The sequence below is a fragment of the Cnephaeus nilssonii genome, assembly GCF_951640355.1.
Source record: "Cnephaeus nilssonii genome assembly, chromosome: 3".
In the NCBI taxonomy this organism is placed as follows: Eukaryota; Metazoa; Chordata; class Mammalia; order Chiroptera; family Vespertilionidae; genus Cnephaeus; species Cnephaeus nilssonii.
Window position 1 is genome coordinate 57,630,214 of NC_137074.1, and position 288,358 is coordinate 57,918,571.

Genomic DNA, 288,358 nt, shown 5'->3' on the forward strand with positions numbered 1-288,358 from the left:
ATTTCAGTTAATCTTTCCCTCACTCTCTTCATACTTGGCATTTATGTAGGTATTTAATTGGTTGCATGAAAATGGCCCATTTGCCTTATGGAAGCCCGCATGAGCACTGGGTTGGTGCATTATATACACTTAATAATTGCTAAATGACTTAGTTATCAATATTTGACCAAGTATCTATAATGTAAAAGATACTGTGCTAGATGTAGAAGACTGTCTCTGCTAATGGAGCTTACATTCCAGTAAAAGAGATAAATATTAACAAGAGGAAGATTTATTTTTCAGGGAGTGATGTGGACATGAGAGTCACTAACTTAGTCTGGGAGTTGGACAGAAGAAGCCTCTCAAGGAAGTGAACTGAAGAATAAACTGACCAGTGGAGGAGAAGGAGGAGTGTTCTAGGCAGAGGGAATGAAAATATATCTATTCAACCAATTTATCATGAAGAGGTACTTAGTAACTATTTGTTGAGTGTGGATTTGTCTAGCACACATGGAAAAGTGGGCTTGCCCTACTATTAAGAGATCCAAGCAATTTTAGTGCTCTGTATTTTCATGTAATGGTCACAAGAATAATAAGCAGCATAGAAAGATTAATAAAAATAAAATGAATATGGATTGACTTCATGGAGTTCCCATAAGATATAGAGAAGACAAGGGAGATAAGGCAAAGTCCTAAAATGGCCTTCTCTAGAATGTGCAGCCCTTAGCATTACATAGGCTTAAGAAGGAAGTCATAGCATAATAGCAAAGACTATCCCAGGGAGTAGACTCAACACCTGTGTCTGTATAGAACTACTATAAGGTATTTTATTACTGGGTTATAAATTATGCAGCTAAATCATTCATATTAATTAGTCTGTATTTCTTGTGCCTATCAGCCTAATTAAAATGTATGTAAGAAAAGTGAATGAGAAGGTTGATAATCTTGAGGGCTGAGAAGAATAAGTCAGGAAACAAAAGGTAGGATTGCATTTACTTCAAGAATCAGAAGGAAGGCTGCTAACTGATTCTGGTTATACAAAATCCATAAATAACTTGGTTTTGACTCTAGGTTAAACACACCTTCCTAAATAGCATGCTTAGTACTCAAGTAGTAAATGAAGAAGATATTTTAAAATTTTCTGATAAAAATCAAAGGGAGTTGATTGAGCAGGACACAACTAGGACAATTTAAGACAATTAGGAAGTCCATAGACTTTCACACAGTATGTGCTTTATATGCAAATATTCAAATTCATTAGTTATATCAGCAATGGTTGGGTGATAATCTTGGTGATGCTTTTTTTGCTAGGAATATTAATAAAGGTAGGCTTTAGTGATATAGTCCTTGAAAGTTCCTATGAAGTATATCAGAGATGTCAGTTTGATGTATAACTTGAGTTCTAGTGTTCTCATTGTGTTAGTATATTAACATATTAAATATAGCTGTATCCTGAGGAACATTTATAGTACTTGGGAGTTCTCCAAAAGAGGGGCCTGCCACATCTCCTAAGGTACATAAGGACATTCTTCAAATTGATGGGTTAGATAAGTCCCCATCACAAAGCTTACTTAGAGGCCTGGGATTTGTTCTTAGCTCCTAAACAAAAAATTAGCCACACCAGAGTCTGGCACAGTCTGTGCTTATAAGTATTTGTGAATAAGAGCTTTTAAGTTTTCTATTCTTTGGTTTCAGATTCTTTATGCCCTTGCCTTTGGGTGCCTTAGAAGAAGAAAGTCACAATTGCTCCCCATATGACTTCCTCATCCTAATATATAAAGAGCCAGGATCCGTAAAGTCCAAAACGACAGAACAGATGACCAAATGCCAGGCTGCGTATGCAGCAGGCTCGGGTGGGCGGGGACTGGCGAGCAGGCTGAACTGCTGACCTCTTGGTCCCTCCTGGGTTGCCGTGGCGACCCACCTCTACCGCCAAGGTGGGTGTGATGCGATTGGTTGGGGGGCCCCGCGATTGCCCCATGATCACCCTGCAAAGGAAGGCCCAGGCCACTGGTTGTAGGGGGCCAAGATTGCCCTAAAGAGGGAGGCCCAGGCTACACGGCCGGTGGTGGTAGGCGGGGTCTCCCTCTGTGGGGGGATCAATCACGGGGCTCCTGGACTGCGAGGGGGTGCAGGCCAGGCTGAAGGACTCCCCCCAAGTGCATGAATTTCGTGCACCGGGCCTCTAGTCTATAATAATAAAAGTGTGGATATGCTAATTAAACCAGATGACCTTCCGGAAGAAGCCAGGGCTGTGAGGGAAGCCCAGGTCCTGGGTGCCTGCCAGAGGCCGGAGGGAAGCCCGGGTTCCAAGTGCCAGAGGGAACTGGCAGCCGGGGAAGGAAGGCTTACTCTTGCACGAATTTCGTGCATCAGGCCTCTAGTATACTATAATGCTCAATAATGATTCATATAGAAGTAGTACCTGAGTTATTGTGGCATGATTGCTGCTTCTCTACAAAATACTGTGGCTTCATCCTCTATGGAGAACAACCCACTTGTTGAGCAATTCCCCACCCTTTGCTTACGATGGCTTTCAAGGTTTTCTGCCTGGCTCCGAATGCTCCATGTAGTACCCAGAGCCTGATGATTCTGTGGGAAAGACTTGAAGTTAAAAGAGGCCTCCATCAATTTGGGAGAATAGCCTATTCCAGGCCTTTGAGTCAAACAACTCTAGCATTTCTAGCCTCAGAAGATACGTTGCAAGTTTTAACAGTGATCTATGGTTGGGAAACAACCCTTGTCATCCCCTAGGCAAGGATACCTAGCTTCTATAGCTCTCCTATGTGCCAGGGTTCCTGCTTAGCCCTTTCCACCTTTGTGCAAACTGCTGCTGCTTGAGGATGCTTAGCCAGAACTGAAAGACAGGCAATAGGTTCTTAATATCAAAGTAGGAGAAAACAGCAAGCTTCTGCCTCCCTCAGGCATATCTGATGCCTCTGAGAAGAATGAAACAAGGACATCTGCTCATTCTACACAGCCCTCCTAAGATCCAACCTAACACCTACCCTCCCCATCCCAAAGCTTATCCCAGCAGAAGGCAAGCTGATAACTGCAGACAGAATAGATCCCTGAATTTCAATTTCTTCCATCCTCAAAGAGACTATATACAGAGACCTGTGAAGACCAGAAGCCTGGAGCTGGACACGAAAATACACATCAAGGGCTGCTGTACATTGTAAGTTTTAAGGAGTATAAGAGGATAAAACAAAGTCGTCAGGCCTGGTCTTCGTTTTCCTAAAGCCAGTCAGTCTCTTCATGGGTCTAATGCCTAATCAGGAGTGCCAACATTCCTAAGAGTGAAATCAGGAGAACAGAAGTCCCAATTCCTGTAGGAGGCCTCCTCTGACATCTGTTTCTAGGAGTCAATTGGTATGAAGGATGACTGTCAACTGCTACATGGAGACAAATAGTGTGAAATCTACCCCATGTCATATTGGCCTCCTAGGGACACCAGAACAGAGCCCAAACAATTTAGAGCAGCAATCCCTCTGTACTCTGCATAGGTGTGACACAAGTTCCCATCTGCTACAACAGTATTCTGCAGGCAGGCCCTAGTCAAGAAATGAGCACCAAAATATGAACAGGTATCTCTGCACTTCCAGAGAAAACACCCATGACTCATTACCTATGAGCACTAGGGATTTCAGAAGAAACATGTTTTCTTAGGCTTTGAGTATGGGGTATTTGGTACATTCTGGATTCTTCTGCGAGTTTTGTTGATGTAGGGCAGTGGTCGGCAAACTCATTAGTCAACAGAGCCAAATATCAACAGTACAACGATTGAAATTTCTCTTTTTTTTAATTTTGATAATTTTTTATTTTTTAATTATTTTTCCACTTGAAATTTCTTTTGAGAGCCAAATTTTTTAAACTTAAACTTCTTCTAACGCCACTTCTTCAAAATAGACTCGCCCAGGCCGTGGTATTTTGTGGAAGAGCCACACTCAAGGGGCCAAAGACTCGCGAGCCGCAGTTTGCCAACCACCGATGTAGGGGAATATAACCAATTAAGAAGCCAGAGCTCTGTAGGACACGTATGTAGATATTTCCATACAAAAATCCAAATCTCATAAACTTTTCTTCACCCCTAGAGGAACCCTGATTAATGAGGATTATATTTAATGACTATTTAAATATAACACTGAGAGACTAGCTACATGAGAGGTATATACATCATCAGGGAGCAGTTTCAGCTGTTGATGCAGTCAGCTGGATGTCTCATCCCTAAACAGCTGCAGTTCATATTCAGCAACATTCCTTTGTTTACTGTCCTCAACTAGAAGCTCTTGGAGAGCCTACAGAAGACCTTCCATGTCTTGGCTCATGTCAGGCTCTGGAAGGGCAGCCCTGTACATTCCAAGTTTTGAGTACAAGAGGATGAAACAGAAGTTACTGGGCCTGCTCTGTTTTTCTAAAATTGCAGTCCCCTGGGGAAAAAAATTTTTTCAGTCCCCTTCATGCACTATACCCTTTCTCTGCTTATTTTTTCCCTAAGCATTTTTCCATCTACCATATTATTTACTTATCTTCATTTTCTCTCTCCTCACTAAACTGAGTTCCAGAAAAGCAGGAATTTTTGCCTCTTGATCACAGCTATATCTCCAACAACAATATACAGTGCAGGGGACTGCAATTTCAGATGGGTAGCCAGCAAAGACCTTACTGAGCATTAGGGTGAAGATGAATTTAGTGGACTAGCTCAGTGCCTGGCACACAGTAGCCTCAATAAATTCAAATTAATACTCACTGTCAAGAGAGTGCCTTAGGGGCTTAAGGAGATCATGCATAATTTCGGTGCCTTTTTACTGGAGCTCCTCACTTGACTCCCATTCCAGGACCTGAGTCCTCAAATTTCACCTTTGGCCCAGTTTAAGCGCCACTTCCTATGAGGCATTTAACTAGTATTCACTATTCTCTCACGCATGTCCTTAAGAGACATCTCTGATCTTCTTTTATACAGACGCCAGGTTTTAGTCCAGGTTCTGTTACTAAGTCGCTATTTGTCTGTGGGCGAGTCACTTTAACCTGGTCCTCATTTTTCACCAGTAAAATGAAAAGGTCATATTAGACGACTTTCTTTCCGGCTCTAATATTGTATTACTTTAAAAAGCAAAACCCACGGATTCCCCACTCTCTTCTCAGAGGTCATACAACCACCCTGATGGCAGTGGTAGTCTGGGTCAGTCGAGGCCAAAGCCGCGGAGTAATTGGAGGAATCCGACGGACACAGCAGAGGCAGAAAACACCTGATCTTTCCCCGAACGCCCGCCCTCCCGACATTTCCGGTTCGAACCCAGATCTTCTTCCGGAACACTAGCTCGCGCCAGACTCCGCCCCTCCACGAATCTTTAGAGTCCATTGGTTGTTTCCTTGAGGAAGCGGAGCATTTCCTGGCGTTGATTGGTTGCTGTCATTGTTGATGGGTTAGTTACAAACAAGGCGTGCCTGGTCTCCCTGGTAACGCTGTGCCGACAGCCCTGATTGGTCCATGTCCTAGTCCCATCTTCCGTCCCAACAGCGAGTGGTAGAGTCCCCTGGCGGGGCGCGGCGGTGGTAGGTGTTGCCCTTCGGGATTCCCGAGTTGACGTGGCTTAAATTTGGGAGGGGGGCAGCTGGAGCCGCTGGCGGCAGCCTCTTTCAGGTGAGTGGGGGACGCTCCTCAACTCCTCCTCTCCGTGAGTCTTTTAACGGTAACCCACCCCCGCCGCAGGCCCGCAGAGCTGCCGAAGCAGCCGCACTCTGGTCCCCTCCCCGCCCGTCCTCTCCCTGATTCAGTCTGAGATCCGGCCCTTCACTCGCCTCCCTTCACCTACCAGGCCTAGCTCGAGTCGCCCGCACGCCTGCTGGCCCCGCGGGAGGGCTTCCGGTCGTCCTTCTGCGGCCTTGGGCACATAGGCGCGGTCTGCCCCCTCCCCAGGACGGTTCTCCGCCCGGAGCAACAGAGAAAGGCTTTTGGGTCGGTCCTGCCTGGTGCCTTGCTCCCTGAGCCGCCAGCCTCTGCCTGCCTGGGTACACAGCTGCTGACGTCGGAGAGAACCTGCTCTGCTCCGGCCCTAAACAAACTTCGTGTCCGGAAGGGGAGGCAGGACCCAAATAAATCAAAGGTCTTGAGGGCGGAGATCACAAAAATGTTGGAGAGATAAACGCAAACGAGGGTCTTTGGAATGATCCTGCTAAGGAGTTATTGCAGAGATTAGGAGAGAGGGATGATTCTTGCAATCCCAGCAACACTTAAAATCCCAGTAATCCAGAGGTGGGCAGACTGTTAGAGGAAAGGGATTCCTGAAGAGAGTACTGGAGGAAGAAGAAACTGATTTGGTGTGGAGGATGTTTATTCTGCGTAACGCGAGTGGTGTGTAGGAGTGTGAAGGGAAGGATGAGCCCCTTGACAAATGAATATATTTGTCTGACTTTATTTAAAGAGTTCCAGTTGGTCTATGGGGAGAGGACATTTTAAGAGTGGGACAGATATTTAAAATCACTGGATAAGGCCTTTCGCTTTTGGAAATAGTTGGAAACTCTCTGAGCTTTTAAAGATTCCTGCAGCTCTGCAAGATGACAGCGGAGAACTCCGTACAGAGAGGCTGGAGTCTTTTTCTGAAGCACGAAGTAATTAAATTGGGATGGTCCGATGATTGTGAATGGTCAACACCAGGAAATATTCTTTTGGAAAATGGCAGGATTTGGTCATGGACTAGATATAGGGAAAAGTTGATAATTGTGGCTAATGGATAAATAGCACTTTAAGTATATCATAAAATTTGCAAAAGCATATTTTCTAACGGATGAAAAACAAATCTTGGCCACTCCCTGGGATGCTCTCAGACTAATTTGGAGTTCATATAAAGGTGTTTATTTTTTTCAAGAAGGCTGTTTGCATTTCTGAGGAATTCCAGACTGAGGGGATCTCCTTTTTAAAAAAATTTTTAAGGGCCTCCATTCTTCTGGGATGCAGATTCTCCTAAAAATAATCATCAATAGGAGATCATTTTTTTTCTTCTGCCTGACTCTTAAAGGCCTCCCCCCCCCCCCTTTGCATTAATGAATTAATTAGAAGAATGTTGGTTTTACTCTTGTTTATAAGAAATAAATCATTCATGAACTTCTTTAGGTTAACCACTATTGGGAATAACATAGTTGGGAAATGTTTCACCATTGATCATTACATACCACTCTATTGTTAGGAACTGCTATATAAGTGGAGCTTAGGCTGTATAATACTCGATATTTTTAATAAGCTATTTTAATATCAACAATATGTGTGTTTGGTAAAATGAAATTTAATGCAAAAGGATATAATATTAAAAAAATCTCTTTACTGATCCTTTTTCCCATTCCCCACCTTCCAGAAGTACGCATTGTAAGTAACTTGTTTTTTCCTAAGAAACTTTCTAATCATATTCAAGCACATATATATTTCTCCCTTCTTTTCCTCTCCCACAAGTGGAATCATAAAACACATGCTATTTTACAACTTTCTTTTGCCACTAAGTATTACATATTAGGTATTTTTTCCCATTTCTGTAAGTATAAAGCTACCTCATTTTTTTAAAGGCTACATAGCATTCCCTTGTAGAAATATGAAAGTGTATTTAGCCTGCCCTCTCTTGATGGACATTTAGATTGTTTCCAGTTATTGGCCATCACAAACACTGCTATAGTGAACTTCCATGTACATATATCCTAGACCCTTGTGTAAGCCTGTCTGTGATGTAAACAATATGGAATTCTATACTATTCTGAATCATTTCATTTTAGTCTCTGTAGTCCCCAAAAGAAAGTGCTTATGGAACTATAAGTATATGATTATCTTCATGCCTCCCAGCCTTATTTTCAGCCCCAGTAACAAATGTTGGGTGATGAGATTACTCGGAAAATAGATTCTTTTCTGTTTCCCCACCGGCCAAGAAGCTTTGTTGAGCTCTGTGACTAAGCATATTATTTAACCTTGTTATATCTTCGTTTACTCATCTTAAAACTTAGGGTATTGCTATACCTCCTCTTTGAGGTTGTTTTAATAATAAAGTGAGTAAAATAATTATGGTATATAAATTATATGTAAAGCAATTGGAGCAGTACTTAGTACATAGTACTGTGTATATAATTATAGCTAACATTTACTCTAAATTTATTTAATGAAAATTGTAGTTTTTTTGTATCATGAAAAATAGTTTTATTTTCTAATTATATAAATGTAATATTGCATATGCCTTTTCCAGCTATATGGCAATGTTTCCCATCAGCTCCTCAAACTGGTTGAGAATCACTTTGAGAATTAAGGAAAACTACTGAGGCTCAAACAAATATGCATTAAATAAGTTTGAGGAGGGACCTGGAAATCTCACCATTTTCTGTTGTTGTTTCTATGGGAAAATATGATTTAAATTCCAAAGCAAATGGATGTACACAGGCATGTGCTAACCTTAGTTATTTTCTTGATTTTCTTGTACTAGGTTCTCTGTGGTTAGGGACATGCATTATATTTCTTTTTATATTTCTTGTGACTCCTGGCATTATGCTCTACATCAAGTAGGTATTTTGAAAATAATTACAGCAGTGGAGACTTAGAGAATGTGAGACTTAATGAATTTTAAGTGCCACCTCAACACACAAGTGTTGAGATCCTGTACAGTGTGTGTGGAAGGTGTGGCCAGCACTGACATGGAGGGATTGTTTTATTTGCCTAAGTGTTTTTATTGAAGCCTGGCCTCGGCATGTAGCTCTTTATTTTTTTCTTTTCTCAAGTTGCTACTCATCATTCTGGTGCTTTATAAAACAGTAGTAAGAACATTGTTAGTCCACTGGCCACACATACTCCCTACATGAATTTATCATTATGAACATAAATATTTTCCCCTTTACTAATTTTTATATATGCATTTACCCATTTCTGTCCTATAGTTAATCTAACAGAGGGGGAGGTCCAGCTTTCTTCATTTAGCTTAATCATTCTACTTAGTGAATGATTCAAATTCCCAACCTTTAAGCTACCTAAAGCACTTAACTGTGTCTGAGATGCCCTTTCAACTTCCATTTCCATATTATTCCTTTAATATCAACAGCTATAGAAATCATCTTGAATCACAGAGTCATAATACTGGACATTAGAATACTCCCTGTCTGTCTTCATTTTAAGATGAGGAAACTGTAATGTGAATTACCCAGAACAATACAACCAAAAAGCTCAGTTCCTGACTCCCAATTTGGTGCTCTTTCCATTATGCCATCTCTTTTTCATAGCCCTCTGAGATTACTGAATCACTCTACGAGCAACACTTTTTACTTCTGCCTGAATTGGTACATCCCTGATACCGATCTCTCCTTTCTTCAATTATACATCTTTTTAAATGGTTATGTGGAAAAGTAACCTATTTTCCATTTAAACAGCATCCTATCTAATAAAAGGGTAATATGCAAATTGACCGTACCTCCGCCACACCCACCAGCCAATCAGGAGTGACTATGCAAATTAACCCAACCAAGATGGCTGCGGTCACGGAGCAAGTAGGAGGCTTGTGTTTCCCTGGCAATGGAGTAAGCCAAGCTTCCCGCACACCCTGGCCGGCCCTGGACTCCACTCAAGGCTACAAAGTTTCAATTATAGAAGTTAAATAAATCCCAACAAAAATGGTGGCAGCCATGGAGCTAGAGAGAGCAAGAGGCTTGGGATGCCCCCGGCGATGGAGGAAGCCAAGCTTCCTGGCCTGCCTTGGCCTCCACTAAACGCTACAAAGTTTCAATTATAGAAGATAAATAAATCCCAACAAAAATGGCTGCGGCCACGGAGCTGGAAAGAGCAGGAGGCTTGGGTTTCCCTGGTGATGGAGGAAGCCAAGCTTTCCGCCCACCCTGGCCTGCCCTGGCCTCTGTTCAAGGCTACAAAGTTTCAATTATAGAAGATAAATAAATCCCAGATACCAGGGCCTCTGCTTGGTCGCCGGGGAGTGTGGCTGGCCTGCTAACCACCACAGGTCCCTCGCCCAGACCACCTCATGCCCCAAGGGAACCCCCACCCTGATCCGGGACACCCTTCAGGGCAAACCAGCTGGCCCCCACCCATGCACCAGGCCTCTATCCTATCTAATAAATGAGTAATATGCAAATTGACCATCACTCCAACACACAAGATGGCTGCCCCCATGTGGACACAAGATGGCCACCACAATATGGCCAGCAGGGGAGGGCAGTTGGGAGGAACCAGGTCTGCAAGGGAGGGCAATTGTGGGCGATCAGGCCAGCAAGGGAGGGCAGTTGGGAGGGACCAGGCCTGCAAGGGAGCGCAGTCGGGGGCGATCAAGCCTGCAGGGGAGGGCTGTTAGGGGTGACCAGGCTGGCAGAGGAGGGAAGTTGGGGGCGACCGGGCCTGCAGGGAAGGGCAGTTGGGGGGGACCCAGGACTGCAGGGGAGAGCAGTTGCGGGGGGGGGGGGGCAGGCCTGCAGGGGAGGGCAGTTAGGGGCAATCAGGCTGGCAGGGGAGTGGTTAGGGGGTGATCAGGCTGGCAGGCAGAAGCGGTTAGGGGCAATCGGGAAGGCAGGCAGGTGAGCAGTTGGGAGCCAGCAGTCCTTGATTGTGAGAGGGATGTCCCTCGAGGGGTCCTAGATTGGAGAGGTTGCAGGCTGGGCTGAGGGACATACCCCCCCCACCCATGCACGAATTTTGTGCACCGGGCCTCTAGTTTTATATAATAATGCTTAAGCTGAGTGACTTTGAAATACTCAATTTCTGTTGAAGAATTGAGGCCTTTTAACCTGTGGCGTTTCTCAAACTCTGGAAATTGTACTTTTATGGGAACGGTTCAGCATATTCCTCTGTCCTCTGCATTTTCTGCAAATTGGCAGCCAATCCAGTGGTTTCACCAGATTGACATTGGGTTTCTTTGGCAAGACTATAAATGGTGGTATAGTCTTTCATCGGGAGGGTCATAATGTCTACTTTTTGCTCTTTTGTTGTTATAGCTGTCAATCCTCTTAAGTCTAGATGCATGAATTTATTAGGAGTTGTAAAATATTAGACTAGAAATTCTGAATCTACCATTTTATTTTTATTTATTAGCTGGAATAATTTTATGAAGCAATGTATCCCCTCATCTCCTCCATCATCTACTGTTTGCTTCCTGAGTGGTACAGTTCAAATAGGAAAGGCAAGATAAATTCTTGTACTTACCTAATCAGTTCAGATGATGACCTATTTATTATTATTATGAACTTGTGGCTGATATATTTTTGGTATGTTTTAACCTTTTGCACTCGGATGTCGAGTGTGACTCGACAGGGTTAGCATTAGAATAAAGGAATTGAGAAAAAAGCAAGCGAGTGCAAAGGGTTAATGTGTTACAATTCATATTCTTATCAAAAATTCTAATTGTTCCCTTGGCCTATGGGAACTTCCTCAGTTTGACTCCTGTATCATTTTGACATGACTATAGAAGTCTTTAGTAGCTTCCTTGTTATTTCGTATGACAAGATATTTCTGGCTCATATTTTATGCTTCCTACGTCAGAAGTGGAACCAGTCATTTCTCTAAGAAGCCCTGTGGTTTAAAAAAAAAATTATTTAATGGAAAATAGTATTTCAAGACCCTATCTAGGCACTAGAGATGCTCATTTTTTCTCAGTTTGTCATTGTTTTTAAGCCTTTTCAGAGGACAGAGCTAGGAAAATATATATGTTAAAGTAAAATACCTTGTAGGTATATACCGATACGTTCAATTCAAATTCAAGATCAGTTTTAATTCTGGGGTTCTTAACCCTTTGCACTCACTTGCTTTTTTCTCAATTCCTTTATTCTACTCGGGATTTAATTTTTTAAGTACCCCAGATTTTACAAAGCACAGCAGTAGAATAAAAAACTGGAGTTTCTTTTCATACAAACTTATTTATTTGGATTTTTTTATATTTCAAATTATTGATACATTCAATACAATTTGACATATGAGCTGCTACCGATGCTAACGGTGTCGAGTCACACTCGACATCCGAGTGCAAAAGGTTAATTTCTTCTGTTATACCTGTTACTCCCTTTTTCATACTGAAAATAGATATTACTATGCCCATAATTACTCATTTGCTTTAATTTCACATGATGCATACAATAGTCTAGGAATAACAACACTGATACAACCACCATCAATTTTAGTTATTGAAAACAATTTTTAAAAAAAATATATTTTATTGATTTTTCACAGAGAGGAAGGGAGAGGGATAGAGAGCTAGAAATATCGATGAGAGAGAAACATCGACCAGCTGCCTCCTGCACACCCCCTACCGGGGATGTGCCTGCAACCAAGGTACATGCCCTTGACCAGAATCGAACCTGGGACCTCTATCCACTGAGCCAAACTGGTTTCGGCTGAAAACAATTTTAAAAGGTGTTTTTTTTTTGTGTTTTTTTTTTTTTTGCGTACGCTATTTATATTCTTTCCAATATTTTTCATGGTAGCCCTATATATTATCAGAGCATATAATCATTAAATAGTATGCTCTCTCCATCCCAGTCTTAGTTCTAAAAGTAACTAGATATTGAATATTTACAACCAGTCTTTAAAATTTTTTTTTAGTGAATTTATTGGGGTGAGATCCTATCTAATAAAACAGTAATATGGAAATTGACCGTACCTTTGCTATGCCCACAGCTAATCAGAGTGAACAAGATGGCGGTTAATTTGCATATGCTGAGGGAGGGAGGAGTGAAGAAAGCAGAAAGCATGGTGGCTGCGCGGGTGGGCGGTGGCGCAGCTGTGGAGCACGGGGCCATGGTGCCCTCTGAGGCGGTGGCGGGCAGTGTGAGCGGCGGCGACGCGGCCACAGCGGTGGCGGTGGCGGCGGCGGCGGTGGGCGGGGCGCACAGTGGAGGCAGCAGGCGGGGCATGGCGGGCGGTGTGCAAGGCCGTGGTGGCCTTGGAGGCGGTGGTGGCTGTGGGCGGGGCGTGGTGAGGCGGGTGGCGTGTGGTGGGGTGGGTGGGCGGGTGGGGCACGCAGCAGCGGCGCACGGGGCTGAGGAAGCAGCAGCAGCGTGCGCTGCGGGTCGGGGTGATCAGAGGCGGCGGCAGTGCACGGCCACAGAGGCAGCTGCGTCAGCGGGCGCAGAGGGTCGGGAGTGCGGGGCGAGGTGGGCTGGGTTGGGTGGGCGGGACGGTTCGGCCCGCCCCACCCCGCCCGCCACAGCGGGAGAAGTGGGGGGGCGAGAGGGAAGCCCGCTGCCAGAAGTCTTGCAGGAAATATTCCTGCAACGGGTCCCTAGTTGGTTAATAAAATTCTATAGGTTTCAAGTTTATAATTCTATAATACATCATCTGTATATTGTATTGTGTGTTCACCATCCAAAGTCAAGTCTTCTTCCTTCACTATTTATCCCCCCCTTTACTTTCTTTACCTCCCCCATCCCTCTTTCTCTCTGGTAATCATCATACTATTGTCTGTCTCTATGAGTTTGTTTTTTTGTTTTGTTTGTTTTTGGTTTAACTCCTTCACCTTTTCCACCCAGTCCCCTAACCACCTGCCCCTCTGACTGCTATCAGTCTGTTCTCTGTATCTATGAGTCTGTTCCTATTTTGTTTGTTAGTTTATTTTGTTCATTAGATTCCACATATAAGTGGAATCATACTGTATTTGTCATTCTTTGACTGGCTTATTTCACTTAATATCATACTCTCCAGGCCCATCCGTGCTGTTGCAAATGATAAGATTTTCTTTTTTTATGGCTCAGTTGTGTTCCATTGTGTAAATATACCAAAGCTTTTTACTTATGTACTGATGGGCACTTGGGCTGCTTCCAAATCTTGGCTGTCTTACCTAATAATAAACAAACATGTAAATTGACCATACCTCCGCTACACCCACCAGCCAATAAGGAGTGACATGCAAATTAACCCAACAAAGATGGCGGCTAATTTGCATACACAGGTGCTGAGCGGCCGGGGGTGGGCAGGACGCTTGCGTCGTCGTCATGGCGACAGCGCAGCAGGTATTCCGCCCCACCCCCGGTCTCTCAGGGCCTCTGGGCAGCGTGGGAAAGCGGGGCCGGAGCAGAAAGAGGCGGCTCCGGGGCTGGCCGGAGTGGAAAGGCGGTGCCAGCAGCCAGGAAAAGGAAGGCCCATTCTAGTACGAATCTTCGTGCATCGGGCTTCTAGTCCTATATAATAAAAGACCAGCAACCAAATGGTGGAACGACCAGAACGACTGGTCGACCAGTTGTTATGACGTGCACTGACCACCAGGAGGCAGACGCTCAACACAGGAACTTCCCCCTGGTGGTCAGTGTGCTTCCACAGTGGGAGCGCTGCTTGTCTGACCCGGATGAGTGGTGATCCCACAGCAGGCCAATCCCTACAGGCCACGCCCTCCATCAGTGCACAAATCCCGTGCACTGGGCCTCTAGTTGTAAATATTGCTGCAATGAACATAAGGGGTGCATATAATCTTTCTAATTAGTGTTTTGAGTTTTTTCAGATATATTCCCAGAAGTGGAATCACTGGGTCTTAAGGCAATTCCATCTTTAATTTTTTGAGGTAACTCTATACTGCTTTCCACAGTGGCTTTGCCGATCTGCATTCCCACCAACAGTGCAAGAGAGTTCCTTTTTCTCCACATCCTCTCCTCCACTTTGTTGATTTGTTGATGATAGCCATTCTGACAGGTGTGAGGTGATATCTCATTGTAGTTTTAATTTGCATTTCTTTGATGATTAGTGATGTTGAGAGGATCTTTTCATATGTCTATTGGCTACCTATCTGTATGTCCTCTTTGGAGAAGTGTCTGTTCAGATCTTTTGCCTATTTACTAATTGGATTGTTTGTTTATTTTTGGTGTTAAGTGCTTTATAAACTTTAGATACTAACTCCTTATTAGATGTATCATTGGTGAATATGTTCTCCCATTAGGTGGGTTGTCTCTTCATTTGTTGATGGTTTTCTTTGCTGTGCAAAAACATTTTGGTTTGATGTAGTCCCTTTGTTTATTTTTTTCTTGTTCCCCTTGCCTATGGCAATATAGCAGAAAAAATACTGCTACGACTTATGGGTTTTGGTCATTTTGGTTGTCTCAGCTTTCTCTCTAATAGAGCCTTAGTGATGTTGAGCATTTTTTAATTTGAATGTCTTCTTTTGAAAAATGTATATCCAAGAGCATCAGCCCAAGGACTGAAGGGTCCCGGGTTCGATTCTGGTTAAGGGCACGTATCTCGGTTGCAGGCTCAATCCCTGGCCCTGGTCAGGGCATGTGTGGGAGGCAACCAATGGATGTGTCTCTCTCACATCACTGTTTCTCCTTCTCTGCCTCTCCCCCTCCCTTCCAATCTCTCTCAAAATCAATAGTAAAATATCCCTGGGTGAGGATTAACAAAAAAACAAAAACAAAAATGTCTATCCACATTCTTTGTCCATTTTTTTAAAGGCATCTTCTATTGCTTGCTTGATTGCTTGCTTGCTTGCTTTTAGAGAGAGAGGAAGGGAGAGAAAGAGAGAAAAACATCAAAGTGAGAAACATTGATTGACTGCCTCCCACGTGTGCTCCAACTGAGAATAGAACCCACATACCTGGGTATGTGTCCTGACCAGGAATCGAACCCATGAAGCTTTGGTGCACAGGACAATGCTCCAACCAACTGAGGTACACCGGCCAAGGATCTTTGTTCATTAAAAATTTTTTAAAAAATGTTTTTATTGATTTTTAGAGGGAGAGAAAGGGAGAGGGATAGAGAGATAAAAACAACGATGAGCGAGAAACATCATTGATTGGCTGCCTCCTGCCTGCCCCCTATTGGGAATCCAGCCTGCAACCCGGGCATGTGCCCTGAATCAAACCCTGACCTCCTGGTTCAAAGGTCGACACACTCAACCACTGAGTGACACTGGCTGGGCACTCTATATGTCTGTTTTGATGACATTGTGATACTGTTGTTTTTTAATCCTCACCAGAGGATATTTTTATTGATTTTTTTGAGAGAGAGAGAGAGAAAGAAATAGAGAAAGGGAGGACAAACATTTATCTGTTGCCCTCCAGTATGTGCCCAAACTAGGGACTGAACCCACAACTTATATTTTGAAATCATATAGTGTGATGCCTTCAGTTTTATTCAAGCTCAAGATTGCTTTGGCTATTTGGAGTCTTTTGTGGCTCTGTATGATTTTAGGATTTTTTTTTTATTTCTGTGAAAAAAGGTATTGGAATTTTGATACAGGTGCACTAAATTTGTAGATTGCTTTGAGAGGTATGTATGTTGTAATAATATTAGTTCTTCCAATCCATGAACATGGGATACTGCTTGTGTCTTCTTCAATTTCTTTAATCAGTGTTTTCTATTTTTCAGTGTACAGATCTTTTACCTCCTTGGTTAAATTTTATCCTAGGTATTTTATTTTTTGATGCTATTATGAGATTGTTTTCTTAATTGTTTAATTATTTTGTTAATATATAGAAATAGTAATTTTTATATGTTGATTTTGTACTCTGCAACTTTACTGAATTTATTTATTAGTACTAACAGTTTTTGGTGGAGAGTCTTCAGTATGTAAGATTATATCACTGGCAGGCAAAGGCAATTTTATTTTTTCCTTTCTGATTTGGATGCCTTTTATTTATTTTCCTTGCCTAATTGCTCTGGTGAGGATATCCAGTACTATATATTGAATAGAAATGGCAAGAACTGTGAGCTTAGGGGAAAAACTTTCAGCTTTTCACTATTGAGTATGATGTTAGCTGTGGACTTGTATATGACCATTATTATGTTGAGGTACTTTCCTTCTGTAGCTATTTTTTTTAGTTTTTATCATAAAAGGATGTTGAATTTTGTCCATTGCCTTTTCTGCATCTATTGAGATGATTACATGATATTTATCCTTCATTCTGTTAATATGATGTATCACATTGATTGATGTTGAATTATCCTTTCATCCCAAGAGTAAATCCTACTTGATTATGGTGTATGATCCTTTAATGTCTTGTTAAATTTAGTTTGCTAGTATATTGTTGAGGAATGTTGCATCTGTGTTATTTGCTTATAATTTTCTTTTCCTTTAGAGTTCTTGCCTGGATTTTGTATCAGGGTAATGCTGGCCTTATAAAACAAATTGGATAGCATTCCCTCCTCTTCAGTTTTTTGGAAGATTTTGAGAAGGATTAAATTAAAGGATTTTCTTTAAATGTTTGCTAGCATTCACCAGTGAAGCCATCAGGTTCTGGGTATTTCTTTTTTGAGAGGTTTTTGATTAGTGATTTAATCTCCTTGTCATTGGTCATATTTTCGAGTACTTTGTAATTCAGTTTTGGTAAGTTGTGTGTTTTTAGGGTTTCATCTGTTCCTTCCAGGTTATATAATTTGTTGGCATATAATTGTTCATCATACTCTCTTATGGTTCTTTGGATTTCTGTGGTATCAGTTGTAATGTCTCCTCTTTCACTTAAAATTTATTTGAATCTCTTTTTTTCTTAATCTAGCTAAAGGCTTGTCAGTTTTATCTTTTCAAAAAATCAATTTCTTTGAAAGACAGTTTTGATCATTTCTGTTGTTTTTATAATCTTTGTTTATTTCTAATTTGATCTTGGTTATTTCCTTCCTTCTGCTGACTTTCAGCTTTATTGTTCTTTTTTTAGTCTTTGAGGTATAAAGTTAGGTTGTTTATTTGAATTGCTTCTTTTTTCTTAATGTAGTAGTTTATTGCTATAAACTTCCCTCTTAGAACTGCTTTTGCTGCATCCCATAGGTCTTAGTATGTTATGTTTTCATTTTCATTTGTCTCAAGATAATTTTTGCTTTCTCTTTTTTTTTTCTTTGACCCATTCATTGGTCAGAAGTGTGTTGTTTAATTTCTAAATATTTGAATTTTTAAGTTTTCCGCTTGTTATTGATTTTTTCCATATAATAAAGCCAAGTATATTTAATGAAAAATTAGAATTAATAAAAATTAGCAAATACACAAACACACAAATAAACACACAGCAGCAGCACTATTATTGACTCAAAAAGGGAAAAAAGCAAGACCACTCAATATGGCTTTTCAGTTGTTAAAGGAAAAACCACCCCATGCCCTTCCACACATGCACACATGCATGCATACTCACGCAAAAACAAAACAGGAAGACCCCAGTATTTTTCCATAGTATGCTTAATCTACAACAAACACAAATTCAGAATTATTTATAATGCTTACTTTCATATATATATATCAGTGGTTTACTGTTGACTTATTTTTAAATATATTAGTACATGTGACTGTTTCCTGTATTTAACAGCCTTATCTTTTATTTACCTGTATGTCACTACCTTTCACTTAACCAAAAGTTTCAGATTGGCAGGCAGAAGGGTGCCTCTTCTCTGTGAAACTGAATGCAGTGGTTTTAAACACTGTCCAGCAAATGTTTGAGGGCCATTTCAACACATGGAAATAGGTACATTGATGCCTAAATTACCACTTTCTGCAAAAAAAACTGCAATGCCAGTGTCAAAGATTAGACAGTCACTATTAATAATGACTCTTTTATTTCCCTTATGTATAGATTGAGGAGTGGCTTGCCAAGTCAATTCTGCCAACGACCATTTAGCTCAAGTCATAGCAAAATTTTCAGCTTGCTTGCATGTTCCTATCAGCTGTATAATTGCAAAGAACTGCTGGTGCCCATCATACTACTGTTTCTCCAAGACTAACATGAAGTGACAGCTGAAACAGGACTACATCATCACCCAGTCCACAGCACCCGGAAGGTTGATGTTTGTAGCAAGAAACACTGTATCTTCTCCTTGCAGGGTTGTAATGGACTTGTGTTGATGCATCAGATGAGGCATGACAGCATCCAAAGGGCCTGATCACTTACAGGAAGCATTGGGGCACTGGCAGGAGTAAGGCTGAAACTCAGAGTTCTTTGTGGTCTGCTTTATCTGTGTGTAGAAGTTATTTCACATCTAGAAGAGGCATATTCACAAGGGAAAAGTGCTGAATTGGCCACTGTCTTCATAGCCACTTTGCAAATGGATCCCAACAGGCCAGCAGATTGGACAACATATGAGCTTTGGGTGACAGTTTCTGTAGACAAGACGGCCACTGTGACACTCAAGAATGGGTGGTAACCCAGAGTCAAAGCAGACCAGACACTCAGAAAGACTGGCCAAGTCATTGTTGGACACTGTGGTGACCGTCGTGGCAGGCACCCTCTGGGAGGGTGTGCACTTGGAGGTCACAGTGGTAACTTGCAGTCTGGTGGCTCATTTCTGTGGGTGAAGAGTGCTTCGGACCCGGCCCCAACTCTCATGTACTCCGTCACTGCTGCCAATCCTGCCATAGTGGGCAGTGTCACCACCTCCTCCCAGTGCTGGCACTGAAGGACACCTTGGGCCTGGCTGCTGCCTCTCGATAGCGCACCACTGGGCTAATGCACAAGGATTATATTTAAATTTAAGCAAAACCACATTGTTTATCTGAAAAACTTCCTGAAAGAATGGGGTTCTTGGGCACATAAAAAGAAAGTATTTGCCAGGCCGTTGTGGCTCAGTGGTTGAACCAGGAGGTCACAGTTCGATTCCCCGTCAGGGCACATGCCCAGGTTGCGGCCCGATCCCCAGTAGGGGGCTTGCAGGAGGTAGCTGATGGATGATTCTCTCTCTCATAATTGATGTTTCTATCTCTTGCTCCCTCTCCCTTCCTCTCTGAAATCAATAAAAAAAAATATTTTTAATAAAAAATTTGCTGAATCATGGGGTTTATTTGACAGAATAGGAGAGAACAACAGTCCGGGAGGGGCAGGAATTGTTAGAAGTTCATGTTTGTAAGTTAAGTTTTGATGAAAGAAATGGCATTGACGATAATCTTTAAGGTGCATTATTTCCCACTGAACAACTATGTATTTTCGTTTTATTTAAAAAATATTAGTGATGGTGATTAAAATCTGTGCAATTGTCATTGAAAAGAAAGGTGAGTGACTACACTATACATACTCAAATGCCTTTTTAATTTATTTTTTTAATCCTCACCAAAGGATATGTTTTTATTGATTAAATTTTTAAAATTTTTTTAGAGGAAGGGAGAGAGAGAGGAAAAAAAACAACAACCATCAATGTCAGAGAGAAACATCAATTGGTTGACTCCTGTATGCTACCTGACTGGTGATCAAACCTGCAGCCTAGTTGGTTGCCCCCAACTTCCCTCCCCTGCCTAAGTATGTGCCCTGATTAGGAATCGAACCCGCAACCTTTTGGTGTATGGGAAATGCCTTTTTAAATGATACCATCATGCTGCAGTCTATTTCTAATATATATCACCTACACAGATTTTTTTTTTTTATTTCATTTAGAGATGATATGGTTACCAATATAGGAAAAGACTATATTCTATGTTTTATTGATTCTTATGTTTTCTTTTCCTGTAGAAATGCTGAGTCGTTTGTCAGGATTAGCAAATGTTGTTTTACATGAATTATCAGGAGATGACACTGATCCAAATATGAGGGCTTCCTTAGATCCTGTAAGTAGCTCTGTTCTGAATTAAACAGATGAGGCATGTGTTCCATGTTCTTCTGAGGAAAATAATTTAAGAGTATGAACAGTCTTCCTTGTGCCCGGGAGAAGAGAGGATTAAGAAAAATATTGAGACTTTATAGATGGTCCATCTACTGTAGTTTGTAGCCTAAGAGCCACAGAGATAGGAATCAAGTCCTGGATGAGATTCTTAAGATCTTTTTCGTTCCCCCACCCCAAGATTTGTTTAGCATTAGATTGTTTTAACTCCTTTTTGGATATATATTCCTTTTCCATAGGAAAGATTTGAGTGACAAATGGTAGAATTGGAACACCTTTCTGGTTTGAGAATATCTGTTTGCTATCGTTAATTTATCCATCACTTCTCTTAGGGTTTGCATTGTATTTTCTGAGGTCCACATAAGAACAAAAGAAGTCCTTTAGTTTTCTGGAAAGACAAGTATTGTCTAGTGGTTAAGAGAATTTTATTCAACTACTCTCTTAATTTAAAATTTTGGGCTCCCCCATTTAATGGTTTGTGATATTTTTTTCCCTTTATTTTTCTCTTTGGTAAAATTAGAATAATAAGACTGTAAGTGGGATAATGTTTGTAAAATGCTTAACATTTACAAAATACTCAACATATTATAATGGCTGTAGAAATAATTATTATTGGATTAGAGTTGGAAAGATTTCCTAAGTAAGAACAGGAGTTGTGATAATATTAAGTTGGAATGAAGGAACTCATGTTTAAAAACTAATACCTTTTCCTTGGTGCATTGGCAACTTTTTGTCTAAATACTAGGGATTACCACAAGAATTGGACATGGAATTTAATGATAAAACCCAAGAGGATGTTCTGGAACGCCTGGCTTACACAGAGCAGTTGGTGGTGGAGCTAAAAGAACTCATTAGACAGAAGGATACTGAACTGCAGCAGAAGGATGAAGTTCTGCAGGTACCATTGTTTTGGCTTTTTCTTGCTGACTATATACTAAAAGATTATTATTGAATCTGATTCTTATTTCCCACCATCAACAAAAGATGCCTACTTTTGTAATGTCTAGATAAGTGGTGAAGTGATGAGTAAACATTTATGTATTTATCATCATTGTTCTCTGACAGGAAGAAAGAAAAGCTGCTGATAACAAAATAAAAAACCTGAAACTTCATGCTAAGGCCAAATTAACTTCTTTGAATAAACACATAGAAGAATTGAAGGCACAAGGAGCGATTGCTTTGCCAACAGGATCTCAGTCAGAGGAGCAACTCTCCAAGGTATGGTGACTGGGTATAACACATATTTTCTAAGTGGAAAAAACCTTCTTAATATAGCAGATTTTCATTAATCACAAATATTTATGAAGCTAAAGTAATACAGCTCTAAATGCTATCCTTATTGAACTTGCAATCTAGCTGGGCTATGGGCCACACATAGTGCAAACAAAAGGTCAGCAGAAAACATGGAAATGAAATGCCAATTGTTACTTAGACTTTCAGAAAATTAAAAAGGCTATTATTATGCTAAGTGAAATAAGCCAGTCAGAGAAAGACCAATATCACATGATCTCACTTACCTGTGGAATCTAATGAACAAAATAAATTGACCAACAAAGTAACTCCCAAGGCATGGAACAGAGTGACATATTGGGGTGGGGTGGGGACAAGAAGAGAAAAACCTAAAAACTTATATACTTACTAGAGGCCCAGTGCACGAAATTTGTGCACGGGGGTGGGGGGTGTTCCTCAGCCCAGCCTGCACCCTCTCCAATCTGGGACCCTTCGAGGGATGTCCAACTGCCCATTTAGGCCCGATCACTCTCACAATCCAGGACTACTGGCTCCCAACTGCTCGCCTGCCTGCATTCCTGATTGCCCCTAACCGCTTCTGCCTGCCAGCCTGATCACCCCCTAACCACTCCCCTGCCAGCCTGATTGATGCCTAACTCCTCCCCTACCAGCCTGTTTACCCCTAACTGCCCTCCCCTGCAGGGCTGGTCACCCCTAACTGCCCTCCCCTACAGGCCTGGTCACCCCCAACTGCTCTCCCCTACAGGCCTGGGTCTCTCCCAACTGCCCTTCCCTGCAGGCTTGGTTGCCCCCAACTTCCCTCCCCTGCCGGCTTGGTCACCCCTAACTGCCCTCCTCTGCAGGCTTGGTCGCCACCAACTGTCCTCCCTTGCAGGCCTGGTCCCTCCCAACTGCTCTCCCCTGCTGGCCTGATCGCCCACAACTGCCCTCCCTTGCAGGCCTGGTCCCTCCCAACTGCCCTCCCCTGCTGGCCATCTTGTGGTGGCCATCTTGTGTCTACATGGGGGCAGGATCTTTGACCACATGGGGGCAGCCATCTTGTGTGTTGGAGTGATGGTCAATCTGCATATTACTCTTTATTAGATAGGATAGAGGCCTGGTGCACAGGTGGGGGCCGGCTGTTTGCCCTGAAGGATGTCCCAGATCAGGTTGGGGGTTCCCTTGGGGCGTGGGGCGGCCTGGGCGAGGGGCCTGTGGTGGTTTGCAGGCAGGCCACACCCCCTGGTGACCCAAGCGGAGGCCCTGGTATCTGGGGTTTATCTTGTACAATTGAAACTTTAGCTTGGAGCGGAGCCAAGCCTTCTGCTTGCTCCGTGGCGGCAGCCATTTCTGTTGGGATTTATGTATCTTCTATAATTGAAACTTTGTAGCCTTAAGCAGAAGCCTGGGCCGGCCAAGGTGTGCGGAAAGCTTGGCTTCCTCTATCGCCAGGGAAACCCAAGCCTCCCTCCTGCTCTCTGTGGCTGTAGCCATCTTGGTTGGGTTTATTTGCATATTTGCTCCTGATTGGCTTGTGGGCGTGGCTTGTGGGCGTGGCTTGTTGGTGTAGCAGAGTGATGGTTAATTTGCATATTACTCTTTTATTAGATGGGATATGCATAGCCCATGGACATAGACGATAGTGTGGTGAAGGTTTAACCCTTTGCACTCGCTTGCTTTTTTCTCCATTCCTTTATTCTACTCGGGATTTAATTTTTTAAATACCCCAGATTTTACAAAGCGCGGCAGTAGAATAAAAAACTGGAGTTTCTTTTCATACAAACTTATTTATTTGGATTTTTTTATATTTCAAATTATTGATACATTCAAAGAGTAATTTTAATCTCGATGCTAACCGTGTCGAGTCACACTCGACATCCGAGTGCAAAAGGTTAAGGTGGGGAGTAGGGGCTGGGCAGAAGGGAGAGAAATGGGGGACATTTGTAATATTGTCAACAACAAAAATATATATTTTTAAAAAATCTCATAATCCAAAAAAAAAAAAAAGGCTAATGAGAAGAAGTAAATACTGAAGTGAGGTTTTCAGGTAGGAGACACACATTGCTTTTGGAGAAGTTTCATTATTGGTTAGATGATAAGCTAGATGGTCTGCAGGTTTCTTCTACATCTGAAATTCTTTAATTTAGTAACTTGATATAGAATCCTCGTATATAATAAAGAGGTAATATGCAAATTGACCCTCACACCCTCACACAAGATGGCCGACCCCATGTGGTCAAAGATGGCTGCCACAAGATGGCTGGCAGGGGAGGGTAGTTGTGGACGGTCAGGCCAGCAGGGGAGGGCAGTTAGGGGTGACCAGGCCAGCAGGGGAGGGCAGTTGGGGGTGACCAGGCCTGCAGGGGAAGGCAGTTGGGGGTGACCAGGCCTGCAGGGGAAGGAAGTTGGGGGCGACTGGGCCTGCAGAGGAGGGCAGTAGGGGGTGACCAGGCTGGCAGGGGAGGGCAGTTGGGGGCGACCAGGCCGGCAGGGGAGGGCAGTTGGGGGCAACCAGGCCGGCAGGGGAGGGCAGTTGGGGGTTACCAGGTTGGCAGGGGAGGCAGTTGGGGGCAATTGGGCCGGTAGAGGAGCAGTTAGGCGTCGATCAGGTTGGCAGGGGAGTGGTTAGGGGGTGATCAGGCTGGCAGGCAGGCGAGCAGTTGGGAGCCAGCAGTCCTGAGTCCTCAGGGATCAGGCCTAAACCAGCAGTCGGACATCCCCCAAGGGGTCCCAGGTTGGAGAGGGTGCATGCTGGGCTGAGAGACACCCCCCCTTCAGTGCACGAATTTCGTGCACTAGGCCTCTAGTATTTTATTCCCTTATATGGCCATATAAGGGTTAAAGTTTCATGCATTATAGGCTCAGTTAGATTGCCTTGGCCTCCCTATAAGGCATGTTCTCTACATTGATAGCCACAACCAATAAAACAGTTTGAGGTTGGAGATAGAAGAATAAGGAAAGTGGTGCCTTTTGAGGAATAGAGCATTGTTTAAAAACTCGTCTTTGTTACCTTTCTGAGTTTGGTATAGAATATATGGAGGCTAATATATCACATGTGCATATCATAGTTGGCCTAGACTTCACTCTGCATAAGAAGTCTTTTGATTTTCTTAATTTCATCCTGTCTCACCCTTTGACCCACTAGTGTTCTTATTTTCGATACTTTTAGTTCTTGGGAGATTTAATTGATTCTCTAGGCACAAACCTTGGGGTAGTTAGTTAGCTTCCTAGTTAGTCTTTCTTTTTGGGTCTAATGCTCTGAAGACATTACTTCTCCTGCATTGATTGCCTTATTTAACTTCTCAAAAGCTTGTTTTAGAAACTGTTGTCTTTCTTCTCATATAATTTCTTCAACTCGATTCTTCTTTTCTTCCTTCTTGGTTTCTCCTCTGGTAATTCTTTCTTCCCCTAGCTACAGTAGTAGCAACGTTTGCCCATGTGGCTTTGTTTCTTCTAACTTTCCTTTCCTCTGCTATGTTGTTAAGATTTTTAAATTATCCATTTCAGGAGACTGAAAAATTATCCATTTTATAATCTGCCTTTTTTAAAAGTTCTGAGACCTTAAGCAAATCAACATTTTACAGCATCAGTTACTTCCTCTGTTAAATAAAAGGGCTGGATTAAATGATTTCTAAGTTCCAGCAGCCCTTTAATTGTTGTATACCTATTAAAGAGCTAGATATTCTGTGGAAAGTAGTTGAAGAAGTGATAGTAATCTTCAGATGCTTGAACAACTAATATGTGGAAGAAAGTATAAAATTATTCTGTGTAACTCCAATAAGGAGACTAATTTCATTTGGGGAAGAGGGTGTGGAGTCAATAGCGAGGCATAATCTGGTTGAGTTTAAGGAGCTTTTGGGGGAAAAAATAGATTGTTGAAAGATTTTGATTTCCTCTCACCGGTTCTTTTATGATCTTTTGCCCCTTAGGAGTTTTGGCCTCTGGCTCTTCAAGGCAGGGAGACTGAGTTTTCTGTTGAGTCTTGCCCTCAGACTAAAAACCATAAACATGGGAAACTCGGTGCCATTTTTCCCAACTATCAACATCCTTCCAGTAGGTTTTTGGTTGCTCTCCTCATTTTCAGATAGCTGCTTTTATTTCTTATCCAGATTTATAGCTGTTACCTGAGGGAGGATGGGTCTAGTAGGAGCTACATGGTGCTACTAAAACTGGAAAATTCTAAAGTTTCTTACTTGTTCAGGCAGGTGTTATTATTTCTTGCTCCCATCAGTTTGATAAAATGAATGAAATGGTTTTATAGGGAAAATTAGAGCAAAAGATCAAATATATATTAATTGTAATATTTTTAAATAAATGACTTTGTCTCCTGCATTTTCAGCATGACAAGAGTTCCGCGGAGGAGATGGAAGTAGAAAAGATAAAGTGTAAACTCCAGGAGAAGGAGGCACTAATTAGCAGTTTGCAAGCCCAGCTGACCCAGGCACAGGCAGAGCAAGCTGCACAGGTATGTAGTTCGCCAATTCGTGTCATTAAGCTAACAATTCACCAAAGCCCATGGATTATTATATGACAAAGATTTTTTAGGTGCCCAGTGGATATTTATCCATGTTATCTATCAATTTCCTTCCTTCCTTCTTGCTTTTCTTTCCCTCCCTTCCTTCCCTTCCTTCTTTCTTAAGTATGATAATTTTATTAGACTCTACACTAGTATTTGTCATTTTGGGTTGATATTTATAGATACCAAGTATGCTTTTTGATATATAGTTTCACATTTTTATTTCAGAAGACTTTCCTTGAATTATATAGCTTATTGTATTTGGTCTGTTTTCTTCATTAGGGACTTCTTTTAGCTATATGTTTCATCTTTGATTTATCTTTAATATTTGTCTCATTTTCTTTTTATCTCTTCTTTTCATTTTATGTTTCTTCTTTCACTTAAGGCATTCTATTTTGTTGTTGTTAATCCTCACCCCAGGATATTTTTTCCAGTTATTTTTAGAGAGTGGAAGGGAGAGGGGGAGAGAGAGAAACTTCAGTGTGAGAGAGACACATCAATTGATTGCCTCCCACATGCACCCCAACTGAGCCTACAGCCAAGGTACGTGCCCTTGACTGGAATTGAACCCGCGAAACTTCAGTCCAAGAGCTGACACTCTAACCACTGAACAAACTGGCGAGAGCTGTCTTTGTTTACTTTTGTGTTCCTTCTTGTTTTGTCTTCTTTTTCTGAAATGATTATTTTCTTTTGTATCAAGTTCTTCTTGAGTTCTGTCACCTTATTTCTGAGTTTTTCAATTCTGATTTATGTTGTTCTTTAGTGTCTCGTATAATTTTCATAATTTTTAACATCTTTTGAAAGACTGTAATTTTGATTTTTTAACATAACAAATTCTGTTATGTTTTTATAACCTGTAAATATATTATTCTGCTCCTTAGTTATTTTTTATTTTTAATTAAAAATAAAACTGGAAAATTTGAGTCCATTTATTGGGGTGACATTGGTCAACATGAAAATATAGGTTTCGGGTGTGGGTTTCTATGTTACAAGATTTGTGTATTGCACCATGTGCTCACCACCCAAAGTCAAATTTTCTCCTGTCACCATATATTAGGACCCCTTTCTCCCCACACGCTGACAGCCAACACACTGCTGTTTGTGTTCACAAATTTCAGTTTTATATCCCACACTAGAGGCCCAGTGCATCCGTGCACTGGGGGTGTCCCTCGGCCTGGCCTGCGAGGATCGGGCAGAAACCAGCTCTCCGACATCTCCCGAGGGGACCTGGATTGTGAGAGGACGGTTCTCGGGTGACGCACCCTGGAATCGGGGCTCCCTCCTCTCTGGTTCCAGGTGTGTCACTCGAGAACTGCTGCTGCCAAGCCACCACAGCTCGGCAACTCCTGCATTGAGTGTCTGCCCCCTGGTGGTCATTGCATGTCATAGCTACTGGTCGGACAGTCAAATGGTCAGACAATTGCTTAGGCTTTTATATATATAGATATGAGTGAAGTCATATGGTCCTTAGCTTTTTCTGACTTATTTCACTTAGCATAATGTTCTCAAAGTCCACCCATGTTGCTGCAAATGGCCCTGTTTCATCCTTTCTTATGGCTGAGTAGTATTCCATTGTGTATATGTACCACATCTTTATCAAGTCCTCTATCGCAGGACATTTTGGTTGTTTCCATGTCTGGGCCACCCTGAATAATGAACATAGGAGTGCATATATCTTTGCAAATACATGATTTTGAAGTTTTCAGGTATGTTCCAAAGAGAGGAATTGTTGGGTCATATGGTAGCTCTATTCTCAATTTCTTGAGGAATCACCAAACTCCTTCCCATAGTGCTTGTACCAGTCTACATTCCCACCAGCAGTGGATGAGTGTTCCCTTTTTTCCACAAACTCTCCAACACTTGCTATTGCTTGTCTTGTTGATAATGGCCACTCTAACAGGTGTGAGGTTGTATCTCATTGTAGTTTTGATTTGCATTTCCCTAATTGCCAGTGAAGTTGAACATCTTTTCATATATCTATTGGCTGTTTGTATGTCTTCTTGGGAGAAGTGTATTTTTGGGTCCTCTGCCCACTTTTTGATTGAGTTGTTTGTTTGGTGTTGAGTTTTATGAGTTCTTTATATGTTTTGGAAATTAAACCTTTGTCAGAGCAACTGTTTTCAAATATCATCCCCCATCTGGTTGGCTGCCTCTTTGTTTTGTTGTCAGTTTCTTTTGCTGTGTAGAAGCATTTTAGTTTTATATAGTCCCATTCATATATTTTTGCTTTGGGGTCAATTTCATAAAATGTTCTCTATGACTAATATCCATAAGTTTGGTACCTATATTTTTTTCTATGTAACTTATTGTTTTGGGTCTTATATTTATGTCTTGATCCATTTTGAATTAATTTTTGTACACAGGGACAAACTGTAATCCAATTTAATTTGTTTGCTTGTGGCTTTCCAGTTTTCCCAGCACGATTTATTAAAGAGACTATCTTTACTCTATTGTGTGTTTCTGGCTTCTTTGTCAAAAATTATCAGTCCATATGCATGTTGTTTTATAGCTGGGCTCTCCATTCTGTTGCATTGATCTGTGTGTCTGTTTCTCTGCCAATACCATGCTGTTTTGATTATGGTAGTTCTGTAGTATAATTTGAAGTCAGGTATTGTGATACTTCCAGCTTTGTTCTTTTTTCTAAGGATTGCTTTGGCTATTTGGGGTCTTTTGAGGGTCCATACAAATCTGATGATTTCTCATTCTATTTCTTTAAAAAATGGCATTGGGATTTTGATGGGGGTTCATTAAATCTGTATATTGCTTTGGATAATATGGCCATTTTAACTATGTTGATTCTTCCAATCCATGAACATGGGTTATTTTTTAATTTTGTTTTGTCTTTTCAATCTTTTTTAATAATGCTTTGTAATTTCCTATATATTGGTCTTTCACATTCTTTGTTATTTCTAGGTATTTTATTCTTTTGGTTGCAATTGCAAAAGGAATTGTTTTTGGGTGTTTTTTTTTTTTTCATTTCTTTTCTGAAGTTTTATTGTTAGTATACAGGAAGGCAATGGATTTTTGCACATTGGTTTTGTATCCTGCAACTTGACTGTATTAGTTTAATGTTTTTAATAATTTTATGGTGGAGTCTTTAGGGTTTTCTGTATACAGAACCATGTCATCCACAAAAAGTGATAGTTTTACTTCTTCCTTCCCTATTTGGATGCCTTTTATTTCTTTCTGTTGCCTTATTGCTCTGGCTAGGACTTCCAGCACTATGTTGAATAAGAGTGTTGAGAGTGGACATCCTTGTATTGAGTGTTTTAATCATGAATGGATGCTGTATCTTATCAGATGCTCTTTCTGCATCTATTGATAAGGTCATATGATTTTTATCCTTTCTTTTGTTAATGTGGTGTGTTAAATTGACTTATTTGCGTATGTTGAAACCTCCTGTGCCCCTTGAATGAACCCCACTTGACGGTGATGTATTATTTTTTGGATGTATTGCTGTATTCGATTTGTTAGTATTTTGTTTAGGGGATTTTTGCATCTGTATCCATCAGAGATATTGGTCTGTAGTTTTCTTCCTTTGTGTTATCTTTGCCAGGCTTGGTCTCAGGGTTACATTGGCCTCATAGAATGTGTTAGGAAGTATTGCCTCTTCTTCAATTTTTTTAGAGTTTGAAAAGGATAGGTTTTAAATCTTTGAACATTTGGTAGAGTTCACTGGTGAAGTCATCTGTTCCTGGGCTTTTATTTTTGGGAGGTTTTTTGGTTTTTTTTTATAAGGACCAGGGCATTCATATACAAAAGCCTCTGTGCACAGCTTTTTTGGGGAGGTTTTTGATGGTTGTTTTAATTTCCTCACTACTGATCCGTCTATTTAGATTCCCCAATTCTTTATTTAGTCTAGGCAGGTTACATAATCTAGGAACTTATCCATTTCTTCTAGGTTATTGAATTTGGTGGCATATAGTCCTTCATAATATTCTAGTATGATCCTTTGTATATCTATGATGTCCGTGGTGACTTCTTTCTCATTTCTGATTTTGTTTATATGGGTCTTTTCCCTTTTTTCCTTGGTGATTCTAGCCAGGGGTTTGTCAATTTTATTAATCTTGTCAAAGAACCAGCTCTTTGTTTTATTAAATTTTTGTAGTCTTTTCTCTATTTAATTCAATTCTGCTCTAATTTTTATTCCTTTCTTCTGCTGACTTTGGATTGCTTTTGTTCTTCTTTCTCTAGTTCTTTAAGATGATATTGGGTTGTTTACTTAGGATTTCTCCTTTCTTGAGATAGACCCGTAATGATTTAAACTTCCCTCTTATTACTGATTTCACTGCATCCCAGAAGTTTTTATGTGTTGTATTGTCATTTTTATTTATCTCTGTATATCTTTTGATCTCATCTTTTATTTATTCTTTGGCCCAGTCATTTTTAGTAGTATGTTGTTTAATTTCCATGTATTTGTGGGTTTCTTTATTTCCTTTTTGCAGTTTTAATTTCAAGGCATCTTGGTCCAAGAATATGCTTGGTATAATTTCAGTCTTCTTGAATTTATTGATGCTAGTTCTGTGACCCCAACATATGGTCTGTCCTTGAGGATGTTCCATGTGCACTGGAGAAGAATATATAATCTAGTATTCTGGGATGAAAGGTTCTGTAAATGTCAGTTATACTCACTTGGTCTACTGTTTCATTTAAAGCTGATATTTATTGATTTTCTGTTTGGTTTATATGTATAGAGCTGTCAATGGAGTACTAAGGTCCCCAAGTATGATTGTGTTTTGATCTTTTTCTCCCTTTAATTCTGTGTGTAGCTATTTTACATTTTTCAATGCTCCTTGGCTGGGTGCATATATATTAAGAAGTGTTATGTTTTCTTGAGGTAGGTCCCCTTTATCATTATAAAGTGTCCATCTTTGTCTCTTGTTATCTTGAAATCTATTTTGTCAGATATAATTATGGCTATCCCTGCTTTTCTGTGGATGCTATTTGCTTGGAGAATAATTTTCCACTCTTTTACTTTGAGTCTGCCTTTGTCTTTGCAGCTTAGATGTGCCTCTTTTAGGAAGCATATGGTTGGGTTTTGTTTTTGATCCATTCTGCAATTCTGTGACTCTTTATTGGTGAATTCAGACCATTTGCATTTAGGGTAATTATTGATGTATGAGAATTTCCTATAGCCATTTTGTCTTTTGTTTTCTGGTAGCTCTATGCCTCTATTGGTTCTTTTCCTTTGTGTTTCTGTCTGTTGTTTTTGTTTGGTGGTATTCCATATTTTCTTCCTCTGTTTCCTCTTTTTTTAAGCTGTGTGTCCTGATTTGTGGGTTTTTGTGTGTTGTTACCATTAGGTTTATAAAACATAAACTTGCATATATAACAAAGCTTTTTTCTTTTGAATGCATCTGATCTTCAACCTCCTTTGCCAGTTCAGACCTTTACACCCTCTCCTTTTATGTTTTTGTTGTCACAAATTAACCCTGTAATTTGTGTATGCTGTAACTTTTTTGGTGATCTTACTCATAGTGCTATGACCTTATTTTCTTTGTTTCAGGTAAAATAACTCCCTTGAGTATTTCCTGCAATTGAGGTTTTTTGGTGATAAATCCCTCAGCTTCTGTATGTCTGGGAATGTCTTTATTTCCCCTTTGTATTTAAAGGATAATATTGCGGGATATGTTATTCGTGGCTGGTAATTTCTCTCTTTCAGATGTTTGAATATTTGGTTCCACTCTCTTTTGGTTTATAGAGTTTCTGCTAAGAAGTCGGATGAAATTCTGAGGGGTTTTCCTTCTTTTCCCTGGCTACTTTGAGCATTTTTTCTTTGTCATTAATTTTTGACAGTGCCTTGGAAAGGGCCTCTGTGGATTAAGATAACTAGGCGTTCTGTTTGCTTCTAGGATTTGAGGATCTAGTTCTTTTGATAGGTTTGGGAAGTTCTCAAACTTCCACTATTTGTTTGAATAGACTCTGTTCTATGCTCCCTCTTCTCCTCCTCTGGAATGCCTATAATTCTAAACTTGCTTTTTCTGATGGAGTCAGATAATTCTCATGGAGCTCTTTAATTTTTCTTTATGCTCAGGTCTCTGTCTTCTTCCCTCTGTCATTTCTAGATTCTTATCTTCAATATCACTTATTCTTTCCTCCATCTGGTTGGCTCTGTTTTCTATGCTCAGTAGTTCACTCTTAATCTCCTTAATTGCATGTCTCCTTTCCAGGATTTTTTATTGGTTCTTTTTTAAAGTTCCAATTTCTTTGGTAAAGTACACGTCTTAGTCATTGATTTGTTTTCTGAGTGCATTGAATTGCCTGTCTGTATTTTCTCACATCTCATTGAATATTTTCAGAACTTCAATCTTGAAATTTCTGTCATTTATATCACATATTTCCATGTGTTCCAGCTTGGTTTCTGGAGATTTTTCATTTTCTTTCTGGTCATCCTCATTACTGTGGTTATTCTTAGTTTTTGCTGTCCTTTGCCTATACCAGTGGTCGGCAAACTGCGGCTTGCCGCGATTTGCCGCTCTTTTGACTAATGAGTTTGCCGACCACTGACCTAGACTCTCGATTCCAATAGTTAAAGGCTGTTGTTGTTCCTTGTGATTAAGCCCCTATACTAGTGGTCGGCAAACTCATTAGTCAAAAGAGCAGCAAATCACGGCTTGCGAGCTGCATGTGGCTCGCAAGCCACAGTTTGCTGACCACTCACTGGCCTATACATTTCTCTCTGAAGTGATAATTCTATTTTCCAGTAGATTGTGCTGAATCGCAAGATTTTTTTTTTTTTACCTCTGTGATTTCCCCGTCTTGAACCTCAACAGCTTCCATAAGACAGTCATGCTGCTTGTGGGTGAAGTTTGTTTTGCCCTCGCCATAATGGCTATCCCTGACCTCTGTGGGGTTCTGCCCCAAGTACCTCTCCTGGGTATGTCACAGAGGGAGACAGCAGTTCTACTGCAATAGCTCTTGGTTTACAAATAATATTCTCCTGAACCCAACTCCAAGGGCAGTGGGAGGCGAGTTTTGGAGTCCCAAGAGACAGCAGGACTCTGTGGTTCCGTTTCTTTGTCTGAAACACCACTGCTGGCTCAATAGTCCGTGTGATAGAACCCCATGCTTTGTCAGGCATCTGCTGACTCAGACACTGTTCGCTCCTTTGCTGCTAGCCTTGCTGGTCTGTCTGCTCCTCCGCCACCCACTATCCCCCCAATAGCTCTGTGTTCTGGCCAAAGGAAGCGCCTGCTACTGCTGGCTTCCCTCTCCCGGCAGGCCATATGTGCTTTCTTCACTTCTCATCTCCCTGTTTATTCCTGGTTGTCCACCTTTAGATGTTTCAATGTGTGGATTTCTCAGTTACGTGTCTGTGTTAAGCAGGAATTTCTTTGTTGAGTTATAGTTGGTTAACTTGTTGAAATTTCAGGGGTAGAGAATAAGAGGCTATCCCATGCCGCCATTTCTTTAATGTCACTTCCTTAGTGGTTTTGTAATTGTGACTTAGGGGCGTTGACCTTGATCCTTTCTGCTCCTTATTTTTTGTGTGAAATCAATTTTCCTCAATGTTTGAAAGGAATCTTAGTTCAGGAAAGCTTTTTTGACTTGTCTCTTCTGTTGTTTTTTTGTGTTGTGTTCAAAGATATGACTGTTGGATTTCTAAGATTTTCTTGGTTATACCAAAACATAGTTGTGTTTAGTGGAAAATTGTATTTCTTCAGTTTTTAAATTAAAATTAAATAATGTTAGTAACGAAATTCCTTATTCATATTAGGCATATTTTAAGCCCTTTGTAGTTATATATGGCTAGTTGATAATGAGTTATGTAGCACATGTATAGACCTTTTTCTTCTATGTTGGTTATCACTACTCTGCTTAATTTTCATTTCATTTCTAGACATTCTTAGTATAGGTCTGTGTATTGTAAGGCAGCCCTGCTAGGTCAGTTTTGAGAGTTCAGAGGAACTAGGTTGTTCTAGCCTGTTAGTCCTTCTTACTGTCGACCCCTTGCATTTACCCAATATTAGAAAATGGGCAAGTCCTGCCAATTTAAGCTGCTGTTAAGATTGGACAACTGTGTTTTCCAGTAAGTGCTTATTGGCTCTTTGGGGGTTTTCCTGTTCTCAAGGCCATCAGATGTTGCTCTATCGCTTCCTCTCACAGACTCTAACACCAGGTCTTGTGCCTTTTGGCGGATTGCCCCTAATTGCTTATATTTTGGAGTTTGTGGGACTATCTTCCTAGTTTTATTATAAATATTTTCTGTGGGTTTTGGTTTTGCTATCTAGTTGTACTGTCCCTTTCTGTGTGACAGACATTTTCATTTATGTTTTTGTGAGAGACATTTTTAAAATGCTGTTATTGCTTTTATCTTCCTGAAAAATAGTTTGATAATCATTCTTTAAAAGCTGCAATGCATGCACTTCCTTTTTGTGTTAAGAGGAAGTTAGAAGGATATTGGTAGGTATTTAGGGTGAATAAAAAAGAGAGGTGAAAGAATTAAGAGTGCTAATAGTTTGATTAAATAATCTTTTTTTCCTTCTGTGTCTTCAGTTTGATAAAAGTTCAACAGAGATGGAAGAATTTTCAGTATTGAAGCAACAGCTCCAAGAGAAGGAGGAACTCATTAGCACTTTGCAAGGCCAACTCAGCCAGACACAGGCAGAGCAAGCTGCTCAGGTAGGGTGGAAGGTACCTCATAATCGTTCGAATAAAGAATCACGAAAATCTAATGGGTTAATACATGACAAGTCAACTCAAACACTCACTTGTAAAACTGTAGTTGATGAAAGTATAAAGCTAGAGTGTTATACTAGAAATTAGAAGGTTGTGGTAGAAGAAGAATTAGAAGTGTTACTTACCTTGATGAATTTGCCATAACCTAATTGATATCTGTTTCTTAGTTTTACAGGCCCAGATATTTGATTTTAATAGCACCCAGAGATTCAGTCTCTTAGGAATTGGTTCATGCTAAGTTCAAAAGAGACTGATAGATAAACTAAAAGAAATACAAATGATTAGGTCCATTATTTCCTTTTAATAAAATCTTAATGGGGCCAAAACCGGTTTGGCTCAGTGGATAGAGCGTCAGCCTGCAGACTGAAAGGTCCCAGGTTCGATTCCGGTCAAGGGCACGTACCTTGGTTGCGGGCACATCCCCAGTAGGGGGTGTGCAGGAGGCAGCTGATGGATGTTTCTCTCTCATCGATGTTTCTAACTCTCTCTCTCTCCCTTCCTCTCTGTAAAAAATTTAATAAAAAAAATATATTAAAAAAAATCTTAATGGGAAGTTAAATTATAATCTATAATCAGAAGATTACGTAGTGAGTATTTAATGAGAAAGTGGTATAGTTTATGTGGTTTAATATTAAATGGAACTCTAGTATCCAGTGACATTCTTCATATGTTTTTCTTCTACCAGGACCAGAATGTTTGGACTGGTGTCCTCAACTCTTTCTCTTTGATTATTGTTCTGTATTTCCAGTTTTACTACCTACCCCTATATTTTTTCTTTGGGAATGCTTTTGACTCATGACACATTTCTTTTTTTCCTGAAGTGCCTTTGCAGCAGATGTTTACTTTATTGATAACTTGCAGTATTAGTGGTGCCTTCTCTCTGTAGGTGGTCTATTGCTGTATATACAGTTAAAACTGTATGTTCTGAAATCCTTAATTTTACCTATTAGCTTTTGTTGTGTCCTTTTCATATATAAGCACTATGTACCATTTAGGATGGAAAATACAAAATATAAATTTACCAACAAGTGGCTTAAAACATGGAAAGCCAAGATATATAAACATATTAACAGATCCATCATAATGCAAGTCATTCCAAGTAAGTGCATAGCAACAGCAACACAGACTGAAAGTATTTTGGAGAGGTGAAAGTATTTTGGAAGGTGAGTGTGACAAGAGTTCAACAGAAACTTAGGCAAAATTGTGATGGATAGATAATGTAATATTCTTGACAAGGTAGGGGAAGGTATTCCATTTGTGGAGAATGGTATGAGCAAAGTCTCAGAGAGGAAAAAGACTATGGTATATTTATGGGAAAGGATGTGTATATGTGTTTGGCTAATGAGGGGACTTCAGTGCCTATACACTTGAAACATAGGATTCCAAGTTCATAGTGATGTCAGAATTCAGATAATCATAAAAATTTTGAAGATCTTTTCTTACCTGAAAGGAAAGCCAAGGTCAAGTCAAGGTGTCACGAATTGAGAAATCAGCAATAGTTAAGGACCAATGCAAAATGGACGCCTAAAAGCTGGTGGGCATGCTCAACCAAAGATTTTAATGAAATGAATAAGCAGGCACACACACATGTGTGTGCAAACACATGCATGCACACACACACAAAACCTCAAAACAGCACTGATACTGAGCAGCTCACAATCAGTCAATATATTTTTATTTCATTCTATTAAGAGCCAGTTATACAAGTGAGGATGATCTAGAACTCTTCAAATAATGACAACTAAAAAGATCTATTTGGGGAGGTGGTGTGGGTTGGGAAATACACAAAGTTCTTTGGTAGAAGCAATTCTTTGAAAATAAGTCTAGAAAGAAAGATTTATATTTTCTGTTGCAGAGAATCCTGAATAAAAGATCCATTAGTTTGAAGTTTGACTTATGAGAATTTGAAACTTTTCGAGCATGAATATAACATTGAAAGAAGTGTCTAGGGCTTAACAGAAATCTAACTTCACTTTGTATGTTTAATTTTCTAACCTCCTTGAAACTTTAAAAAATATATAACTATTGAATACTTAAACATTTCTAGCAACCATGCAAATATAATTTTCTATCAGAATTTATATTTAGGGTGACTTCTGAATTTGATAATAGGCTTTCTGTCTCATTTGGAAGTTACTGTCAGGCCTGCCTCTCTTCCAACATTATCAACTTTGACATTCAAACTTTAATTAGAAGAACCTATTGTTTATCAGTTCTCAGTGTCAATCTTTGGAGAATAGTCTGTGAGTTTTGTTTGTGATATTTGGGGAGTGTAACTTGTATAGTTTCTCTGGTGTGTGTCTTTAGTTGAGTTCCATGCAGCAGGTGGTCCGAGAGAAAGATGCCCGCTTTGAAACACAAGTTCGTCTTCATGAAGATGAGCTTCTTCAGTTAGTAACCCAGGCAGATGTGGAAACAGAGATGCAACAGGTGTGTTGCTAAAACTTAGTAGAATGACTATCATTTTGGTTAACATTTAATTAAATTGTCACAGCCATTTTTTCACCATTACCCACTGCTCTTCACATGGTCTTAGCGTGCTCCTTAATGGGCTTCTTTTTGGTGTCCTTGTCTTCTGTTGCATATTGATTATTTTTTTCTTATCCTTACCTTGCCTCTTTAACCAGGTTGTTGGTACTCAAAAGCTGAGTTTAATTGGCAAATGTATGTGGTAGTCAGAAATTGGTTTCTCTTTGGTTTGCTGATCATAAGCTATTACCTATGTGCATTAAAAACCTGATCCAAAGCTTCAAATCAATGAAGCCAGTTTTAAATGTTCAAAAATTAAATTCAAATAGGATTGATTTTGAAACCAGGAAGTCTTTCATCAAGTCAATATTTAAAAAAAAATTTATTGAATCTCTTTTGAGAATTGGCTTCATTGATTTTGAGCTTTTCAACTACTAACTCAAAGGTATTTGTTTCTGTTTAGTGTGTAGTGCAGTGTGGTACCTAAAAGGACTCCAGTGGCCTTTCAGGATTGATCCATTTAATTATTTTGAGTGAAAACTTTTCCAAGTTCTAAGCATTCCTTCAGAATACACCATTAAGGTTTCAGAAATCGACACTTTTTAAAGTAGAATATTAATGTATACATGTATCATAGATTTATTCATTCAACAAATGTTTATTGAGTGCATGTCCCGTGCATGACACTAAAAGAAAAATGGTTCTTGCCTGCAGAGAATGTTTTCTTTGGTGAGTGAGATATATATGTACCTGTGTTATTTAGGTACAGTACATTGACTATATAATTTTAAAAAGTGGATGTGTATCATTTTCTTTAATTATTAGAAAGGCTCCCTAATTCAGGTACTTGCTTGCGTCTCAGTTTGTTGGTTGTCAGTGCTCTGGAAGAGACCTTTTTCGAGATTCTTTCTTGCTGCTGGTTGGGGAGCATGGCATGCTGGTGTCCCACTCTTTAATCTGTAATCCTCAGTGTCCAAAAATCTTAAGTGCACAAATATTCATGACATTTTGAAAGGTAAGCAGATAATAGTGCTCATGTGTTAGCACATTATGTCTAAAATGTTTTCTTCTCAGAAACTGCGGGTACTACAGAGGAAGCTTGAAGAGCACGAAGAAGCCTTGTTGGGCCGTGCTCAGGTTGTGGACCTGCTGCAACAGGAGCTGACTGCTGCCGAACAGAGAAACCAGGTACTGCCCTCTGATCTCTACTGTCCGCCTCGGCACTACTCATTTCTACTTTAGTTTGCCAGGTAGCAGGTATAAGATTTTTGTTATAAGTTTTCAGAGAATTGATGGCATTTATTCATTCTTTCAACAAATTCCCTGTGGTGGTGATTCATTGTAAGCAAAACAGATACAGTACAGTTTTTCCCCTCGTGAAGCTTACATTTAACATATTTTTTTAATTTAATATTTCCTGTAATTTATTTCTTTTTTTACTTTATTTTTATTGTTGACACTATTACAGATATGCCCATTTACCCCCCTCACCTTTGCCCACTCCAACCGGCTCCCTCCCCGCCCCTTCTCTTTGCCCATCACTACACTGTTGTCTGTGAGCTATGCATATGTGTTCTCTGGCTAATCCCTTCACCTTCTTTCATCCAGTCCCCTCCTCCCCTCTCCCAATGAACTTACATTTCATATGTTTCTTTGCTGTTCTTTTCCTTTGTGATTTTAGACCTAGGGTCTTACTTTCTCTTGAATGTCATATGTTCCTCTGGTGATTCTTTTCTATCAGTTTACCTCTTCTCTGCCTTGAATGATTCTTGTGCTTTATGTACTGTCCCTTCTTTGTTTTTGCTGGTTGACTTTCTGTTGGATTGAATTAATCCCACCATTTTGTAATATTCCCTTGAATCTAAAGGTGATCAAGGATGCTGATGTTCTAAGATCTTAAACTCAAGTATTCCATTCCATGACTGTAACCCACCTTATTGTTCTCTTTCTTAGACTTTCCTAACCTTTCTTCTCATTGAGTTCCTTGATCCTTTCAGTTTGTTTCTTTAGTATTAGTTCTTTTTGGCCTCTATTTTTTGCCTGTCCAGTATAGACCCATGTTCAACTATTTTGGCTATTCTTCTACCAGCTCTTGGATTCCTTGTGTCTCTGCCTGTCACATTTAAAAAGCCACATTGTAATGTGGAATTGGTGTCACAGTTCACATTCTCTGCTTGTTCACGTGAGTGCAGACGCTGCTGGAGAAAGTCAGGCATCTCCTTTCTTCTTAATTTTCAACTCTTTTTAAGAAGGACTTTCTTGCATAGAAACATGTTCCCTTATCGCCAATCCTAACAAAAGCCATACCCTGACACTGAGGCCCCTCTCTGGCTGTCATCGGATAATCAGGTTCAAATCCCAGTTATGTCACTTACTAGATTGGTACTTGATAGATGATTGCATATATGTGACTTTTGGTAAATTTCCCTCCTTCTCTGCTCCTTTTAGTATCTTTTAAGTATCTCTTTCGTGGTGTCTATAATTTTGCATTGTAATGATCTAAGTGTGACTCTTCCACTGAACCACTGAACTCTGAGTCCCTTGAAGGCAGGGACTAGATTGATTGATTGATTGATTGATTCATTCATTCATTCATTCATTCATTCATTGTCTTTTGAGTACTATGTACTCAAAATACCATATACTGTGCTATGTGCTAGAGAGCAATGTTGATAAGACAGATACAGTCTCTTTCTCTTATTGATTTTATTTTGTATTGGGAGAGACAGAAATTAAAAGATAATGACTCAAATAAATATACAATTAATGACACAAATAAATACAAACTCTCAAAAGTATCAAGAAGCAAACATTGAGGGTCTTACACGGTTGTAGGTTTGGTGCTGAGTGTCTAGCCCATGCTTCACCTAGAAGAGGCACTTCCCTTTGCTTATTGAGATGAAAGAATGAATTTATGGTTCAGGAGACTTTGTCTTTTTTTCTTAGGTTCTCTCTCAGCAGTTACAGCAGATAGAAGCTGAGCATAATACTTTAAGAAACACTGTGGAAACAGAAAGACAGGAGTCCAAGATTCTGATGGAAAAGATGGACTTTGAAGTGGCAGAAAGAAAATTATCCTTTCATAACCTGCAGGAAGAAATGCGTCATCTACTGGAACAGCTTGAGCAAGCAGGTCAAGCGCAGGCTGAACTTCAGTCCCGGTACAGTGCTTTGGAGCAGAAGCACAAAACAGAAATGGAAGAGAAGACCTCTCACATTTTGAGTCTTCAAAAGATTGAGCAAGAATTACACTCTGCCTGTGATGCTCTACAGGATGAAAATTCAAAGCTGCTCCAAGAGAAGAGTGAGCAGGCACTTCATTCAGCCCAGGCCATTCAGCAGCTGGAAGGTCAGTGTTTGATTGCTTTTGAAGCTCACTTGTCCAGAACTTGAGTGCTCCTACTTCAGAATTTTAGGGTTAATGGCATCATTTGCTCAAACCAATTGAATCAATAGAAGGATTAAGAAAGGCATCTCTTCTGAACTCTTTGTTCTGTTTCTCCTGTCTCTGACGAAAATTATAATCTTGCTTAATACTATAATTATCATTACAGTACTAAAAACTATTGATCATGATGTGTCAGATATTTAAAGAAATGCTATGTGAAATATGATTGGGGTCTGAAGGTTTCAGTGACTGAATTGAGTAGGATTTGAATTAATTTGTGGATAACTCAGGCCAGATCTAGGTGCATAGGTAGGGGGACATGGATCTGAATCCTTTTCTTATAATTGAAAATTTCTTTTTAAAGAAAACTTATCCTTTATGAAGGTTTAAGAAAACATTTTTTGAAAAAAAATGTTGTTATAATAAGAGACGCCTCTAATTTAGTTTAATTCTAATAGATTGGCATATACCTAAAGAAAAGAATTAAGTTGAAGGTCTGTATTGAAGAACTGAACATTAACTAAAAAGCCTGGAGGCGCATAACATGGGAACGATGTGTTACAAGCACACTCCCTCTTAAGTGAACCACGTTCATGTTTAAAACTGCTATAAAATCTCCAGGGGCTTTGTAACACTTCAGTGAAGACTAAAGAAATAGAACAAAAAATGCCATGTAGGCCTGTTTTATTTTACCTTTGAAGCAAGGGGCTTACTGAGGATGCCTTTTGGTCCTTGAGATCATTTAAACAGTTTAAAAAAATGTTGTCATTGGTGGCATAATTGTAATCAAGAAAAGTAAACAGCATATTATGTATCCCTAAAAAATAATAACTCACTAAGTTTCAGACTTGAGGCAGAGATTATTTCTATTTATTTTCTTTTCCTTAGAGCAACTCGAGCAAAAATCCAAGGAAATTAGCCAATTTCTAAATAAACCAACTTTGCAGAATGATGAAACAGCAACTCAGACTTCTTTCCCAGATATTTATAATGAGGGTGCACAGGTAATTAAATGCACATTTATTATGAATATGGTCTATTTGTGTTTGGGTGTTCTAATGAGAATTTATTCCAGAAGGCATAAATTCTGTCCTTTAGGCCTGATAAAATGCTTTTTTGGAAGGAATCAGGAAAGACATTAATTTAGTGTCTCAGGAACAAATAATGAGAAAAAAATAGATAACAAGCACCATGATTTCGGGAGCCCTTCTGATTCTAAGATCTTAAAAGTCTGTATTGGAGAGTAATAATTTCTTTTTTAATCTATAATCAGTTTTCTCAGTTGAGAAGGCAATTTCATTTTTGGTAGGCTGAGATTTGATCAGGTTTAATGCTTGCATTTTAGCCTAACCAAATTTATTAGTGTATTATAGAAATCATAATGTTCTCATTAATTAATTAACAGTAAAACATTTAATTACCAAGTGGCCGTTGATTGGCCAGTATTTTCTTTCTACCTTCTATAAAAATTTTTGTGGGAAGTTGGTTTATAATCACAAGAAGGCTGCTAATTAAGCATGAATATTAGAACAAAGGGAGTTAGCTTGATGATCTTAATTAGCTAGTGTCAAACTAGGATACTTGGATTCATTCATCTCCATGTATAAAGATAAGAATACTAGAAGCCCGGTGCACGAAATTTGTGCACGGCGGGGGGTTGTCCCTCAGCCCAGCCTGTACCCTCTCCAATCTGGGATTCCTGGAGGGATGTCCGTCCGACTGCCCGTTTAGGCCCGATCCTGGTGGGATCGGGCCTAAACGGGCAGTCGGACATCCCTCTCACAATCCAGGACTGCTGGCTCCCAACTGCTTGCTTGCCTGCCTTCCTGATTGCCCCTAACCGCTTCTGCCTGCCAGCCTGATCACCCCCTAACCACTCTGCTGCCAGCCTGGTTGATGCTTAACTGCTCCCCTGCCAGCCTGTTTGCCCCCAACTTCCCTCCTCTGCCAGCCTGGTCACCCCTAACTGCCCTCTCCTGCAGGGTTGATCACCTCCAACTGCCCTCCCTTGCAGGCCTGGTCCCTCTCAACTGCCCTCCCTTGCAGGCTTGGTGCCTCCCAACTGCCCTCTCCTGCTGGCCATCTTGTGGTGGCCATCTTGTGTCCACATGGGGCAGGATCTTTGACCACATGGGGGCAGCTATATTGTGTGTTGCAGTGATGATCAATCTGTATATTACTCTTTTATTAGATAGGATAGAGGCCTGGTGCACGGGTGGGGGCCAGCTGGTTTGCCCTGAAGGGTGTCACAGATAAGGGTGGGAGTTCCCTTGGGGTGTGGGGCAGCCTGAGCGAGGGGCCTGTGGTGGTTTGCAGGCCGGCCACGCCCCCTGGCAACCCAAGGGGAGGCCCTGGTATCTGGAATTTATTTTCCTTCTATAATTGAAACTTTGTAGCCTGGAGCGGAGCCAAGCCTGGGGCTCCGGCAGCCATTTCTGTGGCAGTTAATTCACCTTCTACAATTGAAACTTTGTAGCCTTAAGCGGGTGAGCCCGGCCAGGGTGTGCGGAAAGCTTTGCTTCCCCTGTTGCCGCCGGCAACCCTGGCCTGCTCTCTCAAGCTCCATTCTGCTGCCATTTGTTTGAATTTGTTTACCTTCTATAATTGAAACTTTGTAGCTTGAGTGCAGGCTTAGGCCTGCAACGGCTATGGAAAGCTTGGCTTGCTCTGTTACCTGGGAAACCTTGCTCTGTGTGGCTGTAGCCATCTTGGATTGGGGTTAATTTGCATACTCGCCCTGATTGGCTGGTGGGTGTGGCTTGGCTGGTGGGCGTGGCTTATGTAGCAGAGTGGTGGTTAATTTGCATATTACCATTTTATTAGAGAGGATATCTTTCCAAACTGACAGACATATTGTCTAGCAGAGTCCCACGTTCCCTGGGCAGTACTGTGCACTGATTAAAACTTTTGTTTCCTAGTTTCTAGCATCTAGGCTTTCCAATCGCTTCTATTCTTTCATTCTTAACTTTTTCCTCCAATGTTTTGTTAAGACATTTTAAACAATTCAAAAAAATTGAAAGGACATGAGTATACCCAACATCTAGATTCTGTCACTAACATCTTACTGTATTTGCTTTACCAAATTTCCATTTATCAATCCAGTGAGTCATCTTAATTTTTTTACACATTTTATGGTAAGTTGTATACACTTTTCTCTAAATATCTCAGCATGCATGTTATTGACTAGATTTTAATATTTGTTTATAGTTATTTTGAGGATTTATAAAACATGAAATGTAAAAATATTAAGTATACCATTCATTGAGTTTTGGTAAATGCATATACATGTGTTATCCAAATCCTTAACAAGATATATTATTACAATAGTATCCTCATACCCCTTTTTTTAAATTGGGTTTACATTGGTTAATAAAATTAAATAGGTTTCAACTCATATCATTTTGCAGTCAATCCTACCCTTCCTCTCCAGAGACAATCAGTGTTCAATTTTTCACTATAGAATGATTATGCCTGTTTTACAACATCATATTAATGTAACCATATATATGTGCTTTTTTGTATAAAGCTTCTTTCTTTCACTTAGCATATTTTGAGATTCATCCATATTGTATCATTTGTTATAATTTATTCTTTTATATTGCTGAAAAGTATCCCATTTTATGAATATACTGCATTTTCCTTTTGCATGATTGGACTATAATTTCCTTGATGATTTGATGTTTTTTGAATTTTATTTTCATTTATCTATTGCTTTTCCTTTTAAACAGTTTTAATAGATGTGTAATTTACATACAGTAATATGCACACTTTTAAAGGATACAATTTGATAAATTTTGGCATATGCATTAAACCATCACCACTATAAACAGCATGAACATACTCATTACCAGGTCCCCTGTTAATTTCTTCTTCACATCTCTCCCTACCCAGGCAACCTCTGATCTTCTTTCTGTCATATAGCTTAGTTTGTGTTTTTTAGGATTTTACATGAATTGTATATGCTCTTTACTTTTTTCTGGTTCCTTTTGTTCAGAATACTTATTTTGAGATTCATCCTATTATGTGTGTAGCAATAATTCATTCCTTTGTATAACTGAGGATATTATACATACATACTACAATTTATCCATTTATTGTTGGACAAATTTGAATGGTTGACAGCTTTTGACAATTATGAATAAAGCTTCTGTGAATGTTCTTTTATAAATCTTTGTTTGAATCTATGCTTGCTTTATTCTTGGTAAATAACTAGAAGTGGAATGCCTAGATCAATGGGAAATATTTGGAAGGTTTTAAGACACTGCCGACTGTTTTCCAAAGTGGTTGTACCATTTTACATTCCCACCAGCAGTGAATGAGAGTTGCTAGATAAACTTCACTTTGTAATAATACATTATCCTTCTATTTTGTTGGATTCAATTTACTAAAATTTTGTATTTATGTTCATGAGGACTATTAGGGGTTTTGTTGTGTGTTTTTTTTCTTTAATCTTGTTGAAAATACTACTCTTTTTTCCCCGCATAGACCCCCTCCAGCCCTTCCCTATCCCCCGCCCCAGATCTTCACTACCCTAGTGTCTGTGTCCATGGGCTATGCATATATGCATACAAGTTCTTTGGATGATTACCTCCCCCACCCCCACCTTCCCTCTGAGATTCCACACTCTGTTCCATGCTTCCATGTCTCTGGATCCACTCTGTTCATCAGTTTATTTTGTTAATAAGATTCCACATATGAGTGAGATCATGTGATACTTGTCTTTCTCTGACTGACTTATTTCACTTAGTATAATACTCTCCAGGTCCCTCCATGCTGTCTCAAAGGATAAGAGATTGTGCTGCATAGTATTCCATGGTATAAATGTACCACTGCTACTTTTTTAAATATATTTTTATTGATTTCAGAGAGGGAGAGAAACATCAATGGTGAGAGAGAATCATTGATTGATTGCCTCCTGCACACTCCTCCCTGGGGATCAGCCTGCAACCTGGGCACATGCCCTTGACCAGAATCGAACCCAGGACCTTTCAGTCCACAGGCCAATGCTCCATCCACTGAGCCAAACCAACCAGGGCTGTACCACAGCTTTTTTATCCACTCGTCTAGTGATGGGCAATTGGGCTGTTTCCAGATCTTAGCTATTGCACATTATGCTGCTGTGAACATAGGGATGCATACATTCTTTCTGATTGGTGTTTTGGGTTTCTTAGGATCTAAGGAATATTAGTTTGCCTATAGTTTTCTTAATATCTTTTTCTGGTGCTGCTGAATGAGTAATGCTGGCCTTTTGGAATGAATTAGGAAGTTGTCCTTTCTCTTTCGTTTTTTTTAAAGTTTTGTGTATAGTTAGTATTATTTCTTTCTTAAGTTTTTGGTGAAAATTCACCAGTGAAACCAACTAGTCCTGAAGTTTTCTTCGCAGGAGCATATTTCTGTACAAATTATACTTGTTCTATATCTTGTAGAAAAATTGTCCATTTTATCTAAAATCTCATTTTTTAGGCATAAGTTATTCAAATAGTTCCTAATTATCCTTTTGATGTCAGTAGAATCTGTAGTGATGTCAGCTCTCCCATTCCTGATATTGGTAATTTGTGTTTCCTTTCTTATTACAGGTTAGACTGCCCAGAGGTTTAACTACTTTACTGATCTAAAAAACAGCTTTGGCTTTATTGATTCTCTGTTTTTTTTTCTATTTTTATTTTATTGGTTTATACTTTGATCTTTGTTATTTCCTTCTTCTGTTTACTTTGGATTTGATTTCTTCTTAGCTTCTTGAGGTGTTATCTGAGACCATTAGTTTGAGACCTTTCTTATTTCTAATACTAGAGGCCTGGTGCATGAATTCATGTACCAGTGGGGTCCCTTGACCTGGCCTGCAGGATCAGGCCAAAATCAGCTCTCTGACATCCCCTGAGGGATCCCGGATTGCGAGAGGGCGCAGACCAGGCCGAGGGACGCCACTGGTGCATGATCAGGGCCAGGGAGGGACATGGGAGGTTGGCCAGCCAGGGAGGGACTGCGGGAGGGCTCCAGGCCTTGTCCGGCCCATCTCGCTCAGTCCCAATCGGCTGGACCCCAGCAGCAAGCTCACCTACTAGTTGGAGCATTTTCCCCCTGGTGGTCAGTACACATCATAGCGGGCAGTTGAGCGGCCTTAGCATATCATTTACATATTACGCTTTGATTGGTTGAACGGCCGACTAGACACTTAGCATATTAGGTTTTTATTATATAGGACTAGAGGCCCGGTGCACAAAATTCGTGCATGGGGGGGGTCTCTCAGCCCGGCCTGTACCCTCTTGCAATCCAGGACTGCTGGCTCCTAACTGCTTGCCTGCCTGCATGCCTAATCACCCCTAACCACCTCTGCCTGCTGGCCTGATCGCCCCCTAACTGCTCCCCTGCCGGCCTGATTGCCCCTAACTTCCCTCTCCTGCCAGCCTGATCGCCCCCTAACTGCCCTCTCCTGCCAGACTGATTGCCCCTAACTGCTCTCCCCTGCCGGCCTGATCACCCCCTAACTGCTCTCCCCTAACCGCCTCTGTCTCAGCCCCCGCCACCATGGCTTTGTCTGGAAGGATGCCCAGAAGATGTCCAGTCTAATTAGCATATTACCCTTTTATTAGTATAGATAGGCATTTTGTACTATCAGTGTCCCCCTAAACTCTGCTTTAGCAGCATCCCTCAAATTTATTTTCACTCAGTTTACAATACAAATATACCTTTTTATTTCTTTTTTGCCCTCTGGGTTATTAAGTTTTCATATATTTGTAGGTGATATGTTTAGAGGTCTTTCTGATTTTTAATTTAATTCCAGAGTACCTATTTTATATGACTTGAATCTTTAAGAATTGATTGAGAATTGTCTCATGGCCCTAAATATTGTCTGTTTTAAATGTCCCAGGTATACTTGAAAATAATGTATAGGCTTGTTGGCTGAGTGTTCTATAAATCTCAGTCATGTTGGTTGATAGTGTTGTGCAAGTGTACTATATCCTTGTTGCTTTTTTGCCTACTTGTTCTCTCAATTATTAAGATGATTATTGAAATCTCAGACTATAGTTGTGAATTTATCTATTTCTCCTTTATAGTTCTATCAGTTTTTGTATCATGTATTTTCAACCTGTGTTATTAGGGATATAAACATTTAGGATTTTTATGTCTTTTCTGTGTGTGTGTGTGTGTGTGTGTGTGTGTGTGTGTGTGTGTGTGTGTTAATTACAGTTGACATTCAATGTTTTCCTGGTTTCAGGTGTGCAGCACAGTGGTTAGACATTTGTATAAGTTGCGAACTGACAACAGTCTCCCCATGCACAACCCTCCCCCTACCCTTTAAGTCTAGCACTTACCTGGCACCATATGTAGTTATTACAGTATTATTAACTATATTTCCTATGCTGTACTTTACATCTCTGTGACTATTTTGTAACTGCCAGTTTTTACTTCTTAATCTCTTTATGTTTTCCACCCAGCTCCCCAAGCTCTCCTCCATCTATTTTTCTCTGTATCTATGATTTTTATGTCTTTTTTACTGTGACCCATTTATCGTTATGAAATAACCTTCTTTATCTCTGGTGACATTCTTTGCTATGAGATGTACTTTTGTCTGATATTAATTTAGCTACTCTATTTTTCCTTTGATTACTGTTAATGTGATGCATCTTTTTAACAATATACATCCTTAACCATTCAGTCTTCTTAGAGTTAATACTGTTCCACTCCCCTTAAAATGTAGAAATCTTATCATCATAAACTGTTGTGCTATTTTTGTTTTTTACTGATTAAGATATTGCATGTGTCCTTATCCCCTTGTGCTATTCTTTATGCTATAGGTGCTGTATGTATTATATTAACAAAAGTTAGAAATCCCAGATCACAATTTCAACATTAAGACTTTTCTTTCTGCCCTAACCGGTTTGGCTCAATGGATAGAGCGCTGGCCTGCGAACTGAAGATCCCAGGTTCGATTCTGGTCAAGGACATGTACCTTGGTTGTGGGCACATCCACAGTAGAGGGTGTGCAGGAGGCAGCTGACCGATGTTTCTCTCTCATCGATGTTTCTAATTCTCTATCCTTCTCCCTTCCTCTCTGTAAAAAAATCAATAATATATATATATATATATATATATATATATATATATATATATATATATATATATATATATTAAAAGACTTTTCTTTCTATCCTTGTTTGATGTACTTAGTCATGGTTTTCTTTGTAATTTTATTCCCTAGCTTTTATTAAGTTTCTTATATGTATAAATTTATGTTTGGGGACATTTTGGCCATTATTTTTTCAAATAATTTTCGTGCCCATTTTGCCCTTTGTCTTTCTATGGAAATCTTTACTAAGACTTCCGATTTTCTCATTCATTATAATGATAACTTTCTTTATGTCCTGAGATACTTATAATCAGAGATCTTTAAAATCATTGTTTGCTAATTCCAAAATCTGCATCATTTTGTACTTGGTCTCTGTTGATTATATTTGTTTGCTTGTTCTGAGAATTGGTCACATTTCCTATTTCTTTGTGTGATAAGTGATTTTGTATTGAATATTATGAGTGTTTTTTTTCTCAAGACTCTCTTCTGTTATTTCTAAAATCTGAGGAGTTTTGATTACTTTTTATCAGCCAGTAATTTGGACTCAAACCACAAACTCTGGCCTGTGGTAGGCAGCCACTCAAAACTTGGTTGTATTATTTTTGTCTTAGCTGGACTGCTTCAAGTCAGCCCTGCAAATGTGCAGGTCATTGTTCATAGTTTATATATAGAATTTAGGGCTCCCCTAAATTTGTCCCAAAGTCTGTCTCCTCATTCCTCAAGCCAGAAACACCTATGGCTTTTCTGTGTTTCACCTGCCCTATATAAAGCAAATTGGGAACTTCCCTCAGGATAAAAGCCATAAAATCCTTACACTGATCTCTTGTCATTTCTTTAAGCATGAAATGAAGGTTTGGGGCTAAGCGAGCTATAAAGACACTCAAGGCTCAAAAATTCTACAATTTTCTGAAAAATATACAGAATAATCCCCTTGGAGAAGAAAAATATATAAAAAGACATAAAACTAAAGGTGTGGCATAATTTGATATTTGCCGGTCATTAGAAAAAGCAAACAATACATATGCATAAATGAAACACAAGCGAAAAACAATTGTGGCTCTTCTTCCTTTCCTAAGGGGTACATATTACTTTGCCTATGTTCTTCCTTGAGAGCTTCTCTTATGTTCAGTCTCCTGGAGAGTGAGTGACCTTGATATCAGGTGGCATTAGTCTAATTTTGTGATGTTATGTATTTGTGGACCTGAAAATGTTCTCTTCTACGCAATATATTGACTTGGGATTTCTGTCTTTTAATTCAGGCTTCAGTTTTACATTAAAAAATCAATGAACTAGAAACTTGTGTGAAATGTTTTTTCTTCCTAGAAAAACATTCTTTAATAATTACTTAAGCAATAAGTAGATGCTCTTTTTTTAAATGTATTTTTTTTATTGATTTCAGAGAGGAAGGGAGAGGAAGAGAGAGATAGAAACATCAAGGATGAGAGAGAATCATTGATCGGCTGCCTCCTATATGCCCTCTACTGGGGATTGAGCCCACAATCCGGGCATGTGCCGTGACAGGGAATCGAACCGTGACCTTCTAGTTCATAGCGTTATGTTCAACCACTGAGCCATGCCGTCTGGGCAGTAATGCTACTTTTAACATATTTTCATGGCTGAAGAACTTTTAGAAGACAAAAATGCTTGAGGCGATCTGGCACTAATATGAAAGTTTTTCACTGGAGATAATTTGTTGTTTTTCTACAATTTAGGTGATCACTGAGGAGAATATTGCCTTTTTGCAGAAGAGAGTGGTAGAACTAGAGAAGGAAAAGGGGGCCTTGCTCCTTAGTTCCATAGAACTGGAGGAACTGAAAGCTGAGAATGGTATGTATAAATGAAAATCATAATTCTATCTTCTTAACCCACAAGTGCTTCTACTTTTACCATGATATGTATATAATATATAGATTCTCTGATTATTCGATAATAAAGATCTTACTTAGATAGCTGAGCGGGTGGTTATTGAAGATAGGATTAACATACATTTAAACAATTTAAACACAATACCAATGTTTACTATAACTTTTTGCAGCATAGGTTATAAATGCTGCAGGATGTCTGTATTATATTCATTTTGGAGTACTCAAGGACTGTTATAGGAAGAATGGCCTAAATAGGACTTTAATAAAACGATGAATTTTTAAATAGGAAAAATGAAAAAAATACAGAAATGCCTGGTAATAAATTTGTGAGATGAGGTAATAGAGATTAGTATAAATAAAGGTTCAAAGGTAGAAACCATTTTGGGTTTTATTCGTGCTATACTCAACTGAGAACCCTCTACTTATCTTTAAGGCCTCAGCTAGAGTGTTATCTTTTTCAGGAAGTCGACTTTGATCCCCCAAAGTTGGCTTAAATGCATTTTTGTGCTTTTGTAACATCCTTGCATTCCTTTCATATTATATTTAAATAATATGTTTATACTTTACATTATTTGCTCTTCAGAGATGAAGTTAAGCTGTTTAAGGACAGGAGCCATTTTTGTTGTTCTTTGCTTTACCTTTTATCAACAACTAGAATAGTATCGGTCAAATAGTAGCTGCCGAATAAAGTTTTGTTGGATTGAACTAAATTTAGCATTTTATTCTGTAGGAATGTGTGTGAATAGTTAGTAAGGATGAAGACATTCCTTCTCCCATTTATCACCCGCTTCACAAGGACTTTCTGATTTTAGTAGCATTTAGTTAACGCTTTACTGATCTGTTTTATACTGGATTAACTAATATGCTATGTCTTGAGTGAAAATGAATACCAAGTAAAGTTTGTCTCATTTCTTAAATGCTAAAGCCAGTATTTCCACCTTCATCATGTTACAGTTCCACTTAGCTCTAAACTGGGGGTTATTCCTTTATTAGACTACTAGAAGCCTGGTGCACGACATTTGTGCACGGGGGGGGGGGGCGGGGGGGGGGAGGGAGAGGTGGTCCCTCAGCCCGGCCTTCACCCTCTTGCAGTCCGGGACCCCTCAGGGGATGTCCACCTGCCACCTGCCTCCGGGAAGCGGGCCTAAGCCAGCAGTCAGACATCCCCTGAGGGGTCCTTAGCACTGCCATGGAGGCGGGAGAGGTTCCCACCACCACTGCTGCACTTGCCAGCCGTGAGCCAGACTTCTGGCTGAGCGGCGTTCCCCCTGTGGGAGCATACTGACCACCAGGGGACAGTTCCTGTGTTGAGCGTCTGCCCCCTGGTGGTCAGTGTGCATCATAGCAACCAGTTCTTCTGCTGTTCGGTCAATTTGCATATTAGGGTTTTCTTATATAGGATTCCCACCATAGTCCCCACCACAAATTCAGCTCATTGTTCAACCCACTCATAGCACTTCTTTGAGACCTATCCATGATGCTTATTTTTGCAGTTTTACGAACAATACCTATCATTGTCATGCAGCTCATTATGGTTTAGAGGTATTACATGCATTCTGTTCTCCTTGCTCACTCCTGCAGAGACCACTAATACAAAAAAGAAAAAAAAAAGGATTTTTTGTATTAGTTTTCCCATCTGGTCTTATAGGTTATCTTTCTTTTATGCATCATGTTCCGCTCACCTCACCTTTTGCACTCTTCTCAAATAATCTTGTGAAGTGTCTGAACATATCGTATGACTTAAATTTATTTGTTTCATGAATGTTCATTCAGCAAATTTTTATGTGTCAGGCATTAATCTAGTTCTAGGGATGCTCTGAACATATTAGAAGGGAAGACAGCCCATAAACATGTATCTAAATAAGAACATTTCAGAGAGTGATAAATCTCTCTCTATATATATAGGACCCGACCTATGTACGAATTTGTGCACCAGGCCTCTAGTTGCATTATAATAGAACATGGGATAGAACTCAGAAGACTGGATTCTGATTTCAGCTCTCTATGAACCTGCTGTATATAGGTCATGACATTTCTTTGTTTCCTCATACGGTCATTGAGGAGATTTGGACAGCTCCCTTCTAGTGCTAAAATTTGATGTCTTTATGAACACATGTAAAAGAACATTGAGGACATTATAAGTGCTATATTAATACAAGATGTTTATGAATACAGTGGGGTTATGGATAAATTAAAGCAAATTTATTGCCCTAGAAGTCCCAACTTATTTTACAGAAATCACTGCTTCTTGTCACATGCTTGGATGTCCTTTTACTTTAAAGCCTCCACTTTCTATAATAATAAAATCATAATATGCTAATTAGACTGGACGACCTTCTGGACTAACCCGTGGGGGCTGAGGCAGAGGCAGCCACCACGGTGGCGGGGGCCGAGCCCCTTGCACGAATTTCATGCATCGGGCCTCTAGTTTATTTTATTTCACCTAGTAGTAGATGATAATACCTGCTTTTTTCTTGCCATTTCTATCTTATACCTGCTCTTTTCTTGCCATTTCTTTTTAGTAAGCCTTTTCTCTCCCAAGCTACTTTTATCTGTTTATTTCCTCTTGATTATTTCATGCATCTCACATAGCCTCACACATAAAATCATGCCTCTAGGTTTCTAAACACTTTACCTATATCTTCTAAGGATATTTATTTTGTGACTTTCAGAAAAACTATCTTCTCTGATTACTCTCCTGGAGGCTCAGAATAGAACTGGAGAGGCACATAGAGAAGTCAGTGAGGTAAGTGGTGCATTCTTAAAATAACCAGAATGTGAATTAGATCACAAGGATTTAGTTTCAAACCTAAACATTTCTGCAATTTTCTAATGATGACAGAGAATTACATTACCTAGAAAGTTAGATCTGTTTAAGAAATTCAGTGGTTATTATTTCCCATATACTCATTTGTTTCTGAATATTTGGATTTTTTAATTTGTTCTGAACAAATAAAAACAGATTTGATAACCCATTTCTCATAATGGGTTATCATTTATCTCAACTTCTTTGCCCATCTCAAAACAGTTTCTCAGTAACGTGCTCAGATAAACTCTCTAGTTCATCCCGCTCCCCCCGCACCCCAATCAGTCGGCACAGTTTCACTTAGGATTATATTAAAAAGGTATTTTTGGATGATGTTGCTTTTTATAATCTGAAAATTACTATAATAAATGTGTGATTCCTTAATATTCTGTTGATACAAGTTTATTGTTAGCAGGTGTTTCATTAGCTATGTTTTTCCAATCAATAAGTCAATGATAGAGTCGTAAATGGCCTTGAGAAATAATGTAACTTCTTAACAGAAGTATCTGCTTGCTTATTGTATTAGAGTTCTCCAGAGAAATAGAACTAATAGGCTGGAGACCCAGAGAAGAGTTGTAGTTCAAATCCAAAGGCAATCTGCTGGCAGAATTCCCACTTTGGAGAACAAACTTTTTTATTTTTTTTTTGAGGGGGTGGGTTTTAAGGCCTTTAACTGATTGGGTGAGGCCCACCCACATTATAGAGGACTAGTAGCCCGTTTGCACGAAGATTCGTGCAATAGACCTTCATTCACCTGGCTGCCTGCACCAGTTTTCTGCCGGCACCGGGGACCCAGGCCTTGGCTGTGGCCACCGCCTTCTGCCTTCTTTCAGGGTCGGGGCTTGGCCCCGGGCGGTGGCCTTGGGCTCGGCCGCACCCAACATCCCTGCTAAGGATCGCAGGAGCTGACCCCCAGTGGTTTCCTTCGATCTGTGCAGGCTCCCCGCCGGTGCCCAAGGCCGGGAAAGCCTCGGGCGGCTTTCCCGGCGTTGGGCTTGGCCGCACCCAGCGTCCCTGCTACGGATTGTAGGAGCTGACCCCCTGGTCGTTGCCTGCGATCCATGCAGGCTCCCCGCTGGTGGCTGGTGCCCAAGGCCGGGAAAGCCTCCGCTCCAGGCTTTCCTGGCTTTGGGCTCGGCCGCACCCAGCGTCCCAGCTACGGATTGTAGGAGCCGAACCCCTGGTCGTTGCCTGCAATCTGTGCAGGCTCCCCGCTGGTGCCCAAGGCCGGGAAAGCCTCCACTCGAGGCTTTCCCGGCCTTGGGCTCCGCCACACCCCAATGTCCCTGCAACGGTTTCCTGGTGGGCGTGGCTTGGTTGGTGGGCGTGGCTTTGGCGTAGCGAAGGTGTGGTCAATTTGCATATTTGTCTATTATAAGGTAAGATAGTATGCTTTAATCAAAGTCTACTGATTTAAATGTTAATCTGACCCCAAAATACCTTCACAGAAACATCTAGAGTAATATTTGACCAAGTGTGACCTAGCCAAGGTGGCAATAAAATTCACCACCACAATTATAGTCAATGTCTTTTCATGGGACCAGTGGTGCTCTCTGTTCACAAAAGGAATTAAATTTTGAAAATAGTAGCATTATATGAATACTGACAGAGTAAATATAAATTTTGTTTGGCCAGGGGATGCTTAATGTTTTAAGATGCTTAGTAGTGGTAGTGAGAACAAGATAATTTAGCTCAAAAAAGAACAGATAAGAAAGATGGGAATCTGTTAAGAAGAAAAGAAAGAAAAACAAAACAACCCAAATGGAGAACAAATAGGGAACAATGGAAAAGAAAGATAAAAAGGCACACAGAAATTGCAAAAGAAAGGGTGAATAAGATAATCCCTTGGGATAAGAGAGGGTGAGTAGGAAATTATTTCAGTAAGCTTGGCTGAAAGAGGCAGACTAGTATTAGGAGAAAAAGTGAGAGTGGCTAGAAACAGTTAAATTCTCTGGTTCTCTGCCCTCTCCTTATGGGATGACATTGATTTTTTACTGGAGCCAAAAAGTTAATTAAACCGTAGATATAGGGAGCAGCAGATAACATGACAGATAGATCAAAAAGAGGAAATAAGAATACTTAGGATAAGAGAGAGAACAAAAAAGGAGTTTGTTTTATTAAAGTCTTCTGGCAGGCGTGATGCCTTGACCATATCAGATCTTTAATGTATATATGGATGGAAAAATAGGAATGTGACATGAAGAAATTATAAAGGAACATTTTTCCTGTCCCAAATACTGCTTCTGGTTTGGGTCTCTAGAAATGTGACTGTGAATAATACCGAAAGTGAAGAGTTTTAAATGATTAAAAATAATGCTTATGAAAACTGATGAGATAACTTTTCTTAGAATAATAAATAATTCTAAAATAATGAATTTTTTTTTTTAGTGGCTGAGAATGATACCAAGATAATAGCTAATATTCACTGAATACTTGCTATGTGCCAGTTTCTGCTAGGAGGTGGCAGAACTAAGATATGAACTTGGTCAGGCTGCAGAGCTTGTACTCTTGACTGCTTCATTGTTTGACAATTTTCTATCAAATTGGAATTTTTTGCTGGAAGGAAAAGGTGTTATTGACAAAGGTGGAGATTTTACTATACACTAGAGGCCTGGTGCACAAAATTTGTTCACTCGGGGGGGGTGTCCCTCAGCCGGGCCTGTGCCCTCTTGCAGTCTGGGAGCCCTCAGGAGATGTCCAACTGATGGCTAAGCCAGCAGTTGGACATTCTTACTGCTGCTGTGGAGGTGGGAGAGGCTCCCACCACTGCAGCTGTGCTCACCAGCTGTGAGCCTGGCATCTGGCTGCAGTGCTCCCCCTGTGGGAGCACACTGACACCAGGGGGCAGCTCCTGCAGTGAGCATCTGCCCCCTGGTGGTCAATGCACGTCATAGCGATGGTGGTCAATGCATGTCATCTGCCCCCTGGTGGTCAATGCACGTTCTGCTATTGGGCCGAAACTGGCTCTCTGACATCCCTTGAGGGGTCCTGGATTGCGAGAGGGCACAGGGCAGGCCAAGGGACCCCACCGGTGCACAATCGGGGCTGGGGAGGGACTCTGGAGGTTGGCCAGCCATTGAGGGACCGTGGGAGGGCTCCAGGGCGTGTCTGGTCCATCTCGCTCAGTCCCGATCGGCCGGACCCCAGCAGCAAGCTAACCTACCAGTCAGAGCATCTGCCCCCTGGTGATCAGTGCATGTCATAGCGACTGGTCAACCGGTCAACTGTCTGCCCCTTGGTAGTCAGTGCATGTCATAATGAGCAGTTGAGTGGCCTTAGCATATCATTAGCATATTACACTTTGATTGGTTGGACGGATGACCGGACACTTAGCATATTAGGCTTTTATTATATAGGATACTGTCCCCATACTCATTTAATAAAAATACTAATTAAATTTACTATGAGATTTCACTGACTTTGTTTTCCTAAAAAACAATTATAGAAGTAATATATATGGATTGAGCAGTTTAACACAATAATCTATATATATAAAAGCCTAAGCAACTGGCTGACCAACTGACTGGCTGGTAGCTATGACACGCAATGACCACCAGGGGGAAGATGCTCTGACCTATAGCTATGATGCACACTGACCACCAGGGGGCAGACGCTCAATGCAGGAGCTGCCAAGCTGCGGTGACTTGGCAGCTGCGGTTCTCGGGTGACACACCTGGAACCAGAGAGGAGGGAGCCCAATTCTGGGGTGTGTCACCCGAGAACCACCCTCTCGCAATCCGGGACCCCTTGGGGGATGCTGGAGAGCCAGTTTCGGCCTGATCCCCGCAGGCCAGGCTGAGGGACTCTAGTTTATAATAATAATGATCCCTATTTTGCCAAACAAGTCCATAATTTCATACAAGTTCCAGCAAGACTCATTTTTGATTATTTGATCCTGATCACTTATCTCAATCTATAGCAAGCCCTCAAATAATGTCATTTCATTCAAAGTTGTTTCATTATAATGTTAATAAGATGCCACAGGAACTTAACTCTTATTTATATAAATTAATCTATGGTAAAATTGGTTTCATTATAATATAGTTTTGCCACAGTTCCAAGAATCTATCAATATCACGAGGACTTATTGTACTTGGTTGAAAATATACCTGTCTATTAATAGCTCATTTCAAGTTTAGAAAATGAATTCCATAACTTCCTCCTTGGTATAGGATGAAACAAAAATTTTATATAGTTCCTGCTTCCCTTTTAATTTTTAAGCACTTCTTGGGGGAAACAAGTAGGTATTTTAATTTGAACAAATAGTTTCCCAAGTAAGAAATATCTAGAAAATAAGTTCCAGCTTTTCTTAGGCCTTGTGAATATTGTTTCACCTCAGTGCAGAAATGAGAGGGTGCCTCAGAGGTCCAACTTGGAAAATAAATACTGATTTAAAAAGTATTTAGCAGTTTAATGATAGGAAGAAGGTTTGGACTAAAAGGTTTCAGGTTTTGGAAAATGCACAAAATGCCATTTATTAATTAAACTATTTCTTATAAACCATTTGATTGAAACTTTTTCATTTTTTTGTATTTTAAAAACAGGTCAGCATGGTTGATATTACCAGGCTCAACAAGAGCAACTCTTCTGCTGAGGAAAGTGGACAAGATGTCCTAGAGAACACCTTTTTTCAGAAACATAAAGAACTGTCAGTTTTACTGTTGGAAATGAAAGAAGCTCAAGAGGAGATTGCATTTCTTAAGTTGCAGCTCCAGGGCAAAAGGGCTGAGGGGGATCCTGAGGTCCTTGACCAGAAAGAATTGAAACAGATAGAAAGTGAAGGAAAGCCTTCAGTTGCAATGAAAATATTACTTGAAGATACAGGGCAATGTTTTCCCCCAATGTCAAATGAAGAGAGCAGTCTTCCAGCAATTGGAAAAAAAGAGGAGATGAGCTCTGAACATCAAAATAGAATATCTGAGGAAATATCTTTAAATGACACTGGAATAGAATTGAAATCAACAAAACATTATGATGTTGATAATGCCCCTTGTGCTGTACCAGGCATTTGTCAGTGTCACCAGGATGAATTGGAAACACTAAAAAGTCAAATTTCGGAGCTCAAGATTAGCTTTCATAAAGCAGAAGAAACATATGGGAAAAATTTAGATGAGAAAGCTAAGGAAATAAGCAATTTAACTCAGTTGGTTGAGGAGTTTAAGAAAAATGCTGAAGACTCCAACAGTGCACTCACTGCTTTGTCTGAAGAAAGAGACCAGCTTCTCTCTCAGGTGAAGGAACTGAGTGTAGTAACAGAGCTGAGGGCTCAGGTAAAACAGCTGGAAGTGAACCTTGCAGAAGCAGAAAGGCAAAGAAGACTTGACTATGAAAGTCTAACTCATCACAACTTGCTTACTGAACAGATCCACAGTCTCAGCATAGAAGCCAAATCTAAAGATGTGAAAATTGAAGTTTTACAGAATGAATTGGATGGTGTACAGCTTCAGTTTTCTGAGCAGAGTACACTGATAAAAAGCCTACAGAGCCAGCTACAGGAGAAGGAATGTGAGGTGCTTGAGGGGGCAGAACGTCTGAGGGATATCACAAATAAGATGGAAGAACTTTCACAAGCTCTTTCACAGAAGGAACTTGAAATAGCAAAAATGGATCAACTCTTACTGGAGAAAAAGAGAGATGTGGAAACCCTCCAACAAACCATTGAAGAGAAGGACCAGCAAGTGACAGAAATCAGCTTTAGTATGACTGAGAAAATGGTTCAGCTTAACGAAGAGAAGTTTTCTCTTGGGGTTGAAATTAAGACTCTTAAAGAACAGCTGAATTTATTATCTAGAGCTGAAGAGTCAAAAAAAGAGCAAGTAGAAGAAGATAAAGAAGTTGTTTCTGGTCTTAAGCAGACTTTTGATGAGTTGAGCCCAGCAGGGCTAGTAAGTAAAGAAGAACTTCAGCATGAGTTAGACTTTGTAAAGAAAGAAAGTGAGCAGAGAAAGAGAAAGCTCCAGGCAGCTCTTATTAACAGAAAGGAACTTCTACAAAGAGTCAGTAGATTAGAAGAGGAATTGGCCAAAGTGAAAGATGAATCTAGGAAAGAGGTCCCATTCAGTGAGAATGAGAGGAGAGAAATAGAGAAAGAGAAAGAAAATAAAGAAGACTCAGAAAAATGTGTTACTTCTAAGTGCCAAGAAATAGAAGTTTCTTTAAAACAGACAATATCTGAGAAAGAATTAGAACTAGAGCATTTAAGGAAGGATTTGGAAGAAAAGGCAGCAGTTGAAGAAGAGTTACAGGCTCTGATCAAACAGATGAATCAGAACTTCCAAGATAAGGTAAACCAAATAGATTTGCTCCAAGCAGAAATCATTGAAAACAAAGCAATTATCCAAAAGTTAACCACAGGTAACAAGGATGCAGGTGATGGAGGTTCAGCAGAACCTGTAAAAGAAACAGTTGTGAGCAGTCCACCTGGTGCAGGTGGTGGAGAACACTGGAAACCAGAACTGGAAGAAAAAATATTGGACCTTGAAAAAGAAAAGGAACAACTTCAAAAGAAGCTACAGGAAGTGTTAACCTCTCGCAAGGTGATTCTTAAAAAGGCACAGGAGAAAGAAAGACATTTTAGGGAGGAGCTAAAGCAACAGAAAGATGACTATAATCGCTTGAAAGAACAGTTTGATGAGCAAAGTAAAGAAAATGAGAACATTGGAGACCAGCTAAAGCAACTCCAGATTCAAATAAGGGAATCTGTAGACAGAAAACTCCCAGGCACTGACCAGCAGGAACCAGGCTCTCCCACTCAAGGTTTAGAAGAACATTTATCCAAAGCCATTAAGCAGCAACCTGCTGAACCTATTTTAGAATCTGACTTGTGCCCAGACAGGCCTCATCCTGGAGATGCAAATGCTCTGAAGGACAATACTTCTGTTGCCCAGATTAAGACCCAGCTCAAAGAAATAGAGGCTGAGAAAGAGGAGTTAGAATTGAGGGTTAGTTCTACAACAAGTGAACTTACTAAAAAATCAGAAGAGGTATTTCAATTACAAGAGCAGATAAATAAACAGAGTTTTGAAATCCAAAGTCTGAAAACAGCATCCCATGAAGCTGAAGCCCACAACAAAAGCCTGAAGCAGAAATTAGAAAGCAGTCAACTAGAAATTGCTGGATTAGAACATTTAAGAGAATTACAGCCTCAACTAGATGAATTGCAAGAACTCATAAGCAAAAAGGAAGAAGAAGTTAGATACCTTTCTGGACAGCTTAATGAGAAAGAAGCAGCTCTAACTAAAGTACAGACAGAGATAATAGAAAAAGAGGATTTAATTAAGGCTCTGCATACACAGCTGGAAATGCAAGCCAAAGAACATGATGAAAAGATAAAGCATTTACAGGTGGAACTTTGTGAAATGAAGCAAAAACCAGAAGAGACTGGAGAAGAAAGTAAAGCAAAACAACAAATACATAGGAAACTGCAAGCTGCCCTCATTTCCCGAAAAGAAGCACTAAAAGAAAACAAAGGTCTCCAAGAGGAGTTGTCTTTGGCCAGAGATACCATTGAACATCTCACTAAGTCTCTGGCAGATTTGGAAAACCAAGTTTCTGCTCAAAACCAAGAAAAAGATACATTCTTAGGAAAGTTAGCTCTTCTTCAGGAAGAAAGAGACAAACTTATTACTGAAATGGACAGATCTTTAATGGAAAATCAAAGTCTCAATGGTTCTTGTGAAAGTCTAAAATTAGCTTTGGAGGGTCTTTCTAAAGACAAAGAAAACCTAATGAAGGAAATTGAATCTTTGAAGTGTTCTAATATTGCAGAAAGCACTGAGTGGCAAGAGAAACACAAAGAGTTACAAAAAGAATATGAAATTCTTCTGCAGTCCTATGAGAATGTTAGTAACGAGGCAGAAAGGATTCAGCATGTGGTGGAAACTGTGAGGCAAGAGAAACAAGAACTATATGGCAGGCTAAGAAGCACAGAAACAAACAAGAAAGAGCTGGAAAAGCAGTTGCAGGAAGCTCAACAGGAAATGGAAGAAATGAAAGAAAAGATGAGAAAATTTGCTAAATCTAAACAGCAAAAAATCCTAGAGTTGGAAGAAGAGAATGACCGACTTCGAGCAGAGGCACACCCTGCAGGAGGTCCATCTAAAGATTGTATGGAAGCACTTCTTTCTTCCAATTCCAACATGAAGGAGGAACTAGAAAGGGTCAAAACAGACTATAAAACACTTTCCAAGGAGTTTGAGGCTTTAATGACTGAGAAAGACTCTCTAAATGAAGAGATTCAAGATTTAAAGCACAAGATAGAAGATAATGAATCCAAACAAGTTATTCTAGAGGCCCCTGAGAAACCTGATAACCAGATGCATATCATTGAAGAGGCAAGCCAGTCTGTCCCAGGTGAGGCTAATGAGGAAAACTCTTCAAGTAGGAGTACAAGGCCTGAATATTCAGAATCCATTCTACCAGACAGCAGTGCCAATCCTGATACAAGTGAGAATGTCAGCTCACATGATGAAATTAATAACTACCTACAGCAGATTGATCAGCTCAAAGAAAGAATTGCTGAATTGGAGGAGGAGGAACAAAAAGAAAAGGAATTTAATCAGACTTTAGAAAATGAGAGAAATGCTTTACTGAGTCAAATATCAGCAAAGGATGGTGAACTAAAAGTGCTTCAGGAAGAAGTAACCAAAATAAACCTTTTAAATCAGCAAATTCAAGAACAACTTGCCAGAGTTACCAAGCTCAAAGAGATAGCAGAAGAAGAGAAAGATGATTTGGAAGAGAGGCTTATGAATCAATTAGCAGAACTTAATGGAAGCATTGGGAATTATTATCAGGATGTTACAGATGCCCAAATGAAAAATGAGCAACTAGAATCTGAAATGCAGAACCTTAAAAAGTGTGTGAGTGAATTGGAAGAAGAAAAGCAGCAGTTAGTCAAGGAGAAAACTCAGGTGGAATCAGAAATCCGAAAAGAATATTTGGAGAAAATACAAGGTGCTCAGAAAGGACCTAGCAATAAAAGCCATGCAAAGGAACTTCAGGAACTGTTAAAAGAAAAACAACAAGAAGTAAAGCAGCTACAGAAGGACTGCATCAGGTACCAGGAGAAAATTAGTGCTCTGGAGCGAACTGTTAAGGCCCTAGAATTTGTTCAAACTGAGTCCCAAAAAGATTTGGAAATAACCAAAGAAAATTTGGCTCAAGCCAAGGAACACCGCAAGAAGGCAGAAACAGAATTAGCTAGCTTCAGAGTACTGCTAGATGACACTCAAAGTGAAGCAGCAAGGGTCCTAGCAGACAATCTCAAGTTGAAAAAGGAACTTCAATCAAATAAAGAATCAGTTAAAAGCCAAATGAAACAAAAGGATGAAGATCTTGAGAGAAGACTGGAACAGGTAGAAGAGAAACATCTGAAAGAGAAGAAGAATATGCAAGAGAAACTGGATGCTTTGAGTAGAGAAAAAAGCCACTTGGAAGAGACATTTGGAGAGATTCAGATAACTTTGAACAAGAAAGACAAGGAAGTAAAACAACTTCAGGAAAACTTGGATAGTACTGTGGCCCAACTTGCAGCTTTCACTAAGAGCATGTCTTCCCTCCAGGATGATCGTGACAGGGTAATAGATGAAGCTAAGAAATGGGAGATGAGGTTCAGTGATGCTATTCAAACTAAAGAAGAAGAAATTAGACTCAAAGAGGAGAATTGCAGTGTTCTAAAGGATCAACTTAGGCAGATGTCCATCCATATGGAGGAATTGAAGATCAACATTTCCAGGTAAATTTTTTTTTTCTCTTCCAAAGGTAATTAAAAGCTAAATATGGAACTGATTTTGGCTTAAATTCCTCTCTCTCTCTCTCTCTCTCTCTCTCTCTCTCGAAAATGCCTTTGTGCTGCAGTTGTATTATGAAAAATTCATGTCTGTCTGCTTCTCTTCCCATATTTTTATTGAGAGATCACCTATATTTCTCCCTTTCATTCATATCCATTTCCACTACTCTGGATTTATACCACAGTACTCCCAAATCATTGCCTTAGCCTCCCAATCATATGGTACTCTCTTTTCTCTTCCTCATATTCCACATCAGTTCATACCGCATATGCTTATTACAGTCATTTTCTTCAAACTCTAATTTTATATCACTTTTCAAATTCAAGAACTAACAATATTCCCCACTCTTCATACTCATCCACTTTTAATAGTATCTTTCTTCTAATTGTCTCTCACACAAAGAATATTTTTTAAGGCGCCAGCCATTAGCTTTTCTAGAGCAAAGTAAACCAAAATAGTAGAAAGTATTACTTTCTAGAGTGTCTAAAACAATGTCACTAAATAAGCAACATACTTTGGAGTTTATAATTTAAATGTGTACTTTTAAAATATATTTGTATTGATTTCAGAGAGAAAGGGAAAGGGAGAGAGAGAAACATCAACGATGAGAGAGAATCATTGATTGGCTGCCTCCTACATGCCCCCCACTGGGGATTGAGCCCACAACCTGGACATGTGCCCTGACTGGGAATCAGACTTTGACCTCCTGCTTTATAGGTCAATGCTCAACCATTGAATCATGCCGGCCAGGCTGGAGTTTATAATTTAAACTAGAGACCCGATGCATTAAGATTTGTGCAAGAATGGGCCTTCCTTCCCCTGGCTGCTGGCACCACCTTTGCTCCGGCCCAGAGCCACCTTTCTGCCTTTGCTCTGGGCCGGAGCTGCCTTTCCGCCTTCCCACGCTGGCCAGAGGCCCGGAGTGGCTGGGACGGTGCGGAATGCCTGTGTCCCGCCCTGCCCCCAGCTGCTCGGCATATGCAAATTAACCTGGCATCTTTATTGGGTTAATTTGCATACTCACTCCTGATTGGCTGTTGGGCGTTGTGAAGGTAAGGTCAATTTGCACCTTTCTCTTTTATTAGAATAGATACCTGAATCATGTGGTGCAATATACCTTGAATACAGTAATACAGAGCACATGGTAGAACTAATATCTTTTCATTAAAATGATGAACACCTTCAATTATGAATACTCATTTATAGATCTGAGTATATGTTGTCATATGTGTTTTTTAGTCATCAAGTAGTTCTTCCTTTAAATCTTTAATTTATGACCTTTTCTCTTTTTCTTCTAGACTTGAACATGACAGGCAGATTTGGGAGTCTAAGGCCCAGACAGAGATCCAACTTCAACAGAAGGTCCGGGATTCTCTGCAGGGGGAAAACAAAGAACTTCTGTCCCAGTTGGAAGAGACTCGGCATCTATACCACAATTCTCAGAATGAATTAGCTAAATTAGAATCAGAACTTAAGATTCTCAGAGACGAGTGGACTGATTTAAATAATTCTTTAGAAAACTGTAAGGAAAACAAAGAAAATTTGGAAGGGATCATAAAGCAGCAAGAGGCTGATATCCAAAATTATAAGTTCAGTTATGAACAGCTAGAGACTGATCTTCAGGCCTCCAGACAACTGACCAGTAGGCTGCATGAAGAAATAAACATGAAAGAGCAGAAGATTATAAGCCTGCTTTCTGCCAAGGAACAGGCAATCCAAGAAGCTGTTGCTGAACTGCATCAGCAGTATGATAAAGAAATTAAAGAATTGGAAAAGCTGCTGACCCAGGAGGAAGAGGAGAATATTGTCTTAGAAGAAGAAAACCAAAAAGCTGTTATCAAAACCAATCAGCTGATTGAAACACTGAAGACTATCAAGAAGGAAAACACACAGCGGAAGGCTCAGTTGAATTCCTTCGTTAAATCTATGTCTTCTCTCCAGGACGACCGAGACCGCATAGTATGTGACTACCAAAAGCTGGAAGAGCGACATCTCTCTGTAATCTTAGAAAAAGACCAGCTCATCCAAGAGGCTGCTGCTGAGAATAATAAGCTTAAGGAAGAAATGCGATGCTTGAGAAGTCATATGGATGATCTTAATTCTGAAAATGCCAAGCTAGATGCAGAACTGATCCAATACAGAGAAGACCTGAACCAAGTGATATCAAGAAAGGACTACCAGCAAAAACAACTCATTGAAGCTCAAGTTCAGCAGAATAAGGAGCTGAAAAATGAGTATGCTAAATTAGAAGAAAAACTGAAGGAGTCTGAGGAAGCAAAGGAGGAACTACAGAGGTCCTCTGTTGCCCTACAGGAGGAGAAACAAGGTTTATCTAAAGAGGTTGAGAGCTTGAAAGTATCTATAGCCCAACTGAACAGAGAATTGACAGCCTTGCAAGAAGAAGGCACTTTAGGACTATTTCAGGCCCAATTAAAAGTAAAAGAAGAAGAGGTACAGAGGTTAAGTACTACTCTTTCCTCCTGTCAAAATAGAATTACAGAACTGGAAGAGGAATTGGTTCATGTTCAGATGGAAGCTGCCAAGAAAGTAGGTGAAATTGAAGATAAAATGAAGAAGAAATTAAAGCATCTTCATCATGATGCAGGAATAATGCGGAATGAGACGGAAACAGCAGAAGAGAGGGTGGCAGAGCTAGCAAGAGATCTGGTGGAGATGGAACAGAAATTACTCATGGTCACCAAAGAAAATAAAGATCTCACAGCACAAATCCAGTCTTTTGGAAGGTCTATGAGTTCCCTACAAAATAGTAGAGATCATGCCAATGAAGAGCTTGATGAACTGAGAAGGAAATATGATGCCAGTCTGAAGGAATTGGCACAGATGAAAGAACAGGGACTCTTAAGCAGAGAGAGAGATGTGCTTGTTTCTAAAGCTGCCTTTCCAGTGAATTCCACTGAGGATGACAGCTTGCCTCACCTTGAGAAACTTAACCAACAGCTTCTATCCAAAGATGAGCAACTGCTTCACTTGTCCTCACAACTAGAAGTTTCTTACAACCAAGTGCAGTCCTTTTCCAAGGCTGTAGTCAGTCTACAGAATGAGAGAGATCACTTGTTGAATGAATTGGAAAAATTCCGCAAGACAGAGGAAGGGAAGCAGAGGTCTGCAGCCCAGTCTGCAACCAGCCCAGCTGAAGTGCAGAGTTTGAAAAAGGCTATGTCATCACTCCAGAATGACAGAGACCGACTAGTGAGTGTGCAGTTTTCTCTTTCTGATCCTTGAGATTTTTGAATCTTCCGTTAAATTTAAATTTCTAAAGAAAACAACACAATTATTTTACATATTATTTGGGCACTGAGGGGCAGTATTATATATCCTACAGGTTCTGTTTGGTCTTACTTAGAGAAACACAGAAACATTATTTAAATTACTTTAAATCTGTCATTACCATTTTTTTTAATTACAAATTTCCTTTGCATAAAACTCACCTTGGGTTATAAAAAGTCTAAGAAATGGAGAGTTATTTTATATCTTTTATACACACAACACACATGTAAATGTTTTTAGAATTTGTCATAGTATGTTTAAATGACTGTTTAGTAAAGTTTTATTTACTCACTTTCCTGTCATACCTAACCTTTTTCAATCAGAATGAAAGTAAGGAGGATTTCTAATCCTAAATTCTGCTGCTGTTAGTAAAAGCCAGTAGTTAATCTATTATTCTAAAAAATTCTAGGTCATCAAGATTCAGAGACAAAACTGGAATTGTATAAGCCAAGCCAGGTTGTCCAGGGGATTCTACTTCATTGCATTACTATCTTCACTTTCTTGACCGTTTCTTAACTCTGTCAAGTCCATGTACTTAGACCAAATAGGAAGTAAAAGCTTCAAAAAAGGCTAGATATTTCCATTTAAAAAAGTGACCCATGACAGAATCTGAAAATTCTAGTTTTTAAGATTAGCCTTAGTGAAAAGATCATTCTCTTAACTGTAAAGTCTTATACAAAATTTTCTTTTTCTTTGTAGGCAACGTGTTCATTCATATTGCACTTAATATCCAGTATTTATAGACAGTTTTTTGCTTTTTGTTCTCTGAACAAAGCCACCCACCCTTCAGCAGTGGCTTTGACATCAACACAATTTATGTATATTTGTTTATATTTTTAAAATAGTTTGAGTTCAGCTGACTTTATCCTAAGAACTTTATCTTTTATCATTGCTTTCAGAATGTAGATGCAAAAAGTTTTTTACCAGGGCAGTATATACCTCAAAGCTGTAATTAATACCACACAGGTGTTAATTATCTTCTAAATCAAAATGTTTTCCCTGGAAGCTGTCAGGATAGATTCTGAATTAACTGTTTCATTCATTGAATTGCTTTACCATTCTTATCATATATATAAAAGCCTAAGCGATCAACCGACCGAACCACTGGTCACTATGATGCGCACAGACCACCAGGGGGCAGACGCTCAATGCAGGGGCTGCCTCCTGGTGGTCACTGCGCTCCCACAGCCAACCTCCCACGGCCAGCCCCGACAGTGCACAAATTCGTGCACCAGGCCTCTAGTCTATTAAAAACACTAGAGACTAAACTTTGTATCTCTCATCACTAGTTCCTCATTGTTATCTGCTGGATATTTACAAGCTAAGCTGGCTTTTAAAACAATTTCCATGTTTCTATAATGCATAGTAATATTCTTCTGTTCCCTAAGACTCATAACTGTATACACTTTTATTTCACTTAGTCATCAAGGTCTATAACTTCTTTATTCATAATATTACTTAAATTTTTCTTTTTCCTTTCTACCATCAACATGTTAGGATAAGTCCTTAACACCTTATCCTTAAACTGTTGTAACATTGCTGCTCCAAATTTGTCACCTCTTGAGTATTTGTATATATACCACTGCTGACTAAATATTTCTGAAACTACTTTGTTGTTACTGCCCTACTCAAAAACCTGTAAAAGTTGTGCTATCTCTAGATGAGGATTATAATTCAAATCTCTTAGTCTGACACTTACGACCCTATAGTTTGTCCTTTTCTTTCTTTCAGTCTTCCCTTTTACTGTTTCCCTACGTATATTTATCATTCCAGCCAAACTGATCTACTCATTATGCAGTCATCATATCTAGTACTTCCTACTTACCTATATTACCATTCTTTCAACTAAAATGTTATCTCAGTTTTCTTTATTGGGGAAAATATTACCCATTCTTTAAAAGTCACCCCAGAGCTCAAATCCTCTTTGGTTACATTTCAGGTCATTTGATTGTTTATTACCTTCTGTTTTTACTTCCATAGCACTTTTCTTTTCATTTGTCCCGTAATGCCTTGATTGTGTGTGTTGTGTGTCTATGTGTGTTTAATGTCTGCACACTTATTTTTTATTTCCCTGATTAGATTGCAACCTCCTAGTGATAAGTGTCACGTCTAAACTTGTTTATATATCCCATGGTCTTTAGCATAGGGGTAATTAATTAATTATATGATAGATAATCAGCAGTTGGTGATCATTCCCTATATTTGTGGTTGTTCCTGTAAACACTGTTTTCTCCATTTTGTAAAACTATCATGTTAGGGGAGTTATGGGAGCTTTTTGAGACTGAGACTTACATCTGCCATGAAAGAATCATAAAACCTAGGCAGGTTATAAATCAAATGACAGTGTGACTCAGTGGGTAACAGTACATACATGGTTCACTGACTTGCTGATGCCCTTCTGCATATTTTGTGAATATATTATACTAGAGGCCCGGTGCACGAAATTCATGCACGGGGTGTGTGTGTGTCCCTCAGCCCAGCCTGCACCCTCTCCAATCTGGGACCCCTCGAGGGATGTCCGACTGCCTATTTAGGCCCGATCCCGGTGGGCAGTTGGACATCCTAAATGGGGAGTTGGACATCCCTCTCACAATCCAGGACTGCTGGCTCCCAACTGCTCACCTGCCTGCCTTCCTGATTGCCCCTAACCACTTCTGCCTGCCAGCCTGATCACCCCATAACCACTCCCCTGCCAGCCTGATTGATGCCTAACTACTCCCCTGCCAGCCTGTTTGCCCCTAACTGCCCTCCCCTGCAGGCCTGGTCAACCCTAACTGCCCTCCCCTGCAGGCCTGGTCACCCCTAACTGCCCACATGCAGGCCTGGTCACCCCTAACTGCCCTCCCCTGCAGGCCTGGGTTCCCCCCAAAAGCCCTTCCCTGCAGGCTCAGTCACGCCCAACTTCCCTCCTCTGCCGGCCTGGTCCCCCCCAACTGCTCTCCCCTGCAGGCCTGGGTCCCCCCCCCAACTGCCCTTCCCTGCAGGCCAGGTCTCCCCCAACTTCCCTCCCCTGCAGGCTTGATCTCCCCCAACTGCCCTCCCTTGCAGGCCTGGTCCCTCCCAACTGCCCTCCCCTGCTGGCCATCTTGTGTCCACATGGGGGCAGGATCTTTGACCACATGGGGGCAGCCATCTTGTGTGTTGGAGTGATGGTCAATATGCATATTACTCTTTTATTAGATAGGCTAGAGGCCTGGTGCATGGGTGGGGGCCAGCTGGTTTGCCCTGAAGGGTGTCCCGGATCAGGGTGGGGGTTCCCTTGGGGCATGGGGCAGCCTGGGCAAGGGGCCTGTGGTGGTTTGCAGGCTGGCCACGCCCCCCGGCGACCCAAGCAGAGGCCCTGGTATCTGGGATTTATTTATTTTCTACCATTGAAACTTTGTAGCCTGGAGCAGAGCCAAGCCTCCTGCTCGCTTCATGGCGGCAGCCATTTCTGTTGGGATTTATTTATCTTCTAGAATTGAAACTTTGTAGCCTGGAGTGGAGGCCTAGACAGGCCAGGGCTGCAGAAGCTTGGCTTCCTCCATCACCAGGGGCAACCCTAGCCTCCTGCTCTCTCCAGCTCCATGGCTGCTGCCATTTTTGTTGGCATTTATTTATCTTCTATAATTGAAACTTTGTAGCCTTGAGTGGAGGCCTGGGCCCGCCAGGGTGTGCAGAAAGCTTGGCTTCCTCCATCGCTGGGGAAACCCAAGCCTCCCTCCTGCTCGCTCCGTGGCCGCAGCCATCTTGGTTGGGGTTAATTTGCATACTTGCTCCTGATTGGCTGGTGGGCGTGGCTGGTGGGCATGGCTTGTGGGTGTAGGGAGTGGTGGTTAATTTGCATATTACTCTTTTATTAGATAGGATGTCCCATCAACTCTTCCTTTCCACATATCTTATTCTCATTCTGTCTCAGGGGCATTGAAGTTTCGAGTTTCTCAATTATTTGGCTGCATGTGTGATAAATATGGGAGATAACATATTTCAACCTCTGTCTGTTGAAACTTTCAGTCTAGGCCAGCATTTTATCACCTCTGCTTACCCTGTTCTCCCTTCCCCTCAGGACCAACCCAGAGATGACTTAGGTCTGAAAGGGACTTCGACTACTTTAGTTCTCTTCTTTATTTAGTCAAGAGGAAGTTTCCCAAAATAAAGTCTGAGAGTCCAAGTGGCAAGAATTAGCCCACGGGATTCTACTATACATAACAGACAACTCTGAAAACACTGGAGTTTTTATATCTGTCTAAACTTCCTTAGGACTTTTCCCTAAACAAACAAAGCACTTACACAATTCCTACCTAAATAGTAGAGAGCATATCTCTAGAGGTACCTATATATTTATCTATACTCACTTCATTCTAAAAATGACTTGAGGTAGCATATAAAGATATGAACAGTGATTCAAGATAATGTAATATAATAACTGGGAAGGAAGAAAATGAGGGTAGAAGGAAAAAAGATTAAACCAGGAGTAAGTATAGTCCTCCAAGGAGATGTCACACTGTTCCATACTCTTTCTTAGAACTATGGGCCACTAATTGCTCTGAGCTTTCTGGAATCCATCAGAAATAGGATAGTAAAAACCATATTGCATGAATGGAATGCCCATATTTTAGAAAAGGGGAAGAAAGAAATACTTGTTCAAGATAAGAATAAGAATAGTTATTCTTTAAGTATTGAGGTGTGTAAAAAATGTCTTATCTGTTTCCAGAGAAAGGACATTGAACTTTTGAAGTATCCTTTACTTCTCTACAGTAAATATAGTAATATGTTCTACTGTGAAAAATGTTTTATATTTTCTGATGATCTGGTCTATTCCAAGGATAACATTTAGAGTATCTGGATCACAGGAGTGAGTGGATTACAATAAAGAATATATTTTCCTTTTAAAATAAAACAAAAACAGCCGAAACCGGTTTGGCTCAGTGGATAGAGTGTCGGCCTGCAGACTCAAGGGTCCCAGGTTCGATTCCGGTCAAGGGCATGTACCTTGGTTGCAGGCACATCCCCAGTAGGGGGTGTGCAAGAGGCAGCTGATCGATGTTTCTCTCTCATCAATGTTTCTAACTCTCTATCCCTCTCTCTTCCTCTCTGTAAAAAAATCAATAAAATATATTTAAAATAAAACAAAAACATGTTTTTATTTTAGTCTTTGGGTTAAAAAAGTTATATACACATATTTAATAAGTCACTGAATTCTACAGTTTGATCAGAAAAAACAACAGTAGCACTCCTGTTTCTCTTTCTCCCAAGGCAATTTGTTGTTACCTAATTATTTTGTGTTTCCTCAGTATCTAAATATGTTTATAATGTATCTTGGCTTTTTATCCTTAGATTATGTATCAACTTTTTTTAGTTCTCTTGACTCCCTCTGCTTCCACTGTACATACACTCTCAATATATAACTCTTTCCCCATTCTCCTGATGTAATTTAATTTTAAGTTTGGTTAAATCAACATTCACACTTTATATTTTTATGATTATAAATGGTGTTAGAGCTGAGATATGTTTTTCCTAGAGCTAATAACTGTGTTTTTGTTAACTTACTTTTCTTTGTACTTATCAGTGTAATTTAAACGAAGACTTACTGCTATTTATTCACATTTTCTGTCAAGATGTTTATTCCTATCAATTTCATCTTCATGAGAAAATTCTCCCAAGAGTCTCTGACTTGCTCTTATATTAACTGGTTGCCTTGTACTCCTAGGACACAGTTTTCATCCTAAAATATCTCCTTTCACCTTTCTCCTCTATTAGATCTTCTGTTTCTTGCATTACATGTCTCTCTTGTCTTGATTTTGTGCCATTATTTTGATGTAATAAATCATCCTGTAGCTCCCTAAAAAAAGATATGTATTGAAAATGTCTTTTGGTCTCTCATTCATGATTGATAGTTTGGCTGGGTATAGAATTCTAGGCTGAAAATAATTTCCCTTCAAAATTGTAAAGACATTGGTCTATTGCCTTTTAGCTTATATTGTATTCAGAAGTCTAAAGCTATTGATTTCTGATCCTTTGTATGTGAGCTGTCTCTCACTCTCTCGCACACACACATCTCATCTCTCATTTCTCTCTCTGGAAATATATAGAATCTTTTAGTCTATGTTCTGAAATATCATGATAATGTACTTGGTTTTAGTCTGTTTTAATTCATCATTCTGTCTAGTCTAATTCATACTTAACAAATTACCAAATTTGGGAAATCTTTTGATTTATGTCTTACCAACACCTCTCCCCCCAATCCTTTTTATTGGTTATCTTTTCCCCCCTGAAAATCCAGTTATTTAGATGTAGGACCTTCTGGATTAGCTCTATAATTTTATTACTTTTTAAATTCTGTTTGCTCTATTTTGGGAAGATTTTCTCACCATCATCTTTGGAACCCTCTAATGAGATTTTCATTTTTGCTATCATGTTTCTAATTTCTAAGGATTTCTTTTTTTTCCCTTGTCTCATGGATATATGTATGTCCATTCCTCTCCAAGAATAGTGGTGGTAGTTTTGTTTTGTGATGTTTCTCAGACTGCGTTTTTCTTTATTATTTTTATTTCTTTTTTCTTTTAGAAGTGAAAATTTATTTATTTTTTTACCCAAAAATACTTTTAAATATAAAAATGTTACATGCAATAGATATTAATATTTCAAGAAAAAAAGGATTTTAGGTATAATATTATCAAAACAGTACTAACATAGTATGATATCACAAATGTTGTAGGTAAAATTAAAAATCTGCAAATAATAGGATTACTTCTATTATTTACCCCCCCCACCAGCTCTATTTTTGTTCATCAGTTTATGTTGTTTATTATATTCCACAAATGAGTGAGATCATGTGATATTTATCTTTCTCCAACTGGCTTATTTCACTTAGCATGATGCTCTCCAGTTCCATCCATGCTGTTGCAAATGGTAAGAGTTCCTTCTTTTTTACAGCAGCGTAGTATTCCATTGTGTAGATGTACCACAGTTTTTTAATCCACTAACCAGCTGATGTGCACTTAGGCTATTTCCAAATCTTAGCTATTGTAAATTGTGCTGCTATGAACATAGGGATGCATACATTCTTTTTGATTGGTGTTTCTGATTTCTTGGGATATATTCCTAGAAGTGGGATCACTGGGTCAAATGGGAGTTCCATTTTTAATTTTTTGAGGAAAGTCCATACTGTTTTCCACAGTGGCTGCACCAGTATGCATTCCCACCAGCGGTGCATGAGGGTTCCTTTTTCTCTGCATCCACTCCAGCACTTGTTGTTTGTTGATTTGTTGATGATAGCCATTCTGACAGGTGTAAGGTAGTACCTCTTTGACATTTTGATTTGCATCTCTCAGGTGATTAGTGACTTGAGCATGTTTTCATGTATCTCTTGGTCTTCTTTATGTCCTCTTTAGAAGAGTGCCTATTTAGGTCCTTTGCCCATTTTTTTTATTGGATTGTTTATCTTCCTTTTGTTAAGTTGTATGAGTTCCCTGTAAATTTTGGAGATTAGACCCTTATCGGTGATAACATTGGCAAATATGTTCTCCCATGCAGTGGGCTTTCTTGTTGTTTTGTTGATGGTTTCTTTTGCCATGCAAAAGCTTTTTATTTTGATGTAGACCCATTTCTTAGTTTTCTCCTTAGTTTCCATTGTCCTAGGAGCTGTATCAGTAAAGATATTGCTACGACATATGTCTGATATTTTGCTGCCTATGGATTCTTCTAAGATTTTTATGGTTTCCCATCTTATGTTTGAGTCTTTTATCCATTTTGCATTTATTTTTGTGTATGGTGTAAGTTGGTGGTCTAGTTTCATGTTTTTTGCATGTGTCTGTCCAATTTTTCCAACATCATTTATTGAAGAGATTATCTTGACTCCATTGTATGCTCTTGCCTCCTTTGTCAAATATTAATTGAGCATAATGGTTTGGGTCGATTTCTGCGTTCTCTGTTCTATTCCACTGGTCTATATGTCTGTTCTTGTGCCAATACCAGGCAGTTTTGAGAACAGTGGCTTTGTAATATAGCTTGATATCTGGTATTGATATCCCACCTACTTTGTTCTTCTTTCTCAGGATTGCTGCAGCTGTTTGGGGTGTTCTTTTATTCCAGATGAATTTTTGGAAAGTTTGTTCTAGGTCTTTGAAATATTCTGTTGGTATCTTAATGGGGATTGCATTGAATCTGTAGATTGCTTTGAATAGTGTGGACATTTTAATGATGTTGATTCTACCAATCCATGAACACGGTATATTCTTCCATTTGTTTATGTCTTCCTCTATCTCTTTTTTCAACGTCCTGTAGTTTTCCGAGTATAGGTCTTTTACCTCCTTAGTTAAGTTTATTCCTAGGTATCTTAATTTTTTTGTCGTAATGGTAAGTGGGATTGTTTTTTTAGTTTCTCTTTCTGTGAGTTCATTATTTGCGTATAAAAAAGCCATAGATTTCTGGGTGTAAATTTTGTATCCTACTATCTTTCTGAATTCATTTATTAAATCTATTAGTTTTTTGATGTAGTCTTTGGGGTTTTCTATGTACAATATCATGTCATCTGCAAATAATGACAGTTTTATTTATTATTTTCCAATTTGGATGCCTTTTATTTCTTCTTCTTGTCTAATTGCCATGGCTAGCACTTCTAGTACTATGTCAAACAGAAGTGGAGAAAGTGGGCATCCCTCTTGTTTCTGTTCTTAAGAGAAATGGTTTTAATATTTGCCCATTGAGTATGATGTTGGCTGTAGGTTTGTCATATATGGCCTTTATCATGGTGAGATATGCTCCCTCTATTCCAACTTTGCTGAGAGTTTTTATCAAAATGGGTGTTGGATTTTGTCGAATGTTTTTTCTGCATCTATTGATATAATCATGTGATTTTTGTCTTTCAATTTGTTTATGTAATGTATCACATTTATTTTTTTAAATTTCTTTATTGATTACGGTGTTACATATGTGTCCTTATTCCCCCATTACCCCTCCATCCCCCCCTCATTCCCTCACCCCCCTGTTGTCTGTGTCCATTGGTTAGGCTTATATGCATGCATACAAGTCCTTTGGTTGCTCTCTCCCTCTTACCCCCACCCTCCCCTACATTCCCTCTGAGGTTTAATGGTCTGATCAATGTTTCTCTGTCTCTGGATCTATTTTTGTTCATCAGTTTATGTTGTTCATTATATTCCATAAATGAGTGAGATCATGTGATATTTATCTTTCTCTGCCTGGCTTATTTCACTTAGCATAATGCTCTCCAGTTCCATCCATGCTGTTGCAAATGGTAAGAACTCCTTCTTTTTTACTGCAGCGTAGTATTCCATTGTGTAGATGTACCACAGTTTTTTAATCCATTCATCTGCTGATGGGCACTTAGGCTGTTTCCAAATGTTAGCTATTGTAAATTGTGCTGCTATGAACATAAGGGTTCATATGTGCTTTCTAATTGGTGTTTCTAGTTTCTTGGGATATATTCCTAGAAGTGGGATCACTGGGTCAAATGGGAGTTCCGTTTTTAGTTTTTTGAGGAAACTCCATACTGTTCTCCACAGTGGCTGCACCAGTCTGCATTCCCACCAGCAGTGCACAAGGGTTCCTTGTTCTCTGCATCCTCATCAGTACTTGTTGTTTGTTGATTTGTTGATGATAGCCATTCTGACAGGTGTGAGGTAGTACCTCTTTGACATTTTGATTTGCATCTCTCGGATGATTAGTGACTTTGAGCAGGTTTTCATATGCCTCTTGGCCTTCCTTCTGTCTTCTTTTGAAAAGTATCTATTTAGGTCCGCTGCCCATTTTTTGATTGGATTGTTTATCTTCCTTTTGTTGAGTTGTATAAGTTCCCTGTAGATGTTGGAGATTAAGCCTTATTGGTGATAACATTGGCAAATATGTTCTCCCATGCAGTGGGCTTTCTTGTTGTTTTGTTGATGGTTTCCTTTGCTGTGCAAAAGCTTTTTATTTTGATGTAGTCCCATTTGTTTATTTTCTCTTTAGTTTCCATTGCCCTAGTAGCAGTATCAGTGAAGAAATTGCTTCGGCATGTGTCTGAGATTTTGCTGCCTATGGATTCCTCTAGTATTTTTATGGTTTCCCGTCTTATGTTTAAGTCCTTTATCCATTTTGAGTTTATTTTTGTATATGGTGTAAGTTTGTGATCTAGTTGCATTTTTTTGCATGTATCTGTCCAATTTTCCCAACACCATTTATTGAAGAGACTGTCTTGACTCCATTGTATGTTCATGCCTCCTTTGTCGAATATTAATTGAGCATAATGGCTTGGTCGATTTCTGGGTTCTCTATTCTATTCCATTGATCTATATATCTGTTCTTGTGCCAGTACCAGGCTGTTTTGAGAACAGTGGCTTTGTAATACAGCTTGATATCTGGTATTGAGATCCCACCTACTTTGTTCTTCTTTCTCAGGATTGCTGCAGCTATTCGGGGTCTTTTTTTATTCCAGATGAATTTTTGGAAAGTTTGTTCTAGGTCTGCAAAATATGCCGTTGGTGTTTTAATGGGGAGTGCATTGAATCTATAGATTGCTTTGGGTAGTATGGACATTTTAATGATGATGATTCTACCAATACATGAACATGGTATGTTCTTCCATCTGTTTATGTCTTCCTCTATCTCTTTTTTCAGTGTCCTATAGTTTTCCGCGTATAGTTCTTTTACCTCCTTAGTTAAGTTTATTCCTAGGTATCTTAATTTTTTTGGTGCGATGGTAAATGGGATTGCTATTTTAGACTCTCTTTCTGTAAGTTCATTAATGGTGTATAGAAATGCCATAGATTTCTTGGCTATCATGTGTATTAATTTGTGAATATTGTATGAGTCTTGCATCCCTGGAATAAATCCCACTTGGTCATGGTGTATGATCTTTTTAATATATTGCTGGTTGCGATTTGCTAATATTTTGTTGAGGATTTTAGCACCTGTGTTCATCAGGCATATTGGCATGTAATTCACTTTCTTTGTAGTGTCTATCTGGTTTTGGAATTAGGATAATGCTGGCCTCATAAAAAGAGTTTGGAAGTGTTCTTTCCTCTTGGATTTTCTGAAATAGTTTGAGGAGTGTAGGTGTTATTTCTTTTTTGAATGTAAGGAAAAACTCCCCTGTGAAGCTGTCCGGACCTGGGCTTTTGTTTGGTGGGTATTTTTGTTTACTGCTTCTATTTCATCGGTTGTTATTGGCCTATTCAGGTTTTTTTTATTCTTCCTGAGTCAGTTTTGGGAGATTGTGTTTTTCTAGGAATTTGTCTATTTCAGTGGTCGCCAACCTTTCGGACCTCACGGACCACCAGTGGTCCGTGGACCACCGGTTGGTGACAGCTGGTCTATTTCATTCACAGGTTTCTCTCTGTGTGTCCTCTTCTTAGAAGTCCCTTACAGCTATCCCTTTAGTATTTCTTGTAATGCTGGCTTGGTGGTGATGAACTCCTTTAGGCTTTTTTTGTCTGGGAAGCTCTTTGTTTGATTGTCTATTTTGAATGATAGCCTTGCTGAATATAGTAATCTTGGTCTCAGATCCTTGCTTTCCAGTACCTTGAGTACTTCATGCCATTCTCTTCTGGCCTGTAGAGTTTCTGATGGGAAATCAGGTGTCAGCCTTATGGGAACTCCTTTGTAGGTAACAGTTTTCTTTTCTTTTGCTGCCTTTAAGATTCTCTCTTTGTATTTAAGTTTTGACATTTTAATTATGATATGTCTGAGTGTGGGTATGTTTGGGTTGTTCTTGTTTGGAGTTCCCTGTGCCTCCTGAACTTGGGTGACTTTTTTCTTTACCAGGTTAGGGAAGTTTTCTACCATTATTTCTTCAAACACCTTCTCTATTCCTTTCTCCCTTTCTGCCTCTTATGGCACACCTGCTATTCTGATATTGTTATGTTTCACATTGTCCCACAGCTCCCTTAAGCTGTCCTCCTGTTTTTCAATTGCTTTTTCTTTTTGGTTCTCTGATTGAGTGATATTTTCAACTCTGTCTTCTAATTCACTGATTCGATCCTCAGCTTCCCCTAATCTGCTGTGTATTCCTTCCAATGTGTTCTTTATTTGTGTTATGTCATTCTTTATCTCAGACTGTTCTTTTTTCATAGTTCCTATATTTTTTTCATACTGTTGAGCATTTTTACCATCATTACTCTGAACTCTGTTTCAGGTAAATTTCTTATCTCTGCTTCATTTACCTCTTCTTCTGGAGAATTCTCTAGTTCTTTCATTTGGGGATTATTTCTTTGTCTCCTCATTTTGGTTGTCTGTTTGGTTTTGTGACTATGTTTTAGGTAGATCCTCTACACCTTTCAATCTCTAGTGCAGGACATTGTTAAAGGCTGTTTCTGACTAATTGGATCAGGCAAAGTCTCAAAGCCTCCAGAAACCTCCTCCTGTCTATAGACTCATAGGATTCCAACATGAATAGCCCCAGGCAATCGTCCTCAGGTGTGGCAAGAGTTTTTTTCAACTGGGTGGGGCAGTTGCTTCTGCCTGGAGGCTAATTGTTACTTTTAACACTTAAGTGGCCTTAGGACGAAGTGTTTTCCAGTAGTGTGTGTCTGACTGTCTTCCCCCCAGGCAAGGCAAATGTTTATGTGGGAAAGATGTCCTCCACTGTGTGAGGGAATGACTCAGCCCAGGAAACTTATAGTGTCTGCCTTCTGAGGTCTAGCCCCTGAGTCCCCAGTCCTGGGTTCTGCTCTCACAGCTACAGTCTACTTCACCCTCCCTCTGCCAGAGCACAAGGTGGGTCTCTCCACAGGGAGTTTTTATGTCTTGGCCCTTCAAGAGGGTGCCCGAACTTTCAGCTGCCACTGCCTGGCAGACAGTACCCCACTTCTTTTTATAGCTAGATGTTGTGTGGGTACCCTCCTCAGATTTGGTGCTCTCTGCTGGGGAGCCCAGCTTTGGGATTAGATCCCTGAGTTCCCAGTGGCACCCTTCCTCCCCAACCCCCCAGCTGAGATATCTCTTCCGGACTTCAGTTCCTGTCTGTGGGCACCAGGCCAGCCCTTTCGCGCCTCCACCCCTCCTCCAGTCTCTATGCAGTCTCCATCTTTGGTCCTTGCGTATCAGGGTTCTCTCCTGTGAGTTTTCCATTGATTATTCAGGAAACCTTTCCGTATTTCAGTTGTAATTCCAGCTTGTTCCTGGGAGCATGTCCATGCAGCATCCTCCTCCTCTGCCACCATTTTGAATCCCCATTTTTTATTTCTGCTCTAATGTTTCTAATTTCTATATTCTCTCTTAAATCTTTGAGTATATTACATTTTCCCCTAATAATCTCCTTCAAATACTCTTCTAATTTCTTTTCATCTTTATCTTAATATTAGCCATTCTTCAGGTGAGGGTTAATTCTTGTTTTACTCTTTATGTTTAAGAGCAGGGTCTCAAAAGCTTATGAGAGGAGCTTACCAACTCCAAGTTTCATTGCAGGGCAATCATGCTGAGCTTTTTGTGGGTAGTCCCTATGTTGGTGTCTTTAGTTCCTCTTGGGACAGTCATATTTTCTAGAGAAGAACTTATCATTTTCTGCATGGAAGGTAAAGGCCTATATGCCTGCACTCTCCAAGCTGAGTAGGAGAAAGGCTTCATGCATTCAGAAAGAATACATTCGCCCTGGCCGGTGTCACTCAGTTTATTGATGATGTCCCATTTAAGGAGAGATCCTCAGTTTGATTCCTGGTCTGGGCACATACCTGGATTTCGGGCTTAATCCCTGGTAGGGGATGTGCAGATGGCAGCTGATTGATGTTCCACTCCTGCATTGATGATTTTCTCTCTCTCTCCCTCTTACTTCCCCTTTCTCTAAAAAATCCATTTTAAATTTTTTTAAAAGAAAGAATATATTCACTTGATCACCCTTGCTTTAGAGCAGTATCCTTACCTTCAGCTGTGCCTGATGTTTCATAGTCCAGTGACACTTCTTTTACCTTCTCCAGAGAATAAGACTCTAGTTATCTGTCATTGTAGAGCTGTGGAGGGTACTTAGGGATGCAATTGTTTCTTAAGCAGCTTTCATCTAATCCTCCTTATTTCAGCCACCTCCTCCCTATTCCCGTTGCCATCTTTTCCAGAGGTACCTGGTGCTGTTAATTCCTGAGCCTTTTGAAGATTCTGCAGAGTAAGTTCTATTGGTTCTTGGCTTTCCCTACTGCTAGCTTAAAATATGGCTTTTCCAGATCTGTCAAGTCATTTACCACTTATGCATCTGCTTTTCAGCTTCCAAAATTAATTCTGTTGCTGCTGACCTCTCTCTTGTTCTTTCTGTTCTTGCGTTTTATGCTTTAAAAAATAATGCCTTTATTGTAGCATTGTGATTTTCCGAAGTGGGTGAAACAGATGTGTGTTCAAGACTCCCTCTTTGCCCAGATGTCCTGACATTTTTTCTTACTATCAAGCTTTTAATGAGTTGGGGATAAAGAGTTTAAAGATATATCTGGAATGTAGATAGGCAGTTCTGTTAATTAGAGTCAAGTCCATCATTACTGTATCATCATCATCATCACCACTAACTGTGTAACACATTAATTTTTTTGTTTCTCATAATCTTATGAGAGGTACTGTAATTATCTTCATTTTATAGGTGATGGAAAATAAGGCTTTAGAGGATGTGAGGAACATGTATGTACAGGATAACTGATTCCAAAGCCTAAGTGCCCTTAACCACTGGGCATGGGCATCACTGCCTTCTTCATATCATAGTCATCAGCTAAGCTAGAGTAAAGGTTGACATCCATAACCCGGGCACATGGATAAATAAAAAAGCAGTCTGTGTTTATACTTTTTATTCTAGGGAGTTACCATTCACAAAGAAGCTATCGGTCCCTTATGTCTATCCCACATCAGAGTTGTAGATCGAGTCAACTTAGGACCTTGGGAGCCGGGGGGAAGGGATAGAAGTTGCAGGAATGGTCAGGCCCTGCAGCCTTGATGGCAGCTTCATGGGATGATTCCCACAAGCTTGGCCGCATGTATTTCACCATTTTAGGGATTCATGCTGCAGTGATATGTCAATGAACTGTCAGGTGCTGATAGTCTGTGTGGTGTCTGACTGACTTAGTAGGGACCTGCTGATGACTCATAGCTGGGTGAATGAGATGTGATGAATAACCCTTTACTTTCCTTTTGGTTAAAGCTGAAGGAATTGAAGAATCTGCAGCAGCAATACTTACAGATTAACCAGGAGATCACTGAGTTACGTCCAGTGAAGGCTCAACTTCAGGAGTGTCAAGATAAGACGAAAACGTTTCAGATTATGCAAGAAGAGCTCAGGCAGGAGAACCTCTCCTGGCAGCGTGAACTGCATCAGCTCAGGTCTGATCATCTCTGTGCTTATACCCTTTTAGTTTTCTAATTTTTTTAAACTTTTTATTATGGAATAATTATAGATGTATATAGGAAGTTACAAAAATAGCACAGAGAATTCTCATGTACCCTCCACCCAGTTTCCTCTAACGGTCACATCTTAACTCTAATGCAATATTGACACCAGGAAATTGGCATTGATATGATTCAAAGACCTTATTCATATTTCACCAATTTCACATTCATTAGAGTATATGTATGTGTATAGTTATGTGCAGTTTTACCATATGTGTAGATTCATGTAACTACCACCACAACCCACATATACAACTGTTCCATCAATACAAATATGTCCCCTGTGCCACTAGTTTATAGTTACATTCTTCCCTCTCCCTGCTTCCCACCCTCTCATTCCTAATCTCTGGTCACCAGTAATCTGTTCTCCATCTCTATAATTTTGTCATTCTGAGATTGTTTTACAAGTGGAATTATACAGTATGTAACCTTTTGAAATTAGCTTTTTTCATGCATCATAATGCCCTTGAGCTCCATCAACTTTGTTGAGTGTATCAATAGTTTATTCTTTTACCAACAAATTGTATTTCATGGTATGAATGTATTGCTTTTAGCCATTTACCCGTTGAAGAACATGAGTGTTGTTTCTAAATTTTAGCTATTGTAAGCAGTATATAGATTTTTATGTGGACAATACGTTTTCATTTCTCTGAGATAATTGCCCAGGAGTGCAAATGCTAGGTTGTATGGTAAATGTAATGTTTAGTGTTTTAAAAAGCTACAACACTATATTCCAGAGTGACTGTACAATTTTATATTCATACCAGCAACACAAGAGTGATCCAGCTTCAATATTAAATGCTGTATCCTTGTCAGCATTTGATATTAACAGATATATAATGTTATTTTAATTTGCATAATAGCTAATAATTTTGAACATCTTATGTGCTTATTTGACAGTCATTTGTCCATTTTGATGAAATGTATATTCATGTATTTTATCTATTTTTCTATTTAAGTTGTTAATTTTTTACTGTGGAGTTTTGAGAGTTCTTTATATATTCTAGATACAAGTTCTTTGTCAGACATGTGGTTTGCAAATATTACTCCTAGTCTGCAGCTTCCCTTTCATCCTTCTCAATAAGGTCTTTTTAATTTGGATTAATATAATTCATTGATTATTTTTCTCTTTATTCAGATTCAGCAATTTCTATTGTTCTTAATTTCACTGATACCTTTCATCTGTCACCTCCATTTTGCTATTGAGTCCATTGAGTTTGCTTTTTATTTTGCATATGGTATTTTTCAGCTCTAAAATTCAGTTCTTCTTTATATGTTCTATTTCTTTGCTGATGCTTCCTTTATTTTTATTTGTTTCCAGTATATTAGTAATTGCTTGTTGAAATATTTCTATAATGGCTGCTTTAAAATCCTTGTCACGTAATTCCAACACTGTCATCTCACTATTGTAATCTGATGATTTCTTTTTTTTTTTTTTTTTTTTTTTTTGGTCAATCAAGTTGGGATTTCCCTGGTTCGCAGAATGTGACATCCTTGATTTTTTTTTTTTAAAGGAAACTGATGGATTTTAAAAAATATATATTTCTTTATTGATTTCAGAGAGGAAGGGAGAAAGAGAGATAGAAACATCAATGGTGAGAGAGAATCATTGATCGGCTGCCTCCTGCATGCCCCCCAACTGGGGATCGAGCCCGCAACCCAGTCATGTGCCCTTGGCCGGAATCGAACCCGGGACCCTTCAGTCCTCAGGCTGACGCTTTATCCACTGAGCCAAGCCGATTAGGGCAACATCCTTGATTCTTTTTATGATAAGTTCAATTTTGGAAATTATGACTTGAAGTCTTATTTAAGTCTGCTTTAGTGGACTTCCACTGATACCACACCAGCAGGGGAAGGGGAACATTGCCACTTTACTGCCAGATGGAGGGTGAAGGCCAGTGGGCTCCCCACTCAGCCTCTATTGATAGCTCTAGAGAGAACGGGTGCCCTGATATTGCCAGGAAGAGGTAGAAGTCTCGTCTCCGCACTTGTACTCCACTGACAGCACCATTAGTTGGAAGGGTTGCCTCATTACTGTTAGGTGAGAGTAGGAATCCGGGCTCCACACAAGGCCTCCATTGATTTCACTGTGGGGTGTGGAGAAGGTCACTTTCGTTACTGGGCAGTGTCGAAAGTCCAGGCTCCTCACTCAGTCTCCCCTGACACTGCAGAAAGCGGATTGGGGAGTGGCACATTGTTACCATTGGGTAGTGCCCGAAGTCCAAACTTTCCTCTTGGCCTCTTCTGATACTGCCCCTGCAGGGACAGGGAGGAGCACTTCATTACCTTTTCATGGGAGGAGATGGATGTCCAGGTCTCACTTGTTTTTTCCACTGACACTGCAGTAGGGGTGAGGTCAGTCAGAGAGAGGCACCTCTTTACCACTAGGTGATGGTGATAGTTCGGGGTACATATGGAATTATCTTTCTCTCACAAGTATATTTTTGCTGTGATTATTTCATGTTTTTCTAGGATGGAAAAGAATTCCTGGGAAACTCATGAGAGGAGAATGAAAGAGCAGTACCTTATGGCTATTTCAGATAAAGATCAGCAGATCAGTCATCTGCAAAATCTTATGAGGGAATTGAGATCTGCCTCCCAGACTGAGACCCTCAAAGTACAGTACCAAAGGCAGGTGAGTAATTCCAATGCAGATTGCTACTCAGAGGTAACCATTACCCAGGAAGCCTCAGCTTCATGCAAGCTAAGTGCCTGCTGGTCAGTATTCGGCAAGCCATTTCATGACTTCCTCTGGGCTGGACAGGGTTTCTGGAGGGAAGGAATTATGAACCAGCTTCATCACTGTTTGTATCCTGGCAGGCATCCCCAGAGACATCAGCTTCCCTAGATGGGCCACAAAACCTAGTTTATGAGACAGAACTTCTTAGGACTCAGCTCAATGACAGCTTAAAGGAAATTCACCAGAAGGAATTAAGAATTCAGCAACTGAACAGCAGGGTAAGTCTTTCCTGCTAGACTGGAATTCAGTTTCTTATTTCCATGACTGGAAGCATTAAGGTAAGTAGATGATGATTAAACCTAGGCTCCAGCTAAAGCATACCCTAGGGTACAGAAGTTTTACTTTTCTCAGAATAACTTGCATAAGGTGTTAGGATGAGGTTGGTCTGAGATAAATATAATGTACATAGAAAAGCAAGGTGCCTGCCTTATGTAGAAGGTACTTTTAAAATATTGTTAAATTCAACTAATTGACATGGAAGAGACTGATAACACTATATACTTTGGCATAGAAATATACATTTTAAAAATACTTTTGTTGAGCCCTAGCTGGTTTGGCTCAGTGGATAGAACATTGCCCCATGGACTGAAGGGTCCCGGGTTCAATTCCAGTGAAGGGCACGTACCTCCATTGCAGGCTCTATCCTGACCCAGGGCCTTGGGGAAGGCAACCAATCTGTGTGTCTTTCTCATATTGATGTTTCTCTCTCTTGTCTCTTCTCTCCCTTCCACTCTCTCTAAAAATCAATGGGAAAATAACCTCAGGTGAGGATTAACAAAACAAAAAAAACTTTTGTTGATCCAAATGAATTGGTAAAATTGCAGACCCTTTGTTGGAATTGTCTTGGAGTTTTTAGAGGGGCTCCAGAGAAGCTCCTACCCAGTCCCTCTACCAGTTAGTCAGTTATTTCCAGAAAGTTCTGACCTTCATAGCTCTGTAACACTTTTTCCCCCCATAAATTAGGCCCGCCTCAACCCTGTTATATTTGCTCTCCTGTGACTCTCTCTCTGGGCATTTATCTTTCTAGGACAATATTTTAAACTGTGGGGCTTGATGGGGGACCTGAGGCTGTGCCCCCTGCCTGGCACCAGGCCAGGGGACCTGAGGCTGCATCCCCCGCCCTACGGGGCTTGGGTGGGGACAGCCAGGTCTGGGTCTCACGCGATTTCGAGGCATGTGTGGGTGGATGGGGACTTGACTCTGGGTCCCATGGTGCACCCCAGACTCTGACAGGAGGGAGATTTCATGTACATTTTACTAATTTTCTTTCATCTCTGACACTTCTATTAGAGAGAAAGGGCAAATAGCAATATTAAATTATTTCCTCTAATTAATTCCCTTTTAATGTGCACGAATTTTGTGCACCGGACCACTTGTTGTAAATAATTAGACTTCTTCAGTTAGGGGGTTTGTACTCTTCTAGATATGTAATAGAAAAGAGTTTTAGGATTTTTTTCAACGCTGAGGGATTTTGTTTGTTTCTGTTTTGGAGTTTTTTGTTTTGTTTTGTTTTGTTTTGTTTTTTGGTATGGTTTGTCTCCTGTGTTACAAAAAAGTTACTCCTTGCCTCAGAACCCAGTAGTTGTCATTATACCAAGTTATCTCTGTCTTTAAATTAGTTTGTCCTTTCCTTTACTAACTGTCCCTTCTCCTAAGGAAAATCCATAACTTGTTTAACTTCCTTGCTGAACTCTCAGTTGGGATACCATCAGGTAGCAGATAGAGCTCTAGACTTGGAATCAAGAACATACTTGATACCTGGTCTGCCATCTACCAGCCACATGATGTTAGGCAAGTCACTGCTCATCTCTTTGTCATTTATATATGTCTCTCTCAAATAAGAGAATACTTTTGAAAGTGCTTTGTAAACTGAACATTGCTCTTCAAAGGTAAGGTTATTATGTTTTTCATTCTGGCTATGCAGATGTTTTTGTTATACCATGTAGATTTGTTCTAATTTTCCATATGCATCAAAAGTCCTTACCAGTCATCATGGTATCTCTAGAAAAGTATTATATTCTTTTATCTGAACATTGATTCAACTATTTTACTAAAAAATTAACCCAGAATACTTACCAAAAAAACAAAAAGGAGTACTCAGGAAAAGATTGAACACAAAGCTAGGCACACCAGTCTCCTTTCATGTGGTAGACAGTCCTACAGTGGGTACTTCGGAGAGACATCTCATATTAATGTATCTGGATGTTAATTATTACTAAACTTAAAACTTGACACCTACAAGTGAGGACTTAGAGTTCCAGGAGACCAAAGTCAAATCAATAAGTAGAAGCTCCAAAGAGAAAATTTTTTACTCAATATCCTATTTAATAAAAGGCTAATATGCAAATCAACCAAATGGTGGAACCACCGGTCACTATGATGTGCACTGACCAGCAGGGGGCAGACACTCAACGCAGGAGCTGCCCCCTGGTAGTCAGTGCACTCCCACAGGGGGAGCGCCGCTCAGCCAGAAGCCGGGCTCATGGCTGGTGAGTGCAGCGGCAGTGGCAGGAGCCTCTCCCACCTCCACAGCAGGATGTCCAACTGACCGACTTGGCCTGCTCCCACGGGGCCAAAGCCATCAGACGGACATCCCCCGAGGGTTCCAAGACTGTGAGAGGGCACAGGCCGGGCTGAGGGACCCTCCGCCCCCGAGTGCACGAATTTCATGCACCGGGCCTCTAGTTAAAAATAATTTTCTGTATTTGACATAGTGGAAAAGGGATTGGGCTGCTTTGTCAGGTAATGAGTGCCCCTGACACTGATGTGTTCAAGGACAGACTGAATAATTACCTGTCACTCATGTAGCAGAGAAGAGTCCTGCTTTGAGTGACTGAAATTTTTATACCTGTGAGAGTCTGTATTCCCAGTATAGTTTCTTACATGTATATCAGCATATTAAGATCTATTCTATTTCCCCCTCCTACCACATATTCTAATTTTTTATTCTATGTTCTTGGTAACTTGTAACTTTCTACGGCATTGAAAAATCTACCCAGAAAGATTATTGTATGAATTTTTTGATGACAGCTGTATCTCCAGCCATCTAGAACTCTAGGGGTTATAGTCATTTGTTAGTAACCTCATCTTGGACCCGAGCCACTGCCCTTCTCTTACGTACCTGGGACAGCCTCTCTTATTAGGTTGCTTGTGGTTTCTGCTTCCTGGTTCTTCAGTTAATATACTGGGCACCATAAACAAAGTTTCTTGCTACTTCCCCCAACTTTTTTCCCTTTATCAGTGAAAAAATTATGAGTTTTCTCACTTTGAAGGAACACACAGTGCTATTGTTGCTATTATTGAAATAAAGGCCTTGCACTAAAAAAAAATTAAATCATTTAAACTCAGGACAGCTAGCCTGAGTACTGTTTATAGTGAAACAGCCCTGTGGGATGGTGCTTATCCTGTCCTCTGTTTCAGTTTTCTCAACTACTCGAAGAGAAGAATACCCTTTCAATTCAGCTGTGCAATACCAGTCAGAGTCTTCGCGAGAACCAGCAGCACTACAGTGACCTTTTCAATCACTGCGCGGTCTTGGAGAAGCAGGTCCAAGAGCTGCAGGCGGTGAGTAAGGAGAAGTTGAGAGGCTGGGAAAAGTGTTATGAAACAGTGTCAATGAGAAAGTAAATGGGCAGCATTAACAAGGCTGCTGTGTGCAGGCTGAAGGTTAATTAGGTGTGATGGGAGAAAGAAGAAGGGAATTATTAAATGGGAATAAGTTGTAGGAAAAATTAAAGAAGGGATTAAAATGAAAAAGATGAGTGAGGTGGTGGGAGATAAATCAAAAAGGCGAGCAGAAAACAGTGATGATTGAGGCTTTTATAATTCTGAAACTAGGAAAGTTATTTTGCTTCAAGAAATAAGAAAGCTGTCGGGAGATTTGGACCTGAGGAGCAAAATAGGCAGAGCTGCCGGCCAGAGTGGCTCAGTGGTTGAGCATTGACCTGTGAACCAGAAGGTCACAGTTCGATTCCTGGTCAGGGCACATGCCCGGGTAACAGGTTTGATCCCCAGTGTGCGGTGTGCAGGCGGCAGCCAATCAATGATTCTCTTTCATCATTGATGTTTCTATCTCTCTCTTCCTTTCCCTTCCTCTCTGAAATCAATACAAATATATGTTTTTTAAAAATAGGCAGAGCTGTTGGGGGCAGTGGACAGCAGTTCATTGTTGAAGTTGGAGGAGATTGAAAATCATTATGGAGATAAATAGGGCATGGCAGGAGGAGAACAGGTTTTGGAGGGATTGTTGAGCAAGGGAAGGATCAGAGTAGCTTCTGGAAAATCCGTGAGTCTCCACTGAAAGAAAGCAGATTCAGTGTTAAACCTTTAAAGGTTAGAGGAGAGATTCAAGAATGGGAATCTGGAATAAAATTAATGAGAGTTTATGTAGGAGATTAATGTATTAGAGCTGAAGATTCTCACTTCTCAATCTGTACTTGAAGAGAATTGTAAACAGAGGTTTTCCTCTCCAACATTTCTTATTCTTTTTGATGTCAAGTGAGTTCTCCTTTTGCCCAACTACACTTTCTTAAGCACTTCCATCACTGAGTTGCTAAGCTTGTTCTTCTTCTAGGGGCCATCGAGTTTGGATGTTGCTCCAGGAGCTCCCCAGGAAAAGAACGGGGCTCACAGGAAGAGTGACCCTGAAGAGCTGAGGCAGCCACCTCTAAGGTAGGGAGGCAGCTCTCACCCCTGCAGCATGCATTACATACACAGAAACTGGACAGCCGTCTACATTGAACTGGAGTCCATTGTATGGATCTGATATATCGTCCTATCTTATTGGCCTCACAGAATTGATGTGAGGATTAAATAGTAATAACTCTAACTAACAAATTATGAAAAATTTGTAAAGCAAAAACAGTAGCACCATCACATACACACCCCCCACTAATTCTGTGGTATTCAAATGAAAGCTATTCAGTCAGTCCCTAAAATCTCTTAAGATATTATCTGCATCTTTATTTAATCGCTCTACATCTATGCTTTTAATGTCTTATTTGTGTTTGAACAAGCTTCTATAAATTTTTCTGCTTTCTAACCGGATAACTTGGAATCCCTTGCATCAGCAACTGGGTTCTGCATCTAGTGATGCTGTTGGTTTTCCTTTTGTCCTGAAGTTTTTCGGAAGCCCAAAAGCAGCTGAGCAACACTAAACAGGAGGTGAACGAATTGAGGAAGCTGCTGGAAGAAGAACGAGACCAAAAAGTGGCTGCTGAGACTGCCCTCTCCATGGCCGAGGAGCAGATCAGACGGTAAAGGGCTGAGGGAGACACCTGTTTCCACCTCTGGTCCTTTCTGATCACACTCGTGCACATCCCAGCGGCTGGACTTGGGAATAATTAGGATGTAATCCTCATCTCGAGGCGGGTGCTCAGGGACTTTAGGGTCATTGTAGTCATGCGAGAAGACTGTACTTTTGGAATCTAAGAGGCCTGCACTTTCCAAAGTAGTTGTTCTTAGAGAATAATAATATCATCTGCCATTTATTGACAGCTTATTTCGTGTGGGGTGAAATAAGGTATCTTTTATATCCTAACAATAACTAGATGAGGTAGGTGTAGCATTCTTTAGAGAGCCAGTGAAGTGGCATCCCCATTCCCTATCTGAGATCTGAATCAATTGAATTTTTTTTTACAAAGATTAAAACATATGGGAGATTAAGAGACCACTTTATAAAGCTGAAATAAAAGAATCTAGCTTTTGTTTGTTAGCAAATGCACTTCCTAACCCTGAAATTCTCCTCCCAGTCCCAGGCAGTGACATGCCGGGTAGACTTTCCTTGCAGAAGAACCCTCCCTTGTAGAAGTAGAACATTGCAGCACGCCGTGCTTCTTGTGGGAAGTTTGCGCCAAGTGATTTGCAAGGACAGCTGTGCATCCCCAGTTCCTTATTCCCAACTCACCAGTCAAGAGAGTAGAGTGGCTGCGCTTGAGAGAGTAGAGTGGCTGCGCTTATTTTGAGTGTCCCTTTCCATGGAAAGAAACATTAAAAGCAGACCCTTTATTATAAACAGGGGGTTAGGGGGAGCCACCTACATATATCGCCTCTTCCCTCAGTGGCATTTGTGATATTGATGGCTTGCAAAGTTTAGGTGGCAGAGGTGGCAGCCCCAGTGAGCAGGTCTTATTTGAGATACCTTTCTTTCCCATCCAGCATATTCACAGCTTCTTAATTTTCAAAACTCTTTTGGGCCTTGGTGTGCAACCTTGAGGGTGGGCTCTTGAGGGATACCACACAGCCATACTGTCTCTGCAGGGCATCTTCAGGCCTGTGTACCCATGGCTGTTTCTCTGCCACTGGTTATGGACTTGCTTAGATCTGTGAAACTCAGCCCTTTGGGGGAAATCTCTTCCTCATGTGTAATGAACTGGTCCCAAGCCAACTTGAAACTGCTTTGTTCAGGGTGACTCTCAAAGTCTGTGGACAAGCCACATTAACACAAGCTTAGCCCCTCCACAATTTCCTCTTTGGCCCTGATGTAGAATGGAAATTGAGGTAGCCAATCAAATACTTCTACCTAGGCCTGGTACTGTCAGTTTAACCTTAAAACTTCTTATGCGACTGTATTTGTGCGGAACTCAATGGACTTGCAATTTAAAAGCAGCCAGTACCGCCCTAACCGGTTTGGCTCAGTGGATAGAGCATCGGCCTGCGGACTCAAGGGTCCCTGGTTTGATTCCGGTCAAGGGCATGTACCTTGGTTGTGGGCACATACCCAGTAGGGGGTGTGCAGGAGGCAGCTGATCGATGTTTCTAACTCTCTATCCCTCTCCCTTCCTCTCTGTAAAAAAATCAAAAAAAATCTTTTAAAAAAATTAAATAGATAAATAAAAGCAGCCAGTACTGCCCTAGCTGGCTTGGCTCATTGGATAGAGCATTGGCCTGCGGACTGAAGGGTCCCAGGTTCGATTCCAGTCAAGGGCACATGTCTGGGTTGTGGGCTTGATCCCCAGTGGGGGGCGTGCAGGAGGCAGCCAATCAATGATTCTCTCTCATCATTGATGTTTCTATTTCTCCCTCTCTCTTCCTCTCTGAAATCAATAAAAAATATTTTCAAAAAAATAATAATAATAAAAGCAGCCAGTACTCTTTGGCTCACTAGTACCTACATGTCATCCTTCCTCAGCCCTGTCTATAGAAGTTGACAGACTGACTACATAGTACCATAGACAATGCTGTTCCAGATCAAGCCTGCCCCCAAAAAGTTTATCACATGGGGCAACAGACACTCAGCCTGGCTCTCAAGAGGAACAAGGCAGAATGGAGCAAGGCTGGGCTTTCCAGTTTTTCTTTCCAGACTCAAAAATCAGATTAAAGTATTCCTTGTCTCATGGAGGAAAGTGTGTGGCCTGCAAAGTGAAGCCAGGAGTAGCAGGCTGCTGGATACCCCTTCATATGGAGGAAAACCAAGAGTAAAGCGTTCCATTCTCCCCACCACAATGGAAACGTGTATCCCTATGGGCAAACGCTTGGTCAGATGTGCTGTTACCTGCAGCCCCTTTGATACAACTCTTGTTTGTGTGAAGAAATCATTGAGTGGGTAAAGACAGCTTCATTACATAGAGAAAGTCCAGTATTAAATAAATAAGCAAATCAGAAAAAAAAAGAACAGAAAGCAGTAAAGGCTGTCAGTTCAGTTCAATTCTTGGCCACTTTTGCTTATTAGCCTTTACTAAATGAGAAAAAAATAGTGAGTTTCTCTGAGTCAAGTGTGATGTAGTGGGGAAAAAAAAGAGCATGTTGTGATGGGGAAAAGGAGACATTTTGGGGGGGCTAGCAATCTGAATCTGTGTCAGTAACCTAATGCACATTCTTGTTATCCTATAGTCTAGTCTAGGCGTCCTCAAACTACGGTCCACGGGCCACATGTGGGTGTTTTTGCCGTTTTTTACTTCAAAATAATATATGTGCAGTGTGCATAGGAATTTGTTCATAGTTTTTTTTAAACTATAGTCCGGCCCTCCAACGGTCTGAGGGACAGTGAACTGGCCCCCCGTTTGAAAAGTTAGAGGACCCCTGGTCTAGTCACTGCCCCTTCTTTAATTATCTGGTCCTGCAAGACCTGTTTAAGTACTACCCCATTTTAGAGAGGCCATAAACCATGAACAATACACAACCCCCAGACGGAGTTATCAGCACTGGCGCTTGGCCAGGCCTTTAGGTGTGGTCTCACGGCCCCCATCCCAACACACGGGGCTTTTTGCAAAGCCCACAAAAGGAAGTCCCATCCTACATTTGGGACACAAAGAAACCAAAGGGTATAAAGGGAAAGCTTCCTCCATATTGGCTTGCTCAGGATTTGGAAAGATACAGTCTCCCCTGAGTCCTGTACTAGTACATGTGAAACATCTGAAAATAAATGGGTTTTTCCTGTGCCTCCGGTACTCTTGCGTATTTTTCGGTCGCCTGGTAAATTCTGTAACAGTTGTTCAGAGATGGGTGTGTGCTTTGAATTCTGCTCTACCTCTCACTGGCTGTGCCACCATGGACAAGTAATTTTACCTCTTCAAGCCTTACTTTGAAGGAAGTAACACCAGCCTCAAAACCTGAAGATTAAATGGATATAAAGCACCCAGTCCAGCATCTGACAGGCAGTAGGCAGTCAATTTCTGGTAGTTTATCACCTTTACTGTCTGCCTGGACATCCTTGCATGGGGACAGGGGTGTGAGAGCAGCCTTTGCTGCAAGTCCCTTGTGCTACATCACGTGGCAAGATGGCTGGGACGACTTCTGATCACCTCACTTGCTATGAACCAATGCCATGCTGCTTTTTTCCCAACACAGGCTGGAGCACAGCGAATGGGACTCTGCCCGGACTCCTATCATCGGCTCCTGTGGCACGCAGGAGCAGGCAGTGTTAATGGACCTCCCAGGCAGCAGCTGTCGAAGGGTAAGAAGGGAAGAAGGATAAAGAGGGAGTACTGTCCTATACTACAGGGCCGCTGTGTTGAGGCAGGGGATCAAGGAGAAGGAATGTGCGATTCCAGGCACTGAACACCTGATGGGGCTAAGACTGGAAGGATAGAGAAGGTTGGAGGAATCTGGTGGAATTTGCCTATTTGTTGACCTTCAGGAGACTTTCTCTCAGAATATCTCTTTTTTGCGGGGGTTGGGGAAGGAAAAGGGACATATCTCTACAGGGTAAAAACTCTCTGACTTTCTAATTTTTCTTTCAGTCACGGAGTGGTGCTGGATGGAAGCGGATCCTACGTTCGCTCTTTTATTCCCGGACCCGTGTGCCTCTGCTGGCTGCCATCTACTTTTTGATGGTTCATGTCCTACTCATTTTATGTTTCACGGGCCATTTATAAACTTAGTTCTCACCTTCTGGAACACTACTCTTGGAATTTGGAATTCCCTCACCTCTAATATCAAAACCATCAATTCCAGTGGAATAGTCATCTTCCCACTTATTACAGGTCCTCTCCCCAAGTCTCCACAGAAAGTGCCTGCAAAAACCGAAGTGGATGGAGCACAGGTCAGAGCAGCAAGGACCATTGAGTCTGCCTTTTTCTACTGCCTACGGCTAGGATATTTTTGCATATCTGAGGAGGCCCCACATTTGGTTGCTGGGCTTAACATTTTTTCAGATTCTGTCAGGCCTTGATCTCTTGTGAAAGATGCTGAGGAATGTTTTCCAGCCAGGAGGGTGGCTCCAATAAACCTAATAAGCTGACGTCCAGTATCATTCATCTCTCCTGCTTCAGGGGGAAGGTGGATCCGCCCTAACCAAGTTCTGGGGGACATTACCCCAGGGATATCTGACTAAGTCAGGTCTCCTGGGTGGGAGCTGACGGGTTTTAGCTGTTGGATCACAGGGAACATCTTCCCTGGCTGTTCAGACATCAGTGGAGTAAGACTTGTGGTCCTGAACTGTAACAATAGGATCCCGTTGCTGATGCCCTCTATCACATGTACCAAGGTACTGAGTGGCCCGTGCCTTTCCTTTCACTGAAAGGCAGGAAGAACTGATTATAGACGGGGATTCAGATGCTTCTCATTCTGTGTTACCCGGATATGCCTCAAATGTGGGCCCTACGACAGTACACTGGGAGCCAGTCCTAGGTGAGGCACAGGCTCTCAACCAGGGAGATCTGGCTGCTCTGGAGACCACTCCTACTTTGCTGTTGGTAACAGTTATTCTACTTTTTCAACTTCATATTCATCTGCCCTCTGTGGTAACAGAGCTAAGGAAAATGGAGGGAGAATATGGAGAAGACCGAATATTTAAATCTAGGCCTGAGAATGACAGCAGGATCAAATTTCCTTTGTGCCTCCTCCCCAACCCCTCAACACCTACCTGTTGATTATTTTCTCATTGTACACATGTCTTCCTGACTTGCTCTCACCACCCACAGAATAGAAAAAACTGGTGAACTGACTGATATCTGTTCTAATCATCTGTTCTGTAGTGACCATATCTTGGTCACCCCAACCAGGAACTTTCCTGAATAAATGTAAAATAATAAAATTATTTTCAGAATGAAAAACTGGTGGTGGTGTGTACATGTGTTTGCATGTTAAGGGGAAGAGATGTAGGAGGGGGTAGGCAGGAATGGATACAGGGGTAGAAAGCTCTACATATTTCAGGTTTCCTTCTCACTGACTAACATCAGTAATGGCTACATGTGTCCTTCCAGCTTAACCACTAGACTGCAGCAGGGTAATGAAGTAGAGTGAGGAAATGTCATCCAAACACTGAACCAAACAAGCTGGGCCTTAAGGCATGAGATTCATGCAGGTTTACACCTGGGCCTGGGAGAACTCTTACCTGTTGCATATAGAAAATATGAGGCCCCTAGGGGGTCCCTCTGGGTGGGAGTGGGAGAAGGAAAGTATAAGGCATAGCGGGATAGGCATTAGGTTTTTAAGCTGCTGCTTGAGAAAAGCTAACACTTTCTTAAGGTACAATCATTGAATCAAGTCAATCTGTCTTCAGAGCCCATGCTGTTTCTATGTGCAACAACTCACTGCCTCTCATTGAGAGTGGACTTGGGACATTAGCTAAGTAGAGTTGAGAATTTTTGGTGTCATCTCTAATTAAATTTTATAGTTTCTCCAAAAAAGTACCTGGCTGGTGTATCACAGCATCTGGTTGGATCATTCATATTTTCAATGCTGAACTACGATTCAGAATATCTACAACTTTACTCTTCCTTAAAATAACTTCAGTGCTGCCACAATAAGTAGGTCATGAAGTAAGAGAGTTCAATAAATAAAGCTCCCCCCAGGCATAGAATCCTTAGATTTGGAAGTGACTAAAGTCTTAACTTATTCCTAGTACAGAAATCCCCTCCTCTGTATCTTAGACTACTTTCATCCAGTCTCTGCTTGAAGCCAGTGGAGAGCTCATGATTGAGCAAATCAGGTCACAACTCCATCTCAGTCAAGGTTAAGAGAGGCTTGCCTGGCCGATGTGCTCAGTTGGTTAAGCATCGTTGTCCCATGAACCAGGAGGTTATGGTTCCATTCCCGTTCAGGGCACATTCCCGGGATACCCAGGTTGTGGGCTTGATCCCCAGAGGGGGGCATGTGGATGCTGCCAATCAATCTCATTGATGTTTCTATCTTTCCCTCTCTCTAAAATCAATAATAATGAAAAATATATATTTAAAAGAAAAGATTAAGAGAGGCTAGGTCAGATACAATGACAAAACCCCCTAATTTTCAGTAGCCAAATCAACAAAGGATTATTTTCTGGTCAAAGACTCTAAGTCCCTCACACAGTAGATGGAGTGTTGTCATTTTCAGGTGGGGACCCTGTCACTCCCCCACTGAGAATGGACCCACTCTGGAGGATTTGCAGGTGCTGGGCACTGGCGAAAAGGATGGCAAAGCTTACTCTGGTCTTAAAGTCTCCACCAGAAAGTGATGTATTTCATTACATTTCACTGGCCAAAACAAGTCACCTGAGCAAGTCTGATTTCAAGAAGGAAGGGAGGGCCCAGCCGGCATGGCTCATAGGTTGAGCGTCAACCTATGAACCAGGAGGTCACAGTTTGATTCCCGGTCAGGGCATATGCCTGGGTTGGGGGTTTGATCCCCAGTGTGGGACATGCAAGAAGCAATCAATAAATGACTCTCTTTCTCCTCATTGATGTTTCTATCTTTCAGTCCCTCTCCCTTCCTCTCTGAAATTAATAAAAAATATATATTTTAAACAAAGGGAGGGGCAGCCAATCTTGATGAACAGTAGTACAGAATGCCACAGATCTCTCATCATCTGGTACCACCTACTTCTTTCAGACTTCTTCCTACTGTGTGGAACCAAATCTCCCTACCCGTTAGCTCAGACTCCTCACTGTACCCTAAACAATCTGAATTTTTCTCCATGTATTTATTAACCTTCCCCTGTGACTTATTTCCTTCCATTATTCAGTTTATCACTATTTATTTGAACACCTACTACATGCAATGTGGGTAATGTGCTGTGGGTAATGTAACATTGAGTTTCTGTTTAAACCTTACCCTGCAAGATCCTTTTTCCCGTTAAGCCTTTCTTGACTACTTCAGCCAAAACCAAACGGTTTACATTCCTTTACCATAACACATGCAACTGCCCACCTATTTAAGACACAAATGCTGCTCTATACAGTGTTCTGTTATGTGTTTTCTGGTTGAATGTTTTGCTTCCCTGACCTGACTGGATATAAACTCAAGAGTAAGAGCATTTAAAAAAAAAAAAACTTCCCCGTGACCTCCAAAACCTTGCAAAAGACTAGGCATAAGCATTTAGTCCTTTTTTGTTTAAGTGCCTAAGCAGAAGTAAGTGACTCAAACTTCAGGAAGTAGCTGCGAGGACACGGTGGCAGGAAATGACAGCGAACCTGAACACGGAACTGAAGCAGCAGCTCATTTTCTTGCTCTGAAGAGGCAGCAGCCAGAGAGGGAGCCAAGTGTGGACGTGAGGAGCTGGGAGCCCCGAGCAGCGCTCACACTGTTGAAGGTGGGTAGTCTGAGCAGTGGGAAAGTAAGGGAGCACGGGGCGAGGGCTGAGGTAAGAGGAACCTACCTGGCTCTTGGTCTTTCTGAGAGAGAGAAAGTCGCTGCCAGTAAGCTTTTCACCTTTTATGGCCAGAAGGCCTGGGTGGGAGTGGTTGTGGATAATGAGCATCTGGGGAAAGAAACAGAAGTGGGGTCCTGGAAACCAGGGAACATGATTCAAAACCATCATTACAAGACCCCTGGTTTCTGTGGACAGTCTACAAGGCCTCTCTTAAAGCCGGTTGCTCTGAGGCACTGAGTGGGAGGAGGACCACAGGAGGTGAAGACAAAGTCTCTGCTCTCCGACAACCTGATTTAGCAGGGAGCCACAATCCACATAAAGGACATTGTAACAGATCAGGAAGTAGATGCTCACATACACCAGTGCTGAGAACCAGGTGCTGATGGAGGCAAATGGCACGATGGTGCGAATAGGGCTAGTTTCTGTGACTGCATAATCACATAATTCCAGAATGCCAGAGATGGAGGGGACTTTATAGATAAGCTAGGTTAACCGCTTTGTTTATTTTTATTTCATTAGGGAAAACTGAGTATCTGAGACATTCAATGATTTACGAAATTGTTGAAGTTAATGTTTGTAAATTCCTACCCTGGTATCTGGTGAACAAGTACATACTCTGTCTATGTTGATTCCCTTGCCCATGTTCCCACAGGGGCTTAGTAACAGAGCTGGGTGATCTTCTGACTCCCTGTCCATCTACTTTACTGATGCTAAAAGGCAGCCAATGATGAGGCCCTAATAGTTCTCAACCTTCCTAATGTCGCGACCCTTTAATACAGTTCCTCATGTTGTGGTGACCCCCAACCATAAAAGTATTTTCGTTGCTACTTCATATCTGTAATTTTGCTACTGTTATGAATCGTAATGTAAATATCTGTGTTTTCCGATGGTCTTAGGTGACCCCTGTGAAAGGGTCGTTCGACCCCCAAAGCGGTCACGACCCACAGGTTGAGAACCGCTGCCCTAGACGGAACTTGAAGTTCTGAGCACCATGTCTCACCAAGTTACTCTTCGGTTTCCCACCTCTAGATAGTACGTCTGGGCGTCCCTATTTCTGGCCAGTGGCTCAAAGATATTCAGTTGTCTCTGTATCAGAAACTTTATTTAAAAAATACACGAGGAAGGGAGATTTACGGGAGAGTCAGGCCGAGGCCTCAGAGGAAGAGCAGGAAAGAACAGGACCATCAGTTTTCATCGCTTCCTTATTGCTCACAAATATTTCAGAAATGTCTCCTTTCCAGTTTTTTTGTGTGAAGTTCTTTTGTTGCAGAGCAGCCCGGGAGCAGGACCTAGGTCTTGTGTCCCTGCCCTCTGCCCCCATCCATAACTGTTGCCCCAACAGGGGAAGGTGGAGCCGGTCTCAGCAATGACTCATCCCACAGTATGCTGACTTAGTCAATACTTCTCCAGTGTCTTCTTTGCATCTCTAACCAATCTGTTCCACAAACTTTCCTTGGGCTGGTTGCCGAGGCATTTGTCAAAGATCAGGAGTTTTCAAGGGGAAAGGAAAACCAGAGAGTCTGAGAGCCTGGGTAAAGGCACTGCAGAGTCCTAGGAGTGTTGTAAGAGGGACTCCTTTAAGAAACAGTGAAGAGCATGGGGAAAGACACAGTGGGATGAGGAGTCTGAGCAGGGAAGGATGGGCAGGGGAGTCACCAGCCAGCAAGTGGTATCAGGGTTAAGAAGTCTCAGCAGCCATCAGAGCAGGTGAGCATTGTCTGTTTCCTCTTTCCACCAAGATCCAGAGCAACTGTGCAGTAAGTCTTCATGCACAATTGGCAGGGCCAGTGGAAACACAGGGGATGCCCAGCAGAATAACAATTTGGCACTCCTTCAAACTGGTGTTCTCTAAATAGTTCTTTATCATTTATTTAGTTAATGAAAATCTAATAACGTCTAATGTTCAAATGAGGAATTTATCAATGCAATTTCGAGTCAGTTATCTTCTTTTGAAATGTAATTGAATTGTTTTTAAAAATGGAAGAATAAGTGACTTATTCCCAACAAATAATACTTCCCGTGCATTAACCAGTGTAGGAAAATCAACCCTAATGACCTCATGCCGCTGTTCAGTGGCTGGTCTGAGTAGAGATGGAACAGCACTTGCACTGGGGGTTGGAAAATTGTTTAATAGAGTTAAACAGGTTGTAGAGTGGAGTGCGTAGATGTTCACTTATCAAGAGATGGACCAGTATATGTTTTGGTAGCTATAAAAGGAGTATATGTGGAAACCTGAGTGAAATGGTGCAATAATTCTAGCGATGGTCTAGCACCCCTCAATTGATTACCACTTCAAGCCACTGCCTGGCTGGTCTCTTGGCAAATGAATGATCCCAGCAGTTTTGACACCCAGGTAATTTAGTGTTACCTACACCCTTAATGACTTCTCTCCAGACTCAGGGGTGCCCAGGCCATGTTAATTTATCTCAAATTAAAAAAACACACCAAACACCGAGAAGTATTTTTCTAAAACCCTTATCCCTGTTGCCTCAGCTTCTATTATCTTTTAATAAAAAATGGCAAGAAACATTGAGCTGCTATATCATTGACTTCAGCATTCTTGTTTTCCCATCTCTTGATTTTTCCCCTAATTATTGCCATCCTCTGTCACCCTCAGATGTGGAAGTCTGTAGTAGGGCATGATGTATCTGTTTCCGTGGAGACTCAAGGTGATGACTGGGACACAGACCCTGACTTTGTGGTGAGTTTGGAAATAGCTTTGCTTGGATAATGAAAAGTAGAGGGGAGGCATTTGGGCCATTCTGTAACCTTTTAGGGGGCTTAGAAGAAGGACAGTCTGGGGCTGAGATAGACCCCACGGTGAAACTGACTAGTAGGGCAGTTGGCTGTAATGAGTGAAGCATGCATAATATCTGATGTTGAGAATGGAAGAAGACAGGTGAGGAGACAGGAGTTTGACTTTGTGATTGATGGGTTATAACAGGCTATGCTAAGGGAGCAGATTAACCTGGGTATCCTTTGGCCGATGAGCCAGGATTTGGGCTGGACATTTGTAATTTGGGGGATTGAGAAGTCATAGGAGCCCTGAAGGGGAAAGTGTGAGGGATGCAGTAGGAAAGGGGTTTCAGAGCTCACCAGTTTAATTTAAGATGGGGGCTAGGGTGTGTACACAGAGAAGCTTCTGACTGAAGGAGGCAGCCGATGCAGGGGACATAGAGGTCATGTGTGTCAGCTGCATAGCCTCTCTCACTGTGGCACATCTCTTGCCATCTCTTATTGCTGAGTGCTGTCTTTTGCAGAATGACATCTCTGAGAAGGAGCAACGGTGGGGAGCCAAGACCATCGAGGGCTCTGGACGCACGGAACATATCAAGTAGGTGCCAAATGGACTAGGGAGTAGAAAGGGGATGTGGGAAGAGCCCAAGGAAAACTCACAGTCTCAGGGAGAAAGAAAAGAGAGAAGGTACTTTGTGTCCGTGAGTCCTTGTGTTTTTTTCTTGAATCTGTCCTTGTGTTCCTATGTGTGTGTCATTTTAGAATTTTATTTCATGTCTTTCCTCTTATTCTCCCCCCAACCCTATTATTTCTCTTTTATTTCTAACAACTAGCTGATTCCCCAAGTGGATCTATTATACGAGGTTCAGAGAGGAAGTGGCTCAATTATTGAAGTTTTATCATACTTTATCATCTATCTATCTATCTATCTATCTATCTATCTATCTATCTATCATCTATTCACACAAATATAAGTGTGTATAGGGTGATTTCAGATGAGCCAAGGTGGATTCAGTAAGATATCAAGGTAAAAAACTCAGAATAAATATTTTAAACATAGGACATCAGGTTGCACATCTAGTCTGAATGATTTTTTAAATAAAATTTTGTATTTGGTTACTTGATAGAAGGTGGAAGCTATGAAAGGTGATATGAAAAAATGTGGCCCTTGGAAAACCTGTTGAGTAAAACTATTTTAGTGATGGTGTTTAGGAGTCCTAAAGATTATGACCCAATATTTTACAAAAACAAAACAAAACAAAACAAAACAAAATAAAACAAACACACACACAATTCTGATACCATAGGAGAGAAGTTACTTACAGACCTAACTAAGGGTTTCTGTGAGATATATTTTATATTCGGATTGAGAGATTCCCTCTTCTCTTCCCTGGATTATTCAGGGTTATCTAACCAGGGCTGTCTGCTTTGGAGAATATCAGAATGTCAAATATTAGTAGCAAGGTAGACACAAGGAACAGTATAACAGGAGCAAAATAAGAAGTAAAAATTGACAACTACATACAAAGCTGTAAAAGGAATACAGCTCTAAGCTCCATTTTAACTCCCTCCCCCAACTGTAACAACAGTGTTTTTACTACTTTTCCCCCTAAATTTAAAAAATGTCAGGGGATAGCCACACTACGAAAACTTGGCACATCTATACTAATAAAAGGGTAATATGCTAATTAGACCAGACATCTTCTGGATGTCCTTCTAGACAAAGCCACGGTGGCGGGGGCCAAGGTAGAGGCAGTTGGGGCAATAAGGCCAGTAGGGGAGGGCAGTTAGGGGCGATCAGGCCAGCAGGAGAGGGCAGTTAGGGGTGATTAGATTGGCAGGGAAGCAGTTAGGGGGCGATCAGGTTGGGAGGCAGAGGCAGTTAGGGGAGATCAGGATGGCAGGGGAGCAGGTAGGGGCATCAGGCCAGCAGGCAGAGGCAGTTAGGGGCAATCAGGCAGGCAGGCAGGCAAGTGTTTAGGAGCCAGCAGTCCCGGATTGCGAGAGGGATGTCTGACTGCCAGTTTAGGCCTGAGGGATTGGGCCTAAATTGGCAGTCAGACATCCCCCAAGGGGTCCTGGATTGGAGAGGGTGCAGGCTGGGCTGAGAGACACCCCTGTCTCCCAGTGCATGAATTTCATGCACCGGGCCTCTAGTTTTTTTATAATTTGATAATATTGAATTCTGTGCATTGTTGTTTAATCAGACATAAATGGTTTATCTTAATTATAATGAATATTATTCTTAAACAAACCAAGCAATTCTGGCAGCAGTCGAAGAGATATAAAAAAGTGGATCAGAGTCATGCAGAAAGCTTCTTTATGCCCTCTGTAGGCTCAACAGTCCCCCTGTCCTCTCCCACCCACCAAAGTACTCCTTTTCTTTTCTGGGTAAAGGCCACTCAGCCCTGGTGTCCTGAGAACTGTTAAGATTAGGATACAAACTCTCCTTGTACCTTTTCCTCCCAGTGTCTGTCTCATGCGTAATAGAAGCAGAACATTTTAAGGAAGACTCCTAATCCCTGCCCTGATCTTATGGAAAGAGTTTGAGTTTGGATTTCCAGCTCTGCCATTACCAGCAATGTGAATTTAGACATATAACCTCTCTGAATCTCAGCTTATTTGTTTATCAGATGGGGATAATAATAGCTACTCTGCAGAATTCAATGGATTAACATATATCTATGTCTAGAGCAGTACTTAGCACCTCTTAGCAGCTCAATAATGTTTTCTCCCACCTAACCGGTTTGGCTCAGTGGATAGAGCGTTGGCCTGCGGACTGAAGGGTCCCAGGTTCGATTCCGGTCAAGGGCATGTACCTTGGTTGTGGGCACATCCCCAGTAGGGGGTGTGCAGGAGGCAGCTGATCGATGTTTCTCTCTCATCGATGTTTCTAACTCTCTATCCCTTTCCCTTCCTCTCTGTAAAAAAATCAATTTTATATATATATAAAAAAATAATGTTTTCTCTTTTCTGTTAATATAGAATGGTTTAATCAGACTTTCTTTCTAAAAACCTAATATAAACATGTAAACAGATGACAGTCTTCCTTCCTCCTAAGTGGTGTTTATGTAGACTATTGTGTTGCACAATCCAGCACATACATTATGCTGACTGGAGAATCTTGCAATTATAAAATTTGGTGGCCCTACATGTTCTCTTATTAGCTTTACTGGATCTGCATAAGATAGAATAAATAGTGGTGACATTTATACAAAACCTACTCCCCTCCAATTTACCCAGGCTACCAAGGTGTAAAAGCCCAGTCTCTGCTAGTGATTAGGCAAGTGACCTTGGACAAGTCACTTCTCAGATTCTCAGTTTTCCCATTGGGATAAAAAAGTCCTCTAGAGGACCTCCTAATAATAAATCTTTTAAGATTCTCTATGGCTAGTGTGGGCTAAGCCAATCTTTAAGATCAGATGGGAATCAATAAGGTTCTTGGGAAAGAGGGGGAAGTTGGAGAGGAGAACAGTAGCTACAGAACTGAGATGACTCAAAGCAGGAAAAGGAAGTGATTGTGGTTCAGACTAATCTTACTACCTCCCCCCACACCATGATCTTTCTTTTTTAGGTCTGCTTAAAATAAATTTAGCTTGGGGAGTGTTTGGTAATTTGGTGAATAGGTCAAGTAACCATCCATCCCTCTATTGTATAACAAGTCCTGGGCCAGGCAGCTCCAAGCAGCCTAATGTTTCCTAGGAGTTGCCTGGTTTTCAAGGGCTGTTGCCCCTTTTCTCCATCTTCTTCTTGCCACTCTTGCCCACTCCTACTTGTGTGCCTCTTTGTAGTCAATACACCTCATACTCTCTCCTGGTAAACACTGATCTGCTTCTTATCATTACAGATCAGTTTTGCCCATCTTAGAATTTCATGTAATGAGAATAATATAGAACTTATTCTTTTGTGTCTCTTTTCTTTCACTCAGCATAATGTTTTTGAGGTCTATCCACGGTCTTGTGTGTATCAGTCTGTTGTGCTTTATTATTGCCAAGTAGTATTCAATTGTATGAATATACCACAATTTGTTTTACCTGTTACCCTGCTGGTGGACATTTAGGTTGTTGACAGTTTAGGGCTATGACAAATAAAGCTGTCATGAACATTTGGGTTCAGATCTTTTTGTTGACATATATTTTTATTTCTCTTGAGCAATACCTACCAGCAGAATTGCTGATTCATATATTAAGTGTGTGTTTAAATTTTAAAGAAACTAACAAATTATTTTCTGATAGGAATTTGCAATTTTTCATTTCTACCAATACTGCATGGTTTTTAAGAGCTTCACATCCTTATCTACACTCATGTGCCTATGTGATCATTTTAATTTGTATTTTTCTGATGATTAATTTTATTGAGCTTCTTTTCATGTGCCATTCATGTATCTTCATATCTTCCTTTTAGTGTCTGTTCAAATATTTTTTCTCACTTTCAAAGTGGGTTGTTTTTCTTCTTATTGATTTTAAGAGTTATTTATATATCCTGGATACAAGTATTTTGTGAGATATGTGTTGTGCAAATATTTAACCCAGAGTGTAACTCACTTTTTCATTTTATTAATGGCATCTTTTGAAGATCAGATGTTATTCTGATGAAGTCTAAATCATAAATTTGTATGGTTAATCCTCTATGTGCCTAAGACATTTTTGCCTATCTCAAAGTTGTGAAAATTTTCTTCTAAAATATTTATAATTTTAGCTTTTACATTTAAGTCTATGATCAAATTAGTTTTTGATCTTTTGTGAGGCAAAGATTAAGGTTTATTTTTTGCATATGTATAGTTCATTATTCCAACACCATTAAAAGACTATTCTTTCCTCATTGATTTACCTGGCATCTTTGGCCATATACATGGGGGTCTATTTCTAGATTATATATATATGCCTTCCCTGACCCATACGATACTGATTATTGTATTGACAAGTCCTAAAATCAAATAGTCCTCCAATTTTTCTCTCCTTTATAATAATAAAATTTTTACTATTCCAGGATTTTACGTTTCCACATACATTTTAGAGTAAGCTTATCAATTCTTACAAATATGCCTGTTGGTATTTTGATTGGGATTGCATTGAACCTGTAGATCATTTTGGAAAGAACTGACATATTGAGTTTTCCAATTCATGAATGTGGGATATCTCTCCATTTATTTAACTCTTTAATTTTTTTCAGAAATGTTTTTATGTGTTCAGGTCTTGTATATGTTTTGTTAAATTTATGCTAAAATGTTTTATGTTATTTTATGTGATGGTAAGATGCATTTATTTTTAACTTTTAATTTCCAATGTCTATGGCTAGTATGTCTAAGTAAAATTGATTTTGATAGTGACCTTGTATTCTGTGACCTTGCCAAATGGACTTAATGGTTCTAGTAGCACCTTTTTTTCAGTAGATTCTTTAGGATTTTCTACATCTGTGATTATATTGTTGGTGAATATAATTTTATAGTCTGAGTTACTCATCTTTGTGCTTTTACTTTTGTAATAAAGCAAGATCTGTTCCTTTCCTTAGCTCATTTATGAGGCCCTCAATTTCACTGGTTCCCATAAATTGCATTGCTTTATCAGTTCCAAGGTATTTTAAAACTTAAAATAGGCATCTGAGAGTTAATGTGTCAAAAGATTCATAAGTATGCCACTGAGCACATTGAATTGTAATTTTTTGTTTTCTTCTCTACTACTTCCACCTGACCACAATCTCCATACATTAATCATCTTGGTATCCTCAGGGCCTAACAGTGTCTCACACTCAAAATTTTAATTAATATTTAACTAATATTTATTAAATGAAGGAATGATATAACTAAGACCTACTTAAAGTGGCTTCAGCTATATTCTAAAGAATTTGATAATCTGGTCTTCTTTGACCCTATCATTTTCATTTAAATTATATTGTCTATTGGCATGATCCTCTGAGTAGCCTTGCTGTCATCCATTAGGTGATATACATGAATCTCATTTTTTAATTCCTTTTAAAACTTTTTTTAACCATAATATCATTATGACCCATGTAGCAATCATTGGACTCATTAAAACATTGCAGACTTTTCCCATTTAAAAGTAATGTTTAGCTCCATTTTCTTTGTTCTTCATCTGAGTACTTTGGTTGGGAAGTACCAGTCATTTACGTGTTCTTGAAACCAATATTTTCTTTGACACAGACAGTTCTAAAGTGTTGGTGTTGTTGAGCTAGCAACACAGGATCTCTGCCTTCGCTGCTGCCAGAGGGTTTAGGGCAGGCACGGGAACAGAGGGTTCTTCCAGCACTTAGTTTAATTTCATCTGGTTCAAAGCCAGCTTTCTAAAATTAACTGTGACTAAAGCTGAGCAGGCTTTTAAAAAAGACCTTTGATAGGCTTATACTACAAGGCCACCAGATGGATCTATTCTTCCATGAAAGAGGAGAATTTCTGCTGTGAAATGGCCATTCTACTAGTAACCAATGCAATCTGGTTTTCCTGAGTGAGTGAAGTTCCAGTGACATCACTATCTCAATTCCCTAAATGTTCATTTCTTGCTGTAGGAAGTCAGTTATTTTATTTACGGTTCTCTTCACTAAATGTTTCTAAGAATCCCCAGGGGCCTTTATATGTGTCCAAGTATCAGTCCTGATTGTCACGTATTGGTGCTAGTGCTGAGCTACTACCTCATATCCTCAGACCAAACAGATATGCAGAGGTGCTCTCTACCCTTATGGTAAAGGTGGAAGTGAAGTAAGGAGAATGTAACACCTCCTTTTGGTGTTACATTCTCTTAGCGATAGAGGTATCCCAAATCAATGTTATTTGAGCCTCAGTGTTGCAACAATTAGTGAAACAGTGAATTTTACTAGTTTTTATTAGTTTTTTTGTTCTCTTAGGAATTACCAGATTTAGGAATGAGGGCGAAGGACATTTGTTTTTTACAAGAAAATATAAAATTTCTTAATATGTAGATAAATTTCCCAATGCTACATTTTTCATAACCATCATTTTAAATGACTTCCTAGTATGCTATTGAAAGATAATAATGCAATTTACTTAACTATTCTTCAGTTATTGCCATATAATTTGTTTCTGGGTTCTTGCTTTACTGTATACAATGTTTCAGTGAATATCATTAGACATTAAGCATTTCCATATTTAAAATTATTTCCTTAAGGTAGACTAGATTATATGGGTAAAAGAGTACATGAATATTTTTGTGCTTCTTGAGATAGAGTACCTAATTGCTAGGAAGTGAATTAATTCAGAGAGGAAAATAATTCTCCAGTTACTAGAATATAGGTATCAATTCCTGGTCAAGGGCATGTACCTGGATTGCAGGTTTGATCCCCAGTCCCAGTTGAGACATATGTGGAAGGCAACCAATCAATGGGTCTCTCTCACATCAATGTTTTTCTCTCTCTCTCTGCCTTCCCCTCTCCCTTTCACTCTCTCTTAAAATCAATGGAAAAAATATCCTGGGGTAAGGTTTAACAACAACAACAAAAATTGGACTAAATATCAGCAGGTTATTTAGTGAGCAAAATAACAGACTAGAGAAAAAAACTGTTGGCTTATGGGAAGTTTAAATCAGGCTATGGTATGCAAGCCACACTAATCTCTTACTCCCAGACCCAACTCTGGTATACACTGGGGGCAGGTTATTGCTAAAAATAAACAGGTCGCACCTGAAGATTTCCATTTTTCAGGGAGGAGGGTTTGTTGGCTTCCCTGTGCGATACAAGTCTCTGTCATGTGGTTACTTCCAGCATCCACCAGCTGAGGAACAAAGTGTCGGAGGAGCATGATACTCTCAAGAAGAAGGAGTTGGAATCAGGGCCCAAAGCATCCCATGGCTACGGAGGTCGGTTTGGTGTAGAAAGAGACCGAATGGACAAGGTGAGCTGAAAGGGAGATATTTGCTTCATTTTTTTAAAAAAAGATTCATTCATTATGTTGTTTCACTTGTTATTTGTATTATTTTTCCCTATATCAACACATAAATTATAGACAGCAAAAAATGGAAGCCAAGAATTGAGAAGGGCTGGCCATAGTAGGCCCAGCTACACTGTAACTCCTAGACTGAGGGGACAGGGAACACAAGTAGAGAAGGCAAAAATATGTTTTAAAATAAAGTACTACTTTTAAATGTTTGTGTTTTATATCTATATTGCAACTTCTCTTATTATTTTTTTACTGTATATTTAGTGTTGTTATGTATAGATTATATGTTATATGATATGCACATAGGTGTGAAAATATTGATGTGAATTTATCCATGAGAAGCCCTCAAGTATGAATAGTTTTTATTTTATCGATTAGATGCTGTAAATTTGTGATAAATGGATGCTTGTATATTGAATCATATTTGCCATTGATTTTCTAAACCTCAAAGATAGAGATATATTTCTATAAGAAACATGGTTTACTTTCGAGGAGAAAAAAAATCCAATGAAAGCCTTTAGTTTACCTTTAAGAGGTGTTTTGTTTTGTCATTGTGTGAAGTACAGCATAGGCATTGTATTCTCCCATGAAATTCCTAACAAAAAAGCAGTCATTTATTCTTAAATTCAACAAGCAAAATCGACCTACACAGACCCCAAAATACTGCAAAACCAGTTCCCAGGAGCTTATATAGGGCAGTTCTTCACGGCAGTCTGTACCGATGTTGCTTATTCCAGCATGCGATTGGAAATATAGGGAGAAGGAGAAGAAATTTCTAATTAGAAATTTCTAATTTCTTCTTAGTTGAGACTCTGCAATGCCTCAATATTTGGTTTGAAGTATTACTCAGTTTCCAAATTATTAACCTTTTGCACTTGGATGCCGAGTGTGACTCGACACGGTTACCATTAAATCCCGAGTAGAAGAAAAAAGCAAGCGAGTGCAAAGGGTTAAAGCATCCTATATAATAAAAGTTTAATATGCTAAGTGTCCGGTTGTCTGGTCGGCTGTTCAACCAATCAAAGCGTAATATGCTAATGATATGCTAAGGCCGCTCAACCACTCACTATGACATGCACTGACCACCAGGGGGCAGACAGTTGACCGGTAGGTTAGCTTGCTGCTGGGGTCCACTGATCAGGACTGAGTGAGATGGGCTGGACACGCCCTGGAGCCCTCCAGTGGTCCCTCCCCAGTTGGCCAACTTCCCACATCCCTCCCTGGCCCCATGCAGGAGCTGCCCCCTGGTGATCAGTGCACTCCCATAGGAAGAGTGTTGCTTAGCCAGAAGCCAGGCTCATGGCTGGCAAGCACAGCGGCGGTGGCATGAGCCTCTCCCGCCTCGTCTGCAGGTGAGCGGTAAGGAGCGAGGGGTCCCAGACTTCGAGAGCCCCGGACTGCAAGAGGGATGTCTGACTGCCAGCTTAGGCCCAATCCCCCCCACCCCCGCCCCAGAGAACATGCCCTGAGGGGTCTTGGACTGTGAGAGGGCACAGGCTGGGCTGAGCAACACCCCCCACCCCAGTGCACAATTTTCATGCACCACACCTCTAGTCCACATATAAATATTAGAAATACCTAACTTTTAGGACCAAATAAAAAATAAAACATTAAATGGAGTAAAAAGTGGAAGGGATAGAAAAGATTTAAGTGACATGCAATCTTGGACTAATCCCAGTATTGTCTATCAACCTCCTTTGGTAAAGAGTCAGTCACTGCTAAATATTAGGGCTCAGGTGACATTTTTGAATTTGATGCTCATACAGGAGAAAAGATTCAAAACAAAAGCACCTGGCTGTTTATGTGAATATTCAATTCTGACTAAGGCATCCAGTCAGTCTCTTTTGGTCTCTCCCCAGTAACCACCCTCATTTCTGTTTTGATTTACAAAGCCTTTGTTTTAGCTCTCTTTTTGTTTCCGGTTTAACCACAGCTCTGTCTTCCTAGTCTCTATCCTTCTGTTTCCCAGCCTGTTCTACGGGAGTTTCCTGAATGATGGGATCTGGATGGTGTTAGAGAAGAATCAGGATGTGCAAGGCTCCAGAAGTCACCTTGCTCTCCCATCCTTGTCATCCTTGGTGCCACTGGCAGAGGCTACAAGTCTGACCCAGAATGGAATTTCCTGTATTCTTACATCCCAGCCCATCTCTGTGTCATTTTATTTCTTTAGGGTCATTTTTATCTTGTCACTCATTCCGTCCTTGATTTTTCTCAGAGTGCTGTGGGCCATGAGTATGTTGCTGAGGTGGAGAAGCACTCTTCTCAGACTGATGCTGCCAGAGGTTTTGGGGGCAAATACGGAGTTGAGAAGGACAGGGCAGACAAGGTAAGTAACTGTTCTCTCCGCACACCACCCAACTCAGATCCTGTGGGACTTACCACCACTCCCCCTTGATCGTGGGTCTATGGGTCTTCTGTGAGAAACAGGGCAGTGGACTCGAGGAGGGTCTAGCATAAGGACAGCTCCTGTGACCTCCCTCAGCAATGTCCTTGGTGCCACTGTTGGAGGCCACATGCTGAGCTGAAAGGTAGTAATTTAAATGAGATAAGGACTCTCAAACTTTGTTTGAATAAGGAATCCCTCAAACCATTGATTTTTGTTATACCTTGTATACATGAAGAGAGAAGAGGGAAGTTCCGAAGCTCCTCTTTTGGTCAAACATAAACACCTTATAAATATAGGGTGTCCCTCAAAAATGTACACACTTGAAAATTGATAACTCACTTAATTTTGAAACTGAACTGTATGTTAGTAAACACTGACTGTATAATCATTCGAAATGTGTATACATTTTTGGGGGACACCCTGTATATCTATGCCTTTCAGGAAAATAGAGATGTCAGCTTAAATGTTATTACCATGGCAGCAAATAATCAATTAAAAAATAATCAAGTAAAACAACTAATTAGGTTTACAATGTTTTTAGAAGGTAAAGGTTACTTTTAACAAGACTTAGCACCAAATCGCTGAAGTCCAGGTGTTTAAAGATTCCTTTGTACAAAACAAACCAAAAAAAAAAAAAAAGTAGTAGTTTTAAAGAGAGAAAAAAAGGACAGTATGATTACAGATGACAGAGTGGTCACAAGAGTGCAATTGATAACTCATTGATGTTGTCAGTTTCACTCCTTAGCAGATCAGACTCTTTGGTCTTGCACTGTGGTGGGTGTGGAATAGTGTGTTTCCCCTGCAGCTACACCAAGAAGACATCTCCTCATAGCTAGCTTGAGATTCCCTTTTAACCTCCAGTTGTTTATTCGGTGGGCCCAAATCCTTAAAGCTAAGTGTTAGATGTTATTTTACTGTAGGTGGGAAAAACACCAGAAAAGTTAAAAACATACTATAAAGGAAAGGAAATATGCAGAGGGCAATTTTTTAAGGCAGTAATAGAATATGGAGCATGTTATGGTCTCTAATCAGGTTGGAATTTTTCTTCCATCTTGGCCTCTTCCTAACATTTCATTGTTCTGTCTTTCATCTTGTGCCTCACAGCCACAAATTGAATCACCTAAACAATCAGTGTGTCATGTAAATCAAGTAATAATACATACTACTAGCTTTAAGATGCAAAATCTAGACTCACTTAGAGACCCATAGTTACTGAACCAGTTGGTGATGTTAGGTGTTGGTCAATACTGACTTACTTACTAGAGGCCCAATGCACGAAATTGGTGCAAAGGTAGGCCTTCCTTTCCCAGCTGCTGGCAGCTGGCCCCGCCCCCCACCCGCACCTGCCTTGGCCTGGCGCTGCCACGTCCGCTGCCACCCCTGCTTCCTCCTCCATTGATCGCCCCGCTGGCTGGTGGCCTGGGCCTCCCTCTGCAGGGCAATCATGAGGCAATGGTGGGCCCCCCCAACCAATTGCATTGCACCCGCCTTGGTGGCCTGGCACCAGTATGCATCATAGTGTGGTCATCCTGACGGTAGTTCTGCTGTTTGGCCATTCGGTCAATGTGCATATTACACTTATTGTTATTATAGACTAGAGGCCCAGTGCATGATTGAATCATGCACGTGTAGGGTCCCCTACACGCTTTCGCTTTCAATCATGGGGGAGCTGGGTGCCTGTCCACTGGTGCACCAGCCCTTTCAGAAGCCTCAGGCGTGGCGGAGGCTTCTGAAAGGCCTGGTGCCTGAGCGGACAGGCACCCAGCTCCCACGCTTTTGCTTTTGATCGCTGGTGCATGAGTGGAGAGGCACCCAGCTCCCACGCTTTTGCTTTCCATCGCGGGGGAGCTGGGTATCTGTCCGCTGGTGCACCAGGCCTTTCAGAAGCCTCCGGCATGGCGAAGGCTTCTGAAAGGCCTGGTGCCTGAGAGGACAGGCACCCAGCTCCCACGCTTTTGATGGTCCGCGGTGGGACATGAGCTCGCTGCCCCAGAGGCCCCTTCTGTACTGCAGCACAGCCATGGCGCAGACGCTGAGCTCGAGCCGCCGCTGGCGATGCGAGCTCAGCGTCCCGCCGGCCCAATCGGCCACCCCGGCCACCCCGAGTCCCGCCCCCCCCCACGCCTCCTGGCCAATCGCAGGCATAGCGAAGGTACGGTCAATTTGCATATTTGTCTATTATTAGGTAGGATATCCAGTCCCAGGAGCAGCTAGGATCCAGACTCTCCTGGTTGTCTCTCATCCCACCAAAATCCACATCTCTGTGAAAGGAAAGAAAAGAGGCACAGCATGATTAATTAGGAATAGGATGTCTTACATGTCTATAGTGCTTTATAGTTTTCAAGGCACTATTATCTCATTTTACTATCATGGGAGTTAGGAAGAAAAGCACTAATTTACTGAGTAATGCAATGAAAACACTTTACATACCTTGCCCCATTTAGTTCTCACAATATCCCAAATGAAGAGGGATCATTTCTTCCATTTTACAATTGAGGCTAATGAAACAGGTATATCTGTTTTCATTTTATATTTGAAGAGACTGAAGCTCAAATATTAAAGGACATGTGTAAAGTTAAACAACTCTAAGTAGGGGAGGTGGGATTTGAGTCTAGAACTGTCTGTGTCCAGAGTCCATGTTCACTGATTTATAGCACGCTGCCTCCACACCAGCCTGTCAGTACTATTTCTACATTAAACCCCCATACACAGACCTGAGCTCCTATAAATGAACCTCTGGGCTGAGCTGGGAGCAAGGATAAGTGAGAGAGGGGAAGCATTGTCAGCTCCGACTCTAACCAATTCTCTCTCCTTTTCTTTGTAGTCAGCAGTTGGCTTTGATTACAAAGGAGAAGTGGAGAAACACACATCTCAGAAAGGCAAGGACCCTGCTATTCTGCTCAGACTTCAAATAGCCATAGCTGTCATCAACTCCTTTTTCGTTCCATAACCCAATTCCTCACTATTTCATTTATTTTAAAATCCAACTGTGTACCGTATTTTCCTACTTGCTTCTTCCCTTCTCCTTTACCACTTTCTATGAGATTGATCAAGTTTTATTTAGTCCCCCTTTTTTTCCCTAATGGATTAAAAAATAGGGTATTCTACTCCTTTATTTTAGGTTATCCTTAAGTTGTAATATGCATCTCTGACTTAAATTTAAACATTATATCTTCCTGTATAATATAAGATATATAGAATATTTTAATCACATCCTTTTTACATTCTACATTCTTTGTACCATCTGGACAATTATTATTACCTGGGATATTGGTTCTGTGTGTTGATAAACCCCATAAAATTGAATCATGATTATTACCTAGTAAATTCTTATTTAAATTGACCCACATATTTACCAACTCCCACCTCATCATTGTTTGCTGTATTTCATTGTTTCCTCCTGGCTTCTTCTATTTTCTTCTTGCTAAAGTATGCCCTTTGATAATTCTTTCAGTGAGTCTATGAAGGAACTCTCAGGCTTTCTCTTAAAAAATCTTTTATTTTCTTCCACTCTTCATTATTATTTTCCATTCATCACTTTGCAGATATTATTTCATTATCTCTGGTATCTCTTGTGTCATCATCATTTCTTTGTAGATAATGTCTTATCTCTGTTTCCTTAAATTTTATTTTATAAAAGGTTTTCTTTTGTCTCTGATGATTCTGAAATATTATCAGGAATATGTCTAGGTGTTGGATCTATTTTTATTATTCTACATGAGACATCAGTTCTTTTCAACCTGCAACTCATTATGGAAAGTCCCCAGGCTTTTTTTTTTTTAATAATGCTTTTCCTCTCTTCTTTTTTATTCTTCTGTAACTCATATTAGATGTGTATTCGAACTTTCATTATCTTCTTGATCTCTCTCTTTTTTATTGATTTTAGAGAGGAAGGGAGAGGAAGAGAGAGATAGAAACATCAATGATGAGAGAGAAGCATTGATAGGCTGCCTCCTGCATGCCCCCTACTGGGGATTGAGCCCCCAACCCAGACATATGCCCTGACCAGGGACCGAACTGTGACCTCCTGGTTCATGGTCAACGTTCAACCACTGAGCCATGCCTGCCAGGCTGATATCTCTTTTTTTTTTTTTTAATAAAAAGTTTAGACTTAAAACAAAATTGAGAGGAAGGTACAGAGATTTACCATACACCCATTTTTTTTTTTTTTTACCAAGGATGAATCTACATTGATACATCATAATTATCCCAAGTCTATATTCACTCTTTTATCTATTTTTAATTTTTTTCAATTACAGTTTACATTCAATATTAATTTGTATTAGTTTCAGGTATACAACATAGTGGTTAGACAATCATATACTTTACAAAGTGGTCCACCTGATATTCCAAGTACCAACCTGGCATCATACAGTTATTATAATATTATTGACTATATTCCCTATGCCGTACTTAACATTCCCATGACTATTTTGTACTACCAATTTATACTACTCAAACCTTCACCTTTTTCACCCAGTCCCCCAACCCTCCTCCATTCTGACAACCATCAGTTTTTTCTTGGTATCTATGAGTCTGTTTCTATTTTGTTTGTTTGTTTGTTTTGCTCTTTAGGTTCCACATATAAGTGAAATCATATAATATTTGTCTTCCTCTGTCTTACCAGGCTGTTGCAAGTGGTAAGATTTCATGCATTGTTATGGCTGAGTAATATTCCATTGTATATCTGTACTACCACTTTTTTATCCACTCGTCTGTTGACGGGCACTTGGGTTGTTTCCAAATCTTGGCAATGAGCATAAGGGTGCATATATTCTTTTGAGTTAGTGTTTTGGGTTTCTTCATATATATATACCCTGAAGTGGAATCACTGAGTCATAAGGCAGTTCCATTTGAGGAACCTCTATACTATGTTCCATAGTTGCTGCACCAATCTACATTCCCATCAAAAGTGCACGAGGGTTCCATTTCTCCACATTCTTGCCAACATTTGTTGTTTGTTGGTTTGTCGATAACAGCCACTCTGACAGGTATGGGGTGACATCTGATGGTGGTTTTAATTAGCATTTTCTGATGATTAGTGACATTGAACATTTTTTCATACGTTCTATTCAGGTTCTCTGTCCATTTTTTCATTGGATTGTTTGTTTTGTTGGTGTTGAGTTATATGAGTTCTTTATAATTTTTTTATAGTAACCCCTTATTGAATGTATCATTGGCAAATATTTTTTCTTTCAGTAGGTTATCTTTTTGTTTTGTTGATGGTATGTTTAGATTTGTAAGAAATTACCAAACTGTTTTCCGAAGTATCATTTTTCTTTCCTACCAGCAATGTATAAGAGTGCCTGTTGCTACACATCCTCAACAGCATTTGGTATTGTGAGTGTTCTGGATTTGGGCCATTGAAATAGGCATATACTTAGTGTCTCATTTTAATTTGCATTTTCCTGATGACATATGATATAGAGCATATTTTCATATGCATATTTGTCATCTGTATATCTTCTTTGGTAAGATGTTTGTTAAGATCTTTGGCACATTTTTAAAATTGTTTTTTTAATTGTTGAGTTTTAAGAGTTCTTTATGTATTTTGAATAACCATTCTTTATCAGTGTGTCTTTTGCAAATATTTTCTCCCAGTCTATGGCTTGTCTTCTCATTTCCTTGACATTGTCTTTCACGAAGCAGAAGTTTTTTAATTTTAATTATGTCCAGGCTTATTAATTATTTCTTTCATGGATTGTATCTAAAAAGATCACCATACCTAAGGTCATCTAGGTTTTTGCCTATATTATCTTATAGAATATATATATATATATATATCCTCACCCAGTTATATATTTTTCTTCATTTTTTTAAAGAGAGAGTGGAAGGGAGGGAGGGAGGAGGAGTGAAGAGAGAGAGAAAAAAAGATGGTCATTCTGCTATTTGGTCTAATTAGCATATTAGCTCTTTATTATATAGGATGTGTACTTGAAACCATATATTTCTCTCCAAATACTGCTTTTGCTGCATTTCTCAATGTCCTGTGGGTTTAAATTTTCATTCATTTTCTTTATGATTTCTTCTTTGACCCAGGAGTTATTTAGAAGTGTGTTATTCATGTTCTAAGTATTGGAGGGAATTTTCTAGATAATTTTAATATTAACGTCTAATTTAATTCTATTGTGATCAGAGAATATGGCATCTACTATTTCAATCTTTTGATTGTATTAAAAACTTATGGATAAGCATATGACTAGATGAATATACCAATGTACATTAAAAAATGTATATTTTGCAGTTTGGGTCTATAGTGTTCTGTAATTGTCAATTGGGTCTTGTTAGTTGATAATGTAATTTAGACCTATAATTTTAGATTCTTTTGTCTGAATTTCTGTCAATTCATGAGAGAAAGGTGTTAAAACTTTCAACTATGATAATGAATTTATCTCTTTTTCTTCTGCTTCTGTCAGTTTTTGCTTCATGAATTTTGATTCTGTTAATAAGATTATGCCAGCATTCATATTCCTGATGAATTGTTCTTATTATTGTACTAGAGGCCTGGTGCACAGATTCGTGCACCAGTGGGGTCCCTTGGCCTGCCCTGTGGGGATTGGGCCGAAATTGGCTCTCCAACATCCCCCAAGGGGTCCTGGATTGCGAGAGGGTGCAGGCCAAGCCAAGGGACCTCACCGGTGCATGATTGGGGCCAGGGAGGGACTGTGGGAGGGCTCCAGGGTGTGTCTAGCCCTTCTTGCCCAGTTTCGATCGGCTGGACCCCAGCAGCAAGCTAACCTATGGGTCAGAGCGTCTGCCCCCTAGTGGTCAGTGCTCATCATAGTGACTGGTCAAACGGTCAGACAAACCGTCAGACACTTAGCATATTAGGCTTTTATTATATAGGATTATCTCTCGTATCTCTTATAATGCATTTGTCTTGAGGTCGACTTTGCCTCATATTCATAACATCTTTCTGATACTTACTCTTTCTGTGGTATATATTTTCTTAGATAAGTATTGAAATTAATTTCTCAGCTTAGAATTCACATATAAGTAGCATACAATTGGATATTTGTGTTTCATACATTCAGGTGTGAGACTATAGTTTCCAAGTCTCTTAGGTAAATTTCCCCCCTATAGTTTGTTGCCAAACAAACTACAAGCCCCCCTCACCATTTCCTGGACAAGTGAATAGAATTTTTCTAAAACGCCTTTATAGCAGTGGGCAGAGACTCATTTCCTGCTCTTCAGCCCTCTGTTTATTTATAGAAATCAGACCCTCCTAGATTCTAAACCTAAGCAATAAGTTTGGAACTTAAAACACCCTTGAGTTTTCTGTGCCATCAGCTCATAAGTACCTTCATATCTACTGCTTTCGTTTATCTATTTGCTTTTGTAGCCAGGATTTTTAAAATTTTTTTTGAGCTTCACTATTAACAACAATAAAAATTGTTATATTTTAGCTGACATTTCTAAATTTTTTTTAAATATATTTTATTGATTTTTTTACAGAGAGGAAGAGAGAGGGATAGAGAGTTAGAAACATCGATGAGAGAGAAACATCAATCAGCTGCCTCTTGCACACCCCCTACTGGGGATGTGCCCGCAACCAAGGTACATGCCCTTGACCGGAATCGAACCTGGGACCCTTGAGTCTGCAGGCCGACGCTCTATCCACTGAGCCAAACCGGTTTCGGCGTCTAAATTTTTTTATAGGAATAGGAAAAGGTAGACATTTCATGTAGATATGCCTTCCACCTCTCCCCCTTCCAGAAGCTTCTCCTTATACTCTTTATACTTTCCCCTTCCTTGAAGAGGGGAGAAAATTGAAATGATCTTCTCATCGTGGCATGGAAGTAAGAGAAAGAAGATAAAAAGAGTGAACAATGTTAAAGCTTGCAAAAGATGGTTTAGAACACCGTTTCTCTTTAATTCACCTATATTTGAGCCCTGCTCTCTTCCCAGACCCCAGTCACCCATTCTTCTTGACTTCTCTCTTCAATGGCTCTTTCCTGTGGGCTGAGAGTGGGCTCTTATGACTGCTCCTTCCATCGCAGATTACTCTCATGGCTTTGGTGGTCGTTATGGAGTAGAAAAGGATAAACGAGACAAGGCAGCTCTGGGATATGACTACAAAGGAGAAACAGAGAAACACGAATCCCAGAGAGGTAAGTTGGAACTGGAGAGGAGGGAGGTCACAGAGCACCATAGAGCCTTAGCCCTTCCTTTCTGTTCTTATTTATTTTTAAATGTTTTTATTGATTTTTAGAGAGAGAGAGAAAGGGGGAGAGGGAAAGAAATAGAAACATCTATGAGACAGAAACATCAACATTGATCAGCTGCCTCCTGCACACCCCTGCTGGAGATCAAACCTGGAACCTGGGCATATGCCCTGACTAAGAATTGAACTGGTGACCTCTTGGTGCATGAGTTGATGCTCAACCACTTAGCCACACCTGCTGGACCATCTTTCCTTTCTGGAAGCTGACACAGAGGACTCAGAATATAGAGGGGCAGATGTGCAGTGGAGGTGGTTGGTGAAAAATAATGTGTATGTGTGTGAGGGTCAGTGGAGGTAAACCAAAAGTGGTAGAGAGCAAAAGCGTAAGATTAGGGACAGGACAGAAGAGCGAGGCTTAGAAGAAGGGACCACTAAGAAAAGGATGAAGACAGACAGGATGGTGATGATAGGAGTGTGATTTGGCTATGATTCCTACCAGCCCCTCTGCCCCACAGAGGATAGAGAGGTCTCCTTCCTCGCTGAGATGCACAGGGGATGGCTAGAGGGCTGTCCTTATTTTCTTCTGTTTCTTCCTTATCATTTTCCCCTTTTCTGTCACTTTGTTCTTTTTATGTTTTCCAATTCTCAGTTTTCTCTCCTCCATTCTCTCCCAAGTTTCTTCTTCTTCTTCCAATCCTTTTGCCTCTCTTCCCACCTTTGCCTCTCTCTATCCTCTGATTCTCATACTTCCTCATCCACCTCTCTGTCTTCTGGTCTTTCTTCCCCCTGCTCCTTCTTCGCACCCATTTCCAGCATTTTAACTCCTGTATGACTCTTAGACCTTTCTGTCCTGCAGATTATGCCAAGGGCTTTGGCGGTCAGTATGGAATCCAGAAGGACCGAGTGGATAAGGTAAAGTACCAGAGTACCAATGTCTTGAGAATAGTTTCCCAAACTGCCCTGGGAGTGCATGGAGAAGAGAAACAAAGCTGGAAAAAAGGTAGAAAAAGCTAGGTGTACTGGGCTGTCCTAGTGTCCTGCACTCCCCATGAACTTCCCTCAGCACCTAATGAGCATGTCTTCTGAAGCCTGAGCTTTAACTGAGGCGTGGGAAGGGTGCCAGAGAGAGACAAAGAGACAGATAAAGATGATGTTTAAAATTTCATTGATTTCTTAGCATTCTTTAACCCAATCTGCAGTCTTTTCCCACTCCATGTCACTGTCCTCCCCTGCACCAGTTCCTCTTCATGTATTACCCAGGGCCTTGCTGCATTCCATGCAACTGGATTTGGAGATCTGAGATTCTAGGCACACTGCACAGTAAAAAGGGGAGCTGAGCCCACCAGTTTAGAACTTCTTTTCCCTTTTCTCTGCCACAAAATAACAGTATTAGAATACCCTGTCCAACTGTTGAGGATCAAATGGTTAGAATACCTCCTACAGTGGCCTCAATCCCTAATATTGCTTTCTGAGTAGCTACCACTTCCTTACCACCACCACCACCCTCATCCCCCCCCCCCCCCCCCCCCCCCGCCACACACACACACCTACTGTTCTTCTGCAGAGTGCTGTTGGCTTCAATGAAATGGAGGCTCCAACCACAGCTTATAAGAAGACGACACCCATAGAGGCTGGTGAGTCTTAATTCCCTTTCTCTATGCTCCTCAACTGCTTCTCCTTTCTCACTCTTTCCTCCCCCCAGACTACCTCCTCTATGCCTTAAACTACCTAGATTAGCTGAGGTACACTTGACCCTTCTCCTCATATTCCCAGGTTCTTTCTCCTAGAAAAATTAGGGTAAGTGGATAAAGAGACAGAGTGACACTGGGGAAGGAACTGTGAGCAGAGGACAAAGGGATGAGGAGCCATTTGGGAAGAATACAAAGAAATAGGTGCTTGGGATGGGAGGTGGGGGTGGGTGGTGGTCAGAGTGTATGCAGATTTAAAGAATGTGGACAGGTAAGGATACAGGTTAGAGGACCAAGGCTTATGGTTTAGAAAGGAAAATGGTCTGAGATTACACAGCCTGGCTTTATGAAAATCTAGGATTTAAGGCTTCACCAACCTCCTGTAACTCCCTTGTTCCTCCATCAATACCTCTTAACCTTCCCTTCTATAAGTCCCCTCTCCATTTGATCTCCTCAACTGCTTCTTCTTTCTAATTCTTTCTTCTCCCAGATTACCTCCTCCATGCCTTTACCTACCTAGATTAGCTAAGGGACACTTGACCCTTATCCTCATATTCCCAAATTCTTTCTCCTAGAAAAATTAGGTTAAGAGGATAAAGAGACAGATGTCTCTTTTTCCTTAAAGTGCTATACTTCCACCCCCTCCCCTGACCCAAGAGAACCCTAATTCTTTTTGCCTATGTCTAAAGCTTCTAGTGGTGCCCGTGGACTGAAGGCAAAATTTGAGTCCATGGCTGAGGAGAAGAAGAAGAAGGAAGAAGAAGAAAAATCACAGCAGATGGCCAAGAAGCAACAGGAGAGAAAGGCCCTGGTAAAGATAAGCCACGAGGCTCAGCCACCAGCAACCACTGTGGAAGAGCCAGTGGTGCCAGCCCCATTGCCTAAGAAAATCTCCTCACAGGTGAGTGCTTGGTGCTCTGGGATCCATATCCAGGACTCCTGCCCAAACAGGAGCCTAAAGGTTCCAAATCTTTGGTAGAAAATAAGACCCAGGCTTCCCCTGTGTTAAGCAAATTCTATATAAGTGCTCTCGTTGCCTTCAGGAAAATTTCATTCTGTGTTATTGGGCCTCATATATACAAGAATGTTAGAATGGACAAGATTTACAGAGTATAACAGAAGCCTGGCCGGCATAGCTCAGTGGTTGAGCATTGACCTATGAACTTGAAGGTCACAGGTTTGATTCCCAGTTCTGGCACATGCCTGGGTTGCGGAAAGACAGGTCACCAGCCGTATAGCCAATCATTGCTGCAGGAACTGAGAGGAAAGAACCATCACTACAGATTGGAGCTCATCATGATGGATGAGTTGGATTTGGATTGGCAGAGGGAGGAGGGGTGTTGCAAGTCAGTATACGAGAGAAAATGGAGGCTTGCTTGCTTACTGGAGAGATGCTTCATTCTCCATAGGTCTGGCCTCCAGCAGGGAGTTGCTCTTCACCAGAGCCTGAGCCTGTGAGAACCAGCAGGGGACATCCATTGCCTTCCTTGCCCTCAAGGCAAGAACCTCCAGAGGTAAGCAGAGCCCCAATGATTCTCTGTCCCTTCCCCATCTCCTCATGTCCCTAGGAAGATGGGCCATAGAGTATGACCAACCATCCTGGTTTGTCTGGGACTGTCCTGATCTCAATACTGATAGTCCTGCCTAGCTGGTGTGGCTCTGTGGTTGAGTGTCGACCTAGGAACCAGAAGGTCATGATTTGATTCCCAGTCAGGGCACATGCCTTGTTTGCAGGCTCTATCTCTAGTAGGGGGCATGCAGGAGGCAGCCAATCTATGATTCTCTCTCATTATTGATGTTTCTATCTCTCTCTCTTCTTTCTCTCTGAAATCAATATATATATATATTAAAAGAGTCACTTCTTTTAAGAAGAAAAAAAATTATAGTCCTGCATTCTGGGACACCACCCAGTTCTGGGAAGACTAGGAGAGCTGGTCATCCTAGCTGTGGTATTCCCAATAATATGCTTTTGCTTCAACATTTTCTTGGTCTTCCAAGGAATCTGCTTCCAGCTTCCCTTTCTTCACACCTTTTACATTCCCCTCCTATCACATGTTTTGAGTGGGTGGGTAGATGTGGAGGTTGAGGAGTGAAGAATAGATGAATTGCTGTGTATCCTAGGAGAGGCTGTTAGATGGAAGCAAGGGTAGAAGTGGTAGGATGGTGTTGGGTGTGGTCTTAGCAGTCCTCCATTGGAAGGTTTTGGAGTGGCAGCTCCTGGTGAATTCAAATTACCCTGCTCCACACTCTCTCCTCAGGATGATGAGGAGCCCCCAGCTTTGCCCCCCAGGACTCTGGAAGGCCTCCAGGTAGAGAAAGAGCCAATATATGAAGCAGAGCCTATATATGAAGCAGAGCCTGAGCCTGAGCCTGCGCCTGCGCCTGCGCCTGCGCCTGTTCCTGCGCCTGAGCTGGAGCCAGAGCCTGAGAATGATTATGAGGATGTTGCACATATGGACAGAAATGAGCAAGATGATGAACTAGAAGGGGACTATGAGGATGTGCTGGAACCTGAAGATGCCTCATTTCCCTCCTCTGTGGCTGGTGAGTGGTAGAAGGGAGAATCAGCTCCTGAATTTGGTCAGGTCTTGGGGAGGGTGAAAGGAAGCATTGCCCCATTACCCAGAAGAACCTATTTGTTTTGCATGTTGGTGAGACCACGTTTATGTTTTTGATAATGCAGGATCATCAGGCCGTCCAGCTGGGGCTGGGATCTCAGCTATAGCCCTGTATGATTACCAAGGAGGTAAGTTGGGAGTGACCTGAGGGGTCTGGTGTCTGAAGGTCCTTGAAACAAGAGAGGCGGATGAATTCTGAGGCTCACAGAAGTGTCCAGATGTGGCATCAAGAAGACCAGGGCTATTTCTCTTCCTGAGGTTTAGAGTGGGTATAGGGATAAAGGGATTCCTGTCTGACCATCCTAATATCCTGTCAATTTCCTCTCCAGAGGGAAGTGATGAGATTTCCTTTGATCCAGATGACATCATCACTGACATTGAGATGGTGGACGAGGGCTGGTGGCGGGGACGTTGCCACGATCGCTTTGGACTCTTCCCTGCCAATTATGTCAACCTTCTCCAGTAAATGGCCCACATTGTATTCTGCACTGTGACTTCCCATGATCCAAGTGGCTCTGCCTCCACTTCCTCCCATCCTGCTGCAAGTGTCTCATAGGATGTCATGAGTTGCCTGAGCTTCTCGATAGATTTCCCTCTCCTTCTCCTTTAGGGTTTGGGGCAGAGATAGCATGAGGATGAAGCTCTCCTTCTGTGTCCTCTCTATCCTGTGTGAGCTCAGAGACATTCATCTTGTTGCCCCACCTCCTTCCCCATGAGTGTTCCTTCGAACACCTCAAACTCTGCCTTCTGCTTTTGTGAGCTCTGAGCTTCCTGGTTTGCTTACCGAGGAAGGTATGTCTAGATTGCCTGGTTTACCCGGTTGTGCTATTTGCTTACTTTCCTTCCCTGCGGAGATACCTTTTCTCTGCTCAGTCTTAAAATTGGAAATAAAGTGGGACTATGTTTCACCTCTAGGCTGAAGTACATAATGCTTTTTATGCATCTCTCAATGGCCTTGACTCTCATGGCTCCCAATTCTCCTTCCCTCTTTCAGGCATATCCAGAAGACTCCCTCCTACCAGTGCCCATCCTCCAGTGCCCTGGATGTCTAGCCTTTTCCTCTAGCTATATTTAAACCCAGTCCTAACAGATAAGCCTGGGGAATGGTGGTCAGGTGGGGAACAGGAGGCCAGGTAGAACTTCTACTGGCTTCAGCAGTTGTGAGAGGCCAGCCACCTTCTGCCTGGGAGTAATGACTACACTCTTCTAGGATATGAAGATTCTTGAGAAAGAAGCACAAATTAGAGATTAGGAAGGAGGAAAAGGGATATTTAGCAACAACAACAACAAAAGCTAAAGGAACACAGGCTTCAATGAACTGGTAAGAGGATTTAGTCAGAGACGGTGTCCTCTACTCAAGAAAGTCCCAACTTCCTTGTAGCTGGATGACTGAAATTGATGGCCAAGTAAGTGGGTAGATGGGAAAAGCTCATGAAGCTTCTGTGTGGTTCAGGGATGAATATGATATGAAAAACAGTGAAAACATTTAGACAGCCAGTGATGGGCACAAACAAATCACTAGCAAAGTATGGGGATGAGGAGAATGAGGACAGGGCATGGTGGGTTTATCCTAGCCCAGGCCATTGCATTCTATAAGGCCTGAGATAGGAGATGTGAGGCAAAATCAGAACAAAATCTAAATCAAAGCCAGAGATTTGGTTGGTGTAGGGAATCTTGTTAGAAAGACATAGAAGTCTGTGCTGTAACCAGTATCAGAAGTTGGGCCCAACTTTCAAAGATGAAGAAGAGAGTGGCAGCTAAGATTAGTGACCGAGCTCCAGGACTTCCTAAAGCTGTGAGCTGCCCATGTGCCTGGAGCACTGTGTCCCTCAGGCTTATTCCCTGGTTTTTTGGTTTTTTTTAAAGACACACACTCCTTTGTTTAAACAATGACTTCTATGCCAGTGAATCACAAATCTGTCTCTAGACCTACTTATAAGATTCACCCAGTTAGCCTTTCAGAGTGCAAAGCAGCTTTTATTGCTGCTCATAGGGACGTTGGGATTTCCAGTACACAAAAGTAAGCCATCATAGATATACACAATCCCCTTCTTCACTTCAGTTTTATTTGACATCACACACAGATCACAATTTTACAGAGGTTTTCTGGTTACATCTCCAAGTCTCTCCTTGCTTTTTTCACTTTTCCCTTTATTTTAAGACAGAAACTTCTTTTCCAGACCCCTATGCTATTAAAGCAACAATTCTACAGAACTGCCTCAGTTCTCCAGACCTCTCCCTCCACTTTGGCTGATTTCTACTCTGAACCGATTATCTTGGTGGTGATACTCCTCAAGGGCTCTGCTCATAGATTTCTCTCCAGCCAGGCTCCTATTCCTGGGTACAATGTCCCTTTCAGCTCCCCTCAGTGCTTCTTAGTCTGAAGCCATGTCTAACTGTCTTGCCTCTTTCAGATAATGCTTGCCGCCCATGCTACTCACTACAGCCTTATCTCACTAACCAAATCACCTTCTGCCTAAGTCAGTCTCATAAAAAGTTTTCCTTTTGCTCCAACTGTCCTCTCACCATAAAATGTGCTTGTTTGTGTAGACCAGTGCATATACTGTGGTATCCTGCTTTTCTGCAAGATATACAATTAGGTATCTTACAAAATGTGATGATGTTGATCGATTCAATATTGCTCTGAAGGCAGCAACAAGGAAAGGAAAGTGTGACAGAAACTGTGCAGCCCACAGAGCAGTGTGGCACTGTCCTGATTGCTCCCTGAGCCCTGCCTGCCCCCACCCACCCAGATTGCAAAGGGAAACCCTCTGCTCTCTTCCTTTCTCTATACTTCGCACCCATCTAACAGTAGCCCCTAATTTGTATCTCCCTTGGCTCCCCTTTCTTTCTTTTCTTCCAGTAAAATGAAAGACCCAGAATGGACTTTAGGAGCTTTCTTTTTTCATATAGGAAGGACTAGAGCCAACATGCATGGAACCCATACCTGAAGAAATCTCCCTTCTCCTTCCCCTCCTACTTTAGTGTTTAGTTGTTTCTAGTTACTCATCTTCACTGAATAAAATCTTAGCTCACACTCTATTTATATTTTTAGAAAATGATGCCTTATATACAAATGTGCAATATAAAGCAAACAATAAGAATGAGCAAAAATAGTTACATAACCGAATAGTACCAAGTGGTATATTCTACTGAAAGATGAGCATACTTCTGTTCTGGGACTTGCTCAACTGCTTCTTGACTCTTCTCAGAGGTGCCACCTACTTCATCTACACCAACTTCAAACCATGTTCAGAGAGAGATCCAGGCAACAACAAGTATCCAGATCAACTAGCCTCATTTTTGTTGTTGTTGTTGTTGGCTAAATTCTTTGTTCTCTACTTGCCCACAGTGTCTGTCCTCCTTTCCCTTCTTTCTCACTTGTTTGAGGACAGCTAGGACTGAGAAAATGGCACCAATTAAAGTGAGAGGGATGTAAACACAAGATAAATAGCTTAACTTTCCTGGCTTCAGCTACACTGGGAGAGAGCTGAAGGAATGTGCTTTTGAACATGACCCCAGGGCATAAAGGCACACCAAACAAAACAGCTCCACTTGATTCAATTCACAAGTTAATATCTCCATGTGTCTAGAACCTCCTTAGTAACTACAAAGCTGATGAAGTCATCACCATTGCAGATAACTATGTGTGAGATAAGATTTTGCTGTACTAAACAGCCGATCCTAACTTACTGCCACTGGTATGTCATCTTTTTAGGGCAGTGGTTCTCAACCAGGAGTGACTCAGAGGATATTTAACAATGTCTGGAGACAGTTTTGGTTGTTAACAGCTGTGGGCGTACTATGACTAGAGGCTAAGGATGCTGCAAGATATCCTATGACACACAGGACAGCCCCTCATGACAAAGATTTATTCAGTGCACAATGTCAGCAGTTCCCAGAAACCCTGCTTTAGGGGAGGTCAGTTTCAATTGTGTATTTTTCTTTTACTTTTGTTCTCATGAGTATCACTGTTTGTTACCCAAAACTAGCAGTGTCACCCATTTTTGACACCTGAAGACGACCAATAAAATGTAGGAACAATTACAGGGAACCACTATTGTCCCGTGACTTCCTTCCCAAGATCCCCAGGGGTTACTCAGGTGGTGTCTAGGACCTGGTGACTGGTGCCACAGGGCCTGCAGTGGGTGCTGGTGCTGGGCTATACAATGTTCTTCATAATCCTGACCAGAAGAAAAGAACCTTGACTCTTAAATCATTATTAAAATGTTTAAATGTAGGCTTGAGGCTTTTTGCCCTAATTTTCTCCATGAATATAGTGTGTCTTATGGACTCTTCATTTTTCAAAGTTTTCTTATATGTTGCCAAGATTCTGCACAACAAACTCTCTGACCTAATTTCTGCCTTTTATCCTTTGGTTTATCTTCAAGGCTGCTGTGCTCAGCCAAGGTCTATTCTGTAGGGCTGTGTTCGGACTGTCTTGGCTTAGGGGCAGTGTGGCAACTAACAACAGCCCTGGACTTGAATGTCAAGACAACCCCAGCCCCAGAACCTTCAAACTGTGAGCCCTTCACTGTGGAGGACCGACACCTTAGTCCACATCCCTGTATTGCCTGCCCCACACATTTGAATGTGCTTATAAACTCCCCCACAATAAAAGCACAGGCCCATACTGGTTATGGAATTCATTGCTCTCTCATTTCTAAGAAATTGGGCTTATCTTCCTCAATGACCTCGTTACCTACTTTCTCTTCAGCCTGATTTATCTTAGAAATAAAAAAGGAAAGGAATTAAGTCATCAGTATGGTACTATAGCAATTGTACAAGGCAGGGCTTAGGAAATTCTTAGACCTTGAAGGACAATGCATGTTCTAATACACCCAGATAAGCATATATGCAGTTTACAGAGGGAAGTTCCCCAAGCCACGCTCTTTCCTACTTTCAGTAACTCCGAGGAGAAATTCAAGAAGGGTGGTATCTGAATCTTTAGTTGGTTTGTCTTCCTTGTGGTCTGCCTCTAAAGGTGGTGACCAAGCTCTCTCGGGCCTGCTCCTGGGGCTGACACATGCTGGTCAAAAGAATTGGGTCAGTCTTGTGCTCTACAACATTGAAAGGACACGTCTTCAGGTGCTCGGACATGGAGGTGACTTCATTAAATTCCCAGCTGTTGATTTTAGAGAAGAGGCTGCTGAATTGCCAGATCTGTTGGGAAAGACAGAAGCTCAAAAGTGAACATTGGGGCAATACCCTCAGGCGAGCTTTATTTGAATGATATAAGGAAATGCCTTCTTGTTTTTCCTGGTCTCAGCTTCTAGGGGGTGGTTAGTGGCTGCTGCAGACAGTTCCTTTTCTAGCACCCAATTCCTAGTTCCCCCTTCCAACTTATAATCTTCCTAGCCAGTCATGCAGTTGTGTAGGAATGACTAATATTAATCTGCATATTGACCCCCCATTACCACTACTCCCCCCCCCACACACACCAGTTCCAGAATAGACAGGTAGTTCAAATCAGTACAATTAGTTTCAATGAGACTCAACTCCAGAACTTTTTTTTTTTTTTTGAGATATTAAGAAGCAGATTCTTGTTTCGCCTCTGCACTTGAACTGGGAAACAGCAGTTTTAGGAGTTGCTAGCAACCACCAGTGGTAATGGGGGGGTCAATATGCAGATTAATATTAGTCATATGAGCCACCAAGGGAACCCTATGTCTTAGAATGGAGCCATTATTAAGAAAGTAGAGATTTAAAAAGGAAAGAAAAACATCAATTGGGGGCATTTTCTTGAGCTGCTAGATCAAGCTTTACCTGAAGCTATTCCCTTTGGACTTTTTAGTTATTTGGGGGCCAATGAAGTCTCTTTATTGTTTATGTCACTTTAAGTATTCTAGTGTTTGAAACTAAAAATATTATAACATATAAGAAAGCTTAGAACAGAAATCTTAGTAGAAATCTAGGTGTCTGGTACTCAAACATCCTCTGGGCTTTCTACCTAGGATGTGGTGGCAAATTCCCTGGTTTTAAAACCTGGCTACGTGAGTAGGCATAACCTGGTACCATTTCAATCTGACCACTTCACCCTCAGTTTATTGCCATTGTTCCTATGTAAGAAAAGAGCTTTCTAGAATCTTAGAACAATTTCCCTTTTACTTTAAAGAGCCATTTTAATTCCAGAAAGAGAATTTAGTTGGAGTTAAAGGATGCTCCAACTAAATTCTCTTTTTTCCTTTCTGCAAGGAAATTAGTTTATCCCAAATGATATCCAAGAATGGGCAGTAATCATTTAATTGAGAACAAACATGGGCCAAAAAATAATGGAATTTCTAGTAAGTAAATGAAATTATTTACATCTGATTTTAAAGAGGAAGATATTAGGCAATTCTAGAGGATACAATTCCCAAAGGACAGGGCTTTAGTCTCACTCGTGCTTATTTCTAGCACATGGTTGGGTGGCAGTCAGTGTTTATTTAACACATGGATGTAGGCATGGGTATATAGGAAGAAAGGATCTTAATGATTTTTTGAAGAAGACTGCTCAGGGAATAAATAATAGTAAATATACACAATGTTTTAGACATAATTAATAAATATAGATGTAAACAACTCTAACTCCCCAATGCCAGTTTGCACACACCCACATATTGGGAAGAAACTCAACTGTGAAATTATGAAATTATTTACCTCAATGGGCACATAAATTTGTGGTTCATATTACCAACATATTTACCGTGAGAAAGTATGCTAAGGGCACTTTGGATACGATGAACTAGGAGTTTCACTTTTCTATGGTACAAGAAGTGAAAGTTAAGGTGATAGAAATTATAATACAGTTAAGCAAGTATAAACTGCGGGAAAAGGAACACATTTGATATATACAACAGATTTTTTTTTTAAACTTCAACAGGCATTTGAACTAGGGGAAATCATGGAGCAAATTATTTAAGAAATTATTTATTTTCAAAGTGCCTTAATAAAGGCAAAAATTGTTTAAAATATGGTTGACATGGGACTGAGGGGAATTTGTTGGCTATTGGATCAATCAGAGTCCAGGCAGGAAACAGATGGCACATTCAAATGGGGTCATTTGAAGAGTATTTTTTAAAGGAATGATATACAAATTGTGGACATGGTTTAGGAAAGCCACAAGAAATAGTGCAGTACCCAGACTTGGAAGGGAAGAAGAAGGGAGATCGTTGGACCAGAATGAGTCATTATGTGGAAAGAGCCATCTGACATAACCACCTGCAGTGGAGAGACATTTCCACTGCGAAGTGTCAGGGAGGGAGAATGCATGCAGGGAGGAAGCCAGAAGAATAGAAATGTCAACCTCACTCTTCTCCCTCCCTCCTGCCCGGCTCCTGCTGATACACTCCCATTAGGTTAACCTAACTGGAAGCTGAAATGCAAGGGAACCAGTTGAGGCAATCTGTAGAGATAAGCCTCCTGAGGGGAATGGGGGACAGATCCTGGTGGAGAAGGTTGAAGAATGGATGATATGAGCACACAGAAGATATCCAGGACACTTACATAGAGATAAACAGGCACTATCATTTGTATTGCCATTAATATGTTTATCAATCTGTCTTCCCTGGTGGACTGACCTTGAGCTCAGGAATTATGTCTTATTCCCAGTAGCTTAGTAGAATCCCAGTGTCTAGTACAGTGTTTGTCACACAAAAGGCTCTTCAATATTTGTTGAATGAATGAATGAGTGTTTACTTGCCTCTCTGTGGACTCTCCAAGAGGTGCCTCCATGGGAATACTTCTTCTTCTTCCATTGCAGGAGGACCATCCCTCTCTCTTGTAACAAAGTGGCACAGATATTCCTCATCAGCACAGACACCTGGGAGAGCTGGGACAGGCTGATGCTGTCCAAGAACCCAGCAATGTACTGCAAAATCTCCAAGGGCAGGCTGGTGAGAGAATTCTGGCCTTTTCCTCCAGGGCCTGAGAGATGGTTGTTCTTCCTCCCCTCATTCAGCTCTGAAGCAACCTCCGGCTTGATGGCAAAGGTCTTGAGCTCTTGACTATAGATTAATTTTGCCTTTTGCCCTGGGGGACGGAAATGGTTTTGAGTAAATGTACATCCTAAGTAGGCAAGGGGACACCTATGCTGGAACCAGCCATCGAGACATGACTGGATGTCTGTGTGGACATTCTTGAAATGCAGGGGGAATTCATCCCTCCTGAAGAATTTGTTGCAGGTGAAAGTGAAGGCAGAGCTGCTCTTGTTGTGTCTCCTGGTCACACACTCGCTGTGGAGTTCCACATGGAGCCCCTCTGGGTTGGCAGTGGTTAGGAGGTCAGCCAGCACTGTTCCAGAGGAAAACTGTTCTGGCTCAAAATTGTATGTCTGGGTAGCAAAATCCATGAATAGCCCGTCAATGCTTCTGGATTCAGAGATGACGTGACCTTTCAGTTCTCTTTCCAAAGCACACAGGAGGGTGGTCTTGATGAGATCTGATTTGGGCAGGTCCTCCACAGTGATCCCTAAATCTGAAGTGTCTACTGCCTTGTGTTCACTTGGCTTACAACTCAACATGGCATCTCCAACACGAGCCCGCTTCCCACAGTAGCTCACAGGAACTTTGAAGGTATACACAGTCTTCACTTCCTGAGCCTCTAGGTTGCCATAGACAAAGTCTTTCTCCTTAGGCGTACAAGCAGCCATCTGACCAAAGTGGATAAGCATCCTCCCATTGTGCACCAGATACATATTATAGTCCTTTGCATCCACAGCTGATTTCAGTCTCTCCAGAACACCATCCTGCCAAGGGGCAAGCCCTGTTTTTTCCATAGCTGCATGGTAGTCCTGCTGTCTCTGGTTTTCCTGTGATTCTTTCTCTTCGGCACTGGCCTCTCCTATCATGTTATTGCTGACGGAAGTCTGTTCTTTCCCTGGGCCATTACCGCTCTTGTTCTCACAGCTCACTGCTGAGTTTGTTAAAGCAGAGGCTGCGTGCTCCTTGCTGAAAATATTTTCCCACTTGCTAAACTTGTCCAGGTCCATCCCTTCTTTGGTTTTGGCCAACACCTGGCGTTCTTCTTGACTCAGTTCTGCCATCTCTTCTTTAGTGGCCGACAGGGGGCTATGTGGCACTAAACCAGCATTTGCTCCACCCACCGCTCCTCCCATTTCTTCCCAGCTGGCTTCACCATTCATAGTAGGTTCCTCCTCAGTGGGCTCTCTAGTTTCTGGGAAAAGTTCTACCATTTTCAAAGATCTGAAAAGGACCTTCTGGTCCTGGAGGGCCAGGGCTGTGTCCAAACACTCCTCACTGGGGGTCTCTTTCATGATGTTCTTATGAAGGGTTGTTTCAGAGTCTACATTTGGCCAGCGGTTCCACTCCATGGAGCAGCAGACCACGCTGGCGGGACACACCTGCAGGTGCTTGGCCAGCTTGTGGCGGGACATGGAAAGGGGGCAGCCATATTCAGAGTTGAGGCATGGAACCTGCTCTAAAGGGCAGAGGAGCTCATGCTCTGCCTCTTTGCACATGTGGAAGGTGGCACCACAGGACAGGTGGCAGTTTATCACCATGCAGGAGACATTGGGCTCCACGGGAATGTGGCAGTGACGGTTGAAGCATCTCTCACAATGCCTGTGCTGTCCCGGTGGAGGCCTGCGTGCCTTGCCCTGGAGACACCAAAGGCCAAGGGAAAGAGAAAACAAATGACTGCTGGGAGAGAAGCTCTATGTGTGACTGTGACTGTGTTTTTAATGGACTTATTTCCTGTTTATACGTGCTTCTTATAGGAACCTTGGAAAATATAGAACATCTTAGAGAAAAAAGCAAGAAATCACTCATAATCCCACAATCCAGAAATAGTAACTATAACTCTCTTTTCTGTATATTCATTTTATGTATATAATAGAGGTGTTTAGAATAGAAAAAAAACAGTGCTAAATGCAATGACGTTCAATCTTGACAATTATTATTTTTAAGTTGTGGATTATGGGTGATTTATATTACACAATTAATACTGTGAATGCAATTTTGCATCCTGCTTTTTAACTTGCTATTATAACATGAGATTAGTCTGTTTTATTAATTATTCTCTACAAACTTTCTTCATAATGGCAGTGTAAATTCCAGAATGAGAATGCTGTCATTCATTTAACCAACTACCACCAGGGGACATGCTGGGAGGACAGGGCCATGTCTGGTTTTGTCTACATCTGCATCCCTAGCACCTGTCACTGGGCCTGGACCATTGTAGGTACTCAATAATACACTGAATGAAGAAATGTTAGTCACTTACATTATTGCTGCATTTTTTTTTTGCTTTTTTATTTTTAAAGGTTTACTAAAAATTTTTGCTCACAAATCTTTCTTAGCTCTCTGCTTTTCTCCTACTCCATGTCCATTTCTTCTAGGTTCTGCTCTAGCAGCCCTGGTTTGGCAAAAAGCCAATAAAGATCATCAAACCATAAGGACAAGAATGCCAGCTGCTTAGGCTACAGGCTAAATAAAGCCTGACCTGGACCCCTAATATGTAAAGATCCAAGAAGGACTTAGTACTTACCATAGCTTCCGAATTTCTTCTTGCTTTATAACTCTAGGGGAAAATATAAAAATATAAATATGAATGATTAGTAAGAATTTTGGTTATCTATATTAATAGGGGCCAAAGAGACTTCACATACTCTATTTTAATTCCGTCCACCACCCTAAAGGTGTCATTGCCCCATTTTATAGTCAAAGAAATGGAAGCCAGAGAAGCTAAATAGCTTGTCCAAGGGTATATAGCAGCTAAGCGATGGAATCAGGTCCCAACCCAGGCCACCCTAATCTATGCTCTTTTCACTGACCCACACTGCCCTCTGATGGGGCATTCTTGCCAACCATGTCGTGTGTAACTTACCTTCCACTATCTACCAACAATTATCCTGACATTCCACTCTGCCACCATCCAAACCTGTTGCACATACAAACATCTGGTCCAAGTTGCCCTTGTAACTAGCCTTCTCTCCCACTGGGGCTTCATGTCCACTTAGAGGATTGCCTGACATCTGGCTTAGTCTGGGCAGTGCACAGGTGAAATATCTGTCACGTGTCCCTCACTGGTGTATTCAGCTGTGCTGTGGCTTGAGTAGAGCCAGACCCCTGAGGCCCCAGGAGCAGTGGGGACTGTGGCAAACAGAAGAGAAGTTACCCTGCCTTCAGGGGAATGTAGCTTTTGGGCTCTTGTCAGTTGGTCCCAGGTGGGAATGTGTTTCCAGATCTTCTGATTTTCCTAGAGAAATGAGGGGTGCAGATTTTTGAGTGGTGGTATATGTAGTGGTTACGAGGCAGATAGCATGGGATTCCATCCTGGCACTAGAAGTCATAGCTGTGAGACTTTGGGAAAGTGACTTAACCTCTTTGTTCATCAGTTTCCCCATCTGTAAAGGGAGGAAAATAATAGTACCTACCTATTGTGAGGAACAAATGAATTAAATACAGTACCTGAAACTCTTAGAATAGTACATGTCCCATAGGAAGTTACCTATACAGGTTTGCTATTGTAAATATTTTATATTTCATTATGTTACAAAACATTTATTACATAATATGTCAAGATAAAAAATCTTGAAATTTTAAATATTGGCAACTAATTCTTTTAAAACCTCTATTTAGGCCAAGGAAAAACATGTATGCGGCCTATATAGATCTGTGGTTGCCTGTTTGCAACACCTGGCCTAGAGAATTAGTAGCATAATTTCAGTACTGTGTTCGTCTGGGAAGGGGTTAGCACCCGAAAGTCATGTTATGGTGAGACGAGGAGACCTCAGTTCTTGTCCTCTTGAAGGAAACATTTCAATCAAGAGACAAAATGTAAAAAAGCAAGCAAGAATTTATTGACCTCAGCAAAAACACACTTAGGACAGTGAAACTAGGAAGGGCATAGAAGAAGTAGCAAGAGAGCTCAGGCTGGGCTGCTTTGGCTCACTGGGAAGTCAGAGAAAAGGGGGCCTTCGAGACAGGTTCGGGGGTTAGACCAGGATGAGCTGCTGCTGCCTATTGCTCCCCTGGTTTCAAGTCTCATGGGGTTCCTTAGAGGTTAAGGCATATGTGCCTGTGGGGGAAGGTGAGTGGAAAGGGAATGGCCCAGGCTTGCTCCCTGGAGGGAGAGTGTCCTGGGACCTCCATTTTCAGGGGTTTTAAAGGCTGGGCTTTTAGGAGAAGTCTTAGTGGCAGATCAATAGAAAATTCATCAGCTTTATGCTGATTGGCCAGAATGAGATTTAATCTCTTAATTTGTCCTTGGGTGTGGTTGGCAAATGGCACTTAATTGAATTTCTGTTTTCTGTCTCCCTGAGTAGGGTGATTTAAGCTATTTACCCTCTAATTGCGGATGAGAAGTAGAAACCATTTACTCTTAAGTGTCCTTGGTTTAGGGAAGATAGGATTTACTTGGTGGCTGCAAACTGCTATTTAACTATCTGTCTTAGTGTCCCTATTCCACTCGTCTTGGAATTTTCCTAGCTTCTTACTATGCTATAACTGTCAGAAGATATGCAGTATTTAAAATTTTTATTTTATTTTTTTAGGATTTGCCAATTCATTGTGGGTGAATTTTTCTTCAAATTTAAAATTGTTTTTCAAATATACAGAAAGAATATATACAATAAACACCCAAATATACTCCGCCTAGATTCAATAATTGTTAACATTTGCCATGTTTGCTTCCTCTCTTTCTCTCCATACACACACAATCACACATTTTTGGCCAAAACTCTTGAAAATAAGTTGCTGATATCATTTCACTTCATCCCTAAGTATCTCAGCATATATTTTCTAGAATAAAGACATTTTCCTTTATAATTGTAACAACATAATTTTACCTAAGAAAACAAAATAATTTTTAACATCATGTAACATGTTTCTCCAGATATCCCCAAAATGTCATATATATATTTATAAAATGTTTGGACCAGGCTCCCTTTAAGGTCAATTTATTACATTTTGTTAATTTTTTTAGCCTCTTTAATCTGGGAAAGCCCCCCTCAACTTTTTTTCAGAAGAGACAGATTTAAATTTCAAGGTAATTATATTCTGATTCTTTTAGGTATTCATTTGTTCATTCATTTATTCAACAAGCATTTGTTGATTACCTACTCTGTGCCAGTAATTGAGCATAAGGGTCACCTGGACTGCTTGTTAAAGTGGTTGTTAAACACTGTTGCTCATTAGAATAAGTGTTTGTTAAATTTTAGATCTGCATTGTTCAATATGGTAGCCACTAGCCACATGTGGCTATTTAAATTTAAATTGATAAAAATTAAATAAAATTAATAATTTAGTGCCTCAGGAATACTAGCTACAGTTCAAGTGCTCAATAGCCACATATGGTTAGTAGCTACTCTATTGGACAACACAGAATAGAACATTTCCATCTTCATAGAAAGTTCTATTGAACAACAATGACCTGAGTGAGAGGTGTGTTCTGGAATTCACATTCCTAACACATTCCCCATCTGATTCTTGGGCACTGGGAGAGCTGAGTGTGAAGGAGAGATCATGCCAGAGTGCTCTCTACCCCTAATAGTCAGCCTGGATCAGGAGCTGAAATCCAGAACATCAACCGGGTTCAGGGCCCAGTAGAAGATACATCAAAGTGTTAAATCCAGAGAGGGGGTTAGAAGAGTGAAAGGCTGTGATGGTTGTACTGAGATGGAGCAGAGTTAGATCGGGCAGAGGATATCTTTTGGATTCAAGAGTCCAGCTACTGGATCTTTTAACATACAATTTAACATTCAGTAGGCTCCTGCTATATTCCAAAATCACTCTTGGGGGGAAATGTCCATTGTGGATTTATTGTGGAAATTCATAAATATTAAGCTAAAGCATCTATAATTATTTGGTACTTAATAAGGAGTCACTTAACACTGTAATTGATGTGTCAACTCATAGTGGAGGGATGAAGTGGGAGGACCCAGAGTTAGAAACTGCTACATAGAGGATGTGAAGAAAGCTTGGATGGAGAAGACTGATGACAGTAGAAATAGGTAAGATGAAACAGATAGGAGACATTACAAGGGAAAATTAACTAACTTTTTTTTCTGGCTGGAGATGAGGAAAGAAGAGGAATCAAAGTTGATTCCAAGATTTAGAACCAAGAAGAGAGAATATTGGCTATAATTCTGAGAAAAACAGAATTCTGAAGTGGAAATTGTTTTGGGAAGAAAGATGAATCCAGCAAGTTTTTTTAAAAAAATATTTTATATGTTTTTATTGATTTTGGAGAGAGGATGGGAGAGGGAGAAACATCAATGATGAGAGAGAATCATCAATCGGCTGCTTCCTGCATGCCCCCTACTGGGAATTGAGCCCACAACCTGGGCATGTGCTCTGACCAGGAACTGTGACCTCCTGGTTCAGAGGACAATGCTCAATCACTGAGCCACACTAGCCGGGTGGGTCCAGAAAGTTTAACTCAAGTTGCTTCAGGTGCTGACAGATCTCATGGATGGGAAGATGAAGTGTTAGAATGTAGAGATTTGAGAATTATCCACTTAAAAATGAGAGAGGCCCTGGCCAGTATGGCTCAGTTGGTTGGAACACCATCCCTTACAACAAAGGTGGCAGGTTCGATTCTCAGTCAGGCACATATCCAGGTTGCAAGTTCAATCCACAGTCAGGGCATGTATAAAAGACAACCGATGATGTTTCTCTCTTCTCTCTCTCTCTCTTTCTCTCTCTCCCTCTCCCTCTTTCTCTCTCTGTAAAAATAAAAATAAAAATGGAAATAGAATTTAAAAAAAGAGAGAGAGAGAAAGCCGTAAATGGGGAAGTAACACAAAATAGAAATCTGAGCTTTGAAGTACATGGCTAAGTATGACACTTTGGGGACATTGGGAAGAAGTAGAGCCAGAGAAGGAGAGACCAGAGAGTTAAGAGTCAGCAGTACGTGGCCCAGATATAAAAGAAAGGGTGAGCCATAGTCTCAAATGCTGCCAGGAGGTTAGGAATAATGATGACAATGCAGAGCTCTTGCCAGAGCAAATGTGGCATTTCAGCTGTGCTGTGGGACCCTTGACCATTCAAAATATGGTGTTTGCTGGGAAGGGAGGGGAAAGCCATTAAGCACACACTCCAGTGTTGGCAAGTCCGGTGCCCTGGCTGGGAGAATGTGACCATCTGCTTTCTATTCATAAAATATATGAATTAATAAGGATGGAGTCTGAATGAGTCAGAGTCCCCTGCCGGTTTTTAGGCGGCAAAGAAGAGGCAGATCACAAATATATGAAAAAAACCTACAAGGAATGTCCAACCTCATATCTGCTTGCCTGGTTCTACCACAAAGTTGAGCCCAGTTTCTGAGAAGGGGAAATAGTTCAAAGATCTACACAGACCTACACAGTTCTATGCTCCGTGTGTGTAGGGAGCACTCTGCCCCAGTAGCAGAGATGTGTCTGGCTGGCAGGACAGTGGTGGTGAACTCAAAGCCCACTCGTTTCTTATCCTTTAGCATGATTCTTTATAAAGCATGATTCTTAGGAACAGTGATATTGAAACAGGAAATATTTGTGGTTGGAGCCTATTGCTCTCCATCTATTTGAAGTTATTTGAAAATATCCCTTTAAAAGGAAAGAAAAACAATTGCATATAGACAACAAAGATGCTACTATTTTTTTGTGTGTGTGTGTGTGTGTGTGTGTGTGTGTTTGTGTGTGTGTGTGTGTTAATGCTGCTATTTAAAGATCGACCACAGATTCTGGAGCTACACCAGATAAGTGACTTTGAGAGAGGGCATGTGCTGAGCACTAAGACACAGTGAGTAGAGATGACTCTGGAGAAGCTGGGCAGGTAAGCATAGAAAGGTGAATACTGTCTAAGAGCAGGCAGAATCACATCTGAACCTTTTGTTGTATATCTGGGGGAAATTTTTCTCACTGAGATAAAGGACAGTCTAAAATTCCTGACAGTCTATTATTGCTGGGTAAGCTGAGTGACCAATGGCCCTGGTTTGCCCGGGACTCTCCTGGTTTTATCACTAAAAGTCCCAAGTCCTGGGGTGCCTCTTAGTCCCAGGCAAACTTAGGCAGCTAATGGATCACCTGATTTGCAGCCAATTGTTGTTGCCCCAAGTTGATCACATTAGATATACCATTGGTTGTCTTGGGAGAGAAGACGCCCTGTTCTCCTAGCCTCTATGCCAGTGCAATGACTGGATCCTTGTCCTCCAGGGTGTTTGTCTGACTGCTTAAATTGAGTAATTTCTCTGCATTTTGGATGTCATGAAGAAAGAGAAACAAGATTCTAGCACCTAACATGTACTTTTACATAACCTCTCGCTTAATCCTCACAATGACCATGTGAGATGGGTATTACCATTTCCAGTTTACAGACAAGGATTCTGAGGCACAAAACCCCCTGTTTATCTGGCTTCAAATTCTGTCCTGTTTGCTAGATCACACTGTGTCTTTCCCTTGGAGATCCACAGAGACATGTTGTGGTCCATCCCATGATTTGGAAGAAAGCAAACCCAAGAGTAGAGCCTATCAGGGGGAGGGCCTCTCCTCCTCCAGTTAGGACACAGAAAGGTACCTACAGATACAATCTTCCCAAATCGTAGAGGAGCCGATGCTCTTCATTAAGAAGCACCTTCATCCCCATGAGGACTTTTTTTTTGTCCTTCTCTGGACCATGCTCATCCTGTGCCCCATCTGAATAGAGGAAATAAGAAGACTATCCGGGTCCCATGGATTTGCATTGCAGGGACTACAAATGTAAAAGTAAAATTTTTAGGGTTAAAATATGTACTACAATATGGATTCTGAGTTTTAAAATGAAACACCTACTAAATCAAATCACATAGTTCAGTGGTCGGCAAACCGCGACTCGCGAGCCGCGGTTTGCCTCTGTTGACTAATGAGTTTGCTGACCACTGACATAGATCATTGTAACTCTTCACTGTGAAAAAGTTGACAAAATTCTATGCCTGAAACAACCTAAGGTTATCCAGGTGCCATTTCCTCCTTAAGTTTCTGTGCCCCTCTGCTCACCTTTAAATTCTTGCTTCCTCTCCAAAAAGTCAGTGCATTCCCTCCTCTTAAAAATGAGTTTCAATCAAGTCTATGGCCAAACACTGCCCCCAAAATGTGTTTGAAAATTCTCCTGTCTAGAGGAAACAGTCAATATAATTTAGACTTAAATAGTTCAAGAATCTACAAAGAATTAGATTTTGCTGGTTGTATTGGATGCAGTTTAAGTGGAATCTGAGTAGTTGAAAGGACCTGGTACATGAGTCTGAGGGATGGATATTTCTTTAAAGGAATAGGGAAGTATTTAGAACCTGGCAGGGGAGCAGAAACTTTATTTGATGCAGGCTGTGGTGCTGTATGGACCATTTAGAAAGCAGTAACTTAATAAGAAAGGGTAGGTCAGCTAGAATAGTGGTCCTTAAAGGGTGTACTCAGATCAACAACATTAGCATTACCTGAGAACTGGTTAGAAATGTAAATTCCTGGGCCCTACAAATCAGACCTACGGAATTAGACCTACTGAATCCAGCTGATTCTGTTGAAAACTCAATTAGAGAACCACTGAGCTATTGAAAATGCTTGATACTTTGCACCTAATCACAAAGGAACTATTGCCCAATTAGCTAGGAAGGCCTTGGAGAAAGATCTGAAAAGGCAGTGACCAATCCTTCCTTCCTTCCTTCCTTCCTTCCTTCCTTCCTTCCTTCCTTCCTTCCTTCCTTCCTTTCTTTCTTTCTTTCTTTCTTTCTTTCTTTCTTTCTTTCTTTCTTTCTTTCTTTCTTTCTTTCTTTCTTTCTTTTCTTTCTTTTCCCTAATTTCTACCACCACTGCCTGGTCTAAGCACCATCATCTCTTATCCAGTCTGGTGCAATAACCTGATAATCAGTTTCACTCCTCCCATCTTGTGCCCCAGAATCTATATTCACCAGCAGAAAGAGTGATTTTAACACTAGGTCATTACTGCCACTTAAAATCTCCAGTGGATCCCCATCACAAGGAATAAACTCTGAAGTCCTTATCTTGGCCCACAAAACGTAGTGTGCCCTGCTCGCCTCTTTTATTTTTTTCTCTTTCCCTGGAGCACGTAGCTCAAGCCTGTTGCTTAATTCCAGGTAGGGCCTCTCCACTTGGTCTTTCTGCCAAAATTCTCCCCTTGCTTTTTATTTCTGTTATGGGCTCCTTCTTGCCATTTAAATTTCACCTTATGTGTTATCTCCACAAAGAGGCTTTATCTGAAACCCCCAAATAAAATAAATAAATGAACTCTCATATATTAGCTAAGTAATTTTGGCAAGTTATTTAATCTCCCTAAAACTTATTCATCCGTGAAATGGGGCTCATAATCACCCATAGGATTGTATGAGGATCAAATGAGATAAAGTAGGGAAAGTGTTTAATTTAAGGCTCACTCAGTTGTTAGTCATTCCCCTACAGGAAGGTCATCTTCCTTGTCCAGGCCTTTATTTCCTCCCATTGCATCACTCCCACAGCTCTTGGTTGGCCTTGCCACTTTCAGTTCTCCCTCCCTCAGATGTATCTTACATACCACTGCCAGCTTAATAATCTTAAAAAAAAAAAATCTTACCTTACTCCTTTAAGAATGTGAGTTTCCCCAAACTCCTTTCCCACTTTGGTCTCTGGTCATCACCACAAAGCATTTATTCCGTAAGCACTTGAGGAATTCACATAGTACACATCCAGGAGCGCCTTTTAGATGCCACAAAGGCAAGCTGAGGGCATCTTTTTTCCTAGTTTGAAGTTTGTAATTTAATTGTTTGACACATTATGCTGCTCATTCAGTAAAAAAAAAAAGGGGGGGGGGCGGTCAACTGAGACGCCATTTCTTTCTCACGATTGGTTGTGGGAGTCAGTACAACCCGAGAGCAGTGTTGCTGTGAGGGTGTGAGTGGGGAGACAGACTGACGAAGGCCAGAGAGGGAGCAGAAGTGCTCTGAGCAGGAGAACATTTTCCTGCAGCAAAAGGAGCTCTGACTGGAATATCAACAGAACGTGGAGAGCAAATAGAATGACCTCAAAGAATGTGTAAACTGGTTTCTGAGGGACAGAGAGAGTATTGCTAACACTGCTCCTAACACTCAGTTAACATTTACTGAATAGGATTGAATAGAACGCCAAAGACAGCCGCACTTTGAAAGAGGTAGCAGTTTTTTTTAATCCTCACCTGAGGATATGCTTCTACTGATTTTAGAGAGGAAGGGAGAGAGAGAGAAATATCAATGTGATTGATTGGTTGCCTCCCAGGCCCTGACCAGGAATCGAACCCACAACCCTTCGGTGCACAGGATGATTCTCCAACCCACTCAGTCAAAACAGCGAGGGCTCAAAGGTAGCAATTTGTAACAAACTTAGGAGGCACCTGTAATGATGTCAGATGTAGGTGCTTTTTTTTAGAGTAAGAAAAAGAAATATTTTCAACTTGATTAGATTAATGTAGCCTTAACTGAATGAAAGAGACTTCAGAGGACTCGGTTACCACAGACATCGAAATGATGCCGGAATTGTTGTCAGGAGCTATGGTACCTGTTCTAAACCCTGCAGACATAGATCAGAAAACCGAATCAGGCAGGTAATCAGAAAGCCTCTATGTGCATCGGCATCACCCGAGCAGTCTTTTTAAAATGCAGATTATGGTCTGGTAGGACTGGGGTGGGGCCTGAGGAGTCTTCCCATATAACAAGCTCCAGACAATGCTGATGGTCCAAAGCCCACTTTGAATGAAAAGGGTCTAATTTAACCTCTTTAGTTCCTACAAGAGCAACTGAGGCCCAGGAAAGTCAAGTGTCTTGTCCACCCTCCTCACACTGAGTTTTATTGAGAGATTCTGTAGAAACCGCAGTGCCACGCCAAGCTTCCCGTGTGGTGGTGGCCAAGGGCATGTGAGAAACTTAGCTTGTACCAAGGACAAAATAGGACAGAGCGTGGAAGAATGAGGAAGAGGTGGCGTCTGAGTGCTGTTGGCCAAGAAAGTCATGAGAAGGCATTTGGCAGGTATATTTAAATCACTGACTCAAGGAAAAAGAGAATGGGATTAACAGATAATAGTTTTAACATTCTTTACTATAATTTTAAAGTTAGTAGGTAAACAGGTTTGATGTCAGGGAGATATTTTTAGGCAAGGGGCTCTCTCGGCACCCCTCACATGTCAGTGACTAACTATTTTGCCTCCACATATGGTAATAATTATTTATTCCTGAGCTTTAACTCCTGTGGAAGTGGCAAGGCCGAAGGTTAAAGGTCAGAGATATTCTTTAATTCTTAACCTATTAATCAGTCAATTCATTAATTATACATTGTGAACCTGTTTCTCCACTATGGAGATACTTATTTCTAGGGAAAGAAAATGTATAAAGTTAAATGAAAGTAATCCCTTTCCTTTTGAGATTTTAACATCTAACCAGTTCCCTGAAGATAATTTCCATATCTGGTTCCATATTCCTGGGCTTCGGGCTATGATTCCAACAGTTTCACTGTACCCCAAAAACATGACCATCCTCTTCCAAATCTATTCAACCTCACCGTTCGCAGTTCACCTGTGCTACGAATCTCTCTACCTGTAAACTTCCTAGTTATTTAAATAGCTAACTAATTCTCATATCTGGCGCTTGTATTATTAGTATCAGTATTTTAAATGGCCTTTCTTTTTCTTTTGTATTGGCTAAGGATGGATTACCTAGGGGGTAGCTATAAGTCAGCCTGCCTTCTTGGTTACTCCTAAGCCAATACTCTCCAGTCTTCCTAGGAGAGACCCCAGCATATACCTTGAAGACCTTGGTGTCATGGAAAACCTGACAAGATTAAATGCAGCTATACACAGTGCATTTAACTGTGCACAGCAAACAGGCATAATTACAACCGAGACCCTGAGAGCGGAGTTCTGAGCTGCGCCTGGAGGTTACAGAGGCAGGCAAGCAGGAACCAGGAATTAGTGTCTGAGTAGATCTCCCTTTACTTGACATTGGTGGCTTTAGCTGGTGTTCTTCAGAGTGTACAGAATCACTTTTGCTGCACAGGCCACTTCCCACAGTGTCCTTAGCTGAACTCTAAACTATATAACACCAAAGCAAGGCTCAGAGAAAAAACATGACAGTAAGCACTGCTCCCTTCTCCCTGCCAGTTCTGTGCAGTTATTCCAAAAGGTAGAAATAATCTAGCTACATTTTAAATCTTGCAATACCTCAATTATCATTAATCATTTTACATTTGCCCATCTGTAAGTGCAAGTTACAAGTCTGTAATAATTTATAGCGTGTGTGCAAAAGTCTGTATAAGTTTTCCAACTCGTAAAATACTATCACTTCTATTCCGGGGATGCATTTTTGGATTCAAGAGCTGTGGGCTGGAGAGAGCCATATCTAGGGAGTATTGTTAGGGAAAAATAGGCTTTAAATAATACATCAGTAAATACAATTGTGCTACATTAACTGGTAGGGAGACACAGGGGATAGAATTTAAACCACGTGAGAATGACTTGCACTGAACATAGCAAATGCTGATTGGTGAAAAGATCACAGCATTTGGACTTTAGAAAATCCTAGGGTTTGGCCTTCCATCTATTTCCTCACCACTTCCTGCCCTCAACACTGCGACCCCTCATCGGGACTGTGTAACTTCAGAGATACTGCATAACCACTCTGGTTGATTGCAGAAGGAAGAACCTAAGCTGTCAGAAAGCAGATCATCTCTTCTTGCTCTAAGATTTTAGATTTCAAAACAGGAGTTCACACATGGCTGAGTCTCATTCTCAGCACCAAAACCCCCACCTCCCACCCCCAAAGGCCCATATGTCAGGAACTGGCTGGACAACCCTCTTGCTCAGAGCAAAAAGGTGATGTGCAGCTCAGCCTCAGTCTCCGTGCTCACCACTCAAATGTCTCCGGGGTGCTCCAGCTCACGCCTGAAGAGCTTACCTGCACAGCCTGGGCTGCGTCAGCATCTGCTGCACCTGTGTCCCCTGGTTGCGAGCAGGCAGGTCCTGGGAGGCAGAGGAAGCTGCATCAGCTGCACAGAGCAGAGTTCTGTCGAGGAGGCTGGGAAAGGAGAGAAAAGTTCAACAGAAATAGTTCAAGTATTTCGAGGTTAAAAATAAAACTATATCACAAGGAGCAATGTGACCAGGCTCAGCTTACTGATTTTTTTCTTTCCCCTGTATTTAACAACACTCGATCTCTACTGGAGTGGTATTTAGCAGGGGAAGCCGGAAGGGAAGTGAGGTTTTATATCAGTGGGTTTTCTTTCCCTTGAGGAAGGAAGAAAATCCTTTTAAGGATCATTTTCAAGGCCAGAGCAGCTGCCCGGAGTCCGGTGCGTGCAGTCGGCAGATCCAGCTGTGCTCCCGGTGGCTGGTGGAGCCCTCAGGCTGCTGCTCTAATTATAACCATGCTTTTCACCTAAATCCACAACTCGCTGACACAGCAACTTGTGCAAGTAACATGCGGTCTTGTTTTGGTTTCTCCTATTTCTTGTCATGACAAGTAGGTGGCTATCCTCTTCTGGCCCTCTTCTTTCCCGGGTGGTTGGAAAAGGGAGAGTTTGTAACTCATAAATCAGGCATGAGTGAGACCAGTGTGAGAATTAGAAGTGGTAGGAGGCTTAGCTTTGGCTTAATCCAACTCCCTCTTTTTACAGATGAGAAGACTGAGAGTTAGAGAAGGTAAAATTGTCCAAGGTCACACAACTTGCTCTAGTATAAGGAGCCAGAAGAAAGAATCAGTTATTCTTACTCCCAGTCTGGTGCTCTTCTTCTTCTTAAAAAAAATATTTTCATTGATTTCAGAGAGGAAGGGAGAGGGAGAGACAGAGAGAGAGAGATAGAAACATCAATGAGGAGAGAATCATTGATCGGCCGCCTCCTGCATGCCCTCTACTGGAGATGAGGCCTGCAATCCGGGTATGTACCCTTGACTGGAATCGAACACTGGGACCCTTCAGTCTGCAGGCCAATGCTCTATCCATTGAGCCAAACCAGCTAGGGCTGGTGCTCTTCTTTATCTCATCCTCCTCAAAAGAACTCAATTTAGCTGTCTTCTGAGAAAAGAAAATACACGAACCTGGCTTTACAAATTTCTAGGTACAAAATTCTCTTCTGTGATTTCTCTTTCTGTGGTTTCCGTTACCTTCAGTCAGATGTGGTCTGAAATATTAAATGGAAAATTCCATAAATAAATAACTTATAAGTTGTAAATTGCCCACTGTTCTGAGTAGCATGTTGAAATCTTGTGCTGTCCAGCTCCATCCAATCTGGGATGTGAATAATCCCTTTGTCCAGTGCATGGACATTGCATACACTACTGCCCATTAATCACTTAGTAGCTATCTTTATTATCAGCTTGACTGTCGAAGTATCACAGTGCTTATGTTCATGACTTAGTAATGGCCCCAAAGTGCAAGAGCAGTGATGCTGGCAATTAGAATATGCCAAAAAGAAGCCATAAAGTGCTTCCTTTAAGTGAAAAGGTGAGTACAGTGCAATAAGATACTTTGAGCGAGGTAATCCATCCTTAGCCATATTTGAGTACAGTGCAATAAGAAATATAAAGATATATTCACATAACTTTATTATAGCTATAATAGAGACCCAATGCACGAAAGTCATGCAAGAGTAGGCCCTCACAGCCCTGGCTGCCTCACGGCCCCACGGCCCCACCCTCCGCCCACTGGTCGTTCTGGAAGGTCATTCCGGAAGGTCGTTCTGGTCTAATTAGCATATTAACTATTATATAGGGTCATTATAATTGTTCTATTTTATTAGTAGCGATTATTGTTAATCTCTTACTGTGTCTAATTTATAAATAAAACTTTATCATAGGTATGTATAATACACATAGTATATAGTATATATTGGTACTATCTGCTGCTTCAGACATCCACTGGGGATGTGGGGTGTCTTAGGACATATTTCCTGAGGATAAGGGAGGATTACTATATGTGATTTTGACCAAGTTACTTAACCATTCTCTACCTCAGTTTTCCCAATTGTGAAATGGGGCTGATAATATTTAGTGTGACTATGTGTTGGTAAACTAAAGCATTAATATATTAATACATGTAAAGCACATAAAAGATGTCTAGTACATACCAAGTGCACAACAATGCTGTTATTTGAATGTGTGGGTTAAAAATAGATATGCTAATTTCTGCTGTAATTAACAAAAACTGATTTCCCTTCCTGGATTCTTCCATGCATATACAGAGGTGGGCAGAAGTAAACTTATAGTTGTAATACAATTATTATAAATAATAATACAAGAATAAACTGTTTAGCATATGCACAACTGTAAACCTACTTTTGCCTACTCCTGTATGTCCATGTAGGTACTTTTGGGAGGTGAGCAGCTAACAGTTGGAAACTATAAAAATTTTGTGTATGGATCTTGTATTCTGTAACTTTGCTGAAGTTGTTTATTAGTTCTAATAGTTTTCTTATGGATTCCTTATGATTTTCTATATATAAAATAATGCCATCTGTGAATAGAGATATTTTTACTTTTTTATTTTGGATGTCATTTATTACCTGTTTTGGGCCTTATTTTCTTTACTGCCTAGAACTTCCAGCACTGTGTTGAACAAGAGTGGTGAGAGTGGCCATCCCTAATTTGTATTCCTAATCTAAAGGAAAAAGCATTCAGTCTTTTGCATTAAGTATGATATTACTTGATTTTTTGTAGATGGCTTTTATCAAGTTGAAGGGGTTTGATAGTTTATTCTAGCCTGTTGAGTGCCTTTACTAAGAAAGGATGTGGACTTATTTATTTATTTAATAAATCTTTATTGTTCAGATTATTACAATTGTTCCTCTTTTTCCCCCCCATAACTCCCCTCCATTCGGTTCCCACCCCACCCTCTGCCCTTACCCCTCCGCACTGTCCTCATCCATAGGTGTATGATTTTTGTCCAGTCTCTTCCCGCACCCTCCACGCCCCTTTCCCCCCGAGAATTGTCAGTCCATTCCCTTTCTATGCCCCTGATTCTATTATATTCACTAGTTTATTCTGTTCATCAGATTTTTTATTCACTTGATTTTTAGATTCACTTGTTGATGATATGTATTTTGTTGTTCATAATTTTTATCTTTACCTTTTTCTTCTTCTTCCTCTTCTTAACGAATACCTTTCAGCATCCTATATAATAAAAGCCTAATATGCAAATTGTCCCCTCCAGTGGTCGTTCAACCAGGAGTTCGACTGGGAGACTGGGAGTGCGACAGCTTGCTATGACATGTGCTGACTACCAAGGGGCGGTGCAGAACATGGCGGGCATCAGCGATGTGCTACAACCTCTCGCCAGCTACCTAGGGGCGGAGGTGATGGGACAGAGGTGAGGTGAGAATGTGGGGTGTCTGCCGAGCTCACTCTCACTCCCCCTGCTACCCTCCCCAGGAGGCCAGGGCTCATGCAGAAGCACCCTACTCCCTATGCTCAGGTGCCAGGTGCCCATATGAAGCCCACCCAGCACCTGCGCAGCCTCTTCCAGGTGAGCCAGGCTGCAGCAGCCAGTAGGGCTCCCCGTGGGTTCGCACAGGAGCTGGTCTGCAAGGCTGGCTGGGAGAAAGTGTGCTGCCTGCCCGGCTTTCGTGCGGTGCCCAGAAGCCCACGCTGCACCCCGGCCCATGGTGTCCGGCTGCGCTCACCACATCTTTGCATGGGGACTCGGGTGTTGTGACTCAGGCGGAGGGGGGCAGGTGGGGGCCTGGGGGCCCAGGTGCTGCCCAGGGCCCAGGGGTCTGCTGGGACCTGCCCTTCCACGCCAGATGCTCACGCTTTGATCACCGGCCAGGCCTAGGGACCACACCCATGCATGAATTTCATGCACCAGGCCTCTAGTTTCATATAATACTGGTTTGACGGTGATGAACTTCTTTAGCTTTTTCTTATCTGTGAAGCTCTTTATCTGACCTTCAATTCTGAATGATAGCTTTGCTGGGTAGAGTACTCTTGGTTGTAGGTTCTTGCTATTCATCACTTTAAATATTTCTTGCCACCCTCTTCTGGACTGAATAGTTTCTGTTGAGAAATCAGCTGACAATCGTATGGGTGCTCCCTTGTAGGTAACTAACTGTTTTTCTCTTGCTGCTTTTAATATTCTCTCTTTGTCTTTTGCCCTTGGCATTTTAATTATGATGTGTCTTGGTGTGGTCCTCTTTGGATTCCTTTGGTTTGGGGTTCTGTGCGCTTCCTGGACTTGTAAGTCTATTTCTTTCACCAGGTGGGGGAAGTTTTCTGTCATTATTTCTTCAAATAGGTTTTCAGTATCTTGCTCTCTCTCTTCTTCTGGCACCACCATAATTTGGATGTTGGTACGCTTGAAGTTGTCCCAGAGGCTCCTTACACTATCTTCATATTTTTGGATTCTTTTTTCTTTTCCGGTTGGGTGTTTTTTGCTTCTTTGTATTTCAAATCTTTGACTTGATTCTTGCAATCCTCTAGTCTGTTGTTGGATCTCTGTATATTATTTTTTATTTCAGTCAGTGTATGCTTAATTTCTAGTTGGTCCTTTTTCATATCCTCGAGGATCTCACTAAATTTATCGGCCTTTTCTAGAAAATTCTTGAAAAATCTTATAACCATGGTTTTAAACTCTATATCCAGTCGTTTGCTTTCCTCCATTTCTTTCATTTGTGACCTGTTTCTTTGTCTCGGCATTTTGGCTGCTTCCCTGAGTTGATAGAGTGGCTCTGTGTGCTAGGTGTCGTGTAGGGCCCAGTGGCTCAGCCTCCCCAGTTACCTGAGGTGGACACTCTTGGTGCACCCCTTTGTGGGCTGTGTGCACAGTCTTGTTGTAGTTAAGCCTTGATTGTTTTTGGTATCACTGGGAGGAATTGACCTCCAGGCCAATTGGCTGTGAGGATCAGCTGTGTCTATGATGGGAGAACTTCTATGCTGGAGACACCCTTATGAGGCAAGACTTGCTTCAGTGGGACTTTGGTGCTCACTGAGTCTGCCCCCTGAGTGTGTCCCTTTTGGATCTGACGAGTTGTAATCTGGATGGTCCTACTCTGACCCCTGGGTACACTGGCTCTTGGATCTCCAAGGAGGTGCTAATTTAACCTCTGTCTGAGGCCACCCAGCAGGAGCTATGGAGAGATCTGCAGATTCCTCTTCTTTGTTTGGGTTTTGGAGGTGCCCAGAGGAGGCCCAGCTGTGAAGCAATGCAAGCTACTGTGGGGCCTTGGGCCTTCTTTTGGATGTTCTGGGTCTCACTGACTCAGCTGCAGTTTGTTAGGTAAGTTTAGATTTCAAAGGACCAGGCCATTCATATGCAAAAGCCTCTGTGCACAGCTGGGATGGGGCAGAGTCTCAGGGCAGAGCAAACAGCAATGGCTTCCTGTCAGCCCTGCCCTAAGAGGCCCCTGGGTTCTCAGTGTCCCTTGGTAGTCACTATAAGCACCTCTGAGAGAAAGTTGCCCTCGAGTTCCACCCGATGCCAGACAGTCCAGTTTCTCCCCAAATGAGTCTGGGTCCCCAGAGTCTCGCCTGGAACTGGAGTTCAGAGCAGTTGGGAGCTTTTGTCTCCCTCCCACTTGAAAAAGACAGCCACGTACTCAGTTGCCAGCCCTCTCCGTGCACGCGTGCGCCTCTGTACCTCTGCCTTTACTTCCGCAGCTCCTCTGAGTCTCAGTGTGCTTTTCTCTTTCCTTCTAGTTGTAGAATTTCCACTCAGCCAACCTTCCTGTGGTTCTGGATGATGTCCGTTTTGTCTTTTAGTTGTAGTTTTGAAGTTCTTGTGCGAGGCAGCAGTTCAGGTGTTTACCTATGCCACCATCTTGGTTTCTCCTGCATATTTCTTTAGATCAAGCTTATTAACTGTGTAGTTAAAATCTATTCTACCCATATTTAATTTTTATCCATTTGATCTATCAATTATTGAGTGTTAGATTAAAATCTTTCATTATGTATTTGTTGTTCTCCTAAGAACTTTGTTATTTTTACTTTATATGTTTTGGAATATGCTGTTGAATGTATACAGATTCAGGATTATTATAACTTTCAGGTTAATTGTTGTCCTTGTCTAATATACTTTTACTTCCAAAATAGTGTCTTGCCTTAAGGTTTAATTTGACAGGTATTAATATAACTATGCCAGCTTCTTTTCTGTTTAAAAAGGATTATTGATTTGAGATATTTTATTTCTGAAATATAGGCTTTTTCAGCTATAAATTTTCTTCTAAGCATTGATTTAGCCTAATTCCATAAGTTTTGATATGTTGTATTTTTGTTTCCACTCATATCTGAGTATTTCCTAATTTTCCTGATTTCTTCTTTACCCATTGATTATTTAGGAGTGTGCTTTTTAATATCCATATATTTGTGAATTTCATGAATTGTCTTCTGATATTTCTAATTTTGCTCCATTATGTTTGTAGAACATATTATATATTAGAGGCCCAGTGTATGAAATTTTTGCACTGGTAGGTTCCCTAGCGGCTGCCGGCTGCTGGCTGCTGGCTGCCAGCCAGGGCCTCCCTCCCTTCCCTTGCAGGGCCTGTCCCATGGTCGAACTCCCAGACACCTCCCTGTCGAGGGGACAACTTGCATACTATGCTTTTATTGTATAGGATAATTTCTTTTAAAAAATATATTTTTTTATTGATTTCAAAGAGGAAGGAAGAGGGAGAGATAGAAACATCAATGATGAGAGAGAATCATTGTTCGGCTGCCTCCTGCACACCCCACACTGGGGTTTGAGCCCGCAAACAGGGCATGTGCCCTGACTGGGAATTGAATTGTGACCTCATGGGTTCATAGGTCAATGCTCATCCACTGAGCCATGCCGGCTTGGCTATATATAATTTTAGCCCTTTTAAATTTACTATTGTATAGTTTCAAATGCCTTTTATTCAAAACATTCCTATGTCCTTTATTCAAGTTTTGAAGTTTTCTCCACAGAGGTCTTACTTTTCATAGTTAATCCTAGATGCTTTATATTTTTAATGGAGAGATACTTATTTTATTATGTTTCTTTATGACTGGTTTTGAGGAGAAATGCTATTAATTTTGTAGGTTGATCATGTAGCTGGAATTTTGCTTAGTTGTTAGTCTAAAAGTTTGACTGCTGATTTTCAGTGTCCCTAGGTGATAATCTCATCTTCAAAAATCTGTTTTAGCTCTTCCTATGCCGGTTTTTACATTTCTTACTACATATGGACTCATACTTTATTAAAACTAATGGTGATGGTTATTTGCCCTTAAATTTTGGCCAAAACTACCCTTTAGATTAGAAAATACCACACATAAAGATTGGAAATAAAATATGAGCTTATAACCTGCTCCCATAAAAAGGCTGCTGATTCTATTTATAATTAATTAATTTATTTGCTGCTGACTCTCATTTAAAAGTCCAAGATAGTTTTGGGAAGAGGGGTGTTTAGGGTCTAATTGGCCATCTAAGGGACTAGGAAGGCCTCTTCCCAGGCAGAGTTGTGGAGTTGATAGTGTAGTACTGAGCTATACTGTACTTGGAAAAACTAGTTTTTAAAAAAATATATTTTTAGAGCAGAAGGAAGGGAGAGGGAGAGAGAAACATCAATGTAAGAGTGGAACATCGACTGGCTGCCTCCTGCACCCCGCAACCCCCAGGGATCTAACCACAAGCGGGGCTAGGAATCAAACCAGCGGCCTCTTGGTGGCATGAGACAATACTCAACCAACTGAGACTTGCTAATAAGAGTAAAAAAACTCATTTTTTAAAAATTTAAATTCTTTACTCTTGAAATTATTACGTGTTTCCTTTTTCCCCCTATTGTCCTCTACCTGGCTATTCCCACCCCCCAGCTCATGCCCTCACCCCCTACTGTCTGTGTCCATTGGTTATGCTTATATGCATGCATACAATCCTTTGGTTGATCTCTTACCCACCCTCTCCTACCTTCCCCTACCTTCCCTCTGAGATTTGATGGTCTGTTTGATGTTTCTATGTCTCTGGATCTATTTTTGTTCATCAGTTTATGTTGTTAATTATATTCCACAAATGAGTGAGAGCATGGGATATTTATCCTTCCTGACTGGCTTATTTCGCTTAGCATAATGATCTCCAGGTCCATCCATGCTGTTGCAGATGGTAAGAGTTCTTTATTTTTTTACAGCATTGTAGTATTCCATTGTGTAGATGTACCACTGTTTTGTAATCCACTCATCTGCTGGTGGGCACTTAGGCTGTTTCCAAATCTTAGCTATTGTAAATTGTGCTGCTATGAACATAGGGATGCATATATTCTTTCTGATTGGTGTTTCTGTTTTCTTGGGATATATTCCTAGAAGTGGGATCACTGGGTCAAATGGGAGTTCCATTTTTAATTTTTTTAGGAAAGTCCATACTGTTTTCCACAGTGGCTGCACCAGTCTGCATTCCCGCCAGCAGTGCACGAGGGTTCCTTTTTCTCTACATCCTCGCCAGCACTTGTTGTTTGTTGATTTGTTGATGATAGCCATTCTGACAGGTGTGAGATGGTACCTCATTGTGGTTTTGATTTGCATCTCTTGGATGATTAGTGACTTTGAGCATGGTTTCATATGTCTCTTGGCCTTCTGTATGTCCACTTTTGAGAAGTGTCTATGTAGGTCCTTTGCCCATTTTTTTTTATTGGATTATCTTCCTTTTGTTAAGTTGTATGAGTTCCCTATAAATTTTAGAGATTAAACCCTTATTAGATGTCACATTGGCAAATAAGTTCTTCCATGCAGTGGGCTTTCTTGTTATTTTGTTGATAGTCTCTTTTTCTGTGCAGGAGCTTTTTATTTTCTCCTTAGTTTCCATTGTCCTAGGAGATGTGTCGGTAAACATATTGCTACAAGGCATGTAGTATTGGAAGTGCTAGCCAGGAAGAAGAAATAAAAGGTATCCAAATTGGAAAAGAAGTAAAACTGTCATTAATCACAGATGACATGTTGTACATAAAAAACCCTAAAGACTCCATAAAAAATTATTAGATTTAATAAATAAATTGGGCAACATAGCAGGATACAAAATTAATACCCAGAAATCTGCGGCATTTTTATACACTGATAATGAACTCACAGAAAGAGAAACTAAAAGAACAATCCCATTTACTATTGCAATAAAAAAATTAAGATACCTAGGATTAAACTTAACTAAGGAGGTAAAAGACCTGTACTCAGAAAACTACAGGACACTGAAAAAAGAGATAAAGGAAGACATAAACAAGTGGAAGAATATACCGTGTTCATGGATTGGTAGAATCAACATCATTAAAATGTCCACACTACTCAAAGCAATCAATAGATTCAATGTAATCCCCATTAAAATACCAATGGCAGATTTCGCAGACCTAGAACAAACTCTCCAAAAATATGGAGTAAATTAAAAAATAAACAAAACAACTCCGAATAGCCACAGCAATCATGAGAAAGAAGAACAAAGTTGGAGGGATCACAGTACCAGATATCAAGCTATATTACAAAGCCACGGTTCTCAAAATGGCCTAGAACTGGCACAAGAACAGACATAGAGACCAATGGAACAGAACAGAACCCAGAAACCAACTCAAGCCACTATGCTCAATTAATATTTGACAAAGAAGGCAAGAGCATACAATGGAGACAAGACAGTCTCTTCAATAAATGGTGTAGGGAAAATTGGACAGGTACATGCAAAAAAGTGAAACTAGGCCACCAACTTATACCATACACAGAAATAAACTCAACATGGATAAAGGACTTAAACGTAGGACAGGAAACCATAGAAATCTTAGAAGAATCCATAGGCAGCAAAATATCAGAAAAAACTCATTTTTACATTTCCACGGAAATCAGGGATACCAACCCAGATATCTGGATTAAGAAGCAAGCAAAGGAAAGAAGAGAAGCATGTACAAAGATACAAGAAGATCATTTTTCTGTACAATCTGGTATTTATTAGTACTTTGGTCAGAGAAATCTAAAGTTCACTATCCTGGAGGGATTCTGAAATTCCAGGCTATTTTTGAGATTGTAGGCTGAATGGCCTCAGCTTGTCATACTGGATGAGGTTTGCCCAAACAGCAGACCTAAAGCTGCATCAGCAAGGATGCTAAGAACCCTTTTCTTCTAGCTGGGGCCTGTGGGTGAGATACTGATATCATCAGGAAAGCTGTACAGTTCCAGGATTTGCTCGATGGTATAGATATCAGGGAACAAAGCAGGAACTGAGGGCTCCAGCCTCTCCAACTGAGGATCTTGCATTTGGACATCACCTGTGGGACTCTCGGTGATGACAGGGTCCCATGCCAAATTGGAAGGGCCTACGGGCTGAGGTGGAAGGGAGCTATGGGAATCTGAAACTACAGGGGAAAAATAATAAGGACTGGTTGCTGTTGTGGGTGCGGTGGGCACATTCTTGGCTAGAAGACTCTGACTTGGTTGCTTTAGTGATAGCTGTTGCTGCTGCTTCTGCTTCCTTGATTTGACTCGTTGGTTTCTTAACCAAGTCTGCAAGTTGGGGAAGAGAAGAAATTACAGTCTGTTAATGGAGGAGCTTGAAGATTCTCAAGGGTGAGAAAGGCCAGATTGTAACTCTCATATCCTCTCCAAGTCACCATGACACTGACTTCTGAGGGAACACAGATGGACAAATAGGGGGAACAGTGAGGGATCAGGACTGGGACCCCAGAGAAGGGAAAAGGAAAGAAAGGTGGGTATGTTCAGAGGTTGTGTTGGGGCTTCAAACAAAAGGTCCTGAACTCTAGAGATGAGAAGCTAGTTCAGGGATCTAGAAGGATGTAGGGGATTTGAACTAAAGGGCTTTTAAGGATTATTTAGAAGGCCTCTACAGTAAACTATACTCTGAAAATTGGGGGAGGGGGGGCATAGCAAACTCAGAGGTTGGGAGCGGTTATTTACTTGTTGTTAGTTTTGTGAACAAACAGATTGCAGAGTTTTGCTTGAGAAGACTCTAAGTGAGGAGTATGTCTGTATGAGAGCTCTTTCTCTATTTGAGCTCTATAGTACAGTTCAGTACTAGGTAGGTACTCAATAAATGCGATATTATTATTGTGTTATGGAGGGAATTTCTAGGCTGGATAGAATGTGGTTTGGATGGAGGTACCAAACAGACCTCAGGGGATCACACAGACCTTTATTGTTGACTCCGGTGGGTCGAGTTCCAAGGCAAGTTCCTTCTGGAGATTTTTATTTGGAAACCTGTTGCAGTTAAATTGAACCTCCAACTGTTCATGCTGCATGCACACGAATGAGGTATGTCTTCGGTACTTCTTCCATGTTACTGTAGAGCAGAGATGGAGAGGGAGTGGTTAAACTGACACTGCCTCCTTTTCTCAAAACCTCCCTGAAACCACAGCCAGGAATCTCCCATGACTTTCCTCCAACCAGGCTTAGAATCCAAGCCACTTAGATCCTGGGCCTTGTCTCTGGGAGGCAGAGCCCCATGTCACAGTGCTCTCTGTCCTGTTCTGAGATTTAGTTCGCCTCTGCTAGGAAATGTTACCTCTTCATTTCTCTTGCCACCCAGGCTGTTTGCTCTGGAAATTGGCTCCCTTGAGTTTCAGTTTGCCCTGCACTAAAAACAGAAAATCCAAATTCCTAACCCTAACCCTAACTCCTAAATCTAACTCCTAACCCTTACCCTAACTCTATCTCCTAACCCTAACCCTATCCCTAACATTAACTTCTAACCCTAACTCTAACCCTTTAATCTTACTCCTTTGAGCTTTTGAATCCTTTTTGACCACTTAAACCCCACAGTCTGCACCACTATCCCAGCAGCCCTGCTTACCAGTCCTGAATCCCTTTGGAGTGCCCATTTTCAAGCCTGCCGGATGTGTCTCTCTGAAAATGCAGTTCCTTTAGTGTCTTCTTGTGGTGAAATACCATGCATTTAAATGTAAGACTTTATACAATCAGACCCTTGCTCCACCCAGACCCGCCCCTAATGTTCCTCCCTCCCTTCATTCATTCAGTCAGTCATTTATTCACTCAATAAAAGTATGCTTAGAGAATAATATAACTTGCTGGAAATAGAGTCACTTTTCTTTTTATGCTCAAACTACCTACCTTTGACCAACCCTTTAAGCTGGCTCCTCATCCTTTTGATACCATCACCTCTTTATTTTACTTTTACACTTGCCTGTTGTTTAGTTATAGGTCAGTGGTCGGCAAACCGCGGCTTGAGAGCCACATGCGGCTCTTTGGCCCCTTGGGTGTGGCTCTTCCACAAAATACCACGTACCATAATTAAGTTAATAACAATGTACCTACCTATATAGTTTAAGTTTAAAAAATTTGGCTCTCAAAAGTAATTTCAATCCTTGTACTGTTGATATTTGGCTCTGTTGACTAATGAGTTTGCCTACCACTGTGGTGAATCTCTTAAAAACAAATCCAATTGAGAATTTAAAAATTGGATTAAGTCTGTTTATATTTAATAGGATAATGATTACCCACATCCCGGGGGGGGGGGGAGGGGTTGGGAGGAGGGGGAAAAGAGAGGAGAAATGGTAGATATCTGTAATACTATCAACAATAAAAAGTATATTTAAAAATGAAAAAAAAAGATCACCCTAGCTGGTTTTGTTCAGTGGATAGAGTGTCGACCTGTGGACTGAAGGGTCCCAGGTTTGATTCCGGTCAAGGGCATATGCCGGGGTTGTGGGCTCAATCCCCAGTACGGGGCATGCAAGAGGCAGCCAATCAATGATTCTTTCTCATCATTGATGTTTCTATCTATCTCTCCCTCTCCCTTCCTCTCTGGAATTTATAAAAATATTTTTAAATTGAAAAAAATCAATAGACATAACCCTAAATGTTGAAAGAAAAAACAAAAGGCTAATGATTAGTAATATATTTAGACTGATTTTTTTCTTTTTTTTTCACATTATAAGAGAAAATTTATTTAGAAAGTGACACAGGTAGTAGAATCGAACCAGCTGGGCTGCATAAGCTCAGGAAATGAGCTACAGAAGCAAAAGAAGGGCCCTTGGAGCTTAGAAGAGAGAAAGGCGAGGGTAACATGCCTGGGGCTTGGGGGCGGGGGAAGAGGAGGAAAGGAAAGGTGTGGGCATGCTCATGAGAGGGAAAGTGCACCTAGACTGATTTCTCCTTCCCCTGTGGGTTTTCTTTTCACTTTTCCAGCCTTCGGTTGGAATGGCTGCACTTTATTCCCTTCCCCTCTCCCACATGTATGTAAATTATATACAAGATTTAAAGTTACCATTAATTTTTTCTCATACATACTCAATTTTAAAAATTCAAACATTTTAATCAGTTTCCCTATCCTTCTCCCAAATAATAAAATGCTCTTTGGATTTTTAACAGTGAATTCCCCACCTTCACACTTTCATGTTATTTTTGTCTATTATTTTAGGTCAAACTTGCTTCATGGCCCTAAAAGTCATTATTATTATTATTATTATTATTATTATTATTTTGATATATATTTTTAAATATGTTTTTATTGATTTTACAGAGAGAGGAAGGGAGAGGGATAGAAAGACAGAAACATCGGTGAGAGAGAGACATCAATCGGCTACCTCCTACACGCTCTCCACTGGGGATCCAGAAGGCAACCTGGGCATGTGCCCAGACTGGGAATCAAACTGTGACCTCCTGGTTAATGGGTCAACACTCAACCACTGAGCCACACAGCCTGGGCTGAAATTCTTTCTTTCTTTCTTTCTTTCTTTCTTTCTTTCTTTCTTTCTTTCTTTCTTTCTTTCTTTCTTTTTTAGGACACAAGATTATCTATGGGAAGAGGAAATTCCAAGACCCTATTGTGCCATCTCAGCTGCTGAAAGTATCCTTTGCCCAGGGAGGGAGGTGGAGGGATTAAGAGATGGGGAGAATAGAGTGAGAAAGTCTAACATATTTCTAGTTAGAGATCTGGAGGAGACAGAGGTGGAGTTTAAAGATAATATGTAAGAATTTTCCAGAATGGGTTAGATCCAATACTTAGATTCTGGAAACCTATTAAATCTCAAGAGAAGCTCTTTAAAAAAAAAAAAAAAAGTCCTCATCTAGACACACTGTGAACACTAGGTGCTCACGGTCTCTTCCTTGGTCACACACCCTACTTACTTACAAGGAAAGAAAAGAAATACAGCCTGTGTGGTAGATTAAAGATGGCTACACATTTTTTTGTTACTTTTCCCATTGAGAGGAAGAGGCAGTGAGAGACATGAGGCTCTTGCTTGTACTTAGGGACTCCAGTGTGTCTTGGCAGATTCCAGTTTATCGTCACTCTTCCCTGCTTCACATCCAGCCTTCCTTCCCAACTGCCAGCCCTGCTGACCTGCAGCCCTCAGACCCACCACTAGAGGCAGAGGTAAAAAAGCAGTCTTGGCCCTCTCCCAGTTTTGTGAGGTCTCATACCTTTAATAGGGCTCTTGTCATTCATATAGTTCAGCCTTCCTGATCAAACCCAAATGTATAGTCTTTGTCTTAGATGGCCATGAGCCTCGGTAAGATTTTGGAATTTTGTTACTATGCGAGAAGATGTAACTACGAGTGTTAGGGGACAGGGACCAGCCCAGAGCAGGTCTGCCTCAGGCCAGCCTGGTGTGTGTGGGTCCTTGACTTCGTGTAGGAACGATTTCATGACAGGAGTCGAGATGGGTTTGAGAGTACGTTTACTAACGCTGGGGACAGCGAAACAAAGGGAGAGATTAGGGTAGAAGGGACCACAAGGAAGAGCCTAGGTGGTGCTCTATTCTGACTCGCTGGAAATGTTGTAGGAAAGAAGTGAGCCACGGCCGGGCTGCTGTAGCTCACCGGGAAGTGAAGGTCACAGTGAAAGAAGTGAGCCTGGGCAGGGCTGTTTTAGCTCACCGGGAAGTCAGAGAAAAAGGGGCGCCTTGGAGACAGGCTCAGGGGGTGAGCCTGGGTTGAACTGCTGCTGCCCACTGCTCCCCTGGCTGCAAGTCTTTTTTTTTTTTTTAATATATTTTTATTGATTTCAGAGAAGAAAGGAGAGGGAGAGAGAGGTAGAAACATCAATCATGAGAGAGAATCATTGATCAGCTGCTTCCTGCATACCCTCTGCTGGGGATCGAGCCCACAACCTGGGCATGTGCCCTTGACTGGAATCGAACCTGGGACCATTCGGTTGCAGGCCACTGCTCTATCCACTGAGCCAAACCAGCTAGGGCTGCAAGACTTGTAGGGACCCTTAGAAATAAAAAGCTCTTGCCGGGGAAGGGGCATGAGAGTGCTCTAGAGCAAGCTCCTGAGGGCTTTTTATTTATTTATTTTCTATAAGTGACAATCTTAAGGGAGGGTTCCAGTAGAATATTCATCAGGTTTCCAGGTACATTTTTAATATGCTGATGCATTGAAATGAGTGTATAGAGGAGTTTGGGATTATCCTTTGGTCTGTTTTACGGTTATCTTAGATCTGTCTGGCTTTAATGTTTTGTTTTTTTTGTTATTTGTTCCCTGACTTCATCTATCCTCGGGTTTAGCTGGCACAAATGGCATTAATTGGGTCTTTGTTCTCTATTTTCTCAGGCCAGGTTGATTTAAGCTATGTATTCTCTGGTTAGGGAGGGGAGATATAAACCATTTGCTCTCAAGTGTCTTTGGTTAGGGAAGATAAAGTCTTATAATTCACTAGTTGGCTGCAACCTGCCCAAACTCTTTTTTATTTCTTTATTTTATTTTTTAAATATATTTTATTGATTTTTCACAGAGAGGAAGGAAGAGGGATAGAGAGCTAGAAACATCAATGAGAGAGAGACATTGACCAGCTGCCTCCTGCACACCCCCCACCGGGGGATGTGCCCACAACAATGTACATGCCCTTGACCGGAATCGAACCTGGGACCTTCCAGTCCGCAGACCGACGCTCCATCCACTGAGCCAAACCGGCTTCGGCCCTGCCCAAACTCTTTGGCCTTGTTTAATTTTCTCGTCTCAGTTTCTCCATTTCACTTGCCCAGGAACTTTCCTAGCTTCTTACTATCCTGCCACACTATGGGTCAACTATTGCTGGTCTTTGCCACATGCAATTTCCAAGGAAGAAAACTATAGTTTTTCACGGTCCCCACTCATTCCACTTTACTCATTTATGTTTCGTTTTTTGTTCTTGTAGGCACACAAGTGTTTAAATATAAACAAATGAATGTAAAACCAAACAGCTGTGGTCAACTGAATTATGCCAGAGTTTCCAGCTTTAAAAAAAAAATCATCCCTGACCTCTCTATTTCACTTGTACTCTACACTGAATCCATAGCAACCTACTTTCAATATACTTGGACAATCTGATAATTTTCACCACTTCCACTGTTACCAGAAAGCCACCAATATTTATGTAATGGAGGATGGCAGTAGTCTTTTTTTTTTTTAAATATATTTTTATTGATTTCAGAGAAGAAGGGAGAAGGAGAGAGAGATGGAAACATCAATGATGAGAGAGAATCATTGATTGGCTTTCTCCTGCACGTCCAGGACTGGGGATCAAGCCCACAACCTGGGCATGTGCCCTGACGGGGAATCTAACCATGACCTCCTGGTTCATATAGATTCTCAACCACTGAGCCATGCAGGCCAGACAGTAGTCTTTTTTGTTGTTGCTAATCCTCACCTGAGGATATTTTCCCATTGATTTTTAGAGAGTGGAAGGGAAGGGGAGAGACACAAAGAGAGAAACATCAATGTGAGAAAGACACATGGATTGGTTGCTTCCCATATACGCCCCGACCAGGGCGAGGGATCAATCCTGTAACCAAGTTATGTCCTAGACCGAAAGCAAACCTAGGACTGGGCAGTAGCCTTATAACTCACTTCCTTTGTTCCGCTTGTGCTCCTTTACATTACCCTCCTTCCCCTCCCCCAAGTCCCAGATGCATCTTTTAACATAAATTGATACATGTTTTCTTCTTGCTCTTCAGTGGTTTTCCCATGTCTAAAGAATAAAAGCCGAATTGCATGGCTTGTAATGCAGATGATCAGATACTCATGACTTGTTGAGCTAAGAGAAACACTCTTGCTTTGCCCTTGTAGGTGAGGTGATATAGGAGAGGAAGGTCTCTATGCCCTTGTCCTTCATGGTTGTCATTGACATAACCCAGGAAGCGCATGCCACCAAAATGGGCAGTGAAGATGTAACCTTGGTAAATCGATCCCACTTTATAAATGCATTTAGATTTCTTAAATGCATTTATTTACCAATTCATATTCAAAAGATTGTCTAATATATAATAAAAATCACACTTAACACCTATGAGTCACTTTAATGGCCATTTTATTTACATCAAAACTACAGTTAAGCCCTAGCTGGTTTGGCTCAGTGGATAGAGCATCGGCCTGTGGACTGAAGAGTCCCGGGTTTGATTCTGGTTAAGGGCAAATGCCTGGGTTGCGGGCTTGAACCCCAGTGTGGGGGGCATGCAGGAAGTAGCCGATCAATGATTCTCTCATCATTGTTTCTATCTCTCACTCTCCCTTCCTCTATGATATCAATAATTAAAAAAATAAACTACAGTTAAGTGTAAGATTTCCTTTACCATAGTAATATTTTCCATGGAGGATCCGAGTCTATTAAAAAATAAAATGTTGCAGTTTATTATACATAAGAGTATACTATCTTAAAATGATTAAATGTAAACAGACAGGGAAGGGGAGGAAAGTGAATAAGTGAAAATGAGGAGAGAGAATTAGGGAAAGAGGTGATGGGAAGATGCAAAAAAAGAAGACAAGAACACAAATTCATCCCCGACTAGGCCTGCACTTCGACCCACTACCCAAACAGCTGACTATAACAAATCCCCTACCCATTTTCTATTTGTTGCTGTCTAAATAAGAAAGGCGTAGGGTTGAGAAAGAAAAAAAAAAAAAGTAGCACCTGGAGAAATTCTCTGAATTAATAAGGGTTGATCTGAACACTTTACCCTCAAAGACCCAAATGGAAGCGCTGGAGACCCAAATGCTCCGACCCAAACCAAGCAGAAGGTTGTTCCACCAGGGCTCCTTTTGGTAACTTTTCCCTAGGCAGAGTACTCACTCCTTCATTTATTTATTTAAGAAATATTTTTATTGATTTCAGAGAGGAAGGGAGAGGGAGAGAGAGATAGAAACATCAATGATGAAAGAGAATCATTGATCAGCTGTCTCCAGCACGCCCCACCCTGGGAATGGAGCCCACAACTGGGCATATGCCCTAACTGTGACCTCATGGTTCATAGGTTGACGCTAAACCACTGAGCCACGCCAGCCGAGCTCACTCTTTCATTTAATCTAAGGCTATTTCTAATTCTAAAAATCACATCCTTAGGATTTTCAGACATACTGCCTATCTCTCTTCCTTATGTGTCTTCCTGGTGTTTACTACACAAGCATTCAGCAGTATTACCAGGCGAAAAGTGGGAAAAGAGCCTTTATATAAATTTGGAAGTTACAGTGCTCGCTTCGGCAGCACATATACTAAATTTGGAAGTTACAGGTGTGTGTTCTTACATATTCAATTAGTTTAGTCTCTTTCAGGCGTTCACTGTTTAGTTTTACCACCTTTAAGTTGGCCTTCTAATGTTTTAACTTAGACCTTCAAAGTTATTTCAATTTTGCTTTCATCCCCATCTATAAGTAAGCTATTTCTACTAGTTCTTTGGGTCATTGTGGAGAAATAGGTCCTTTTCAGTCTTCCTTGTTAATTTAAACCTCTTATTAAAATTTTTCTCTGTGAAGCCACCTGAATTCAAGTCTGCCTCATCCCTTAGATTACACCAGTGGTTCTCAATTCCAGCAGTGTATTAGGAACACTTGGGGAGCTTGTAAGTGCCTAGAATCTATCCTAGACCAATTACCTCAGAATCTCCAGGAGTAGGAAAGCAGTTTTAAAGCTCCCAGGGATTCTAATGTGTAGCCACTGGTCTTGTTTCTGTGGAGCACCACTGAACTTCAAACACGAAACCCTCCCAACTAGCACCTCCTTTAATCTGAGTAACCTTTAATCTTTAATTAGACCCAATCAGCACCACTCAAATCCCATATTTCTAGTCTTGTATATTTTCCAGCTCTTTGGTTTTTTGCAAGTCACTTTCATTTATGTGAGAAGCACAGAATTTATTCAGTCTGGGTAGATGATTCTGTTTTAGTCAATTCACAAATGTACTTTGTGTACATTTTATTTTCTATATAACCTCTGCAATTTCAATGGAAAAACCATGCTTTACTATTTATAAAACTTACTAAAATAATCAGATGACATCTTTGAATGTACAGTTGTTGAGTTTCCTTTGCTACTGTTTTCAGCAATATTAGGCTGAGCATGAAACCACTTCTAGCACAGTACACTGTTCTTTAATATTCTGGATGTTATATAAAAATATATATCTTAAAAACTCATGACTAAACTGGTAAAATCAGAGGTTTCCTTATAGGACAGAAATGTCAAATAATCAAGCAATCTAAAGGAGTAAGTGAAGCATTAGAACCAAAGTTTTCCATAGTGTTGTCTACTGATCCCTGGTGGTCTAGAATGTGGGTGTTTTTTTTTTTTAATAGTTAATTGTTATGTTGTTGTTGTTTTTTTAATTTTATATTTATTTTAGACAGAGGAAAAGAGAGGGAGAGAGAAACATCGCTGAGAGACATCAATTGGCTGCCTCCTGCACACCCCCTACTGGCGATGGAGCCTGAAACCAGGGCATGTGCCCTGTCAGGAAATTGAACCCGTGATCTCTTATTGCATGGGATGACTCTCAATCCACTGAGCCACATAGGCTGCCCTGGAGTGTGAGTTTTAATGCATCTTGTATTCTGGGAGATAGCAGTCTGGGGGTCCTATCAGGATGAGAAGATCTAAAATCCTCTAAATCCAAGAATGGTAACAACCTCAGTAAAACAGAAAAATTTCTGTTTTGCAGCTTGAGATGGTGAGACTAGAAGCCTGACAAATATGGCTTTGGGTAACTAACATTATTCTACTACTTCTGTATCTTAAAAAAAGGCTGTCCAGCCGGCGTCACTCAGTGGTTGAGCGTTGACCTACAAACCAAGAGAGGTCACGTTTTGATTCCAGGTCAGGGTACATGCCCAAGTTGGGGGCTCAATCCCCAGTGAGGGGCTGCTAGTGGGGGGTGTGCAGGAGGCAGCCGATCAATGATTCTCTCTTGTCATTGATGTTTACATCACTCCCTCTCCTAAAGCAATAAAAATGTATTTTTTTATTTTTTTTTTAAAAAAAGGTTAACCCATTGTTTCAGAATTGGTATGTCTCCTACGTCACACTGGCAGAAAATATGTGCACAGTTGTTTTTTGTTTTTTTTTTGGTGTTTTTTTTCTGGAGGGTTTTAACTCAGGCCTTGAAGAATGACCACAGATAAAATGCCACGGGAAAAAAAAATAAAAAAAATAAAATGCCATGGAACACAGACTCAAACACAATTAAAATACAGATGGGAAAGACTTCTGTATTAGTATTAATCATTACAGTAACTGTTAGCATAAAAATTTTCTAGTATTTTTGAGAAGTAGCCTTCTCTATCTTCTAAGAGTTTATAAAATTAGAAATAGATGTTGAATGTTTGAAATACATTGTGAATTGTAAAATATTCTCTGGCTTTTTAAAAAATATGTTTTTATTGATTTGAGAGAGAGAGGAAAGGAGAGGGAGAGAAACATCATTGATCAGTTGCCTCCTGCAAGCCCCCTACTGGGGACCGAGCCTAAAACCCAGGCATGTGTTTTGGTGCGTGGGACATGCTCAACCAACTGAGCTACACAGGCTAAGGCTTTCTAGGCTTTTTATAGGATGACATAAACCATTGTTTGCAATTCCTTCCCAATTATTTTCTTCATTTGATCACAGTTCACCTAATAAAAATAGAATAATGTGAGAGATTTCTTTAGTTTATTCTTTTCCCATCAAAATGTTGGATTTATATTGGGAGCAATATTAGAACATTTAAATATCATTTTCTTTGAATAGTACTTATTATGTGATGGTCAGAGTTCTAAGCACTTTACATATATTGACTTATTTAGTGCTCCCAATAAGCAAATAGGTTGTTACTATTATGATCCTCATTGTATAGATCAGTGGTTCTCAACCTTTCTAATGCCGCGACCCTTTAATACAGTTCCTCATGTTGTGGTGACCCCCAACCATAAAATTATTTTCGTTGCTACTTCATAACTGTAATTTTGCTACTGTTATGAATCGTAATGTAAATATCTGTGTTTTCCGATGGTCTTAGGCGACCCTGATAGCGGTTCTCAACCTGTGGGTCACGACCCTGCTAGCAGTTCTCAACCTGTGGGTTGCGACCCACAGGTTGAGAACCGCTGCTATTAGAGCCTAAGACCATCGGAAAACACATATTTACATTACGATTCATAACAGTAGCAAAATTACAGTTATGAAGTAGCAATTAAAATAATTTTGTGGTTGGGGGTTACCACAACATGAGGAACTGTATTAAAGGGTCGCAGCATTAGAAAGGTTGAGAACCACTGGTCTAAATGAAGAAAAGGAAGCACAAAGGGGCATGTTGCCCAAGATCACACATCTAGGAAGTCTTCAAACCTGGACTGATTGACGTTAGAGTTGCACTGACCCCATGCTGTACTGCATCTAAGAAAGTTTTTCCACGATTACAGTCTAAATTAGAATCCCTTGATTTCTTTGATTGCACTGTTCATTTCTGCCTAAACATTAGTATAATTTAAAACAATTAATTAAGCCCTTTCCAGGTAGCTCAGTTGGTTAGAGAGTCTTCCGGATACACCAAGGGTGTGGGTTTGATCTTCAATCATGCCACAAACAAGAAACTAACCGCTGCCTTCGCCGGTTTGGCTCAGTGGTTAGAGCATTAGTCCGCCGACTGAATGGTGGCTGGTTGGACTCTGGTCAAGGGCAAGTACCTAGGTTGTAGGTTTGATCCCAGATCCCCTCCCCAGTTGGGGTGTGGGAGGCAACATATCCATGTATCTCTCTCACATTGATGTTTCTCTCTCTCTCTATTTCTCCTCCTCCCTTCCACTCTCTCTAAAAATCAATTGAAAAGAGGGTGAACAAAACAAAGGAAGCAACCACTGAATGTGTAAATAAGTGGAACAACAAACGAATTCTCTCTCAAAAATGATTTTTTAAATTATTAAAAAAATAAAGAAATTAATTAATTAATTAGTTTAATGCCTATCTCCTTCTCTAGGCTCTTTCTCTTTGAGAGCAGGAGGCATATCATACCATTTCCCTGCCATAAACCCAGTGCCCAGGACACAGTAGATAGTCAATAAATAGTTAAGTGATTGAATGTATAAAAGGTAACTAGGGAAAATCTTTACTTTATGGAGTAACATCACCATCTTGTGGAATTTTAGAATATTGTCATTAAAAATTATAAAACATTTTTTAAATTTTTATTTATTGATTTGAGAAAGAAGGGAGAGAGAGGATATATATATACACACATATATGTGTGTGTGTGTGTGTGTGTGTGTGTGTGTATATATATATATATATATATATATATATATATATATATATATTTGTTGTTTCACTTATTTATGCGTTCAGTAGTTGCTTCTTGTATGTGCCCTGACCAGAGATGGAATCGCAACCTTGTCATATGGGGACAATGCTGAAATCAACTGAGTACCTGGCTGGGGCAAAAAATAAAATTATTTTAATAGAGTACGTTTTCACAGGAGAATTGACACTTAAGTGGTATTTCCCAGACTTGTATTAGAGTCTTATTTGTTGGACTGGCCGTTTTGAGATGTGCTATATTTCGTCTACTAGGTTTGCTTGGTGAAACGGATTTCACAACTAGGTAATGAGCCGGCAGCAGTTTACACCCAGAGCTCATTTGATTCTACCTTGCCAATATGTGGCAAGGTAGAATCCATTAACAAACTCTTGGATCACAATGAACATTAAGGCACACGCAGGTCCTTTCCTTGTGTTAACGTAAAAAAAAACATTGAAACCTGTAAAGAATTTTTGTGAGTTTATTTGAGCCAAACTGTCGACATATGCCTGGAAGCAGAACCTCAACGAATTGAGATAATGCTCCGGAGAATGGCAGATTACATTTGTATTTATACATTGCAATCAAAGGAGGGACATAGGTGGGTTACATGAAATTCATTGGTGATAGATTAAGGAGGTGGGATAAAGCAAAGGGGGGGGGGGGGAGAACGCCTGGGATTGGATAAAAAGTAAAATGATGGACACATACTTAGGTGGGTGCAGGAACAATTACCATGATAATGAAGGAATTTGTGGTATTTTTCCTGGCGCCCACCACATTTGATTGTGTCCCAGGGGCTCCAGAAAAAGGGAAGTTACAAGTTACCCAGACATTTCAAGGGTATGTTATCATAGATGCAAAAAGACAGATAGGCTCAGTTAAGGTAAAGTTTGACCTTGTCAGTAAAGATACCGGCCTAGGATGTAACTGCCCACCATAATTGCGTTTAGTTAAAGGTTAATTTCAGACCATCCTTTGTGGTTCCCTTAGGTCTCTGAGTTTGCAAGACTGCCATGCAGGCCTCCCCTGAGCTTGTCAGGTCAGCATGTGGCCCCTTTCGTCCACACTTGCAGCGTTCATAGAGCCATCTAAGGGGTTTATTCGCCAACAGTCCTCAACTCCCCATCACGTTGTACCCAGTGTGCGATGGATACAGTGGCATTGTGCAAAGAAATAGCCTCTGCCCTGCCATCATACGCTAGGAGAGATGAGCAGATTCCACTCCATTAGAAATCTTGGGTTTTATTTGTATGTTTTGCACACATAATGTATAATGATTTAAAAATATGTATACCAATGTGTTAAGAGGACTTACTTCCCTTGACCTACCTATTATGGGCAGCTCATTTTATGAAGTTAGTAAACCTTGCTATTCAAACGAAATGGACGAAAACATAACGCTTAGCCAGTCCGATTATAAATGCAGATTACACACGCGAAGTCTTTTCCCCGCCTCTTCTAACCCACACTAGCCAACCACGGAGGCGGGAGGTCTGAGGCACCCGCGAGAGCCGCTCCCTCCCCGCGACTCTATGGTGCTCAGGTTACTCTCATTACTGAGAACTCTATGGTTCCGGGGCGGGCTGGGAGGCTGAGTTTGAAGGCCCGGCGGGAAGATGACCGGCACACCTGTCACTGGGCCGGGTTTCTCCCGAAGGGGAGGGCGCTGGGACGGTGGCTGCCCCTGAGCTGCCGAGAGGAGTTCGCGATGAGTCTTCCGCGCCGGGGCGGGAAACGGCGGCGTTCGACATCGGACTCGGACTCCTTGGGAAGCAGCGCTGACCGCAGTGACAGCCGCCTGCTGCCCTCGGGGCCGGTGCTGAGCCCGCCGCCCGGCCTGGGGCGCAGCTGGAAGGACAGTGGCCGCCCCGGGGCCGCAGCAGCAGGTACTCCCGGGCCTCTGGGACAGGGGCGAGGTGGACAGGTCAGCTGCGCCATGTGTAGGGAGGTGCCCGCCCTGCGAGGAGCTTGCTTGTGTGCACGATCTACTAGGTTCCTAGTCATCTTCTCAGTTTGTGACTCGGGGCCGGTGTGGCAGGTCACTTTCTGTTCAGACAAGGGCGTGCTTTCAGCGACCGCGTGGTAGTAACATTCAAGTGTTTTCTGGGCCATCCCTGAAGCCTTTACAGAAACAGCTTCAGGGATGGCCACATCTCGTCACCTTTTAGGAGAGGGCTCGCTCCTAAAAGTGCCCAGTACTCCTTACAGATCCTTACATTGGACGTGCTTTCTGGCAGGTGTGCGTTATATAGCTTCATCCCAACGCAGGAATTCCAAAGTACAGTGGAGGGCTCACCACTGGTGTCATCTGTTAAATTAACCTTTTACACTCGGATGTCGAGTGTGACTCGACACGGTTAGCATCGAGATTCAAATTACCCTTTGAATGTATCAATAATTTGAAATATAAAAAAATCCAAATAAATAAGTTTGTATGAAAAGAAACTCCAGTTTTTTATTCTACTGCCGCGCTTTGTAAAATCTGGGGTATTTAAAAAATTAAATCCCGAGTAGAATAAAGGAATCGAGAAAAAAGCAAGCGAGTGCAAAGGGTTAAACCCAACTCTTCGTTAACTTTTTCTTTTTTCCTGAAAGGGGAATGCAAGCAAACAGTTCCTGATGATCAAATAGACAAGCTGCTGTTGGCAAATTGGGGACTTCCTACAGCGGTTCTGGAGAAATATCACAATTTCGGTGTAAAAAAGATGTTTAAATGGCAGGCAGAGTGTCTTTTGCTTGGAGAAGTTCTGGAAGGAAAGAATTTAGTCTATTCAGGTATTTAAATTTGTGCAAATTGATTTCTTTATTTTAAAGACATTATGAAAGTGAAGAATACTCTATTGAGGTAGTTATGGTTTTTTTTAAAAAGGTGGTTGAGACAGTGCTTTATAACTAGGGAAAATCTTAAAGTATATATGAAAAGTGGAGTCTCATATGCGTATTTAAATTATGCAAAATCCATTTTATGGCTGGGTTGGGGGAAGGGAAAAAAAAAGACAACTTAAAGAGCTATTCTGCTTGCCATTCCTCTCAACAAACTTACGTCCCAGAGAAAATGTGCAATGTGTTCTTCCTCCAGTCTCAGTTGCTTTTCAGTGTATGCACATTATAAATTATATGTTTATAAATTGACCTGTTTGTACAGGATTGAATACATAAAACCATATGTAATACACCTTATAGGAAATTTATATGGGCTTTCAAGGGCAACTCTGACATACATGTTTTTAACGGGCGAGGTGGACAGGTCAACTGCACTCTGTGTAGGGTGAGGAACTTACTATACTGACTTTAGAAACTCATTAATTGGTAAGATGTACTTCCTTAGTTCTCTGAAATTGTGAGTCATCAGATTTTTTGTTATGGCTGCCAAGAGTAGATAACTTATCAGTAGATATAATTTCAGGCTGTGGAGTCAGACTGGTTGGGTTTGAAAACTGTCTCTACCATGTATTGGCCATGTAACCTTGCAAATCACTAGAGAGAGAGAGAGAGCATGAGAGAGCACTTAGAACAGTTTTTGGCACATTTTGAATTTGTGGTAGTGGTTGAATGGCCTGATCATTTCAGTTGCTAAAAACCAAAATTTGGGTGTCTTCATAACTCTGGTCACCAATCCATGTCAATTAACCACTATGTCCAATGTCTATGACCTCCAATAACTTGATTCTGACTACTTTCTGTTCCTAGGTCCATTACCTCGTTTACTATCTTTCTTCTATTATCTCTTTTCTAGATTGTGCTCACTATTATCTTTCTTCTAGATTATGCAATAGCCTTATAACTAGTTTATTTTTCTCTCTCTGGTCTTGCTCTGCTTCTGCAGCCAAAGTGATCCCCATAAGAGTACAAATATGATCTTGTCACTCCTTTTCATAAAACTCATGGTTGCTCTGAATTGCTTTCAGAATAAATTCTAAATTCCTTTTATGATGGGGTTATAAAGCTCTTTTTCGTGTGGCACATTCACAGCTCTGTTTTCACTCCCTACTTGTTTTATATTTCAGGCTTACTAAATAACTTCTTGTCATCTGAACATGCCAGGCTTTCCTCCAGGTGTTTGCACGTACTGTTTTTTCTGCCTGGCATTCCTTGCCTCTTCCCTTCTTCCCTTCCTTCTCATAAGTTGTTTCCTTTTCATAAACTTCCTTACAGCTCCTCTCACTAAAATTATATCATAGTTCCTATCGCCGTATATAAAAGTTGTTCATCTGCTTTCCCAAGGAAGGGCTTTTAGCCATTCAGTACTCAAAGGAAAGGATGCTTAAGTACAAACTAGGTACTCAATAATATTTACCATTTATTGTTGATATAAAGAGTTGTTTCATAATTCTCTATTTTAAGTGTGAGATTTCAGAGAGCTAGTTTAAAGTCAGGGGCATTTAAGGATATAAAGGTTTCAAATGCTTGTTGGGCCTTAATGGTAGATAGTCTTAAGCTCTGTAGTTAGTGGATATGGTTTAAAACATTTTTTTAATGCAGTATATAAAATATTTTTTCTTTTTGTGATAACCTTGTGGAATAACACGTTTTAGCTCCTACAAGTGCTGGGAAGACTCTTGTTGCTGAATTACTTATTTTGAAGCGGGTTTTGGAAATGCGGAAGAAAGCTTTGTTTATTCTGCCTTTTGTCTCTGTGGCTAAAGAGAAGAAATACTATCTCCAGGTAATGTTCTTGTACTAAGTTTGGAATTGTGATTACGCCTGTTATTGGCAACCATGGCTTTACTCATTTGAAACTGAATTATAAAAGCAAGTGGAAAATAAAGTTTATTTTATTGCATCCCAATGTAACTTTAAGTATTGGCCATTTATGAAGGGAAACTTGCATGAAGGAGAATGGGCCATCAAATTAAGAGTAATTGCTGAACACTGTTAAAATTGATAAACTTTTCCTCAGGAAGTAAATAGAATACCACTAGCATATAAACATGCAAATTAAGAATCAGCATTTTAACTGAATAGTAGGACTAGACTGAAGGATGGAAAGGAAAGAATGTTTAAGGAAGCATATTTCATCCTATCTGAGGGGTCATTTGGGAACATTTAGGGGATGAAGAACAAGATTTATTAGTGCTTAGGTAAAGTTCCAGGCCTGTGATCTGTTCTTTTGTTCTGCAAAAATAAATAACAACATTTTTCATTTGTTTGATGATCACTGATTTTTAAGGGCATTTTTACAAATACAGTGTTTCATTAAATAGAATAAATTATTTTTTACATTAATTTAAATTAATTTTTTCCAATCACCTTTTTTTTTAATATATATACTAGAGGCCCGTTGCACGATATTCGTGCAAGAATAGGCCCCTGGCTTCACTCCCAGCCGCCCGGGAGCCAGCAAGTCCCCGCTCCCCAGCTGCCCTGAGCAAGCAAGTCCTCGCTTCTGTCTGGAGCACCACTCCAGTAGCTCCCTCCGCTGCCCCTCTTCCCCTCATAGCTGGCTTCACACCGCTCTGCACCTGCATATGCAAATTAACCTCCATCTTTGTTGGGTTAATTTGCATATTCACTCTGATTGGCTGTGGGCGTAGAGGAGTGATGGTTAATTTGCATGTTTCTCTTTTATTAGGTAAGCTATTTTATTGATTTTTTTTATAGAGAGGAAGGGAGAGGGATAGAGAGTTAGAAACATATCGATGAGAGAGAAATGTCGATCAGCTGCCTCCTGCACACCTACTACTGGGGATGTGCCCGCAACCAAGGTACATGCCCTTGACCGGAAACGAACCTGGGACTTTTCAGTCCGCAGGCCGACGCTCTATCCACTGAGCCAAACCTGCCAGGGCTCCATCACCGTTTATCCCCTCTATGCCCTCTACTACCTCCACCCCCCCGCCCCCCATGACTGTGAAAAAAATATGCTGTTGGAATGGCAAGATTATTGTACTGGTAATCCAAAAAATCTGGGTTCTAGTCCCAGTTTTGCCACTAACTATGTCTTCAGGCCAGGCACATAATTTGTTGGGCCTCAGTTTTTTTTCACTGGTTAAATAAAGATGTTAACCCAAGTACTGTGGGTTAACTCAAGTAAACACTCAGAAATATTTTACTGAATGAAAAGCTCTAAAGTTCTATGGTTCTATAAATCTTTTTAACAGTTATTTCAGAGGCCAAATAGCCAACAAAGCTGGTCCTACATGGTAACATCCTCTCAACTTAGACCAAAGTAACAAAATGATGAAAGGATCCTTATTATTAAGAAGGTATGTTAGTTAAAAGTTAAACTAAAAACAAAACAAAACAAAACATGAAAGTCCCACTGCATTTGAATTTTGAAAACTTTTATTCCATTATATAAAAATTAGTGGGATTAATTTGTTTCTTAAAGTGTTACATTAGCATTAAAGAAAGAGCTAGTTTCTTGTTAGTGCGTAACGTAGTTTTTCTCCTATTTTAATTTCTATAAATAGTTCTTAGGACTGCTTTGATTATAAAATGCTGTCATTAAAATGGCATACTTAATTTTATTTGACTCTATAGAGTTTTACCAATTCTAAACTTCATTTTTAAAGTATATGATTGTAGAAAGAACGAGTGTGTCCTGTCCAGGAAAAACTAACAGTAATCTGATAAATACTTAATGTTAGATACTTATGTCTATGATCTGGAATAGAATCAATTTACAAATCATGAATATAAAATATTTTCACCGGTATTGTTTCTTCTTACTCAATTCAGAGTCTTTTTCAGGAAGTAGGGATAAAAGTAGATGGTTATATGGGCAGTACTTCTCCAAAAGGGCATTTCTCTTCCTTGGATATTGCTGTCTGCACAATTGAGAGAGCCAATGGTCTGATCAATCGCCTCATAGAAGAAAATAAGATGGATCTATTAGGTAAGAAAATTAGGAAATAAGCAAATACTTTATATTGTTATTTTTTGGTGGAATGGAGTGGAGCTGTTGTGATGTCTTTTATGTCCCATGTTTTCTTCTACTGTCTATCATCTGCTTCTGGAGGTGAGTATTGGCATTTGTAATGTTAGCAACATTACAGATGGGGGTGGGGGAAAATGTTTTGTGTTTTGCTGCTGTTATTGACTCCACTTCCTTATATTTTTGCCCTTTACAAAACATAGAGGATATCCTTGAGCCCTCAAGTCTTTTCTCATTGCTTCTTTCCTGTCTAAACTTTACCTGCAATAGAAGGAAGCATGCTGGGGCTGGATCTGCCATCTATGCAATTAGTGTGTATGTATATTCATTATATTCTGGTGCTATGGTATCTAGATTAGGCCTGTACTCAGAGGCTACCTTTTAGCAGAGAAATGGTAGAGAGCTACAGAAACTGACATTGTGTTTGATCTTGTGACTCTGGGAAGATTTTCTACCTTAATGTTTTTTGTTTTTTTTATACCACTTAGGAAAGGCCCCTATGTTGAGGTAGTAACAGGAAGAGAATTATTGTAGTAGCAAGAGAAGCAATAAGAATATCAGCTACTTCTTGAGATTTTGGTGAATTTAAATGATAAAGTTGTATTAGGGTAGAGGTGGGAAGTGAAATCAGAGATTAGTAAGACTTGGGCTCTTATAAAGTTTGGAAAAAAATCACATTTATCAGTTTGTGTCGGAATTGTCATTTCTTGTCACCCCATTGGACTTTAAATATCTTGAGGGATTGCAATAGAATTTTATTAAGTGTTATAGCCAATATGCCTGGCAATATGCCTAGCACAATGCCTGGCACACGAGGTAGCATAAAACCTTTGGATGAATGAATGAATGAATAAATACTGAAATAACTCATCATACAGTATAATTTGGAGATAGCTTACTGATGAGGAAAAGGAGCACCATGTGTCAGGAAATGGTCTGAAAGATCTTGATTTTGGTGAGGAGGGTTTGTTGGGAGGGGATACCAGTACGTGTGGAAACTATGATGTTATGAAACCGTTTATCTGAAGAAGGCATTTGTTGATACTAAATTTTCAGTAATTCTTCAGCATTATTTCAATTGCAAAGACTAGTTTGATTCTCCAAGCAGTAGAGAAGGGGTTTATGACCCTATTTATGTTTGGTAATAGGGTGTCTCATTCATCTACCACAATCAAACAGAAATATCCCTTAAAAAAATCATTTCTTTCTTGATCTGATTCTGTTTTTCTAAGTCACTTTCTAACATCATTATGATTGCCCTGGTTGTTTTCCCATATAAAAGTTAATACCCTGACTAGCTATCATAGATGTCTTTGATATCTCATTGTACATAAATTTCTACAAGGTTATCAATTAAAAAGTATCTGAGTAATAAGAGGCAGTGTTTCCTAATTTAGCCCTGAGTTTAGCTAATCATTGATTTTTTAGATCCAGAATACATTGTAGTAGGAGCACTTATGATACCCAAAATGTCTTAGAAAATAATTATAATAAAAAAAAAAAAGAATTATCCACCTGGGAGGGAGGGTAAGGGATAGGAGGAGGAGGGTGAAGGGGGGAAAATGGGAGATATCTGTGGTACTATCAACAATAAAAAATATATTTAAAAAAAGATTTATCCATTATGTAGAATCTGATTTTTGTTTTATGATTAGAAATTTGTATGACCAGTAATATATTGAATCATAGCTACTGATATAAGATATTGAGCCTTTAAAATTCTTCTTGGACTTATGGAATTCTGTAAAAGCTAGTATCTGGAAAATCTCTTTAGGAATTGTGGTTGTGGATGAATTGCATATGCTGGGAGACTCTCACCGAGGGTATCTGCTGGAACTTTTGCTGACCAAGATTTGCTATATTACTCAGAAATCAGTATCTCGGTGAGTATCTGAAATAACTATATTCCTGAGATTCTAAACAATGTTGAGAAAGTGTCTGCAAAAGTTCATAATAAGTTTGAGTTACATAAATTAAAGGAGAGTAGTATTTATTTAGTACGAACTCATAGTAGTTCATTTTTGTTCCAAATAACTACTTAAGGATGAGAAATATTTTAGATTATTTTGTAAACATTCTTAATTTCTGACTGCTTACCACTTTTGTGATAGAATTATTATTATTATTATTATTTTCTTCTGTGCCTTGCATGGCTCTGGGATGGGCAGGGCTGCCCGCTCCCCGGGTTGCCAGGGGCTGCTCTACTTCTCTGTTCTGGCCTCAGGGAATAGAGGAGTTTGTGGCAGCAAAGCTTGAGGGGAAGCAAGGTGAGCCCAGCCCCACCCTGGCCAGCTGGGTGACCTCCCCGCTGAAAGGAACCAGAGACGAGAGTTACACTCACCGCTGAACTCCATGAGACTAAGAGTATGATAGAATTTTTTAAATCCAGTTTTTGTATTTTTTAGTTACACACATATCTTACTTAAGTAGTCAAGGCTAATTTGTACTTTTAAAAAATTTGATTTGAGAGACAGAGGAAGGGAGGGAGGGGGAAGAGAGAGAAAAAGAAAGAAACATCATTTTGTTGTTCCACTTATTTATGCATTCATTGGTTGCTTCTTATATGTGCCCTGATGGAAGATCAAACCTGCAACCTTGGTGTATTGGACGATGTTCTAACCAACTGAGCTACCCTGCCAGGGCCAGTCAAGGCTAATTTTTAAAAGTAACATTTTTTTCTCCCCCACTTCTCAGAAGCAACTAGTTTCAATTCTTACAACTTTCTACAAATTGTATTTACAGTGGTATCTCTAAATGCAGCTACTTGAGTTTTTAGTTTTAACATTATATGTGGACTTCTTATATGGAAAATGAAGATCTAGCTCTCTCTTTTTTTTTTAACCTTCACCCGAGGATGTGCTTTTATTGATTCTAGAAAGAGAGGAAGAGAGAGGGAGAAAGAGAGAAACATGGATTTATATCGATCCGTATGCACCTCAGTTTGTCCTGGGTATGCGCCCTAACCTACTGGGAATCAAGCCCACGATATTTCAGTGTACTGGACGATGCTCCAACTGAGTCATACCAGTGGGACCATTCCCATGGCTTTTTGCTTGAGTTAGAGCCCCCTTTTTTGGGGTACCTGGCTTTTTCTCTTGATTTACTTCCTCATTTTGGTGGGGACATCTTTCAGGAGGTTTCACTTTATTTCAGAGTACAAGCTATTGTGGGTATAAATTTAAAAAAAAATTGCATGTCTGAAAATGCCTTACAGTTATTTCATAGATTGTCCAGGTATGAAAGTCAAGGTTTAAAAGGAGACATGTAATACTTTCAATAATAAAGAATTAATTTTTAAAAAGTCAAGGTTTAAAAAAATTAGAGTTTTTAAGACATTGTTTTCTCATAACTATTGAGAAATTCAATGTCATGCTTATCCTTTATCCTTTGTATAAATATTTTCATTTTCTCTGAGTTTTTAGTAACTCCTTTTCTTCCTCAGTGTTGTGAAATTTCATATTGATGTGTCTTGGTGTTGGTTTATTTTCACTCATGTGCTGGATACTCAATAGATTCTTTCCATCTGGGAGCTCTTCTCATTTTAGAGAGATTTTTTTTTTTTCAATTTAAGATTTTTATTTTTATTGATTTCAGAGAGAGGGAGAAACATCCATGATGAGAGAGAATCATCAATTGGCTGCCTCCTGTAAGCTCCTCACTGGGAACCAAGCCCACAACCTGGGCATGTGCCCTGACTGAGAATCGAATTGTGAGCTTCTGGCTCATGGGTTGATGCTCACCCACTTAGCCACACTGGCTGTGCTAAGGTTTTTTTAATTTTATTTCTTTCCTTAGAAAGAGAGGAAGGGAGAGGCAGAAACATTGACTGGCTGCCTCTCGCATACCCCCACTGGGGATTGAGCCCAAAACCGGGACATATGCCCTGATTGGGAATTGAACCAGCAACCTTCTGGTGCATGGGATGATGCCCAGCCAAATGAGCCACACTGGCCAGGGCTCAGTGTAGAGAGATTTTAACATATCTCTTGTAGTACTGTAAATCAGTAGGGATATAACTAATACAATTAGCAAATTTGACTAAATGGATGAATGTAGAACAACTTACAAATAAAAGGAGAAACATGTTTTTTTCAGTTACACATGGAACATTTACCAAAAAATTTACCATGTGCTGGTCCTTAAAGCAACATATTTTAAAGGATTTAAGGTATCTATAGTAATAAGAGAGAAACATGGTAATTGACTGTCACTCCGCAATGCCCACAGCCAATCAGGATGGAATATGCAAATTAGCAGGGCAAAGATGGTGGCGGCCACGGAGCCAGCCAGAGCAGGAGGGAGGCTTGGGTCGCCCCCGGCAATGGAGGAAGCCAAGCTTCCTGCCTGCCCTTGCTGGCCGCTGAAGGAGGGACCTGTGGGCGGTGGCCACAGAGCAGTCCAGAGCACGGGAGGCTTGGGTTGCCTGGTCCGGCTGCCAAGGGAGGGGCCTGCAAACAGCCCTCAGCCCTTCACCCAGGCTGGCCATGCCACCATCGGGGTGAGGGTCCCCACTGGGGGGTATGGCCAGCCTGCAAACAGCCATCAGCCCCTCACCCAGGGGCTGGCCAGGCATCCCAGTGGGGACCCCCATCCTGAAGGGGTAGTGGCCAGCCTGAAAACAGCCCTCAGCCCCTCACCCCATGGGGGCATGGCTGGCCTGCAAACTGCCCCAGCCCCTCGCCCAGGCTGGCACTGTCCCCAGTGGGGATCCCCACCCCAATGGGGGCATGGCTGGCCTGAAAACCACCACAGGCCCCTCTCCCAGGCTGCCCCGCCCCCCAAGGGAACCCCCACCCTGATCCAGACACCCTTCAGGGCAAACCAGCCTGCCCCCACCCATGCACCAGGCCTCTATCTATACTAATAAAAGGGTAATATGCTAATTATACTGGGAGACCTTCCAGGAGAACTTCCGGATGTTCTTCTGGACAAAGCCATGGTGGAAGGGCCATGGTAGAGGCGGTTAGGGGCCAAGAGGGGAGGGCAGTTGGGGGTGATCAGGCCGGTGGGGGGGGCATTGGGGGTGATCAGGCTGGCGGGGGGCGCCTAAACCTGTGGGATTGGGCCTAAACCGGCAGTCAGACATCCCTCAAGGGGTCCCAGATTAGAGAGGGTGCAGGCTGGGCTGAGGGACACCCCCTCTCAGCACTGGGCCACTAGTTTAAATTTATTCTCTTAACTTGGAGTAATGAACACACAATACAGTGTACAGGTGATGTGTTGTAGAATTGTGCATCTGAAACTTGTATAATTTTGTTAGCCAATGTTACCCCAATAAATTCAATAAAAAGGAAAAAAAAGAAACATTAGTTGTATCTAGATAATGGAGGAAATTAGAAGAATTGAGAATTTGGTAAGGAATGACAAAATGTGCAAGATGGTAGGATCCTGTCCAGTTTAAACTGATTAGCATTCAAAGGAATGTAAATTACCTCTTCAAAGAGACATTACCATGCACTCCAAAATGGCTAACGCTTTGGTACTGTCTCTTTGGAGAATAGTTGGACATTAAGAAAACTGAAGATCATCTATGACCCAGTAATTTTGCTCCTAGGTATACCCTAAAGAAATGTATGCATGTGTGCACCAAGGGACATGACCAAAAATGTTGTTGGGAGCACTATTTATAATTAATACTATGTATCTTTTGACATTGATTTCATTTGTTTTTCACAGCCAAGCAGATTTAGCCAATCCTCTGTCTTCTGCTGTGCAGATCGTAGGCATGAGTGCTACTCTTCCCAATTTGGAGCTTGTGGCTTCCTGGTTGAATGCTGAACTCTACCACACTGACTTTCGTCCTGTACCACTGGTGGAATCAGTAAAAATTGGAAATTCCATATATGACTCTTCAATGAAGCTTGTGAGGGAATTTCAACCCATGCTACAAGTGAAGGTTAATCAGTATTTTTACTTCACTACCACCAGTACTAAACACTAATGTCGAAAATTAAACTTTTGTTAAGTGGTAGGTTAAATATATAGTAGAGTGGAAAAAAATGTCATTTTTGTCATCAGACAGACCTTCCTCTGTTACTTAATTGATCTTGATATGGCTGTGATATTAGTTGAATCACAAAAGCTCTCTGAATGTAGTGTCTTCATGCATAAAATGAGATATAATATTTTAGTATTATAAGAATGAAATAGGATTTTTTAAAAATTGTCTAGCGTCTAGAAAGTGCTTGATAAATTCCTTCCTACACCTCTAAATACACTTAAAAAGTTTTAATTCACAGTAGTTTTCTAAGCCTGATTCTTTAAAAAAAAATGTTTTTATTGATTTTTAGAGAGAGGAAGGGAGAGGGATAGAGAGACAGAAACATCAATGAGAGAGAAACCTCATCTATCAGGTGCCTCCTGTCTACCCCCTACTGGGCATGTGCCCTGATCAGGAATTGAACTGGTGACCTCTTGGTTCCTGGGTCAACACTCAACCATGGAGTGACACTGGCCAGGCAAAGCCTGATTCTTCAATCCTGAGGTTAGAGAACTTATTCACCATCTGTGAAATGAGGCATCTTCTATTTTTATGCAGAGCTGTGTCTCTGATAATTGAACCAGCAAAGGGTAGGTTTCATGCTGGGATCAGGACTAAATTCATGTGTCAGCAGCACTATTTGTAATTAATACTATCTCTCTTTTGACATCGATTTCATTTGTAGGTATGCATTTGTAGCCTCTGCATGCCTGGTATGGAATCTCAGTTGCTTTGCTCTGTATGCTAAATTTCACTTGACTATGCCTTGGTTACCTCAATAATTATATATGTAAACATTCATTTGCTCCTCTGTTAATCTTTTTCTTCTATTACCATGTCTGTGCCTCTATCATTTTTTAATTACTTTCAACTCTTACCTGAATTATTGAAATAACCTCCTAATTGCTCTCTGCTTCCTTCTACCTGGTCCCCTTCTATCTATGCTTAAACCAGGAGCAAGTGATCTATTTAAAATGAACATCAAATATGAGAGCAGTCTGCTAAAAAACTTGTGATGGTTCCCTGTTTCATTTAGAATGAAAGCCAATGTCTTCATAGTAGCCTACAAGGCCCACATTATCTGCCCCCACCCTCTTAGTGCTCTAATCTCATCTATATTTCTTCTGACTCCCTCCATAGCCTCATTGCTGTTCAATAATATGCCAAGAATCTCCCAGCTCAGGTTCTCTTTGTCTGGAATGCTTTCCCACCAGGCAGCAGTATAGTTTACTCTTCACCTTTGGACCTTTACTCAAATGTCATGTTCTTAGGCCCCCTGGCCACCTTATCTCAACTACAGTGACCTCCTCTTCCTGGTTCCTATTTTCCCTGTTTTATTTTTTTTCTTAGCACTTTTCAAAATTGAATACAGTAGGTCCTGGGGTTACATCGGAGATCCGTTCCTACGATTTTCGCCGTAAGTCAGAATCCACCTACATAAGCACCTACCTACACAGCTGTAATGAAGTGAAACAGTAAAAAAACATTTAAAGAAAGATAACAATTCCTGACCCTTACTTGTGGTAAATAAATAATAAAAAGCATAAAGCACATATGTAAATACTTCGAAATATTTTTTTTCTTTTATAAATAAATGGGAGTTGGCGAAATAACCACAAAAAGACGTACATCAAGTCAGACATAACCCGAGGACTGTCTGTATACTAAGTGTTTTACCTGTCTTGTTTTTGTTATTATCTATCTCTTCTTATTGGAGTAGAAACACTCTGAGGGCAGAGCTTTTTTCCCCTGCTTTGTTCTCCATCTTCATTGCGAGAACAGTATCTGGCATATAGTAAATATTTGTTTAGTGAGTGAATGGATGGATGAATTAATTCAGTTATACACACTGACCTTCCAGTTTTGAGAACTCACTGAGTCACCACTGAGCTTTCACATCTGCTCTTTGTTCTGCCTGAAATGTTTTTCCTGTCCCTCACTTACCTTTGATTACACTAATGCCTCCCTCCTTCACATCTCAGCTCAATCATTATTTTCTCAGGGAAACCTTTCTTTTAGATCTTTCTGTCAAATTTATGTCAAGTATGAGGCCTCAAAACACACATAAAACTCTTTTATAGTATATATTATGAGTGTATTTTACATTTACTTGTTTAGTACTTTAATGTTTCCCCAGCGAAACCTAAACCCCTTGAAGATAGGACTTTGACTTCTTCTTGCTCACCATTATATCCTCATTGTCTGAGGGTTGGAGGTCAATAACTATTAGTTAAGTGAATAGAAACTATTTTCTTCTCACCTTGAATCATAAGGAGGTTTATTTCTTTTCTTCTTCTTGTTTTGTTACTGACTTTGTAACTGATTTTTATTATGCCTTTGAGTAGAAAACAATTCCCCATGAAGCAAACAAAATGAGTGACTTTAAATTGATGTGAGAATGTTTTGAAAATACCACTAGAGTGGCTATTTCTTTTTCTTCCTTAGGGAGATGAGGACCATGTGGTTAGTTTATGTTATGAGACCATTCGTGAAAACCATTCAGTATTACTTTTCTGTCCATCAAAGAAATGGTGTGAGAAGCTGGCAGACAACATTGCTCATGAATTTTACAATCTACACCATCAAGCTGAAGGTAAGTTACTAATTGAATCACCGAGCCATGCTGGCTGTGCTGAAGTGTATAATTTAATCAATGTTAACACATGTACTGTATGTACCTGTTTAACACCACTATAATCAACATATGGAACATTTTTATCACCCTAAATTTTTTTTTTTCTTTTTTGCTATTTCTATCACCAGCCCCAGGCAACCACTGATCTGCTTCTGTTATTCCACATAGTTGTGCCTTTTGTAAGAATTTCATATAAATGAAGTCGTATAGTATGTATGTATCTTTTTTGTGTGTGACTTCTTTCACTCAGCAAGGTATTTTAAAGATTCATCTAGATTGTTACATTTATCAGTTTATTCTTTTTTTATTACTGAATGTATTGCTATAACCATTAGTATATATTTTTTATTTTACTACCCTATGGTCCCTTGAGGTCCAAGATATGTGTAAGAATGACAGAGACCAGTTCTAGTCATAGGATATTAGAATATTTTATGACTTCATTACGCCAGTGGCATCATGAGGATGGGTGATAGATATCTCAAGCTAAGTTTCAACGAGTAAACTTCACCTGAAGTTTATATTGAGTAGGTTCTGGTCCAACATTATATTGTCTTTTCTAGTTCTCTCTTAATTGATACTTTCTGTACTCTGCCAACTTACAATCTACATATATTCCTTATGTTGTACCATGGTAACTTATATTCCTTAAGAACCAGAAAAATTATTATATTCTTTGCTTGAGGTTCTTTTATTTTGATTTATAGCAGTGGTTCCCAAATACTAGTGCTTGGACTTGAGCCTCGGACTTGATGAAACCCCAGAAAAGTAAAGGCAGGCTGCACATTTTTCATAAAGCTGAAGTTTAAATTCTGAAATTATCCCTAGTAATTTTTTAAAATGTTGTTGAAGTGACTTTTGAAATAAAAATATTGATCAATGATAATTTAAAAAAAAATTAGTTGTCAGCATAATAAAACTTTGGCAACTCTTTGTGGGTCCTCAACATTTTAAGAAAAGGTAATCTAAAAGCTTAAAAAATAAGAATGTATTTTATGAGAAGTTTTACTACTTCAGAAATCCAAAACTCTGGGAAATTCTGTAAGAAAACAGTTTCTGCAGAAAGTTAAGGTTTTACTAGGGAAAAGTTTACACAGAAGCAACAACAAAAGGTAATGTGATTAGTTATTTCATTGGTGCCTAAGAGGCCAGAAAAATTGTCGCATAGAATTAGGCTCCTAAGTGATTCTGACACCGCTGGTTGGTGGGCCGCACTTTGAGCAAGGACTTTGATTTTTAGGCTCTGTGTGGTAGTTGTTATCTACAATCCTCTCCTTCCTTCAGCTGGTTCCTTTGGTCCCCTCTTGTGGGCTCGATCCCACTGTAATCCAGTGTTTCCTAAACGTTGGCGAACTTGAGAATCACCTGGGGAGATTTTAAAATTCCTCATGTCCAGGTTGTACACGATGACATCACAGTGTCCAGGGGTGAGAGCCAGTCATCAGTATTTTTAAAAGGTGTCAAGGTAATTATTATATGTAGTAGTTTAAGAACCATCGCCCCGGTGTTTAGCTCTGTAATGACTTAAGCAGATAGCACTCAAAGAAGTCCAGACAGAGGTGGACAGTGTTGATAATGTTTTTGTGTGACAGGATTGCTGAAATCATCTGAACTTTCACCAGTGATACTGGAACAAAAGGGCCTCCTTGAAGTGATTGATCAGCTAAAACATTTGCCTTCAGGACTGGACTCTATATTACAAAAAACTGTACCATGGGGAGTAGCATTTCATCATGCAGGTATCCATATTTATAATCTGTTAAGAAGCCCCCTTCAAAAATCCTCACAGTTTCTTCATTTTTGTATTAACATGCTTTGATTTCTTATTAACAGCACTTAATACTCTTAGATTTCATTTTAATAAATTGTATGATTAAGATTGAGCAAGAGTAAAACAAATATGGTTAGGTTTACTTATCTGTGTAGTAAACCTTACTTGCAGTAAATGTGTTGGTGTCCCTTGTTTCAGGAATCCCTTGCTAAAGTCTTCATACAGACTGTTTTCTGATGCAACATGTTGCCCTCAATCAGAGCACGTTTTCTGTTTTTGTCTTCCACCTATAAATATAATGCCTTTTCCAGCTTAACTAAGCACTTATCACACACTGTGTCCTTAACTTTTGCAATTTGAGATGTGACAGCAAAACTAGCACACGTTGCTTTTTCCTGTACAGTTTCACGGATAGAAGATTCATTCTTACCGTAAATCTTAGCAACCTCAGCATACACTTATGTGCTGCTTAATGACATATTCTGAGAAATGTGTCATTAGGTAATTTTGATGTTGTGCAAACATCATAGAGTGCACTCTATACCTAGGATATATGGTAATACCTGTTGCTTCTAGGCTATAAATCTGTACAACATGTTACTGTACTGAGCATGCTAGGCAGTTGTAATATAGTGCTAAGTATTTGTATCTAAACATATCTAAACATAGAAAAGATACAGTAAAAATATGCTATAAAGATAAAAAATGGTACACTATTACCATGAATGGAGCTTGCAGGACTGGAAGTTGCTCTGGGTGAGTCAGTGAGTAAGTGATGAGTGACTGCGAAGGCCTAGGATATTACTAGGCACTTCTAATTTCACACACTTCTGTAGACTTATAAACACTTTAAATTTGGGCTACACTAAATCTATAAAACAACATGAGATTAAATCAAGCACAAGATAAAATGATGCAATCAAGAGATGCGGTAAACATGAGATTATGAGGCTGCTGTTGGAGTAACTTGGCATACTGTTTAACAGTAAACTGTCTATACTAATAAAAGCCTAGGTGGCCCTCACGCGCTAAGATGTCACAACATGGCCACCACAAGATGGCCGCGTGCACAGCAGAGGCGGGGCCCGGCGGCCACTCCATGTGGTGAGGCCTGGGGGTCCCGCGGCTACACGGGGTGCGGAGGAGGCCAGTCCTGGTGTCTCTGCCGCCTTGTGCAGAGGAGGCGAGTCCCAGCGGACGAGGCAGGTTGCAGCAGGGGAGGGCAGTTGTGAGCTATCGGGTCGGCAAGGGAGGGCAGTTGGGGGTGATCGGGCCAGCAGGGGAGGGCAGTTGGGGGCAATTGGGCCAGGAGGGTAGTGGTTAGGCGGTGATCAGGCTGACAGGCAGGCAAGCGGTTAGGAACTAGTAGTCCCAGATTGTGAGAGGGATGTCTGACTTCCAGTTTAGGTCCGGGGATTGGACCTAAACTGGCAGTCGGACATCCCCTGAGGGGTCCCAGATGGGATAGGGTGCAGGCCGGGCTGAGGAACAACCCCCCCCCCCCAGTGCATGAATTTCATGCACCGGGCCACTAGTTTTTTATAAATAGAAAGCATATTCTAAAATAATACCAAAAAGTATAGTATAGTAAGTACATAAACCAGTAACATGATCATTTATTATCATTATCAAGTATTATGTACTGTACATAATTGTATATGACTGGCAGCACAGTAGGAGTGTTTATACTACAAACACAAACACGTGAGTAATGTGTTGTGCTATGACACCACTAGGTGATAGGAATTTTTCAATTCCATTATAATCTTATTAGAGGCCCGATGCATGAAATTCGTACAAGGGTCTTGGCCCTCGCAGCCCTGGCTTCGTCCAGAATGTCGTCCAGTTGTCCGGTCTGATTAGCATATTACGCTTTAATTATTATAGATGGGACCACCATCGTATGTGTGGTCTGTCATTTAACCGAAATGTTATTACGTAGCACATGACTGTACAGTTCTTTTTTCTTATTAGGGGAGAACTTTCACCTTTTCACTTACAGGAAGCACTTTATGGCTTCCCTTTGGCATATACAAATTGCCATTACCACATTTGTGCTCTGGGGTCATTATTAAGTAAAATAAGGGTTACTTAAACACAAGCACTACAACACTGAGAGTCAATCTCATAACCAAATGGCCACTAAGTGACTAACGGGCAGGTAGTGTATGCAGTGTGGATACACTGGACAAAGGGATGATTCACATCCCAGGCAGGTGGAGGGAGATGGTGTGAGATTTCATCATGCTACTCAGAGCAGCTTGCAATTTAAAATGTGGGAATTGTTTATTTCTGGAATTTTCCATTTAATATTTTCAGAGCACAGTTGACTGCAGACAATTGAAACCGCAGAAAGCAAGACCTCAGATAAGGGGAGACTACTGTTCTTGCTACCCTAATTTTATGCCATTCTGAGTATCTTCTTTTATCTCAGGAGTACGGAAATATTCTTACACATGTATCAAAATAAAATTAGTTTTAGATATTGTCATATTGTGTTTTGAGAGGGCTAGAGTGTTTAAAAATTAACTACATAGATTGTCAAAATTGCAAAGATTATGATAGTCACTGAATTAAATAATTTCTTTCAGGAAGTGATCTTTCCATGATTATATGTGCTAAGGATATGATTAAGAATATATAGTTTCTGCCCAGCTGATGTGGCTCTGTGGTTGAGCTAAAACATATTAAAAAAAAAAAAGAATATATAGTTTTAAGATTAGGAATGTAACCTTTTCAATTTATTTATCATGCTATATGTAAATAAATTTTTAAATATATATACACATACATATATGCACACACATATATACACAGTTAATTCTTGAAAAACACGGGTTTGAACTGCATGTGTCCACTTCTATGCAAATTTTTCTCAATAAATATATTGGAAATTTTTTGAAAATTTGTAACAATTTGAAAAAACTCACAGATGAACTATGTAGCATAGAAACACATGCATCAAAAAATATGAAACAGATATGTCATGAATGCATGAAATATATTTAGATATAGTATATTTTAATACATAGAATAATAGTATTAGTCCATTTACTATCATAAAAAATACACACATCTATTGTAAAAGTTAAAATTTATCAAAACTTAACACACAGAAACACTTTTAGACCATACAGGAAACCATTTGTAGTGGAGAGAAATGTAAACAAACGTAAAGATAAAATATTAAATCATAACTGCATAAACTTAACTGTAGTACATAGTGTACTAATGTAATAATTTCATCACCACCTCCTGTTGCTATTGTGCAAGTGTTGTGAGGAGCACTTAAAATGCCCGTGACACGTCCTAGCCGGTTTGGCTCAGTGGATAGATCCTTGGCCTGCGGACTGAAGGGTCCCGGCTTCTATTACGTTCAAGGGCACATGCCCAGGTTGCGGGCTCGATCCCTAGTAGGCGGGCATGCAGGAGGCAGCCAATAAATGATTCTCATAGATGTTTCATCTCTCTCTCTCTCTCCCTTCCTCTCTGAAATCAATAAAAATATATATTTTTAAAAATGCCTATAACACTAATCATCTCCTTGTGAACAGATTGTCTCTGCAGTAAATTGGATTTTGCAGTAAAAAGTGATCTTGTGGCTTTTGAGTATATATTATTTTAAATTTTATGGCAATTCTATATGCCAGTGGTTAACAAATCTCTCCTGCCCCTGCATTTCCGCCTGCCTGGCCTGGGGGAGGTTGTCTTCTTCACCTGTGGCCTCAAGTACAACTTTGAGCTGATCCTCTTCTGGAGACCTGACTCTGTTTCTCAAAGAGTTGAGCCTCAAGGTTGAGTACAAACGTGGGGGGGGGGGGGCGGGGGCAACAGCTAGAGTTGGCCCGGCGCCTCAGCAACCACATCCTGTGGATTGGCATCACCATCTTCCCGCTGTGCCCCCTCATCCTCATCTGGCAGACCCTCTGTGCCTTCTTCAGCTATGCTGAGGTGCTGAAGCAGGAGTCTGGGGCCCTGGGAGCACGTTTCTGGTCACTCTATGGCCACTGCTACCTCTGCCACTTCAACGAGCTGGAGCATGAGCTGCAGTCCCGCCTGAACTGTGGCTACAAGCCAGCCTCCAAGTACATGAGTTGCTTCTTGTCACCTCTGCTGACACTGCTGGCCAACGATGTGCCTTTGCTGGCACCATCCTGGCTGTGCTTATTGTCCTCACCATCTACGACGAAGATGTGTTAGCTGTGGAACACGTCCTCACCACTGTCACACTCCGGGGGGTCACTGTGACCATGTGCAGGTCCTTTATCCCGGACCAGCACATGATGTTCTGCCCTGAGCAGCTGCTCCGTGTGATCCTCACTCACATCCACTACATGCCTGACCACTGGCGGGGTAATGCCCACTGTTCGCAGACCCAGAACGAGTTTGCCCAGCTCTTCCAGTACGAGGCAGTGTTCATCTTGGAGGAGTTACTGAGCCCCATTATCTCACCCCTTACCCTCATCTTCTGCCTGCGTCCTCGGGCCCTGGAAATTATAGACTTCTTCTGCAATTTCACTGTGGAGGTCGTTGATGTTGGAGATACCTGCTCCTTTGCCCAGATGGATGTTTGCCAGTATGGGCATCCCCAGAGGCTATCCGCTGGTCAGACCGAGGCCTCAGTGTACCAGCAAGCTGAAGGCGGGACAGCAGAGTTGTCACTCATGCACTTTGCCATCACCAACCTGGCTGGCAGTCACCACGTGAGAGCACGGCCTTCCTGAGTTTCCTCAAGGAGCAGGTTCAGCAGGATGGAGTAGCTGCTGGCCTTGCCCAAGGGGGTCTACTCCCTGAAAATGCCCTATGTCCATCCAGTCCTTACAGTCTGAGCCATTGAGCCTTATTGCAAATGTGGTAGCTGGCTCATCTTGCTGTGGCCCTTCACTTCCCAGAGGCCTGCAGGGTTCCAGGCATAGGACTGAAGTCGTCTCTGCCCTGTGCTCCTTCTCCCCTCTGCAACCTGGTCAAGTTTCCACGGGCCGGGCTCCCGGTACCATGACAGGCCCAGTATCATGCCAGGACAGCCAGCTCCTGGAGCAGTGTGTGGACAGCTGCAGAGCCTGGTGCTGTCAGACTATACATCCACTGAGATGAGCCTGCACGCCCTCTGCATGCACCAGCTCCACAAGCAGCAGGCCCAGGCCGAACCTGAGAGGAATGTGTGGCACCGCCAGGAGAGTGATGACAGTGGGGTGAGTGCTCCTGAAGAGGGAGGAGAGGGTGCCGGGCACCCCCGACCTCCCTCCCTCTCCGTCAGCTATCCCTGTGCTGCTGCATCCCAGCCTGGAGCATCTGAGACCACTGCCCTGCAAGGGGGCTTCCAGAGACATTATGGGGGCATCACAGATCCTGGCACAGTGCCCCAGGCTCCCTCTCACTTCTCTCGGCTGCCCCTTGGCAAGTGGACTGAAGATGGACAGTCAGCATCAAGGCACCCAGAGCCCGTTCCTGAAGAGGGCTCAGAGGATGAGCTTTCCCCTCAGGTGCACCAGGTCTAGACAAGGCTGGGGAGGGTCCGTATGCCCCAGGATGGAGGTATCTATTGCCCTGCCTTCCCGTCCACCTGCCATGGAGGGCTTTTCTGAGTGTTGCCTGGCTCCATGTGTATGGTGTTTATGTGTCCGTGCCTGGCCAACAGAGGTACGAATACTGGGCTCACCACAGACCCAGGAGAGAAATTGGGGGCCTAGGAACCAGAGCACACAGGACTCTAGCCTCATCCCCAGAACCCACTTGGCTCAGTGTGGTGCTAGACACTGGTCCCCAGCCCCGCCCCAGTACTGCTACCTTTGCATCTACCCTTACGAGTCTCCAGAGAACTGTCTACCACAGTAGCTGCCAACCAGTGCCGACTGTGGAGTGGGGATATTGGGCCTGGGCCCTCAACCTCTGTGGCCTCCCTCTCTTCACCCTGGACAGATGAGCAGCTCAGGCTGTGGCCCTTACCTCACCCTCAGTTCTCTCTGAGTGCGACAGCCTGCTCACCCCTCCCTTCCTGCACATCACTGGCATGTGAGCTGCTTGCTCTGGTTCTGTTCGCTTGTTTCCCTTCTGTTCAGCTTTTGATTTGCGTTGGCGTAGAGGCCCTGGCTCCCAGCTCCTCTCACCCTATCTTTTGACACTAAGGATAGTTTCTAAATTACAGGAGCAGGATGGACATTTTTTTTCTACCTTGTCCAATTTTTTAGATAGGCCCCTGGGAGCATATCAAATTCTTATGATATTAGACAATGTCCCTGGCCAGCCAGAAACTCCTGAGTTCAACACTGAATGGGTTGTTGTGGTCTACTTGCCCCCCAAACACAACGCTTCTAATTCAACCTCCTGATCAGGGGATAGTAAGGATCTATAAGGCTCATTGCACATGGTACTCTGTGGAAAAAAACTATCAACACCATGGAAGAGAACTCTGATAGAACGTCATGAAAGTCTAGAAGGATCACACCACTGAAGATGCTATTGTTGTTACAGAGAAATTTGTGAAAGCCATCTAACCTGAAAACAATAAATTCCTGCTGGAGAAAACTGTCCAGATGTTGTACATGACTCCACAGGATTTATGACAGAACCAATCAAAGAAACCATGAAAGAGATTGTGAATATGGCCAAAAAAGGGGGCGGGGTGTGTGTGTGAAGAGTTTTAAGTATCTTGAAGATAACTTGATGGAGATGAGTGCTTCCGAACCAGTGCCAGAAGATGAAGAAGAAGACATAAAGAAGCAGTGCCAGGAAACAAACTGACATTAGACACCTGGCAGAAGGGTTCCAGGTATTAAGACTGCTTTGACTTCTTTTACAGCATGGGCCCTTCTATGGTGTGGGCACTGAAACTAAAGCAGACAGTGGAAGGCTTGGTACCACAGAGACACATTTTTAGAGAAATGAAAAGCAAAAAAGTCAGAAACTACAATGTATTTCTGTAAAGTTATTCTGCCTTCCCTTTCACCTCCTCTACCTCTTCTGCCTCTGCCACCTCTGAGACAGCAAGACCAACCCCTCCTCGTCTCCTCCTCAGCTTACTCAGTGTGAAGATGATGAGATTGAAAACTTTTATGATGATCCACTTCCACTTAATGAATAATAAATAACCATCATGCCATGCATTGAATGAACTTATCTGTTGTGTATGTGTGTGAGTGTCTTCATGTGAAAATATAATAACTGTGTGACAGGAACTGTATGAGACGTTTTTGGGTCATCTTCATTGCCTGATTATTCATCATGAGCAAGACTTGTATTGAAATGATAGCCTGTCCTTACATAGGCATAAGGTGAATGATATATAATGTAAAATTAATAATGTGTTAGTTTTCTTACTGTTTTATAAATGCTTTAAAAATTACATTACTGTACAATATGCTAATGTGTATCAGGCTATTATCATAGGTAATCGGTTTAAAAAAACTATAATAGTGTTTCTACTGTCTTATGACTATGTTACTATATGCCATAAAAATTTTATAACAGTTCACTTATTAGTGTGCAGACTAGACTACAGGTAGTCCTTGGGTTACGTCGGACTCGACATACGTCGTTTCATGGTTATGTCGCCATCTCCCATTTATTTATAAAAAAAAAGTTCCGTCATTTCGACATATGTACATATGTGCTTTATGTTTTTTATTATTTATTTACCACAAGTAAAGGTCAGGAATTGTTAACTTTCTTTTAAATTTTTTTTACTGTTTCACTTTATTACTGCTGTGCATGTGCTCCATGTGAGTGAGGTAGGTGCTTATGTAGGTGGGTTCCAACTTACGGCGAAAATCGCATTTTGTCGCTGCCGTAGGAACGGATCTCTGACATAACCCGAGGACCTACTGTATCTAGTATAATCATAGACTGCCATCAAACAATTGTATTGCTGCTGCTTTATTATCAGAGCATGAATTGTTATACCTATAAGTAAATGAGTTTCTTTTTCACATCTTTCATTTTTTTAAAAAATGTGTTTTTATTGATTTTTAGAGAGAGAGGAAGGGAGAGGGAGAGATAGAAACATTGATGAGAGAGAAATACCCATCGGCTTGCCTCCTGCTTCCAACCCAGACATGTGCCCTGACTGGGAATTGAACCAGTAACCTCTTGGTGCATGGTTTGATGCTCAACCACTAAGCTACACTGGCCAGGCTTACATCTTTCTTTCTTCCTTTTTTAAATATATTTTTATTGATTTCAGAGAGGAAGGGAGAGGAAAAGGGAGATAGAAACAACAATGATGAGAGAAACATCTATTGGCTTGCCTCCTTCATATTCCACACTGCAACCCAAGCATGTGCCCCAACTGGGAATCGAACTATGACCTCCTGGTTCATAGGTTACTCAACCACTGAGCCATGCTGGCTGGGCACATCTTTCATTTTTGATGTCTAGTGTTACTAATACATATACCATCTACAGTGTTTTGTATCATATGAGACAATATTGATATAGGTACTGACAGACAATTCATCTTGTAAACAGATGATGTAAACTTATGGTATCAATATAGTACAGTACTATAAAAGTATTTCTCTTCCTTATGATTTTCTTAACATTTTCTTTTTTTAGCTTTACTGTAATAATACAGTATAAAAAACATATAACATGCAAAATATGTGTTAATTGACTGTTTATATTATTAGTAAGACTTCTAGTCAACAATAGGAATTTTGGGGGAGTCAAAAGTTAAACATGGATTTTCTACTGCGTGTGGGGTCTGTGCCTGTAACTCCTGTGTTGTTCAAGGTCCATCTGTGCATGTTATTGTAACTTCCTTTTTTTAGGTCTTACTTTTGAGGAGAGGGATATCATTGAAGGAGCCTTCCGTCAAGGTCAGATTCGAGTCTTGGCAGCAACTTCTACTCTTTCATCTGGGGTGAATTTACCTGCACGTCGTGTAATCATTCGGACTCCTATTTTCAGTGGTCGAACTCTAGATATTCTTACTTATAAGCAGATGGTTGGTCGTGCTGGCAGGAAAGGAGTAGACACAGTAGGTGAGTTTGAATTTAAATTTGATTAGTCCCATAATGGCAACCCGGTTCTCATTATGCTGTGTTTGTTATCCAACACACTAATATCATCCTTTTGGATTTACTTAATACCAATAATATAAGTAATTTTTCATATATTGTCAACCATTGATTTTCTACTAAGGTAGAATTAAGATTTTCTTTTGTATTATATACTGTGAAATGATTCAGTATTATCTTAATCAAGTGAATTATCACATTAGCTAGAATATGTTTAATTTCCAGTATAGTCTTTTATTTAGTGTTAATGAAGGGAGTAATTTTCTTCCTTTTTTCTTTAATTTTGATGAAGTCCAATTCTCTATTTTTTTCTTTTTAATATATCTTTACTGATTTCAGAGAGGAAGGGAGAGGGAGAGATAGAAAGAAACATCAATGATGAGAGAGAATCATTGATTGGCTGCCTCCTGCTTGCCCCACACTAGGGATTGAGCCTGCAACCCAGGCATGTGCCCTGACCGGGAATTGAACCATGACCTACTGGTTCATAGGTTGACACTCAACCACTGAGCTATGCCAACCGGACTCTTCCTTTTTTAAAAATTGATTTTAGAGAGAGAGAAACATTGATATAAGAGAGTAAATTTGATTGATTGCCTCCCATCGGGGATTGAACCCACAACCTGGGTATGTGCCCTGACCAGTAATTGAACCTGCCACCTTTTGGTGTATAGGACAGTGCTCCAACCAACTGAGCCATATCGGCCGGAGTGAAAGGAGTAATGTTCATAGATATTAGTACTGTTTAGGTCTAAGAGAGAGTTCAAATAGAGATGCTGAGAGCTGGGAAGCACTCTCACACTTTGGGAATAGAAACTGTACATACCATCTTTTCCTCTCTTAATTGGTGCTGGCTCTAAAAACGTTTTCAGTTTCTTACATTGCATCAGCAAGTAATAATAATGTTACCAGCAGTCCTAGTGAAAGTTTTGTCTTAATCAATGAGGAATTAAAAATCACTATAGTATTATTATTATTATTATTTATAATAATATGTAATATATATATTATTTCTAACATCCTACATTATTCTGGGTGTGACTGAATTGTTATGAGTCTTCTAACTTTAAAGAAATTTTGGACATCCACTTCGGAACATGGTGGTGGTCAGGACTGGAATGAGGGTGAGAGTGTGAACAGGTGAGAGGTGCCTGTGTGTGAGTGTTATGTGGGTGGGAAGGGAGGGGGCAGGTGGGGGGAGATGGGTGGGTTTGGATGCTCCTGGAAGAGGAGTTACTGGCTGCCACGTGCTGCTTGGCCACGTGCTTCTCTCCACATGCTTCTCTCCAAAGGGTCTTCCAGGGAGGAGGCTGTGAGGAGCAGCCCTGCCCCAGTGCTCCTAGGCCACAGACAAATGCTCTTGGCCCTAATGTTGGTACCCAAAGCCCCCTGAACACAGACCAGACATAGCATCTCAGTGTGCCTTGGCGGACCCCCCAGCTGCCTTGACAAGCAGTGTCCGGCCTACCCCCACCATATTGGCGAGTGGGGTGCCCAGCCCTCCTCCTTTGTGAGTGGAGCACCTGGCCTTCCCCCTCCACCAGCAGAGCAGCGCCTGGCCTGCATCCTTCACCAGCGGAGTAGTGCCTCGTCCAGCCAGCCTCCTCCACAAATGGGGCATTGCCTGATGGCACTCTTCACCAGTGGAGCAGTGTCCAGTTATCCCCTCCACCAGTAGAGCAATCCACCAGCAGCGCCCAGCCTGCCCTGTCACCTTGACACTTGGCCCGCCTGGACATAGGGACCTGCTGACCTATCCAGCATGCTCAATCCGGTACCCCTAGAAAACTGGCCCCCACTACCTTGATATAGTGTGCCTGGCCCTGCTACCATGACCCAATGCCCTAAGATGCATGAAACTGCCACCTCAACTGCTTGTGCCTCACCCAGCACCCTTGTACAAATGGCCCTGCCACCTGACACTACCCGGTTGCCATGACCTGATGCCCCTGGGTGCATGGACCTGCCACAGTGACCAGGAGCCTAATCAATTGTCACCGGAAGATTGGACCCACCATTGCAATCAGGTGCAACCAGTCACTTCTGGACACATGGACCTGCCCCATGACCCTGCCTGCCTCACACAGCACTCCGGACTACCAGACTGCTAAAATGGGAAGACAAAGAAACAACCGCCAAATGAAATAAAAGGAGCAGTCGTCAGAAAAGGAACTAAATGAAATGGAGGCAAGCAATTTGTCAGATAAATAATTCAAAGTAATTGTTATAAGGGTGCTTAAACAATTTAGTGAGAACTATAAGCAACTCATTATAAGAAACTTAATGAGAACTATACCAACATGAAAAAAGAGGTTAAAACAATGAATAAGAGTCAAGCAGAAATGAAGAATGACATAGCTGAAATAAAGAATATCCTGGAAGTATTCAACAGTAGACTAGAAGAAGCTGAGGACCAAATCAGCGAATTAGAAGATGAGGTAGGAAAAAAATACTTATTCAGAGCAGCAATTGGAAAAAGAAATTAAAAAGCAAGAGGAGACTTTAAGGGAGCTTTGGGACACCAAGAGACATAACAACATCTGCATAATAGGGGTGCTAGAAGGAGAAAAAGTTGAGCAAGGACTAGAAAACCTGTTTGAAGAAATAATGACAGAAAACGTCCCTGACCTGGTAAAGAAAAAAGTCACACAAGCCCAGGAAACACAGAGATCTCAAAGAAGATGAACCCAAAAAGACCCACACAGAAACACATCATAATTACAATGGCAAACATTAAAGACATCTGTAATACTTTCAATAATAAGGATAAATAAATAAAAATTTGAAGGAACATTCTCTGTTACTTTATCTTTCTTTTGTAGGAGGTAGTTTATTGACTTCAACATTATACCAAATTTCAAATACATAGGCAAACAGTTCTGTGGCTATTGAAGTGAAATTTGCATATCCAGGAGAAAAGGGACAATCTTAATGGGAAAACAGGTGGGGTATTCTGGGCACAAAAAGCTGGGCAGTATACCGAGGAAGTGACTTTTAGAATAACTTGATTTGCCATATGAGGTCCCTAAATACAGTTGATCCTCATATTTGGTGGATCTCATATTTATGAATTTGCTTACTTACTCAAATTTATTCCTAACCCCCAAATCAACACTTGTTGGGCTTTCATGGATATGTGCAGAGCCATGAAGAATTTGAGTGTCTGGAAGCACACATGGCTCTCTGCCCTCTTTCTTTGGCTCTCACACTGTAAACAAGCATAATTTTCATGGTCTATTTAGTGCCACAGCCTTACATTTTTGGGCTTTTTGGCGACTTAACTTTTTGACCCTCAAGCATAGTCCTGAAATACAGTTATTATCTAGTGTTCCTAAGTGCAAGAAGGCTGTGATGTGCTGTATAGGGGAAATAAGTGTATTAGATAAGCTTTGTTCAGCCATGAGATATAGTACTGTTGACTGTGAATTTAATATTAATAAATCAATAGCACATCTACATTAATAAAAGAGAAATATGCAAATTTACCATCACTCCACAATGCCCACCAGCACTCCACAATGTCCAACAGCCAATCAGGAGTGAGTATGCAAATTAACCCCAACAAAGATGACGGCCCCGCTGCCCAGCCGCTCCGGGCCTCTGGGCAGCACGCATGCAGGCACAGAGCGGCCAGGCGGGGTGGGACACCTGCTATGAGGGGGAGGGCGGGGGGCAGAGGGAGCTACAGAAGTGGCGCTCCGGCTGGAGCGAAGACTGAAAGCTCCAGCCGGAGCATAGATAGAAGGTGATGGCCAGAGCGAAGGCATGGGTCCCGGGTGCCGGAGGAAAACCGGTGCCGGCAGCCAGGGGAAGGAAGGCCTATTGCACGAATCTTCATGCAATGGGCCTCTAGTATTAAACAAGGTCTGTTTAGACAGAAACATACTTAAGATTTTATTGCAAAGGTTGAGTTAGAGGCTAGCAGGAAGCTAGCCCTGTATCTCCCCTAGGAGCAATGGTTCAATATTCCCTAGTTCAGTTTGTGGTGGCTACAGAACATAACTACCACAAATAATAAAAATTGACTATAACTTTTTAGTGACTGGATTAGTTAGAATATAAGGTTACTGCTGTAACAAAAGCCAACATAACAAGTGTTTAAACAAGGTAGAAGTTAGTTTCTTTTCATATACCAGTACAGTCTGGGGCTGATATTGTGACGCCAGTGTCAGGAACCAAGTTTTCTAGTTTGTTTTTCCATGTTCAGCATGTGGTTTCTATCCCATGGTGCAAGATGACTACTCTAGTCTCTGTCAGCACATCTGTATTTTAGACACCCAGAAGGGGAGATGAGGAAGTAAAGAACATGTTCTGTCCTTTTAAGAAGATGGACACCAATTTGGCTCTGGATAGTGTCAGACTGTGGACTTAAGGGTCCCAGATTCAATTCTGGTCAAGGGCACATGCCTGCATTGTAGGCTCAGTCCCCAGTAGGGGGCATGCAGGAGGCAGATGATCAATGATTCTCTCTCATTATTGATGTTTCTATCTCTCTCTCCCTCTCCCTTCTCTGAAATCAATAAAAAAAATATTTTTAAAAGAAGATGTACATAGTATTTTTCCTCACAATCAATTAGTCACATGGTTACTTTTCTCAATTTCAATGGAAGCTGGGGAATATAAAATCTTTAACTGACTGGCCATGTACCCAACTGACCCTTAGGGGTTTTACTTTATTTTTAAAATTATTATTATTATTTTAACCCTCACCTGAGAATATTTTTACCATTGCTTTTAAATAGAGTGGAAGGACGGGGGAAGGAAGGGGGAGAGAGAGAGAGAGAGAGAGAGAGAGAGAGAGAGAGAGAGAGAGAGAGAGAAAGAAAGAAAAACATTGATGTGAGAGGGAAACATTGATGGGTTGCCTCCTGCATGTGCCCCAAGTGGGGCTGGGGATTGAGCCTGCAACTGAGATACATGCCCATGATGGGAAATGGAACCCAAGACCCTTGGGTGCGTGGGCCGAATCTCTAACCACTGAGAAAACCAGCCAGGGCCATTTAAAAAAAAATATTTTTATTGATTTCAGAGAGGAAGGGAGAGGGAGAGAGATAGAAACATCAATGATAGAATCATTGATTGGCTGCCTCCTGCACGCCTCCTACTGGGTATTGAGCCTGAAACCCAAGCACATGCCCTTGACTGGAATCGAACCTGGGACCCTTCAGTCCACAGGTCAAGGCTTTATCCACTGAGCCAAACCAGCTAGGGCCAGGGCCATTTTTTTTTAAGTTTTAAAAAATTATTTTTCAATTACTATTGACATCCAGTATTATTTATATTAGTTTCATGTGCACAGCATAGTGGTTATACAATTACATAATTTTCAGAGTGATAAAAAATATATGTCTTGCTTCTAAGCTAATGGAAAGAGGGCAAAGAGCTTTTTCCTGTGTTTGCTACTTTCCAGTTGCCTTCAGGTTAAATTAATCCTTAATATGAAGAAAGTGGCATATTTTAGTGTGGCATATATATTCTGATCCCCTACAATCCAAAGTCCAGAAAATAAAACATTAGCAATAATTTTTTGACCATGACAGTTGCTATCATCTATTATTTCCTTTAAAATGAGTAAGCCAATTAAGTTCTTTTTAGCCAGTATCTTATGGAAATGTGTTGAGATTTTGCAAACGTATGATTTTCTTGGTTATAGGTGAGAGTATCTTAATTTGTAAGAACTCTGAGAAATCAAAAGGCATAGCTTTACTTCAGGGATCTCTAAAACCTGTTCGGAGCTGTCTGCGAAGAAGAGAAGGAGAAGAAGTAACTCCGAGCATGATAAGAGCTATTCTGGAGGTAAGACTGTTCGCTAAATTACCACTTGCTCTTTTGTACCTATACTTCAATGATAGAAATTTATATGTGAAAAATCTTAGCTTGTGTTTCTTTATGAGGTTATTTATAGCCTTCCCAAATCTAATCTCTTCTATTTTATATAGTTACTAGAGGCCCGGTTCATGGATTCATGCACCGGTGGGGTCCCTCAGTGTGGCCTGTGGGGATCGGGCCAAAACTGGCAGTCCAACATCCCCCAAGGGATATGGTAGTGCGTGAAGTGGCAGGCAGCCAGGGAGGAGCTGGACCCCATGGTCAAAAAATTATTGCTAATGTTTTATTTTCTGGACTTTGGATTGTAGGGGATCAGAATATATATGCCACACTAAAATATGCCACTTTCTTAATATTAAGGATTAATTTGACCTGAAGGCAACTGGAAAGTAGCAAACACAGGAAAAAGCTCTTTGCCCTCTTTCCATTAGCCACTCCTCATCCTGGCCACGCTGTGCCTGCCGCTGCTGCTCAGTAGGCTTGCTGCCGTTCCGCTGTGGTCTCTGTACGCCTGTCCTAGGGCAATACTGGTGCGCCCATGACTGAGAAGCAGCCACGGGCTCGCACCCAGTCAGTCCCAATGCTGGTCCCGATCCGGTCCCGGTCCAGATGGGGGAGGGGCGCACAGGGGGAGTGTCTGCGGGAGAGGCTTGCGCCACTGCAGCGGCGCTCACCAGCCGTGAGCCCAGTGTCTGACGCCTGTCGGTCAGCTGAGTGGTGCTCCTACTGTGGGAGCGCACTGACCACCAGGGCAGCTCCTGCATTGAGCATCTGCCCCCTGGTGGTCAGTGTGTGTCATAGCGACTGGTCGAATGGCTGAATGGCTGCTTGGGCTTTTATATATATAGATTTCCTGGAATTTAATATGGCTCGTGCTATATTAATCCATTTCACAACAGTACATTAAAATCCACATACCAGATGGTTCCTTTTATTTTTTTATATATGGTTTTATTTATTTTCTGAATAAAGGTGACAAAATGGACTTTAGTTTCTCCATCTAGATAATACCTGCTCACACTAAAATAATACCAAATTACAAATACACGTGATTAGAAGTTTCAAACAGTATGAAAAGATTTAAAGTGAAAAATAAAACTCATAGTCCTCAAAGGTAACCCCCGTTAAATATTTCATTAATTCATCCAGAAAAGTGTTCTATTTATATATCAGCATGCATGTCTTGCTATTGACTTTAGTAGTGGTGCTGGGGACTGATGCCTTTAGTCAGACCCTGCTTTATTTCTCAATTTAAAAAAAAGAAAGAAAGAAAAGGATTGTTAACATGGGATTGGTAAGGATGACGAAAATAGGCACTCTCATATACTGCTATAACTCTTTTGGAGGACAACTTGTTCATACCTAGTAAGATTTTAAAAAATGCACATAGCCATTTACCCAGATTTACATCTAGGAATTTTACCTAGGAATTTATATGTGAAATTACATCAAATTAAATGTACAATAATGTTTATTATAACACTATTGGTAATAAGAAAAAAACTGGAAACAACCAAAATAGCATTAATACTAAATAAATATTGGAAAAACTGAGATAACTCTGTTTAGGATGATTTGTTATGTTTCCAATATGCGTTAAGTGAAAGAAGGCAAGGGGAAATCAGTATATGTAATAGAATACCGTATTTTCTGGCATATAAGATGACTTTTTAACCCAGGAAAATCTTCTATATGCCCAGTCGTCTTATACGCGGGAAAATATGGTAGTTGTAGGAAAATGATACCTGCAAGATACACTGACTTCATCTTGGTGTTTTTTTTAAATATATTTTTATTGATTTCAGAGAGGACAGGAGAGAGAGAGAGAAAGAGAGAGAGAGAGAGAGAGAGAGAGAGAGAGAGAGAGAGAAACATCAATGATGAGAGAGAATCACTGATTGGCTGCACCTTGCACTCCCCCCAATGGAATCGAGCCCACAACCTGGGCATGTGCCTTTGACTGGAATCTAACCCGGGACCCTTCAATGGATAGGCCGACACTCTATCCATTGAGCCAAACCGGCTACAGCTGACTTCATCTTTTTCTACACCTATTCCCAACCCTTCTTCTGGTTAGGAAGTATTCCATACTAGAATTTCTCTATGCCACATACTTCAGAAAGAAGAATGAGAAGAATTATTTTGATTGTTAGCCATGAGCCATCACAACATCCTTTATATATGTTTAGTTTCCACATTTTAGTAGATAATGATTCACTTATTTTCATTGATGAGAAAATGTGTCTACTTTTCTGGAAAACTTGTCATGTTGTCATTAGATGTTGCCTACATTTATAATGAATGATGAGGAGTTAGTAAAAAGTCTCTACATTAAGATGCTGATAACATTTTAAGAGAACAAAAATCACTTCATTTATTTTATATCACGAGGGCCTGCATATCTTATTAAAAAGTTACAGAAAATTTCAAACCTCTTGTATCAGATAATAGTTGGTGGAGTGGCAAGTACATCACAAGATATGCAAACTTATGCTTCTTGCACATTTTTGGCTGCAAGTATGAGAGAAGGGAAGCGGGGAATTCAGAAAAATCAAGATCCTGTTCAACTTGGAGCAATTGAGGCCTGTGTAATGTGGCTGCTAGAAAATGAATTCATCCAGACTACTGAAGCTAGTGATGGAACAGAAGGTAACTATGACTTCTTAGTTTCAGTTTACTCACTTTTTCATCTTTAGTGAATTAGCTGTGTGTGACTGATTAATAAAAGGAAATTAATTTTTCAAGGAATGTATCAATTCATTTTTAGTAAGTCAGTGTTGTGTTCAGCAACATCAGACAATTCGAATAGAGCCCGCTCATAAAGAATCCATGCATTGGGCAATATTCTGTTTGTAAAATTTATCAGAGCCTAAAAGGTTAATTACAGAATACAAAAAGACTGTGTTGTTTTATTTTCAACATCTGATCTTTTATTTTCCCCACCCCCAAACTAGGAAAAGTGTATCATCCAACACATCTTGGGTCAGCAACTCTTTCTTCCTCACTTTCTCCAGCTGATACTTTAGATATTTTTGCTGATCTCCAAAGAGCGATGAAAGGTTTTGTTTTAGAGAATGATCTGCACATTGTCTACCTGGTAAGTTCTGTTTTCTTTACTTTCATATTGGTGAAAATGGGGAGAAAAAATATGTAGAATCTTGAACATCAAAGATACCCTAAGAAAACATCTTGTATTGATAAGAAAGCAATGGTAAATTCTAATGAACAGACTCAACACTCAAATGAAAATGCCTTGACCCCAGCTCAAAATATTGGCAAATTAATATACATTTATGTTTTAAGTTAAATGAAAAATTTATAGTTTGCATGTACTATTTGAATATTTAAGACTTTTATGTGATTCAAAAGTAAGAACTATTATCAAAAGGAATACTCAGTGAAGTCTGATATCCATATCTACCCCCTGCATGCCATTTCCATCCCCCTTCTTATATAACTACTAGAGGCCCTGTGCACGAAATCATGCATGGGTACAGTCCCTAGGCCTGGCCGGTGATTGAAGCGCGAGCATCTGGTGTGGAGGGTGGGTCCCAGCTGACCTCTGGGCCCTGGGCAGCACCTGGGCCCCCGGACCCCTGTGTGCCCCCCTCCACCTGAGTCACAGCACCTGAGTCCCCACACGGAGATGTGGTGAGCACGGCCAGACACCGTGGGCTGGGGTGCAGCGTGGGCCTCTGAGCTGCTCAGTGGCACTGCACAGAAGCCAGGTGGGCAGAGCGCTCCTACATGAACCCACGGGCAGCCCGACTGGCCCCTGCAGTCTCGACGGCTGCGGCCCTGCTCACCCAGAAGAGGCGACATGGGTGCAGGGCGGGCTCCTTGTGGGCACCAGGCCCCTGAGTGCGGGGGCTTCCCCGGTGCGCAAGCCCTGGCATCCCGGGGAAGGGTAGCAGGGGGAGAGAGAGTGAGCTCAGCGGACAGCCCGTATTCTCATCATCGCACCTCTGTCCCCATCACCCTTGGCCTCAGGTAGCTGGCGAGTGGTCACAGTGCATCGCCAACACCCACCATGTTCCGTGCTACCCCCTGGTGGTCAGCTCATGTCATAGTGAGCAGTCGAACTCCCGGTCTCCCTGTCAAACTCCCAGTCAAATTGCTGCCCAAGGGGACAATTTGCATATTAGGCTTTTATTATATAGGACTAGAGGCTGGTGTATGAATTCATGCACGGGTAGGGTCCAGCCACCCACCCCAATGGGGGCCGATGGGGGTCAGGCCGGTGGGGGGGAGGTAATGTGGGGGGTTGGCTGGCTGGCCCCACCCATGATTTTGGTGGGGGGTGCCAATTGGGGCCCCAATCAGGCCTGTTGGCTGCTGCAGTGCGTGTCATAGCAACCGGTTGTTCTGGTCGTTCCATCATTCCAAATGCTTGGCTTATATATATATAGACTAGAGGCCCGATGCATGAAAATTCATGCAAGAGTAGGCCTTCCTTCCTTCCCCCGGCTGCCAGCACCGGCTTCCCTCTGGTACCCGGGACCCGGGCTTTGCTCCAGGCTACCACCGCCAGGCACTCAGGACCTGGGCTGCTTTCCTTTGGCTGCTGCCACCAGGCACCTGGGACCCAGGCTTTGCTCCAGCCCAGCTTTGTCCAGAAGGACGTCCGGAATGATGCCTGGAAGGATGTTCGGTCTAATGAGCATATTACCCTTTTATTATTATAGATTAGAAGCCTGGTGCACAGATTCATGTACCGGTGGGGTCCCTCGGCCTGGCCTGCAGACATCCCCCGAGGGGTCCCAGATTGTGAGAGGGCACAGGCCAGGCCAAGGGACCCCACCAGTGCACGATCAGGGTTGCGGAGGGACCATAGGAGGGCTCCAGGGTGTGTCCAGCTCGTCTCGCCTAGTCCTGATCAGCCGGACCCAAGCAGCAAGCAAATCTACCAGTCGGAGCGTCTGTCCCCTAGTGGTCAGTGCACATCATAGCGACTGGTCGAGTGGTCGAAGGGTCAGACACTTAGCATATTAGGCTTTTATTATATAGGATTTTCACTAGTTTTTGGTGTATCTCTTTTCTGTTTCACTTTATAAATATTAGCAATCACTTATATATAGTTACTTTGCTTTCTTATACACGGGATTATATATACTGTACATTATTTTGTATTTTTTTCCTTAACAATATAGCTTGGAAATCACTTCATATCAGTTCATGGAGATTTTTTTAAAAACACTTTGTGTGTTTTATTTTATTAAGTTTATTGGGGTGACATTGGTCAATAGGATTATATAGCTTTCTGTGATACATGATCTCTATATTGCATTATGTACCCATCACCCAAAGTCAAACCATCTTCCATCACCATATATTTGGCCCCAATTACTACCCCCACCTCCACCACCTTCCCTCTGTTAACCACCATACTGGTGTCTGTGTCAGTGAGTTTCAGTTATATATTCCACATATGAGTGAAATCATATAATTCTTAACTTTTTCTGACTGATTTATTTTGCTAAGCATAATACCATATTTTTTGGCGTATAAGATGACTTTTTAACCCGGGAAAATCTTCTATACGCCCAGTTGTCTTATACGCCGGAAAATACGGTATTCTCAAGGTCCATCCATGTTTCTTATGGCTGAGTAGTTTTCCATAGTATATATGCACCATATCTTCTTTTTAAAAAAAATATATTTTATTGATTTTTTACAGAGAGGAAGGGAGAGGGATAGAGAGCTAGAAACATCGATGAGAGAGAAACATCGACCAGCTGCCTCCTGCACACCCCCTACCGGGGATGTGCCCGCAACCAATGTACATGTCCTTGACCGGAATCGAACCTGGGACCTTTCAGTCCGCAGGCCGACGCCCTATCCACTGAGCCAAACCAGTTTCGGCTATCCAATCTTTTATTGAAGGACACTTTGGTTGTCTCTGTATCTTAGCCACCATGAATAACGCTGCAATGAACATATATTCGGGGTGCATATATTTTTGCAAATAAATGTTTTCAGGTTTATATGGAAAGGGATTATATACCCAAGAGAGGAATTCCTGGGTCATATGATAATTCTGGCCTTTATTTTTTGAGGAACTGCTAGAGATTTTTAAATTCTTTTTTAAAAAATATGTTTTTATTGATTTTTAGAGAAAGGAAGGGAGAGGGATAGAGAGAAAAAAAACATCAATGAGAGAGAAATATCATTGATTGGCTGCCTTCTACATGCCCCTTACTGGGGATTGAGCCCTCAACCTGGGCATGTGCCCTGTGATGGGGAATTGAACCAGTGACCTCTTGTTTCCCGGCTCCACACGCAATCACTAAGCCATGCCGGCCAGGCTCTTTATTTATATCTGTTTAACTCCATTTTGTGTGTGAGGATATACCAATGCTTTCTTCCCAATATTTTGTTATGGTAAATGATGCTGCAGTTAAAAAAACTTTGATGTACACATGGTTTAGTTTTAATGGAGGTGTATCTTTAGGAAAGACTCCCAGAGTGCAATTGCTGGGCAAAGTGTCAAGGCAGATGTGATTTTGGTTTTGTCAAATTTCCTTCTATAGAGTTTGTATCATTTCCCAATTTTACCAGTGCTATATGAGAGTGGTTATTTTTCATAACCTCATAAATAGAATATATTCTATTGTCAAGATTTTGTATTTTGAGTGGCTTTAATTTATATTTTTTATTATGAATAAATTGAACATTGAACATTTTTTCTATATTTGAGGACAATACACGTTTTATTCCCCCATGAATTATCTATGACTTTTGCTCACTTTCTATTGTGTTTTTGGTCCTTTTCTTAAATTTTAAAAGTCCTTTTATATTTTAGGGAGAGTAGTACTTTGTAAAATAAATTAAAAGTATTTTTCTCCTAGTTTTTCACTTGGCTTTTGACTTTGTTTATTGTGTATTTTGTGTAGAATTTTTTTAAAATGTAGTTGAATTTATGAACTTTTGAACTTTTTCTTACTCTTTTATCTTTTTTTTCATAATGTCTATCATTTATTAAAAGGTTCATTTATACACAATGACAAATTTTTTCTACAGCTTTTAACTTTTTCCTTCAACTTTTAACTTATGTACTAATTTGCTTTTGTATTTAAATGTCTCTCTAATTTCCATTTGTTGTTGGGTATGTTTATGTTTCATTTGTTGATCTGACAACAGACCAATTTTACCAATTTGTGCACTAGTAAATTTTTAACTAAAATTTAATTAAAAGCATTTATTGTATGTTTTATCTAGTAGAGCTAGTTTTCTTCATTGCTGTCCTTTTTCATAGATATTCTTGCTTGCTTACCTTTTAATATAATACCACTTAAAATTGGTGTTTTCGTTGGTATTATTAAGTTTATGTATTAACATGGAGAAAAACTGACATATTTTTAAAAAGTTGATTGGTCTCATTAATAAAAATGGATGTTTCTCTATATCTTTAAGTCTGTGTTTGGACTTTTAAGAGTGTTCTGAAATTTTTCTCAGAGAATTTGGTAATTAAAAAAATAGCTTTGTTGCATTACAATTCACATAGCATGCCATTTAAAGTGTACAAGTCAATGATTTTTAGTATATTTAGAGTTGTGTAATCATTACCAATATCTAATTTCAGAATATTTCATCACCCCAGAAAGAAACCTGTACTTATGAGTAATCACTCCTCATTTTCCTCCAACCTTCTCAGTCTCCCCTAGTCCTGAGAAAGCACTAATACACTAATGTGTTTCTGTTTCTATAGACTTTCCTGTTCTGAAAATTTCATATAAATGGAATCATATCATATGTAATTTTTGTAACTGGTTTCTTTCACTTAGCATAATGTTTCAAAGTTCCTCCATGTTATAGTATGTATCAATTCTAAGTCCTTTATATTGCAGAATAATATTCTATTGTGTGGATATACTAAATCTTTATCCACTCATCAATTGATGGACATTTGGAATGTTTTTACTGGAGAAAATATTTCCAAATCATAAGAGACTTGTACCCAGGATATATATAAAGAACTCAATAATAAAAATATAACTAATTTAAAAATGGACAAAGGATCTGAATAGATATTTTTCTAAAGATGATATCCAAATGGTCAATCCTCCTATATAATAAAGAGCTAATATGCTAATTAGACAAAAATAGCTGAACGACCTTCCGGACGAAGCTGTGGCTATGAGGGCTGGTCGAGGCCGCGAGGGGCTGCAAGGGCTGAGCCCCTTGCACGAATTTTGTGCATCAGGCCTCTAGTAAATACATAAAAAGATGCTCAACATCATTAGCCATTGGGGAAATAAATGCAAACCCAAACTATAATGAGGCAGTCTTTGCACCCATGAGGATATATTTTAAAAGACACATTAAAACAAATATTGAAGAGAATGTGCAGAAATAGGAGTCCTTGTAATTTGCTGATAGAAATGTAAAATTAAGCAGCTGTGTTTAAGGAGTTTGGAAGCTCCTTAAAATGTTAAAAATGAAGTTACCATATGATCCAGCAATTTTACTCACACAGAAATACCCAAAAGAGTGCAAACATATGTCCATACAAAAACTTGTACATGATGTTCACAGCAGCAATATTCACAATAGCCGAAAACTTTGTAGGATTTCAATCCACATTTATTGAAGCTTCTTTTGTTGCCTAGCATACGGTCTATCCTGGAGAATGTTCACTGTGAGCTTGAGAAGAATGTGCCTTCTGCTGTTGTTAGATGAAGTTCTACAGTTGTCTCTTAGGTGTAGTTGATGTAGAGTATTGTTAGTCTTCTATTTCCTGTTGATCTTCTGCTTAGTTCTATCTGTTGTTGAAAGTGGTAGCACTTAAGTCTTAAACTATTATTTTTTAATTGTTTCTTTCTCTCTTTATTTCTGTCAAGTTTTGTTCATGTATTCCAGGGCCCTGGATATATTTACAGTTGTTATGTCTACTTGATGGGTTGAATCTTTTAGCATTATAAAATGTTCCTCTTATTTCTGTTAACATTTCATATAAAATCAAATATATATATTTGATTTTTTACAGAGAGTAGGGGAGAGGAATAGAGAGTTAGAAACATCGATGAGGAGAGAGAAACATCGATCAGCTGCCTCTTGCACACTCCCCGCTGGGGATGTGCCTGCAACCAAGGTACATGCCCTTGACTGGAATCGAACCTGGGACCCTTCAGTCCGCAGGCTGACGCTCTATCCCCTGAGCCAAACCGGTTAGGGCTGTTAACATTTCTTAAGTATGTTTTCTCTGATATTAGTATAGCCAACTCCAGCTTTGTTATGGTTGTGGTTTCCATGATATTTTTCTTTCCTTTTACTTTTTACCTATTTATATTTTTTAATCTATAAAGTGTCTCCTATAGACACTGTGTAGTTGGATTCTGGTTTTTTTTTTAAACCTAGTCTGTGAATTTCAGCCTCTAATACATTATTTAACCCATTCACATTTAATGATATTATTGATATAGTTGGATTAATATCTTCCATATTTTATATCTTTTTATTTTTTTATATATCTCATGTCTTTTCCCTCCTATACTTCTTTTTATTGATTTATTTTGTATTAATATTTTCTAGTATAACATTTTAATTTGTTTAATTTTTCTCTATATATTTTGGAGTTACTTTACTAGTATTTACTCTAGGGGTTACCATACACAGCATAAAATTACACTGACTTAATTCCAGTGAGATATAGAAACATTATTCTTGTAAATCTCTATTCCTTTGTTTGTGTTATTACTATTATACATGTTACATCTGTATGTATTACAAACTCAACAGTCCACTGTTATAATTATTATTTTATATAATTTTATGTCTTTAAAGAAGCTGAGAGATGAAAAGAAAGCAAGTATATATGTATAGAGTTTATTGCATTAACATTCCTAAGATTTGTTTTTCTTTATTTGTTTCTATGGATTTTAGTTACTATCTCTTGTCATTTCCAATACAGTTTTGCTCCCATTTGCCTTCGTAGGGCTTGTATTTTGTTTCTAAAAATACCGTTGCTTTTTAAATCATTTGAGAGAAGAAAGGAGGGGAAATATGTACTAATATCGTCTTTATAAGTACCCACAGAATTACCTTTTTAAAAAATATATATTTTATTGCTTTTTTACAGAGAGGAAGGGAGAGGGAGAGGGATAGAGAGTTAGAAACATTGATGAGAGAGAAACATGGATTCAGCTGCCTCCTACACACTCCCCCTGGGGATGTGCTCGCAACCAAGGTACATGCCCCTGAACGGAATCGAACCCTTCAGTCCGCAGGTCGATGCTCTATCCACTGGGCCAAACCGGTCAGGGCCAGAATTACCTTTATTGGCACTCTTTGTTTTTTATGTGGAATTAAAATATTGTTTGGGTCATTTTGTTTCACCCCGAAGAACTTTCTTTAGTATTTCTTATAAGGTAAATCTGCTAGCAACAGATTTTCTCAGTTTTTGTTTATCTGGGAATGTCTTTATTATGCCTTTATTTTAGTAGGGTAATTTTTCTTTATATAAGACTAGAGGCCTGGTGCATGAAAATTCATGCACTGGAGTTGGGGGGTCCCTCAGGCCGGCCTGCTCCCTCTCACAGTCTGGGAGCCCTCAGGGGCGGGAGGCAACCTGGCATTCAGGGGAAGGCAACTCCCCCATCACACCTCTGCTGCTGCCACTGCCTGCAGCGCAAGCCTCGGCCGGCCCTGGTTACCTGAGCCTCGGGCGACCCTAGGTGGCTGGGCAGCCACCATCCGAGGCTTGCCTGCACCTTGGGCATCAGCTGGGCAGCCACCATCCGAGGCTTGCCTGCACCTCGGGCCAGCCCTGGGCGGCTGGGGGGCTGAGAGGACTGGGGGACTTCGGAGGCAGGTGCACGGACGGCAAGGCCCCGGCGGGGTTGAGGGGACTGGGTGCTGCCATCTTGTAGCTGTGGGCGCTGCCATCTTTGAGGATGGGGCAGTCAATTAGCATATCCCCTCCTTATTGGCTGTGAGTGCCACCATCTTTGAGGGCAGGGCAGTTAATTAGCATATTCCCTCCTTATTGGCTGTGGGTGATCCATCTTTGAGGGAGGGGCAGTCAATTAGCATATCTCCTCCTTATTGACTGTGGGCGCCGCCATCTTTGCGATGGCATGAGGGCCAATTAGCATATTCCCTCTTTATTAGATAGGATTCTTGGTTGACAGTTTTTTTTTCTTTCAGCAGTTGAATATGTTATTTCACTGCATTCTGGCCCCATTGTTTTTGATGAGAAGTCAGTTCTTTTATTGGGTTTCCTTTGTATATAATGAGTTGTTTTTCTTTTGTTGCTTTCAAGATTTTCTCTTTGTGGTTTCTTACATTTTGACTATGATGCATCTGGGTGTGGATCTTTTTGTGTTTACCCTATTGGAGTTCACTTAATCTCTAAGATATGGGATTAACATCAAGTTTGGGAAATTTTTAGCTGTATTTTCTTCAGACTTTTTTTGGTTCCTTTCTATTTTCTTCTGGTACTTTCATTATTCATGTGTCACTGCACTTAATGCTTCCCACATTTCTCTTAGGCTTTGTTCATTTTTCCTCCCTTTTTCTTTCCTCTCAGATTGCATAATGTCTATTGATCTATTTTCATATTTGCTAATTCTGACAGCTTTCATCTGTTGTTGAGCTCCATAGTGAATTATTTGTACTTTTCAACTCCAGAATTTCTATTTGTTTCTTTTTTTAAATCATATATTTCTCTTTATTTATATTCTCTACTTAATAAGACGTTGCCATTAGACCTTCCTTTATTTCATTGAGCCTGGTTTTATTTGTTCTTTGACCAAAATTATAATGTCTGCTTTGAAGTATTTGTTTGATATTTCTAACATCAGGGACCTCTCAAAAGTGTTTCTTTTGCCTGCTTTTTCCCTGTGTTTGGTACACACCTTTCTCTTTCTTTGCATGTCTTAAAGGTTTTTTTTTTATTGTTGAATCCAGGGCATTTTAGATAATACTAGTATATTGTCGCAAGTATGGTTATTGATTCCTCCTTCCCTTCACTCCACTTTTTTATTTTTCTGACTCATTCTTAGACATCATATAAAATACTGAAGGTACTTAACTTTTAGAATATTGAGATTAAAAGTACCTGTGATTAAAGTTCTTGGATTCTGTAAAATCTAGTTTGTGTGCTTGGTGGTCTCTTCCTTTTCTCGTGGCAGTGAGTTGTTTATGAATAAATGAGGTATTATCACATTTATAGTTTTATCTTCAAACTAGAGACCTGGTCCATGAAATTTGTGCATGGGAGTGGGGGTCCCCTCAACCCAGCCTTCACCCTCTCCAATCTGGGACCCCTTGGGGGATGTCCAAGGATTGGGCCTAAACCGGCAGTTGGACATCCCTCTCACAATCCGGACATCTGGCTCCTAACTGCTCACCTGCCTGCCTGCCTGATTGCCCCTAACTGCCCCCACTGCCAGCCTGATCACTTCTAACCGCCTCTGCCTGCCGGCCTGATCGCCCCTAACTGCCGCCCCCTCTGGCCTGGTTGCCCCTTACTGCCCCCCTTCCAGCTAATTGCCCCCAACTGCCCCCCCCACTGGCCTTATTGCCCCCAACAGCACCCCTCTGCTGGTCAGGTCGGCCCCAACTGCCCCCCTGCTGGCCTGGTTGCCCCTTACTACCACCCCTGCTGGCCTGGTCACTCCTAACTGCCCCCCGCCGACCTGGTCACCCCAACTGTCCCCCCTCTGGCCTGGTCACCCATTACTGCCCCCCCCCCCCTGCAGCCTGGTCACCCTTAACTGCCCCCCTCTGCCAGCCTGGTTGCCACTAACTGCCCCCCTTACTGGCCTGGTCACTCCCAACTCTCCCCCTGCCAGCCTGGTCACCCCTCACTGCCCCCCCTGCTGACCTGGTTGCCCCCAACTGCCCCCCTGCTGGCCTGTTCACCCCCAACTGCCCCCCCTGCTGGCCTGGTTTCCCCAACTGCCCCCCTGCCGGCTTGGTTGTCCCCAACTGCCCCCCCCACCCCCGCTGGCCTGGTCGCCATACACAGCCTGCTGTTCAGTTGTTTGGTCGTCCCTCACTAACCCCCCTGCTGGCCTGGTCACCCCATGCAGCCTGCTGTTCAGTCGTTTGGTTGTCCCTCACTAACCCCCCTGCCAGCCTTGTTGCCCCACACAGCCTGCCAGCTTGCTGTTCGGTCGTTACTATTACTGTGATGGCGTCCTGGACAATTTGCATATTCCTCTATTATTAGTATAGATACTCCTTTGATTTTAATATGACATTTATATTTACTTGTTCCTTTTGCAATCAATAGTTTTAGCTAATGATGATGCTTTTTTCCTTCAGGTTACACCTATGTTTGAGGATTGGACTACTATTGATTGGTATCGATTTCTCTGTTTATGGGAGAAGTTGCCAACTTCTATGAAACGGGTGGCAGAGCTAGTGGGAGTTGAAGAAGGGTTCTTGGCTCGCTGTGTGAAGGGAAAAATAGTAGCCAGAACTGAGAGACAACACCGGCAAATGGCCATCCATAAAAGGTAAGTATCAAGGAGCCTGCACTTCCTAGTATTTAATGCAGTATTAAATATGCAGTAGATATTCAGTTTATTGTAGTCACTTTCATTGTCATTAAAATCAAATTTTTGGCTCCATATAGTAATTTTTAAAAATTTACTGTACTAGTATGTACTGAATTTGTTAATATATTAGTTTCTTCCTTGCTACACCTAGTTTAAAAGCCATTATATATGAATACTTCTTATAATAGAACATTTAATTAATTCCTTCTCTTAAAGAAAATGTGAATCAGGATGCATTAGGAAAGGATGCTCCTGATAGCCATAGAAGTGATTCATTACTACTACAGAAGAGCCAAAAAAAGATTTAGCTGGAAAAAAAAATTCAGTTGGGAAATTGTTTAGGCATTTAGCTTTTTTGAAATATACTACAATTATTTTTTTTCTTAAGGCATTAGTCTCTAGTATATTATTTACAACATAGTCAAGTGTAAGTTTTGTAAGGATTCATATACCTAGATAATTTGTGGCGCTATTGCCTTTCAAATAAAAACTGTTTTTTGTACTCAAATTCTTTCACTTTATTGAAATACTAGAGGCCTGGTGCATGAAATTCATGCACGGGGCGGGTGTGTCCCCTCAGCCCAGCCTGCACCCTCTCGCAGTCGGGAGCCCTTGGGAGATGTCCGACTGCCACAGAAGCAGGGAGAGGGTCCCGCCATCACTGCTGCTCTGGCCAGCATTGAGCATCTTCCCCTTGGTGGTCAGTGCACATCATAGTGGCCGGTCGTTCCACAGTTTGGTCGATTTGCATGTTAGCCTTTTATTATATAGGATGGGTATACTAGAGGCCCAGTGCAGGAAAATTCATGCACTGGAGTTGGGGGGTCCCTCAGCCCAGCCTGCCCCCTCTCACAGACCAGGAGCCCTCAGGGGTGGGAGGTGACTGGCGATCAGGGGAAGGCGACGCCCCATCACACTTCTGCTGCTGCCACTGCCGGCAGCACAAGCCTCGGGCGGCCCTACTTACCTGAGCCTTGGATGACCCTGGGCGGCTGGGCAGCTGCTATCCGAGGCTTGCCTGTGCCTCAGGCCAGCCCTGGGCGGCTGGGGGGCTGAGGGGACTGGGTGCTGCCATCTTGTGGCTGTGGGTGCTGCCATCTTTGAGGGTGGGGCAGTCAATTAGCATATTCCCTCCTTATTGGCTGTGGGCGCTGCCATCTTTGCAACCGTATGAGGGTCAGTTAGCATATTCCCTCTTTTTTTTTAATATATATTTTATTGATTTTTTACAGAGAGGAAGAGAGAGGGATAGAGAGTTAGATCGATCAGCTGCCTCTTGCACACCCCCTACTGGGGATGTGCCTGCAACCAAGGTACATGCCCTTGACCGGAATCGAACCTGGGACCCTTGAGTTCACAGGCCAACGCTCTATCCACTGAGCCAAACCGGTTTCGGCAGCATATTCCCTCTTTATTAGATAGGATAACCATATAACTGTATCAAATGTTGTTTTAAATTTTTATGCCATCATATTTCTTGAAACAAGTCTTATTTTTTGAAATTAGTTAGCAGTATTGAACCATAGACGAAATCTTTTTGTTGTGAAGATATTAAATTCTATGCTATAGTACTAATATGTGTCAGAACTTACTTTACAAACATTGAGCTCAGTCTTTGCCCGCTAATCCTATATCTTATTAGGAATCTTCTCAGAGTGTAAACCTCTCTTGCCTTTTTGGTTCTTACTTACTTATACCTTTATAGTAGAAAAAAGTGATCTCTTATCATATTTTGGTGATTTACTTTCCAGGTTTTTTACCAGTCTTGTGTTATTAGATTTAATCAGTGAAGTTTCCTTAAAAGAAATTAATCGGAAATATGGATGCAATCGTGGGCAGGTTCAATCTTTACAACAGTCAGCTGCTGTTTATGCAGGTCAGTTAAACAAGGACTTCCACATTTATTTAAGACTGAGGTTTGAGGTTAAATTAAGATTACTTCTCGCTCCCCCATCCCTCAATTCCATTTTACTGTCGGCTTCTCTAAAAGTGAGGGGATTGTGTCAAGCCATAATTTTGTATAATCCCTAACATCATCAGGACACCTTTGTTTTCTGTTTTTTTTTTTTCTTTTTCCTGTTGCCTGCTGGAAGAAGAAACAGACACAAAGTTTTCAGTGATCTCCCTTTCCTAAGCTAGTTACTGATTAATACTTGCTATCGAGGAGGATGGCAAATGGAAAGGGATTTCTGCACTTCTGACTGTTCTAAATTATTATTTCTTGTCTAAGGAAACAGTAGTCCTATTTAATAAAATTAAACCCCAATAAAATAAGCCAGTCAAACAGGAAAGTTAGGGGTCTGATTTTACCACGTCCTTGGGAAGGAAAGCCTGGGCTGCTGGAGAGCGTGCATATTGTGAAGGTATGTGCATATATGCAAGAATACTGAGGGAAAGATGGGGTGGGAGGTAGCAAGGAAGGGGAGACTCACCCTTCAACTTACTGGCAGCAAATGTCTCAGGGTGCCTCTAGGGTTAGTGGTCTCAGAGGGAAGTGATTTTTTTAATGACTTGGCACTTGGCTGCTCTGGCCTCTTTATTTCAAGAGTGTCTAGCTATTGAATTGGGCAACCTTTCTTTGCAGAAAATATCAATGGGAGATTCAGTTTTCAAAGTGCTCGCAGCCCTTGAATATTTAAATCAGCTTTCTTATTTTCCTCTAGATGGAAAGAGTCCCTTACCTATTTTTAAGGGTTCTCTCTTCCTTAAAAAGAGAAAGGAAAAAAAGAGAGATTGAAAGAGAGGAATGAACTAGGGTGAGGGCTTTTTGTTTTGTGGTTATGTGCTCTGCCTTAGTTTTTTTCAAATGTCAAGTACATGATTAAGAATAAATGAGGCGCAGCCACTATGGAAAACAGTATGGAGTTTCCTCAAAAAATTAAAAATGGAACACCCATTTGACCCAGTAATCCCACTTCTAGGAATATATGCCAAAAAATCAGAAACGCCAATCAGAAAGGATATATGCACCCATATGTTCATAGCAGCACAATTTACAATAGCTAAGATTTAGAAGCAACCTAAGTGCCCATCAGGAAATGAGTAGATTAAAAAACTTTGGTACATAAACACAATGGAATACTACACTGCTGTGAAAAAGAAAGAACTCTTACCATTCACAACAGCATGGGTGGACATGGAGAGCATTATGCTAAGCAAAATAAGCCAGTTGGAGAAAGATAAATGTCACATGATCTCACTTATTTGTGGACTATAATGAACAACACAAACTGATGAACAAAAATATATCCAGAGTCAGAGAAGCATCGAACAGACCATCAAACCTCAGAGGGAAAGCAGGGTAGGGTGGGGGGGCGGGGCGGTAAGAGATCAACCAAAGGACTTGTATGCATTCATATAAGCATAACCAATGGACATGGACACTATGTAATACTTTAAACAATAAAGAATTAAAAAAAATAAGAATAAATGAGCCTGCCCTAGCCGGTGTGGCTCAGTTGGTTGAAGTATCATTCCATACACTGAAAGGTGGAGGGTTCAGTTCCTGGTCAGGGCACATACCTGGATTGTGGGTTTGATCCTTGGTCCAATCTGGGCACCTATGGAAGGCAACCAATCAATGTTTCTTTCTCTCTCTCTCCCCTTTTCTCTGAAATCAGTTTTTTAAAAAAGAATAAGTAAGATGACATTTAATGTGTTTAGCACATTTGTTGGCTAATTAGCTAGGCCCTTAACATATATCTCCTCTCCTGTTAATTTACACCATGGGCCTGTTAAACTTTACAGTTCTCCAGGAAAAAAGGAAACAGTGAAACAGAAGTATATCTAAAGAAATAGAGAATTGATCTATAAAGAATTTTTAATTTAATAAATATTCTATGCCTATTATAGGGATGATTACAGTGTTTTCCAACCGCCTGGGCTGGCACAACATGGAACTACTACTTTCCCAATTTCAGAAGCGTCTTACATTTGGAATCCAGAGGGAGTTGTGTGATCTTATCCGGGTGTCCTTACTTAATGCCCAGCGAGCCAGATTCCTCTATGCTTCTGGCTTTCTTACTGTGGCAGATCTTGCCAGAGCAAATATTGCTGAGGTGGAGACTGTTCTGAAAAATGCTGTGCCTTTTAAAAGGTAAGAGAGTCCCCTATCTTCAGAGGATTATTAAATGAAAAATCATGTCAATTTGTAAATAATAGTTTCTGTATTAAAATATTTTTCTCTTTGATAATATCATGACATAGTTAGTGTAAGTGGGAGGAAACATGCCTACTTTTATTCCCTTTAGGGTTACTTTTCATTTTTTATACTTTAAAAATATTTCATGACTTAAAAGACATTTCTGAAAGTATCATAATTCTCCCCTAGAAAAATTGAGTAAAGGTAAGGTACCAATGCTTAGTGCTTTGATGGATTTAGATTTTCAATATATATTTAGGGCCCACATTAGACTTTCTTTAGGCAAGAGCACTTTAAAATGTACTCCTCTTGCCCGGCCATGTGGTTCAGTGGTTGAGCTTCAACCTATGAACCAAGGAGGTCACTGTTTGATTCTCGGTCAGGGCACATGCCTGTGTTGTCGGCTCAATCCCCAGTAGAGGGCGTGCAGGAGGCAGCTGATCAATGATTCTCTCTCATCATTGATGTTTATATCTATCTATCCCTTTTCCTTCCTCTCTGAGATCAAGAAAAATATATATATATATTTTTTAAAAATGTACTCCTCCCAAATGTTCTTTGGAACACTAGTCCCTCAAAATAATTGTGAGAGTAGGATTCCTTGATTATTGTGTACATGTGGGTAACCAAGTTATTGATGGTCTGGACTCAGCATATATATAATCAAGGAATAGCTTAAGTAATTTCTCAACCACTGTTCTTTGAACTCACTCTTGTATAAAACCTCAGCCAGATCCTATTGATATTTAGGCACTTATAGCTTTAAGAGTTTTATTTCCAGGTATTAAAAATTTGTTCAAAATTTATAAAAGCAATCAGTCTCATTTCCAGTTCAATATTTCTTTCCTCACACTCCATTTAGGCCTGATACAGGCTCTGAAACTTGTAGTATGTATGAGAAGGGATAGGGCATGTTCAAAGGAGCGGCATTGCTGCCCCCCCAGTGCCACCTCACATTGTGACTCTGCTCTCTGCCTTCCACCGCTACCCCCAGGTATGGCTCCTGTGGGACTAGGTGCCCCATGCTCTGCACCCAGCGTGGCTGTAGGGGCATAGCTACCTCTACCTAGATTTCGAAGGATGGAATTGTCTGGAGTTTTAGACCATAACCTTGGGAGGAACACAACCGAGGCCACTGTAGAGTCCCCACTAGGGCAGTACTCAGTGGAACTATGGGGCTGGGGCCATCCTGTGACCCCAGACCAGAAGAGCAACTGATGTGTGATTTTGTCACTTTGGGGAATGTCTCTGGCCAAAGTCTATTTGGAGTATGGTTTAAAACCTTCTTGTAAAAGTGTTGTTTTCCTCTGGAGCCTTTGATTTTTACAGAATCTTTGGATATATACATTCTTGTTTAGGAGTATGTACTTATATTTCTTATATTTCTTATGGATTTGGGACTTTTTGCCTCCTGCATGCTCCTAACCAGGCCTGGGAGCCTGCAACGAGGTACGTGCCCTTGACCGGAATCAAACCCGGGATGCTCTATCTACTGAGCCAACGCGGCTAGGGCAGCAATACCGTGCTCTTAATGAAAAGCCTGTTTTAATGTCTGGTAGGGCAACCTCCCTCTCAGTTTTTCAATATTTTTCTGTCTACTTTTGCATGTTTACCCATGTGAAATTTGAAGTATCTGTTTATTGGGGTTCGATTGAAATTTAACTTACAACTCACCCCTTTATAATGTTGAGTCATCCTATCCACAGGTAGGTAATTTCTTTGCATTTGATATCATTGTGATATTGAGGATTTTAAAAAAAAAGATTTCCACAGACAGCTTTTCAGGAGTTTCCAAGTCTTCCTCATAAAGGTTTTGTACATTTCTTGTTAAATTTATTTTCATTTAATCTTTATTGTTTTAATTGGTTTGTATCTGTGATCTTTTCTATATGGTTATTATTTGAGTATATGGAGGCTGTTGATTCTTGTATATTGTTATCCTGTTATTTTCTGAACTCTTTTATTGTTTGAGTTCCTTCTATCATTGATTCTCTAGGATTTTTAGGTATACAGTCATATCATCTACAAATGGAGATATTTTACTTCTTCCTTAACAATTTTTATACTTCTAATTGATTTCTGTTGTCTAATTGAATCAAAACTCCAGGTTTTTATCCAAGTTACATTCATGGCCCTGACTGAAGCCTGCTTCAGGGGAGAAGTGTGACAATTTAACCACTGCTATTTGTTTCTTCTAGTCTCAACTCTTTTCCGGTTTCTACTTTCTTTGGTCACTTCACAGTCCCTTTAACATTTTGTCCAGAGTTTGTATTATATAGGAGGATTTGTTTTCAATGCAAGTTTTATGATGCTCACTTTCTTTAGTTTTTTTATTTTATTTAAAGAATCTGTCTTAGTGAGGCCTTCCCTGGTTATGCTATTTAAAAATTGCAGTATCACCCATCCCACCCTGGTGTTTCATTTTTGTACACAACTCTTATTTATCAGTTGACATAGACTATATTTTAACATTTGTTTGTTTTCTGATTTCCCCAACTAGAATGTGAGCTCTATGAGAGCATATATATTTCCCTCTTGTTCAGTGCTATTTCTTTTTTTAAAATATATTTTTATTGATTTCAAAGAGGGAGAGAGAGCTAGAAACATCAATGATGAGAGAGAGTTATTTACCAGCTGCTTCTGTATGCCTCCTACTGGGGATCGAGCCCACAACTGGGGCATGTGCCCTGACTGGGAATTGAACTGTGACCTTGTGGTTCATAACTTGACACTCAACTACTGAATCACACCGGCTGGGCAGTGCTGTTTTTTCCATTCATAGGACAGCTGATGCTTAATAAATATTTGTTGTATGAATGAATCAATGCATTAATTTATTTCTCTTCCTATTCCCTTACTAGCGCCCGAAAGGCAGTGGATGAGGAAGAGGAAGCCGTTGAAGAACGTCGGAATATGCGAACTATTTGGGTGACTGGTAAAAAAGGCTTAACTGAAAGGGAAGCAGCAGCTCTTATTGTGGAAGAAGCCAAAATGATTCTGCAGCAGGACTTAATTGAAATGGGAGTGCAATGGAATCCACATTCCCCTTTAAATTCTGATACATACTCATTGAGCAGCAGTGAGTCAGAAGAAAAGGAGCATAAATTTATACTCCAAACTAAGAGGTCTTGTGAAAGATTAACAGCAAAGAAAAAAAGTAACACAATACTTGGTGATTCTTCTGTTAAGAAATCACCAAATACAGTGCAAGATTTAGGTAAAGGTAGAGAGCATAAAAATTCCTCTTATTATCAGTTTCAGAATGGGAAGCAAGAACGTCGGGTACATTCAATTTCCAGAGGAAGAAAACGGGCTTATTTGAATGTAAGTAAAGAGAAGCTAGAAACCTCTTTGAATGAGGGAGAAACAAGCACTAAAAAAGTCGTACAGACTGTCTCATCTGAGAAAACAAAAAAAGAAGCTTTGAATTTCAGTCTAGAAAAGATGAACACAACCTTTCAATCTTGGAAACATTGTAAGCATCTCAAACGATCCAGAGACAGTAGCCCTGTGAAAGACACTGGGATGTGTAAAATTGATTTTCAAAAACAGCCTAATCTTGTTCATTGTGAAGATTCATTTACCTCAGATGAGAAGAATGTGGAATTTAGGAGTCCAGGGCCACTTGCTAAACATGCATCTTTATGTGCTGAGGGAAAACATAACAAAGAATCGTTCCCATCACAAACAGAACAAAATTGTTCAGGGAACAAAACAATAACTAATGATATTCTTGTGGAACATTTTATCACAGGATCCCAGAGTAAAAAGGAGACTTGTCAAGCCACTACTATGGTTAGTGAAAATAGAAGAGGATTAGCTCCTGTTGAGTTAGAAAAAATAGACAAAGTGATAATACAGACTGATTCAAAAAACGAAAATGTTTGTGTTAAACACCATGATACCAATCCAATTAATCAGTCCCTGGAGAAGCAGTCTGATAAACAGACAAACATTTATACCAAACAGAAAAGAATACTGGAGAAGCAAATAGCTTGTGATACAATCAGTAATTATATGAATAGAGATTCAAATGCTATTATCAAATGTAAAAGTATAAATTTTAATGCTGAGGAAAAGAAATCAAATAATCTTCAGGTATCCGGAGATAATATAAGCAGCACTGCGATGCCCAGTGGAGTACATCTATCAGCTGGAGCATTTGGTAAATCTGGAGGCCAGCAGGAGAATTTTCTAAATACCTCTAGAATACAAGAAGAAACAGATGCTTATGCAGCAAAAGAAACTAAAAATAATGGTGTTTCTGACTTAGGATTAGTTCCTTGTGATTTTGAAGATAGTTTCTACCTGGATACTCAGTCAGAGAAAATTATACAACAGATGGCAACTGAAAATGCCAAACAAGGAGCAAAGGACACCAACCTGGCAACAGACATAACACAGAAGAGCCTAAACAAACGGAATTCAAGCTCTGTTCAGAATGAGATTCACATTGCCTTCTCTGGTGAACAACATTCTCCAGGAGTGAGAAATATAGACCATTTGGAACCTAAGACTGCAGATACTATAAAACAAAGTGCTGGTTCACATGGGGTTAATATCCTGACCCCAGAAAGCCCACTTTTTCATTCACCAATATTACTGAAGGAAAATGGCCCTTGTTTGAAAGCAAATGAACTTTCTGTTACCGACTCCCAGTTAAATAGTTTTCTTGAAAGTTATCAAACACAAGAAGCTATGAAACCAGTTATATCTCAAAAGAGAACTTCCACTGGTATAGAAGTAGAATGTCTGCCAGTTCCCGAAACAAGTTTGAATTTGAGTGATAGTTTACTCTTTGACAGTTTCAGTGAAGACTACCTAATAAAAGAGCAACCCCCTGACGTAAGAGGGAAGGAACCCCTGCCTTCTGAAGTAATGTCAGACCATTTCAGTGACTCTCTGCGTCTGCAACCAGAGGACCCAATGAAATCAAATATGGATGAGAAACAAGATAATCGGCAGCAGTTGACTTGTTTCAGTGATGAGTCTATTATATTTTCAGAAGTGGATTCTGCTCAGATGGTGGAAGCTTTGGACAATGTAGATATAGTTCCTGTCCAAGATAAACATAATGCTGCAGTATCTTTGGGGGCATTAGAATTAAGTGATCCAGTTGGTAATGATTATCCCCAAAGAGAAGTAACTGAAGGAGATAAAGATGAAAAGTCTCAAAAATCCAAATTAACTGAAATAAGGCAAAATAATTCATTCATATGGTCAGGAGCATCATTTGATTTAAGTCCAGGACTGCAAAGAATTTTAGATAAAGTATCCAGTCCTCTAGAAAATGAAAAGCTAAAACTAACCACTATAAACTCATCTAGTTTAAAAGGAAAAAATACAGAGTTAAATGACAAACAAGAAGTGGTTTTAAATTTGGAGCCAAATCAAGTGCAGGGAATTTCATTCTTCCCTAATATTGAAGTTCAAAGCAAGATTGAGATACTAGAGAACAATGCTGTTCATGGTGACACCCCATCGCTCTTGCCTGGTAAAGAAATCGGTATAGTTGACGATAATGGACTCATTCCTCCTACACCCATTCCAGCATCTGCTGCTAAGTTGTCATTTCCAGGTATTCTTGGAACATCTTCTGGAAAACTTCAGAAAAATAGTAGTGTTTTAGAACTTGGTGAAAATTATTTACTTGGCTCACCTTCAGATATTAACCATGATTTAAGTCCAGAGAGTAGAAATGATGTAAAAGATGAAAGTCCGATTAGAGACACAAGTTTTTCACTGCAGTTATCACAGGATGGATTGCAGTTAACTCCAACCTCCTGCAGTGCAGAAAGCTTGGCCATAATTGATGTAGCAAGTGACCAAACTCTCTTTCAAACATTCATTAAGGAGTGGCAGTGCAAAAAGCGATTTTCCATCTCACTGGCTTGTGAAAAGATCAGTAATTTGACATCTACAAGTGCAACTATTGGTGGTAGGTTTAAGCAAGGTAAGAATTAATTTTTTTTCACATTTATATGTAAAATAGGCTGAGATGGGATTGAGATTTTTCAGTATTGGATATTAAATGTAATAAATTTATTCAAAGTTTAATAAGTTTCTCTTATGTGGGTTTACACCAGGGGTGGAGAATGTCTGGCCTGTGGGCCGTATAAGGCTCGAGAAATCATTTTATCTGGCCCTGCCAAGGCATTAGGGGTGAGTTAATTAAATGTCTGACCAAATATAGCAGGCTAATTTTTACGTTGATAATTTTGTATGGCCCTTGAATGATATAAATATCCAAAAGGCTGTTGGCCCAAAAAAGGTCCCTACCCCTGGTTTACACATAGAATAGCCTTATTGTTCAGCACAAGAGGTGGTTGACCCCAGGACACGTGGGTGGGAGAGCTGAACACTGAAACCAAGAGCTCAAGCTAGGAGACTGAAAAAAATGTAGGCCACCAAGGCACTTCTCATTCCTCTGGCTCCGATCCACTGTTGTACCTGGATGATTAGGCCTGTGTCTATCTCTTCCAAAGTAGGCCAGAGTTCTAATCTAAACAGCCTTCTTATAGCAGCTCCCAACCCGAGGTCGCCTGTCAGGAGTTCCAGATCAGTGTTGTCTCCTGGGACATTGACCCAGTTGTCAAGCTTATTTCTTCAGGGGCCACCACAATTGGTGTGGTTGGTTCAGGAGTGTGTATTAGAACCATGTTTTGTAGCTTGATCATTGGGGATGTCCATCTCTCAAACATCAGCTCTTCTATGCCATTTGGCCAGTGCCCTTTCTGAGGCCATGGGCTCTCTTTGATGGTTGCCTTCCTCATCGTTTTCACTTTGTGAGGCTTCATGAAGGTCCCTGCTACTTCAACTCCAGGCCATGCCTTGTGCTAGTGTCTGCTAAGCTTTACCATTAAACACAAAATTTTCTTTAAAAAATTGCATGTATATATATGTATAATATATAATATATATTACATGTTATTATCCTATGTAATAAAAGCCTAATATGCTAAGTGTCTGGTCGTACGGTTGGCTGTTCAACCAAAGCATGCTAATGTATGCTAAGGCCTCTCAACCACTCGCTGTGATGTGCACTGACCACCAGGGGGCAGACAGTCGACTGGTTGACCAGTCTCTATGACGTGCACTGATCACCAGGGGGCAGACGCTCCTACTGGTAGGTTAGTTTGCTGCTGGGGTCCAGCCAATTGGGACTGAGCGAGATGGGCCGGACATGCCCTGGAGCCCTCCTGCAGTCCCTCCCTGGCTGGCCAACCTCCCGTGTCTCTCCCCAGCCCTGATCATGCACCAGTGGGGTCCGTTGGCCTGGCTTGCACCTTCTCGCAATTCGGAACCCCTCGGGGGATGTTGGAGAGCTGGTTTCAGCCTGATCCTGCAGGCCAGGCCATGCAACCCCACTGGTGCATGAATTCATTCACCACGCCTCTATTATAAATATATAGAAATATTAGAATATAAGATTGTAAAAATTAAGATATATATTTTGAATATGGTCACTTTTATCATATCTTAATTGTATATATAACATGATGGTTTTTAGTTATCAACAGTGCTCATGAATTATTGTCTATTAAACTATAATGTCCTTATTCATTTATATAATCACAAAAATACCTAGCAGATAGACACTGTATTTTTCACAATGTACATTAGCTACATTTTCCAATACTTATCTCAAGTAGAACTTGTACCTCCATTGATAGTCATGATCCCAAAGCCTCCTGAAGCTCTTCCCATTTTTGAGAGTATTGAACTTTATGGTCAAATAATGCCCTGTATATTCCTGTCTTACTTCATGAAAGCAAGGGTTCTGTATCATGGGAAATAGCTGTATTCAGCTTGACAACCTATTGTGGAACTCAAAAATCAGATTTCTTAAATTTCTGTATTTATGAATGAATTTGTTCATAAAAGTTTGATTTGAGTACTTGTCTGATCTTCCGTTCATGGAACACATGTGTTAATGTCAGGTTTTATGTACTTTCAGTATTGACTAGCAGATAAAATTGAGCACATTTTCTGTGCTAGAGGTTAGAGGGATAAAAATGTTTTCATTTAACATAAAATTGAGCATATTTTCTGTGCTAGAGGTTAGAGTGATAAAAATGTTTACTTAATTTAACAAATGTGCACCAGTTATTTTCCGGGTATTGGGAATAAAATAGTCAATAAAATAGATTGGTTTTTGACCTATGTCTTTGTAAAATTGGATATGCCTTATTTTTTTTAAAAAAATGTTGACTCCCAACATGAAATCAGACCTAATTTTTCACTAGGAAGTAAGAAACTTGATTTTTCTGGAGTTTCCTTTCTTTTCTTTTTTAAAAAAATATTTTTATTGATTTCAGAGAGAGAGGGAGAGGGGGATAGAAACATCAATGATGAGAGAGAATCATTGATCGGCTGCCTCCTGCACGCCCCCTACTGGGGGTCGAGCCTGCAACCCAGGCATGTGCCCTTGACCATAATCGAACCTGGGACCCTTCAATCCAAAGGCCAACACTGTATCCACCGAGCCAAACCAGCTAGGGCTCTGGAGTTCCTTAGTGTTAAGAATTGCTGAGTTCACTACAGAATTTACGTAGTGTGCAAGTGCTCTTTATTTCTGTTTGAGTTATAGACATTAAAAATTCAAGAGCTTTTAAAAAATTTACTCATTTTAGTCATTATTATAGATCTATTTTACGAAATATTTGGTAGATTTTTCTTAGTGACAGTTATCTTAATAATAACTTAATAACTTGATAGTAAGCCTACAAAGATTTTACATATACCTAAAATGACTATCCAAAAATGCTTTAGGAATCTGGAAATTTTGCCTGTTAAGTATTTATTTTTACTATCGTTTTAATGTTCAGTTTAATGGTGTTATTTTTAGAGGTTTTTAACTGTTTCACTTTTTATTTACTTAGTTAGCTCCCCTCAGGAAACTCCTATTAGATTTGATGGATTTCCTGTTAAAGGTTGTGATGACATCTTGGTGACTGGACTGGCAGTATGCTGGGGTGGAAGAGATGCCTATTATATATCCTTGCAGAAGGAACAAAAGCATTCTGGTAAGTAATCATTAGTTGGCAAAGTTACCATATAATTTTAATGTAGCCTCTATCAGGTAGTGACTTGTTTGTTGAGAATAATTTCCTGATATTTACCTAGAATTTATTTTTAGGATTAAAAATTTTTTTGGATAGTGGCTAGTGTGTACATTATTTCATATATTAATTAGAATGAATGTTTTTAGAAACACCACCCTAACTCCCCTCTGCTTGTCACATGGGACGATTCATACTTGGGGGTAGTGGAGCATCAGGGACTCCCTCGACACCTTAGGGTTTGCTTTTGATGATTGGATCATAGCAGTTTCTTTTCAGACTTCTTTCAGCCTTTTGACTGGGTCTGGAGTGCATCTCGAGGCAGTGATGAGCAAGACATCTACAGTAGTTGAATTGAACAGCCTTAGAGAAGTCTTTGGAATTGAAAAGATATGTTCTCGATTATGGTTGTGATTATCATTGCTGGACTGGTTCAAAATTAATGAGGGAACATTTTAAAGGATGCCATATAATGTTTGTTTCTGAGTAAGCATGAAATATTTTCAGTTGTTTTGCAGGAAAATATGTTAGAATGAGTAGTTACTCAAGCTACAATTTTAAAAAAATTAATCTTGATATTTAGAATTTTCTTCCACCTAAATAAATAGAGCATTATAAATCACCTAGTCTAAACCATAATTTTTAATTAATTAATTAATTTATTTATTTTTAATCCTCACCCAAGGACATGCTAGAGAAGAAAGGAGGGGGCGGGGAGCGAGGGAAGGAGGGAAAGAGACAGAAAAGAGAGAGAGAGAGAGAGAAACATCTATGTGAGAGAGAAACATCTATCCGTTGGCTTCTGCTCTCACCTGGACTGGGTATCAAACCCACAACCCAAACATGTGCCCTGACTGGGAATCAAACTGGCAGCCCTTCAGTGCACAGGACAATGCTCAACCAACTGAGCCACTCCTGCCAGGCTATACTGTAATTTTTTAGATTATGAAGCATTTCATCTACATAGCCAACATGACTTTCATGAGGTCATGTTGAATTATTGGTTACATGGAACTAGACTTCGAGTCTTTTTCAGCCTTTGCATTATAGATTGCTGTTTCATGTGAATACATGTGGTTTTCTTCTTAAGACTTTTTTTTTTTCTTTTAAGAAATTAGTGCCAGTTTGGCCCCACCACCTCTGGATCCAAACCTGACTGTGAAAGACAGAATGTGCCACCTTAAATCCTGCTTTCCAAAGGAATCAGATAAAGAACGTTCTGTTATCATCTATGACTTCATCCAGACCTATAAAATTCTTCTTTTGTCTTGTGGAATCTCCCTGGAACAAAGTTATGAAGATCCTAAGGTTCTATGTCTTATTTAATTTTTATATCCATAATTTTTTTAAGTTTAGTGTTAATTTTTAAATGACTTGGTGTTTATTTACCTCTAACTGTGCACTTGAGTTTTATAGAGTTGTCACTCCTTTATCCAGTAACCTCGTTCACCTAGAACAGAATATTATGTACCGAATGCCTCAGTGTAGATAAAAACAGAGATGTCACAAATTCCAAGCACTTAAGTTCATATCTTTCCTCACGATATGTTCAAATTTTATTTTGGTAGTATGTTCTAAGTTTTCTGTCTATCGTAAATTATAAATGAAAGGAGAACTGTCAGATTTTAGATATATGATAGCAGAATGTTTCAAATATACATGAGAATAGAGGCAGGAAATAGAAGTGTGTAAGATATCCACGAGGAGAGTAGTTAGGGGCCATTGAGCATAGGGACAAATAACCTTACTAGCCCCTTGAGAACTTTCCTACATAATAGCAAAGTATGATATATTCTTCATAGTGATGACTGAGTTTTTAAGAAAAGGGTAACTTATGTTATTGTAATAAACACTTATCACTATGATGCATTTTTGGAAGACATTTATTTACAATATCATAGCCCTCAAAGGGATATCTTTTCCCACAGTGGGTAGCGAATGCCTGAGGCTTGTGGAATATTAATTTTGAGTTGAGATATGATACTGCAGCATGTTCTCAAATAACAGTTATCATTCAACATTGAAGGAACTTACCTGTGGTTTATATTGATTAGCCTGTGGTAATATATTGTTTTTTTATGTGTTGTTTTTCTTAAAGTTACAGATCCTATGGACAATCTTAAGTGAGGACTTACTGTGCTTGGTTGTAATTATCAATATAATTAATAATACAATAATTTTTAGTTTCTTAAGGTTTTTTGGCAAAGGCAGTTGCTGGAGGCTAAGTACAGTAATTAGCATAATAAAATGCGAGAAGTTCGTCAGAAGGCTGATGGACACCTTCATCAGGGCTGAAGATCTGCATATTATTGCCTGTTTCCAGACAGTTGAGGGCAGTTCCCCCAACCTCATGGTCATTTATTGTTTACCGGACCTTACCTTTGATATGTATATCTGCTTTGCTAAAGGGAAAAATCTCTCTATATATAAAGCCAGCAACCGGGATGCCTGAATGACTGGTTGATATGATGCCCACTGGGGCCAGCTAACTTGTCCAATTGGGGGATGGGGCCAGCCAGCCAACCTCCTGCAGCCCCTCCCCCAGCCGGCCCAGCCCCTGATGGGCCCCCACCACCCTGATCAGCCTGCAGCCCCTCCCCCCCAGCCAGCCCCATCCCTGATCGCCTCCCCTTACCCCAATAGGGGGCAGAGCTGACCAGCCAACCTCCTGCAGCCCCTCCCCCTAGCCGGCCCCACCCCAGATGGGCCCCCACCATCCCATTGGCCACAGTCCCTTGCCCCAGCCAGCTCCATCCCCAATCAAACCCCCCTACACCAATCGGATATGGGGTTGGCCAGTCAACCTCCCACGGCTCCTCCCCCAGCCCCATTTGGGGGGTGAGGCAAGCTGGCCCACTGCCCGCAGCCCCTCCCCATGGCCAGCCCCACCCCCAATTGGCCTCCCCACCCCAATCGTAGCCAATTGCCCGTGGCCCCTCCCCCCAGCTGGCCTGGCCCTGATCGGGGCCCCGATTGGGGCAGGCCCACTGGCCAACCTCCTGCCATTTCCTCCTCCCTACAGGCTTGGCCCCGATCTGCTGACTGGGGCCAGGTCAGCCAGACCCCACCCATGCACAAATTTGTGCACTGGGCCTCTAGTCCTATCTAATAAAAGAGTAATATGCAAATTGACCATCACTCCAACACACAAGATGGCTGCCCCCATGTGTACACAAGATGGCCACCACAACATGGCCAGCAGGGGAGGGCAGTTGAGAGGTACCAGGCCTGCAAGGGAGGGTAGTTGGGGGTGATCAGGCCAGCAGGGGAGGGCAGTTGGGAGGCACCAGGCCTACAAGGGAGGGCAGTTGGGGGCGATCAAGCCTGCAGGGGAGGGCAATTAGGAGTGACCAGGCTGGCAGAGGAGGGAAGTTGGGGGCGACTGGGCCTGCAGGTAAGGGCAGTTGGGGGGGACCCAGGCCTGCAGGGGAGAGCAGTTGGGGGGGGGACCAGATCTGCAGGGAGGGCAGTTGGGGGTGACCAGGCCTGCAGGGGAGCAGTTAGGCATCAATCAGGCTGGCAGGGGAGTGGTTAGGCGGTGATCAGGCTGGCAGGCAGAAGCGGTTAGGGGCAATCAGGAAGGCATGCAGGTGAGCAGTTGGGAGCCAGCAGTCCTGGATTGTGAGAGGGATGTCCCAGATTGGAGAGGGTGCAGGCTGGGCTGAGGGACACACCCCCCGTGCACCTATTTTGTGCACTGGGCCTCTAGTGTGGTAATAAAAAGCCATGGGTCCAAAGATTCGGAGAGCCCACTTCGCTAGAAAGTGGAGCCTCCCCCAGCCCCCCTATGCTTCCCAAATTTATATTTCTTGTCTAGTCTCTCAATCCATTTATGCGCAGCCCCTTCTCCAGATTCCTGAACCCTTGCTGCGAAAAGACTGCGGCAGGCAGTATTATATAAACTAAAGATACTATCCTTTTCTATACTTCAAGCCAGGCTTGGTTTACATGTGATAAATGCCATGTAGTTTCTTTTTTTTTTCCTATTGAATTTATTAGGGTGACATTGATGAATAAAATTATATAGGTTTCAGGTGTACAATTCTATTTGACATCATCTGGATATTGTATTGTGTATTCATCACCCTAAGTCAAGTCTCCTCTTGTTACCATTTACCCCTGCCCCCTTTACTGTTTTCCACCTCCCTCCATCCTCACCCCCCCTCCCCAAATGCCATGTAGTTTCTAAACTGACCTATACTGGATATAAAAGATTGTCACATAATTTTGAGGTTCTAGAATCCAAAATGATAATATGGGTAATATGAGCTTATTAAAACTACAGTAGCATCACAGATTTATGTAGCACCTTTTGCATAAACTACTTGATATAATTGGTTTTATAGATCAAAACACTTTTTATGTAAGAATATAAACTATTAATTTATGAAATCTCACTTTTATAAGAAACATATGCCAACTTTTACAATAGATTATCTTATTTAGTACCTCCTAAAAGGGTTCTGATCACAAATTTCTAAAGTGGTGGGGGGAGGTTTCCCCATACCTCTAACAATTCTTTGGATACCAGCTGAGTGTCCAATTCCACTGAATTCTGACACTAGTGTCAGATCGTCTGTCCCACAAAATGCCCTGCCACCCCTTCAGACTCCAGCCACAGTCCCAGGTTGTTTACCTGTGCTTCTGACCAACCATCTATAAATAGAGGTTCTCACTACCCCCTCCTTTGGTTTAATTAATTTGCTAGAGCAGCTCACAGAACTCAGGAAACCAGTTTACTCACTAGATGACCAGTTTATTACAAAGGATATTAAAGGATACAAAGCAACAACCAGATGAAGAGATATGTGGGTGTGGTATGTGAGCAGGGGCCTGGAGCTGCCATTCCATTCATTCACCAGCCTGGAGGCTCTCCACAGCCTCTCCTTTTGTGTTTTTAAAGGAGGATTCATTACTTAGGCATGTTTGATTAAAGCATTGCCCCTTGGTGATCAGTTCAGTCTCCAGCCCCTTCCAATCTCCATCGTTAGGTGAATTAGGAGCATTCCAAAAGTCACCTTATTGACCTAACAAAAGACACCTTTACTAGTACATTTCTTACCACTTTGGAAATTCCAAGGTAACTGGAAGCTCTGTGCTAGATATGTAGACTGGGGACAAAGATGATATTTATACATTTTTTATAATTCACAATATCTCAACCCCCCCCCCCCCCCCCATAAAACTACATTCTTAACCTACAAAAGAAGTAATTGAGCCATATAGTAATTGTTAGAATTACGAACAGGGCCTAGATCTCCTTTTTCTAAATCCAGTTTTGATCTGCTAGATCTAGTGTTAGCAACTACAGGTCTTCTAGTCTCATTGGGAAACTAAAAATAGCAAACAAATGACCCATTGGATGGTCCTGGTAACAGGCCTTCACCCTGAGGGGAAAGCCAAAGGCTTTCCAAAACCATGGATTGGGACTTCAGTGATAAAACATTTATGCCTCACTTCTTCTGGTGTTAAGAGAGAATGAAACAAACCTGAAACTTTATAGGCCCGTCTTTATTATAGTAGCTTAGCCAACATCAGCCTCAGTGGAGAAAAGTCCACCTGCTTTTTCAGAAACATGCTTTCAGCTAGCTGAGAGGCACGGGTTTAAGCCCTACTTAAGAACTAGGTCAGCAGGAACATTGCAGTAATGGAAAAAGTATGTTTTCCTTTTTTGAAGATCACTGCTCTTATTGGTACCAAAAATGAGTCCTGGTACTATTATTCTTTTTTTCTCCTTTCCTGGGAAGACCTCTGAATAAGTATTAAGTGAAAATGAGCTTTCTTTTTCCCCCTTTTAACTTAAGTGTGCAGAAATGTCTTTGAAAAAAAATCAATCGAGAAAACATCCTGATTGCTATTCTTTCAGGTGGCGTGCTGGTTACTAGATCCGGATTCTAAGGAGCCGACTCTTCACAGCATAGTTACCAGTTTTCTTCCTCATGAGCTTCCACTCCTGGACGGGATAGAGACTGGCCAAGGAGTTCAAAGCCTGGGACTGAACATCGGCACTGAGCATTCGGGGCGATACAGAGCATGTGTAGAGTCCATTCTCATCTTCAACTCTATGAACCAACTCAATTCTTTGTTGAAGAAAGAAAACCTTCACGGTAAAGCAAAGTTCCTAGCATATTTATGCTGTTACAAATTGGTGATAATTATATATTTAGCCACTTTTTATTATAGAAAAGTAAATTACACTTTTTACACAAACCCTATTGTTGGATTGTCTAGTACAGGAGTCCACAAACTTCTCTGTTGAAGGCCAGATGGTAAGTATTTTTGGCTCTGCAGGCCAGATAGTCTCAATCACAAATATTCAACTCTGCCATCATAGCACCAAAGCAGCCATAGAGATGAAAACGAGTGTTGCAATAAAACTTTATTTACAAAAACAGGCATCTGCCCCTAGTTTGGCCATAATTTACCAGTCTCACGCTCTACTGTAATGAAGAGAATTAGTGATGTTTTATTCATTTACTAGGGGCCCGGTGCACGAATGTGTGCATGGGTGGGGTCCCTCAGCCTGACTGGTGATCGAGGCCTATTGGGGGGCTGGCCAGGGGAAGGGGCTGCAGGAGGTTGGCCAGCCGTGGGAGGTTGGCTGTGGGAGTGCACTGACCACCAGGGGACAGCTCCTGCATTGAATGTTTGCCCCTGGTGATCAGTGCGCGTCATAGCGACTGGTTGACCCGTTGTTCCAGCCGTTCAGTTGTAACAGTAGCTTAGGCTTTTATATGTATAGATTAGAGGCCCGGTGCATGAAATTTGTGCATGAGGGGTGTCCCTCAGCCCAGCCTGCACCCTCTCCAATCTGGGATGCCTCTCACAATCGGGGACTGCTGGCTCCTAACCGCTAGCCTGCCTGCCTGATTGCCCCTAACCACTCCCCTGCCAGCCTGATTGACACCTAACTGCTCCCCTGCCAGCCAGATCGCCCCCATCTACCCTCCCCTGCCGGCCCAATGGCCCCCAACTGCCCTCCCCTGCCAGCCTTCTTGTGGCAGCCATCTTGTGAAAACGTGGGGGCAGCCATCTTGTGATGATGTGGGGGTGGCCATCTTGTGACGATTTGAGGGCGTCATGCGAGGGCCACCTAGGCTTTTATTAGTATAGATTGCTTTTATATTTGAACTTTATCAAATGATTTTTATTCACATTTAGAATATATCTTTCATGGAATTAAAATGTGAACTGTTTCTTTTTATAGTTATTAACAGTTATTTTTTCAGCAAAGGATACTCATCTGAATCTTTTTTCTCTCAAAAAAATAGCATGGACTTATTATGCAGTCTGCTGGTCCACATTGAGTATCTCAACTTCACAGAGCATAATATATGCTTATGGCAGAAATGATGAAGTGGAATAAAGTTGGCTTCATTGTGAGAAGATATAAAACATTAATTTATTGCCTGATTAATAAATACTAGAAAGAGCAGGACTGCTGGCTCCCAACTGCTCTCCTGCCTGCCTTCCTGATTGCCCCTAACCGCTTCTGCCTGCCAGCCTGATCACCCCCTAACCACTCCCTTGCCAGCCTGATTGATGCCTACCTGCTCCCCTGCCAGCCTGTTTGCCCCTAACTGCCCTCCCCTGCAGGCCTGGTCACACCAAACTGCCCTCCCCTGCAGGCTTGATCGCCCCCAACTGCCCTCCCTTGCAGGCCTGGTCCCTCCCAACTGTCCTCCCCTTCTGGCCTGATTGCCCACAACTGCCCTCCCTTGCAGGCCTGGTCCCTCCCAATTGCCCTCCCCTGCTGGCCATCTTGTGGCGGCCATCTTGTGTCCACATGGGGGCAGCCATCTTGTGTGTTGGAGTGATGGTCAATTTGCATATTAGTGTTTTATTAGGATAGGATTCCAGATAATTGAAGTACATTAAGATAAGGGAAGTTTTGCCCTAGCTGGTTTGGCTCAGTGGATAGAGCATCAGCCTGAGTACTGAAGGGTCCCGGGTTTGATTCCAGTTAAGGGTATATGCTCAGGTTGTGGGCTCCATTCCCAGTGTGGGCCATACAGGAGGCAGCCGATCAATGATTCTCTCTTATCATTGATGTTTTTAGCTCTCTTCACTTCCTCTCTGAAATCAATAAAAACATATTTTTTTAAAAAGATAAGGGAAGTTTTGGAGAGAATGTGGATAGCTGTGAAATTTTGTTTGGAAATAATTATTTTAGGATATGCTTGTTATTTTAATGGACCTCCAGAATCTTCATTTTTTTTTCTTTTCTCATCTCTCGCCTGATGGGTGGGTGTGTTCTGACAGCTGATGTTCTCTCAGTAGAGCTGTGTTTGTTAAAGTTTGAATAAATGTGTCCCAGGACAGAGTATCTTGTTCTTTTCCTATTATGTATGTTTATATAATACTAGTGGCCCGGTGCACGAAATTCGTGCATGGGCAGGCGGGTGGGGGAGAGATCCCTCAGCCCAGCCTGCACCCTCTCCAATCTGGGACATCCCTCTCGCAATCCGGGACCACTGGCTCCTAACGGCTCGCCTGCCTGCCTGATCGCCCCCAACCACTCTGCCTGCCGGCCTGCTTGTCCCCAACTGTCCCCCTGCCAGCCTGCTCACACCAAACTGGCCCCCCCTTCTGGCCTGTTCACCCCCAACTACCCCCCTGATGGCCTGCTTGCCCCCAACTGTCCCCCCCCCCCCAGCCTGATCACCCCCAACTGCCCTCCCCTCCTGGTCTGATTGCCACAAACTGCCTCTGCCTCAGCCCTGCCACCATGGCTTTGTCTGGAAGATCTCCCAGTCTAATTAGCATATTAGCCTTTTATTAGTATAGACTAGAGGCCTGGTGCACAAAATTTGTGCACTGGGGGGAGTGTCCCTCAGCCCAGCCTGCATCCTCTCCAATCTGGGACCCCTCAGGAGATGTCTGACTGCAGGGATTGGGCCCAAACCGGCAGTTGGACATCCCTTTCACAATCCGGGACTGCTGGCTCCTAACTGCTCGCCTGCCTGCCAGCCTGATCACCCCCTAACCACTCCCCTGCCAGTTTGATTAACACATAACTGCTCCCCTGCCGGTCTGATCTTGCCCCCAAGTGCCCTCCACTGCCAGCCTGATCTCACCGTCAGCCTGTTCTCACCTCCAATTGCCCTCCCCTGCTGGCCTGATCTCACCCCCAACTGCCCTCCCCTGTTGGCCTGATGGCCCCCAACTGCCCTCCACTGCCGGCCTGGTCGCCCCCAACTGCCCTTCCCTGCTGGCCTGATCACCCCTAATTTTCCTCCCCTGCTGGCCTGATCTCGCCCCCAACTGCTCTCCTCTGCCGGCCAATTTGGTTCTGATTGGTAGGTTTCTATGCCAGTCAACATCAAAAGCTTTGCCTCCTAGGCAGCCATTGGCTCTTCACAGTTGACCCAGATTTGGTTCTGATTGGTCAGTTTCTATGCCAATCAGCGTCTCTGGGCCTATCAATGGGGCCTGATCAGAAAGGCTGGCCTGATCAGCAGCCCTGGTGGAGGCCTGGAGAGAAATGGAGGCGTGGCTGCTGACCAGGCCTGGAGCTAAAGAGAGAGGCAAGTGCTGATCAAACGATCAGACCCTGCTTCTCTCTTCAGGCCTCTCTATGGGCCTGATTCCCAGCCCCCTCAGCAGTCAGTGCTGGATCACTGTGCCTGCAGCCATAGCAGTCAGCACTGGGTCGCCACTAAAACCGAGCACTGACTGCAGGACTGACTTCCGGTTGGTCGAGCCTCCCAGTTGTTGCGGACCCAGGGTTTTTATATATTAGGATAATCAGTAACTGTTAACTCACATTATTAATAATTCAGAGACATGTCTACTATGTGTTCCTCCTTTTATGCTCATCCCAAGTTTTGTGTTTATCATTCCTTTATTTTTTATTTAAATTTTATTTTTTAATTAAAAATTTTTAGCATATATCTTTAAGTGCAAAAATATATTATTTATATTGGCTTGTTTTTGAACCTTATAAAAACATTTGTCACAGTGGGCTTGCTTTTCTTTCTCAGTATCATGTTAATAGGGTTCATGCATCGTATTACAAGTTTCTATAGTTAATTCATTTTCACTGCTGTGTAGCACATCACTGTGTGTGTGTCAAAATTTATCCATTTTCATATAGATGAATGCTTGGGTTGTTTCTAGTTTTGTTTTTGTTTTTTGTCTTGCTACAACAAGTAGTTCTATGTACATATTCTAACACATATAGATGTCCCCTGGTAATGTGGGCAATAATTTCTTCTGTTTGTAAAATTGCTCTGTCATGGGAATGGGAATAGTCAATGTTATAAGATTATGCTAAATTGTTTTCAAGACTGGTTGTTAAGGTTTACTCTCTAAGCAGCAATGTGAAAGAAACCTTGCTAATTAATATTTGCTCAACTTTGCCTATTCAGTGGTTGTAAAATGACTATAATTTTCCTTTCTTGTACTTTGTTTTTGGTAATAAAGTTATTCTAGTTTCATGGAAAGAGTTGATGAATGTAACCTCCTTTTATTTTGGAGGAGTTCATGTTTCATAGAAATGATGTGTTCCTCAAATTTTTGGTAGAATTTGCCTGTAAATTGTTTCTTTGTGGAAATATTTTTTTTACTACTACTTTGATGTCTCTAATAACTATAAGATTATTCAGTTATATCTTTTAGATTATGTTTTGGTAAGCTATATTTTTAAAGAATTTATCTCTTTCATCTAAATTTTCAAATTTTTTGTCATAAAGCTATTGTTTCTTTTTTCTCTTTTTATTATATTTTTAATTTTTACATTTCAGGTATATCTGTTATGTCCTCTTTCTCTTTTATAATATTAACTAGGGGCCCAGTGCACCTTGAAAGGAACTGTGGACCATGAGGCTGTGGTGGGCACAGGGGCGGGCTCAGCCCATCCTCCACACCCCCGCCCAGCCCCTCCCACTGCGTTCCTGGTCCCCTGTCTGCCAGCAGCTGTGCTCCCACCACTGCTGCTCCCATGCACTGACGGAGCCAGCTCCACTTACACCCGCTGATGGCGCGTAGTGATTGGAGCTGGCGCCAGCAGCAGGTGCAAGTGGGGCTCGTTCCATTAGCAGGTGCAAGTGGCGGCTGCTGCCCTGATCGCCCCTCAAGCGCAGGGGGAGGTGGAGAAGCCCTGAGGGGTGATCGGGGCCAGCAGCTGCCGCTCGCACCCACTGATGGCGCCAAGCGGTTGGGGCTGGTGCCTGGCACTGGCAGCAGGTATGAGTGGCGACTCCAGCACCACCAGCGGTGTGAGCAGGGCCGGCGCTGGCAGCAGGTGCAAGCGTTGGGTGGGACCGCGGCACGTGGGAGCAAAGAATTTTCAGTAACTACCAGATGCTCACCTCGATGACATCGATTGGCATCCCGCCTTGGTCTGGCACTCCCTGCTCACCTGCTCCACCATCCTGCCGCTGCCGACGCCCACCATGTTCTGCGCGCATCCCCTCGTGGTCAGCGCACGTCATAGCAACTGGTTGTTTGGTTGTCCACTGTTCGGTTTATTTGCATATTAGCCTTTTATTATATAGGATTGTTTAACTTCACTAGATGTTTATCTAGTTTTTCGGACTTCTCAAAGAACAAGTTTTGCCTTTGATCTTTCTATTGTTTTTTTTTTCTTTTTCCCTGAATTCTGCCAACATTTATATTATCTCTTTTCTTCTAGTTTACTACTTTATCTTGCAGTCCTTTTTCTAAATTCATAAGTTTGATACTTAACTCATTACTTTTCAAGTCATTTTTTTGTTTTCTTATTTAAGTACTTAAGGCTATAAATTTCCCTTAAAGCTTTACTTTCATTTTATCTCACGAGTTTTGATATGTAATGTTTTCATCATTTTATTCTAAACTAGAGGCCCAGTGCATGAAATTCGTGCACAGGTAGGATCCCTAGGCCTGGCCGGCTATCGGGGCAGATCAGGGCCTTCCTTTGCTGGCTGCCCGCCAGGCCCTTCCTTCATTCTGTGCTTCCCCCTGGTGGTCAGCACACGTCATAGCAAGTGATCAAACTCCCAGTCTCCCGGTAGAACTCCTGAGGAGATCATTTGCATATTAGCCTTTTATATATATAGATATTTAAGAATTTCTGTTATGACATGTTTTGACTCGTAGATTATTTAAAAGATTGGCTTTTAATTCCTGAATACTTGGAAACTTATTATTTTGTATTTTTACTTTTACCTTCAAACTTAATTGTATTGTGGTTAAAGAATATAGTTGTATAATGCCCATTATTTGAAATATTTTTAGTTGCTTTGCGACCTAAAACTGGAACTGTGGTATAAATGTTCTATGCCTACCTAAGAAGAATGTGTATCCTAATTCTGGATGCAGACGTTTATAAATGTCTCTTAGTCAGGGTTGTTGTTTAAAATTTCTATCTCTAATTTTACATGTCGTTCAGTCAATTTTAACTCTGTTGAGACCATTTAATCAGATGTGTACATATTTAAAATTGATTTACCTTCCTGGTAAATTAAAACATATCTTTATGTTATGACCAGCTCTACCACTAATATATTTTTCTCTGGAATAAATATTGCAGTATCAACTTTCTCTTGATTAATATTTGCTTCATATATCTTTTTTCTATTCCTTTTAAATCTGAAGGTCCTATGCTTTAATTAATTTATTTATTTTGGTCCTATGCTTTCATGTATCTTATAAATAATATAGCTTATTAATTTATTTTTCAAACTTACCAATTTTTTAAAATTTACCAATTTATGTGATTATCGATATATTCACATTCTGTTTCCTTGATGTCTTACTTTGTATTTGTCTCTTTTTTATTTGGTAAACAGTTCATTCATAACTGTGCCCTGTGCACTAACAATTTCTTATCTGTAATTCTTGAAATCTAAATCTGCCATTTGTTGCTTCTGCTGAATTCCATTAATATTTCTTTGCTCTTGTATTTTTCATATTTTTTGTGAATTCATACAAGATTTGAACAGTGGAGCCCTGCTGGCCTAACTTGAGGAAACTTTCCCTCTACGAAGGTTTTTTTTTTCCACTTGTCCCTACTGTTGTCAAACATCACTGTGTCCATGGACCACATTAAGCCTGCCTTGAGAGTTTTGGTTCAGAACAGGAGTCTGAGAATTAGCTTCTCCTCCTGTTGGTATTCTAAAGATATGCATCCCCTCAACCTTTTGGCTATAGATAGGACTTTATTCCCATGACAACCCCGCTCCTTCTGCTGCCTAAGGTTCCATTTGAGCTCCCTGTCACTCTGACTGTGCTGCTCTGACTGATCTTATTCTGACCCTAGTTCCTTATTTTTCTAGTCCCGCTAGTCCCATGAATTTCTGCTCTGAGTTCAGGACTCAAAAGTGCACTGACTGCCTAATAACTCCTCCTGTTAGAGGCCAGAAGTTCTCACTTGTTTTAGTGGTGGTTGTGGGTGTCCCTGGAGATTTCTCTCCTGCTGATTGAGACCAGCAGTGCCTCGGAGGCCAGGGTTTCTAAGAGTCCTAGTGACCCATAGTACTGGAAAGTGAGATGTTTGGTATGGATTTTTTTCTTAATGATTTGGGACAGTATTTCTCAGTGCATTCTCAAGACACTATTCAGGATGTTAGTAAGTATTATAAAACAGAGTATTATGGTTGAATAATTCCAGACTTTTGGTTAATACAAAATTAAATAATTGTCTTTGCTTCTGGTCTTCTCAGAGTCTTTTGTATATTAACAGGATTCATGACTATCCAAGAGCAGTTTATAAATGATGAACTCAAAGTATACAGTGTCTCTCAACCTCACCCTTATAGTGTATCTTTGGGACTAAAATTCCTATGAACATACTTGGAAAATTGATTTAGAATGGCAACTCTGTTGAGAAATGTCAGCAGATAGAAAAATAGTCTGATTCTTATGTAAGGAATTTTCTTTACTCTTTGGTAAGTGCATCAGAAAATGTAAAACCTCCATATTTAGTTCTTTGTGCAAGCATGCATGCCATGGGACCAGGCATACTGGAAACAATTTTAGGGAATTAACATTTTGTAGTCAGCATAGCAAATAAAATTAACTATTTTCTTCTTGCTAAGAGTAGAAGCAGAAACATTATTTTGGGAGAAAAGCAGTCTCTTGTAATCCAGACTGTTCACAATATTGCCAATTCTTCTATCCTCTGGATGGCCAAAGCTAATAGTCTAGTGCTTAACTGGAAAAGTGGGAAGTACTTTTATGCCTTTCTTTGTTGGTGTGAGAACGCTGCTCAGGCAACTGGATTGTGAAGGAGAGCTTGGGTATCACCTTCACTCTTTGCTAGAAGAATTCTATGCACGTGGTTAGATAATGATGCTGATCTAGTCAGTTGGCTGGTAAATTAATGTTGTAGTTTTCCTTTTGTCTTCCAGATGTTTTATGTAAAGTGGAAATGCCTTGTCAGTACTGCTTGGCCTTGCTAGAACTGAATGGAATCGGCTTTAGTACTGCCGAATGTGAAAGTCAGAAACACATAATGCAAGCCAAGCTGGATGCAATTGAGACTCAGGCGTATCAACTAGCCGGCCACAGTTTTTCCTTCACCAGTACAGATGACATCGCTGAGGTTGTATCATGGGAATAGGGAATTTAGAAAAGTAATTTTTAGAGTTAAAAATGGGGTGTGTGTTTGTGTGTGTGTGTGTGTGTGTGTGTGTGTGTGTGTGTGCATTTCCTAAACGTGTTTATCTAAACATCAAGGTTCGCTGAAACCGGTTTGGCTCAGTGGATAGAGCGTCGGCCTGCGGACTCAAGGGTCCCAGGTTCGATTCCAGTCAAGGGCATGTACCTTGGTTGCGGGCACATCCCCAGTAGGGGGTGTGCAAGAGGCAGCTGATCCATGTTTCTCTCTCATCGATGTTTCTAACTCTCTATCCCTCTCTATTCCTCTCTGTAAAAAATTAATAAAATATATATTTAAACATCAAGGTTCAGTAAAAAACCCCAGTTCACTTAAGCAGAATACTTTGGAGATAGAGTATTCTAGCATATAATTTATGTTATATCTTATATTTATGAAGTAGGAAGGTGATAAAGAAGGCTCCTAGATCATAGGCTCTATGAGAAGAAAATTTGCCTGGATCAGAGGAGGCACTTAACAAATATTTGTTGAACAAAATACAGTTGCATAACAGCGAAGCTGTTGTTCCACGAAGTTAGTCACTTCGTGGGCTCTCACCCCTTCCTCACCTCTAAGTCCTTTTTTAGAATATAGAACTAGGTCTTTTTTTCAGTTGTTAATGAAAAGTTGATTTTTGTGATTGTTTGCTTTTTAAACCTAATTAAGATTTTTATCACCTTACATACATTTGAACCTGGTTTATTCTTGTTGTTTTTTTATTTTGAAAGATTGGTGTTCTATTCTCCTACAAATGTAGGTTCGGTGCTAACACTTAATAGCATTGTAGTTATGGTGTCTTCCAGATGTGATTCAATAATATAACATATTGGTGAAGATAGGCTTTAGAGACAGATTTCTTGGGTTTGTATCCTACCTCCTTCATTTATTCACTAACTCTAGTACCTACCTGAAAGCACATAAAATCACATAAGGAATTTATAAAAAATGTAGAATATCTGGATTTCAGCATGACTAGGCTTGGAGGAAAGGCAGGAGCCTGTGCCCTTGTGACTCAGGTGGGTACTAATGTATTAGGACCATAGACCTCCTAGACCAAACTCTGAGCTGGAATAAAAGGCCTTTGGTGTTATTAGCTTGTTCTTAGGTCTTCCATGTTAAGATAGAAGCTATATTTAGGGTAATCTAACAGTTTTACACAGAGTATTTAATCCTTACTGATTTTAAGTTGAATCTTTGAACTGGGCAGGATAATTATACTAATACAGGAGCCACTGGCCACTGTGGCTATTTAAATTTAAATTAATTTAAATTAAATAAGATATATCAAATTAGCTCCTTATTTGTGCTAACCACATTTCAAATGTTTAGTAGCCATGTTGTGGCTTGTGGCTACCACATTGAATAGTGCAAATACAGAACATTCCCATTATTGCAAAATGTTCTTTCAGATGGCACCGGTCTAGAGCACGGATCAGCAAACTACAGCTTGCAGGCCAGATCTGTGGAACACAGCCACACCTGCTCATTTACTTATCGACTGTGGCTGCTTTCATTCTATAATCATACAGTTGAGAAGTTGACCGACAGTAAACCCTGCAAAGCTGGAAATATCTGTCATGTGGCCCTTCGTGGGAAAAGTTTGCTGACCCCTGGTCTAGAGGGAAGCATGGTTTAGTGAAAAGAAAAAAAGGACTTTATAGTTATAAGACTCTGGGTTCTAATTCTTAATTCTACTACTTTCTGGCCATGGAATATTGAACATGTTTTTCAGGTTTGTAGCAGAATTGTCATAAAATTACATGTGATGACACATGTTAAAGCACCTAGCATCGTGGTCGGCAAACTGCGGCTCGCGAGCCACGTTAATGGCTGGAATATAGCAGATGTTCAGTAAATAATAGTGCTTCTTGCCCCATCTTGTTCAACCCCCTCATTTCATAGATGTATTCATTGAAGCCTGGAGAAATAATTTATATACAAATCCCCTCTCTGCCCCAGAGCCTGGTTTCTTCAGTGAGTGCTTTGGCCACTCTAGCTTTCATTATGGCGGGAGAATTAGATGGCTTTTGGACCCCTTCCTACTTACTGTTGTCTGATTTTTGTGATCAAAATAGTCATGAAGGCTCCCATATTAACTCTATGGGGCTTAAATGATTGAGTGGCCAAATTGTTTACCTCATCAAGGGTATTTAGGAGTCTTCACAATCCTCAGAGTAACCTAAAGTCTCAATGTCAATAGCTTATTTGTCAGTTGTTCAGCACAAAGTACACATTCCTGTGTTCTTGACTGTTTAAAAGCCTGTATTAGTATTAATCTGTCAGTGCCTAAGTAGTATGGATAGCCTACTGACATATAAATTTTATTAACATTATTTATTAAATGCGATAATTCAAAATTCTCCTAAGAACCCCAAACCATTCTTCCAACACATGTTGAGCTATATTATTGTTTTCTCAAATAACTTTTAAAAATGTTTTCTTTTTTAAAATTTTTTATTGTTTAACGTATTGCATGTCTCCTTTTCCCCCCTTAATGACAGTACTTGAGATTTAATTCTTGACTAAAGAAGCTTTAATTTCTTACAGGTTTTATTTTTGGAATTAAAGTTGCCACCAAATGGAGAGATAAACAACCAAAGCAGCAAGAAAACTTTGGGTGCTACCAGAAGAGGGAATGACAATGGACGCAAGCTAAAGCTGGGAAAACGGTTCAGCACTAGTAAGGTGCTCTTTGGGGAAGTCACGGGGCAGCACTGAACTACTTTTTAGCATGTTGGTGTCTTCAAAGAATGTTGATGAAATCAAGATCCAACGTAGCGCACCATTTGAACTTTTCCACATAAAAACAAATTGGTTTGTGGTTTGGCTGACAATAAATGTGGAGATGTTTCAGCATGGAAAACCTGGACCATAATCTGAGTTAGCAGTTGTGTCCTTCCTATAATTAAAACAGTGTAAAGGTTTGTAAACTCAGACCTGTAGACATCATTTAATTATTGACATCCACTATTCTTAGACTTCCAGTATAATATAATTTATATAGTTATAGGAACACTAGAGGCCTGATGCACGAAATCTGTGCAAGAGTAGGCCTTCGCAGCCATGGCTGCCTGTATCCCTCCCTCGCAGCTGTGGGCGGCTGCCTCGATCCCACCACTACAACCCCTGCTTCATCCCAGAAGGACATCTGGAAGGACATCTGGTCTAATTAGCATATTATGTTTTTATTATTATAGATGAACAAAGATATGGGAATTTTTAAAAAAACAAAACCCCAAGCTAATAGAAATAAAATTCTTTTTTTATTTTCAATTCCAGGGCAAAATAATAAGTTTTACATGAGTTTCTTTTAAGAATCTAACCTGCTGATTTCAAAGTATAATTGCTAGTTATAATCCATAGAAAGTGTATGCATGGGAGAGAAGAAAGGGCTTATTTTACATTTTTGCTGTAGAATGTTGACCCTAATATCATTAACTATGTCTTGCCTTATCTGGGAAAGTTTCCACAGCTTCATTCTGTAGCAAAACTTTTTATTTGAGCTCACACGTTTCTATTCTTTAACATTCATTGAAAGTCTTTAGCATGGAAAATTCAAAGTGTTAAAGATAAATGTCTTCAAATTTTCTTTTTTTTTTTTTAACTATATTTTATTGATTTTTTACAGAGAGGAAGGGAGAGGGATAGAGAGCTAGAAACATCGATGAGAGAGAAACATCGACCAGCTGCCTCCTGCACACCCCCTACCGGGGATGTGCCTGCAACCAATGTACATGCCCTTGACCGGAATCGAACCTGGGACCTTTCAGTCCGCAGGCCGACACTCTATCCACTGAGCCAAACCGATTTCGGCCAAATTTTCTTGATATAGAAACCATGAAAATATTAGGGCAAAAAGGGGGAAAAGGGGAAACTTCCAATTATTTGAGGAATGGAGGAGAAAAATATAGAGATAAAAAGAGATGGTGTAAACTCTTGGGTGGAGTGTGGGTAGATCAATTGATGTTGCTCAGCATTAACATGTTTTCTTTTAATAATCTATAGTTATCATGGTTTTAGCATTATGGTGATTTCTATAAAACCCAAACAGTAATTTTGAGTTATAGATACAGAAGTTAGCAAATTTAATTTTGAGAGTATATTATTTACCTAAAAGAGACTCTATTTGCTATGGAATTTGCATAAGAATCGGATCTTACCTTATGTTTCTTTGGCAGGATGTTTTAAATAAATTGAAGGCATTACATCCTTTACCAAACTTGATATTAGAGTGGAGAAGAATCACTAATGCTATTACCAAAGTGGTCTTTCCCCTGCAGCGGGAAAGGCGTCTGAATCCTTTCCTTGGAATGGAAAGAATCTATCCTATATCACAGTCACACACTGCTACAGGTAATGAGGAATTTTAAATGTGGACAATATCCAATTTAAAAAAAAAAAGTTTCATATATATTTTCTTAGGATCACCAAGGAATTCAAGCATTGATCATTGGGTTAAATAAAGTTTCATAAACATTTATGAAACACATACTACATCCAAAGCATAGGTACAGAGATGAAAGTTACTAAGGTATAGCTTCTGCTTTCAAGTATTGTGTAGAGAAACTAGGTGTCTGAGACTGATTTATATCCAGGATTAAATATTTGAGTCAGTGATCTTATCTAATTTTAGTCCTAGCCCTCTCCCGAACACCTTAAGATTCTCTCCAACTTGAATCTAAGTAGGTGTATGGGGCTTTTGTATAATGAGTGAGCATCTTATTTTACTCAATTAGAAAAGAGAGGGGTGGAGTCCTTTGGGTGTCTCATGGCCCTCTTGGCATAGATGTAAGTATAATATGGTGCGGAAAAAAGTGTTCTTTCTCTAGGCAGTGCAGAACTTTATTTTTTTCCTGAATTCTTTTTAAAAAATCTTTTAAAAAATATATTTTTATTGATTTCAGAGAGGAAGGGAGAGGGAGAGATAGAAACCTTCTGAAACCTCCCCTTCCTCATGCTGGGGATGGGGCCCACAACCTGGATGTGTGCCCTGTCAGGGAATTGAACCAGGACCTCCTGGTTCATAGGTCGATGCTCAACCACTGAGCCATGCCCACCAGGCCAGAACTTTAAATATTAGCCAAATGCAGTGTACAGTAGAAGGAAGGGCAGTGTTAACTCCTTCATAGGGAAGTTTAGATGGATGGTATAGAACAGTGGTCAGCAAACTCATTAGTCAACAGAGCCAAATATCAACAGTACAACGATTGAAATTTCTTTTGAGAGCCAAATTTTTTAAACTTAAACTTCTAACGCCACTTCTTCAAAATAGACTCGCCCAGGCTGTGGTATTTTGTGGAAGAGCCACACTCAAGGGGCCAAAGAGCTGCATGTGGCTCGTGAGCCACAGTATGCCAACCACGGGTATAGAATATGGGTTTTGATACCAGATTTTTATAAGGTTTGAATCCTGGTGCTATTAATCTTTAGACAAAGTGCTTAACCTCTCAGTGCCCAAGTTTTCTCTTGATAAAAAAGTGTAATAATAGTCCTATCTCACCGATCATCCTGAAGATTTAATGGGATATTGCATGTCCAATGTTTAGCATAGTGCATGGCATTTAGTGTGTGGCTCTTCACCAGCTGTTGCTGTTATTAAGGATGGACGTACCATGAGGAGCTGCTTTTTTCTCTGCTTGCTTATTCCTTGTTCTCAACAACTTCTCTTTTCCTTCTTCTCTGTTTAACTAACCTCTTAGTTCTTCCTAGCCATTCCTTGCCCTCTTAGTATTTCAGTTTCATTGGTGTAAACATATATAAAATAAATCCTTGTTGGTGAAAAAAATAAAATCAACCTAGAGTTTCAAAGCTGTTGCACACTTATTTGTTGTTTATAAAGCAGAAAGTAATCAATTCCATGTATCTACATTTAAAGAATATTTTAGAAATAGAAGTTTCCTTAGGTATAGCCATTTCATTCTTAGACTTCACCTCCATAATGCTATATTCATATTTTGTCATTTTTATCATCTTGTTTGTCTGCCAGTGTTACCTCATTAATTCAAACATTAAACCTGACAATTAAGTAGTATTACAGAAAAGAAGACAGTGTCCTAAGGCACAAAGATGGATTCTTCATCTGCTATTTGTTAGCTTTGTAACACTGAATAGGCCATTTAATGATAATAATGATATTCATATCTACCATTAATTGTGGACTAATTTTTGCTAAAAGCTAAATAACAGAGACATAATATCATGGGTTTATTCAGAAAAACAATAGTCTAGGTACTTAAAATGTCTGATTCATTAAAAGATGATGAAATTACATATAGTAGCTAGTAGAGGGCCTATTACAATGGTGTATCATAAAACGTCACTATACATGTATTATAAAAACTGCAAAAAACAAAATCAGGTACCCAAACTCTTTTTTAAGACACTTTTTTAAAAAATCCTCATTTGAGGCTATGTTCTTATTGATTTTTAGAGAGAGAAAGAGAGACATTGGTTGCCTCCCATACGCACCCTAACCAGTGATCAACCCACACACCTGGGTATGTGCCCTGACTGCAATCAAACCCTCAACCTTTCGGTGACCGGTGTTGTCCAACCAACTGAACAACACCGGTCAGGGAAACTTCTTTTGAACAATGCTTATGTGTTCTAGAAACATTCAACCAAGAAGTAAACAAATAAAATGTAAACTATTTGGGGGAAAATAAAGGCTATAAACATTTAAACAAATAGCTTTCTGTTTCCTAAGAAAACTCATTAACTACCTGATTCTAGTCTTTAGCTGTGTCCATGTTAGTGTTGATCCTTTTGATGAGTGATGAGGAGGGGGAAAATCAGCCAGGTGAGGTCTAGAAAGGGACGTTCTACCTCTCACTGCTGCTCTATTTCCCGCAAAAGCTAACTCCTCTGGCCCAGCTGTCCCTCTTCAGCACTCAGATTGTTCTTCGGCTCCAAATCCTCTTCTCTGTTCTTGTGCATTCCTGGCTTTTAAAGGCGTCGACAGTCCTTTAGCCTAGGATCCATTTGATTAGTCTTCACTCATTAATATAACTGCTAACATTTTATAGTGCTGACATTTGATACTCATTTTAGCATAGGAACAGTTCAATTTATCAAATTACTTCTTATCATAGGCTTGTTTGCTAGAGAGCTAGGTTAATGTAAAACATTGTATTATAGCTGATTCATATATTCACTTACGTTGGCATTTATCTTGTACTTATTTTATCATTGTTAGGCACATAAACATAATGAAAAATATTTTATTTAAATATATATTTATTTTATTTTAGCAATAATAGAGCATAAGTTTTTAAGATAATTCAGAAATGCAATTACAATTAAGGTCAATGTTAGATCCCCCGCTAATTTTACATCTTTATTCTATTTGATTTTAGGACGAGTAACATTTACAGAACCAAATATTCAGAGTGTGCCAAGAGATTTTAAGATCCAAATGCCAACACTAGTAGGAGAAAGCCCGCCCTCCCAAGCCCTAGGCAAAGGCCTACTTCCCATGAGCAGGTAAACATTATGTTTTTGCGTTAATATAATTTTGTGAGCATGAATAGCCTAGCGGACGAAATAATGAAAATAGTTGAAATTTCTGGTTTAGCTGTATACATTTCTATTCTACTATCCATTTCAAACCCTGAGTCTGTCTATAAAGAAGCTGGTTGAGGGGACTCTTCCTTGCTCCCCACATGGGAGTCTGTGCTGTGATTCTTCCCCCTCCCCACGTGGGAGTCTGTACTTGTTCTTCAATAAATTTCCATCTTTGCTATAAAAAGAAGAAAAAGAAAAAGAAGAAGAAGAAGAAGAAGAAGAAGAAGAAGAAGAAGAAGAAGAAGCAGCAGCAGCAGCAGCAGCAGCAGCTAGTTGATGGTGAAATGTTGAAAACCCGTGCCACTAATTAAATCAACCAGGATATGTTTATTTAATTCAAATACTAAAAGCAAGAGTTTAGCAAAGTCAGGAATATCCCCTCTTGCCTTCCTCACTTACACACAAAGGGAAGAAAAAGCATAGATAACGTATGTTAGATCTGGTCAAAGAGAGTTGCTGAGGTGAGCTAAATGTCAATGAATTATCTCAGAAGTAGTTTGTGGGAAAGGCTTTTACAGAAATGTTTTACTTCCTACTTAATTGAATGTTTGCTAAAAAAAAAAAGTCTATAATCTTTGTTAAGCTTTAAAGTAAGTTTCAAATAGTAAGGTTTTTAAATTTCTTACATGGAAACACTAACTTTACTGAAAAATCAGGCCTTTCCACATATTTGAGTCTACTTCATGTTCAGCTGATGATGTTGTTTGCATGACAGAAGAGGAACTAAGAAGGGCTGTGGTCTGAACTCTGCGCACCAGGCCCAGCTGGAGGAGAGAAGCTCAGACAGAGGAATGCCGTTTTCGGTCAGCATGCGGCACGCCTTTGTGCCTTTCCCAGGTAGGATGCTGATGGTTTTTGAGCTTCTCATTACTGTAGGAATATTTTTTCAAAACACTGATAAAGCCTGCATTATGAATAAGACTCAGAAGTATGCATTCATACCTCCATCTTTCCTCTGAATAGCCTGTTTTTCCCCTTTGTGTTGCCAGGTGTATAACAATCAGTTATCATTGTCTTCATGATCTGCTCTGTGGGAAACTTTGTGGTATATGGTCATTGGCAGCAGCCTGCTGAAACCATGTTTTCCAAGGTCATTGTAACGCTTTTTGGAAAATCCAATGGATATTTTAGTCCTCATCCTCTTTGACTTCTGTACAGCATTTGTTACTGTTAATCAACCCTCACTTCCCTCAGTCTCTCTCCTCCCTTGACCACTAAGGCACACTTTTTTGTCTCTCTCTCTGACTTGCTTTGCATTTTGTTTCTTCTCCTTTTCTCCAGACTGCTGCTTCCTCTTACAAGGGTTAACACCAAGGCTGTCCTCCTGCCTGACCTCTCCTCAGTACTCTAGCCATAAACCTTTTGTCATTAAAACAATTGGAAGTCATGATCTAACTCCCAGATAATCCCTACTGTTGGTATATACATTTGCTCTTTTATGTTTTGCAAGTTGGCAGGTCTGGGTCAGTGCAGTTAACTATATGAATTTATTTGAGTTCTGTCAGAAACATATATTCTAAGAGTGAATTCAGTTCTATGATAGCATAACCTGTTTGGCAAATTTTAGTTTTGCTTTTAAAATATGAATTAATACCATTTTACTACTGTAACCATTTTTTTTAAATATACCTTTATTGATTTCAGAAAGGAAGGGAGAAGAGAGAGAGAGAGATAGAAACATCAATGATGAGAGAGAATCACTGATTGTCTGCCTCCTGCATGTCCCCCACTGGGGATCAAGCCCGCAACCCAGGCATGTGCCCCTGACCAGAATCGAACCTGGGACCCTTCAGTCCGCAGGCTGACGCTCTATCCACTGAGCTAAACTGGCCATGACTACTGTAACCATTTTTAAGTAGTATTCATTTCTGTGGCATTACGTACATTTGCCTTGTGTAATCATTACCACACCCATCTCTAGAACTTTTTCATCATCCCCAACTGGAATTCTGTGCCCATTAAACACTAACTCTCCCTCTCCTGCTCCCCAGCCCTTGGTAACCACAATTCTACTTTCTGTCTCTATGAATTTGACTACACTAATACCTCATGTAAGTAGAGTCATACTGTATTTGTTCTTGTGTACCTGGCTTATTTCACTCCACATGATGTCTTCAAGGTTCATCCATGTTGTAGCAAATGCTAGAATTTCCCTCTTTTTAAGGCTGAATAATATTCCATTGTATGTGTATACTTCATTTTATTTATCTGTTCATCCATCAATTTATTCTTACCTAAATAATAAAATTGTTTAATGCAACTATTTTATACTGCTTCTGCTTTAAAATTTTTAATTAATTTAAATATATATGAATTCAGTCTGGAAATTTCTGTCACTTAAATGTGGTGTTTGTTCATTTACATCTAAAGTAATTATTGATATGTGGATTGATTATAGTCTACTATCTTGCTATTTGCATTTTATTCTGTTTTTTATTTTTTTTTTAATTTTCAATGACTATTTTTATTCTGTTTTATTTTCTCTAAGTTTATTAATTACATGTCCTAGATATTTTAGAGTTTATAACATGCCTCACATCACAAACTATCTTTAAATAATTTTATACCACATCATCCATAATGTAAGGAATTTTTTTCATTTCTCTTTCCTTGTAATTGATTTAATCATTATGGCTATCATCAATTCTGCTACATAGCTGTTTTTGCTTTAAGCAGTCTCTGCTTCCTCAGCTCAGATAGACCATAGTGCTCTGTTTCATCTCTCCTTCCCTGCAATGCATTCTGGAAACCTGGGGCAGTTGCATAACTCACCCCATCTCACCTATCCTCCCCCCTCTCAGGGACTGTAGTCTGAACTGACTGTTGTCCAACACCTGGAAATAGTTATTTCACATATTTTGTCCAGGTGTATCATGTTTATAGCTCTATCCACTGAGCAAAACCGGCTAGTGGATAGAGGCATAAACATGACTTGTTTAGTATTGATAGGTATTGTCAAATTGCCATATGATGTAATGGAAGTAAGTTACCATTTACTTCCTAATAACAATCTATGAGGTTGTTTTTTTTCTCAGCCTTACCACAGTGTGCTCTCCAACTTCTGGATTTTTGCAATATACGTAGAGGAAAATTATTTCTTGCTATAGACTTAAATATGCATTTCTGTTATTGTGAATGAAGTTGAGCTCCTTTAACATGTTTATGTTTCTTTTATTCTTATTATTTTCATGAATTGCTTGTTTATGTTTTGTCCTGTTCTTCATTTGTAGCACCTTTTTTATATGGCAATGAGTTCTTTTTAATATTAGTCAAACATTTTTCCTATTTTTTCTTCGAACCTGCTTTTATTTTTTTTATTTTGGTTTTGCCATGCATATTTAATCCACTCATTTCTAATCCACAGGTAAATTATCTGAATAATTTAAAAAACTTTTCTTCAGCCCTAACCGGTTTGGCTCAGTGGATAGAGCGTGGGCCTGCAGACTCAAGGGTCCCAGGTTCAATTCCGGTCAAGGGCATGTACCTTGGTTGCGGGCACATCCCCAGTGGGGGGTGTGCAGGAGGCCGCTGATCGATGTTTCTCTCTCATCGATGTTTCTAACTCTCTATCCCTCTCCCTTCCTCTCTGTGAAAAATCAATAAAAAAATAAAAAAAAACTTTTCTTCACATATCAACCACTTTATTTTTTTTCAATTGTATGTCTTTGCTTTTTGTTTTATTTTGTTTTTAATCCTCCCCTGAGGATATTTTTTCTATTGCTTCCCAGAGAGAGTGGAAGAAGTGAGGGGGAGAGCGAAAGAGAGAGAGAGAAACATCAATGTGAGAGAGATACACCGACTGGTTGCCTCCTGCATGGGCCCCAACTGGGAACAGGAAGCAAACCCGCCACCCAGTACATGCCCGTGACTGGAATTGAGCCCGAGACCCTTCAGTGTGAGGGCTGATAACCACTGAGAAACACCGGCCAGGGCTGAATGTCTTTTTTTATTATCCAAGTGGAGCACACATTTCTCTCCAGCCCACTTAAAATGTGCACACATTGGAAACCAGTTTGTTTGTTCGTTCGTTCATTCATTCACTCATTTATTCAACAATCGTTTAAAAGTCTATTATGTGCCAGGAACTGTGCAAAGTTTTCTATAGAAGGCAAAGGAAAATTAAGTCTCCTATCCCTAAAGGTCAGTGCTAGTGGGTGAGGCATGAAAGAACCATTTTAGATTTTGCGTCAGGTGCTGTGGGAACACTGAGGGAAGCACTGCCACAGTGGTGAAGGAGCAGAGGTCAGGGGTAGCTTTATGCATGTTATGTATACTTGAAAGCTAAATGAAAAAAATGATCTAAGTTACAGAACTGAATTGCATCATATTAAGAGCAAGTTTTTAATTTTTGGATACATGATCTCGTGGTTCTATGTTAGAACTAAATTTCTGTCAACCTTCTCAATTATATGAAACTTGGATTTGCCATTGTTCCAGCTTTTCTAAAATTATTTCTACTTCAGGTGGTGTAATATTAGCTGCTGATTATTCTCAACTTGAACTGAGGGTCTTGGCTCACTTATCCCACGATAATCGTCTCATTCAAGTATTAAACACTGGAGCTGATGTTTTCAGGAGTATTGCAGCGGAATGGAAGATGACTGAACCAGAGTCTGTAGGGGAAGATCTGAGGCAGCAAGCAAAGCAGGTAATCTTAGTGAATATGCTTAACATCAGTGTGGATTTTAATGATTCAAAAAATTATCTCCATCATTTGCAGTTGAAGACTGATTTCTTCTTTGCATCTTTCAAACTACATTTATTTGAGCCTCTCTCATGGTATTCATTGTACTTGCTTCGTAGAGCCAATAAAAAAAACACAGACTTACTCTGAGGCAGTTTAGTGTCAGAATAGCCATTTGCATTAGTGGTAGTTGTTGTTGTTGTGTGTGTATGTATTTAAAAAATCTCTTTGTAGTCTGCAATCATCCGTATTTTCATCTATTTTCACATATCATTGAGCCACAGTGCTTTTTATAAAAAGACTAGTGGCCTGGTGGGTGCACAAAATTCATGCATGGGCGGGGGGTGTCCTTCAGCCCAGCCTGCACCCTCTCCAATCAGGGACCCCTTGGGGGATGTCCAACTGCTAGTTTCTAAACCGGCAGTCGGACATCACTCTCACAATCCGGGACTGCTGACTCCTAACCGCTCACCTGCCTGCCTGCCTGATTGCCCCTAACCCCTCTACCTGCCTGCCTGATCACTCCTAACCTCTCTGCCTGCCTGATCTCTCCTAACTGCCTCTGCCTGCCTGCCTGATTGCCCCTAACCACTCTGCCTGCTGGCCTGCTCTCCCCAAACTGCCCCCCCTGCCAGCCTGCTCACCCTCAACTGCCCCCCCTGCTGTCCTGCTCTACCCAACTGCCCCCTGTGCTGGCCTGATCGCCCCCAACTGCTCCCCCTCCCCCCGCTGGCTTGCTTGCCCCCAACTGCTCCCCACCTCCCCCGCTGCCAGCCTGATCACCCCCAACTGCCCTCCCCTCCTGGTCTGATCGCCCCTAACCACCTCTGCCTCGGCCCCGCCACCATAGGATGGTCCAGAAGGACGTCTGGATGGTCTCCCAGAAGGTCTCCTGGTCTAATTAGCATATTACCCTTTTATTAGAATAGATGCCCTCTAAATGTTTGTTAAAAAATAAATATTGCTGTGCTGTGGATTATAATTAGTAACTGATAGCTTTTTAGTTTTTTGAGGCCATTGGTTAGCTAATCCACCTGTGAACTTCATACTCCCTTGGACCTTTCAAGTGGGCCCACATGAGTTTCTACTCCTGAATGATGTCAGGCACAAAGACCATCAAAGGCCACATTTATTACCCTTGCCTGGCCTGGGTTAACACCGATACTTCCTTACCACATGACCTGTGGGAATTCTGGTGCCATTTTCAAGAAAATAGGGTTGATGGCTGAGGTAAAGGCACGCCACTCCCACCTCTAAGATCCTGCTTTACTAGTTTTACATTTACTAGGATACTTACAGCTGTAATTCTGACTGGCTCATTGGGCATGAAGCACTTCTTCTCACCACTGTCTGTTTAGCACCAACACTGTTTTTCCCATGACTTAGGAAGCCAGCTTTGTCTTCTCTATTTAATCTCCTTCTGCATTTAGCAAGAATCAAACTCCAGGTAAAATAGGTAATATTCTAATATTTAATCCTCATAATAAACCCGTGAAATAGGTATTATTATTATTATCTTCATTTTATATAGGGGGAAACCGAGGCACAGAAAGTTAGTAATTTGCTTAAGGTCTTATAGCTATAAATGGTAGATCCAGGATAAGTTCAAAATGCCAGAATTTAGACATTCTGACTCTGTAACCTAAACATTTTCCCCCTGATGATAGCGGCCTTCATTTAATAAGTTCTTGCATGATTTAATAGTGTTTATGCAATACCAATTTTCCTAAATTACTATGCACTGAACCACCTAATTCTTGAGTATTTTTGTTTTGTTTTGTTTTGTTTTGTTAGATCTCTGAGATCTCAGTTAGCATTAAGTAATATCTGAGTTTAAAAAGGGGGAAAAAATCGGCATCACAACAAAATACAGCATAGAAAGATCAAAAAGGAAAACAAAAAAGGAAGAAATTTGTCTCAATGTATTCAAAAAAGGAAAAAGCAAAATACTGCTATCTATCTTATCACATTGAAAGTATTTTGGAATTCTTTTTTTAATAATATATTTTTATTGTTTTCAAAGAGATGAAGGAAGAAGGAGAGATAAAAACATCAATGATGAGAGAAAATCATTGATTGGCTGCCTCTTGCACACTCCTGCTGGGGACCAACCCTGCAACCCTGTCATGTGCCCTGATCAGAATCAAACTGTGACCTCCTGGTTCATATGTTGACGCTTAACCACTGCACCACACTGGCCAGGCTGGCATTCTAATACTCATTTTTTACAAGTTACCTTTTTAAATTTTTTGCAAGTTACCTTTTAAATCAAGTTCTATATACATGTTTATTTAACATGTATATAGTACATGTTTATTTAACAAGTATATAGAACTTGCTTTATGGCATGCGGTTTTCTAAACACTTATAACTGATTTAATCCTAACAACCCCATGATATAGGTATTACTACTGTCTTCATTTTATGAATGAAGAAATCAAGGTGCTAAAGGTTTCTGTAGCTTGTGCAAGATAATATATCTTGTAAATGCTGGAACTGGGATTTGGACCCATGCAATACTTATTATAAATCCGTTTATTTATTGACCTATTTAGATCATTTTCCTTCATAATGCCCAAAATTCCATTACTTTTTGTTTAACTCAAATGAATTCTGCAGTTGTGGGATTTCAGGTGGCTGTGAGGTGAAAAGCATATTTATTTCCAATAAGTCTTCCTATTAGCAAACTCTTTTAGTGCTATCTAAAGGTGAGGATAGGAGTGTTTGTATGCTTTTCTTTCCTACTCGTAGGCACTTCTTTAAGCAGAAGTTAATGAGATTTTGAGGAGTTATGAGGAGTAGAAAGCTGCTCTGAAGACTGGATAAATGACAAAGAATCAGAAATAAATCTTCCCTTTTAAATCATAGGATTAGCCCTGGCCAATGTGACTCGGTTGGAGCATCATCTTGTACACCAGAAGGTCACAGGTTCAATTCCCGGCCAAGACACGCTCAGGTTGCAGGTTCAATCCCCAATTGGGTATCGTGTAGGAGGCAACTAATCTCTCTCTCTCGCTCTCTCAATCTCTCTCATTCTCTCTCTCTCTCAAATCAATAAAAATGAGTAAGTCACTAGGATTACTTTCTTAAAACACACAACATTCATGTTCAATCCCACCCTTTGTTTCTTTCCATCTCCAAGAAAAAAACCAGTACTGCTAAAAGGCAGAAAAGATGTTCAGCTTTTATGGATCTAACCCACCAAAAACAGATCTAAACATTTCTCTGACTCACTATGAAATAAAACGCTTATCAAATTTCAATCTTAATGAACTTTTTATATTTACATTTTATGTATTTATGACCTTTCATTTACTTACTGAGTGTGATACCCTCCTTTCAGATTTGCTATGGAATCATTTATGGAATGGGAGCTAAGTCTTTGGGAGAGCAGATGGGCATTAAAGAAAATGATGCTGCTTGCTACATTGACTCCTTCAAATCCAGATACACCGGTAAAGAAGCCTTGAGTGTTATCTTCTAGATGCTATTCTTTTCAAATGTCTTTCCATATTATATTAATTTTAAAATTTTGCATTACAGAATTTTTTATTAACATTTATATTAATTGGAAGTTGTCATCAGACATGTTAATGAAATAACCTTATTATAATTATTTACTAAGATGTGCTTTTTTTTGTTTTTCATAAAAGTAGGGATGGAGCCCTAGCTGGTTTGGCTCAGTGGGTAGAGCATCAGCCTGTGGACTGAAGGGTCCCAGGTTCGATTCCGGCCAAGGGCACTTGCCTGGGTTGCAGGCTCGATTCCCAGTGGGGGGTGTGCGGAAGGCAGCCTATCAATGATTCTCTCTCATCATTGATGTTTCTGTCTCTCTCTCCCTCTCCCTTTCTCTCTGAAATCAATATAAAAAAAAAGAAGTAGGGATGGAAATGGAATAGCAGAATGCAGCAAATGTATATGCTACCGTGTCATTGTGAATATCTCATAAAGTCTTGGACTTACCCTGTGCTTTAGGTTTAGATGGCTTTAACATGAAACAGTAAGCCATTGGTAAATGTACCACAACCTGTGAGAGAACAATTGCTGTTATAGAGAAATTTGAGTATCACTATTTTAAATTACCTTTTCTTTTGGCAGTTTATTGAGGTATAATTTACATTGAATAAAATTCACCCTTCTTAGGTGTATAGTTCTATGAATTTTGACAAACGCACACAGTCATATACCACAACCAAAATATAGAACCATCACCCCAGAAAGTTCTTTTATGCTTCTTTGTAATCAACTTTGTCACCAGTCCTCCAAAAGAAAACTTTATTTACACATGACATGATCTTGTACATCAAAAATCATATGAATTTTACAAAAACAACTACTAAAAGAAATAACTAATTTAGCAAGCTCCCACCATACAAAGTCAAGTTCTAAAAATCAGTTATATTTCTACTAGTAATGAACAATTAGTATATGAATAAAAAATAAAAACCATATATATAAAAGCCTAAGCGACCGTTAAGACGGAACCACTAGTCGACCAGTTGCTATGATGCGCACTGACCACCAGGGGGCAGATGCTCAACGCAGGAGCTGCCCCCTGGTGGTCAGTGCACTCCCACAGCTAACCTCCCTCGGCCGGCCAACCTCCCATGGTCCTTCCACCCTGCCGGCAGGCCTCAATCGGCCTGCCACCTGCCTGCCACGGTGGTAGCATGGCAGTGAGGGAAGGAGGAGGGTGGGAGGCGGGGAACTGTGTGGTGGCGGGGCGCTGATGTTGGCGTCCAGCGTCCGTTCCTTCTGCACTGGGCCCGGTAACCATCAGCCAGGTCTAGGGACCCCACCTGTGCACGAATTCGTGCACCAGGCCTCTAGTATATATATATATATAAAAGGCTAAGTGTCTGTCCGACCAATAGCTCTGATGCACACTGACCACCAGGGGACAGATGCTCAATGCAGGAGCTGCCATGACACACACTGGCCGGCACCTCGAACCTGACGCTGACAAACCAACACTCGGCTTCCCCCAAGTGGGACACAGGCCCCACCACCACCCCGGAGCGACACCCCACCAAGTCACAGCCAACGCTGCCAAGACCCCATGGCGCAAAATGCAGCCCACAGCCCAGCCCAGCTCAAAACCGTCACTGTGGGCGCCCTGGTAATGGCGTCACATAGCAATGCCTGGCTTCCTCTTTCTAGCGACTAGCCTCCTTAGAGTTTCTTTAGCCCAGGAACTAACTTGCTTTATAGCCAGGTGCAAACATTTCACACTTTAACGAAATGTTTGTGAAGCGTTTTTCCATGCCTCATCTCATTTGATCCTCACAGAAGTCCTGGAGTAGGTAGATAGTAGACTCGGTAGAATCCTATTTTCATTAGCAGGAAAATGGAGATTTAGAAAGTTTAGAAACTTGACCTGACTGAAAAGAAGTAAGAAATGGTGGAACTTGAAAATGACTTCAGGTTTTCTCACTGTGCAGAATATAGTCAAACACTGCTGCAGTTAAATATTTTACCCTTTGTTCTCCCTGCATGATCTACAATAATAATCAGCATCGTGTTGATATTTACTGCTGTGTCGCTGACAATTACCTGAAAGAGAAGTTGGGGTGCTTCACTGGGCTGGAAAAAGTTTAGCTATATCAGAAGGCAGGTCTAATTAAGCAAGTTTATTCTATATATATATAATAGGCTAAGTTGACTCACGCATGCACTATACATATAAAGCTCTCGCTGGCACCAATCGCATGTGTGTGTTTTGATCTGTCATTGTCGATCATGAATTTGGTTGACACTTCTATTATAGAGAAAGGGCAAATAGCGATACTAGCATATTTCTTCTAATTAATTTCCTTTCAGTGTGCACAAATCCATGTACTGGGTCACTAGTTTATAATAACATCAGAACACATGAAATACTTAGGCTACATTTATTAATTTCAATATTTTATTGAAAATTTCAAAGCAATCCTGAGAGAAACTGAAGAATACTTAAATAAATGGGAGGTTTACCATGTGAGTTTATTAGAAGGCAAAATATTGTTATGCTGACAATTCAATGGAATGCCAATGAAAATTTTATTAGACTCTTGTACAGAATTAGATAAGCTGACTCTAAATTTATATGGAAATTCAAAGGGACTTGAATAACATTTTTTGGAGAAGTACAATGTTGAGTGATTTAGAAATTTATTATAAAACTACAATAATTAAGGTAGGCATAAGAGTAGGCATAGAGAACAGTGTGTCACAATACAGAGCCCAGAAATAGACCTATTACATATGTTGCAAGTTGATTTTCAACTAAGTTACCATGGTAATTCATTGGAGGAAAAATGGTCTTGTCAACCAATGGTGTTAGAACAACTAGATACCAGTATAGGGAAAAAAGTGAACTTTAACTTTTTTTCACATTATATTAAAAAAATTAACTTGATATGGAGCATAGACTTAAAAGTAAAGGCTAAAACTATAAAACTATAAATCTTCCAGAAGAAACAGGGGAAAAAAGATTTGTGACATTGAGATAGGCAAAGATGTATCAGGTGATAATAACACTGAATCATAAAAGATAAATAGTGATAGCCCAGCTGGTGTAGCTCAGTGGTTGAGCATTGACCTATGAATCAGGGGGTCATGGTTTGATTCCCAGTCGGGGCACATGCCCGGGTTGCAGGCTCGATCCCCAGTGTGGGGTGTGCAGAAGGCAGCCAATCAATTATTCTCTCTCATCATTGATGTTTCTATCTGTCTTTCCCTCTCCTTTACTCTCTGAAATCAATAAAAATGTATTTAAGAAAAGATAAATATTGATAAAAGACACCATTAAGGAAATGTAAAGGCAAACCAGAGACTGAGAGAAAATATTTACAGCTCCTATTATCTGACAAAGGACTTGCATCCAGAATATATAAAGAACTCTTATAACAACTCTTATAACACAACTAGAGGCCCAATATACAAATTAGTGCACGGGTGGGGGGTGGGGTCCATCCGCCCCGACCTGATGGGGATCGGTCAGGGGTGGGGCCGGCAGGGGATCTAAAGCTGGAAGCTATAGCTTTCCCCCAGCTGGATCTAATTATACTTTAAGGATGGCCAAAAGAAAACCCACAACAGAACTGTTTTGCATTTCACGTGCCATGAGATGATGTTGTTTATGTGTTGTTTTCAAACGTATATCAAGATGGATGATGGCCCTTTAATGATTTTTGCATTCTTCCTGGGGCTCTACCCTGTTTCCCAATATGATCTTCATGACTGTTTATTTAAAAGGTTTTTGGTTTTTTAATGTGCTTACCCTTCACTGTTGCTCCTGGCTGTCTGCAGGTCCTCTTTGCCGCCCCATTTAAAGAGAGATTGAGCCGAAACCGGTTTGGCTCAGTGGATAGAGCATCGGTCTGTGGACTGAAAGGTCCCAGGTTCGATTCCGGTCAAGGGCATGTACATTGGTTGTGGGCACATCCCCCGTAGGGGGTGTGCAGGAGGCAGCTGATGGATGTTTCTCTCTCATCAATGTTTCTAGCTCTCTATCCCTCTCCCTTCCTCTCTGTAAAAAATCAATAAAATATATTTTAAAAAAATAAAAAATAAAATAAAGAGAGATTGAAAGCTCACCTAATCTGCAAGGCACTGCAATTTCACAAAATCCCCACCCAGCCTCTCCACATTCCTCAGCAAAGGGCCGCCATCCCGTTAATGCTTAGGTCGCCTTTTTGGCTAACTTGGAAGGTCTCCTGGGGCTGACTTCCCTGGAGGGAGAATTCCACACCTTGGCCACAGTATTAGCAGAGCCCTCTGGAGACTCTGGTCAGGGTCAGAAGGGACTGATAATTATTTTCTTGTGCTTACACTAAATGTACATGCACCAGGCAGTGATTTAGGGGTGTTGGGGGCTGATCGGGGTGGGGGCCGCCTAGGGGGAGGGTCCATGGGCAGTTGGCAGCTGGCCTCGCCCCCGATCGGGGTGTTGGGGGCCAATCGGGGGCCAGGCTGGCTGAGGGGGCGGGGGGAGCCAATAGTGGCCCGGATCAGGCCGGTTGGCTTCCGCAGTGCGCGTCATAGCCACCGGTCAGTCTGGTCATTCTGGTTGTTCTGCCATAACAGTCACTGGGCTTTTATATATATATAGATGCTAAGAAGGCAAATAATCCAATAAAATAAAGGTCAAAGATTTGAACAGACACTTCACAAAAGAAGATAGATGAATGACCACATCAAATGTTATCATTTATTAGTCATCAGGGAAAAGAACATTAAAACCACAAAGAGATACTATTACAAAAACAAGAGCCCTGGCTGGTTTGGCTCAGTGGATTGAGCATAGGCCTGGGGACTGAAGGGTCCCAGGTTCAGTTCTGGTGGAGAGCACATGCCCCAGTTGCAGGCTCTCTCTCCAGTGGGTGGGCATGCAGGAGGCAGCCGATCAATGATTCTCTCTCATTATTGATGTTTCTATCTCTCCCTCTCCCTTCCTTTCTGAAATCAATAAAAATATTTTTTTAAAAACACAAGAAAAATGACTAAAATTAGAAACATTGTATCTCTTTAACATTGCTGTTAGAATTGTGAAACAGTATTAGTATGGTCCTTTCATACAAAGTTAAACATAAACTAAGCCATTTGATCCTGCAATTCCACTATTGGGTATTTGCCCAAGAAAAATGAAAACATATGTCCAAAGACTTTTAATGTAAAAACATTCAAATCGGTAAAGAATTTTTGTGAATTTATTTGAGCCAAACTGTCGACAATTGTCAGGAAACAGTATCTCAATGGATTGGGATAATGCTCCAGAGAATGGGGGGTTTTCATCTGTTTTTATATATTGCAATCAAAGGATGTGATGTAGGTGGGTTACATGAAATTCATTGGTTGATAGATTAGAGAGGTGGGAGAAAGCAAAGGCGGGGGTGGGGGGGAACCTCTGGGATTGGATAAAATGTAAAATGATAGGTACATACTTAGGTGGGTGCAGGATAGTTAATAGTCAATAATTAACCTGATAACAATACAATAAAGGAATTTGTGGTATCTTTCCTGGTGCCCAGACACATTAGGTTGTGCCCCAAGGGGTCTGGAAAAAGGGAAATTACAAGTTACCCAGACATTTCAAGGATTTGTTATCATAGATGCAAAAAGACAGATAGGCTCATTTAAGGTAAAGTTTGACCTTGTCAGTGAAGATAACCAGCCTAGGAGGTAACTACCCACCATAACTGCTTTTAGTTAAAGTTACTTTCAGACCATCCTTTGTGGTTACTTTAGGTCTCTGAGTTTGCAAGACTGCCATGCAGGCCTTCCCTGAGCTTGTCAGGTTAGCATGTGGCCCCTTTCGTCCACAGACTTGAACATGAATTTTATAGTAGTTTTATTCATAACAGCCCAAGATTGGGAACAGTCCAAATGCCTATCAACATGACTAGAAATAAACAGATTTTGGTATATCTCTGTGATGTAATACTACTTAGCAAAAGAAGGCAGACACAAATGAAAACATACAGTATAATTCAATCTTTTATGAATTTCAAGAACATAAAAACTATAATATCCTATATAATAAAAGCCTAATATGCTAAGTGTCTGGTCGTCTTGTCAGCCATTCAACCAATCAAAGCGTGATATGCTAATGATATGCTAAGGCTGCTCAACCGCTCGCTATGACCTGCACTGACCACCAGGAGGCAGACGCTCCAGCCAGTAGGTTAGCTTGCTGCTGGGGTCTGGCTGATCGGGACTAAGTGAGACATGTCAGACACACCGTGGAGCCCACCTGCGGTTCCTCCCCAGTTGGCCAACCTCCCACGTCCCTCCCCAACCCTGATTGTGCACTGGTGGGGTTTCTTGGCCTGGCCTGCGCCCTCTTGCAGTCCGGGCTGAGGGACCCCCCTCCCCCGAGTGCATGAATTTTGTGCACTGGGCCTCTAGTAGTGTCATAAAGCACATCAGTGAGTTAGTGAGGCTGATAATGGGGATCTGATTATAAGGTGATTAAATGTTTTGTATCTCGTAGTGTTTGTTAAAGGAGTATATACATTTATTAATATACATCAACTAGAGGCCCAGTGCATGAAATTTGTGCATGGGGGGGGAGGGTCCCTCAGCCCGACCTGCACCCTTTCCCAATCCTGGGATCGGGCCTAAACTGGCAGTCGGACATCCCTCTTGCAATCCGGGACCGCTGACTCCTAACCGCTCTCCTGCCTGACTGATTGCCCCTAACTGCTTGCCTGCCTGCCTGATCACCCCTAACTGCCTCTGCCTTGGGCCCTGCCGCTATGGCTTCATCCAGAAGGATGTCCGGAATGACGTCTGGAAGGTTGTTTAGCTGTCTGGTCTAATTAGCATATTATGCTTTTACTAGAGGCCCGATGCACGAAATTTGTGCAAGAGTAGGCCTTCCTTCCCCTGGCTGCTGGCACCAGCTTCCCTCTGGCACTCGGGACCCAGGCTTCCCTTGCAGAGGGAGGCCCCACCCACCCGCCACAGCCTGCTGGTCAGTGGCCTGGGCCTCCCTCTGCGGAGTGATCATGGGGCAATGGCCGGGCCCCCGTCCAATTGCATCCCACCCACCTTGGCTGGCCTGGCGCCAGTGGGTGTCATAGTGTGGTCCCGGATGGTTGTCCGGATGGTCGTTCTGCTGTTCAGCTGTTCGGTTGATTTGCATATTACGCTTTTATTATATAAGATTATTATAGATCATTCACCTGAAATGGGTGCCGTTTACTGTATGTAGATTATATCTCAGAATTCATTATTGTTGTTTTTATTTATTTATTTGTTTTTTAAAATATATTTTTATTGATTTCAGAGAGGAGGGAAGAGAGATAGAGAAATAGAAACATCAGTGATGAGAGAGAATCATTGATCGGCTGCCTCTTGCACGCCCCACACTGGGGATCCAGCTGCAACCCAGGCATGTGCCCTGACCCAAATCGAACTGTGACCTCCTGGTTCATAGGTTGATGCTCAGCCACTGAGCCATGCCCAGACAGGCTCATTGATTTTTGTTTGTTTGTTTGTTTTCATTGTTGTTGTTTTGTAAGTAGTTCTTTCAGTCTCTGAATATTAGAAGGCCTGCCTCCTACAGAGTCAGGTAAGAGAAATTGTAGAGCTTTCTTAAATCTCATCCTTTTATTTCTCTTCACTCAACAAAATCACAGCAATTCCTAAGGAGAAAGGCTAAGAGCATGATTGCTTTCTGAACTTTCATACTAGTGCTCACATATCACCAACAGCTGTACTTGGCAGGGCAGGGTTTTCTCTTCTTCTTATCACTCACTTTCCTCAAATGTTTCTCCTGTGTCAGTCACACAACAGAATTCCTCAAACGAGGAGTTTCAATTGGGAGACATTAGTATTTATTACTCAGGATGAGCAGAGCTATGAGAAAGCAGAGATTGCATATATGAATAAAGTTAGATAAGCATAGTCTCTATACTTTTGGTATATTTCTCTGTATTGAAACTATTGAATGAAATTAAGAATGACTTTAGTTGTACTCATTTTTTTTCTTTGTAGGGATTAATCATTTCATGAAAGAGACAGTGAAGAATTGTAAAAGAGATGGGTTTGTTCAGACCATTTTGGGAAGGCGTAGATATTTACCAGCAATCAAAGACAACAACCCTTATCATAAAGCTCACGTATGTTGAAATTCTCTGGATTTTTAACTTAAAATTTCAGTGATATATACTTTTGGTTTTAATTTATCTTTGTTGTTGAAGGTATTACAGATGTCCCCCTTGACCCCTCAATGACTCCCTCCACCCACCCCCCCCAGGCCTTCACCACACTATTGTCTTTGTTCATGGGTTGTGCATATATGCATATAAGTTCTTTGGTTAATCTCTCCCCACCTACCCACCCCCACCTTCCCTCCGATTGACATGTACTTTTCAACAAAGACAACTGCTGCTAATGTAGGATCACTAGTATATTAATTGGGTCTTGTGTTTCATTAAGGATTTCTGAAGTGATGGCACCTGCCAGTCTTTGGGAGGCTACTGTAAATGTCGGCTCACATTTATAATACTTCATTTAAAGATGTTTTAGTAAGCTAGTTATTTATTAGCTTTGGTAATAAGTTATAAATAAACTTAATTCTTATATTTACTATTTGTTCTTTGTTTTACCTACTGTATGCATATCACACCAGATTGCCAATGCCTTCAGAGATTAACATCAGTCATTAACATCAGTCCAAAGATTTATTGATGATATTTGTTCAAATTATGAATAAAATCTCTTCCTGAAGTCATTAGGATTCACAAAAGCATTCTATGTATCTGAGCGTTTAAGCTTCTATTTTAGTCCAGATCTTTCTATTTTATCAGTCTTTTATATTATTGTAGTGCTTTCCTTGATCTGTTGAAGAAAGCTTTCTCTACCCCAACATCAAGAAAATATTCTCTAGAAATTTTTGTTTTGCCTTTTACATTTATATCTACAATCAACCAGGAATTGATTTTCATGTTATTAGACATTGAGGGTCAGGGTCCCCTACCTCCCCCATGGATATACAATTGTCCCAAACTATTGAAAAGGCAGCTTTCCCCCACTGCTCTGTGGTGCCACTTGTGCTACAAATCAAATCATATGGATGTTTCTGTTTCTGTGCACATTATTTTGGTCTGTTGTGTTTGCTTATCCTTTAGGCAGTGCCACACTGCCTTAGATATGCTGCTTTGTAAGGTGTCTTGATATATGGCAAAGTTTTCTTACCTTGTTCTTTTCTTCCTCAAATATTTGCCTATTCTTGGTTCTTTGCATTTCCATATAAATTGTAGAAGCAGCTTGTAAATTTCCACATAAATACAGAATCCTGTGGGATTTATTTATTTATTTTTTCTTGTGACTGTCTTGATTCATAGATGAAGATGGGATCAATGGACATGGACATATTTATAAATTTGAGTTTTCAATCCATGAATGTGATCTATTTGTTCATTTATTTATGTCTTTAAGTCTTGTTAAATTTTCTCAGTAACATTGTGTAGTTTTGGGGAAGAGATCGTGTATGTTTCTTATTAGATTTACAGCTAGGTATTTGAAAAGTCTTAATGCTGTTGCAAATGGCATCTTTTTTTATTATTATTTTCCTTCCTTTTTTACATTTTCTAACGTGGCTGCTCACACATAGAAATATAATTGTTTTTATTGTTGTTCTTTTGTCTAGAAACATTGCAAATATTACATATTAGTTCTAATAATTTACTTATAGATACTTTTAAATATTCTATCTACACAGTTATTATCTGAAAAACAAAAACACACACACACACGTAATTTCAGCTTTTCCAGTTTTTATCAATCAGATGGTTGGTTCTAATGATCTGATCTCCCATGATCAGAAACCTGTATTTTTTTATGTACTGGTATATGAAAGCCCTGGTCATAAAGCGACTTGGATTATGGGATACAAAGCCAAGATTGCCAAGTTTTCTTATTTTGGAAGAGAATCAAGGAAGTACAATACCATGAGAGTGAAGTATATATTTTAGTCATAGTTTTCCACAACCCCAAAATTTCAGTGGCTTATATAATAAGCAGTTTTATTTTAAATTCACGTTATAGTTTGGCTCTGGGTTGACTGTGGTTCTGCTCCATATGTTCTTCACTCTGGAATCCAGAACAAAGGGAGAATCCCCTCTCTGGGTCAGGCCTTTCTGTGACAATGTTGGATAGTTTTTAAACCTTCTTACATGCGCTGCACGTCAGTTTTACTCACAGTTCATTGGCCAAAACAAGTCAAGGCCATCCTTTTAGCGTGAAAAACACTTTAAATTACATGGCAATGGGCGGGTCTGTGTAACTTCAGGGAGAAAAGCAGCAAGTAGTAACAATAACACAGCAGACTACCCAAAGTTTCAACCAGGGAGGGGTCACTAGGACGCTGAAATTCAGTCACTCTTTAAACAGTGACAACAGATTGAGTTTACAGTGGACTCATCAACATTTGGCAGAAGAAGAGTAAATTTTTTAAAAAGTCTATCTCTTTAGCAGGTATTTAATACACTAGGAGTTAAGTGTACCCAGGAGACAGGGGACTAGAGAACACCTCTCAAGTTACATAGATCCCTCCTGTGAGGAGACTCTCTCCATTTTCTGAGAACTTTTGGGACAACAGGAACGAGATTCATGGATAGGTTATACTTTGGATATTAACCCAGACCTCACCCCTACTGCCCCAGGATGATCACTTTTAGCTGCGATGGCTGCCTGCCAAGAAGCTCATGGCAGCAATAGTTTCAGGGGCATTCTAACTTAACACCTAGGGAGCTACGATCTGCATTTTCACTAACACCTAGGGATTAGTCCTAGCCGCCCATAAAAAGCTCTGTTTCATACCCAAGGGCTGCAGACCTGCTGGGGGCAAACTACATACAACCAAGAGGCCACGGATATGGGGGATGTACTTGGAACATTCCAACTCACATAGCAAAGAATGACATTCTACTTATGTCTATTTAGGATTAATATGAGTTATTTTGAAGTATAGACTCTTTAGAATGAAATTTAGAACAGCGTAAGATTGATGGTATCCTACCTAATAAAATGGTAATATGTAAATTACCATCACTCCGCTACGCCCATGATTGGGCCAGAGGGAGGTGCAGGGGGCGGGACTCGGGGTGGCCGGGGTGGCCGATTGGGCCAGCAGGACACTGATCTCGCATCGCCAGTGGAGGCTCGAGCTCAGCGTCTGCGCCATGGCTGTGCTGCGGAACAGAAGGGGCCTCTGGGGCAGCGAGCTCACGTCCCGCCTCGGACCATCAAAAGCGTGGGAGCTGGGTGCCTGTCTGCTCCGGCACCAGGCCTTTCAGAAGCCTCCGCCGAGCCGGAGGCTTCTGAAAGGCCTGGTGCACCAGCGGACAGGCACCCAGTCCCCCGAGATCGAAAGTGAAAGCGTGGGGGCTGGGTGCCTGTCCGCTCCGGCACCAGGCCTTTCAGAAGCCTCCGCCACGCTGGAGGCTTCTGAAAGGCCTGGTGCACCAGCGGACAGGCACCCAGCTCCACCGCAGTCGAAAGCGAAAGCGTGTAGGGGACCCTACACGTGCATGATTCAATCATGCACTGGGTCTCTAGTATGTTTATAAAATAAAGTAAATTTGAGCTATTAAGTATATTTTAAGTGTGATACAGTTTTTGGTTCCTGACTGTTGAATATTTCTAAACAGAAGCAATCTGACCTTCTGTTTATCATGAGGATGACAGCCCAAAGTCTAGAGCCCTGATCATTCCAGTTATTGTTCTTAGATGCTGCTTAATTGTTGATTTCCTGGGTCACATCTTGGTCCAGATTTCCAGTCTGGTTGCAGATGTAAGCACTGATCTGGGTGCTAAAAGCAGGTATGAAATCATGTTGTGTATCTGACGGAGAGCCTGTTATTGTTTTTTATAGGCTGAGCGTCAGGCTATCAATACAACAGTCCAAGGGTCGGCAGCTGATATTGTGAAAATAGCCACAGTTAACATTCAGAAGCAATTAGAGACCTTCCAGTCAATCTTCAAATCCCATGGTCATCGGGAGGTTATGCTCCAAGGTGACAGAACAGGTTTGTTCATAAGTGAGGCCCTGCTAAAGCATGGTGAGATTAATTGCATCAGGAATGAAAAGGGGATGTATTTTATATATTATTTCTCAGCAGTTCTCCAACATTTTGGTCTCAATTTGTCTTTACACTCTTAGAATTATTAAGAATCCAAAGACCTTTTGTTTATGTGGGTTATATCTACTAAATTGCATTTTCAAGTTCCTTTAAAAGATAATGCTATATATGATATTGTATATATTAATTATTTCATAATCCAGTATTACTTAATGCTCAATGAATAATAAAAAACATTATGAGGGGGGAAAAAAAAGATCAACGTAATGAACTACATCCAAGTTTCCTGTTAGTGAATTTACTTGGTATAAAACCAAACTACTGAGACTTTGGATAAAATGTATATTTAGTCATTTCCATATTAAATGGTAAGCACTTTAAAAAAATAAAAAAGGAAAAGAACCTCTGCATGTTGTTAAGAAAATACTTAGACTTTGCAGATGCTTTGAAAGGGCCTCAGCGATCCACTGTGGTCCTCAGAGCACAACAGAAGAGCATGTTGATTTTACCTACTCATGACCGTCCTTGTTCTCTAAAGTCTGGGAATATACACTAAGCTGACCTCCTTATCACATATATTTCTTTGCCAATATTGTCATCTTTTCTTACTGTTGTTCTCAAAATATTTTCCCTAAGTTCTCTCCTTATTGCTTGGATAGATTATTTCTTGTTTTTACAAGTACATAGAACTTTCCCTTCTCTCTTTGTCTCATGTCCATCCTTCTGCTTTAAATACCATTTCACGGTCACTGAGATTGTCACACTATGACTGCAGCCATGTTTAAATTTTCCTGGAAAGAAGTTAAGAAGGTTTTAGGCATAAAGGGGAAGAACAAACTGCTTGAGATAGGGCAGAAAAGGTATAGATCAGCTCTTGATGATGAATTTGCTATTTCTAGAAGAGGTATATAAATATATTATAGAGAATAATACAGCCAGTTACATAAAAAGATGTTCACTTATATATAAAAATACATAGATATAAAAAAACTATTTGCCCATCAAATTAGGATTTTTAATTTAATTGTCTTCAATGCCCCCCAAAACATGTAAGGCTGATCATTCAACATTTTGTGTGTGGGAGTATGTATGTTAGCAAACACACATACACACAGAGAGAGAGAGAGAGAGAGAGAGAGAGAGAGAGAGAGAGAGAAAATCTGGTAATAACACTGTACTATGTGCTTTGAAAGGTTTAGAAATAAAAGTTATCAACCTATGTTAAAATTTAAGGAAAGGAAGGGAAGATAGGACCCTGACTGAAATGTTTGCACAACTCTCCACAGCAGAGTGATGCAGTGTCATCGTGAGGATGTGGACATTAACAGCCTTTAGAATGAGTAGAAGGCAAAGTAGATGTGTCACTGAGGATGACTTCGTGGTGTCGTGCTGGGTGAAAAGTAGTAGTAGGTCAGGGGGATCAAAGGGAGCCGAACCTGAGGAAACAGACCACCCAGGGAACAGGAGGATCATGCATTCTGGGTCAGAAGCCAAGTACCCAAGGGAAACGAAGAGGACAGAGGTTTGGTGATCAGAAAGCAGAAAAGCTAGAGCTTCCAGAAAGCCAGTGCTGTGAGATAAGTGGGGCCCAGTGGGGTGCATCAGATGTCAGCCAAACCGGCCAACAGATGCACAGCCTTTGCAGCCTGGTGTGAAGCAGCCTGCCATGGCCTCATCTGCATTTCTCTTACCTGTGAGAGCCACCTCCGGGGAAAGGTGGGCTGCAGATAGTGACAGCTAATGAACGCTGAGGGAAGCACCGGGTATTGAAGGAGATGGTACGCTACTTGTGCTGTCCTGAAGGGTAAGTAGGAAATTGAATGGCAGAAAGGAAGGACTGCTGTGAGATAAGGGCAAACCAAGGCAGTTGCTCTAAAGGTATTAATGTTGAAGCTTATTTTAGTGATCAGAGGGGCATACTCTATACCACCAGGTCCAGCTGGTTAGGAAATAGTAACTAAGTCTAGTATAAGTGATTTATAACCATTTTTGGAGTCATGGGTTTTATAGATCATCTCCCCAGAAAAATGTAGATATAGACTCTTACATCCAATGTCAAGGAATTCACACACACTCTGAAGTCCACATTTGGACCCGAGATTTAGAGTTACTTGTCTAGAGTACGGGGTCCAATTGGGGAGGCACCAGTTCTACCATAGTGACACTTCTGGCCATCAAAAGACAGCAGGCCGTGTCCTTCTTAGAACACACTGCCGAATGACAATGCCCGTTCACTTTGCAGGACAGGGATCAGGCCCCATACTGCTCTGGTGGTTTTACTCAGAGAAGCTGTAGTGGGGACTCCATGGAAGGAGAAGATGTACGTGAGAAATAAATTAAACCAGAGTTTGGAACAGATTTCTCCAAACTTCATTTACTGGCTTCTTTGTTAGACTCCTCCTTTCTGGGGGGAAGTTGATGGGGATTTAGTTTACCTGGTAGTTGGGTTAGGTAGCAGCCAGTAAGTACTTAGTTTCCTGATAGTTCTAAATCTTATGGGTTTTAATCTCTTAATTAAAATTTCCCAAAGTTTCCCAAGATCTCTAAGAAAAAAAAAATTATCCTGTGGCAAAATGACATACTTACCAGTTTGCTACTTTTTTTCATGGGGTAGGATTGTTACCAAAGAGAAAACTGCAAGGGATGTTCCGTCCAATCAGAGGAGGCTTCTTCATCCTTCAACTCCATGATGAACTCTTATATGAAGTGGCAGAAGAGGATGTGGTTCAGGTATTTGTACAGTGTTTTCCATTCTATAGAACGTTCGGGCACTCTATGGGTCAGGCTAAGATGTATGAGGTTTCTGGAACCCTTCCCCAGCCCTACGGTGGCTCCATAAATGTTGGGTCCTTACTGGTAGAGAAAGAACTAAGAGTGCACAGTGTCACACTATTGTTAAAGAAATTCCTGGTGCAGGGATGTTTTTGTCTGGGAGAAGTGAGAGGAGAATCTGGAGCCTTGTCCTGAGGGTTTCAAAGCTCCGAGCATTCTAGCTGAAACTGGCAGAGCTCCTGCTGGTCAGTGCAGACTTGGGATGCCTGGCTCTTCCCAAGTCACTTCCAAGCAGCAGGTGAGGAGCTCCAGTCTGGCCTGTTGCCTCAGTGGGTGGGGTGGGGAACATTCTTTGATTAGGCAGAGAGTTTGTTAACCTCTTTTTTATGTCCCCCTCCCGCACCCCGACCCCTAGGTTGCTCAGATTGTCAAGAATGAAATGGAAAATGCCTTAAAACTTTCTGTGAAACTGAAAGTGAAAGTGAAAATAGGTGCCAGCTGGGGAGAGCTGAAGGACTTTGATGTGTGAACATACAGCTGGTTAAGGCCTCCTGAGAGGGAAGCCTGCGCAGGTACCATTACCTGGAAGGAACGGAGATTACCCTTTCACCTACTTCATGAAAACAGAAACCCTCAAGTCCTGATGGACTCGGGATAGTAATTTTATATGGGAGTTTCAAAATGTGTATGAGAGTTTATTCTCTTGTAGTTCAATGACTATATTCACTCTCAAAGAGTATCTGTGAAATTGCCTTTTATAATTTGCTGTGGCTCTAAACAGGTTCGGCACACGAGCTCGAAATACGCACTTAGCACTTTGGGTCCTCGCCTGTCTGGATGAGCATGAGAAAGATGGAACCACTACCTCAGGGGTATTTCCAGCCCCTCCAGGACTCAGACAATTGTGATACAGACTCCCAACAGGAGCCACAGGCACATAAGGATCTGATTTCACGCATGACACCAGGGTCAGGCCTTGTGTGTGACTTTTCTCCAATATCAATTTAAGACTACTGAAGTAGTATTTTTAAATAGCATTGGCTAATAACGAATTTTATAAAGTGGTGGATGCAGTCAAGGAATTGGATTTTCATAAAATGCTATTTTTTCTTCCTTTCTTCTCCTCCGTTCATGCAATGAATGTGTTTGCAGCACTTAGGTATAAAACAAGCGCCACCTCTTGAAGAGATACCCTGTCCTGTCAGAGCAGATGTCTGTATTGCAGGTTAATATAATACGGCCAGGCAGGAAAAACCCTCTTGTCAGCTTCTTAGTGTGTGTCTGCGTTTGTGGCATTGTTAGAATCCCCACCCTGTAAGATTGTACTTTAATAATCCCAGTCAGAGGTGTATAACTGACCATTTTATGTTAAAATAAAATGTATTTATGAGAAACTTCTTATCAGCAATTCAGTTTTTAAATTGTGTTTGGTCTAAGAGTCTCAGGAAGCAGTGTCCCATATTTACTTATTCTGTAGTTTACTCAACTCTTTAAACATAGGAAATGTGAATTATATCCTCAATCAGTTATCAAAAGAGCTCTTTTATGTTTATTAATCAGAAATTTTTAAAAAGACAGTTGCTTTATAAACAAAGTGTGATACACTGTCAGTAATTGGGTATTAGTGCACAAGAGCCTTAGACATGTATTTTTGGGTGGAGGGGGATTGGGCAGAAGATGGCAGAGGTAAGAGGGAAGTTCTATCATTTTTTCTTAAGGTTTCCATATTCACCTATACCATGTTTTTCAGAGAGACAAGCTATAGCGCTGTCAGTATTCTGGTGGCCTTGAGATCCAGCCTAAGAGAAAGGTTGATCTATTTACTTATGAGTGTTCTTCAAATATGGGTGCAGACATATAGGTCACTTCCACCTCATGTTCTACAGCCATGGCCCTGCATGTGCAGTCACATGCATCTTCTTTATTTTTTGGTTAATCCTCACATGAGGATATTTTTCCATTGATTTTTTTAGAGAGAATGGAAGGGAAGGAGAGAGACAGAGAGAGAGAGAAATATTGATGTGAGAGAGATATGTCAATTGTTTGCCTCCTGCATGCACCCTGACCTGGGCCAGGGATCGAGCCTGCAACAGAGGTATGTGCCCTTGACTGGAATTGAACCTGGGACCTTTCAGTCCGTGGGCCAACGCTCTATCCACCGAGCCAAACCAGCTAGGGCAATCACATGCATCTTCTCATCCTTTTTGACCTGTTAGCTGGACTTAAAACAGGTAGCTCTTGCTTTGCTTCATTCAGTTATACACAGATTCCAGTAATCATGGTTTATTTAAATAACACTAGTGCCCTACAACACATTTCAAATTTTAGTTACCAAGGTATAGTAACTGAATAATTGCATAAAGTTCAAACTTCATTGGTAGCTCTTCGGGACACAGATCACTGTGTAAATAATAGATGTCCACATTCTAATTCCTAAGACCTGTGAACATGGTATATTACATGGAAAAATGACATTCAGATGTGATTTAGTAGAGAGATCCTGAGATGGGGAGATTATCTGGGTGGTTCCAATACAAACACAAGGAGCCTTGCCCAGCCAGCGTGGCTCAGTGGTTGAGCGTCAACCTATGAACCAGGAGGTCACAGTTCAATTCTGGTCAGGGCACATGCCTGGGTTGTGGGCTCGATCCCTAGTTGGGGGTGTGCAGGAGGCAGCCGATCAATGATTCTCTCTCATCATTGATGTTTCTATTTCTCTCCCTTCCTCTCTGAAATTAATAAAAATATTTTTAAAATATTTTTAAAAAAACCACACACACAAAGGGCCTTATAAGAGGAGGCAGATTATCAGAGTCAGAGGAGGAGAGGTGACTACAGAAACAGAGTCAGATTAAGATTTGAAGATGCTGCACTGCTGACTTCAAAGATGGAAGAAGGGGCCATGAGGCAAGGAATCCAGGCAGCCTCTAGAACAGTGGTTCTCAACCTTTCTAATGCCACGACCCTTTAATACAGTTCCTCATGTCATGGTGACCCCCAACCATAAAATTATTTTCGTTGCTACTTCATAACTGTAATTTTGCTACTGTTAATGAATCGTATTGTAAATATCTGTGTTTTCCGATGGTCTTAGGCTCTGAGGGCTCCCAGACTGTGAGAGAGGGTGGGCCAGGCTGAGGGACTCCCCTCTCCAGTGCATGAATTTTCATGCACGGGGTCTCTAGTAGCTTTATAAGATAGCTTGAAGTCAGAAAGTATAATGCCTCCTGCTTTGTTCTTTTGAGGATTGCTTTGGCTATTTGGGGTCTTTTGTAGTTCCATATAAATTATAGGATTGTTTTTTCTACTTCTGAAAAAATACCACTGGATAGGATTGCATTGAGTCTATAGATGACTCTAGGTAGTATGGACATTTTAACAGTATTCATTCTTCAAATCCATGAACACAGGATGCCTTTCTGTGTGTGTGTGTGTGTGTGTGTGTGTGTGTGTGTGTGTGTGTTTTATTTCTTTCATAAGTGTTTTTCAGTTTTCAGTGTAGAGATCTTTCCCCTCCTTGCTTAAATTTATTCCCAAGTTGTTTTTTTGATGCTATTGTATAAGGGAGCATTTTCTTTATCAGATAATTTATTGTTGGTACATAGAAATACTACTGATTCTTGTTTGTTAATTTTGTATCCTGCAACTTCACTGAATTTGTGGATTAGTTCTAACAATTTTTTGGTGGATTCTAGGATTTCCTAAACATAAAATTATGTCATCTGCAAATAGATACAATTTTACTTATTCCTTTCCAATTTGGATGCTTTTTATTTCATTTTCTTACCTGATTGCTCTGGCTAGGACTCCTAGTACTATGTTGAATAGGAGTGGTGAGAGTGGGCACCTTTTCTTGTTCCTGAGTTTAGAGGAAAAGCTTTCAACCTTTCACCATTGATTGTGATATTAGCTGTGGACTTATAATATGTGTGTGGTATGGATTATGTTGTGGTACATTCTTTCTATGCCTAATTTGTTGAGAATTTTTTTCATTAACAGATGTTGAATTTTGTCAAATGCCTTTTCTGTATCTTTTCAGACGATATGACCTTTTATCTTTCTTTTAAAAAATATTTTTATTGATTTCAGAGAAGAAGGTAGCGGGAAAGAGAGATTAATGATGAGAGAATCATTGATTGGCTGCCTCTAGCAGGCCCCCTATTAGAAATAGAGGCCGAAACCCGAAACCCGGACATGTGCCCTGATCCTGATTGGAAATCGAACTGTGACATCCTGGTTTATAGGTCAACACTCAACCACTGAGACACACCAACCGGGCACGACTTTTTAATCTTTCAATCTGTTAATGTGATGTATCACATTTATTGATTTACGTATGTTAAATCGTTCTTGCTTTCCAGGGATAAATCCCACTTGATTGTGGTGAATGATCCTTTTAATGTGCAGCTAAATTTGGTTTGCTTGTATTTTATTGATGTTTTAACATCTATATTTATCAGGATATTGGCCTATAATTTTTGTTTTTTCTTGTAGTGTCCTTTCTGGCTTTGGTATCAATGTAATACTGGCCTCATAAAATGAGCTTGGGAGTATGCCCTCCTATTAAGTTTTTTGGGAAGAGTTTGAAATGACTGGTGTTAATTATTCTGTAAATGTTTGGCAAAATTCACCAGTGAAGTCATCTGGTCCCAGGGTTTTGTTTTTAGGGAGGTTTTTTATTACGGCTTCAATCTCCTTACTAGTAATTGCTCTGTTCAAATTTTCTATTTCTTCTTGATTTAGTCTTGGTAAGTTGTTTCTAATAATTTTTCCTTTTCTACTAGGCTGTCCAGTTTGTTGAAGTATAGTTAGTTGTTCCCTTGATAGTACATAGTAGCCTCTTACGACCCTTTGTATTTCTGTGGTATCAGTTGTAATGTTTCTTCTTTTCATTTATAATTTTGTTGATTTGGGTACTCTTTTTTTCATTGGTTAGTGTAGCTAAAGATTTGTCAATTTTGTTCATCTCTTTAAAAAACAATTCTTAGTTTTGCTTATTTTTTCTATTGTTTTTCTGTTCTCTATTTCATTTCTTCTCTAATTTTTTGTTATTTTCTTTGTTCTGCTAACTTTGGGGTTATTTTCCATTTTCTTGAGCCATGGAATTAGGTTGATGATTTGAGATCTTTCTTGTTTCTTAATGTGGGTATTTATTGCTATGAACTTCCCTCCTAGCACTGCTTTCACGGTATCCTATAAGTTTTGATATGTAGTGTTTTTATTTTTGTTTGTCTCAAGATACTCTTTCACTTCCCCTTTAATTTCTTCATTGGGTGTTCAAGAAAGTGTGATTTAATTTCCATGTATTTGTGAATTTTCCAGTTTTTTCCTGTTATTGATTCCTAGTTTATGGTTAGAGTAGATACTTAATATGATTTCAGTCTTTTTGAATTTGCTAAGGCTTGTTTGTGGCCTAACCTATGGTCTGTCCTAGAAAATGTTCCTCCTGTGCTTTAGAAGAATGTGTATTCTGCTGTTGGATAGAATGTTCTCTATATGTCTGGTCCATTTTGCCTATAGCATTGTTCAAATCTGTTTTTTCCATATTGATTCTCTGTCTGAATAATCTATCCATTGTTAAGAGTGGGGTATTAAAGTCTCTAACTATTATTTTGTTTGCTGTTTATTTCTCCTTTCCATTCTGTTAGTTTTTGTGTTATATATATAGATGCTTCACTGTTGAGTATATAAATATTTACAATTGTTATATCCTCTTGATGGACTGAGCTTTTTTATCATTCTCTGTCTCTTTTTACCATTTTTACTTTAAAGTATATTTTGCCTGATATAAGTATAGCTACCCCTTCTTTTTATTGGTTACAATTTGCTTGAAATATTTTTACTCTCAGCCTATGCATGTCTTTTTAAGGCTAAAGTGAGTATCTTCTTGTAGGCAGCATATAATTGAATCTTCTTTTTTAATTTATTCAGCCATTCTATGTTTTTGATGGGAGAATTAAAACCATTTACATTACAGTAATTTTTGATAGGTAAGAGCTTATTATTGTCATTGTTAATTGTTTTCTGGTTGTTTTGTAGATCACTGTTCCTTAGTTCTTATCCTGCTGTATTTTTTGTATTTTGATATATTTTGAGTGTAGTATGCTTTGACTTCTTTATCATGTTTTGTGTAATTATTACAGGTTTTCCCTTTATGGTTACCATGAGATTTACATAAAATATCTCAAAATGATCATACCCTATTTTAAACTGATAACAACTTACTAGTGACTGCTGTAACATTCCTAAACTTTACGCTTTTACTGCTCCTTCCCCTCAGATTTTAGGTTATTGATGTTACAGTTGACATATTTTTTATATTATACATCCATTAACAAATTATTGTAGTTATGGTTTCTACATTTATTATATTTATTTTAAAAAATACATTTTATTGATTTTTTACAGAGAAGAAAGGAGAGGGACAGAGAGCTAGAAACATCGATGAGAGAGAAACATCGATTCAGCTGCCTCCTGCACACTCTCTACTGGGGATGTGCCCGCATCCAAGGTACATACCCTTGACCAGAATCGAACCTGGGACCCTTCGGTCCGCAGGCCGACGCTCTATCCACTGAGCCAAACCGGTCAGGGCTATTATATTAACTTTTAAACTAGAGTTGTAAGTGGATTACCTCCATTACCATATTAGAATATCTAGGTATATATATTTACCATTTCCATTGACTTTTATGCTACCTTCTTATATTTTTATGACATTAATTGGCATCCTTTTACTTCCACTCAAAGAACTCCCAATTAGCATATTTGTAAGGCATGTCTGGTGGTGATGCATTCCCTCAAGATTTTGTTTGTTCAGGAAAATCTTTATCTCTTTTTTATTTCTGAAGGACAGCTTTACCAGATATAGAATTCTTGGTTGACAGGTCCCCCTGACCTCCCCCAATATTTTGAATATATCATCCCATTTTTTTCTGGCCTGAAAAGTTTCCATTGAGAAATCCGTCCATAGTCTCATGGGGGCTTCTTTTATGTGACTTGTCTATTCTCTTGCTACTTTCAAAATCTTTCTTCATTGTTAACTTATGACCATTTAATTATGTCTCAATGTAGCCCATTTCAGGTTAACCTATTTGGGGTTCTTTGGATGTGGATGTTCATTTCTCTTTCCAGGTTTGGAAAGGTTTCAGTCATATTGCTTTAAATATATATTTTCTGTCCCTTTCTCTTCTCTTGGGATTCCCATAATGTTTATATTGTGGGGGGTTTTGTTGTTGTTGTTGTTGTTTTATTGTGTCCCTTAAGTCCCATAGGCTTTCTTCACACTTTTTTCTTTTTGCTCCTCTAACTAGATAATTTCAAATGCCCTGTCTTCCAGGTAACTGATTCTTTCTTTTGCATGGTTGAGTCTGTTGTTGGAGCTCCCTGTTGAATTCTTCAGTACAGTCATTGTATTTGTCAGCTCTAGAATTTCTGTTTGTAGTTCTGTGTGGTTTTTTAATGTTTCTATTTCTTTGTTAAACTCATTTTGTTCATGCATTGTTTTCCTAATTTTGTTCAGTTGTCTGTGTGTTCTTGTAGTTTAAACTTCTTAAAGAGGATTATTCTGAATTCTTTATGTGTTCTTCATTTCTTTAGGGTCAGTTATTGTAGCTTTATTAGTTTCCTTTGGTAGTGTTCTATTTACCTGATTTTTTTTGTGATCCTTGGTTTCTCTGCATTTGAGTAAGCAATTCCCTTTTCCAGACTTTACATGTTTACTTTGGTACAGATAGTTCTTTACCACTCTGCTTGGCTTCGTGTTCTGGACGAGTCAGCTGGTAATGTCACTGGGCTTGTGGGGTTCGCTATCAGGGTCTATTTTGGGGAAAGGCCACTGATTTTGAAGGGAGAGGGGTGCTACTGGCTGAGAACAGTTGGATAGAACGTCTGGCTTGGTTCCCTGCCCCAGCAAGGCTCTAGAATGGGTTCCCCGGGTCCATCTTTCTAGATGATTGGGACTGGGAACTGTACTCAGCAGTAGGCGTGGTTATGAATTAGCTTCCCTGTTCTGGGGGCAGCAGAAGAGTTCTAAGGCCTGCACTGCTCATCCTTTGAGGACCCAAATCAGGCTAGACTGTGCACTAAGTTTTCTGGCCAGACGAGGCCACCAGTTTTACTTTGAAGATGGAGATAGGCCCAGGCTATGTTGTCTTTTCAAGTGCCACTGTAAGCAGGGTTGTAGGATGTGCTGTGCAGTTTTTCATGTGCTCTGTTTAGGTCACTGGTTGGGGTGGGGCTGGTTGGAGTGTGTGAAGGCTATTATAGCAGGGGGCTAGGAATTAATTTACCTGCCTGAGAAGTGCCCCAAACAGGCCCCAAGGCTGGGAAAGCTCTTGTTTGGGAATCAAAACAGGCAACCCTGCATGGACCAGGGCCGACTGGGCCACTGTTAGCATTGCAAACGCAGAGCCACCCGTCAGGCTCTTCACTCAAGTGCTGCTGTAATCAGGGCTGCAGGGTGAGATTCCCAGGAGCTCTGGTTAGGTTTCCTGGTTAGCAGGGTTGGAGGCAGTGTTCAGCAGTGCACAGGGTTATGGATTAGTTTTCCCTGGTGGGCTTGCAGGACAGTTGCCATGGCTGACAAGTCTCTTGTTTGGGGAGCTCATTAAACATATCTGTGCACCAGACTGTCTGGCTAGACAGAGTTGCCAATTTGTCTCTGCTAGATGGGCTGAGGTGTTGGCTGGGCTCTCTGCTTAAATGCTGCTGGGCCACACCATCTCCCAGGTGCTCAGGCCAGGATTCCGGGTCGGGTGGGGCTGGAAGCACCCTCATCAGTGGGTGAAGCTATGCATTAGCTCCCCTGCCCAGGTGGAGTGACAGAGCTGACTCCATGGCTGCCAGGACTCTTTGTTTGGGGTCTTCACTCACACAGAACTGCACTCCTAGTTCTCTGGGCTACATAGCTTTCCAGGTATTAAGGCCAGACTTCCTGTCAGGCAGGGCTGGGAGCTGTGCTTAGCAGTGGGCAGGCTATGCATTAGCTCCCAGGCGGAGCAATGGAGCTGGCTCCAAGCAGCATCCCAGGGGTTCCGGTAAGGCCTCCTGGTAGGGCAGGTAGGGCAGAACCAGGAGTCATACTCATCAGTGGGTTGGGGCTATGAATCAGCTCCCCTGCCTGAGCATAGTGGGGCAACCGGCCCCAAGGCCTGCAAGGTTCTTTGTGGTCCTGATCCAAGCTGACCTGTGTCCCGAGTCACCTGGCAGAACTGTGCCACTGCCTTTGCTCTGCAGACCATGAGGCCTGCCCGCTCCAGTGCTGCGAGGCTACACAGCGTCCAGGTGTTCTGGCCAGGCTTTCTGGCTGGGTGGGGCCTGGATATACACTGAGCAGTGGGATGACTCAGCTCCCCTGCCCAGACTGGGTGGGGGGAGTGTGTGTGTGAGGGGGTGGGGTGGGCGGGCACCAGGCTCCAGGGGCAGAAAGGCTCTTTATTTGAGGTCCCGAATGAGGCAGACCTGTACCTCACTAAGTTCCCCGGTCAAACTACACCACCCTCTTAGCTATGCAGATTAGCAAAGCCTCTGGCTGAGACTGCTACTTGGGCTTTGTAGGTAAGACTTGGTCTGCCAAGAGCTGAGCACTGGTTGTTCCGAGCCCCAACCCACTTCTGTCACAGTCTGATTCCCAGTGGACAAGCCTGGCAGGTTCCCATGGGCAGATTCCACAGAGATTGTAGTGATGCAAGACCATCATGGTTCTCCCAAGAAGGGACCCACATGCTCAATGTGCACCCTGGGCTCTCTTGTCTTCCTGGAGGAACCTCAGGCTCAGGAGAGACCTCTCAGTGTGGTGTGGTGCAGGCCTGGGGAAGCCACAGTATGGTTAGCAGGTAGCTGCCCCTCTTACCCTTCAGCCGCACTCCTATCTTCTAGGATTTTTTTCAGTGGTGTCTTGTTCATGAGCAGTTTGTTAGTTCTTCTTGTGACAGGGAGTGAAGTTAGGAATGACCTATGTCACCATCTTAGTGACCATCTCAGTTATTATTGTTTTAAGCCAGTAAGTTTGTAGTAATTTTTTTGCATTAGTAGAAAACTAGTGCATGCATCATGATCAATTACCAATTACCTCACTTATTTCAAAGTCTATCCATGATTAGTCACCGCACACTCCTCATTCACTTTGCACACAGACAGTAAAGCAGTATTGTCTCATGTCTCCCAGTGTCAAATCTGTGGCATTTTACAAAAAACTGTGTAATCAAAAGAAAAAACTGGCTAAATAAGATGCAAGTACATCAGAAAAGTGGAAAATGGTACCTCTATAAGTGAAATTCAAATCGAACATAGAGTTTTAGAAGAAATAGCTGTCTGTGGAAATATTGATACTGATGCCATCTGAAATACTCTAGACATGCAACTTGAAAAACTTGGTGAAGGCAAAATTATCAACATAAAGGAAAATGGTTGTGAAAAAAGAATTAAGATATCCTAAAGGAAGTGACGCCAGAAAAAAAAAATCATTATTTATTAACCTGCAAATTTACTATAATTTCAATCAAAGTTTCAACAGGGATTTTTTTAAAAGATCAATAACATCCTAAAATGCACCTAGAGAAAAAAAATCAATACCTATCAAACTTGAAAAATATCAAAGATATCTATAACATATTAGGACATATTGTAAAGCTATAATTAACAGTTTGATAAGAACACAGAAATAGGGGATTGGAAGATGGCAACTGGCAAGAAGGCAGGGAGGGGGAATGTGTGAGAGAGTGAGGGAGCGATAGAGGAGTGTGTGGACGTGTGTGGTGTGTGTGTGAGAGCTAGGGACAGTTAGATCCTGCAGGTCTTCCGGGGGGCTGCCAGACTGTGCAGTCTTGAACTGCGAAACCCCGCTGCCACCATAGACACTGGGGCAGCCAGTGCAGGTGCAGAGACCATGCCATCTTGAAGAACAGGACTGCTTGCGACTAGGATCCTAGCCTCACCACCACCCACTCTGGTCTCAGACTCAAGCCAGGACCCTACAACCACTCGGGACAAAGACCTGCAGACCCATGGACACCAAGACTCCAGACATCCTGGCTTTAGATTACTGTGAGTCACGGAGCCTATCCCCCTCCCTGCCAGCCACTGCAGCAGCATAGGGCCTGCCAGACCCGCTCAGCGCGAGTAGGCTTCCTGTGTCGGCTGTGCGATTTAACTTTGACTCTGGGCATGCAGACACAGGGAGTCTGTTTCCTGGGGCACAGGAATGGGCCTCCCGCTGACACAGGGTGACTGTGCAACCAGGCCCCCCAACCAGACCAGAGACCCTGATTCTCCACGTGAGAGGCAGCACTGAGCACCAGTGACTTGACTCTTGGTGCACACACGTGGGGACTCTGTTTCTCATCGTGCGTGCACGGGATCCCTGATTCTCAGTGCATGCACACTTAGCACCTCTGACTTCAGTTCTTGGTGCACGCCCATACAGGGACCCTGATTCACGACGCGAGGCTGCACCAAGCAACAGAGACTCAGATACTTGATTATCAGCACATGCACATGCGTATGATTTCAACATACGCCCACAGGGAATTTTTTTTCAGCATGGCGCATGCGGGGTCCCTGATTCTAGGTGCGTGCACGAGGCTGCACTGAGTGCGGGTGACTCTGATTCTCGGTGTGTGTGGCTCCCACCAACCTACGTCAGCCACACATCTCAGTGTCGGAGCTCTTCAGTGACACTTGGGTGGTGTGACGCTCCCACTGCACACGGTTCAGGCCCCTGTAACTCGGTGTTTGGACCTTCTGGTGATAGTTAGAATAGGGAGACAATGAAACAGTCCCCAGAGGAAAGAAAAAGAGGCATTGCCCAGAAAGGAAATAAATGAAACTGAGACATGCAATATGACAGAAAAAGAATTCAGTAATGGTCATACGTTCATAAACTCGATGGACGAGAAAATTAACAACCTATGCAAAAATCAGGAAGAAATCATAAGTGATATAGCTACAATCAAAAACTCTATGGAAGGTTTCAACAGTAGACTAGAAGAAGCAGAGGACCGAATTAGTGAGGTAAAAGATAAGGTAGAGAAATAAGTCCAATCTGAACACCAAGAGGAGAAAAAAATTAAAAAGCAGGAGGAGAGCCAAAGGGAGCTGTGGGACAATACAAAACAAAGTAACATACATATAATAGGGATGCCAGAAAGACAAGAAGAGCAGCAAGGATTAGAGAATATATTTGAAGAAAACTTCCCTGATATGGGGAAGAAAAGAGTCACACAAGTACAGAGAGTTCCAAGCAAGATGAATCCCAAAAGACCCACACCAAGACACATCATAATTATAATGGCAAATATTAATGATAAAGAGAGAATCTTAAAGGCTGCAAGAGATAGACAGAGAGTTACCTACAAAGGATTCCCCATCACATTATCAAATTATTTCTCAACAGAAACACACCAAGCTAGATGGGAATGGAATGAAGTATACAAAGTGATACAAAGCAAATGACTGAATCCAAGAATACTCTATCCAGCAAGACTTCAATCAAAATTGAAGGAGAAATCAGGAGTTTTGCAGACAAAAAAATGCTAAGGGAGTTTATCACTACCAAGCCAGCAATGTAAGAAATGCTAAAGGGAATGCTGTAAAAAGGAGAACTAGAAAGGGAGGAAGGAACACAGGCATAAGCACAGAAATGGCTACAAACAAGTACCTATCAATAATAACATTAACTCCAAAAATGTTATCTCCAATAAGGGTTTAATCTCCAACATTTACAGGGAACTCATACAACGTAACAAAATGAAGATAAACAATCTAGTCAAAAAATGGGCAAAGGACCTAATTAGACACTTTTCACAAGAGGACATACAGAAAGCCAAGAATCATATGAAAACATGCTCAAAGTCTCTAATCATCCGAGAGATGCAAATCAAAACAACAATGAGGTACCATCTCACCCCTGTCAGAATGGCTATCATCAACAAATCAACACAAGACAAGTGCTGGCGAAGACGCGGAGAAAAAGGAACCCTCATACACTGCTGATGGGAATGCAGACTGGTGCAGCCACTGTGGAAAACAGTATGGCGTTTCCTCAAAAAATTAAAAATGGAACTCCCATTTGACCCAATGATCCCACTTCTAGGAATATATCCCAAGAAATTAGAAACACCAATCAGAAAGGATATATGCACCCCTATGTTCATGGCAGCACAATTTACAATAGCTAAGATTTGGAAACAGCCTAAGTGCCCATAAGCAGATGAGTGGATTAGAAAACTGTGGTACATCTACACTATGGAATACTACGCTGCTATAAAAAAGAAGGAATTCTTACCATTTGCAATGGCATAGATGGAACTGGAGAGCATTGTGCTAAGTGAAATAAGCCAGTCAGTGAAAGGAAAATACCACATGATCTCACTCATTTGTGGAATAAAAAGAACATTATAAACTGATGAACAAAAATAGATACAGAGACAAAAAAGTATCAAACAGACTGTCAAACTACAGCGGGAAGGCTGGGGAGGGTTGGGGTGGGGGTTAAGAGATCAGCCGAAGGACTTGTATGCATGCATATAAGCATAACCAATGGACGCAAGACACGGGTGGGGGGATGGGGGTTGAGGGCATGTGCTGGGGGGAGGGGAGTTGGGGGGGGGGGGCCAGGGGAAGGTCAATGGGGAATAAAAGGAGACATATGTACTACTATTTGTAATACTTTAAACAATAAAATAAAATAAAATAAAGAACACAGAAATAGATAAATAGATTACTTGAGAATTTAGGAAACAGATATATGTATGTCTATGTGAAAATGTCATTTCAAATTAGTGGTGAAAAGGTGAGTCATTCAAAAATAGAGGTGTAGTGGTATGTTATCCATTTGTCAAAAGATCATGTTAGATCCCTAGCCCAAAATTCCAGATGTATTAAAAGACTGATATAAAAAATAAATCTATAAAAGTGAAGAAGATGTAAGAAAATGTTTATTATTGTGTAGATGGAAAGGTCTTTAAAACAAAGTTCAAAAGTCAAAGATAAAAGGTTATAAAAATGACTCATATTAAAAGAAAAAAATTCTCATGAAAAAGTGATGACATCATGATGCTGAACATTTTGACTCAGGGGCCAGGACATGATAGAGAACCCCAAGGGGGCCCCTGCCTGGGTGAGGCTGAGTTAGCAAGTGAGGACTACAGGGCCCCACCCCAACTATTGAATGCAGATATGTGGAGAGTGAGGTAAATGGATCCTTTACGAAAATGATTGAAGGGAAACTTGTGCATTTGGATTTTATTGCATCTGTCTTTATATTTGTACTTTTAATCGAAAAACATTTTTTAGCCTAGGGTTAGTTTCTTGTTTTTGGTGTGTTTTTTTTCTTCTTCTTTTTAATATGGAACAAAAAGTAGTAGGGAAATTGTGGTGATGGGAAAATTTTCCTGAAATAATTAGACAGCTTTTGGAGGAATATAATGGGTTGGCTAATGCCACAGTGTAGGTAACAGTATAAAGAAAGTACCTGAAGAGGCATGGACTGTGCAGATGAAAGCCAGAGGAGCAGGAGTATGCACTCTCTGGGGGACTTTTGGAGGCGCTGGGTTAATGAATGGTCATTATAACCACTAGGTGGTGGTGTAAGCTCACAATAGCTTATTTTTAAAGTGCGCTCTAAAGGAAGTGAGGGAGTAAGGTGTGATTGCCCTAAGTACATCTCATTCAGCTTCAGTTTATTCCTTGCACTCCCACCAAGCTAAGGTTTAACTTAGAGTTCACCAAAGGTGAAAACAGTCAACATCCTCAAAAATTATCTGCAAAATCTTCCAATAAAAAGTTACATATCTTCCAATTTGATGATAATTTTGAATGGCTATTTCTATCCTTTTTATGTTTAGGGAATTTGTATTTTGTTTTATTCCTTTGTTGTTGTTTTTTTAGTTCAAATATATATGATGTACATTGCTCCCCCACCCATCTCCCTGCCTTTTAAAAGTAATTATACTTTGAAAAACTATGGTTCACGGTGTTGCAAATGAGGGTCAGAATGGTTATCATCAACAAATCAACACAAGACAAGTGCTGGAGAGGATGCGGAGAAAAAGGAACCCTCCTTCACTGCTGATGGGAATGCAGACTGGTGCAGCCACTGTGGAAAACAGTATGATGTTTCCTCAAAAAATTAAAAATGGAACTGCCATTTGACCCAGTGATCCCAGTTCTAGGAATATATCCCAAGAAACTAGAAACACCAATCAGAAAGGATATATGCACCCCTATGTTCATAGCAGCACAATTCACAATAGCTAAGATTTGGAAACAGCCTAAGTGCCCATCAGCAGATGACTGGATTAAAAAACTGTGGTGGTACATCTACACAGTGGAATACTATGCTGTGGTAAAAAAGAAGGAGCTCTTACCATTTGCATCAACATGGATGGAGCTGGAGAGCATTATACTAAATGAAATAAGCCAGGCAGAGAAAGATAAATATCACATGATCTCACTCATTTATGGAATATAATGAACAACATAAACTGATGAACAAAAACAGATCCAGAGACAGAGAAACATCGATCAGAACATCAAACCTCAGGGAAGGTAGGGGATGGTGGGGGTATGGGGGAGAGATCAACCAAAGGACTTATATGCATGCATATAAGCCTAATCAATGGACACAGACAACAGGGGGGTAAGGGCATGAATAGGGGGGGTAGGGGGTAATGGGGGAATAAGGACACATATGTAATACCTTAATCAATAAAGAAATTTTAAAAGAGTTACATATCTTCCAATTTGATGATAATTTTGAATGGCTATTTCTATCCTTTTTGAGTTTAGGGAATTTGTATTTTGTTTTATACCTTTGTGTTTTTTTTAGTTCAAATATATATGATATACATTGCTCCCCCACCCATCTCCCTGCCTTTAAAAAATAATTATAATTTGTAAAACTATGGTTCACGGTGTTGCAAATGTGGGTCTTACCACTGTCCATATTTAACTTGACAAAAATTATTAGTAGTTCATCACATCATAACATAAGAGAGCATCTATGTACAAACATATACAATTTTATTGATATCTCTACAGACTACAAGAATTTTAAGTATAGTCACAATTGCTGAGTGAAACAGAAAAATAGTATTTTGTCATTTTCTGAAAAGATGCAAAAATTCTGAAGATGAAAGAAAGATACATCAATGATATCATCTGTTTCTTATTTCCTAGAATAAAACATCACATAATTAAGTACTAAAAATTATACGTTATTAGAGATTTTGATCCTGTGTACACTTGTCCATAACCACCACCTAGTTTATTTTCTGACTTTGCAGTTGAGAAGGGTGGGCCAGTTCTCAGGGGAGCAGTGTGAGAGGAGAGAAGTCTGTGAGTTTTCTCACTGAGTGTTACTGCCTTGGATAGGCGGACTCTCCCTTTTTGGAGGTGAAAGCACTCTTTCAGGGCACTGGAGGCCAGAGAGTGAGTTATAGGCCTTCTTCTCCCGTTAAATGCATGTCCAGTTACTAAGAAGATGAATCCAAGTGGCCCTTGGAGCTAACAATGAAAAAGGAAGAGTTGTTCTCCCTTCTTGCTAAGACCAAGTCCAATAAAATATACCTACAGCAGTACCGGTACCTGGCACCCATATCTCCTCCAAACGATGAATGAGTAATAAATCTGGACCTGATTTAGTAAGATTGTTTAGAGTATTTCCACTATGAAACTACTGAGAGTTAGTTTTCCACGTAGCTTTACATGCTGTTGATTTTCTCATATTTCTGATGTTTTGTGATGTCACATGTATAAGATAATCAAAACCTAGATGTTTGAATTGGAATAATTACTGGCCAAGTTGCATAGGAGAAAATCACAAAGAGCTAAGAGTTAATGGGGC

At 40.9% G+C, this 288,358-nt stretch overlaps 4 protein-coding genes and 2 pseudogenes across 17 annotated transcripts; 4 read left to right on the forward strand and 2 right to left on the reverse strand.

Moving 5' to 3' along the window:
* The first annotated feature begins 5,340 nt into the window (after positions 1–5,340).
* Positions 5,341–95,148, forward strand: GOLGB1 (golgin B1). Of its 4 annotated transcripts, none has more exons than XM_079766841.1 (22): positions 5,341–5,623; positions 20,338–20,432; positions 21,231–21,383; positions 21,551–21,703; positions 26,055–26,180; positions 34,728–34,853; positions 37,218–37,340; positions 38,454–38,567; positions 40,326–40,728; positions 41,656–41,771; positions 50,548–50,662; positions 53,373–53,446; positions 58,051–63,242; positions 64,596–66,507; positions 81,671–81,849; positions 84,388–84,550; positions 84,736–84,873; positions 88,076–88,219; positions 89,229–89,326; positions 89,776–89,910; positions 93,443–93,548; positions 93,835–95,148. In XM_079766841.1, exons 2-22 carry the CDS (start codon positions 20,340–20,342, stop codon positions 93,967–93,969), a joined length of 9,798 nt encoding a protein of 3,265 aa, XP_079622967.1. In that variant the 5' UTR covers positions 5,341–5,623; positions 20,338–20,339; the 3' UTR covers positions 93,970–95,148. The 4 variants fall into 4 exon arrangements, with proteins under 4 accessions (XP_079622967.1, XP_079622969.1, XP_079622970.1 ...); XM_079766843.1 differs by having other exon boundaries at positions 37,233–37,340; XM_079766842.1 differs by lacking the exon at positions 5,341–5,623 and adding an exon at positions 19,458–19,551.
* Positions 18,240–19,181, reverse strand: LOC307097006 (E3 ubiquitin-protein ligase SIAH1-like; annotated as a pseudogene). The gene has a single exon. The product of its transcript is annotated as an E3 ubiquitin-protein ligase SIAH1-like (transcript).
* A 2,302-nt stretch (positions 95,149–97,450) lies between the features above and the next one.
* Positions 97,451–124,454, forward strand: HCLS1 (hematopoietic cell-specific Lyn substrate 1). Its single transcript, XM_079765877.1, has 14 exons — positions 97,451–97,604; positions 100,282–100,365; positions 100,925–100,998; positions 108,132–108,261; positions 110,522–110,632; positions 113,517–113,571; positions 118,693–118,803; positions 119,713–119,768; positions 120,421–120,490; positions 121,234–121,445; positions 121,954–122,058; positions 122,803–123,088; positions 123,228–123,290; positions 123,492–124,454. The coding sequence occupies exons 2-14, from the start codon at positions 100,282–100,284 to the stop codon at positions 123,626–123,628; spliced, it is 1,494 nt and encodes a 497-aa protein (XP_079622003.1). The 5' UTR covers positions 97,451–97,604; the 3' UTR covers positions 123,629–124,454.
* A 3,655-nt stretch (positions 124,455–128,109) lies between these two features.
* On the reverse strand, positions 128,110–139,706 carry FBXO40 (F-box protein 40; the record flags this gene model as incomplete). Its single annotated transcript, XM_079763498.1, has 4 exons — positions 139,660–139,706; positions 133,648–133,680; positions 130,844–132,757; positions 128,110–128,325 (listed from the first exon to the last, which is right to left on the reverse strand). The coding sequence occupies exons 2-4, from the start codon at positions 133,648–133,650 to the stop codon at positions 128,110–128,112; spliced, it is 2,133 nt and encodes a 710-aa protein (XP_079619624.1). The 5' UTR covers positions 133,651–133,680; positions 139,660–139,706.
* A 29,417-nt stretch (positions 139,707–169,123) lies between these two features.
* Positions 169,124–272,846, forward strand: POLQ (DNA polymerase theta). Of its 9 annotated transcripts, XM_079766686.1 has the most exons (31): positions 169,124–169,412; positions 170,122–170,301; positions 172,062–172,192; positions 174,208–174,364; positions 176,178–176,286; positions 180,080–180,299; positions 182,829–182,976; positions 184,611–184,757; positions 193,555–193,767; positions 199,457–199,599; positions 202,077–202,281; positions 202,587–202,729; positions 212,902–213,095; positions 214,889–215,013; positions 216,990–217,233; positions 220,140–223,231; positions 226,161–226,304; positions 227,452–227,648; positions 232,207–232,447; positions 240,674–240,867; positions 243,469–243,606; positions 245,100–245,274; positions 248,277–248,403; positions 249,200–249,321; positions 252,948–253,132; positions 256,512–256,623; positions 264,650–264,774; positions 268,533–268,686; positions 271,355–271,470; positions 271,928–272,084; positions 272,294–272,846. In XM_079766686.1, exons 1-30 carry the CDS (start codon positions 169,235–169,237, stop codon positions 272,039–272,041), a joined length of 7,773 nt encoding a protein of 2,590 aa, XP_079622812.1. In that variant the 5' UTR covers positions 169,124–169,234; the 3' UTR covers positions 272,042–272,084; positions 272,294–272,846. The 9 variants fall into 9 exon arrangements, with proteins under 9 accessions (XP_079622812.1, XP_079622811.1, XP_079622813.1 ...); XM_079766685.1 differs by having other exon boundaries at positions 271,928–272,846; XM_079766687.1 differs by having other exon boundaries at positions 268,533–268,674; positions 271,928–272,846.
* LOC307094518 (autophagy-related protein 9A-like) lies at positions 188,386–190,351 on the forward strand (annotated as a pseudogene). Its single transcript has one exon. The product of its transcript is annotated as an autophagy-related protein 9A-like (transcript).
* Positions 272,847–288,358: the final 15,512 nt, after the last annotated feature.

Coding starts and splice junctions, on each gene's coding strand:
- GOLGB1 (XM_079766841.1), top strand. CDS start 20,340: ATGCTGAGTCGTTTGTCAGGATTAGCAAATGTTGTTTTACATGAATTA. Junction 37,341..38,453: donor TGGAAACAGAGATGCAACAG/GTGTGTTGCTAA, acceptor TTTTCTTCTCAG/AAACTGCGGGTACTACAGAG. Junction 93,549..93,834: donor CAGGCAGCAGCTGTCGAAGG/GTAAGAAGGGAA, acceptor TTTTTCTTTCAG/TCACGGAGTGGTGCTGGATG.
- HCLS1 (XM_079765877.1), top strand. CDS start 100,282: ATGTGGAAGTCTGTAGTAGGGCATGATGTATCTGTTTCCGTGGAGACT. Junction 100,366..100,924: donor ACACAGACCCTGACTTTGTG/GTGAGTTTGGAA, acceptor TGTCTTTTGCAG/AATGACATCTCTGAGAAGGA. Junction 118,804..119,712: donor GAAACACGAATCCCAGAGAG/GTAAGTTGGAAC, acceptor TCTGTCCTGCAG/ATTATGCCAAGGGCTTTGGC.
- POLQ (XM_079766683.1), top strand. CDS start 169,235: ATGAGTCTTCCGCGCCGGGGCGGGAAACGGCGGCGTTCGACATCGGAC. Junction 176,287..180,079: donor ACTCAGAAATCAGTATCTCG/GTGAGTATCTGA, acceptor TGTTTTTCACAG/CCAAGCAGATTTAGCCAATC. Junction 184,758..193,554: donor AGTAGCATTTCATCATGCAG/GTATCCATATTT, acceptor TCCTTTTTTTAG/GTCTTACTTTTGAGGAGAGG.